This window comes from Schistocerca nitens, chromosome 5 (genome assembly GCF_023898315.1).
Source record: "Schistocerca nitens isolate TAMUIC-IGC-003100 chromosome 5, iqSchNite1.1, whole genome shotgun sequence".
In the NCBI taxonomy this organism is placed as follows: domain Eukaryota; kingdom Metazoa; phylum Arthropoda; class Insecta; order Orthoptera; family Acrididae; genus Schistocerca; species Schistocerca nitens.
This window is the reverse complement of record NC_064618.1, coordinates 396,663,532-396,934,563: the sequence shown is the minus strand read 5'-3', so window position 1 is coordinate 396,934,563 and position 271,032 is coordinate 396,663,532. Positions and strand designations below refer to the sequence as shown.

Sequence of the window (271,032 nt, the reverse complement as noted above, 5' to 3'; positions counted from 1 at the left end):
TCTAAAAGTTCTTGGCCGATAATTTATCGTACATCGCTTGAGCAACGAAAGGTACCTAACGAGTGGACAAAAGCGCAGGTCATTCCCGTTTTTAACAAAGGCTGTAAGACAGATCCACACAATTATAGACCTACATCGTTGACGTCAATCTGTTGTAGAATTATGGAATACGTTTTATGCTGAAGAAATATGACGTTTTTGGAAAATGAACAGCTCCTCTATGAAAATAAACATGAATGCTGCGAAACTCAGCTCGCTCTGTTCCTCCATGAGATCCACAGCGCAGTGGACAACGGCGCTCAGGCTGATGCCGTGTTCCTTGATTTCAGTAAGGCATTTGACACCGTCCCGCATTGCCGTTTAATGAAAAAAATACGAGCATACGGAGTATCGGAGCAGACTTGTGATTGGATTCAAGATTTTCTTGCAGATAGAACTCAAGACGTCGCTGTTAACGGAACTAAATCGACAGAGATAAAGGTAATATCCGGAGTACCACAGGGAAGTGTGATAGGACCGTTGCTGTTCACAATATATATAAATGATTCAGTAGAAAGCATCGGATGGTCCTCAAGGCTACTCGCAGATGATGTAGCTGTTTATACCAAAGTGGCAACGCCAGAAGATAGTAAGAATTTGCAGGACTACCTGCAGAGAACTGATGAATGGTATAGACTCTGGCAGTTGACCCTGAACGTAAATAAATGTAACATATTGCGCTTACATAGGAAAAGAAATCCATTACTGTACAGCTACACTATTGATGACAAAAAGCTGGAGACAGCGTCTGCCGTAAAATATCTAGGCGTAACTATCCGGCGTGACTTTAAGTTGAATGCCCATACAAAACAGATACTGTGAAAAGCAGACACAAGACTCAGATTCATCGGAAGAATCTTAAGGAAATGTAACTCATCCACGAAAGAATTGGCTTATAAGGCGCTTGTTCGCCTGATTCTTGAGTATTGTTCATCTGTCTGGAATCCCTATCAGGTAGGACTGATAGAGGAGGTAGAGAAGATCCAACGAAGAGCGGCGCGTTTCGTCACGTGATCGTTTAGCTGGTGAGAGAGCGTTACGGAGATGCTAAACAAACTCCACTTGTAGACGTTACAAGAGACACGTTGTGCATCACAGAAAGATTTAGCATTGAAATTTCGGGACAGCACTTTTCAGGAGGAGTCAGACAACATATTACTTCCCCCCCACATACATCTCGCGTATTGACTACGAGGAGAAAATTCGAGAAATTAGAGCCAATACAGAGGCTTCCGACAATCATTCTTCCCGCGCAGTAATCGCGAGTGGAATAGGGGTGGAGGGATCAAGTAGTGGTGCCGAAATTACCCTCAGCCACACACCATTAGGTGGCCTGCGGAGTATGATGTAGATGTAGATTTACTTCAAATTTCTACATTGAGATGAAACAATCAAGAAAATTAATGATAAATTAATCGTGGTAAATTGACTGTAATTTCCATCGCGAGAATTAAGTACAGCTGCAATACTCGTCTGAAATATAGTATCATCAGCGCCATTAGATCGCGGGACGAGCGAAAGCTCGAGATTTCGACATAAGTATCATTTCAAACACTTATTTATTGATCAGTTGCCGATGTTTCGTATGTCATATACCCCAGAAGATTTTTACTGCGTCTTTCACAATTATTTTTATTATTAAATTCCACAGTGCCATGCAAACGCTAAGGCAGGTCATGGATATAGTACCAATAAAAGTCATTAGATCGCAGGTCGATCAAAAAATCGAACAGAACCCGAGATTTCCCGAACGGTGACGTAAACTGTTCGAACAGTTCGCGTTGTGCTCAAATACAGCCCTTCTTGAAACAGTTAAAACCGAGCTGAAAAAATAGAAGACGAATACTTAGAAAACAAAATGATATACTTATCGCAAAATGTAACAACAGGTGATGCAACTAATCATCTTTTTACAAAGGTGAAGACATATTCATTTGTCGCATTTCGACGACACCAAGTGATTCAAATATGCATTTTGATTGAAATCGACTGCAGCTTCCCATGCGGCTTGCGCAGGGTCAGTCACTTTGTGTCGCAGATATTAAGCCCTTTTTACACGTTGAACGAAAGTGTTCCAGAGAGATTATAGTCTAATGAAGCTCTCCAAGCGTACTAGGCCCGAGCCATAAACTCGTACAAGATCGTGTCGCAACGCGTTTAAATGATAAACGTAGACACGTACTAACACAACAGTGCCAAAGTCGTGATTTCACATTAGTGTATCATTAACTGTTTATGAAATTTACAAATATCTAGAAACTTTCCTGAAAATACACAGGTGTCCAAAATTAAAGCAACCAACTGCTATTTCACTGTCCTGTGTCTAATCAACGACATAATCATACAAACTGTCAACCACATGTCCGTACAATCGTGTTCTGCGCGGTAGATAGCATCCCAATCAACGGGCAACCACGCCAACGATGTCAGGTACGTATCAAATGGAGTAATGTTTTCCGGATAGTCGCACATCCGCAGTCGTTGGGTACAGAGCCAAAGGCGGTGCAGTATGCCACAGAGAAGACGCCTACCTGACTCTATGCGTTGGAGGGCCGTAGGAAGACTGGAAGAAGGACAGTCGCAGACTAATGTGGCCTGATGGCTTAATGTGAATCATGCTGTTGTTTTTCGGACGTGGCGACATTTTACAGAGACCGACTGTACCCCGAAGACCAGTGCAGAACCGACTACTTGTGACATCGCAAGAGAGGACCGTCTGACCTCGCACCAACCACTGGACATGTATCGAGGCAAATGGTGTGCAGAAGGCTTCAGCAGAGTGGCCTTTATTGTCAGAGACCTGCTGCATGTCCACCTGAGACGTGTCTTCACAAAACGGAACGTCTAGAGTGGGGTCATCAGTAGGAGACCTGGACGGTCGAACAGTAGGCCAATGTTGGTTTCACAGATGAGTCCCTATTTAATCTGGAGAGTGATTCTCGACGGATTCGCATCTGGATGGAACGTGGAACACGATTTCGGAGCCCGAACATTGTGGAAAAAGACCGATATCGAGGAGCATCGCTAATGATGTGGGCAGAGATTATATTTACCACTCGACCTGCTCTTCATGAAATTGTACGGGTGAATCGGCATGGTTTAACTGCTGTCAGGTATCGTGATGAGATGTTGGGAGCTCGTTTGCGGTTGTTGCGAGATGCTGGGAACCCAGACTTTGTACTGATAGACGATAATGCTCGACCTCCTAGAGCTCGATTGGTTCATGTTTTCTTGGAAACGGAAGATACTGCACGCATGTCGTGGCCTGCTCGGTCTGCCGATTTGAATGCCACAGCGCGTGTCTGGGATGCACTAGAGGGGCAGCTTGAATCACGCCAGCATGCACCAACCACTCTTCAAGACTGCGGGCAGCTCTCCAGGAAGAAAGGGCGTTATTGCCTCAACATAAAACTGATGACATCATTCACAACATGCCCCTTCATCGTCATGCCCGTGTTGGTGCCAGAGGTGGTCACACCCCACACTGAGCACATTATCAGTTGTCTGAATGTGTGTGCAAATCCGTTAAGTTGGAAAAAAAGAAGGACATTTTTGTCTACCGTTATGCATCCTGCAGTTGCTTACGTTCTGTATTCGTTACATTGTTTCTACTTTACCATCATTTGCTTGTTTGTTTTGTACCAAAATAACATAACCCTTCAAAATTTCCGTTCGTTGCTTTAATTTTGGACACCAATGTATTTACGAAAAGTGCACTACTCTCACTTGCTCGGAAAGTTCCTTGTGATAATAAAACGGCCACAAATATAAACAAAACTCAACATATGGTAAGTGCACCAGAAAGCAATGTGGCAACTCAGCACTCAGCAGAGACGTGACCACGTCAGACAGCTACTAGCTCGCGCATGTGCAGTGAGGTCACTAGTACCTAATTCAAAAATGCCCAAATTCCTTTATCCCTAGAATTATCGAGCACCGTTCCTAACGCGATCATAACAGTGAGCCCGTTCCACGATAGACAGCCACCATTCGTGCAACTGGTTGTCAATCGATCACAAGTTCGTTCATCGTGTAAAACGGGCATTAAACATCCCGGGCAACGCCGGGTACTACAGCCAGTAAGACATATTTTTCAAACCTTCTGCCAGTGGAACTTCACTGCTGCCTGCCTGGCCATTCAGGCCAGAAGCAGTTCTGTCCATTAAAAGCTGCTAATTGCGACATCCCACCACTTTTCCAGCGTCTCTGCTGAGTTAACTGGCAGACGCACGCCACGGTGCTAGCGTGGGAGCAGTATCACATGTGCGACCATTGAAGAGTATTGGTGGGCAGAGTACAGCTGCTTCACTCTCTTCGTATCCAGCCTTTGGACAGAGCAGACGCTGTAAGAATTCACACTTCAGACAAGGTTGATGGCCTAGCACTACCTTTCCCGTTCCCTATGGCTCTTTATGTAGGCCACATCTCCTGGACTGGCAGCCTGCCTTCGCCTCCTCCATGAGGACGACTACCTTTTTGTATACCGCCATTGAGAATATATTCCTAATATTAATATTTTAATTGACCGCCTCCCTTCCGACACTCACCCATTTTGCTCCGCGTCCTGTTTGGTGTTGCAAACGGTTCATGTATTTGTGAAATCAATAGACACGAGACAGTAGACAGAATCGAACTTTAGTCTCTTAATCCGAAGACTTATTCAGCGAATTCAATGTTTATTTCCATCAGTTTGGTTTATTGAAGGATTTTTGTATGCCGGCCGCTGTGGACGAGCAGCTCTAGGCGCTTCAGTCCGGAACCGCGCTGCTGCTACGGTCGCAGGTTCGAATCCTGCTTCGGGCACGGATGTGTGTGATGTCCTTACGTCAGTTAGGTTTACGTAGCTCTAAGTCTAGGGGACTGATGACCTCAGATGTTAAGTTCCACAGTGCTTAGAGCCATCTGAACCATTTTGATTTTTGATTTTTGTATGTGCCATGTATCTAATTTAGTTCATGTGATATTAGTATATCCGTCTCATCTGTCTCGTGTCTTTGTGACGCCAAGGGGTCATGTGATATTATTTTCACTTCCTTTTGACCCAATTATACAATCTGAAATTCATGTATGAGAGAGTGTTGTGCATTGGAACACTACAGGCATTCGCCTGTCACCAGAATTGTAATAAAGTACCATAAATTTTCTTGTTCAATTTAAAAATAGTAGACTTCACTTTTAGTACGCTGCTATCTTTTTCTGCAATTACAAGAACTGCTCTATAAAAGTTAGGTTTTTCCCAAAAGTGAAAAAATGTACCAAGGAACAACATGGTCATGTGCTTAGCAACATATATTCTATCGACATTTAAAAGTGTTGCAGTCGAGAAAATCTTGTCAGTAGTGCATTTAATAGTCTATCTGTCACATTATTACTCTACTACACCTAGATAATTAATGAGTAAGTGAAATCAGTAAGTGGAATCAGTAAGTGAAATCAAAGCAAGTATTATCCAAAACCTATTGAAAGTAAACACATTCTGAAATAGAGGCTGCTGGAAAATAACACAGATTTCCGTTCTCAAGATAGATAAAGTAGTTAATATATTAGAGAAAATTAGTTCTTTTGAAATATCACATGTTCCATGGTAAAAGACCGCCTTCCTTTTCAAGGTACAAGACAGTGCGCGACCGACGAAGCATGCTTTAACCATCCACACACTACATAACTAGTTTGAAAAATGTACAGATTATTACTCACATTGAAATTCTATAATTGAAGAATTAACAATATCTTCGAAATAGCTTTAATATACAGGTTCCAGTCACATTAGTGTGAACACCGCCTACGTTCGAAGTCAACGTGCAATAGCCACTCACACACGGCAGGTTGCAGTACTAGGAGTGGAGGAGTGGGGAGAAATCGATCAACACAAGTATGCATCTATCCTTACTGACCATGCTTACCGTTACATGCTGTTTGTGTTTCTTCAGATCGATGACATCTGCTAAAAGGGCAATGCAACGTGTCACACAGCTGGCAGTGTACGTGCGTAGTTCTAAGAGCACCACGATGTTTACAGTACTCTCCTGACCACCAAACTCCCTAGATTTAAACACAACTGAGAACCAGTAGCACCACCTCGATCCCTGTGTTCGCACCACGGATCCTCAATCAAGGAAACTAGCCAGTCACGGCACTGGAGAGAGTGTTCGTGTTGTATAGTTTTGACTAGGGCGCTTATGACCTCGGTTGTTTTTTGCGCCATAAAATAAAACAAAACAAAACGGCACTGGAGTCGGCATGGCTCAGTATCCCTGTCGATACCTTCCAGAACCTCACTGACTTCTCCCTGCACGTCTCGCAGCGGCCCACACTGTAAAAGGTGGTTATTCAGGCTTTTGACAGGTGGTCACATTAATGTGACTGGACAGTGAAAGTTTGGACACTTGCTATTCATGTTATCGTATACATACTGTATATTACATCCACCTGCTACCTTCATAAGTTCAAAGAGAGTATTGCAGTGCACATTGTCAAAAGCTTTCGCAAAGTATATAAATGCTATAAACGTAAATTTGCCTTCCCTTAACCTATCTTCTAAGATAAGTCGTGGGGTGAGCATTGCCTTGCGTGTTCCTGCATTTTACCGGAATCCAAAGTGACCTTCCCCGTGGTGGGTTTCTACCAGTTTTTCCGTTTTTCTATTGAGAATTCGTGCTACCGTCACTTACTAAACTAATAGTTCAGTAGTATTCACATGTGTCTGCACTTGCTTTCTTTGTAATTGGAATGATTACATTCTTTGTAAGTCTGGGGGTATTTCACCTCTCTCATTCCTTTGCCCCAGCCCATAATTATCCTCCTATTTTTACTTCTCATCCCTTTCCTATTCTCGAATTCCCCTCTTCCATGACAAATACATTTTCCTTCATTTAACTATCTGAATAATTCCTTTTATCTCATCACACATTCTTTTGAAGTCTTCATAATCTGCAGAGCTAGCTGACATGTAGTTTTGTACTAATGTGGTGGATTTTTGCTTCGTGCCTGTAAAGAGTACGATAACGCATTCATTACGCAGTTCTTAGTAGCTTACCCGCATTCGTATCTCCATATTTGTAATTCGACCTACTACATCAATACCGCTATTTGATTTCTTATTCTAAGTTTTGTTCTTCCTGCCACCGTACTTCAATAATTTCCACTACATCTAAGTTCAACCTAACCATTTCTCTTTTTAAATTCTTTAATGTTCCTAACCGATTAGGAGATCTAACATTCCAAGCTTCGACCTTTAAAATGCCTGTTTTGGTTTTCCTGATTATGATATCTTCCTGAGTTGTTTCCATTTGGGGACTGTTTTACCTCCGGAATCTTTTACCGAAGACGATGCTTAACCATACAGTATAGCTTCATGCCCCCAGTAAATGTTGCGGCTGTAGATCCCTTTGCTTTCTGACTTTCGCAGTACCAGTACATCGAGGCCATGTTGATTAACGTTACAAGGCCAGATCAGATCGTTGCACCTGAAAGTATTGAGAAGCTGCTGACCTTCTTCAAGAAGCACATGTTTGTCTGACTTCTCCACAAATACCCCTGACCCCTGTGTTGTGACTGGAACTACATCACTGCTAATTGTGTAGTTGAGGCCCCCAAGCCACCCCACGCTGGCAAGGTCCATGGTTTCATGGGGTTGAGTGTAACATTTAAACTCCAGTAATTTTTGTAAAACTGCAAATGAACCGTCAACCAAGTAACTTAGTATTTTCATCTCTGTGGAGTTAGCCATTAATTTCACTTAGTTCTGAGTTAATCACAATTATTATTGTAACTCGTAACACTTTGGCTGCTGCTGTTGTCATCCTCTTTTTACTGTTTCTTCTCGCATACACGGTAAGTAGTGGATCACCTCAACACCTAGAGAAATTCTCGAAAAGGAAAATTAGGGTTTAACGTCTGGTTAACGACACGGTCTTTATGGAGCTCGGATATAACGAGTCTGGTGATGGAAACTGCACGCGTTCTTCCTCCGAAAACCTACAGTAGGATGGTCGAATGGTGGCTTATCACTGCACCGCGTCGTTCTGTGGTTGTCTGTTACATCTCAAAGATTTATAGTGCTATGTAACTTCAGGTGGGTGGTACTGTTCCAGTGCACTTTCACATATAGTATTGCAGGATCACATCTTCTTCGGTGAATCGTATATGTGCTTGAGATAAGCGACGTGGCCCGTTAGTAAATTAATATGCCTCCACGGAGTTTGACAAAACACAGTTTAAGTCTGTTTGAGAAGATATCATTGACTTGACGAACCTTATCAGAAGTGTCCCAATCTACTTGACAAGCATCCACCCGCCAGCGCTTTAATCGGTTCTTATTGCTAATTCCGACATTTCTAGCTCACATTTTCAAGCCAACAAACTCCCTTTTGACATCTGACGGTAATTCGTATGAGACAAACCACCAAATATGACTCGTAACAAATGTATTGGAGTAGTTTCAAATGCTCCACTTGGCCGCAGCATCACATTCCTTTGTGCCCTGCTTAGTAGTTTTACTAAATCTAGCCTAACCAAATCCTAAAGTACCAGATGTAGTATTATGCACATTTCTTTACGCATTTTTTAATTTTTTAAGCTCATATGTTGCATAAGTCTGTTTTCTGGGTGTACAAGAAATAACAGAGGGTACCTGTGTGGTATTGAATGTTTCCCGTAATCGACTGGTCGGGATCCCGTGTAATGAAAATTTCCCGGTCGACTGCATGTATGTTGTCTTTGCTTCTATTATCGCATGCTACCTACAGTTTCTTCAGTGTCCTAACTGACAGATATGTTGCTGGAAATAGTAACAAACTTACTCAACTATACGACAAATATGCCCACTTAAAGAACGGAAACCTAAGAAGGAAACCTACACGTTGGCTAACTGAAGAACTAAAACAGCTCATGAGTCTCAGAGACCCTACACACAGTGCATACAAACAGCGCCCCGTGCCTGAGGATTATATTACTTACAAGTAGAAGCGGGGCAGAGTCAGTCAAGCTGTGAGAAATGAAAAACTCAGTCGAGCACATACATTAACCGTCAACACAAATAGACCAGCTGACCTATGGAAAAAGCCTACGTGATCTTGCTATAGGCAAAGAAAGAGCTGCAGCTGATAACCATTGTCACAGCCTATGAACTGAACCGGTACTATACATTACCTACAACGACTACTGGACCACAAACGAAGTAGATAATCATGAAATACTTCATAGCGGTAAACGATAGCGACCACAAAAAATTCTATCTACAGCCAGTTCCACAAGAAAGTGTACACCATAATTTTAAATGTAAAGTCCGCAGCGATGTGTCTGGTAGTGGTCTAGAATCTATAACGAATGCGTTTTGCACAGACTGTGAGAGTTGAATGCTTTGTTTTGTCGGTCACAGTTTAAAACGAGTGCAAAATATCTTACGCGTCACCTGGCAGTGTTCCTTGTAAATCATCCAAAGGGACCAAAGCTTTCATATGGAGCCAGCCATTGCTGAAGTTTTTAGAAAGTCAAAAACATTTTTTGCGAAGTGGGTCAAACGATATTTATATTTAGAGGTTGGAAACGTCAATGATTTACCGGAGAGAGGGCTAAGGTACCAAGCTATAATCAATAATGGCGACAACTGCATTAACTATTAGGTAATTGTGCAATTAGTGATAACATGTACTTTCGTGTAAACATATGTTTTGAATAGTGTCTTTTATTTCATACCGATAACGGAGTACACTTTTCGTGGGACTGACTATAAAACTTGTTAGCTTCAACACCACCAAAAGAACCATCGTGCGTATAAGATCGGCATCTACTTAACACAATGGCATCACACTCAAAATAATGAAGCTTATTATTGACCCACTACTGCCCACTATACCAGATATCTTCAAACACTCGGCCGGCCGGAGTGGCCGCGCGGTTAAGGGCGCTACAGTCTGGAACCGCACGACCGCTACGGTCGCAGGTTCGAATCCTGCCTCGGGCATGGATGTGTGTGATGTCCTTAGGTTAGTTAGGTTTAAGTAGTTCTAAGTTCTAGGGGACTTATGACCACAGCAGTTGAGTCCCATAGTGCTCAGAGCCATTTTTTTTTTTTTCAAACACTCCTTAGCCACAAGCGTTTTCCCTGAGGCCTCGAAACAGAAACGGGCATGGATGTGTGTGATGTCCTTAGGTTAGTTAGGTTTAAGTAGTTCTAAGTTCTAGGGGACTTATGACCACAGCAGTTGAGTCCCATAGTGCTCAGAGCCATTTTTTTTTCAAACACTCCTTAGCCACAAGCGTTTTCCCTGAGGCCTCGAAACAGAAACTTGTTAAGCCATTACCTAAACAGCACGCTGCCGCAGCACCTTCTGAGTACCGACCTATTTGCATTCTTGCTGTACTGCCCCAAGGCCTTAGAAAATATATTCCACGACCAGCTGATAAGCTAACTACAAACAACGTATTAGACGAATACCAGTCAACTTCATGAGATCGCTCGAAGCGTAAACGGTTGTGAAACCATACTTGAACTCTTAGCAACAAAAACAAATAATCCTGGACAAATAGGGAGTATCATGAAGAATACAGGGTTGAGCAGTTGCTGCTAGACTGAATACCGTAATTACTTTTGAATACATTATGGGCACAGCAGTGATCAATGTCTTATAAATAATTACTATTAAAAACAGTCTTGATCACGATTTATTTAACAAGGTGACCGGTTTCAACCACTACTGTGGTCATCTTCAGACCATTGAGTAGGAACCTTTTTCTGTTGAAGAATCACTACAGTAGTGATTCTTCAACAGAAAGAGGTTCCTACTCAATGGTCTGAAGATGACCACAGTAGTGGTTGAAATCACTACAGTAGTGATTCTTCAACAGAAAGAGGTTCCTACTCAATGGTCTGAAGATGACCACAGTAATGGTTGAAACCGGTCACCTTGTTAAATAAATCGTGATCAAGACTGTTTTTAATAGTAATTATGAATACCGTAACACCCACAACCATCAAAAAGAAACGCAAAGTACACCTATTTAAAAAAGCTGATAAAAATGCTCTTAACGCGTTTTTAAGAGTCTTCACTCCTTCCGATCTGATCATGTAAGCTTATAAAGAAATGTGGAATGATTTCAAAGAGGTAGTGTAAGTAGGCTGTTTAGGTTTTTTATTAGTAACGCCACCTCTGTATGAAAATCACCGGCTGTGCCGTGTGCAGTCTGTGGCTGCTTTGCATTGTTGTAATACTCAACCATTGTAGTGTTAGGCAGCTGGCTGTGAACAGCGCGTAGCGTTGGGCAGTTGGAGGTGAGCCGCCAGCAGTGGTGGATGTGGGGAGAGAGATGGCGGAGTTTTGTAATTTGTCATGATATCAAGGTAAATACATTGTTGGTTCTCTATTAATATCTTTTATTTGCTAACTATCCCTATGAGTAGTTAGTGCCTTCCATAGTTCGAATCTTTTATTTAGCTGGCAGTAGTGGCGCTCGCTGTATTGCAGTAGCTTGAGCAGCGAAGATTTTTGTGAGGTAAGTGATTTGTGAAAGAGATAGTTTAATGTTAGTCAGGGCCATTCTCTTGTAGAGAATTTTGAAAGTCAGATTGCGTTGCGCTAACAAAATATTGTGTGTTGAAAGTCAGATTGCGTTGCGCTAAAAAATATTGTGTGTCAGTTTAAGCACAGTCATGTAAAATTATTCAAAGGGGAAGTTTCATATGTCGACCCTTAGCCTAGGATACCTCACTGGAATCTTCTGATTTTTTTTCGTGTAGTTTGTGTAATTAGTGTAGATTTTGTTTATTGCTAGCGCGTAATTGTAGAGAGAATTTCCATTGTAGTTGTAATTTTTCATTGTTGTACAGTAAAATAGTTGTGGCATGCATGTAGATTTGCACCAAGTATTTCGCAGCTGCAATTAACTAGATATTATTTTCAGTGTTATGTTAATGTGTTCTCTTCTTTTTGCTCTTCAAATTGTGTTTTTTCTGTGTTGTCGTGTGAAACACTGTGACAATAATGGCGTGTGAAAAACGTAACACTAGGCTCCAAAGTAAATTGAGAAATGACAGCGAAGACGAAAGCAGTATGTTAGCGCCGCAGAATAATGAATTAACTAATGTTAATAGTAGTAATTTGGTAATTGCGCATAGGGAAATGGAGCGGGTTTCAAACAATGGCGTGGACAGTGAAACAATTAGTGAAGAGGGAAGCATTATCGATCGATCGGTCGGCAATAGCTCGCCTCAGGAAGCCGAAATGACACGACACGATCTCGCAAATACTGTAGATTCAGGTTTTGGGTCATCACCGTTTTCTCAAATGAGTCAAGACACATTTTCTGCTTGTCAAAATGTGAATGTTGCCGGTGAAAATGCACTGCCGAAAAGCACTGAGGAACATGTTCCAGACACCAGTGCATTGTTATTACAATTAATACAACAAATGGGACAAACACAACAAAAGCTTGAAAAATTAGACACAATGGAACAAAATCTTCAAAAGTTAGACACAATTGAGCAAAATCAGAAACAAATGGAACAAAATCTTCAAAAGTTAGACACAGTGGAACAAAAACAGAGAGAAACACAGCAAAAGCTTCAAAAGTTAGACGCAATGGAACAACACCAGAGACAAACACAGCTACAGTTAGATGCAATGGAACAAAATCTTCACACCACGCTTGAACAAACACGTGAAGATTTAACTACTGAGTTACATAACATCGAATCGAAATGTCAAAAGGTCTGTAATGATGTAAAAACACAAATTTGTGAGCATTTCCAACCTATTTTTTCGCGGCATGAAAATGCAATACAGAATCACGAAGCAGCCATAAAAGAACTGCAAACCATTGTTCATGAAAATCATGAGACCTTGTCGGCTAAAATTGACTCAGTTGCATCTACCGATTCGGTTACGCAACTTGCAAAAACTCAAGAAAACTTAAAGGACACAGTAGATTCGATTTCAACACAAATGGACACTCTGAAACTTGGTTCAGAAAAATACACTGAGGAAATAAGTACACTATCGGAGAAAGTAGCCGAACTTTCGGATCAGTTCACTAATTTATCTACGAAGGTAGATGATAATCTGAACGACACAAAACCGGTAGTCTTTAATGACACAGAAGAGTGCGAACAAATTAGGAATCTGAAACAAAATCTGAATCAACACAAAAGAGAAATCCGCAAAGTACAAGATCAGCTGACACAGGTAATACAAGAATTACGTATTTCAGAGGACACTCGCGCCCCAACACGGGAAGAGGGACATAGAAATACGGAACAACCACAAAGTAATAACACAAGACACTTCGGAAATTATGAAAGAAATTGGCAAGGCACACCGAATTTTGAGATGGAACCGCCGACACGACGTAACAATGACCGGTATGCTACTCGCCGACACGATGATTTTGACTATAAGCTGTTCATTACTACACGTAAATTTAAAACATTTAAGAATTCTGCCAACGACATTCATCCACAAGCGTGGCTTCATCAATTCTCTCATTGTTTTCCCCCCAACTGGTCATTAGAACACAGATTAGAATTTATGTGTGGCTATTTAGAGAATGAACCAGCTGTAAGAATGCGTTCGGTCATTCACGATTGTCATAGTGAAGGAGAATTTTACCATGCCTTCCTCTCAGCATATTGGTCTCAAGCCACACAAGACCGAGTAAAACATGGCATCATAATGATGAAACATTTCGAACAATCTGAATTCTCCAGTCTTGTGAAATATTTTGAAGACATGTTGCACAAGAATCAGTACCTGTCAAACCCATACAGCCCCTCAGAACTCATCCGCATTTGCTTAATCAAACTGCCTGAACATTTGCGACACATTATTTTGGCAGGACGTTGCAAAGACGACATTGAAGCATTTCAAGGACTCTTACAAGAACTGGAAATTGACACTGACAATCGCGGAACGCACGAGCACAACAATTACAGATCACATCCGTCGCAATTCCGCGATGAAAGAAATAATAACTGGACGCGACAAGGCTATTCTCACAACACAAATCGTGACCGAAACAGACACCACCCGTATAACAACCGTTGGCAGAGTAGTAATAATTACAGGGAAAGATCACCTCTCCGCGGTAATGACTATCACAGAGACAATCAGAGAAACAGACAATATGGGAACCAAAACAATTATTATTACGAGGGACAGAATAACTTTAGACGCAACGGTCCAGCGCGCAGTTACGATTCAGGGAGAAATTCTCCACCACTTAACCGACAAGAAAGAAACCACAGAAACTACCGACATGACGACAGACGATGTGATCGTAACGACAGACCTGAATTGCATCAGAACTGGCGGGATTTAAGCAGGGCAGGGCCGTCTCGTCACGGTGAATTTGTAGAAGTTAGGTCTCCAAACCCCAATAACGACGCGCGCCAACAAAGAGACAATAGGCAGTGACTCATACAGCTGGCAGCCACGAAACGCACGTGTGACACTAACGACGCAGCTGCCGTAGCAAGTAATTACGTAAAAATGGAAGACATTAGGGACATCTTACTCCAAGAACACGACGTAAAACATAACAACATTGCATATCCTGTGATTCACATTACAGTAAATGACGTAAAATTTACGGCAGTACTTGACTCTGGCAGTCCCATTTCAGTAATTAGTGAAACAGCTTTTAGAAAATGCAACATATCGAACGATTGCCCCACACTTCCGTTACGTAAGATTAAATTACAAGGTGCATTCTTTGGAAAAAGTGTAGATGTACGCCAACAAACCTACTTAGAATTCTTTTGTCAAAGCCACAGCTTCTCTATGAACTTTCTTATTGTTCCATTATTGTCGACGGAAATTATACTGGGAGTAGACTTTTTGAATAAATACAAAGCAATCTTAAGCTTTCACGATGCTGAAATAAGTTTAGAAAAAGAAGGTAAGTCAGTAGCCTTGAATTTTGAAGATTGGCTCTCAAACCATGACGAAGAAATTAATCGGCTTTACCTCCTGTTAGACAACAGTTCGGAATTTTCGACGGAACTTGACAATAACAATCACTCTGCAAGTACTGACAGGGGTGATATCGACGGCGCATTTGATACTAATGAGTTAATTCAGAATAAAATTCAAACAATTGAGAATTGTAATGACAATGATAGGCAAGACCTTTTTGAGATTTTACAAGCACATTCCACAGTTTTTACTCATAAAACAGGAACAATCAAGGGATTTCAATACCAATTTCGTGTTCGTGAGCATACTAAATTTTGTGTTAGACCATACGTAATTCCGGCGCATTATAGGGACCGTGTTAGAACAGAAATACAATCTATGCTTGACGAGGGCATTATTGAGCCTGCAGTAAGCTCATACAACAATCCATTACATGTTGTTGAGAAGAAAAATGGATCAATCAGGCTTGTCTTAGATTCGAGACAAATTAATACTATCATTATTCCTGAAACAGACAGGCCGCAAACGCTGGAAGAACTTCTTCAAAATTTCAATGGTGTAAATGTGTTGTCTTCCATTGATCTCAGATCCAGCTTTTATCAGATCGAACTTCATCCAGAATGTAGAAAATACACAGCTTTCCTTTGTTTCGGCGTTTGTTATCAGTTTCGGAAACTTCCTTTTGGTTTGAACATTTCTTCAGCAGCATTCATTCGCGGGCTAAATTCCATATTACCTGAGTTCTTAAAACGTCACATCACCTTATATGTGGACGATATTCTAATAGCAGAAGCTTCATGGGAACAACATAATCGCATCCTCAACCGTTTGTTACGTATTTTTGCAGAATCTGGAATTACAGTTAACTTGGAAAAGTCTGAATTCGGTAGGTCAAAGGTGAGGTTTTTGGGACATATTATTTTGAAGGCATTCAGCCGGATCCTGAAAAGTTAGAAGCAATCAGAGCCATTCCAGTTCCATCCACAAAAAGACAAGTCCGCAGTTTTCTAGGTCTCGTAAATTTTTACCGTCGTTTTCTGAATATGCAAATCCTTGTTACACCAAAACTTTGTTCTCTCACTGGAAAAAATACTATTTGGAACTGGGACGAACAAGCACAGTTGGAATTCAATTCTTTGAAAGAATCGCTACTTAACGCGCCAATTCTAGCTCATCCAGATCTGTCACATGATTTCTGCCTTAGCACGGATTCTTCTAAAGTCGGTCTTGGTGCCCATTTATTTCAAGAAGCCACAGAAAATGACACTACTGTTCAGAAAACCATTGCTTTTGCTAGCCGAGTGCTAACAAAATCTGAAAAAAATTATTCCGTTACTGAATTAGAAGCTTTAGCTATCGTTTGGGCATTTAACAAATTCCGTTTCTTTCTTTCTGGTAAGCACGTAAAAGTATACAGTGATCATCGTGCATTACAATTTCTTATGTCTTCAAAATTAAATCATGACAGGTTAAAACGTTGGGCATTGTTTCTGCAAGAATTCCACTTCACAATAGTCTACATTCCCGGCAAGGAGAACATTGTTGCGGACGCACTGTCACGCGCACCGGCTGGGCTTGAGAAAAGTAACACAGAAGGCAACCTCGAGAAAAATTTCAGTATTCTTTACATTCAGAAAGTCGCCTTTGAAAACTTCATCACCACATCTTTAAAGGACATTGCTCATGAACAAGATAAAGATCCGATTTGGAAAGACATCAAAAGCAAATGGCATGAAAAGACACACACACAGATTCGGCATTATTATCTGGTTAGAAACAACATACTGTTCAAACGCTGCACTGTTGATGACAAGCTATGGGTACTTTGCATTCCTGACGATTTTGTTAATAAGCTCATTTGGTACATTCATTTCAGCTACGCACATTTTGGTCCACGAAAATGTTATCATATTCTTCGAACGACTTGTTATTTTAACAATATGGAAAACAGAATTCGAAGAGTCTTGTCTATTTGTAAACTTTGTCAAAAGGCGAAACCATCTACTATCTCACATCGTGCTCCGTTGTTTCCTATTATTCCTTCTAAATTAAAAGAATTTGCTGCAGTTGATCTATTGGGACCCCTTGTCAGAACATCGAATGGATTTTCGTACGTTCTAGTCGCTGTTGAACTTACTTCCAAATTTGTTTCTTTCACTCCGTTACGTAAAGCCACTGGACGATCTGTATCCAACGCCTTTGTTAAAAATTTCTTACGTGAAGTTGGCCACGTTGCTAAAGTCATTTCAGATAACGGACCGCAATTCAGATCTGCTGTTTGGTCTCGCATGCTTCGCAACCATAAAATCAAACCTGTTTTTATTTCATTGTACTCACCACATTGTAACCCCTCCGAACGGATTATGAAAGAAATCAATAAGCTTTGCAGACTTTATTGTCACAGAAAGCATCAGCATTGGGACAGATATTTACACTTATTTCAAAACGTGCTGAATGAAATGCCTCATGACTTCACTGCTTTACCACCTACTCTTGTACTGAAGAATGAAAAACCACCGAACAGAATCAGAGAGCTTGTACCTTTCCCGAATACACGTAAACTTCGACACAAAGACATAATTGATTTGGCTCTTAAAAATATAAAATCTGCAGCAGATAAAAGGAGAAAACTACACGGTGAAACAAATGCAAAGAAATTGTATATTGGTCAGAAAGTTCTCATTAAAGCTCATTCATTGTCACATAAGAAGAAACACTTGAGTCACAAATTCTTTCTAGTTTACAATGGACCTTACAGAATCCGACGTATACCACATGATAATTGCGTTGAAGTTGAAACTCTGCGTACTAGGAAGAGTAAAGGTTTACACCACATTTCACACGTAAAACCGTTTATTGAAAGATAATCTGCTTTTTTTTAATGCAACATTTTGGTTTACTTGCAAATACATTATGGATTCAAGGTGGTTTCTGAGAGATACCAGATGATACAGTGGTTAGTTTATGTGACAGCTACACGATGTTATCACGACGCTACTAATGAGTGACAGTTTACAATGTTGCTTTTGAGGTGTTTCTGTTTTATATTTGCACAGTTTTCTGAATTCTTTTGGAAAGAAAAACATGTTTTAGTAGTAACTTTTGTGGTATAGCTACAATGAGTCAGCCTTTTCCGTAGCACAACAATACGTTACAGCACAGTACTTCCTTCATCACAGCAATAAGCGTAATAACTAAGATATCTATACGCAAAGCATTTCACTTTTGTGTATCATGAGGTAAGTACAGTGACTTTTGCAGAACTTAGCTTTCAGAGGACGATAACTACGACACTTCCACAGAATTATCTTACAGCAAGACGCACATTTAGCGCTACAGGACACGTATTTGAGTGATTAATTTTGTACTTAAAACATTTATTTTTAAAGATTTTTAAATTGCAAAGAAAGTTTTCCGAGATATATTTCATTCCATTGCTGTAATCTGTAACACCTGAGGGTATAATTACATTAATCCTCAGGGGGGTACACGCTTACTTTGTGTACCATGTGTGTGGCAACCACAAGGAACCCTAGCTAATATGGTATTTGCTTATACAACTTTACACATCGGTACCATATTTCTCCAACACAGTATTACACAGCTATCAGATCATTTAACTGAGAGAGACAAACATTTTTTTTACTACGTCAGTGACAGATGTTTACGTAATTACACAGTTGAATAACTTCATACGTATGAAATTGTATTTTGTCTGTACTTTGTGAACTGTTCATATTTTTTTTTTGGAACCATTGTGATACTATGAGAGCTTTGAATGATGTATTTGGTATGGGATCATGATTTTACAGTACGTTTGAGGTTGATGACACTATTGAAATGAGCAGAGAATTTTTTTAGTTTTTGAAATTATTGGAGGAAGCTACGACGTTTTTGAGATTTGACTGAGGTTTTATGATGTTATTATTACGACGACGATGTGTATTATGCTGCTGAGGTATGTTTATGGTCAAGAAGCTGATGCTATATGAGGAATTTGATTATGTGTCGACGATATATATATGTGTAATAAGGTAAGGAGTAATGAGTAGCGGTTAGGAACTCTGCCTTGTGAAGACGTATGTTGGAAACCGAGAATCGTACTTTTAGAATTATGAAATGTGTGTAAATGCGTGAATGTATCACAATGCTGACGAATATTTTTTTTTTTGGGACACTTATATTTATAGGATTTTGTTTCTACAGATTTGCAACGCTAATTCTTGACCTGTGAAATATTTTTATGTGAGACTGTCGTAGCGGAAACTGCTGTCGTAAATATTTCGGTAAGAAAGTTCAGTGACCACCTGCACGTAATGCGTCGTGGGCACGCAGCTGGGCGACAGCCGCCCGAAAAAAAAAAGCCATTAGCCTTCCAGGGGCACAGGTAGAAAAAAAAAGGGGGAGGCCATTATCCTCGCTTTTGTAGAAAGCATCGCAACAGTTCACGGCTATTGTCGTGCTAGTTGAGAGAAATGCCATATGGCGACAGAAATGCCTAATGAAATGACGAGAAATATTTTTATGTCTATACACCTGATTATGACTACTGTCTCTCTAGTTGAGAGATTTTTCTACTAACTTATGAAATACCTCATGACTACTGAATGATATTTTTATGCTTTACTTTGTACATAGTTGCTTATTTCATTTGATATCTAGTTTCCAGCTGTGTTGCAGCATTGGTTTCATAAAAAAAAAAAAAAAAAAAAAATTCATTTGCTAATGTGAACACTTTCTGTCAACAGATCTATTAAATAATTACTTTATGACCCACATTCTTCGAAAAAGGAGCTCTTGGAATGGAAAGAACAATAAGAAGGGACTAGTAACAGTTACTGCACACATAATTTTCTTTTCAAGTACATGGTAATATTTTTTTTACAATAAGTTGTTGTGGTGCACCACTTTAATTACATAGACATTAAGATGTGATTATACATTTCCCTTATCTGCATTGTTGTCTTTACTGTAATATTTTTCTGCTTGAGCGTTGTCATGTTTAGATATAATTTATTGCTTTTGCTTCTGCTGTTTGCCAGGCATAATGTTACTGAATTTGACTTTGTATTACGCTGTTAAGCCAGTTTTACTAATGATTATTTTATTGTTTGCTGCGCATTGCCTCATATTAGTTGTAATGTTGAATTGCTTGGTAATTTAGATTTACTGTAGCTTGCTTTGCCAGTTTGAAATTTTTGTCATTGATGTTGATTGTTTTATGTGATGCTGCATTGCCTCGTCCCTTGGTATATATATCTGAGCTCAGTAGATTTAAGTTGGCTTAAGAGGGGGTAGACTATATAAGAAACTAACTATGATGAATTGGAAGCAATGCATTGACAAGGTATATAAAAAAAGATTTGGGCCTAAATGAGTATTGTACAATGAGCCATATTTATTTTGAAAGACTTATGGTTGGAATACAGAAAAGAGGTACAGATAGGACTTTTTGGGAATAATGATGAACACAGGGAGATCTCCAAGAACAAAAAAGGTTTTGTTCGCACAATACTGCAGTACCAAAAGTTACACCGAAAACGAACCCTATCCATTCCTTTTGTGTCAGCCCTCTATGTGTTTGTGTACCCTTGTGTATTTGTGTTTTTCCTGTCTTTATGTGTTTAGCTGATTAGAGCTATGTTGTAGAATTTTTCTAATACTATGTTATTTACTTGGTAAATTCTGTTTTGTTGCTCATATGTGGAGGTGATGTTTCAAAAGTTATTCTGATCTTTATGTAAGTACTTATGTCATTATTTTTGTAACACTGATGTATATGTTTATTTCTATTCTTTTGTAAAGCCCCTATTACTACGAATGTTATCTCTACTATTATGTTTTTAATGATGTTTTCTGTACCCTTGTAATTGTATTCTTATGTTATAAAATTGTAATTGACACCAGGTCATCAAATTAAGTAACTTGTAAGTTACATTTCACTGCACACGTTTCTGTTGGTCATAGTATATGGACAATATGTGAGAAGTAGGGAGTGATAGTGTTTGCATGTGATTTAATGATTCAGCAAGGGACTGGATAACAGCATTGCTGGTTCTGAGGACAATTCCAAAAACTTTGTGAGTGCACAAGTGGTGGTTATGGACTTGCTACATTATCCGCAAGACTCTTCGATGGTGATTGTGCACCTGCACAGTCACAACAGATGGTTGCTGGCGATCTCTACAAGGACTACAGTGGGTCTGCACCTCTGGTGGCCCACCAGTACCGTCATTTCTACAAGGACTACAGTGGGTCTGCACCTCTGGTGGCCCACCAATACCATTATTTCTACAAGGACTACAGTGGGTCTACATCTTTGATGATCCATCAATACCATTATTTCTACAAGGACTGCAGTGGGTCTGCGCCTCTGGTGGCCCACCAATACCATAATCTCTACCAGGACTACAGTGGGTCTGCTCTGTGATGACCTACCAAACGATATTCTTCAAAACTTCGATAGACTACGCTGTGGGTTTGCTCTGTTGTGGCCCATTACGTGTCAGCATGTCAAGAGTCAGCACTGTCTTTCCGTTGGAAGGACAACGATACTTCTTCAAGACTGCATGGAAATCCACTACGTCTATGTGCATTTTCTTCTACTGCTCAGACTTTGAGAAAAACACGGCAATTTTAGTGTGATCAACGATCAGGACTGTCTTTATGGACTGTGAGAAAATTTTAGCTTTTGACCAACATTGTATCAATAAGTGTGTGTATTTGATTTCTTTGTTATTGTAATTATGAAAAATTTTTTCAAATCTGTATTGGGCACTGCCCAACCCAATTTGTAAAATTTTTTGTGGGGAGCATGGGGGCTATGTAAGTAGGCTGTTTAGGTTTTTTATTAGTAACGCCACCTCTGTATGAAAATCACCGGCTGTGCCGTTTGCAGTCTGTGGCTGCTTTGCATTGTTGTAATAATCAACCATTGTAGTGTTAGGCAGCTGGCTGTGAACAGCGCGTAGCGTTGGGCGGTTGGAGGTGAGCCGCCAGCAGTGGTGGATGTGGGGAGAGAGATGGCGGAGTTTTGTAATTTGTCATGATATCAAGGTAAATACATTGTTGGTTCTCTATTAATATCTTTTATTTGCTAACTATCCCTATGAGTAGTTAGTGCCTTCCATAGTTCGAATCTTTTATTTAGCTGGCAGTAGTGGCGCTCGCTGTATTGCAGTAGCTTGAACAGCGAAGATTTTTGTGAGGTAAGTGATTTGTGAAAGAGATAGTTTAATGTTAGTCAGGGCCATTCTCTTGTAGAGAATTTTGAAAGTCAGATTGCGTTGCGCTAACAAAATATTGTGTGTTGAAAGTCAGATTGCGTTGCGCTAAAAAATATTGTGTGTCAGTTTAAGCACAGTCATGTAAAATTATTCAAAGGGGAAGTTTCAGTAGTATCGACGGAAGTTGACAGATATATACGATATAAAAAATAAGTGATGGTACTGATTCCTCGCCGGCCGGTGTGGCCGTGCGGTTCTAAGCGCTTAAGTTTGGAACCGCTTGACCGCTACGGTCGCAGGTTCGAATCCTGCCTCGGGCATGGATGTGTGTGATACCCTTAGGTTAGTTCGGTTTAAGTAGTTCTAAGTTCTAGGGGACTGATGACCTCAGTAGTTAAGTCCCATAGTGCTCAGAGCCATTTGAACCATTTTTGAACTGATTCCCCATGGTACACAAAACGGGTCAGATCGCTGCTGCAGAAGCAACGAAAAGAGCATGCCAAATTTAAAAGAACGCAAAATCCCCAAGATTGGCAAAGTTTTGCAGAAGTTCGAAATATAGCACTTACTTCAATACGAGATGCTTTTAATAATTTCCACAACGAAACTCTGTCTAGGAATCTGGCATAAAACCCAAACAGATTCTGATCATACATAAAGCACAACAGTGGCAAGACGCAATCAATATCATCAGTGCGCGACAACAACGGTGAAGTCACTGATGACAGTGCCACTAAAACAGAGTTATTAAAAACGGTTTTCCGAAATTCCTTCACCAAAGAAGACGACGTAAATATTCCTGAATTCCAATTACGAACAACTGCCAAGATGAGAAACGTAGAAGTAGATATCCTCGGAGTAGCAAAGCAGCTTACATCAAATTTTAAAGGCAAGGCCTCTGGTCCAGATAGTAAACCATTCAGGTTCCTTTCAGAGTAAGCTGATACAACAGTTCAATATTTAGCCATTACATAAAACCGCTAGCTAACAGAAAGATCCGTACATAAGGACTGGAAAATTACTCAAGTCACACCAATACCCAAAATGGAAAACAGAAGTAATCCGCCCATATCACTAACGTCGATTTGCAGTAGGGTTTTGAAACATATACTGTGTTCGAACATTATGAAGTACCTCAAAGAAAACGATTTATTGACACATAGCACGGATCCAGAAAATATCGTCCTTGTGAAACACAACCAGCTCTTTATACTCATGAAGTAATGAGAGTTATCGACAGGGGATGTCAAATTGATTTCATATGTTTGAGCTTTCGACACCGTTCCTCACAAGCGTCTTCTAACCGAACTGCGTGCCTATGGAATATCGCCTCAGTTGTGCGACTGGATTCTTGATTTCCTGTCAGTATGATCACAGTCCGTAGTAATAGACGGAAATTCACCGAGTAAAACAGAAGCACTATCCGGCGTTCCCCAAGAAAGTGTTATAGGCCCTCTATTATTCCTGATCTACGTACATTAATAACATAGGAGACAATCGGTGTAGCCGTCTTAGATTGTTTGCAGATGATGCTGTCATTTACCGTCTTGTAAAGTCATCAGAGGACCAAAACGAATCGCAACATAATTTAGATAAGATATATGTATGGTGCGAAAAGTGGCAGTTGACCCTGAATAAAGAAAAGTATGAAGTTATTCACATGAGTACTAAAACAAATACGCTGAATTTCGATTACGCGATAAGTCACACAAATCTGAAGGCTGTAAATTCAACTAAATACTTAGGAATTACAATTACAAATAACCTAAATTGTAACGATCACATAGATACTGTGGGTAGTGCAAACCAAAGACTGCGATTCACTGGCAGAAGACTTAGAAGATGCAACAGGTCTACTAAAGAGACTGCTTACACCACGCTTGTCTGCGCAAGCCTGGATTATTGCCGTACGGTGTGGAATCCGCATCAGGTGGGACTGACGGATTACATCGAAAAAGTTCAAAGAAGGGCAGCTCGTCATGTATTATTGCGAAATAGGGGACACAGTGCCACAGACATGATACGTGAATTGGAGTGACAATCATTAAAACCAAGGCGTTTTTCGTTGCGACGGGATCTTCTCATGAAGTTTCAATCACCAGTTTTCTCCTCCGGTAGCGAAAACATTCTGTTGGCACCCATCTACATAGGTAGAAATGACCATCACGATAAAATAAGAGAAATCAGGGCTCGCACAGAAAAATTTAAGTGCTCGTTTGTCCCGCGCGCCTTTCGAGAGTCGAACGCTAGAGAAGTAGCTCAAAGGTTGAAATTAACAATATAGATAGCCTGTAAAAATCAACACATCCCTCTAACTGGTGAGGTATCAAGAATGGTGTCCCACAGGGTTCAGTGTTGTGTCCCTTATTGTTCTTAATATATATTAATGTCTTGCCACTCTGTATTCATGAAGATGCAAAGCAAGTTCTTTCTGCTGATGATACAAGTATAGTAATCACACCCAACAAACAAGAATCAGCTGAGGAAATTGTAAATAATGTCTGAAAATTATTAAGTGGTTCTCTGCAAATGGACTCTCACTAAATTTTGAGAACACACAGTTTATACAATTCTCTACAGTAAATGGCATAACACCACTGATAAATATAGACTAAGACCAGAAGTCTGTAGCTAAGGCAGGATATTCAAAATTTCTAAGTTTATGCCTGATGAGAAATTAAATTGGAAGAAACACATCGATGATCTGCTGGAGCGGTTAGGTTCAGCTACTTATGCTATTATGGTTAGTGCAGATTTTGGTGATAAAAAATCAGTAAATTAGCCTACTATGACTATTTTCATTATTTTCATTCACTGCTTTCACATGGCATCATATTTTGTGGCAATTCGTCATTAAGAGAGAAAGTATTCATTGCACAAAAGCGTGTAATCAGAAAAATACCTGAAGCCCACCCAAGATCACCTTGCAGACATTTATTTAAGGAACTTGGGATAGTCACAGCATCTTCGCAATACACACATACACTTATGAAATTTGTTATTAATAACCCATCTCAATTCAAAAATAACAGTGAAGTGCATAGCTACAACACTAGAAAAAGGATGATTTTCACTATTCTGGATTAAATCTCACTTTGGCAGAGAAAGGGGTGAATTATGCTGTCACAAAAATCTTTGGTCATTTGCCAAATAGCATTAAAAGTCTGACAGATAGCCAACCAACATTTAAAAGCAAATTAAAATAATTTCTGATTGACAACTCCTTCTACTCAGTAGATGAATTTTTAGATATGAAGTAGTAACTGTAAAAAAATAATTAATAAATAATTAAAAAGAAATTATAAATTATTTTGTGTAAATAAAACTTATGTTAGAGTGACACGTTCCACATCATTACGAAATGTCGTATTCATGATGTATGGAACCAGTATTAATGTATGTATGTATGTAGGTAGGTGGTCATTGAACCCTCTGCCAGGCACTTTATTGTGAATAGCAGAGTAATCACTTAGATGTAGATGTAGAGCTTTCCGTAAACATCGCAGCACAACGTCCTCCTTAATAAAAGTAATAGATGACCTGAAGCTTGCCATGGATCCATAAGAGGCAGCTATCATGTGCTTCTCAGTCTTCACCAAAGCCTTTGACACCATCGACTGTGACATCTTAATTTCCAAACTTAGCAGCCTAAATTTCTCGCCAAGTGCAGTGCAATGATTTCACTCATACCGGAGGTCTCGCCAGCTATGCTTCATGTCCGGCACCATAAAGTCACGATGGACACAGGTAGCATCAGGCACCCCCCAGGATTCTGTATTAGGTTGTATCTCTTGATATGTTATCAGTCTTGTCCTATTGCAAATACCACAGGTATGCTGATGACCACAAATTGTATCTAAGTGCGAAACCTATAAATCTGAAGACAGCTATTGAGAATCTCAGTACCAACCTGTGTGCACTATCAAAATTGGCACAGGATATAGAATTACACCTCAACCCATTCAAAATCCAAGCAGTACTGATTGGTCATTGTGCGCTCGTTAGTCCAAAATATCGGGAATCCTACCACCTTTAACCCTAAATGTGGCAAATAATAACTTCTCTTCTTCAGCAAATAGTCTAGGAGTAATAATAGATGAAACTCTAAATTGGACTGGGGATGGAACTGTAATGTGGAAGAACGCATTAGCGTCTTTCCGTTCCCTGCAAAAATACAAAAAACTCCTCCCTGTTGACCTGAAAAGGAAACTTGTACGAACACTTATACTTCCAATTATTGATTACAGCGTTTTATCCTGCAAGGCTTTTCTCAGGCTTGCGGTTGGTTGTGAATGTATGTGCTCGTTGTATCTGTGATGTTCAACTCTGATCACGTTTCACCATCATATGCGCAGCCATTCTGGCTGCCTGCAGACAACCGCAAAGATTTCCATACCCTCTGTCTTCTCTTCTGTTTTATTACTGAACATTGTACTTCATACACTGAAGTGTCAAAGAAACTGACATAGGCAGTGAGTATTCAAATACAGAGATATGTAAACAGGCAGAATACGACGCTGCGATCGGCAACACCTATATAAGACTACAGTTGCTAAGTCTATTACTGCTGCTACAATGGCAGGTTATCTAGATTTGAGTGAGCTTGGTCGTGATGTTGTAGTTAGCGCACGAGCTATGGGACACCGCATCTTGGACGTAGCGATGAAGTGGAGATTTTCCCGGTTGACCATTTCACGAGTGAACCGTGAATATCAGGAATCCGGTAAAGCGTCAAATCTCCGACATCGCAGCTGCCGGAAAAAAATGCTGCATTAACGGGGCCAACGACGACTGAAGAGAATCGTTCAACATGACAGAAGAGCAAATCTCCAGCAGATTGCTGCAGATTTCAATGCTGGGCCACCAACAAGTGTCAGCGTGAGAACCATTCAACGCAGCATAAGCTTTCGGAGCCGAAGGCGCACTCGTGTACCCTTGACGACAGCACGACAAAAAGCTTTATGCCTCGCTTGGTCCCGCCAATACCGATATTTGACTGTTGATGACTGGAAAAATGTTGCCTTGTAGGACGAGTCTCGTTCCAAATTGTATCGAGCGGATGGACGCGCACGAGTATGGAGACAACCTCACGAATCGATGGACCCAGCATGTCAGCAGGGGACTGTTCGAGCTGGTGGAGGCTCTGTAATGGTCTGGGGCGTGTGCTGTTGGAGTGATATGAGACCCCTGATAAATCTAGATACGACTCTGACAAGACACGTACGTAAGCATCCTGTCTGATCGCCTGCATCAATTCATGTCCATTTTGCATTCCGACGGACTTGGGCAATTCCAGCAAAACAATGCGACGCCCCACACGTCCAGAAATGTTGCAGCATGGCTCCAGGAACACTCTTCCAAGTTCAATCACTTCCGCTTTCCACCAAACTCCACAGACATGAACATTATTGAGCATATCTGGGTTGCCTTGCAACATGCTATTCAGAAGAGATCTCTATCCACTCGTACTCTTACGGATTTATGGATAGCCCTGCAGGATTCATGTGTGAGTTCCATCCGGCACTACTTCAGACATTAGTCGAGTCCATACAATGTCGCGTTGCGGCACTTCTGCGTGCTCGCGGAGACCCTAAATGATATTAGGCTAGAGTAGCAGTTTCTTTGTTGGCTCTTCAATGTATCTCTCCTCGACCTTAACGGTCTTGGCTGAACAACACGGCAGAAACACTCTTTCCCATCAGAGTAAAATCCGTTTTGTCTCACTCCATCATTCAGTCACCTTCTAGAACCCACCACTGGAAAAACCTGTTGCATTATTATTGGGAACTAAATAACATCTCCAGCTTCGGAAGACAGGTAACGGCATACCTTCTAAACCAACAAGAAGATTACCATTGTCCCTATACATACTAGCCGGCCGAAATGGCCGAGCGGCTCTAGGCGCTACAGTTTGGAACCGCGCGACCTCTATGGTCGCAGGTTCGAATCCTGCCTCGGGCATGGATGTGTGTGATGTTTTACGTTAGTTAGGTTCTAAGTTCTACGGGGCTGATGACCAAAGAAGTTAAGTCCCATAGTGCTCAGAGCCATTTGAATCATTTTTGTACATACTTGTTAGCCTTGCTCATCCCTCTTTCCTACCTGATCTTCCTCCTTTTCCAGTACTCTTAGGCGAAGTGATCTGAAGTTTCTTTTTCCCAGAACTTTCTATGTCAGACAACATATATTTTGTAGACCTATAAATTCTCCCAGAATAAGATTTTAACTCTCCAGTGGAGTTTGCACTGATATGAAACTTCCTGGGAGCTTAAAACTGAGTGCCCGACCGAGACTCGAATTCGGGACCTTAGCCTACAAAAGGCAAAGGTCCCGAGTTCGAGTCTCGGTCCGGCACTCAGTTTTGAACTGCCAGGAAGTTTCTATAAATTCTTCTTCTATCTGCCATTATCATTATTGTTATTAATGTCACAATTATTGTTATGACTTTTATTATTATTATTATTATTATCACTATTAGTGGTTGCAGCAGCAGTAGTGTGGGAAATGCCGGTATTAACTTTGTTAGTTCGTAGCCAGTGTAATTTACTCACACTGCCACTTCAGACACCCAAATCATTTTTATTCTAATTGTCATGTTAAAATTATTAATTCTTGGGTATCAATGATGTAATAGATACTGTATGTATGAGACCCTGGTCTGATGTAGGAGAAGACCTGATGGCCCCAATCAGATCAGGTTAAATAAATAAATATAAACACATTTCATTACGCAGCCAGGTATTGGAAACGATCATTAACTGATTACGAAATATCCAGGAGGCTGCTGGTGGGACTGAGAATAAAACAATGTTAAATGTGTTTTAGTCCTTTATTGTTATAATCAGTATAACAATAAATCTTAAAAGAAGAGCCGCATTAACTTCAGTTCATAGCCAGTATCGACGTAACAGGGCGTGTCGCGTTCAGTGGAACATAAGTAACGTTTTCTGCATGTGTATGGGCGCTGAAGTAATTGTATTTAATTCCTTCTGAGTCCACAGTGATAGAATACATGTCGGTTTTTCATGAAGCCCCCGAGAAAGAAGTGAAATGACATGAGGTCCAGGAATCTTGCAAGCCAATGTACAGATCTTCACCGTCCGCTAAACCGACTGCCGAAAGTACGAGTTAATGGTTCACGTGCCAATTTTGCACCCAGATACTCTTGCGTGAACAGTCTGTAAATTGGCCACTTGTGTCGAGGAAACAACATGTAGGGCCCAAGAAAGTAATCGCCTGCCATACTGTCCCAAAGTTCACTGCGAACAGTCTCTGATGACCTCGCGTAACTGTACGTGCGTTATCAGAGGCCCTTACATGCGAGCTATGACAGCTGCACGTGCCTTTCCAAGTAAACTGACTTTCATTCGTAAACAGAACTTCAGGACACTGTGAGTCTTCGTTAGCCTGTTGCAGAGCAAGCGTACAAACTCAAACCGAGATAGATCCTCGTCTGGTTCTAGGGCCGTTACTCTGGTAATACGAAATGGGTGATTCAACTCTTCACGGAACCTGATTGCATACTCTACTGTAGTGAACACCGAAGTCAGCGACAGTTGCTCTGGTACTTGCATATTCTCAAAGCGTAACAGCAGGTCTTCCACAAAATCAGGTATGAACCCCTTCTGTGGCCTTCCTGCATTGGGCCTGTGTTCCATCAGTGTTTTGGTATTACCCGGTAAATGTGCGATAAAGCGTTTATCTTCGCGGAAAAAAAGTATGCGGTATATTATCTGAGCTCTTCGATCAATGCCTTCAGCTGTACAGTATACAAAATGCATACCACGCAGTTCTGTCCATGTTTAACGCTCCATGTTACGTACTGCGACCGTCCTCCAAGCACTACCGAGCTACATCATGTTTACTGGTTCGATGCGAACGTCAGGACGTCACAGGACTAGATGAAAAATTGATGTAACAATATCTAAAGAAGGTACACCATATATGAATGCGTAGTGTCTGTTCTTTTGAAACGTCAGGACGTCACAGGACTAAATGAAAAATTGATGTAACAATATCTAAAGAAGGTACACCACATATATGAATGCATAGTGTCTGTTCTTTTGGACATGTCCGAAAGAACAGACACTACGCATTCATATAACTGAATCGCCTAGGCGGGCAACGAATCCACCCTCTTCAGTTCGGATGCACAAGTACTCCGACCTCCTGCGAGAATGTAGTAGCGAGAATGGCGGAAATGGACAGGGACAGCGGATAGGTGGCGCTCTGTGGGAATGTGGGTCGGCCATGAGGCGTGCCGAGATGGTCCACGCAGCTGGAATAACACTGTGCCTCGGATGGTGCAATGTTTAACGCACCTTCCTAGTATGCAGGGACCCCAGGTTCGAGTCCCGCTCGGTATACATTTTCACTCGTCGCCGCTGATTCGGCGTAATGTCCCGATGCAGCTGACATCAGTAATCCCTTTCCTTTCCTTTCCTTTCTCCTCCATCCAACTTCAATTTACATAAAAGGCACACTTTGATCATCTAGTTCCAGTGGACGTACTTACGGATACACAGTGCTCATTCCATATGCATTTCTGACACCTTGTTGCTTAACGAAATACACTATCTGATTAGAAGTACCCAGATACATTAATGGACATTAATATGAGGCGCATGCATCTTTTTCCTTTATGATACCCTTAACTATGTTGAAGACATAGTAGTTAGGTATCTGAATGTCTGTGGGGCAATGGCAGCCGATTCTTCTTGAAGAGCCGAAACCAGGGAATTTAGTTATATAGGTCTGGAGTGAAGTTGACCCGGCTGGATTAGATAAGTAGCTTATGTTAGTAATGAAGAGACACTTGAATCGAAATGGGGAAAAAGAGATTTTTCACAATATGACTAAGATATCTTTCAAACAGCATCCAAACAGAAACAAAATAAAGCTGATGCTACATTTAAAGTACATTTACTTCAAGAAGAGAGTCCTCAGTTACTATATCATAAAAAGCGTGAAGAATACGTAAGTTTAAATGTAAAAGCGGATAACATTAACCAGGAATGGAATAATATAAAGGAATCACTAATTGAAACAGCAGCAGAAGCACTTGGCACGAGAAAGAAAAGTTTTTTTTTTTTTTTCAAAAGGGACCTGCTATACTGGGATGATGAAATACGTAGCTAATTGAAAACAAGGAGCATGAATTCCCTAGACGATCAAGACCTGAGACTTGATTATAAAACGAAATCAGCTCTACTCAAAAGGAAAGTCGAACTAGATAAAAACATTCGTTGGGGAAAATGTATTACGGATATTGAACATGATGTCGAAGGAAAACAAGACAAAGCATAGACGATAATGAAACATTTAAACAAGGAAGATAAGGACAATCTGCAAATAAACACAGTATCTGAACCTAATTAGCTACAATACTATAAATCACTCTGGATGGATGTGCAAGATACACAGGTGGTTCTGTCTGACTCTGAACCAAATAGGAAAGTAGAGTTAATAACGTTGGAGGAGCTACAGGATGCAGTAACGTCTAGCAAGAATAGGAAGACTCCAAGGTGGGAAAAATTCAATACAGAGCTGATAAAATAGGTACAAAATATTGGAAAAACAACATTCGATTTTATGAATATTTGCTGCCGAAGTGGTTATATACCTGAAAAGTGGAATATATAGCCCAGGTATACCCAGTCTGTAAGAAAGGAAACAGATATGAATGTCAGAAGTGCAGAGGTATAAGCTTTCTGAATTCATGTTATAAATTATATGCTAGAATTTTAAGAAAGCAACTGTCGCGAGTCGTTGAAACTATACTATAAGATGCCCAACGTGGTTTTCGAAAAGGTAAAGCATGTTTGGGCTGTACCTTCACCATGACATAACTAATAGAAGAACATGTGAATTCAATTCACCAACTTTTCTTGCCTTCATTGACTACGAAGAGGCATTTGATAAATTGAAACAATTTGTTGGAAATTTTAAGAAACAGAGAGAGTCCATCTCATGTGAGTTGTAGAGGTTCCATACATGAATAACAAAATACAAATAACAATAGCAGGCAGTAAACATAATCTGACTAAAATAAACCAAAGAGTTAGGCAAGGGTGTCCATTTTCACCCTCTCTTTTTAAATTTAACGATGTCTATATCAGTACTCTAATTTTTGCTGACGGCCAAGTAATTATCAGGCAAAATGAAAACGTCTTACAAGAACCAGTCTTTGATCTAAGTAAAATAGGCAGAGAATACAACCGGAAAGTCTCCATCAAAAAGACAAATTCAGTGGCATTTTTAGGACAGATGCCCCTGCGAATTAAAGCTGAAATTGTTAAGCAGGTCAAAGAACAAGTTAATACACTGAAATATTTAGGGTGCAGTATTATGTACAGGGCGAACAACGAAATATAAATATGTTAGTCCTGTTTAACTATTTATATAGAATTTTTCACAGAATATTGAGAAAGAAAGTTTACAGAGATACTCTTCTGAAGTTCTATAAGGTTCTGGCTATACTAGCACTGCTCAATTGATGCGATAACTGGACTCTTAAGGAGAGAGAGATGAAAAGAGAAGAGAAGCATATGAAATGAATTTCCTTAGACAAGGGGCCTGGATATACTTTGATGAATAAAAAGAGAAATTATGAAATCCGGGGTGAACTGGATATGCAAAATGTAACTGACATGATGAAAGAATATCAGTTAAGATGGGAAGATAGTATTCCAGCTGAAAGAATCACTAAATCCATACAGTATGAAACAAAAGCAAAATATCGTTCTTTTTTTTTATACTTATGGGACTTGACTGCTAAGGTCATCAGTCCCTAAGCTTACACACTACTTAATCTAAATTATCCTAAGGACAAACACACACACCCATGCCCGAGGGAGGACTCGAACCTCCACCTGGACCAGCCGCACAGTCCATGACTGCAGCGCCCGAGACCGCACGGCTAATCCCGCGCGGTAAAAGATCATTAGGAAGACCGATGAAGAGATGTTTTGAACGGTTTTGAGGAAGACGGAACAGACCAAAAGGTCCAATCTTTGATGTAGATGTGCATGTATGACTAAAAGAAGGAATGGTTAATAGGACACTTTCTGAGGCATCAAGGAATCCTCAATTTGGCAATAGAAGGGACAGGTTGGGGGGTGGGGGTGCAGGGGGGGGGGAGGAGGGGGGTTTATAGGCTGAGAGCAAGGTTTGAAAACAGTAAGCAGATTCAACACGATGTACGTTGCAGAATCTTTGTGAAAATGAGGAGGTTTGCACACGATACACTAGGCTGGCGAGCTGCAGCAAACCAGTCTTCAGGCTCAGGACAACATAACAACTTGTTTGAAACACGCTTGTATCTTATGCTTGGGGAGTACAAATGTAGATGTAGAAATAGAAGTAGAAACTATAAAGCAGAAAGTGCGTAAATGGAAGTTCTTCACCTGTATTGGAAGCGGTCAGAGTGACATGCAAACTAGGCGTTGGTCTGGAGCTGACAGATACGGACAAGATGAGGGAACGAGCCATCTGTCTTCGCGAGCGGCGAAGAGTGCGTCAGCGAGCGGCGCAGCAACGGGGCTGGGTCAGCTGAGCTCCACTCCCCTCCCTGCCCCGCCCTCCTCGGCGGGTCTGCGCGGACGGGCTGTCTGTCGCCTGACGCGGCGTCAGTTCAGTGCTCGTCGGGCCAGCCGCCAGCAATGGGAAGAGACGACATGCTTTCTCTGGTGCTGCCTCTGCTGCTCGCCGCGGTCGCCCTGGCCGTGTGGCTCTGGGGGCAGCTGAGGCGCCCTCCGGGATACCCGCCAGGTAAGGCGCCACCTGCTGTTGCAGAACGTCCTTATTGGAGGCCCCTACACACACACGAAGCTATCGGCTGGTCGACCGCCCGACCAATTTCGTGCCAGCTTACCTACGTCCCGACCGACTGCACTCAGCGATGGCAGCGCCGTAGCCCCTACTGTTGTGACTCGTTCATCTTAAGTTCATTGTTCATGTTTTACGAGATGCCCCTTGATTTTACACAGAAACAGAAAAGGTGGGTTTCCCCTGGCTGTATCAGAGGTAACAAGGCCAAACAAAAAAAAGTTGAGTGGAAGCTGTGGGCACAGAATCGGCTAATGCGAGGAATTGAAATTTAACTACCTACATCTACATCTACATGATTACTCTGCAATTCACATTTAAGTGCTTGGCAGAGGGTTCATCGAACCACAATCATACTATGTCTCTACCATTCCACTCCCGAACAGCGTGCGGGAAAAACGAACACCTAAACCTTTCTGTCCGAGCTCTGATTTCTCTTATTTTGTTTTGACGATTTTGACAAAATATTTTCGCATTCGGAAGAGAAAGTTGGTGACTGAAATTTCGTAAATAGATCTCGCAGTGACGAAAAACGTCTTTGCTTTAATGGCTTCCATCCCAACTCGCGTATCATATCTGGCACACTCTCTCCCCTATTACTTGATAATACAAAACGAGCTGCCCTTTTTTGCACCCTTTCGATGTCCTCCGACAATCCCACCTGGTAAGGATCCCACACCGCGCAGCAATATTCTAACAGAGGACGAACGAGTGTAGTGTAAGCTGTCTCTTTAGTGGACTTGTTGCATCTTCTAAGTGTCCTGCCAATGAAACGCAACCTTTGGCTCGCCTTCCCCACAATATTATCTATGTGGTCTTTCCAACTGAAGTTGTTCGTAATTTTAACACCCAGGTACTTAGTTGAATTGACAGCCTTGAGAATTGTACTATTTATCGAGTAATCGAATTCCAACGGATTTCTTTTGGAACTCATGTGGATCACCTCACACTTTTCGTTATTTAGCGTCAACTGCCACCTGCCACACCATACAGCAATCTTTTCTAAATCGCTTTGCAACTGATACTGCTCTTCGGATGACCTTACTAGACGGTAAATTACAGCATCATCTGCGAACAACCTAAGAGAACTGCTCAGATTGTCACCCAGGTCATTTATATACACTCCTGGAAATGGAAAAAAGAACACATTGACACCGGTGTGTCAGACCCACCATACTTGCTCCGGACACTGCGAGAGGGCTGTACAAGCAATGATCACACGCACGGCACAGCGGACACACCAGGAACCGCGGTGTTGGCCGTCGAATGGCGCTAGCTGCGCAGCATTTGTGCACCGCCGCCGTCAGTGTCAGCCAGTTTGCCGTGGCATACGGAGCTCCATCGCAGTCTTTAACACTGGTAGCATGCCGCGACAGCGTGGACGTGAACCGTATGTGCAGTTGACGGACTTTGAGCGAGGGCGTATAGTGGGCATGCGGGAGGCCGGGTGGACGTACCGCCGAATTGCTCAACACGTGGGGCGTGAGGTCTCCACAGTACATCGATGTTGTCGCCAGTGGTCGGCGGAAGGTGCACGTGCCCGTCGACCTGGGACCGGACCGCAGCGACGCACGGATGCACGCCAAGACTGTAGGATCCTACGCAGTGCCGTAGGGGACCGCACCGCCACTTCCCAGCAAATTAGGGACACTGTTGCTCCTGGGGTATCGGCGAGGACCATTCGCAACCGTCTCCATGAAGCTGGGCTACGGTCCCGCACACCGTTAGGCCGTCTTCCGCTCACGCCCCAACATCGTGCAGCCCGCCTCCAGTGGTGTCGCGACAGGCGTGAATGGAGGGACGAATGCAGACGTGTCGTCTTCAGCGATGAGAGTCGCTTCTGCCTTGGTGCCAATGATGGTCGTATGCGTGTTTGGCGCCGTGCAGGTGAGCGCCACAATCAGGACTGCATACGACCGAGGCACACAGGGCCAACACCCGGCATCATGGTGTGGGGAGCGATCTCCTACACTGGCCGTACACCACTGGTGATCGTCGAGGGGACACTGAATAGTGCACGGTATATCCAAACCGTCATCGAACCCATCGTTCTACCATTCCTAGACCGGCAAGGGAACTTGCTGTTCCAACAGGACAATGCACGTCCGCATGTATCCCGTGCCACCCAACGTGCTCTAGAAGGTGTAAGTCAACTACCCTAGCCAGCAAGATCTCCGGATCTGTCCCCCATTGAGCATGTTTGGGACTGGATGAAGCGTCGTCTCACGCGGTCTGCACGTCCAGCACGAACGCTGGTCCAACTGAGGCGCCAGGTGGAAATAGCATGGCAAGCCGTTCCACAGGACTACATCCAGCATCTCTACGATCGTCTCCATGGGAGAATAGCAGCCTGCATTGCTGCGAAAGGTGGATATACACTGTACTAGTGCCGACATTGTGCATGCTCTGTTGCCTGTGTCTATGTGCCTGTGGTTCTGTCAGTGTGATCATGTGATGTACCTGACCCCAGGAATGTGTCAATAAAGTTTCCCCTTCCTGGGACAATGAATTCACGGTGTTCTTATTTCAATTTCCAGGAGTGTAGATCAGGAACAGCAGAGGTCCCAGGACGCTTGCCTGGGGAACACCTGATATCACTTCAATTTTACTCGATGATTTGCCGTCTATTACCACGAACTGCGACCTTCCTGACAGGAAATCACGAATCCAGTCGCACAACTGAGACGATACCCCATAGGCCCGCAGCTTGATTAGAAGTCGCTTGTGAGGAACGGTGTGAAAAGCTTTCCGTAAATCTAGAAATACGGAATCAACTTGAGATCCCCTGTCGATAGCGGCCATTACTTCGTGCGAATAAAGAGCTAGCTGCCTTGTATAAGAACGATGTTTTCTGAAACCATGCTGATTACGTATCAATAGATCGTTCCCTTCGAGGTGATTCATAATGTTTGAATACAATATATGCTCCAAAACCCTACTGCAAACCGACGTCAATGAGATAGGTCTGTAGTTCGATGGATTGCGACCTGCGCAATTTTCCAATCTGTAGGTACAGATCTAACGGTGAGCGAGCGGTTGTATATGATTGCTAAGTAGGGAGCTATTCTATCAGCGTAATCTGAAAGGAACCTAATCGGTATACAATGTAGACCTGAAGACTTGTCCGTATCAAGCGATTTGAGTTGCTTCGTAACCCCTAAGGTATCTGTCCGCAGCCCGTGGTCGTGCGGTAGCGTTCTCGCTTCCCACGCCCGGGTTCCCGGGTTCGATTCCCGGCGGGGTCAGGGATTTTCTCTGCCTCGTGATGACTGGGTGTTGTGTGCTGTCCTTAGGTTAGTTAGATTTAAGTAGTTCTAAGTTCTAGGGGACTGATGACATAGATGTTAAGTCCCATAGTGCTCAGAGTCCTAAGGTATCTACTTCTAAGAAACTCATGCTAGCAGCTGTTCGTGTTTCAAATTCTGGAATATTCCATTCGTCTTCCCTGGTGAAGGAATTTCGCAAAACTGCGTTCAATAACTCCGCTTTAGCGGCATAGTCGTCGGTAACAGTACCATCGGCACTGCGCAGCGAAGGTATTGAGTGCGTCTTGCCGCTTGTGTACTTTACATACGACCAGAACTTCTTCGGATTTTCTACCAAATTTCGAGACAATGTTGCGTTGTGGAACCTATTACAGGCATCTCGCATTGAAATACGTGCCAAATTTCGCGCGTCTGTAAATTTTAGCCAATCTTCGGGATTTCGCGTTCTTCTGAACTTCGCATGCTTTTTCCGTTGCCTCTGCAACAGCGTTCGGACCTGTTTTGTGTACCATGGGGGATCAGTTCCATCTCTTACCAATTTATGAGGTATGAATCTCTCAATTGCCGTTGCTACTATATCTTTGAATTTGAGCCACATCTCGTCTACATTTGCATAGTCAGTTCGGAAGCAATGGAGATTGTCTCTTAGGAAGGCTTCTAGGTTACTTAACCCTTTCAGACCCTCTGGCTACAATTGTGTACCTTACCTCTTACTGTGTCTTAGCTGCAACAGAAGTCTTTTTCCAATGGAAACCTTAGGTACTCATTTGTGAATTTCATTACGTGCAGGTGCCACCAACTGTTGAGCGCCACTATGAAAATATGAGCAATTAAATGTAGCAGTGACCACCCCGTCCTGCTGCAACGGTCGCAGGTTCGAATCCTGCCTCGGGCATGGATGTATGTGATGTCCTTAGATTACTTAGGTTTAAGTAGTTCTAAGTCTAGGGGACTGATGACCTCAGATATTAAGTCCCATAGTGCTTAGAGCCATTTGAACCATTTTTTTCGTGACCACCAGAATGCACGGAAATGGTTGGTTCGCTATATTCCATTGTATACTTTAATATTGTTATTATTATTTTGCAGGATAACTATTGAATAATCATTTTTCAATTTATTACAATAGAGAATATTTCGTAATTAGTTATTTCAGTCCATAAAATAAAGACAAAAAAATTTGTGTGAAATCTTATGGGACTTAACTCCTAAGGCCATCAGTCCCAAAGCTTACTCACTACTTAACCTAAATTATCCTAAGGACGAACACACACACCCATGCCCGAGGGAGCACTCGAACCTCCTCCGGGACCAGTCGCACAGTCCATGACCGCAGCGCTCAAGACCGCTCGGCTAATCAAAAATGGTTCAAATGGTTCTGAGCACTATGGGACTCAACTGCTGTGGTCATTAGTCCCCTAGAACTTAGAACTACTTAAACCTAACTAACCTAAGGACATCACACACATCCATGCCCGAGGCAGGATTCGAACCTGCGACCGTAGCAGTCGCACGGTTCCGGACTGCGCGCCTAGAACCGCGAGACCACCGCGGCCGGCTGCTCGGCTAATCCCGCGCGGCTTAAGACAAATTATCAAAGTATATTTTGAAAAGGGGTACTTACTTTTGTTAAAACTTGCATCTAAATCATTAAAAAAATCACCTAAGAGCAGAGCCACATATAGAAAAATTTTCCTTCCCCAGAAAAATTCAGGACTGAAAGCGTTAAGGATCTGGGAGCCGATGATTTTCGTAATTATCTAACAATGGCTGAACCATGCATTTCTGGGCTGCTGAACATCATCAAATCATTCTTAACGATAAACAGTACAGTCGTGAGAGAGGCTGTAAGCTGCAAGGAGAGGTTGCTAACTACATTACAATTAGTGGTCAGTGGCAGAAGATAAGAGGACCTCAGATTCAGCCCTGTTGTATCCCCACAATTAGCAAAAAATGGTCAAATGGCTCTGAGCACTATGGGACTTAAGTTCTGAGGTCATCAGTCCCCTAGAACTTGCCGGCCTGAGTGGCCGTGCGGTTCTAGGCGCTACAGTTTGGAGCCGCACGACCACTACGGTCGCAGGTTCGAATCCTGCCTCGGGCATGGATGTGTGTGATGTCCTTAGGTTAGTTAGGTTTAATTAGTTCTAAGTTCTAGGCGACTGATGACCTCAGAAGTTAAGTCGCATAGTGCTCAGAGCCATTTTTGAACCCTAGAACTTAGAACTACTTAAGGGGCTCCGGAACGCCCTATACTTGCAATGTTAAAATAACGCTTATAAATTACATCTTTCCTCACAAAGTATTTGAGGTAGGAAGTTGAACTTTTTACAGATTATTTATTGGAATATGGGCTACAACTTAACACAGGGATTTTACAAAATTTTAGTTCAGTTATTAAAGATGATTTTCTTTCGATTGTAATGAAAATTCACATTTTTTTGCAATTTTTTATTTATATATTCAAAAATATATAGTTTTTTGGAAAAAGGCTGTGTTAAATTATGCAGAAGGTACTTGTAACATTTACTGAAAGTTTGAAACAAATATGTTTGGAAGATCCTTAGAAAACATGTAATTAGTATGAGAAAATAAAAGTTTTGGGAATCGAGCGACAAAGATTGGATTAACTTTTTAGTGCATTCCAGGTCCATAGGATGGATTATCTTCATCCTCTGCAAACTCCTCCTCCAGCTTCCTCTTGTTCCTCCTCCTGTTTACTCTTGCTTGTATTTCTAGACTCTTTACAGCCCTGTCTGCAGCCCGAAGGCGTTCCTTGTCTAAAGCAAGCATCGCTCGTACCATGTTAGAACCTATCTTTCACTCCCATATTTCTAAATACCTTGCACCTTACAATGTTGCCATCATTGAAAGTCGCAACAGCATCATACACACCAAAGTGAAGTGTTTCTATTCCAACAAATACAGTCTTGGGGATTCTCGACCATATAACACTATTTACACTTTCATTGGGGTTTTGAGTTTTTCCGTGAATACACTTTTTCAACAGTTCAGGTGCTGCTAAGTCTCTGAAAATAGGTTTTATCACCTCCATTATTGCATAATATTGCATAATATCACCATTTGACAGCAGTTTAACAGCGCCGCAGTGGGTCACGCCCATGTAGAACACATTTCAAAAAAAATTTTAAAATAGTTGTAGTCTTCGGAATTGAATAAATTATATATCTATTAAAAGGTAATAGTCTGCAGATTCAGAAAACGCAAAAAAGTAAAAATTGAACTTTTCATGATTTTGAGCCTTTCCGGAGCCCCTTAAACCTAGCTAACCTAACGACATCACGCACATCCATGCCCGAGGCAGGATTCGAACCTGCGACCGTAGCGGTCGCGCGGTTCCAGACTGTAGCGCCTAGAACCGCTCGGCCACTCCGGCAGGCCTCAATTAGCAACTGAAATTATTCCTGACACCTGCAGTGTGATTTCTGGCTGACTGAGGAAAAACATCATGGTAAAGCAAAAGATATAAAACATGTTCATGTAAACGATATTAATTTATTTATACACGTAGCATAAAGGAAATTGAAAATTTTTGGTAAGTTCATATGGGACCAAACTTCTGAGGTCATCGATATCTAGGCTTACACACCACTTAATCTAAGTTAAACTGACTTACGGTAAGGACAACACACACACCCATGCCCGAGGGAGGACTAGAACTTCCGACGGGGAGCCGCGCTATAATAAAGGATGACATGTAAGTTAAAGAAATTCATTTGACGTTTGACAAGAGTCAGAAATGTAAAAACTAAGTAAATCCCATACTTTGCTGTTCGTAGCACAAGGCTTGGTTGTAGTCTGTGTTTCTTGTAACACTTATACCAATAAAGCAATGGTGTTGGTGGAATTAACGCACATTAAATGTCGATATGTCGGTTTTTAGATTTTGTTTCCGACAAGTACCGGAAATAAAACGTAAAAACAGAAATGCAAAATGTCGACGGACTTTCATTCTCTCTATATGCCACACGAAACAGTTATGAATGCATTCAATTAGAAAAAAAGGCTTTATTTCTTGCATCTGTATGCTATACTCGTCGCATGACGTGTCTCACAAACATCCCTAGTCTTCAAATTTCATCAGAAACTCTATCACAGTTTCGTCCGCCTCGCATTCTGTAGAACAACATTGAATCCCGCGCGCAGTGACGAAAGATGAACTTCAGTCTGGCGGTTGGCACGACAGCTCTTCACACGGCACGATTTGTTAGGTGAACTGGTGGGAGGCGTCGGCTGTCGTGTGGTCCCACCTGCCCGACATCCCGACAGTTCGTCGGCCGGTCGATCAAAACACCTACACACGGCTGTTTTGTCGGTCGGTTGGTTGGTGTGTTGTGATTCCATTAACGCCAAGAAAAGTAATTTAAGACATATGGGGCAGTAAATGTCGCGAAATACCCCAAAACTGGATGACAAATGTTGAATATGTGACGTCACATCCAAAATACGGAGGGTAGTGATTTTCAAGCGCATGCGCGAAGGGATGATTGAGCTACGCAATAATTCCATTCAAGCAGAAGGTGCAAATTTCGAACATCTCCTGTAAATGTGATCTGTTGTAAACGTAGATGTTACAAAATTATTGTCCTTGCTGTCACCAAGCAAAAGCTGTTCTTATTTTGTGTTCCTTTACTTTCTCCCTTCTTTTCTTGTTTACAGACATTATGTAGTAAAGAAAACGCAGGTCAGTTAGTGGTAATGAAGCAATCCGGACGCTAATACTCATTTACTTGTGACACAACACGGTAGCTTTTTGTTGTGCTGTATTTTGCGATAAACCATCGGAGACCGCGAGACCGGTAAATAAATTAATGCCTCAATGTAAAAACGCAATTGTCTCAGGCAATGAAAAAAATACTTTCTGCAAAACTTGGGTTGGGATGACCAGGTGCGGCAGACCGACATGCTCAACCGCTGCACGTGCGGCGATTTACGTCATCTTTTGACGTCGCATGTTCAACATTTGTCATGCCCTTTTGTGACATTTCCTATCATTTGCGGCCCCATGAATCTTATCTTACATTACCTGTCTGAGCGTCAACTACGTCGCTTCGGAGGTTTTTAAACGCTAGTTACACTCATGCTCATAAATTAAGGATAATTGCAGAATGTGGTGCCACTCCATTTGCTGATATCTTCTGTTTCAAGCTACTCCTCCACGATGGCAGTTCGGTGGCGCCGTGCGTTATCATCCATCAGGAGGAAGGTGGGACCTACTGCACCCCTGAAAAGGCGGACATACAGGTGAAAAATGACGTCCCGATACACCTGACCTGTTACAGCTTCTCTGTCAAAGACGTGCAGGGGTGTACGTGCACCAATCATAATCCCACCCAGCACCATCAAACCACGACCTCGATACAGGTCCCTTTCAAGGACATTAAGGGGTTGGTATCTGGTTCCTGTTTCACGCCAGATGAAAACCCGGCGACAATCACTGTTCAGACTATACCTGGACTCCTCCGTGAACATAACCTGGAACCACTATTGCAATGGCCATGTACTGTTTTCTTGACACCAGGCTTTACGAGCTCTCCTGTGACCAGGGTTCTGTGGAATGCCCCTTGCAGGTCTCCGGGTGAATAAACCATGTCTGTTCGGTCGTCTGTAGACTGTGTATCTGGAGACGACTCTTCCAGTGGCTGCGGTAAGGTCCCGAGCAAGGCTATCTGCACTACTCCGTGGCCGTCTGCGGGCAGTGATGGTGAGATATCGGTCTTCTTGTTGTGTTGTGCACTGTGGACGTCCCGCACTGTAGCGCCTGGACATGTTTCCTGTCTACTGGAATCGTTGCCATAATCTTGAGATCACACTTTGTGGCACACAGAGAGCCTGTGCTACGATCTGCTGTGTTTGAAAAAGAGGTTCAAATGGCTCTGAGCACTATGGGACTTAACATCTGAGGTCATCAGTCCCCTACAACTTAGAACTACTTAAACCTAACTAACCTAAGGACATCACAAACATCCATGCCCGAGGCAGGACTCGAACCTGAGACCGTAGCGGTCGCGCGGCTCCAGACTGAAGCGCCTAGAACCGCTCGGCCACTGCGGCCGGCTGCTGTGTTTGACCAGCCTCCAGTCGCCCTAGTATTCTACCCCTCATAACGTCATTAATGTATGTTCTTTGATCCATTTTCAACACACAGTCACCATTAACACGTCTGAAAACGTCTGCACACTTACTTGCTGCACCGTACTCTGACATGCACCAACACACCTCTCCGTATGTGGACTGCTGCCAGCGCCACCGTGCGACGACCGCAGGTCAGATGCAGCGCACGGTCATAGCCCGAGGTTATTCAAACCCGCAAACCGCTCATCAGAGCGTTGTTTCACCATGTATCAGCATTATCCTTGATTTATGAGCATGAGTGTGGAATCACTCTGTATAGTCGCGCAGGAAGGTGCGCCCTACACATCTTCTGTATATCAGTTACTGACAAATCCACGGCGGATAACATTTGTTGCTGCGCTAACTCCTACTGTATAACGTGTGCAGTTGTAAATCGGGAGCAAGATTCTGGAAATCGTCTATTTCGGTATGACTGATTCGCTGAGTCTCAAGATGTGTTGGGCTGCAAAACTTTACCGGAGGTCTACAGCTAATAGTATCTCAAGAGACTGACAACAAAATATGTCACAGATGTTTGAAAGCAAAATTTTCCGCATTTATAATCAAATAAAAGATATGAAAGGATTCTTTGAACACTTGAAAGTGAAATATAATACCGCAGACGACGAACAAGTGCTCGACATCGGTTTGGTAAATTAAAAAACATATAAAAACCACGCACCGATGTTATTATGTGAGGTGTTTCTCATTAACGTTTAAAAACCCCCATGCGTCTTGTCTCAGCGTTATCTGCTCGGGCTACAACTTTGCTTCCGCCTTTTTTTCTCAAAGTTAGAGTCTTTATTGTGAGCATCTTACAAAAAATTTACGTTTCTAAGTATTGGCCATTGCTGGCCACTACTTTCTCCCATATTTTGGGCAGCATACGAATCCCGCGGCGGAAGAACTTGCCGTCTTTTGAGAAGATCCATGCATCGATCCAGTATAGCAATTGTTCACATGATAGGAAGCGCTGGGCAGCCAGGTTGTGTGCCATTGAACTAAAAAGTTCTTAGTCAAAGGGAACAATGTCTGGAGAATACGGCGGGTGGGGTAGGACTTCCCATTTCAACGTTTCCGGGTATGTTTTGGCGGGTTTTGCGACATGGGATCGAGCACTGACATGATGCAAAAAAACCTTTTCATGTACATCGTTGTACTGTGGCCGTTTGTCTTCCAGCGCTCGGCTCAGACACATCAATTTCTTTCGATAACGATCTCTTGTGATTGTTCTCGTCAGTTGCAGTAGCGCCGAAAGCTTTCTCTCTTTCACAACCATGCCGGACTTCAACGTCGAAATCGCCGCTCTTGAAGCATGGAAACCATTTCTGCAAAGTTCTGTCACTAGCAAGGTTCTCATCATAGGTCTTACCCAGCTTCTTATGAGCGTCAGCCGCAGATTTCTTCATATGAAAGCAGAAAATTAAAACCTCCCGCAGATGACGAGAAATGGGCTCGTAAGTTGACATATCCAGCCGAGAATAACTTTAAGATGCCATCAAAAATAGATTAATATTCTGATGGCGCTATGTTCTCAAGTGCCTAAGTATGACACTTACGACCTACGACTTGCACCACTATTTTCCACGAATGCCGTCTACTGCAAAATGGCGGAAGCAAAGTTGTAGACCTAATACGTCACTTAAGAGGTTTTTAAACGTTCATAAGAATCACCCTGTATATAAAATGAAAAGTCTTTCATCAATGATCGTCATCAATCCGAAGATTGTTTTGGACATCACAGTGCTTTAAAAGGCATGGTCCTGCCGGAGGGTGTATGCCGTTTCCTGCCTCCGACCTACGGTTTAAAGTGAATCCCGAACCACTGCATTTTTCACAGCAACAAACATAGCCAAAGATGAAAGAAGCGGTAAGTGGCAGAGAAAAATCTTACGTTTGACCAGGACCGAACCCAAGATCTTTGGACTTGTAGTCTGGCATTTTTAACAAACAGACACTTTCTTTTCCTTTTTTGTCTCCCATATCTCCGTATAGCCCCTCGACCCGCCAGGGTAGCCGAGCGCGCTAACGCGCTGCTTCCTGGACTCGGGTAGGCACGCTGGCCTTGGACCGAATCCGCCCGGCGGATTAACGACGAGGACCGGTGTGCCGGCCAGCCTGGATGAAGTTTTTAGGCGGTTTTCCACATCCTGCTAGGTGAATATCGGGCTGGTCCCCACGTTCCGCCTCAGTTACACGCATTGCAGACATTTGAAACACGTCCACACTATTTCACGATTTACACTAGACCCAGACAGTTGGGAAACACTGATTCCATCCTGGGGGGTATGGGGTGGCGGCAGGAAGGGCATCCGGCCATCCCTAACACTAACATTGCCAAACCGTTGTAACCACGCTGACCCTGTGATCGCTGTGGGACTATGGCGTAAGCGACAGAAAGAAAGAAAGCAAAAGAATCCCCATATAGCCCCTCGTTTCTCTCACCAAAAATACCTTCTTTGGCTAGCTTCTCAAGCTATATTCCTGTAACGTGCTTTTTTGCCGTTTTCTCCTCCGTTTTCTCGTCATTTAATCCTTAAGTCTGCTACCGAGCCACTTCAAAAAATGGTAATACACCCAATATATTACTACAGGTAAATTGCATTGATACTTAAAAGCTAACAACATCGAATTAGTGTACACAAAATGTCCCATCGATGTTGCGTGGTGTATGGTGCTCAGTGAAATATTGCTGGTAGAGGATGCTTCTTACAAGTGCTTCGTGGGAGAGGGTGCTTCCTATGAGTGTCCCATAGCAGAGAGTGCTTGGTACCAATGTTATCAAGATTATTATGGAAGTCAGTTTTTGAGTCAATCTTCTGAAATTATGTCCTCATATGAGTAAATCTAGTGTTTCCAACAAGTTAAGAAATATTTCTTAACAGTAAAAAATTTTCATTAAAATATTTGTACTTTACGCCAATAATTTTATCTTACGCAAGAATAATTTTCTGAGTAGCAGCGAAAATAATGGTGCATATCAACGATAGTAACAAGCATAAAATTTAATTTCTTCAGAGGCAGTGGAGCAGGATACAAACTTTAGGGAAAAAAACACGTTTTCACCTTTGATATCTACAAGAGATCGTTTGGTTCTTAAACTTCATTTTATGAGTACTTTGTATGATTTTCAGATTTTCTTTCTTTGGTGTTTTAACTGGATTAATTTAAGCTGAATGAATGTGTTTACGAAGATGCATGTTTTAGGTTTTTCACGATAATTGTAACCCATGCTCAGCACTAGACTACATGCGCGTGGGCGAAGTCTTAACACCGTCGGAATGGACCAAGATGTTTCTCGTGTCCCAGTTTCACATTTTTCTATACAGCCATGCTAACTCAACTGCAGAATTTGTAACTGTACCGCTCCATATTGCGCTGTGTAGCCCCGCTGAAACAGAGAAGGTATCTGCCTGTGGAAAAAGACATGTTGTCGGTCTTGAAATCTCACAGTTTTCTGTAGCACAGAAAATAATATTTTCTCTTACCAAATAACAGATGGACACATCTACATAATAACATGTCCATATTCTTCAGAGACTGTTTCAGCGGCTCTGCCGTCTAAAACTGAATATAGCTTCAGAAAGCCGCCACAGGTTTTGTATGTGCGTGAATAAAATGTAATCTCTGCTCTAAGTTATGTATCTGGAGTACGTGGTAGATGCTGGCCGAGTGTACTATAGTTTTGATTGTACAGGGTGTTTCAAAAAGTAATTTACAACTTTGAAAATTCATATAAATTAATTCATAGTACCTACAGAGGTAATTGTAGTGTCGGTTTGAAGAGAAATACATCAAGTTTTGTTTCGCTTAATTCGATAGAGCCGAATAGCACCCTAAGCAGCGCTAGTAGCAGTTGCGTTAAAGATGGCTGCCTTCACTTGACCTTGTAAGTGAGCTGCTTCTGGGTTGGAGCGCTGTGTAGCGCTTTGCATTGGATCTCTGACTGCGCTTTCTTTGTAAGAGACCCTGTGGCTGGTCGGACTCGTTGGAAGTTAGTCGTCAGCAGTGATGGAAGTACTGTTGGGCAGTTGGAGGTGAACAGCCAGCAGTGACGGATGTTCAATGGGAGAGGTTAGCATTGATGGAGGATAGAGGTCTGAAGTGTTAGCGTAGGCTAACGATCTGGAAGTATCCGACTTGGAGATTAAAAATTATTCATGATTATATATCTTTGTACTGGATGTCAATGACGATTTATATTCGTGTCTGAACTGGACGTCTCATTATTAAAGTAAAAAAAATACATTATTTGGTTTGCAACAAAATCTTTACTCTGCTAACAACATGCCTATTAGTAGTTAGTGGCTTTAGTAGTTAGAATCTTTTATTTAGCTGGCAGTATTGACACTCGCTATGTTGCAGTAGTTCGCGTAATGAAGATTTTTGTGATGTAAGTGCTTAATGAAATGTAAAGGTTATTGTTAAGATTTCTTTTTAGTCAGGGCCATTCTTCTGAATTAATTATTTGAAGTCAGGTTTTTTTTTTTTTTTTTTTTTTTTTTTTTTTTTTTTTTTTTTTGAGCAGTCAGATTGCGTTGCGCTAGAATATTGTGGGTCAGTGTTGACATGATAAGAAAAAGTAAAGAGAAAGTAGGCTCAGTACGTTCAGCTTTACTCAGCTGTTTCAGAATCAAATAACGTAGAAGTTTCATCTTCTCAGTCATTCAGCAATTTAAGTACAGATTCACACATTTAAATAAAGAAGTTTCAACCTGAGCGTGCTAGCTGTTTGTTTTGGTTTGAATAATCGAAGTCGGCGACAACAGTTCAGCGTAATTTCCGTACCAAGTATGCTAAAGATCCTCCTAGTCGGCCTACATTTTATGAGTGGCATAATTGTTTTGTAGAAACGGGATGCTCCGTGAGAGAATCATCAACGTGATAGTGTACCTGGATATGTTACAACAATTTTTGGTACCACAGATCGATGAGGATGACCAAAAACGAAATGTTTACTTCATGTAAGATGGTGCACCACCCCACTACCTGGCTGATGTACGGGATTTTCTCAGTGACCGCTTCCCTGGCCAATGGATTGGCCGTGATGCACCAATTGCATGGCGCCCACGTTCCCCAGACCTTTCACCACTCGATTTTTTTTATGGGGTTCATAAAGGATATCGTGTTTGTACCTCCTGTGCCGGCTTCTCTACCTGAACTTAGAGCAAGAATTTACGCCGCCACTGAGCAAGTTACACCTGCAATGCTACATCGAATTTTGGAAGAAATTGACTTCAGATGGGATGTGTGCAGGATAATCAACGGAAACCACAAACATCTTTAGTCGAAGGTCAAAAAACTTGATAACACTAAACCTAGCTCTATATCTTCTTTCAATAAATTTATGTGAATTTTTAAAATTGTGAAGTCCTTTTTGAAACACCCCATATAGTGCTGGTGAGGAAGGAAAGGGATGTCCAGGGACACGGTGTTGACCTTCGCACGACACAGTGTGGGACTGGTCCTATTTCTGCAACGCGGTAAGGGTAGGTACGAGGAAGCGAGGAGAAAATGTTGGGGAATCCAGTTCGATGCTGTACTCTAAAGCTTCGCATCCGTCTTGGCTGCAAAAGAGCGCAGAAACTGCAGCCACGCCAGCAAAACGTGGAAAGTGTGGCACCACACAAACGATAGATGCAGTAGTTCCCGTCACACTGGGCAACGTGTAATATGTTTTTTAGTGGAATCGCAGATCATTGATTTTTAGAAATGGGTGATAATCCTGTACTGAATGAAGAGTCTATTGCACAGAAGTCTATAGCCTGATAACGGCAATGAATGTGTCATGCACTTTGGATCACATGTCGAAAAAGGAACAGTCCAGAATGGTAACATACAGATAGTGTATAGCTGTAGAATAATTCTGGAACATATTCGAAGCTCGAACATTGTGACACACATAGGGGAAACAAAGTTTCTCACAAAGGAGCAATATCGGTTCAAGAAATACCAGTCTAGAGAAAGAAAACTTTTTTTTTCATACACAGTATCTTCCGAGTAGAAGATGCAGGTCAAGAGGTTGATTGCCTTTCCCTTAACTTCAAAACCCACGTTCTATCCTGTGGCACATTGCCATCGGACGAAATGATGAGGTGTTTTTCTTTTTATCTTTTAATTTCAAAAATGGGTTCAAATGGCTCTGAGCACTGTGGGACTTAACAGCTATGGTCATCAGTCCCCTAGAACTTAGAACTACTTCAACCTAACTAACCTAAGGACATCACACAAAGCCCAACCATCACGAGGCAGAGAAAATCCCTGACCCTGCCGGGAATCGAACCCGGGAACCCGGGCGTGGGAAGCAAGATATCTTTTAATTTATTTTTGATATATATGTTATGTAGGGCAGTATGTGCGAGAAAGTCGCATGGATGTAGAATGTAGCAATATATGGAATATGAATATCAGTGCATACAGCGTATTTGTAGTACTATCCATTACAATAAAATGGTCGTGTCTGTCACTTTGTCTCTTTGAACACGCTAGTCTCCAAAACTACTAGACATATTTTTATGGGTTTTTCACTGGTAACTTGAGCGTGGCTTGGGGTAAGACATAAGCCTTACTTCATCAAAATCTGATAACGAAAAGAAAGATATTGCAGTTTAAAGTTTTATCCATGCAGACAAAATGCGAAAGTAATTCTGTATATTACATTTCCAATACTGAACCGCTGAACCGATTTCGATGAAGTCTGGTATGGAGATAGCTTGAACCCCGGGGAAGAACATAGGCTACATTAGAAAATAAAAGAAAGTCGTCTCCTAAGAGGGTGAAGTAGGGAATGGAACATATTTTTTGCATCATTAAAGATAAGCCGTGTTAAAAAATTATAAAATTTGTTGCCTAATGCACACGTTGGATAACGTAACAGCTTCTTCAGGCAGTCTCATGAGGACAGCTGACGTTATTGCCTAAGCAATACCTTAGTTACTCATTATCACTCACCGTAACAAAACTACTGATATGCGTGCACAGCCGCAGGTATTAGCTAGTAAAGATATATTATTTCTTGTATATTTGATAATATTTGACAATGGATTGAGAAGTTCAAGGACGACATCTTCCCATGATTCGAATTGCTCTTTACTGGGCTGTGAAGATCTTTTTTGAGTCTGGCAGAATGGCACACTAGACACATATTCATCAGGAGGATTGTTCTAATCGTCTGATTAAGTTTTCCGTGATTTTTTAAAGATATTTTGTCATTTACATGGCGTCAAACCCAAAATTCCTCGAAAACTTGATTGTCATGCATAGCTTTTGTCCAGTACAATACTGTACTTTATGTGTCATGTAACTTGACATTGTCACTGAGGGGTTCTAGGAGCGGATGTAAACTACCCCTTTTGGCATACTGGCCATTGTCACAAGGCAGCCAGCATACAAAACAAACAAGCACTTACCATTCTACGAAAGCAGAGGTAATCCACAGAGCTATCAGTTGCCTAAGTATATTTATATAGTCGAAACTGAAATATTCTTCCCACAAATTATAAAATACTGCTTGGTATAACTGTTGCTAATTAATATTGACACCGAGCAAAAGCAAGACAATACCGCCCGGATTCTGTCTACTTTTCCGCTTCCAGCACCCATTGTATTAACTGCCAAGTTATATTGTGGTGACAGCACATTTTACTGAACTGAACGAGTAGAGTGTACCCCAAGGACGAGTCAAATGATGGTTAATGTTCTCAGTATAGGTACACTGATGATAGTGGAAAGTGGAAATGGAACGCTTTGTGGAGATGTTCATCATATAAGAAGCGTTAACGATTAAACTTCTATTCGAAACTAATATCAATCATCAACAAGAGCTGTGACCCCCATAGGCAGAGATACGCTCTTGTATACGAGGTGGCTTGGAAGCAAACAGGTTCCGATTATTGTTCAAAAAATGGCTCTGAGCACTATGGGACTTAACTTCTGAGGTCATCAGTCCCCTAGAACTTAGAACTACTTAAACCTAACTAACCTGAGGACATCACACACATCCATGCCCGAGGCAGGATTCGTACCTGCGACCGTAGCGGTCGCTCGTCTCCAGACTGTAGCGACTAGAACCGCACGGTCACTCCGGCCGGCTCCGATTATTGTCTTTAGAAATTTGTAGACGTGCCTGAGTCACAGGCTGTATCACTTCATGAATATTGTTTGCTAGACGCTGGTATGAAAGTTTACGTCTTTCTGTAGCATCCCAGACCAGGACTATGAGTGAAACATCAGGAGACCAGGATGGCCAACAAACGATTCTTACATTCCTTAGACATTTGTGGTGTGCAGTCCATTGTGTGATCCAGCATTGTTCTGTTGGAATATGCCATTTGGTATTCTGATCACGAAGGATATGACAACAGGGTTTGGCGCTCTTTCTACATACAGGTGAGCATTCATCCACCCTTCAACAACTATCAAATTAGTCCTCTTGTCAAGACCAGTAGCTTCCGACACAATGATTCTAGGACTTGGAGGGTATAAGTCTGGAGAGTCGCTGCTTCCTGTGACCTTTCAGCAGGTCGTCTGTAGACACACTGGCCTCGATCTGGGCACCACACACAGAAGCGAGACTCGCTGAACACCACAGGTTACCACTCAGTGTCCTAGTCGACTCTGGCTCTACATCATCTACGTCTTTCTTATTTGTGATATGATGTCACCTCGAAACGACGCATGGCAACTCAAGATTTCAACCCATCTGTCCGACAGCTCGTGGTGACACTCTGGCCAGCAAAATCTGCCCGGATTTCAGCTGTTGCCATAAGTCTACTCGTGAGAACCTGTCTAACAATCCAATGATCTTCTCGTAGTCCTTGTGGAAGGACTCACATCTACTCACCTCTCTGTACTGTTGTCGTGTGTCCATCTTGTCACGACTCGTTCTGCAATAATTGTACCACAGCTAACTGTCTGTGCCATCTGTTGGTATGATGATCCATGGTCTCACGTGGCAATGATTCTATCTTTTCCAAAGTCGGAAAGATGACAATAATCTGCTCGCGTATGTCATCTAGGCATGCTGTGTAGCGACCTCCATCTGAAAAGTCCCACTACCGTTAGACTTACCCAATAGCCGATAGACCTACTCACACCATTCTTTATATATGGAAATGGCGTTTCTCTATACTGCTGATAATATCGCGCAACAATGACATTTTAATCAACGTATCACATAGGTAAAGAAATACTCTTCAAGGTTTTCATGGTATATCACGTTCCATTTCCGTAACCTTATGCCATTGTCTCGGAATAGCTTGGGAGAGCAGACGTAACAAAACTATGAGAAACGCGAAATACCCTCAGACTTCAGGAAAACTGTAATAATTCCAGTTCCAAAAAAAGCAGGTGCTGACTGGTGTGACTATTGCCGAACTGTCAGTTTAATAAAAGCCCAGTGAAGTTACATCTGAGAAAGGGGTTGGGTTGCGAAAGGTGGAATACTTTTGATTTTCAGGTATGTTGTATGTATTGCCCCTCTTGTGAAAAACCTACGTTTTAAATCTTCCCCCTTATGCTTTATCCGCCATCATGAAAAAAACCGCTAAGGAATGGCTCTTTCTTTCAGGTGTTCTTCAGTAACTCGCTTTCAGTGCATTTAAGGCAAAAATTTGAAGTTATCAGTTTTAAAGAGCGGTAAACTTCATGCAAGTTTCATACATAATATATTGGAAAATTCGGAATAGCTGCTGAGATAAGACGCTATAAAAACCTGCAAAAAGTCAAGAAATCGCAAAAAGTTAGCTATGTTTGTGGTTTCTCCTTAATAATTTATTTTAGCGCAAATTTTTGCATTAACAATTTGAGTGAAAGTGGAAAAAACTAAGAAAAGTACTATTTCACAGCAGTTTTTTCAAGGTGGTGGATAACGCACCAGGGGTTAACATTTAAACTTGGATTTTTCACGAGAGGGATAATACATACAACACGCCAGAAAATCAAAATTTCTTCACATTTTGCAATCCAAAATGCTGTCTCTACTGGGTTGTAAGTAATGGTTGCAAAATACTAACACAAATCATTTAGAGAAGAGTGGAAACCCTGACAGAAGCTGACTTCGGGGAAGATCAGTTTGGATTCTGGAGTAGCGCTGCATCAAACCAAGCTTCTGACTGAATACCTCAACAAAAACATGTAAATGATTTGTCATGTAAGATCAGAAGCAACTTCAAATGGTTCACTAACATTGGTGTTATCTACAGAAAAGCATCGTCGCTGAAAGGTGACAGGGAAATACAGAACAAGTTATTCAACTTGATGTTCTGCATGCCAGTTCTCTTTAAACATCGATAAAAGCAAGATGTTGCGTTCAAAAGAGAGAAGGAGCCCGACAGTATCCAATAACAATGGCTGTTATAAAGCAGATGGTTGATGACGCAAGATTCAGCACTTATACTGAAATGAAGACGGCAACTGTCAAGCGACAGGTCTGGAGAACTGCATGAAACCCAACTTCGCACTGATGTGCGAAAGAACAATAATTACTGGATAATGCTAATATCGGTGGTCTGTTATTTTTGTCTCCATTATTCAAGACTTGAAATGGTAAGTAAGTGTGAAATTCGTGTTTCCTTGGCAGCCTTTAGAATCACTGGATAGTGCAGTATTACTGTTTCTGCCTACAGTGGCCTTTCAATTGAGTAATCGAAACTACAGTCAAGGACCAATTCAATGCATTAACTTGTCGCTGGCTCCACAAACTTGCTTCCAGTGGCAGGCTGAAACATTCAATCGTCCCAGAAGATGCAGTCGGCCCCGAGATTGTTACTGGATCGGAAGAGCACTCTTTGTCTATAGATTAGAATCCTGATCCAGCACACGGCCTTGAACTCTGAAAAATAACAGGAAGCGAAAGAGAATACTAATATCGATGGCCCAATATTTTTGTCTATGTTACTCCAGACCTGAAATTCGTGTTTCCTTGGCAGTATTTATAAAAACTGCATTAGTGAAGTATTACTACTGTTGCCCTTGGTAATCTTTGAATTACGTAACAGAAACAGTTGTCCCGGTACGATTCAGTGCTTCAGCTTGCAACAGCTCCTCTCCCTTGAATCCAGTAGGAGGTTGAATTCAGTCCTTCTCGGAATTGGGCTATGTTGGTGAATCAGAAAAGCACTATCTTTCTGTAGATTTGAACACTGTGTTGACTTTAAAAAAATGATAATAGAAAGAGAATGTATGTGGAACATCTCAGAAACATGCGAAGCGACTCTCACTGCTGTCCCCTAACACCAGATCTGACAGCAGGGAACCCGAAACTCTGCTTATTAACAGCGTAGAATGGATCCACAATGATTATTGGTGAAATCCTGAGAAAAATTTCACCCGTCTTAAGTGGGGGTGTTGCTAGTCACGGAACCACCATGTACTGTTCTGAGCAATCTGCAGTACACCTCCCGAGCTAATCTCAGATATTCCGTTAGGATGTATGTCCTGTCCACAGCATTCGCATAACGGATTCTCTATCTCTACTGAAAGTTCTAGTGGTTTCTCTTCTTTTTATGAGGTTGTTTTTGTCTTCCTGACTTTTATTTGCATTCCACTTTTCTCCTGCCTGCTGTCTTGCTTGTAGAGCATTATCGCATTGATCGCTCTAACTTTTTTTTTCTTTTTTTTTGTGCCGGTTTGCTGATGACATTTTTGTGATCGTCTAACGTTTGAAAGTCTTGGTTTTGAAATTCTGTTTTTAATTTTCCCAGCTACAGCTTATCGTTCTCGTATTTCCGGATCTTTGTTTGTCTACACACTTCAGGCTTCAGTTTGGCAAATTCGATGTTTTAGGACTTTATAATAAAACATTCGTTACTTCTTTTGATGACTGTTTGCTTGTTGCTCATGGTCTGCTTGTTTTCTCTTAAATTACGTAAGTGTCGCAATTCCAGTGGCACACACAACTTAATTATTAATGTAGGGCCAGTTTCAATAGTCTGTGCATCCTTTCGTCCTGTGAACAAGAGGTAACGATTTTGTCTGGTTATAATTAGTGGTGAAAGAAACGATTTGTGTCACCTAAAACTGTGCACGGGTTCATGATCTTTCGCAGGCTTTATGTTTCGCAAGCAATACTCTGTCAGTCAGGTAGTCCCAACGCAGGTAACACAAACGGCAACAAGTACACCGGTGAAAACAGTTACGAAACCAGTTGGGTTGTCCTCACACTTGTTAGGATGAATGTAGGTAGTATCGGGAATAGTTTGGAATACAACTACTCAGTGTTGTGACATTATATAATTATAATGTCGTGTGACTAGGGCCTCCCGTCGGATAGACCGTTCGCAGGGTTCATGTCTTTCGATTTGACGCCACTTCGGTGACTTGCGTGTCGATGGGGATGAAATGATGATGATTAGGACAACACAACACCCAGTCCCTGAGCGGAGAAAATCTGCGACTCAGCCGGGAATCGAACCCGGGCCCTTTCGATTGACATTCTCTCGTGCTGACCACCCACCCAGCGGGGCCGGACTTGTGACATGATGAAAAGATAGTTTTCATCACTTCAGCTTAGTTCATATGTGGTACTAGACTTCGCCGCTAAAAAGTCATTTCTATTCTGTGCCAATTCGATGTATTTAAAGGTTTTGCGTTGTTCCAGCAGTGTGACTTACCTGAATCTGTGTGCTGGCGGATTAATGAACTAGATCGTCTCTTCGAATATACCTCGTTGTTTGTATGCGAGTCCTCACCCGCTAAATGGCCTTTCTTGGGCACGCTAGCGGCATTTTCTATGCCAGGCTATCCCAGTCCTACTCATGCATACGTTTCGTCAAGTGCAAGTATGATCTTAAAGGAAAGATAATCCCAAAGAAGTCTAAAATTCGGTCAAATACTTGTAAACAGGCTATGAACAACGTAGCATAACTGAATTAATTCACACGATTCTAAATAAAATAGAAGTAGAATAAAGTGCGCAATAATAGTTTGCGGCATTATGTAACTGCACTATACTTGCAACAAACCATAGAAATCGATGTCAGATGAAAAGATTATTTTGCGCAAGTTGGAAAAAGAAAGCAATATATGAAATTATTTCTTGGATTAACATATCGAAGTCTACTTAATCTGTCGACTAGATTGCTTATCCATGGCGACCTTACGAAGACTTACATTTTGGTGTTTCGTAAGTTAATGAGTCATTATAACTGAGCCAAATCAGAAAGCCTGAATTTAATACACATATGATAATGTCACTACGTACATTGAGATCTGTAAGTTGACGCTCAATGATTTCTCGCAGACCAGACTATAAGAGACACGTGAAACTTACCGATAAAAACTTTTCTAAGAACCATAGAAACCTAACACCTGTCACAGAACGTATGTTTCTTCGTAGTTAAATCGCAAGGAAAACAAGAGAAATGTACAAGTAAGTGGCTTATATGCAGCTATTTAGTTCTCTCTCACTATTGCATGCGTAAATGAAAAGGAGGTGGAGCTGATGCTGATATGCAGAGATTTCGATCATTTATGGTCACTGTAGGAGCACAGCAGCATATGCCGCGTTTCGTTCGTTAGAACATGCTGTTTCGTACACGGCCTGTGATAGAAGTGGTTATTCTTGTCACACAGAATTGGCAGCAGAGGTCGTTGCCAACTGTCCGACATTTCGCGTAACTACCACTAACCTACTTATCTGAGCGATAAATACGAAGCTCTCGATGTCATGTATTGCCAACGTTTCTTATAGCACACAATGACACTTCTGTATTGTTTTCTCTTCCCTCAAATGGCCTTGCCTATATTCACCTCAATCTTGAACCCAAATTGTACGCAGGAATTGATTACTGTCGAACACAATGCCTATGTGAACTACGAAAATACTGTTTCGGCAGTGGATAATCAACTTACAAGTCATCGTCTCTAACGGCTTCTTAAAGACTCACCTCTCTGCTTCCTTCACACACTAAGAGAGCAGAGATTCATACTGATTGTGGCATACAATATTGGATGGTAGCGTTAACCAGTCAAATTTCATATCAGATCTTAGCTGTAAATACTCAGCGCCTTTTTCTGTTATAATTGCACCATTGTACAGCTGAATTGTTAAACGGAGCACTGCCCTTTTGCCATGAAGACGATGATGTTTCGTCATGCCTCTGGACCTTGCCTCAAACAAAGTGATTGCTTTTGGTGACATCTTTTGCAATAGCGACTGCGCGAATTGACGGTACCTCGTAAAGATAGAAAGAGCAGCTGATGCTACTGAGGACACGGCCGCGAGCATTTCCGACGACTTCTTGGGTTCTTATTCGTGATGGCATTCAGACATTCAAGGGTGCTGTAGATTGTTGCATACGAATGTGAAATACTTGCATTGTGCGTTTCCGCAAAGTGATTTTTACGCCAAAATGTCGATCGTCCTACAAGTTGTAACAGATGAGCAGGGCAGAGTGTAGCAGTTTCCGTGGTGTAGCGGTTATCCCGTCTACTTAACACGCAGAATGTTCCCGGTTCAATTCCCGGCCGAAACACTTTTTCGTCGCACTCAACAAGACACTTGCTACAATCTCTACTGTGATCATTTAAATCAATTTCAAACGTCACACCACCCATAGGAATGAAAACAGATGGCCTCAGGGAACAGTACAGTGGACTCTTTATTCGAATTATCTTGTGAAAGTTCGGAAGCAACGGAGCGGTTACCTGCCTTACTAGTCGGACATATATTTAGCAGGGCACTGTGAGCGAGCTGATAAGATGTCCACATAACATGTCCCCTTCGGTCGATCGCACACGAGGGACAATTGTAGTGATACTAAGGTTGCTATTTCCCGCACTGAAGCAGTCCTTAATTGAAGAAGCTACCACTAGCACGAACTGTTCCCAACTGTCGTACGAACTTGATTTTCGCATGTATGCCTCATCGACGTGTACTTAAAAATAAAACTACAAATCAGTTAAACTTATCTTCTTTTCGCACACTGAACGTCTGATCAATATATTTCAAAGACCATGCTGACCGCTGTAGGTTAGGCTAGGTTAGTGTTGTTTAACGTCCCGTCGACAACGAGGTCATTAGAGACGGAGCGCAAGCTCGGGTTAGGGAAGGATGGGGAAGGAAATCGGCCGTGCCCTTTCAAAGGAACCATCCCGGCATTTGCCTGAAACGATTTAGGGAAATCACGGAAAACCTAAATCAGGATGGCCGGAGACGGGATTGAACCGTCGTCCTCCCGAATGAGAGTCCAGTGTGCTAACCACTGCGCCACCTCGCTCGGTCTGACCGCTGTACTTTGCAACGAGTAGCTATATCACTTGCTATTAGGGAAAAACAGCTTTCATGCCCCAAAATAACGGGACATTTCTATATTTATGACTGTTCAATTCGCCCGATGTGGGTTTGAAGAACGATTTTCGACACTTCGACACTATAATCCGATATCCACACTGCAACCCGACGTAATCAACGACAGTTGTGTCATCTTGTTGTACATGGATATTTACCATAGTGTTGGCACATAAAACATTCCCAGCAAGACTGGTGTGCCGTGAGAGAGCATAAACACCCCCGCCTCCATCCCCCTCCCCCGCCACAGCCAAGAGTACTCGGAAGCTAGTAGTCCCTACCAAGCTTCCCTTAGAGACAGAAACTCTCCGGTGCTAATGAACGTCTTTATAATTATAAAACCATGAGAAAGTTCATTCCATAAAGTATTTCCATTCTATACTGGAAATGTTTGAGAGGAGATGGCTGGGGCACTGAAATCTCTTAAGAGAAAAGAAAGGTGGCCTAATTTTTCGAAACGACAACCGTTCATCATGTAGTTAATGAATACTAAAAGTCTTGGAGTATAATGAATTAAAGTTTCGGCGTGCTAGAATATAAAGGATATTGGATCACCAACCTTGTTAACGTGCTTCGAAGATATAGATAGCTGTACCCTAGGTGCAACCACAACAGAGAAGCATCTGTTGGGAGGCCAGATGAAACGAGAGGTTACCACAGAGGGCCAGCAGCCTTCTCAGTAACTGCACGCGCAACAGTCTGGGTGACTGACTGATCTGGCCTTGTAACACTAAACGCCTGAATGGAAGGAGAATCTACAGGTGTTATATTTCCCAAGAACCTGTAAGTCTACTGTATGGCTTAATAATTATGGCATCTTCCTGGGTAAAACATTCCGAAGGTAAAATGGTCTTCCATTTAGATCTCTGGTCGGAAAATACTCAGGAGAAAGTCGTCATCAGAAAAAACTATTCAGGTGCTCTACGTGTCGCAGTGTGAAATGTTAACTCCCTTAAACGGACAGAAACATTAGAAAACTGAAAAATAGAAATAGTTAGGTTGAAGTTATAGTGGGAATTAGTGAGGTGCATGGAAGGAATAACAGGATCTTTGGCCAGATAAGTGCAGAGTAGAGGGAATAAAGGAATGAATACTGTAAGCGGGTTCAGTTGGATGTGGGTCGCAGTAATTATGTAGAGAAGATGGACCGAATAGCAGTCTTCGGACTGAAGATCACTACCACCACCGTCACTACAACAGCAACAGCAACAACAACAACAACAACAAGAACCGATTTGCAGAAAGAGTAAGAATTATAATGTGTCACAGAAGCATGTGATATACATGAAAGAATACAGGTTGTATGGTGGAAAAACCTGCTACGTTTGCTATAATATTCAATACTCCAATGTTACCTGGCTGCCTTAAGACTGTAACAACTAAAACGGCTTCTGACATCAAATGTAACAGTTGTGTTACTAAATGTGACACTTCTGCTACTAAATGTAACTGGGTTTTCTCTTTGGATGCTGTCAATTGTCAGGATGAGCATTCTAAAGCATTCTGTCAGGGTGAAAATATTAAATAAATTAACTTTTCTCTCTTAACAACATGTGGGCAGGGTGGGTTCTTCCTTGGCGCGGGTATGAGGTCGAATGAAACATCATTTTTACATAAGAACTTTTATTGAAGATTTGTACAACTGTATCTTACGGGATGTTCTGGTTCGGAGAGGGGCAGCTGTGTCGTTTGTGAAGTCTTCTGCTGCGGCAGCGGCGGCGGCGGCGGCGGCGGCGGCGTCTGATTACGCGTAGCGGTGTGTATCTCGTGTCGCTGTCTCGCTCAGTTGACTGGAGAAGCGCAGCGCGAGGTGGCCCGTTTAATTATTGCGAGCGAAGTCGTGCGTCGGATGATACCTTGGGAGTGGTGTCCCAGTGTTTCTCTTCTCTATGCGGCCGCGTGTGTTGTGCGTCGTCCAGCGGAGCGGCGCGGCGAGGGAAGGCCAGTGTCCCGGACTCAAACCACGGACTCCCGCTTGCCAGTCTTCGGCTGTCAGGTCTTCATCCCAGCTCACAGGTGACTACTGATGTGAGGCCGTCTCCTTCCCGTCCTCACGAGTCACCCGGGTACATAAAAATCAGACTTCAAATACCTTTTAACTTCTGTCTTCTGGCGCTGCGGCTGCTGCTTGCTATTCCTCTTCTTACATGACGGTCTTCAGCACCGAAACTGACTGAAAACTACTGCTACGCTTCTTCGTCTTCTTCGTCTCTCGTCTCCGTCTCCGTCTTCGACTCCGTCTTCATCTGTCTTCATCTGACTTCCTCCCTCTGGCCCACTGCGTCTCGAGTATTTATTCACTTCAGTTTACTGGAGGTGAACGACTTCACGGTCATTGCCTCGTCTGTCACGTTGAAAAGCTTCTCGAAGAATCTTCTTAACGTCGGTAGTTGGCTCTTGGAATGTAGGTGAGGGCTTTTGATCCCATGTGACGACTGAGAAACACGTGAGCCGGTCATTGCCTCTTCTGTCACGTTGAATAGCTTCTCGAAGAATCTTCTTTACGTCGGTCATTGGCTCTTGGGATGTAGGCGAGGGCCTTTGCTCACATACGACAACTGAGAAGCACGTGAGCCGATCGGGCGATGCCCTGACGGCTGAATCGACAGCGCCCGCTTATGTGGAAGTTGCTGACTTCATGGTCATTGTCTCTTCTGTTCTGCTGTTCGGCCCGCTGCTTGCGAGTATGTAACTCTCTAAACCTAACCAAGTTTTTCATTTATATTGTAATTTCTAGTTCACTTTGATTTCACTAATTTATTTACTTAAGTACCACTCAACAAGACAGATTACATTCGACTCAAAGTGAGACGATTATTTGAAATCCCCTATAATGTTAAAGTGGCCAAAGGTTTCCCATACTATATTGTGATAAAAAGACCTTGCAAGCAGCGGAATATCGTGTCAAACAGTCCTTGAAACCAGACATCACATGTTTGCCCCACCACATTGCATGAACAGCACAAGTACACAGCCACGGTGGAATCCGATATTCCTAAAGTTCAATGAAGAAAAAAATGCATAGGAAATTAAAGCAGCCGGACCCAGATCGTATTTTGTAGTTAGAAAGGGATTCAACGTGGAACTACGCCACTATAGGGCGTCTTCTGCGCCTACACTCGTGAATTCAACAGTGGATGCCCACGCCTCGTAACTAACAGGAACGATGAACGCTGAAACTAATATCTGCACTTGCAGAAGCACGTGTCATCCTTTGGGAAATGCTCCTTTATGGGTTCAAAGCCCATTCAGTCAACTAAACAGGGCCATAAATCATTACTCGCCAAACAAGAAAGGACTGCAGTAATTTACCTCACCATATCTTTACCACCCTTATCATAGAAAGGCGAAGGCTTGTGCTGGCATTACAACCTGCCATTCCGTATGTTAAATACATGTCTACAAGTTCTTGTAGTGAGCCATTTCCGACAATCACTCAAGAACAAATAACAGTCGTTAACTTCACAGTGGGCACGTCACAGATAAATGAACCTTATTTTTCTTGGTACCGCGGCCAAGGTAAGTATGGCAGGCAGTTGCTTGTTATTAAACATAGGTAATACGCGGTGATCTTTCAAGATCTCGTATTGCATGAAATATTCCATTCGGACGGTTGATTCCGTGTGTAAAAATACTGTTTATTATCCTCTACTGTTTATATACTTTTAATCCTAAATTTTTGGGACACCATGTAGACGACGCATCTGTAGAAGTAGAAATATTAGTAACGGAATCATCTTCTCCAGGTCCTCCTCTCTTTCTGTTGAGCTACAGTGACGAAGAAGAGAATATGGGAAGATTTCTGAAAGATGACACCCTTACTTTAGTGAAATTTTAACATAAGAGGACTCACGCAGAGGAGCTCTAGATCCAACCACAGGACAAAAACTCTCTGTATTGTTCTGCAAGAAATACACGCCAAACCGTCTGACTTGCGTATGGGAAAGGTTATAAACTCTGTAGGAAGGAAGACATCAGTGGCGAAAGACAAAGGTTGGAATCGTAGTGTACGTCACTGTCTCTTATCACTCTTCACCCGTTACGCTTATCAAGCAGACACAACCAATAGATGTGTCAGTGTGTGTCCCACTAACAATAGCGGTATGTTGTGTCTGTTTGGACCTCTGCAAACATGTCGACAGACAATTCTTTCACATCTCATTCAGGAAGTCCCCCTAATCAAACATGCTCCTTCCAACCATCTTTACACTTCTGATCCTTGACTTATATTGATTTGTTTCACATGTTACTTCTGCTTTAACAAAATTTATCAGAGAGTAAACTTTCTCTTCTGCAACAAAGCGTCATAACACACAAAAGTCACATACAATTACACTTACAGAATGATATAACTGACTCATACAACATATTACATCATCTTTCATTTACATTAAGACATGCCAGTGTGGAGTAGCACCATGCATCGTACCTATAAAAGTCTGACAATAACAAGCAGTCATGTACAGACGATGTGTCACGACTCCTGTTGTGACAGATGTCTGTTCTTGTAGTCTATCTAGGTGCTAGTAGTTACGGTTCCTGCTGAGAGGTATCGCTATTGTACAGGCAATTAAATCTTAATCTGTCCAAACAACGTATTTTCGCAAAAAAGTTTATCTTCTGCTAATATTTTGTCTTATGTTGATTATTGCGAGTTTCACGTGTTTAATAATTAGAGTGAAAGAAGAGATGAACGTGAAATATCCGGTATGTGAATGTTCGCATTTCTATTAACTGAGTATATGACAGCTTGAGGATTGGTATCTGGATAATGTGAGTTAGTTATATACACCAATGGAAATTGGTAATGTGAAATTCGCCAGCTGTATGGTACTGGAGACGATAAACATACTCCGATAATTCAGTTATTTAATGAATGTAAAGAACGAATTGTTCAGCTGTTTGTGGGTTTATTGAAATTATTTATTTATAAATCGCTTTTAAAATGTAGCACTGTTTTGACTGGTCCAAAGTGAAAACATGGGATATCAAGGTCAAGAACTGCAAGCTGATTATCTATGTTGATTGTCAACCAGTCAGAGGTGAGAGCATTCACGCGCATTTTGTGGGCTAGAGGATTGCTTTGTGGAGTCTACAATAAATTCACGACTCAGACGTTATGGCGACCGGCTGGGTTTACATTGAACGCTGAAAAGATGTTTTAACTTTGAGGAATTAAAGTCTTAAAAAGATTGTGGAGTGACGAAAAGTGATAGCCGAATTTGCAAATTATGGATTTTCTGTATTAACTGTGACCTTTCGAATAACTTAAATCCGCATAGTGTATTATTTCTTTTCACGCACTCTGGTGTGCATCTCTAGAATGTTAATCACTCCTCATCAAATTTTCCTACCCATTTAGCATTACAGTGAGCCTGTATCACGGTACACATCGTCAGCTGTATGATTACTCTGCAATTCACAATGAAGTGCCTGGCACAGCGTTCATCTTACATCTATAAACTACTTCTCTATCGTTCCCCTTCGAACAGCGCGCGGGAGAAACGAACGCTTAAATCTTTCCGCACGAACTCTTGATTTCTCTTCTTTTTTTATGACATTTATTTCTCCCTTTGTTGGTTGGCGCCAACAAAATATTTTCATACTCTGAGGAGAAAGCCTGTGACTGAAATTTCATGAGCAGTTTCTGTCACAGCGAAAGACGCCTTTGTATTCGTGGCTGCAGCCCAAATTTCTTTATCTACCCCTGGACACTCTCCTTTATTTCACGATTACACACAACGAGCTATCCTCCTTTGAACTTTCTCGATGTTCTCCTTCAATCCTATCTTATGCGGATCCCACAACGCAAAGCAGTACTCCAGATTATGGCGGACAAGCGTAGTGTAAGCAGTCTCTTTAGTAGACATGTTATATTTTTAAGTATTATGCCAATAAATCGCAATCTCCGATTTGCTTTCCTCGCAACATTACTACGTGATCGTTGCAGCTTAAGCTAATCGTAATTGTAATCCCTAAGTATTTAGTTGGATTGCAGCCTTTAGATTTTTTTGATTTATCTAGTAACTGAAATTTAACAGATTCTTTTTTAGTGCTCATCTGGATTTCACATTTCTCATCATTTAGAGTCAATTGTCTTTTAGTACCATACATATATCTTGCGTAAATTATTTTGCAATTCGTTTTGATCATCTGCTGCCTTTACAAGACGGTAAATAATAGCATCATCTGCAAACAGTTTAAGAGGGCTGCTCAGGTTGTCTTTTCAACCGCTTATGTAGAAAACGCCAGATATTACTTCTGTTTTATTCGATAATTTTCCGTCAATTATTACCTTTCTGTCAGGAATTCACGAATACAGGCACACAACTGAGACGATATTCAATAGGTACCCAATTTAATTAGAAGTTGCTTGTAAGGGAACAGTGTCAAACAAAGAGCTTCTGGAAGTCTAAAAATATGGAAAAAATTTGACGTCCACTAAAGATAGAACTCAGTATTTTGTGACAATAAAGTGCTAGTTGTGTTTCACAAGAACAATATTTTCTGAATCTGTGTTCGCTACTTGTCAATAAATCCACATTCATAATTTTCGAGCAAAGTATATGTTCCAATATCCTACTGTTAATAGACGTTACTGATAGGGATCTGTAATTTAGCGGATTACTCCTATTTTCTTTCTTGGGTGTTGGTGTGCAACTTCCAGTTTTTGAGTACGGATCTTTCTTCGGTCTAGCGGCTGTATATGATTGCTAAGTATGGAGCTCTTTTATCAGCATACTATGAAAAGAATCTGACTGTATACAATCCGGACCGGAAGCCTTGCCTTCCGTAATTGTTTCAAACTGCTTCGCTACACCGAGGATATCTACTTCTACGTTACTCATGTTGGCAGCAGTTCTTGATTTCAGCTCTGCAATATTTACTTCGTATTCTTTTGTGAAGGAATATCGAAAAACCGTGTTTAATAACTCTGCTTTAGTTATTATCCGCAACTTTACCATTGGTATCGCGCGGTGGAGATAATTATTGCGTCTTGCTGCTGGTGTACTTTACATACGACCAAACTCTCTTTGGGTTTTCGGCCAGATTTCGAGACAGAGTTTCGTTGTTGAAACTATTAAAAACATCTTGCATTGATGTTCGTGCTAAATTTCGAGCTTCTGTAAAACTACGCCAATCTTGGGGTTTTGTGTTCTTTTAAATCTGGCATGCCTTTTTCGTTCCTTCTGCAATAGCGTTCTGAACTGTGTCAAGCGAATTTTTATCCGCTTATTTAAATATATATATTTGGCGTTTATTTTTGTTGGGTTTGGATGTTACAGTATTCGGTCTAGATACAATCACCTTGTAGTCACTAATCGCTCTCGCTGTCATGATGCTCCCTATTTAATCAGGATTTTTTTTATTAAGAACTCAAGAATGTTTTCGCAAACATTTACACTTCGAGTGGGCTCCTAAACCAAAAGTTCAAAATAATTTTTTGAGAAGGCATTCAGTACGAGTTCGAACGACGTATACGCCTACCAGCGACTTTAAACATATATTTTCGGCAACATATCAAGGGTAGATTGAAGTAACCACCAACTATAGTTGAGTAAGTGGTGTACTCACTTGCGATGAGACTCTAGTTTTCTTTGAACTCTTCAGAAACTCCACCACCTGAGTGGGAGGGTCGGCAAAGGGAACCATTTATTAATTCATTCCGGTTGTCAAGTATAACAACTACCCACAGTAGCTCATAGAAACTACCTACTTCAATTTCACTACAAGGTAAACTACTTCTGACGGCAATAAATACTCCGGTACATACTATAGATAATCTGTCCTTTCTTAACACTGTTAGATCCCCTCTAAAAATTTCGGCTGAACTTATATTCGGCCTTAGCTTTCCTTAACTATAACGATTTGAGACCCCATTATTTCTATTGGAGCTCTGGTTCTTTTCCAACAAAGCTACGACAGTTTATAACTACTATCTGTCTATCTATCTATCGCTTGAGCCTTGTCCCGCATTTACGCAGGGTCAGCCATCGTTAATCGGATTTGGCATGTTAATGTTTAAGGGGTGGCCGGATGCCCTTCCTGCCGCCAAAGACAGTTTATAACTACATAATTGATTACTCCTGTGTCTACCCTCTTCCTGTGTTCGTCCCGCACCCTTTGAAACTAAAGCCCTTTCTGCATAAATCAATTCATTCCTTACCTTTTTTGGTATATTTTGTACGAGCACTTAAATTTTTTCTGTGCGAGCCCTGATTTCTCTTATTTTATCGTGATGATCATTTCTCCCTATGTAGGTGTGTGCCAACGGAATGTTTTCGCAATCGGAGGAGAAAACTGGTGATTGAAATTTCATGAGAAGATCCCGACGCAACGAAAAACGCCTTTGTTTTAATGATTGCCTCTCCCAATTCACGTATCATGTCTGTAACACTATCTACCCCTATTTGGCGATGATAAAAACAAGCTGCCCTTCTTTGTACTTTTTCGATGTCATCCGTCAGTCCCACCTGATGCAGATCCCACACCGCACAGCAATACTCCAGAATAGGGCGCACAAGAGTGGTGTAAGCAGTCTCTTTAGTAGACCTGTTGCACCTTCTAAATGATCTGCCAATGAATCGCAGTCTTTGGTTTGCTCTGCCCACAATATTATCTGTGTGATCGTTCCAATTTAGGTTGTTTGTAATTGTAATCCCTAAGTATTTACTTGAATTAACAGCCTTCAGATTTGTGTGACTTATCGCGTAATCGAAATTTAGCTGACTTCTTTTAGTACTCGTGTGAATAACTTCACACTTTTCCTTATTCAGGGTCAAATGCCACTTTTCGCACCATACATATATCTTATCTAAATCATTTTGCAAGTCGTTTTGATCATCTGATGACTTTACAAGACGGTAAATGACAGCATCATCTACAAACAATCTAAGACGGCTACTCAGATTGTCTCCTACGTCGTTAATATAGATCAGGAACAATAGAGGGTCTATAACACTTCCTGGGAGAATGCCGGCTATTACTTCTGTTTTATTCGATGACTTTCCGTCTACTACTACGAACTGTAACCTTTCTGACAGGAAATCACGAATCCAGTCGCACAACTGAGACGATACTCCGTAGGTACACAGTTTGGTTAGAAGACGCTTGTGAGGAGCGGTGTCGAAAGCCTTCTAGAAATCTAAAAATATGGAATCAATTTGACATCCCCTGTCGATAGCACTTATTACTTCATGAGTATAAAGAGTTAGTTGTGTTTCACAAGGACTATATTTTCTGAAACCGCGCTGACTATGCGTCAATAAATCGTTTTCTTCGAGGTACTTCATAATGTTCAAATACAGTATATGTTCCAAAACCCAACTGCAAATCACGTTAGTGATATAGGCCTGTAATTCAGCGGATTACTCCTACTTCCCTTTTTGGGTATTGGTGTGACTTGAGCAATTTTCCAGTCTTTTGGTACGGATCTTTCTGTGAGCGAGTGGTTGTATATAATTGCTAAATATGGAGCTATTTTATCGCCATACTCTGAGAGGAACCCGACTCGTATACAATCTGGACCGGAGGCCTTGCCTTTATTAAGTGATTTAAGCTGCTTCGTTACTCCGAGGATATCTATTTCTATGTTTCTCATCTTGGCAGTTGTTCTTGATTGGAATTCAGGAATATTTACTTCGTCTTCTTTGGTGAAGGAGTTTCGGAAAACCGTGTTTAATAACTCTGCTTTAGTGGCACTGTCATCAGTGACTTCACCTTTGTTATCGCGCAGTGAAGGTACTGATTGCGTCTTGCCACTGATGTGCTTTATGTATGACCAGAATCTGTTTGGGTTTTCTGCCAGATTTCGAGACAGAATTTCGTTGTGGAAATTATTAAAAGCATCTCGCATTGAAGTACGCGCCATATTTCGAACTTCTGTAAAACTGCTGAACTTGGGGATTTTGTGTTGTTTTAAATTTTGCATGCTCTTTTCGTTGCTTCTGCAGCAGCGATCTGACCCGTTTTGTGTACCATGGGGAATCAGTTCAAAAATGGTTCAAATGGCTCTGAGCACTATGGGACTTAACTACTGAGGTCATCAGTCCCCTAGAACTTAGAACTACTTAAACCGAACTAACCTAAGGATATCACACACATCCATGTCCGAGGCAGTATTCGAACCTGCGACCGTAGCGGTCACGCGGTTCCAAACTGAAGCGCTTAGAACCGCACGGCCACACCGGCCGGCGGGGAATCAGTACCATCACTTATTTTTTATATGGTATATATCTGTCAACTGGCCACGTCGCAAGAAGAAAAGACAACAGATGGACGAAGCTAGTACTGGAGTGGAGTCCGAGAGAGCACCGGAGGCCTAGAGGAAGACCACCAGACAGATGGGACAAAGACATCAAGAAGATCGCTGGTAACACCTGGCAGAGAACTGCCCAAGACCGTCCCACTTGGAGAAGTCTTCTGAAAGCCTACCTGAACCCACGACTCGAAGAGGCCACATCATCTAATGATTGAATTGGCTGATGATGATGATTTCTTTCAATTGCTGTCGATACTATCTCTTTGAAAACATTCCACAACTTTTCTGCACTTACATGATCAGATCGGAAGGAGTGAAGACTGTATCTTAAAATGGCGTTAAGAGCATTTTATCAGCTTTTTTAAATAGATATACTTTGCGTTTCTTTTTGATGGTTGTAGGTGTTAGGGTATTCAACGTAGCTGCAACTACCTTGTGGTCGCTAATCCCTGTATTCGTCACAATACTCACTATCTGTCCAGGATTATTTGTTGCTAAAAGCTCAAGTATGCTTTCGCAACCATTTACACTTCGAGTAGGCTCATGAACAAATTGTTCAAAATAATTTTCTGAGAAAGCATTCTGTGCGGCTGGTCCCGGCGGAGATTCGAGTCCTCCCTCGGACATGGGTGTGTGTGTTTGTCCTTTGAATAATTTAGGTTAAGCAGTGTGTAAGCTTAGGGACTGATGACCTTACCAGTTAAGTCCCATAAGATTTCACACACATTTGAACATTTGAGAAAGCATTCAGTACAATTTTGGATGACATTTCATGCCTGCCACCGGCTTTAAACGTATAATTTTTCCAGCTTATCGAGGGTAGATTAAAGTCACTACCGACTATAATTGTAAGAGCGGGGTACGTATTTGAAATGAGTTTCTAGTTTTCTTTGAACTGTTCAGCAACTATATCTTCTGAGTCGTGGGGTCGGTAAAACGATCCAATTAATAGTTTAGCCCGAGTGTCAGGTATAACGTCTACCCATACGATTTCACACGTACTATCTACTTCATATTGGCTACTTCACGGACGACTATTCGCGCTCTCATCGTGCACATCTTGTGAATGACTTCCTTCAAGATAACGACATCGCTCGACTAGAGTGGCCAGCATGTTCTCCAGACTTGGACCCTATCTACCATGTCTGGAATAGATTGAAAAGGGCTGTTTATAGACGACGTGACCCGTCAACCACTCTGAGGGATCTACGCCGAATCGCCGTTGAGGAGTGGGACAATCTGGACCATCAGTGCCTTGATGAACTTGTGGATAGTATGCCACGACGAATAAAGGCATGCATGAATGCAAGAGGGCGTCCTACTGGGTATTAGAGGTACCGGTGTGTACAGCAGTCTGGACCACCACCTTCGAAGGTCTCGGTGTATTGTGGTACAACATGCAATGTGTGGTTTTCATGAGCAATAAAAAGGGCGGAAATGATGTTTATCTACATATATGTTGATCTCTATTGCAATTTTCTTTACAGGTTTCGGAACTCTCGGAACCGAGGTGATGCAAAACTTTTCTGATATATATATATATATATATATATATATATATATATATATATATATATATATATATATATATATATATATATATATATATATATATGTATATATATATATATATATATATATATATATATATATATGACCGATTTACTTCAAATTTTTACACGATACTTTAAGGAACAATGGGATGGACATAGGCTAGATATTTTTGTACTATATTATGTATGTAATATATAAAGGGAAAAGGCTATTACCAAAAAACTAGAAATGATCTTGGGGATTTACATCATATTTTTACACGATACCCTATTGAACATTCACACGGAAATGGACATAGAGAGGAGGGAGGAGGAAATGGACAGAGAGAGGGGGGAGGAGGTTATACGTAGAGAGAAGGGGGGACAAGGACACCTACAGAGCTACTGAATATTCACACGGAAATGGGCATAGACAGGGAAAAAAAGGAAGTGGGTAGAGTGAGGGGGGTGGGGCAAGGAATTTACGAAGTACATACAATTCCCATACATATTTATCAATTGCAATGCATTGCCGGAATAGCTGGCAGTCTTTATAAATGTTCCGAAGTACGCTGTAATCAGTATCTTCTGGCACTCGACTTTTCTGGTGGAGATAATTCGTAATCACTTTGACTGAGCTGCTCCTGTTTCTCTGGAGATGAACGTTGTGTACTGCTTGGACAGTCTCCTTTAGGTTCAGATTCTTCCTATTCTTCAAAATCAGTGTATCTCTCCAACGTAACATTGTGTATTTCTGTGTCTTCCCCATTATATTACTGAGATATTATGTTGTATAACATATCCGCGAACTCTCTATCCTCTACCCCGATTTTAATTCAATATTCAGTACGTCACATCTTTGTCACTAATATTTGGACCACATTCGTAGGATTAATTGTCTTCATATCACTGTACACAGTCTACATAGTAGCCCACATGGGAACACTCCAAAAGATACATTCGTGCTGCAGCTATACCATTCACGCAACTCGAGCACTTGCTCGTGCCGCTTCAACATGTCGCCGTCTGGTGGCTTAGCAGAAAAGTGCTGAGTTTTGCATGGCAATGACACAGGTCAGTGTTGTTTTTATGATCGAATGTTATTCTGAACATGGTTTCGTGCGGTGCCGAGTGTTCGAAATCAAAGGGATCCCTTGAGGGTGAGTTCAGTCTGCACTGTAGAACGCAAGCCGTTTTCAACCCAGCTGGCCGGTGGGCCAGCCCGGTAGACGTCAGCCAACGTAGAGCGCGACTCGGTGAACAAGGCTGAACTGAGCCTACATGCGCTATAGTCTGATTAAAAGTACTTGATAGCTGACACTTTACATGTTGGAGGTGTCTTCATCCAATCAGAGTGTTCAACGTCACGCCTGAACTGTTCTCTGTTGCCAACATGCCCCAACAAATGATCAGTTAACTTTCATTTCCTTGTCTGGCTTTCTTTCTTGTTGTGTTTTGATTCCGAATCCTGCACCGCCTTTTTATTTCGCATTTCATCACACATAATAGGCGCCCCCCAAAACAAAACACACACGCTAAACGTTGGTAACGAAATACGCACATTACGTACGCTCTGTTAACCACAGACTACCGGATTCTTTTGCACAAGACACCATTCGGCTTCCCATATTCAACCATCGCAGGGATCAGCCTACATTAGGTAAAGTTCACATGACATAGTGTAAAACCGAACTTTTTTAAAGCAGAAAATTGTGTTGTTAGTGGTTTTACAGATAAATCAATATAACGCTATAATCTTAGGTCTTCCACTGCGCAGTGGTAACGTCACAGTCTATGGTGCAAAAGATACGTGTTCTGATATCATCAGGTGGTAAAATTTCATTACTTTTTAAATCTGGTTATTTTTATTTTCAATTAATTAGTTTCAATCTATTTTTTATTTTTAATCTTTGGTTGCATCATTTTCATCGTCGTACTAACTTTTTGTTTTGCTCTTATTTTTTTCCTGTCATTCTTCTTCCCTTCGAAATCTGCCAGTGTCGCCTTAATCTGCAAATGGCTTTCAACCAGGATCGAGAACTTACAGTTTGCTTTTAGCTCTGAAACTGGATTTTTTCTGTCTTGAGTTTGCCTATACAGTTCAGCTTTAATAACCATGAGCAAAGCGAGCGCTATTAAGAGTTCTGCTGCAGGTTGCTGACCGCCGTTTTCTCAGACAGATTACACATCAAGAGGTTGTGAAACGATAATTAAACCAAGACCCTAAGCTGCCAACAGGCGTTGATGTACATCAACGGGGACAGTTGAAAATGTGTGCCCTGACCGGGACTCGAACCCGGAATCTCATGCTTACATGGAGACGCTCTATCCGTCTGAGCCACCGAGTGCACGGAAGATATTGCGACTGCAGGGACTTATGCCTTGCACGCTCCCCATTTTTAATCTAATAATTTTCGTTTCATTCTAGAGAGCTGCACGGTCACCGATGGTATCTGTTCTTTCGGACATACAGACATACAGTTAAGGCTAACCGGCCATTGACCTTCTTCTGTGCGGATGCACACGCATTGCCCGAACTCTTACGGGACTCGGTCAAATTGTCTGCCACGAGTAATGAGTGTAATGGGCAGGGGCACTACGAATGTAGTATGTGGACATTAAGTTGGGAATGTCGGTTTCATGGGAAGCGTGCAAGGGATAAGTACCCACAGTCGCACTATACTCTGTGTTCTCGGCGGCTCAGATGGAATTAGCGTCTGTCACGTAAGCAGGAGATCCCGGGTTCGAGTCCCGGTCGGGGTACACATTTTCAACTATCCCCGTTGATGTATATCAACGCCTTTTGGCAGCTTAGGATCTTGATTTAATTATCGTTTCATTCCAAAGAGCTGCACGGTCACCGATGGCCATGTCCGAATGAACAGTTATCATCTTTTGTCTGCGGCAGTTCAGTCATTGGTCATTTAATATCAGTTGTGGACATATCATCTCGAGTCCCCAAAGTTCCTGAGGGCAGCAGCTTCCAACACTACTCTGTGTTACATGAACAGCATTTCGGCACCTGCCAAGTGACCGGCAGTGTTCGCATGTCGCCTTTAACCGAGCGACGTGTGACAACACTGTAGCGCCAAGCGACAGATGTCAACTATCAAGTAACTTTAAACAGATTATAAGTAAGCCAGCCCAGCTGCAGTGGGCTGCCACAGGCTGACAGTGTACGATGCACGAAGAAGAATTTTGTGTTCCTTGGAGTGATGCGCATCTCTGGTCGCATTTCATTTATCATATTAGCGATACAGTTTTCTTAAGGCAAGATGAGAAATGGTCGACGACACTTCACTTCTTCATTTATGTTTAATTTGCACACAAATATCATTACTTTCATGATTCACAGATTCTAAAAGTCTGCTATAAATTAAACGTTGCTCACAACTTCTCTTACAAGTACAACTAGCTAGTACCCCTAGTTTTTAGATACCGCAAATGTGCGGGATCTTAATAATAATAACAACAATAATACATAAAATATATACTAATAATAAATCTGTAAAACTGTTGTGTCCATTTGTATCTCTCTTTGAACACACTAGTCTCTTCCATGGGAATTTCACAGGTGACTTGCGCATAGCATGGGGCACGGTATTGGCTTAATTTCATCAAAATCGGATCACAAAAAAAGATGTAACTAAAAGTTTTGTCACAATAATAGTATAAAAGCGAAAGTAGCTCTGTCTGTTTGTTTCCACAACCAACCCGACAAGCCGATTTCGATAAATTTGGTATGGGGAAGCTTGAACCTTGAGGAAGAACATAGGCTACTTTCGAAAGTGTGTAGTACAGACACCTATTGAATGGAACAATATTACAAGAATTAGGGGAAGGTATTTACTCTTGTGAAAGGTGTACATTCTTTGACTTTTGAACTTTGCCATATTTGTGAAAATGCTTTTATTTGTTGAAATGGGCTGCGTGACAGATACAAAGTATTTAATATAATGCTTTTACAGTCTTTATTGTGTTTAATCCGTACTTCCACACTATTTGTCGTATAACGGTCACATTGTATAATAATTATTAATAGCATGATACATAGATGCGTGCTCCTGCCTATATCCCTCTCTGCGTACTGCTCTGCAGCGACGCTGCACATGCCAACGCTTTGTGCGTTTGGACAGCCTGGGAGGGGGGAGAGCGTATGCTTACCTGAACACGCAGACACGTGAGGGCAGGTAATGTTATTGCACAATCAGTAGCTTGCTTACCCGCCATCACTCAACATAATAAAAATACTAACATGCGAGCAGAGCTTAGGGTAACCGCTAGGTTGTAATGCAATAATGTTATTTTGTTTGAATTAGTGCTTAATGCATTGATGTAGCGTAACATCATACAGATTGCGTTTAAGAGTACACAGATTGAAAATATCCCATCGCAAAACTTAGTAAAACACATGCAGTTGATGTAAAAACAACACAGAAGCGCCAAAACATAGTATAGGCATGCGTATTCAAATACAGAGTTATATTAACTGTCAGAATAGGTTCCTGCGATCGGTAACGCCTGTATAAGACAACCAGTGTCTGGCGCAGTTGTTAGATCGGTTATTGCTGCTACAATGGCAGGTTATCAAAATTTAAGTAGGTTTGAACGTGGTGTTATAGTCGGCGTACGAGCGGTGGGACAGAGCATCCCTGAGGTAGCAATGAAGTGGAGATTTTCCGGAATGACCATCTCAAGAGTGTACCGTGAATATCAGGAATCCGGCAAAACATCAAATCTCCGACATTACTGCGGCCGGAATACGATCCTGCAAGAACGGGACCAACGATGGATAAAGAGAATCATTCAGCATGACAGAAGCGCAACCGTTCCGCAAATTGCTGCAGATTTCAATGCTCGGCCGTCAACAAGTCTCAGCGTGCGAACCACTCAACAAAATATCATCCGTAATCAATATGGGCTTTCGGAGCCGAAAGCCCACTAGTGTACCCTTGAAGACTGCACGACACAAAGCTTTACGCCTCGCCTCGGCCAGTAAAAAACCGACACTGGACTGTTGATGACTGGATACCTGTTGCCTGGTCGAACGAGTATCGTCTCAAATTGTATCGAGTGGATGGACGTGTACGGGTATGGAGCCAACCTCATGAATCCATGGACCCAGCATGTCAGCAGGCGACTGTTCAAGCTGGTGGAGGCTCTGTAATGGTGTGGGACGTGTGCAGTTGGAGTGATACGGGACCCCTGATACGGCTAGATACGACTCTAACAGGTGACACGTACCTAAGCATCGTGTCTGATCACTTGCATCCAGTCATGTTCATTGTGCATTCAGACGGACATGGGGAATTCAAGCAGGACAATGCGACACCCCACATTATCAGAATTGTTACAGAGTGGCTCCAGAACATTCTTCTGAGTTTAAACACTTCCGATGCCCACCAAACTCCCCAGACATTAACATTACTGAGCATATCTGGGATGCCTTGCAATGTGCTGTTCAGAAGAGATCTCCACCCCCCATACTATTATGGGTTTATAAACAGTCCTACAGGATTCATGGAGTCAATTCCCTCCAGCACTACTTCAGTCATTATTCAAGTCCATGCCAAGTCGTGTTGCGGCACTTCTGCGTCCTCATCGGAGAGCAAATGTTCTGTCATCGCCTTTCACGGTCTAACGATACAAGAACCTACTTTACGATCACGTGAGATTACCGTTAAAATTATTCTTTCCCATTAACTCTCTATTCAATTAGTCCGAGACACGCTTTCCATTGTGACGGGCTAACTATCAAATGTTTACCAAACCACATTTCCCAGGACCCGGATGCTATTTTACTTCTAGGAGCAATATACTTTTTCTAATCACACTGGGAAAATGTAAGTTGAATCCGGTCACAACCAAGACTTCAACTGCCTATATAGCGTTAGTAGTCTCCATACAATCAAACCCCAAGCGAAATAATTCCCTATACCCACTTGGATGACAACTCCAAGCCAACTCAGAATCAACTGAACTTCGACTATCCTTTCCCAACTGAAGTACGGTTATTCGTTTTTGTGTAAGAACTATAGACAAGCAAAAGAGCAGCGTTGTACTTCCTTATAAACAATGGGATATGATAACAAAACTGGCTGTCATGTAGCTGTTGCTGGGCCAGCTTCACTGAAGTGGACGATCTTATTTGATGAGGCCATTTCTTTGGCGCCTAGGCGAGTACTGCAGATCGCCTCCACTTGTTAAACGAAGGCGTTTCTTTCCCTTCAGCAAATTTATGCAACACTTTGACAAAATTTACATATTAATACACAATATATACAGATCAGAATTAACATAAACAAATATTTAAAAATGTGGTATTGTACATCCATCTGAGCTAGTTCATAAAGGAAAGTGACACTTTTGCTACGTTTGTCTCTGTATGCAAATTGGTTGGTTGATTTGGAGGAAGGGACCAAACAATGAGGTCATAGGTCCTATCGGATTAGGGAAGGATGGGGAAGGAAGTCGGCCGTGCCTTGTCAAAGGAACCATCCCGGCTTTTGCCCTAAGCGATTTAGGCAAATCATGGAAAACCTAAATCAGGATGGCCGGACGCGAGTTGTAACCGTCGTCCTCCCGAATGCGAGTACAGAGTGCTAACCACTGTGCCACCTCGCTCGGTTGTATGGAAGTCCAGTGTGATATACACTGCGACACCACCATTTGTCTCTGTCACATCGGCACTGTACCGTAAGTTACACAGGCGTCGTACCATCACGGTCCATTCTAAATATTAATTTATACTCCCCACACGTTTCCACTTACTGCACCTCTTTCCATGACATATAAAAGCACCTGAATTTAAAGGTACGTTCTCTACACCTGGTGAAAAGCTTGTTATACTACGGGTTTGTCATGCAAATGACCGACCCGTGCAGGTTGCTTGCACGCTTCTGTATCATGCTGTGACGACATATCCCAAAGCCATTTTGTCTGTTATGGTAACTCATACGACAATCAATTAGTACGACAGTGGCCCGGGAAGGAGGCGCTCCTAAGGCTAAATGGAGTTTTTAATACCCCTCCATCGGAGCCGCTACTAGTCAGTTCATCGGCCCGACATAAATATGAATTACGTAGTTGCGTATTACAGACTTCATAGGGGCTTTAGAACGAGTTCAAGAAAAAGAAGTCTTGCAGGTTACCATGGTAACGAGTTGAAGTTTGGTACTTCCATATGAGGCAAGGAGAATGGAACTCCTGACAGACACGACGAAGGCTGTACGATCTACTTGCATGTATTAGAGAAAGAATGAAATTGCGTTGCATAGTTCCTGCCGAGGATTTCACGCTTCTCAAATTATATAAATAAATTATTATATTTACAAAACCATTTATTTGAGAAAATAACATGACATGTATACATAAGGTTTAATATTTTGCTATAGTGAAATGAGTCCTCGCTTCCCGCGCACGGGGTCCCGGGTTCGATTCCCGGCGGGGTCAGGGATTTTCCCTGCTTCGAGATGACTGAGTGGTGTTGTGTTGTCTTCATCATCATCATTCATCCTCATTACGGTCTGAGGAAGGCACCTCCGCTACGACCTAGCCTGGTCAGCGGTGCGGGTCTCCCGCATCGTTCCCTACGCTCCTAGGCGTATGCGCCCTCATCATCCCATCATAGTGAAATGAAGTGTTTCGGAAAGTCAGTACTAATATGCTAAGACGGTAATAGCATCTAATTTCGCGGAACTGTAATTTAAGTCGTTAAGTTTATAATTGTACGACTCATTCATTATTTCGCTTGGGGCTGTCGTATTACAAAAATTAACCGCGATTTTACTGAGAGAATTGTGTAGTACAGGCTACTTCAGTTTCATCGCAAGTAATTGTGAATCAAAATTATACTGAACAGTTTGCAGCATTGTTAGGAACATCTTCATACAGATACAATGGTACGGTTTATAGGCACAATATATCAATATATACACTGCATGTACTGTATAATTAGGCCTAATCATGTACGGGCATCGCATTCGGGAGGACGACGGTTCAATCCCGTATCCGGCCATCCTGATTTAGGTTTTCCGTGATTTCCCTAAATCGCTTCAGGCAAATGCCGAGACGGTTCCTTTGAAAGGGCACGTCCGATGTCCTTCCCCATCCTTCCCTCACCCGAGCTTGCGCTCCGTCTCTAATGACCTCGTTGTCGACGGGACGTTAAACACTAATCTCCTCCTCCTCCATGTACGGGCAGTATGAGAAATGTAGCTTGCCACGTTCTTTCGCACTAGGGCAAACAAAATTGGTAGACATGTGAGAAGTTATCTTGTGTGTTTGCAATCCAAATTATTGTTTACTGCTTCCTGTACGAATCCTATTGCCCATCTGCAAAACTATGGAAGTATACAAAGGGGAGTTGTCATATGTTACCAACTTGAAGAGACTTCTACCGTGTTAGCTCCCCCAAACACTCACTTCCGGTGGAATTATTTTCATAAAAAATGTCAACTTGCGTCATTTATCGGTGTACTAATCATTCTAATTATAGTATGAAGTGTGACGAATCACATTTTTTCGTGAGTGGACTCGTTCAAACTGTTTTCTTTTATATACACGAATTATGGTTCGCTATTTACTTTTACTACAGTGAATTTACCTCTGTCATTTAACTTAGATTTCCCAAGAGTCCAGCTCGCAAATCTCTGAGTGAACGCTGTGAGAAGGAAAGACTGTAAACCGACCAAACGTAAGAAAATATGTTCTCAGTATTTTCAGAAAGAGAACATAAACCGAACATAAGTTTCATCAGTCCGTATTTAGGAAAATTCTGGATTACGAATGCAACCTTTTCACCTTTTCACATTTCATACAGCTCTTCTTGGTTATTCTAAATATATATATATATATATATATATATATATATATATATATATATATATATATATATGCCTTTAAGAGCAGAAAAAAGTCCGAGAAGGACTTCGAAATTCACGAAATCACTGCAACATTTTCTACTTAAAGTACCTGTTGCGTGCACACGAGAGAAATTGAGAACAAGAACAATCGTAAACAGTAGTCTGCTAATGGTTTGAGGCATCTAGCATGGCGGTGCTGGATTCAGAGCAACGGACAGCGTTAAGTCTGTAGCGCCATCTCCCCTCTCTCTACCTCCATGTACAAGACAGACATTTTACTAATAGCTATCCAAATGGTTCAAATGGCTCTGAAAACTATGGGACTTAACATCTGAGGTCATCAGTCCCCTAGAACTTAGAACTACTTAAACCTAACTAACCTAAGGACATCACACACATCCATGCCCGAGGCAGGATTCGAACCTGCGATCGTAGCAGTCGCGCGGTTCCGGACTGAAGCGCCTAGAACCGCTCGGCCACAGCGGCCGGCACTTATAGCTATTATTAAAAACTAATACCTATGGGCATGTTTTTAGGTGACGTGGATTTCTTTGAAACCCTACAGTTTACCTAATGGTCAAAGTAAATTTGGTGCTGTTTGTGAAAATCATAATACCAGATAGTCTTTGTAACCAACATTTAAATCTGAGTCAATTATGAAAATAGTTAGTAGGCGTCAAGACGAAAACTTAATCTATGCATTGTGTTTAACTGTGAAAAAAATCGCAAATCTAAAACTGCTTGGCAGTACAGCATTTCTACTGTCGCAGTTCACATTTCATTACTTGATGTTTGTTATTTATTACGCTTATGCATATTTAAGATATGATTCACAACAATTTGTAAAACATTGAAAATTTTAGAAAGCGAAAAGTAATTATCATATATTGTTTCCAGGTGTACATGTTCTTTATCGATTGGTTTTTAATCTTGCTATTGCTTCTATTTGATGCTCTTAATTGATCCGTGTGTAGTTATAGGGGAGTCCACCTCTGCATATGACCGGTCTGCGTGGCTGATATCCATATGAACAGCCCGGAATCATTTTTCGGTTCTGCCACTGAGTGATCTGTCCTTGGTAAGATGATTGGAATAGCGTGCCCTCAGTCTTGTGAGGCCAATTGAGGAGTTACTTGAATGAGAACTAACGACTGAAAGATCTCGACAGCTGACAACGGCTTGGAGAGCAGTATGCAGGCTCCATGCAACTCCATACTGAACCTAAATGAAGACATAAGGCACAGGATGACACGCTGGCCAGTCAGCATAGCCGTATTCGTGTGGGACTGGTCACAGATTCGCTTTATACTAAAGGGGTACGATAGAGTTAGCTCTAAGTAATTGTTGTGGGACCTACACGTTGTGAGTACATTATGTGATACGCAAATGTCCTATTTTATTTCTATGGTGTCACACATTTATCGAGTTCTTGTTACTGTAGAAGCGCATTACAGTTATGATGGACAAGAGCTAACACAAACTTCAACCCGATGATATACTCCTGATCTGTTGTTGTACGCAACGCTAAATCCTATTTAATAATTTTCCAAATGCCCCACCTTAACTCTCGCACCACTGAAAAGATGAGTGAGATGGATATTAGTATCAGTGGCATTGAGAAAACACTGAAATTGTTAAACTGAGCAAAGCCCCAGGGCCGATGAAATCCTTATACATACTTTACTCAATTTCTGACGAGTTAGCCGTTCTGTTAACTATAATCTATAGTAGATCTCTCGAGGAAAACCCCGTTCCTAATAGTTGGAAGAGAGCATTGGTCACACCCTGCTACAAAAAGGGTAGTAAAAGTGTCCCACAAAACTACCATCCAGTACACTTTATAGACATTTCTTGTACAATCTTAGAACATATTGTGAACTCAAACACAATGAAATACGAGGTGATCAGAAAGTCTCTCCGTAGTGCCGTATGATTGTTAGCCGCGCGTGCCGTATGATTGTTCGCCTGCCTGGATTACTTCCCTTACCTTCAAGTGGACTCTCCCAACATTCCACCGTCTCGTTTAACTCAGCCAGCGTCAGTAGTATCGCTGACGTGTGTCGTTACGCGCTGACGTGAACGTTTAAGTTTAGTTCCTTTGTTCGTTTGTTTCGTTTTTGTTACTGTTAAAATGCTGACCATTGAAGCACGTGTGTTTTTAATCGAACAAGTGTTCAAAGCTGGCGGTAAATACACAGTTTCAGTTCGTCAAACATTTAGTTCAGTTTTCCCGGAGACAGCACTCCCACATCGCGATACTCTACGAGATTTGATTAACAAATTTCGAAGTACGGGTTCAGTGACAGATGCACCGAGAAGTGGTCGTTCTAGAGTTTTTGAGGATAAACTGCTCGATATTTTCGATAAAATGTCCATGAGTCCGAACAAGTCAGTAAGAAAACTCGCCCAGGAAATCGATGTTAGTGTCGGAACGGCCCACACAGCTGTAACGAAAAAATTAGAACTTTTCCCATACAAAGTGACAGTCGTGCAAGAACTGAAAAATACTGATCATGACAAGAGACTGCATTATTGTCAATAGTTCAAAAATTTCGTTCAATAAAATGGAAGGGATATTCTTAATGAAACGTTTTTCACTGATGAGGCGTGGTTTCATTTATCCGGGTACATTAACTCGCAAAATTCTGGTATGTGGAGTACTGCAAATCCATTGTGTATTCATGAGGAACCACTTCATTCTGTGAAAATAGAAGTTTGGATTGCAATTTCTTACGTCGGTTTGTGGGTCCCATATTTTTCAACGAAACAATAAACGCAGAACGATACTGCAGTGATATTCTGCACCCATTCATAAGAGAACTTGTGTTAAGTGAAATACTGAACGGTTATTTTCAACAAGATGGTGCAACCGCGCATACAGCTCGCGTTTCAATGTCACTGCTTGCTGATGTTTTGGTTGTCGCATAATTTCACAGTGACTTTGGCCTCCACGATCGCCTCACCGAACACTACCTGACTTTTTCTTCTAGCGTGCAGCGAAAGCAACTGTTTATAAAAACCGCCCAAAATCCATCGATGAATTAAAAACTGCCATATCCACTTTCACTGTTTCTGTTACAGAATAAATGTTACAGCTTGTGTTTGGAAACATGATTAGACGAATTGAACTGTGTATTTAACAACAGGGGGGACACTTTCAACATTTAATGTGAAAATTTGTAAGTAAAAATGAATATTCAATAAATTAATAACTTGTGTTTCACTGAGTTTCATTTCGGTATATTCACTGCGGCATACGGCACGTGCGGCTAACAGTCATACGGCACTGCGGAGAGACTTTTTGAACACCCCGTATCTCGAACACCGTAACTTCCTCCTGCAAAGATTTCTAAAACATCGATCATGTGAAACACAACTCGCACTTTTCTCACATGACATACTGAAAGCCATGGATCAAGGCTGCCAGGTACATGTAGTATATCCCGATTTCCGAAAAGTATTTGACTCACCTATACCTGTTATGAAAAGACAAAATATGAAACTGGATTGAAAATTTATTAGTAGCAAGGATGCAGCTTGTTATCTTGGTTAGTCCGCAGCTCGTGGTCGTGCGGTAGCGTTCTCGCTTCCCACGCCCGGGTTCCCGGGTTGCCTGGCACAGCGCGCACGCTACAGCAGCACGACCGAGTGGTGGCTGGCACGAGCGAAGCCGACAATGCGCAGCCTGTTGATAAGATACAGCGCGGAAAAGTCATTCTGGAGGCGAACCACGGCCGAGTTCTACCAGCAGTGCCTGAAAGACGCACTCGACGCACCAGCAGACGACCAGCAATACCTGCCGCGAGTGAGGAGAATCAAGGCAAAACTCCTTCAAATAAAGAAACAGCAAATAAGAGGCGTCCTATGGCGAGGTGGATGAAGAGCCACTCACCATGCACCACCTAAATAGGAAAAGGGAGAGAGGCGCAGGAAAGTGCGTAAGTGAGCTTCAGGACAAGCAGGGAAAGACGCTCACGACGAAAACGGAGTTAACAAAACACATCGAGGACTATTTCCGAGACATGTTCCGTCGAGAAGCGACAGACGACGCGGCAACTGCTGAAATCCTCCAGCAGACGAGGAGCGTGCTCACAGACGCAGACAGGGCGTTGCTGACAGAAAATGTCGACGTGGATGACATCAAAGAAACGATGAGGACCAGCGCAAGAGGAAGAGCACCCGGCGCCGACGGCATCCCGCTCGAGTTCTACCTCGCATATTGGGACGTGCTAGGAGGGCAATTCACGGAAATGGTGAACGAGATACTCGATGGGGCGGAAATTCCACCTGGGCTGACCGAAGGGACCATAACACTCATCCCTAAGAAGAGAGCCGCCCGCCGCATTGAAGAGTTTCGTCCGATTACGCTCCTCAACGCCGACTATAAAATAATAGCCAAATGCATCGCAAACAACCTGAAATCGGCGATGAGGAAAGTCATCAGTCCGTGGCAAACATGTGCGGTACCAGGGAAAAATATATTTGACGCCACATGCACCTACAGGGACATAATAGCACAGGCAGCCACCACCAGAAGCGCAGGTGCCATAATTTCGGTGGACTTCAACAAAGCCTTCGACAGGATCGACCACAAATATCTCGTAGAGACACTAAACAGACTCGGGTTTGGGCAAAAATTCATCGCAATCATCCAGAAGATACTAAGTACTGCGAGATCGACCGTAATAATCAATAGTTGGAAAACAAAACTGATAAAACTGGACAGATCCGTGAGGCAAGGCTGTCCATTGTCAATGGCTCTATTCGCTATAGCACTGGACCCGCTGCTGCGGAAACTCACAAACGACATCAGAGGCTTCTCCGTAGGAGGCAAAGCAGTAGCATGTATAGCCTACGCTGACGACCTAGGCATCTTTATTGAAGACCAGGAAGATATTGGGAGAGTAGAGACCATCATGAATACATTTCAAAAAGCGTCAGGCGCCCAAACCAACCCCAGAAAAACAGTGCTACTGCCGATAGGGAATCAACGACTCAAACCAGACAGCCAATGGTATAAAATAGCAGAAAGCCATAAAGTTCTTGGAATATATATACAGTCTTATCCACTTAGAATGGCCGCATACAACTGGAGGGACGTGCTACACACCATAAGAGGTCTCTCCAGACAGCACGCGAACCGGAAGCTAACAATCCACCAGAAAACAGAACTGATAAACACGACGATCCTGTCGAAAGCTTGGTACCTGGCGCAAATCTTAAGCATCCCGACAGAAATTGCGCGAGCAGTAACGAGCGCAGTGTACTACCTGTTGTGGCGTCGAAATATATTCAAAGTGGCGCAAGCAACGTGCTCGCTGCCAACAAAAGAAGGGGGACTAGGTCTAGTTGATATAAAGACCAAATGTGCAGCCCTTCTACTGAAACGAACGCTCGCCATCCAGGACAAAAACCCTGACAGCGTCACAGCCGAGATAATTGGAAGATACAAGCCCGCATCACAAGAAGCGCCGGTCGACACGAGACACATTCCCTGCAGAATGCGACACGTCAGGCTGCACTACGCCAACAAAAGTTACGTTCTGGACACCGTGGCGAACCCCAGCCACAGAACAGCCAAGAGAATATACTGGGCCCTCAGGGGGAAGCCGGCAAAAAAACAAAATTGAACAAAAACTCCCGCAATACAATTGGAAACAAGTATGGGGGAACGTCTCAGAAAACATGTTGCCTAAACATGCGAAGGAGACATGGTACAAAATAATTAACAGAACGGTACCAACCAACCAAAGACTGGCGGAAATAAAACTCGTCGCAAGTGACAAGTGTGACGTATGTGGCATGACCGACACCCTCGAGCACCGATTCACGTGCGGGAATGCCATCAACATCTGGGAAGCGTGCCAGCAGATGGTGGCCCACATCAACAGAACGGCGCCGGGAAGCATCACAGTGGAAGCAATCACCGCCCCAGACTGCAACCCATTTCCACGACCCAAGCGACTGGCGACTCTCTGGATCCTCGCCATGACGGCACACGCCATCGTAGCGCGGAGGCAGACTGACCGGCTGGCCTTCCTGATGGACCTCTGGGAGGAGAACAAGACGGCCCAGCAGCACAGGCGATACCACGAGAACTTCAAAAACTTCCTGCAGATTCCACTGCAGACAGCAATCGCCAGAGTCCTTCCCAGCCTGTGACCCTCAGCACCGCCACCAGCCACCTCACCACAAGAATAACGTGTGCAGTGATAGTGAACAAGTGCAACAAAAAAGATAAAGTGCTTTCTCTTCTCGCATCAAATAGTGAAGTATAGTAGTATAAAGTGTTTCTTCCTAATGGAATCAGTGACACAAAGTGCTCCTTAGTGGAAAGTGCCAACTACTCATTATTATTAGATATTTGATTTCCTTTAATTTGTGCCTATAAAATTCTATTGATTACTCACACTATCCCTTCTGCTTCTCTTATGTAATATGACAAAATTTTCTCTCTTCTTCAATTAGGTATATTCTGTAGTATATGTAAAAAAAAAAAAAGTTTCTTCCACTTCTGCTCCACCTATCATGGTGACGTTTCCTTCATACTGTCCCACTAAACAGTGTAACTAGAGGAAAAGATCAAACCAGAATACACAATGTGCCTGTGTCATCACAAGTGCATCACATACAGAAACATAAACTCAAATCAATGCAACGATGCCAAATATAAACTGTTATGCCTGTCCTGCAATGTCTACCCCCCGTCAAAAAAAAAAAAAAAAAGACAAATGGCCATGTAAAAGGGTTTAAGGAACAAACAATAAGAGAAAAACGAAAAAGGAAAATAAAAAAACGAAAACATATAAAATGACAATAATATTAGTCATCACTAGGATAATAGATTAATAGAATAAAATGTCTTTTTTTTTAAATGTATCGTTGTTAAAATATTTAAATAAATATATATGGTTACAAAAAAAAAAAAAAAGATTCCCGGTGGGGTCAGGGATTTTCTCTGCCTCGTGATGACTGGGTGTTGTGTGCTGTCCTTAGGTTAGATAGGTTAAGTAGTTCTAAGTTCTAGGGGACTGATGACCATAGATGTTAAGTCCCATAGTGCTCAGAGCCATTTTTTTGTTATCTTGGTTAGAGACTCATCGACAGATGTAGAGGTAACTTTGGGTGGACCTGAGGGAAGTGTCCTGGGATCCTTGCTGTTCATGTTGTACATTAATGATCTTGCGGACAATATTAATAGTGACCCCAGATTTTTCACAGATCATGCAGTTATCTGTAATGAAGTACTGTCTGATTAAAGGTGCACAAAACATTACATCAGATCTTCATAAGATTTCAAAATGGTGGCAAACATTGTCAACTTGCTCTAAATGTTCATAAACGTAGAAGTGTTCACTTCACAAGATGACAAAACGTAATAACTTATGACTACAGAATCGAGAAGTCGCAGTTGGAATCAATCAATTCGCACAAATACCTGGGTATAACATTTCATGGTGACATGATGTGGAACAATCCCGTGGGGTCTGTCGTGAGCAAAGCAGGTGGATTTTTGAGTGTAGAATACTAGGGAAGTGGAAGCAGTCTGCAAACGACATTGCTTACAAATCGCTCGTGCGATCTAACCTAGAATATCACTCAAGTGTGTAGGATCCGTACCAAATAAGACGTTAACTATCCCAAAAAGGTCTGCTGACGAAGTTTCAATAAGTGTCTTTAAATGATGACTCTGGCACTATACTACAACTGCGAACATGTAACTCCCGTAGGGATCGTGAGGATAAGATTAGATTAATTGAAACACGCACAGAGGCATGTAAACAAATATTTTCCCCGCTCTCCATTCGTGAATGAAATGGGAAAAAGCCCTAATAAACGGTGCAGTGGGACCTACGTCTGCTATGCACTTCACAGTGGTTTACTGAGTACAGATGTAGATGCTATAGTGCACGCGTGTGCATCTACACTTCATCTATCCGTCTAAACACATCAGGTGAAAAAATTAAATACCATTTTCTGTGCAAGAACAGAGGTAAACAAGTGTGACGTTTCAAGGTCGAAAAACATGCATTCCAGGACTGGCACCTTCTCAACGTCTATAAGTGGAATACAATGCCACATGCAGTGACAGAGCTACGAATTATGCATTCCTGTTTGTACACTAACCTGATCAACTACAGAGATGAGCCTAACCTTGGTGCAGCTCTAGGCTGCTTAAAGTTGATTCTACAGACCAGCTTAATGGTAGTTGTGGGAGGTTTCCCCACACTGACATAGTCGCGTATTGGACATGGGCTACTCTCTTCCTAAACACTCCAAAAAATTAAGCTTTCGGAACATATTTTGTTCAATTTCAGTTTCGCCAGCCGACACTAAAAATAGAAGTCATAAAAGTTGTAGAATAAATCATAGCGATAGCCAGGCTACATGTGGCTTTTAAGCCGTTTCCCACATTTGAGAAACGTTCACACACTTTCACATGGGTTGACACTGGACTCGGACGGTTGGGGTACACAGATTCCACACCGGGTGTTGAGTGGGTGGAGTTGGGGAAATTGGGGGGGGGGAGGGGCCGGGGAGGGGGGGGGAGGTATGTTGGCGGCAGGAAGGGCACTCCGCCACTCATAACCAGTAAAATTGCCAAAACCAGAATCAGCATGACGACCCCGTGACGATAACCCTGCGGCGATACGAGATTTAGGCCAAGAAAAAGAAGAAGAAGAATGCAATAGATCAAATAACGTGAACATATGTGAAGTTTTACAAGCAGACAAGTGTTATAAGTATTAACGAGGCATTTTTATTGTTATCCAGCAGGGTTATCGTATTTCAGATTTTTAATTTCAGCTTAAACCTAACATTACTGTAAAAAGTTACCACGCTAGATGTAAAAGATTGCACATTAAAAAGCAAAACAGAGTGATGGTTGCTGCTACACCTAGCTCCCGTACTTCGCGGGAATTTGCTCACTTAGAGATTTCGGCTGCAACCTGAATAGTCTTGGCTCAGGTTTGGTAATTCAAGGCCATGCATTTAATAATACAAAGATAACCAAGGGCTAATTTAAATTACTCATAATTCATGAAAAACAATGGCCTGTATTCAACTGTTGCACGAGGATGCGTCCTGCATCACAATACTACCGTATGGGTTACCAGGCGACTTTTTGTGACTGGCTTGGTAGGGAGGACACAGAAAGCTATCTTATATGGAGAGTCATGGACAGATGCAGAAGTAACTGTGGGAGTAACCCAGGGAACAGTGTTGGATCTCTTGAAGTTCATGTAGTATATTAATAGCCTTGCGGGTGATTTTAATAGTAATCTCAGTCTTTTCGCGGATTATGCAATTATCTACAATGAAGTACAGACTGAAATAATGAACACAAGTATTCACTCATATCTTAACAGGATTTGAAAGCGGCGCAAAGCTTGGCAACTTCCTTTAAATGTTCAGGAAAGTGAAGTTGTGCACGCTACAAAACGGAAAAAGCATAGTATCCTATGGCTATAATATCCTTGAGTCAGAGTTGGAATCCAAGCTCCGACAGATACCTGGGTGTAACACTATGTAGGGACATGATATGGAACGATCTCGTAGGCTCGGTCGTGAGTAAAGCATGTAGCAGACTTCGGTTTATTGGTATGCAACTAGAGAAAAGCAATCAGTCTATAATGAAGACTGCTAGTAAATCACTCGTGCGACCGATCATAGAGTACTCGTATTGCTAAAGTATGTGGGACCTGTACCAAATAGGACTAACAGGAGATATTGAAAGTACACAGAGAAAGGCAGCACGAATGGTCACAGACTTGTTTGACCCGCGGCAGAGTGTCACTGAGATGCTGAAAGAACTGAACTGGCAGTGTTTTGAAGTACCAAGAGCCAGCTTTGATTGATGACCATAGAAACGTACTACAACCTCTTACATAACGTTTCCTTAGCCATCGTGAGGACAAGATTGGCTAAATTACATTTCGCACAGAAGCAATTAGACAGTGACTCTTCCCGCTCTCCACACGAGAATAAATCGGAAAAAAGCTCTGATACCTGGTACAATGGGACGTACCGCGTCTGCCATGCACTTCACAGTGGTTTGCAGATATCCAGGCAGTCTAGGTTTGGCAGCGATACGTCGATAGCTGTTCAGTGGGTGAGTCTAATATCATGCATCTATTGCATCGTCTGTGTGACGTGAGATATGTGCAAATCAATCTTAGCAGTAGTAATTTTTTTTTTCTTTATTGTGATTTCATTCCCCTGCCCCATACGGGCAGGGGAGGGCTGTCAGCAGCACAATCCGCCGCTCTTCAGCCGAGTGACATTACAATTAAAACAAGAATAAAATAATACATACATAAGGAGGTAAAAAGGGGGAACATAAAACAGAGTAAGGGGAGAAAATGGAGGTAAAAATACACTGATATGTAGACGTTCATTGGGGACAGTTAAAAAAGTCACCAGAAAGTTAAAAAAAACACAATTGGTGATTCTTAAAACACATGGAAGTCACTAGATGCACAGGCACAGGTTAAAAGTCGGCCACAGTATTAAAAACACTCCGAAACAACACACTTAAAACCCACTCGGAGCACACACGACGAAGAATAAAACTACCAGGTGGGACCTGCCGAGGGAAAGGGCAGAGAGGATGGAAAAGGAGGGGAGAGCATGGGGCAGCTGGGGAAGCGGCGGGAGGAAGGGAGGAGGGGTAACCGTGGGTTCACGAAGAGGCAGGAGACACATGGGGCGGGAGAGGAAAAGGGAAGACAGGGCAGGAGGGAGCGCAGAGACACTGAAAGAAGGCACAAGAGATGGAGGGGGAGGGGAAATCCGCTCAGAAGGAGGGAGGGGGAGGAGAGGGAGCCCTGGGGAGGAGGCAGGAAGAGGGGGTTAGAGTTGGTAGGAAGGGTAGATGTCAGGGCGAAGCTCATCATCCGGGAGCGGTAGACGGTGGAAGTTGTGTTGGGAAAGGAGATGGAGGGTGCAGTAGTAATTACTCCTCGACGTTATAAAACGACACCTTTAAATACAATGGTTGTGGTAACATTCTTTAATGTTTGTCTCGCGTGTGTCATGACCCCTTTAGCAGCAGATTTCAATAAACATTGACAATATGAATTCGCACTAATGGAAAAAAAATATCCGCTAAATCTGTATGTAAAGACAAAAACAGTCTATGATCGTTTTTAGATTCATCATAACGACCGAAGCCGGTCATTGAATAAAACAAATATTTGCAATCCTAACCTGTTTCAGTTTTTACATATTGTCAAACATTGCATCGGTATTATCTCCAAGGTGACCATGTCATACCTAATCGATAATCTATTCATATTCTTCGCGAGGACAGTGCCACACCATTTTTATTGCTGTGTAGGGCAATACTTGTTTCTGCGAAAGGTAAAGAGATATATCCATAACGCAACATGCTCACAACAAACAGAAACGAGCAACCATGGCCGTCACTGCCCCTGTTTTCCACAACACAGAGGACAGACCAGAATGTTTACAGTAACTTGTCTTTATGCTGTCACTCCAATTATTTCTGTCTCTAGGTGTGGCTGACACCGACACAAACTTTCTTACAAGGGAACCTCCCCATCGCACCCCCCTCAGATTTAGTTATAGGTTGGCACAGTGGATAGGCCTTGAAAAACTGAACACAGATCAATTGAGGAAACAGGAAGAAGTTGTGTGGAACTGTGAAAAAATAAGCAAAATATACAAACTGAATAGTTCATGAGACGATAAGCAACATCAAGGACACTTCGAACGCAGGAGCGCCGTGGTCTCGTGGTAGCGTCAGCAGCTGCGGAACGAAAGGTCCTTGGTTCAAATCTTCCATCGAGTAAAAAGTTTAATTTTTTATTTTTAGTTTATGTGACAAACTTATGTTTTTATCACTTTTTTGGGAGTGATTATCAGATCCACAAGAAAACCTAAATCGGGCAAGGTAGAAGAATCTTTTTACCCATTCGCCAAGTGTACAAGCTAGGTGGGTCGACAACATATTCCTGTCATGTGACGCACATGCCGTCACCAGTGTCGTATAGAATATATCAGATGTGTTTTCCTGTGGGGGAATCGGTTGACCTATGACCTGGCGATCAAATGTTTTCGGTTCCCATTGGAGAGGCACGTCCTTTCGTCTACTAATCGCACAGTTTTGCGATGCGGTCGCAAAACACAGACACTAAACTTATACAGTGAACAGAGACGTCAATGAACGAACGGACAGACAATAACTACGCAAAAATAAAGACAGTAAAATTTTCACTCGAGGGAAGACTTGAACCAAGGACCTCTTGTTCCGCAGCTGCTCACGCTACCACGGGACCACGGCGCTCCTGAGCTCACATTCTCCATGATATTCCCATGTGGCCCATGGACTACTCAGTTTGTATATTTTGCTTATTTTTTCACAGTTCCACACAACTTCTTCCTGTTTTCTCAATTGATCTGTGTTCAGTTTATCAAGGCCTATCCACTGTGCCAATTTATAACTAAATCTGAGGTGGGTGCGATGGGGAGGTTCCCTTGTTAGTAAGCTCCGACGTCGCCGTATTCGGGTTGCTTTCGTTAAAGTTTCAACTACGGTTGGGTGTATGTTTCCAAGTGCGCTCGTATTTGCATTTGCTCTTTGTAGGTACATATGAGCAAGGATGAGACATCTGATCCTTACCAGTAATGACTCATTGCTGTACAAAACGAAGGGACTGGTTGGTAGGGAACATCGGATGTACCAACGAATTATTAATTTGGCGATTAAGGGATGTGTGTGAGGTAAAAATTGTGGAAGTAGACGAAGGTGTAATAGTTACGCAGAGATGAAAAGACTGTCGCAGCGCCGGCCGGAGTGGCCGAGCGGTTAAAGGCGCTACAGTCTGGAACCGCACGACCGCTGCGGTCGCAGGTTCGAATCCTGCCTCGGGCATGGATGTGTGTGATGTCCTTAGGTTAGTTAGGTTTAAGTAGTTCTAAGTTCTAGGGGACTTATGACCACAGCAGTTGAGTCCCATAGTGCTCAGAGCCATTTGAACCATTTTTGACTGTCGCAGCAACGACATCATCGATACCAATGATAGACGCCATGTGGCGTAAATGCCTTCGTAGGCAAGACGTTAAACACGGACATTACTAAGGGCCTGTGTAGTTTTCTCTCTTTACCGATGCCACCAGTGTCATTTTAATCATGGGTGTCAAACTACCTTATGCTAAGGCTCATATGGAAATCTCCCTTCGTCTGTTCTGCCTGATGCTTTTTATTTCGGGCTGTATATTTCTGGTTCGTTTTTATCATTCTTCTGCAACCCCACATTCCACCAATTTCATTTATGTTTACAATATTCCCGCTACTGGAGGTCCACAACCACACACATTTCTAAAATCTCTGTCTCATATTATGCCAATATGTGACACCAGCAGATTTCTTTTGTTGGACGAGCTTCTTCACATGTCATATTTAGTTCCTTTGTCGTTTACAGTTTTAATAGCAAAACTCCCGAGGTTTTAATATCACTAGCACTTACTTCTATATTTGTGTCCAGTTTCATTTTTATTCACGTTTTCCATGTACATTCTTCTTTTTGTCCTTATTTTCTTTATAATGAATCCAACTGTGAGATTTAATATATTCTAATCTTTATACAGTACTTATTCCCAGTCTTCCTCACTTCCTATACTTCAGAGCTGACATTCCAGGTATCTGATGAAATGCTAAGAAGTCAAAACCAGTAGCGGTACCAGTTGTGTAACTTGAAGCAGAAACACATAATAAAGAAACTCAGATTTATATTCAATTCGCAGTGTTCACGACGAAATTCTGATCTTCAGTTATGATGGATAAGGCTGTTGTATTCGAGCAGCTTATGTTAACTGGATGGCCGTGTATCACCACGTCGCAAACCCGCATTCATTAGAGTCTTCTCAGTTTCGTACACCTAATGACATTTATCAATATTTAATTATTAACCCTTCAATAAACTCTAATTCAATTTCGTAACTTTAAATCTGTTCAGCCCAATTTATCGTCACTGTAAAACAATCGTCGGCAGGAGTGGCCGAGCGGTTTTAGGCGCTTCAGTCTGGAACCGCACGACCGCTACGGTCGCAGGTTCCAATCCTGCCTCGGGCATGGATGTGTGTGATGTCCTTGGGTTAGTTAGGTTTAAGTAGTTCTAAGTTCTAGGGGACTGATGACATCAGATGTTAAGTCCCATAGTGCTCAGAACCATTTGTAAAACAATCATACTTCGTCTTCAATATAGATAGCTTCCAAAGACTATCTTTTGAGTTAATTTACGTAATTATCTCTCGACTACCTAATAATGCAATTAATAGATGGTATGCCTTAAATAGTTGACTGTCTGATTCCATCAGTAAAAATTTCTGGTATATTTGAATCACATTCCAAAGGTAATACTGTCTACTTTTCATTAAAGTATTCCCAAAACACGTTCCTCAGCCCCGTTAATATCAGTTACTGCTTGATATTAGTTCCCAAATAGAATAGTTATTTCAACGTCACTCTATTCGCATCTAATTAGACGTACGTAATGGTACGTGTAACACACAGAAAGAGACAACATTCACAAAACCATATAATACTTAAAAAGTAAATAGCTCCGGGTTATCTAACTTCGCTCAGGAGGGGAAAGACGACTATGTTTCAGTTATAAAATTTGAATCTTTACAAATTTTGACACATTTACGAGGACGTAGTCAAAAGTAATGCCTGAATGTCTGAAAACTCTTACAACTTTTTACACAATGTAAACTTTATCACCATTTGACATCTTTATTCTTTAGATAGAAAAATTTACTTCTCAACATAGTTATCCTGGCGACGAACATATTTCTCCCAACGAGAGACCAATTTGTCGACACCTTCACTGTTTAATGTTTGACTTTGTTGACGAGGCAACAACATCACGTCTACCTATACCACTTCCTCATTATGAAAGCGAAGTCCTCAAAGATGTTTGTACGTTTTGGAAACAGATGAAAGCCGGATGGTGCCATGTCGGGTCTGTATGGAGGACGATGGATGACGGTGAATCCAAGGCGTCGGACTGTTGCAGATGTCGGAGCGTACGTCTGTGGTCTGGCATTGTAATGCGGAAGGAGACGGTGCTCCATGTGTAGAACGAACTTTTCTGCAGTTAGGAACTCGGTTAGAGCACGCCATCTCTCACCACCGACATGGTTACGTTGAACACCGCCATGTTACACGCTACAGTTCGGATCCCTTTAGCTCGGTGGTTCCCAACCTGGGGTTACCCCCTGGGAGGGGGGGGGGGGGGGTTAAAATGAAATTTTCTGACGGGTAAAAACTTAAACGATTGTATTCTGTTTCTGTCACATCATCATCATCATCATTTAAGTCTGATTATGCCTTTCAGCGTTCAGTCTGGAGCATAGTCCCCCTTATAAAATTCCTCCATGCTCCCCTATTCAGTGCTAACATTGGTGCCTCTTCTGATGTTAAGCCAATACTTTAAAATCATTCTTAACCGAATCCAGGTACCTTCTCCTTGGTCTAACCCGACTCCTCCTACCCCCTACTGCTGAACCCATGAGTCTCTTGGGTAACCGTGCTTCTCCTATGCGTGTAACATGACCCCCCCCCCCCCCATCTAAGCCTGATCTATATCTATAGAGTTCATTCCCACTTTTTCTTTGATTTCCTCATTGTGAGCACCCTCCTGCCATTGTTCCCATCTACTAGTACCTGCAATCATCCTAGCTACTTTCATATCCGTAACCTCAACCTTATTGATACGGTAACCTGAATCCACCCAGCTTTCGCTCCCATACAACAAATTTGGTCGAAAGATTGCACAGGTAACTTAGTCTTGGTACTGACTTCCTTCTTGAAGAAGAGAGTAGATCGTAGCTGAGTGCTCATTGCATTAGCTTTGCTACACCTCGCTTCCAGTTCTTTCACTATGTTGCCGTCCTGTGAGAATATGCATCCTAAGTACTTGAAACCGTCCACCTGTTCTAACTTTGTTTCTCCTATTTGGCACTCAATCCGTTTATATCTCTTTCCCACTGACATTACTTTCGTTTTGGAGATGCTAATCTTCATACCATAGTCCTTACATGTCTGATCTAGCTCTGAAATATTACTTTGCAAACTTTCAATCGAATCTGCCATCACAACTAAGTCATCCGCATATGCGAGACTGCTTATTTTGTGTTCACACATCTTAATCTCACCCAGCCAGTCTATTGTTTTCAATATATGATCCATAAATAATGTGAACAACAGTGAAGACAGGTTGCAGCCTTGTCTTACCCCTTAAACAACTCTGAACCATGAACTCAATTTACCGTCAACTCTAACTGCTGCCTGACTATCTATGTAAAGACCTTTAATTGCTTGCAAAAGTTTGCCTCCTATTCCATAATCTCGTAGAGCAGACAATAACTTCCTCCTAGGAATCCGGTCATATGCCTTTTCTAGATCTATAAAGCATAGATACAATTCCCTGTTCCACTCGTAACACTTCTCCATTATTTGCCGTAAGCTAAAGATCTGGTCCTGACAACCTCTAAGAGGCCTAAACCCACACTGATTTTCATTCAATTTGTCCTCAACTAATACTCGCACTTTCCTTTCAACAATACCTGAGAAGATTTTACCCACAACGCTGATGAAAGAGATACCTCTGTTTCCATGTTTAAAGATTGGTGTGATTACTACTTTCGTCCAGTCTGATGGAACCTGTCCCGACTCCCACGCCATTTCAATTATCCTGTGTAACCATTTAAGACCTGACATTCCACTGTATTTTATGAGTTTCGACTTAATTTCATCCACCCCAGCCGCTTTATTGCACTGCAATCTATTAACCATTTTCTCCACTTCCTCAAATGTGATCCTATTTCCATAATCATTCCTATCCCATTGTACATCGAAATCTGAAACATTACTGATCGTATTTTCACCTACATTGAGCAACTCTTCAAAATATTCCCTCAATCTGCCCAAGGCATCGACAGGATTCACCAGCAGTTTTCTTGACCTGTCCAAAATACTTGTCATTTCCTTCTTATCTCCCTTTAGAAGACTGCTAATTACACTCCAGAATGGTTTACCAGCAGCTTGACCCAAAGCCTCCAACCTGTTTCCAAAGTCTTCCCAAGATTTCTTCTTGGATGCTGTAATTATCTGTTTGGCTTTGTTTCTTTCTTCAACGTAACTTTATCTGTCTACCTGAGTTCTAGTATGTAGCCATTTTTGATATGCCTTCTTTTTCCTTTTACAGGCTGCCTTGACTGTGTCATTCCACCAAGCTGTTTGCTTCATCCTACCTTTACACACTACTGTTCCAAGACATTCTTTGGCCACTTCTAGTACTGTGTCCCTGTACCTTGTCCATTCCTTTTCCAGTGACTGCAATTGACTACATTCATCTAACTGGTACCTCTCTGAGATCACTGTTATGTACTTGTGTCTGATTTCCTTATCCTGAAGTTTCTCCACTCTTATCCTTCTACACATGGACCTGACCTCCTGCACTTTCGGCCTCACAATACCAATTTCACTGCAGATTAAATAGTGATCAGTGTCATCTAAGAATCTCCTGAATACACGTGTGTCCCTCACAGCCTTCCTGAATTCCTGATCTTTTATTATATAGTCAATGATAGATCTGGTTCCCCAGCCTTCCCAAGTATACCGGTGAATGTTCGTATGTTTAAAAAAAGAGTTTGTGATTCCTAAGCCCATACTGGCACAGAAATCCAAGAGTTGTTTCCCGTTCCTGTTGGCCTCCATAACCTCTCCAAATTTACTCATAACCTTTTCATACCCTTCTGTTCGATTTCCAATCCTGGCATTAAAATCACCCATGAGCAGAACACTGCCCTTGTCCTCTACTCTAACAATTACATCACTGAGTGCGTCATAAAAACTATCCATCTTATCTTGATCTGTCCCTTCACAATGCGAATACACCGACACAATCCTAATTTTCTTGCTAGACACTGTCAAATCTATCCACATCAGTCGTTTGTTTACATACCCTATTGCAACTACGCTGGGTTCCATTTCTTTCCTGATGTAAAGCCCTACACTCCATTGTGCTATTCCTGCTTTGTCTCCTGACAGGTAGACCTTGTATTCTCCCACTTCCTCTTCTTTCTCACCCCTTACTCGAATGTCACTAACAGCTAAAACGTCCAACCCCATCTTACTTGCAGCCTCTGCCAGCTCTACCTTCTTTCCAGAGTAGCCCCCATTGATATTAATAGCTCCCCATCTCGTTACCATTCGTTTGCCGAGTTGTATCTTAGGAGTCCCTGGTTTGTCAATTAGAGGTGGGACTCCGTCACCTCCAAAGGTCCGAGGCATTTTGCTCTGATTGTTGCCAGCATCATATTTAAGGTACCAGGGAAGCAGGTTGCTAGCCTTACTTGCCCTGGGTCCCATTGAGTTTTACCTCTAACGCTTGAGGGGCTAACCGGTGGATTTGGTAGTCTTTGCCGTCTGAGCACAAAGGTGACGACGACTCAGAATATGTCCGAGATGCCATGCCTTATTCCAAAGTAACTGGTATCCCGACTGTCAGGACCACTTACTTGGCCACTCATACGTTGCCGGTGGTTCATGAACTAGGACATGACAACAGGAACCCACGCCATGAACCAAACAAAACTAAAATATTTTCAAAAGATCATTACTATTATCACAATTTTGTAAGACTCTAATTTTGATTATATAAGTTATCAATAATTACCTTTTCTCAATTAGTACCATTAATGCGGTGGAGTTCCACCCACTACACATGTGTATTGTGCTTTGTCGCGTACATCGCTGATCGATGAAAGTGAGACACATAGGTAACAAATGCTAAACATCGCAAGAAAATATCTTCTCCAACTTGTAGATAGTACCTGCAGTAGTCCAGAAGTTGCTTCACTACTCGCTTCGAAACAGAAAAATGAATTAATTGACAGCACCACTCAGCAGTAACTACATAAGAGTTACTATAGTATAGTGCTGTACACAGTATTATTATTATTAGAGTGGTTAGGCACAAAGCATTAACACCCTTAAGTCATCCAGTTTCTGCTAGTTCAGAAGTAAGGAGCGCAGCAATCAAATGATTTACAAGCAATAAGTCTAGTGCACACATCTGAACTTCTTTGATTCTGAATGGGGTTTGGTGCACAGGTCAAGAAAGTGCCGCAATAGGGGAGTACTGGAGGGGAAGTATGTTTTGTAAGAACTGTCTACTCTCACTGTGGATATTTAGCTTTCTTATCTGAGAAGGAGTTGTTGGTTGTAGTTGTGGTGCACCATGAATTCCTTCGTCATTCATTTTAACAAACACACACACACGCACACAGACAAGCTAAATACCATTCATCATTTATCATTTTAAAAATAAAAGTGTTCCAAGAAAATTAATTCGTTCCATAGTTTATTGAGGTGCTAAAGTTGGTGATATTGTTTAGGGGGGGGGGTGAAGGGGGGGAAGGGCAGACGGCAGCGGGGTAGGGGTAGGGGGGCGGGTTATTAGCTAATGTCTGGTTGCACTCAGGGGTAATGATCTAAGATAGGTTAGAAGGCACTGCTCTAGCGGCAGAGGGTTGCAATTTGCATGACCAAAGCGGGAAAGTCGATTGAGTAACATGGATGACATGACATTGTATTGTATAGTATTGTATTGTATTGAACTGGGGACCTAGAAACGACGGAGAGGCTTCGTCCCTGCCGTAGCCCTCAGTGGTTCACAACCCCACAACAGGCGACAGCAGTCCACTCACCCTACCGCCGTCCCACACCGAATTCAGGGTTATTGTGCAGTCCGGCCCCCAGTGGAGCCCCCTCCCCCCCCCCCCCCCCCCCCAGGGCCATCCGTCGGGTAGACCGTTCGCCTGGTGCAAGTCTTTCGACTTGACGCCACTTCGGTGACTTACGTGTCGATGGGGATGAAATGATGATGGTAAGAACAACACAACACCCAGTCCCTGAGCGGAGAAAATCTCCGACGCAGCCGGGAATCGAACCCGGACCGTTAGGTACGACATTCCGTCGCGCTGACCACTCAGTTACCGGAGGCGGACAACTGATGGTTATAACTGCAGAGAGAGTGAGATGGAGCAGCAGTAAGGTTCAAATGGTTCTGAGCACTATGGTAATTAACATCTAAGGTCATCAGTCCCGTAGAACTTAGAACTACTTAAACCTAACTAACCTAAGGGCATCACACACATCCATGCCCGAGGCAGGATTCGAACCTGCGATCGTATCAGTCGCGCAGTTCCGGAATGAAGCGCCTAGAACCGTTCGGCCACCGCGGCCGGCGCAGCGGTAAGGCACTGACCGAAATTTGGGAGGATGGTGGCCTAAAATCCAGTCCGGCCGTTAAGATTTGTGTGTTTCAGGATTTCTCTAAATCACTTAAGGCCGATGCTAGCCTCGTTTCCTTAAAAAGATGCGGGCGATTTGCCTCCCCATCCTCCCTTACCTGAGCTTGTGTTTCGCCTCTAATGACCTCGTCGCAGACAAGGAGTTAAACCCTAATCTTCCTCCATTTTTTCTTCCAACTGCAGCGTAGCTTCTGTACATAAAGTAGATAATTTTGCCCCCTCCACACCCCCTTCGTCTTTCATCCCTCCTAACTACAGAATCTAGGAGAGTGTATTCCTGTAAATATCGTAGAGAAAACCTCAGTCTGCAAATGCCATAAATGCACCTTTGGTTTTTATCAGTTGTTATATTTCTCCGGAATCCAAACTGATCTTCCCTTAGGTTGCTTCTACTAGTCGTTAGATTCTTCAGTAGCGAAGTGGTGTTAGAATTTTGCGCGAGAACTTATTAAGCCGACGATTCGGTAACGCTCATATTTATTAGCAAGTGCCTTCTTTGGAATTGAAATTACTAGGTCCTATATTTTTCTTGAGAGTATTATGTTTTATTATGACAAATCTTACAACTGACCTCAATAATTCTGCGGGAATATCGTTTATTTCAGGTGTCTTGTTTCGACGTAGATCTTTCAGCCCTTAGTCAAATTCTTCTCGAAGTATTTCTTATCCCATTTTACCTTCATGCACTTCCTCTTCTTATCCACAACACTCTCTTCATGTTTCTTTTCTTTACATAGCCCTAAACATTCCTGTAGTCTTTCAGCCTCATTATTTTGCTCATACAGCTAGCTCCCTTTTCTCTGAAATTTTCTTTACCTTCTCTACATAGGACCACTATCTTTCCTATAACTACACATGAAAACGTCCCATAAATATTCCCCAGATCATAACCTTGTCCACACTGTCTCCTCCAACAGTAGCGCAGTGTCTTTCTCTGAATTTTGTATCGGGACAAGTCGATCCTGTAGGCCAGGAAACCAGTTTCATTAGCGAAGGTTAACAGTCGGCAGTCAATAGCATTTCATTTTCCAACCTGTTCAGTAAATTCCATTCATCTTCATAAATTCATGCTGATTAAACGGCTGGATCACTTTCGAAGTACCATATGCTTTAATGTATGTTGAACTGTTGTCGTAGACAAGAGGTTGGCTGACAAAAGGAAGGAAAATTATGAATTGATTCCGCTCGACGACGAGATTACATGTGGCCAACAAACTTGGCTACATCAAAGATGGGGAACGAGTGCGACTGTATCTTTTCAAAAGGAACGTCTCAACACTTGATCTCTCAGGTTTCGTCGGCGTCAATTGATTTGATTTGATTTTATTTCGTGTTTTATAGGTCCAACTGTGTTGGGTTCACAAGGACATGGAACGAGCCAGGTTTTTACAAATCCAATATTACAATCTTATAGCATATACAGATATTTGAGTACATAATTATATAAAAATTTAAACAGTAATTTCTTTGAATAGCACTACAGAAAAAAAAGAAGATAAATACTTTTTCAGAATCATTAAAGTAGTATAGAAAAACAGATACAGAGCAAAAACTGCCACAGAGCTCAAGTTAAACAACATTCTTAGTGGCCTTATGTCATCTTCTACTATATAATATTAAAATCTTACTATTTATTTATTTAAAAATTCATCTAGACTGTAAAAAGCTTTTTCTAACAGAAATATTTTAATTCTTCCTTAATATTACCCTTGTTATGAATTTCTGTCTTTATTTCAGGGCGAAGACCTTTGGAGAGTTTTGTTCTCGTGTAGTGGGCACCCTTTTGCACCAAGCTCAGATTTCTATGCTTACTGTGTTTGTCATTCTCTCTCCGTGTGTAATGCTCCTGATAATTACTGTTTGGTTGAAACATCTCTGTATTTTTATAGACAAAACCCATGAGAGAAAAAATATATTAGCATGTCGTTGTGTATATTTTAAGTTTTCGAGAGCTATTTCTACATGAATCTCTTGGCGCAATCCACATATAACTCTTAAAGCTCGCTTCTGACCAATGAGCGCTTTCCTTGCTAATGGCTGGTTGCCCCCAAAAGATAATTCCGTATTCAGTGAGTGAGTGAAAGTAGCCATAGTATGCCAGTTTTGCGGTTTTAGGTTCAACGCATGAAGTGACAACCCGTAAAGCATACGCAGCAGAGCTAAGCCTCTTACAGAGATCTATTGTATGCGAAGACCAGTTAGTTTTCTTGTCAATTTGCACTACAAGAAAGTTTGTTGTTTCCATTCTTTCTATTGGCTGATCACCACATGTCACACTTAATTCCCTCTCTTTTTTCTGTTTTTGTACAGAACTGAATAAAACTGGTCTTGTATTGTATTGCATTGTTTGTTAACTGGGGGGCCTAGAAACGACAGAGAAACTCCGTCCCTGCTACAGCCGCAGTGGTTCACAACCCCACGACTACTACTGCAGTCCATTTCACCCCTCCACCGCCCCACACAGAACCACTTTTTCACTGTTATTGTGCGGTTTGGTCCCCGGTGGACACCCCTATCACGATCTGAAAGCCCATTTATAACTAGACCGCGGATTTTAGGTAGAAACCTATTTTGTTCCTGAGTTCCTATTTGCATAAAAATTTGTACTTATGCGTTTCATGACTATTTACACTTAATAGCGTTAACTCTATAGGACCTAAAAAAGCCTATTTCGAAGTTAGTGCCTATTTTTGCCTATTTCGGCTTTAATGTCCTAAAAAGTGCCTATTTCATCATATAAGACAGTGGCTCCAAGTTTTTCCACACTATACGACAGATGGAAAAAAATATTTTTTGCCCAGCGTGCAGCAAGGTGGCTAGTTGATATGCGCTCATGCTTCGTATTTGCCTAACACTTCGGTCTATTTTAATTTTTTTATATCGATATCCCTGTTAATACCAAATACTCTTTATAGGTGTTTTATTATTCATATGTAAAAAAATAGATCACGGATCTTTAGGTTAAAACCTATTTTTTTCCTAAGCTCCAATTTGCATATAAGTTGGTAGTTATGCGTTTCATGACTAACTAAACTGAATACCGTTAGTTCTATAGGACCGAAAATTGGGTATTTCAACGTTGACGCCTAATTTTGCCTATTTCGGCATCAAAATCCTAAATAGTACCTATTTCGTTAATCTGATATAGAGCTCTTGTGTTTTCAAAGATTAGAAAAAGGAAGTAAACTCAGGGTTTTACGTCTCGTCTAAGGCGAAGGTCGTTAGAGACTGTTTACAATTCCTTTGCTTGCCTTACTACCAACAGCACTCGGCACGGTTGAATGGTCATCCATCCACGTACGCGCCGAGCGCGACAGTGCTTAACTTCGGTGAGCGAATGGGAACCGGTCAAAGATTTGAGTTACACATTAGAATCGAACGTGGGAGTACTAAATGTTATATTTGAAAATATTTAGCCGGCCGAAGTGGCCGTGCGGTTAAAGGCGCTGCAGTCTGGAACCGCAAGACCGCTACGGTCGCAGGTTCGAATCCTGCCTCGGGCATGGATGTTTGTGATGTCCTTAGGTTAGTTAGGTTTAACTAGTTCTAAGTTCTAGGGGACTAATGACCTCAGCAGTTGAGTCCCATAGTGCTCAGAGCCATTTTTTGAAAATATTTAGTTCGTAGGATTCTGGCCAGCTGTGTATTTTCGCAAAGAAACGGTTTCATAGGCCTTAAGCTGAGCACGGATTAAAAAATCACAATGTTGATCGTAGACGCCCTCTATAGCTAAATTACTGCCCTTCGCGCATTTTCTCGCTGCTGTCTACAGGCAGTCATATCAAACTACTCTGTTTCGTGAAAGGTATTATACGTGAATTTTCCGGTTCGAAAAATAATTTGCCAGTAGTGAGATGTTCTGAAGCGGCGGCCATCTGTCAGGTGCCATATGTCCAGCAATGAGTACGTTGCTTCCCCTACCGCTCATACTATGCCATGCCTAAAACAGCTAGTTCAAAGTCTACTCATATAAGGCAGTGGCTGCAAGATTTTCCGCATTATATAACAGATGGGAAAATTATTTTCTGCCAAGCATGCAACAAGGAGGTTAGTTGATGTTTTTCTTAGACTTCTTATTTTCCTGTCACTTAGGATTCTTTTTTTATCGCTATCCTTTAGTAATACGAAATACTCTTTATATGCGATTCTAAACTGCATTTCCCTTTTCTCTCGTATTGCATGCAGATGGAATCGCACATAAAGCTAATGTTGAACGAAAGTCAAAATTGAAGCAAACTCTTTTAACCAATAAATCTGGTGAATCCTCTGAAAAAAACAAGTTCTGCAGTGATTTGTGTCATGCACTTGTGGCAGCAAGCATCCCCTTTCGGAAACTAGAAAACATTTTCAGAGGTTTTCTTGGAAAGTGCTGCCATCAGTCTATTCCTGCAAACTGAATTTTACGTAAGAATTATGTGGATTCAGCTTACAATGCTGCATTGCACAGGATCCGAGAAGATGTTCGAGAATCTTGTATATGGATTTCTGTGGATGAAACTACTGACAGTCTTGGCCGTTACATTGCAAACCTGATTATTGGCAAGCTAGATCCAGATGCTCCATCCAGGGCTCATTTGATTTACTCAAAACAGCTTGCAAAAACTAACCAACAAACAATAGCACGGTCTGTGAACAATGGGCTTAAGGTGCTATACCCAAACGGAGTGGATGAGAATAAGGTGCTTCTGGCCGTCACTGATGCTGCTGCATATATGATAGCAGCGTTTCAACTACTGAAAGTATTCTACCCATTGATGCTGCACGTAACTTGTGTAGTGCATGGGATCAACCGTATAGCAGAGCAAGTAAGGCTACAATTTCCTAAAGTAAATATAGTAATATGTATGGTGAAGAAAATTTTTGTTAAGGCACCATCAAGAATACAGGCATTCAAAGAACAGCTTCCAGATGTCCCATTGCCGCCAGAGCCTGTTGTCACCCGCTGGGGCACGTGGCTGATAGCAGCAGAATACTATAGTACGCATCTCTCAGCTCTCTAGAAGGTGGTTGAAAATATACCGGAGGATGCTGCATCCGTAACTGCAGCAATGGAGTTACTCAAAAATTCTTCTTTAAAACGGGACTTATCTTACATTAGGGCCCACTACACATTTACGGCAAGAATAATTTCACAATTAGAAGGCCCAGGGAGACCTATCTACGACAATATTTCTTTGCTTGAAGAAGCCAAAATGAAAGGTAATGAAGCGCCAGGTGAAGTAGGGGAAAAAGTACGGGCAGAAATGCAAACGGTTTTGCAGAACACCAGCCTGAAGCAATTGTGTGCAGCTGCCGACATACTTAGTGGAAAATCCAGCACTCCGGACTGCAGCATTCCTGTCCAACATGTGCCGAAATGAAGTACGCCCCTGTCACATCTGTTGATGTAGAACGTTCTTTTTCAGCGCCCAACACCCTCTTACCACTGAACTCCACACTTCGCCATACTGTGACCGTGGGACTCACATCACACCAACCTCTACAATACTTTATGATTAATGCTCTGCAGGCCTCATGAAAAATGCGACTCGATAATTTGAGACAACATTTAGAAAAGCTGGGCCAAGCATTTCACATATATAAATACGTATGTGCTAGCAAAGGCAGTTTGTCCTACTGAAGTTTGTGTTGGCTTGCAACCACAAATTCGCAGCTAATTTGCAAACGATGGACCCTTGCTTCCTGGAACGCTTTTGCTTTATTATTTGATCGTTTCAACTGTGTCAGTTTCCACTGTTAATTATACACTGAAGCGCCAAAGCAACTGGTATAGGCATGCGTATTCAAATACAGAGGTATGTAAACAGGCAGAATACGGCGCTTCAGTCAGCGATGCCTATATACGACAACAAGGGTCCGGCGCAGTTGTTAGACCGGTTACTTGTGCTATAATGGCAGGTTATCATGATTTAAGTGATTTCTAACACGGTCGGCCGCTGTGTCGAGCGGTTCTAGGCGCTTCAGTCCGGATCCACGCGGGTGCTACGGTCGCAGTCTCGAATCCTGCCTCGGGCATGGATGTGTGTGATGTCCTTAGGGTAGTTAGGTTTAAGCAGTTCTAAGTTCTAGGGGACTGATGACCTCAGATATTAGAGCCATTTGAAAGCAATGTTGTTCAAGGTCGCGTAAGTAGTGAGTGGGGAAAAAGGTGGTTGAGAGTTGCATTTGGAGTATAGCTCTTTACGGCTGTGAAATATGAAGCGAAATATATTGAAGCATTTTAAGTATGGTGATACAGACAGCTGTTAAAATGGAACAGATAAACATTGGCGGCCGGGGATCATGTGCTAATGTGCTACAGCGTACCGTAAACATCGTACTTAAATTATGCCATTTCTCTTTGAATGCGAGCGGGAAATCTCATTAAAAGTATGTCATTTTCCTTTGAATGCGCAGTGGTGTGCAAATAAAACGGACGTAAACATGTTTTATAGCGGTCTCTCCACGGTAACTGTAAACCAGTGCCTCCCCGCGCACGAGTATCTGCTGCTCCTCGCCTGACAAATTTCATCGCCTCCGCGCGGTTATCATCAGTCGCGTTTCGCAGCAGTGACAACAGAAACTCTCACAACCTGAAGACGTCGAACAGTTGTATCGCTGGAGCATTGTGAGATTTGCACAATACTGTCAGGCGGCAAACCCGACAAATGTCTCTGCATTAATTATTTTACATACAGGCAATACTTACCATAGTATCATACATTTGTGCGCCAGTCAAACAGTTGAATGGTTGCAGCAGACTCATTCATGAATACGTACTTGATTGCAGTATTTTAATATTGCGCCTAGAATGTGCATGAACTCACCCTGCTTTCAAGGAATTAAATGTATAACGTAGAAGACAGGTTAGTTGGAAAATATCGCTAAAGCACTAATAATGAACGACTCTAAAGACGACTTATTGTTTACTTCCGCAGGTCCGACTTGGCTTCCCTTGGTGGGCAACTACCAGGACATCTGCCGGCTGAGCAAGAAGCTGGGATCGCAGCACGAGGCGTTCACGTACTTAGCCCAGAAATACGGATCACCCGTGATTGGTTTACATCTGGGCGGCGAGCTGACCGTCATCGTCTCCACCAGGAGCCTCATACGCGAGGTGCTCACGCGACCCGAATTTGAAGGACGGCCTCGGAACTTCTTCGCGTACCTCCGCAGCCTGGGGCTGCGGAAAGGTGAGTGGCACTGCTGTTAACGTAATATAGCACGACTGCAGGAAGTTATATGCGAATCGATCAGTTTCATGTTCTACTTGACTACAACTACGAACACACACACCGAGGCTAAAACTAGCACCACCCAAATAGGAAACTGGGAGACGCAAAAAAAAAAGCCTGGAAGTTCATCCAAAAAATAATGAGGGGTATAAAAGTTAAACACAAAAAAGTGACTCCGGGGGTAAGTGCCTAACGGTAAATCCAAAGATCTTGGGTTCTTTGCCTACACATATTCCACAAACCAACGTAAGGTCTTTAAGCGAAATGTACGTTTGCCGCATTAGAATCATTCTGCAGCCAGTCGCAAATGCCGGTTGTCTAAGCTTTCTCAACAGTGTTTCACGAAAAGAATGGCGTCTTCCCTACGAGGATTCCCTTTTGAGTTCACGGAACACTTCAGTAATACTCACATGCTGATCGAACTTGCCAGTAACAAATCTAACAGCACGCGCCTGCTTTGCTTCGATGCCTTCCTTTAATCCGACCTGGTGGGTTCCCAAACATTCGAACAGTACTCAAGAATGTGTCGCACTAGTGTTCGATAAGCGGTCTTCTTTTCTAGATGCGCTACACTTTCCTAGAACTCTCGCAATAAACCGACGTAGGTTGTTCGCCTTCCCTACAACCGACTTTACATGATCGTTCTATTTCATATCGCTTTGTAGCGTTACACCTAGATACGTGATCGACGTGACTGTGCCAAGCAGCACACATAACGTATTCGAATATTACAGGATTATTTTTCCAACTCATCTGCATTTACTTACATTTTTCTACATTCCAGTCACCACGCCAAGTAGAAATTCTGTCGAAGTCTTCCTGTAACCTTCTACAGTAACTCAACGATGATACTTTCCCATACATCACACCGTCATCAGCAAACAGCCGTAAACTGCTGCTCACATTGTCTGTCAGATAATTTTTTCTGTGTATAGAAAATAATAGTGGTCCCTGGGACAGTCCTGATTGCACCCTTGCTATGATGGACACTCGCCATCGAGAGCTACGTACTGGGTTCCATTACTCAACAAGTCTTCGAGCCACTCATTTGTGAGAACCTGTTCCGTGTTCTCGACCTTCGTTAACATTCTACAGTAGGTCGCTGTATCAAACGCTTTCCAGAAATCTACTAATATGGAAGCTGCCTATCCCCATTCATCAAAAGCTCGTAGAATACCTTGTATGAGCAATGCTTTCTAAATCCGTGTTGATTTTTGGCCAGAGGCTTTTCTGTGTCAAGGAAATTTACTACATTCGAACGCAGACTATGCTCAAGAATTCTGCAAGCAAACCGACATTAAGGATATTGGTCTATAATTTTGCTTGTCCGTTTTCCTGTCCTCCTTTAATACAGGAGTCATCTGTGCTCTTTTCATCTTTGACCACACGTGTAGTTCGTGCAGACCTACAAGCTCGTGTTGAACGTGGAATGCTCCCAGTTCCTCCGAGGCTTTGATGCACCCTTGTAAATATTCGACTTGGGTGGTACATTCGGGCAGCATATGCTTCTTGGTACAGCATGGAGCCCTCCGTGCATTGCCGTTAGCCTTGCCATAAATGACATACTGTACATATCCGCTGACTCCCCGTTTCTGTAATGTTCTATTCTGCCACCAACACCCATAGGACACAACTGATGCTCCGCAGATATGACATGAGTGGTACTCTCACTGTATTCTGTACTGTCGTAGCCATTCTATTTACAAATTGTCTCAGAAATGTAAACAAAGACCACACCACGGACTGTCATGTGGTGTTTACACAGAATCACGTCGGTAGTGGGCGGTAATCACTAAGTCGCAATTATCTCGGAAGCAGTTCGTTTGCGAACCTGTGTTTACTGAGAGTTTTTTGCTTCTGGTATAGTGTACTTTCAACTGTATGCTTTTACGCCATTAATTTGATACGCACTAGATATGTGAATACGACAACACGGTCACATCTCTAGAAGTTTTAATGAAGATAATGTTGTTTCTTTTAGTTTTATGTGTCGCTGGACATTAAACACATATTTACACGTGATGATACCTCAGAGTGAATCAAATATGCACTTCCGGCTTCCTATTTTGCTTTCTCGCAGTCATACCAACAATTAGCTATTTACTCCAAGGTGGCGCGATTTATAAGACTGCGAATTCTCATTCGGGAGGAATGGAGCTCAAAAGCCCTTCCGGCTATCCTGATTTACGTTTTCTTTATGGTTTCCCTAAATCTTGTAAGGCTAAAGCCAAGACTGTTGCTTCCTGTGAGGACCATGAGGTCAGTTTCCACGGAAAAGTTACAAAATATCGGAACTATGACATACAAAAATCAATAACATAAGGAAAGAAAGTTCTGGACGAATACACAACACTATGCAACAAAAACAATAGGATATATTAACAATCGGTGACAACAAAATAGTGGTTCCCGATGGGTATAGCTATATTAATTTTCTCGCAAATCTCGTGTGTTACAAGTTTAGAATAAAGAGTGAAAGGTACGAAAACAGCGTATGTAATTAAAATCTAAACGAAAGCACACCAGTGTTGTACAACAGACCGGAAAATTAAGTACAGGACACACACCACTGTTACTCTCTAAAAAAGTATTTGAAAATCAATAACTCTTTAAGCAAATTCTTCGGACTACCATGCCGATGACATGCTTTCAAGACAAAACAACATAAAAGCAAAGCGACATTACAAATCGACTTTAAAAACAAAGGTAGTTTCAGGTGAGTAATCAAAATAAAATTAAAAATGAACATTATCTCTTGTGAAGCCCTCTTACAACTGTCTCATGAAGCGGTACTGAGAATATCACTAATTGCGACAGTCTGTGTGTTAATGCAGCAACTGCAAATGTCCTCCAGACATGTATGTGTGTCTGAAGAAACAGACACAGTCTTTCAAATTTGCAGTTGTGAAAGTCGCTAAATGAATTCACATATTGTGAATACATATTAGTGTCAGCTACTAGTGACAAGTGAAATTTGTGCCAGAAGAGGACCCGAACCCGTAACTCCGCCAGGCCTGAGCGCTCGCCTTACCTAACTCGGCTGTCCGACTGTGCCCCCAGTGCCGGACTACACCTCCAAATGTCAAATGCTCATACTTTTGTGAAACTAAGAATACGAAGACATGTTATTTTGCATCGTCATTTTAGCCCCACAAGGCGTGATTGTTTCATTAATGGCGACAGGGTCTGTGTTGTGGCAGTAACTGCATTTATTATACTACAACGTCCTTCAGACATGCATGCAAATCCTTTGTATAGGTTGTATGTTACCTTCTGGCCATTCTATATGGATGCATACGATGCAATACATGTGTAGTGATGGTTTTTAGAATTTACTATGACCCTACATATACTCTGAGGTGACTAAGGATAACTCCTAATGTCGTGTCGGACCTCCTTCTGCTATTCATAGGTGGCCGCGGTGGCCGTGCGGTTCTGGCGCTGCAGTCCGAAACCGCGGGACTGCTACGGTCGCAGGTTCGAATCCTGCCTCGGGCATGGGTGTGTGTGATGTCCTTAGGTTAGTTAGGTTTAAGTAGTTCTAATTCTAGGGGACTTATGATCTAAGATGTTGAGTCCCATAGTGCTCAGAGCCATTTGAACCATTTTTTTGCTATTCATAGTGTAGCAACCCGACGTGGCATGGACTCAAAAAGTCGTTGGAAGTCTCCTTCAGAAATATTGAGCAGTGCTGTCTCTATAGCTGTACGTAATTGCGTAGAGTTACAGTGCAGGACCTTGTGCACGAACTGACCTGTCCATTGTGACCTAGGTGGCCAAATCATTCGCTGATATTGTCCAGAATGGTCTTCAAACCAATAGTGAACAGCTGTGGCCCAGTGACATGCTGTATTGTCATTCATAAAAATTCGATCGTTGTTTGGGAACATGAAGGCAATGGATGGCTGAAAATGATCTCCAAGTTGCCATACATAACCAGGACCCACTCCATTCCACGTAAACACACTACACACCATTATGGAGCCACCACCATCTTCCACAGTGCCCTGGTGACAATTTCGCTCCATGGCTTCGTGGAGTCCGCGTCACACTCGAACCCTACCATCAGCTCTTACCATTTGGAATCGGGATTCATCTGACCAGGTCACGGGTTTTCAGTCCTCTGTAGCCCAACCGATGTGGTCAAGAGCCCTGGAGAGGCTTGCAGGTGATGTGCTGCTGTTAGCATAGGCATTCACATCGCTCATCTGCTGCTATAGACCGTTAATGCCAAATTTTTCTGCACTCTCTTACATTTGTCGTACATCCCACATTGATTTCTGCAGTTATTTCGTGTAGTGCTGCTTCTGTTAGCCCTGACAACTCAGTTGTTAAGTGAAGGCCATTCGCAACTGTGTTGTCCATGGTAATGACTGAAATTTGGTATTATCGGCACACTCTTGACACTGTGGATCTCAGAATATTGAATTCCCTAACGATTTCCGAAATGGAATGTCCCATTCATCTGGCTCCAACTACCATTCTGAGTCCGTTAATTCCTGTCGTGCAGCAGTTACCACCTTGGAAACGTTTTCACATAAACCAACTAAGTACAAACAACAGGTCTGCCAATGCACTGCTCTTTTAAACTTTCTGTATGCGATACCACAGCCACGTTTATATGTGCATATCGCTATCCTATGATCTTTGTCATCTCAGTATCACGTTTTGTTACACCCCAGAATAAAAAAAGGGAAAGGAATTAAATTTTTATTAAGCTCGCACTAGCACAACCAAAGATCACACCAGACAGAGGTGGTGACATAGCTGTGCAGCAGAAAGAAACAATAAGCACTGTAAGTTGGTAAGTTGGCCATGTACATGAGCGCACATTGCTACACAAGCGCCAATCACCAAGCACAAGCACAAATTACACATTCAGAAAAATGTCAGTTGAGAGAGAGGGACAGAGAGCTGTGCAGGGTAGCCGTGCGCTCTGAGGAACCTTGCCACGGTTCACGTGGCTCCCCCCATCAGAGACTCGAGTCCTCCCTCAGGCAAGGGTTTATGTGTTGTCCTTGATGTAAATTAGTTTAATTTAGATTAAGTAGTGTGTAAACGTAGGGACCAATGACCTCAGCAATTTGGTCCCATAGGAACTTACAACAAATTTGAATTTTTAGAGGGACGAAGACATATTTATTAGTTCTTGTGATATGAAGGAAGAAGCTTTACCTCAGATGCAATAACACATTTCGGGTACTTGACATTGCAGTCAAGCACCTGTAACAACTTGTTAAGCAAACACAGTAGGACAAGGACTGCTGACAACTGGTATAGAAATTGTACATGAAATGGGCCACATTCAGTCATAATGAACAGAGCCTCACTTCTTACCTCAAGCCACAATACCCCAGTTCTCCAGGTCTGAATGCAGTCAACCATTAGGACTGATGGCGTTCGTACCAATGGCATTCAATTCAGGAACATTATGGTGTAGTGACATTCAAGTGTTAGATGTTCCAGCAATTCTCATAAACATGTTGCTTTCCATTCGTGAGATGACAACGCCCAAGTAACCAAGACCTTGCACTCACAGGTCTTACCATTGGCTGCCATCTATCACTTCACTGATGTGCACACTGAGGGTCTTCCAACACCAGTGCATCTCATGGTGCTTATCACACTAACGTCATTGTCACTGAAGGGTGAAACAGCCATCCAGTGTCTCTCTTTCTGATCACCATGGAAGGCACCTTCCAGGTGCCAGGGCCTACCTGTCCAGTGGGGCCAGGATCGTCTAACTACATGACTTCCAGCAGCATGGTACATCCCAATAGGTTATCACAGATCATTGCCATCTTCCAGAGTGGGATTGAGGATGCTCTGAACAGTGTAGGCACACTCTCAAACTATGGCTCCACCTGCAGAAAGCCAGACAACAGCCCACAAGACTTCAGCTGAACTGCTGGAGAAGTAGCCTTGACGACCAACCAAGCCAGGCCAACAACAGAAGTCACTGAAATTCCTCCATGCCCCTGTCATGAAATGTCAGCCGCTGGTAATGAGAAGAAACTGAGCAGTAGGTCTGAACTAATAAATGTTAACACGCAGTCATGTTTTCTTAGGGCCAAAAGGTATTCTACAGGTCCATATCACAATCCTGACAATATTGAGGTGTCTCCAGCTGGCACCCATACCGTTTATAGATTCTGTGATAGACAGTTACATCGTTGGGGGCTGTGTCATATGCACTCCAGGAAAGTACTATCTTTGGCAGATGAAAGAGGCTGCCTTTAGAACTATGCTTTGAGAGTAAGATGTTTTATGATGTTTTAAGAATAGTTTTATCTTTGACAAAACGTGTTTGTTCCTGGGTTTTTCCTTTTGATGTTGTGTTATGGCACAGAAGCTAATATGTTATACTACAGAACGATATAAATATTTTATATTGCAGTTTGTGCATGCTGAGTTGCGGTTTATTGATTGGTTTCCTTGTTTTATAACATTTTATAATGGTATAACACTGTCCCAAAACATACTGTGTAAAAATATCACACAGATGACAACTGGTGCTTAACATTCTTAGTACCAAAAATTCACATGCTATAGATTTTAGGCCTAACATTAACCATGATTTATGGATGTTATATAATACAGTTAAGAAATAAATAGTCATCACAGAATATGGTCCATAGAGGTCCAAATATGATTGGATGAGTAGGAAAAGAAATACGTTGTGTTTTTCAAAACACTGAGTTTAAAAACCCAAATTTAATTGATGAAAAAGAATCCAATTGAAGCTTCCAACACCAGCAAGATGATTAGCAACGATGCTTACTTTGAAAATAAAAGCCCAAACAGTATGTGCTCTGCCTCCAATGATCTCAATGTCGACACGACAGTATGCCCTAATATTCCTTTCTTTCCTTATTGTTCTGCCTTGACACTGAATGTCGGGTTGGGTAGAGCTTGAAACATTGAGCTGATTGACAGGTGTATTTGCTGTGCAGGAGTAACGTTGGTGGACGGCAAACTGTGGCAGGAGCAGCGTGCCTTCGTGATACGACACCTGCGCTCTCTGGGCTTCAGCGGGGCTGCTATGCAGGCTCAGGTGGAAGAGGAGGTGCGTGCTCTGCTGGAAGAACTGAGCAACAGCCGCGGGAGACCAACACAGCTCAAAAAGCTGCTGGCGCCCTCCGTGCTCAACGTCATCCTCCAGTTCTGCGCTGGTGAGTGTGTCTAACCTTCCATCGACTGCTAACCGGTGTATAAGTGGTGGTCCTTCCTTTCCTTCTCACTTAATTAATCCAGTTGTATAAAATGTGAAGCTGTAGTTGCATGAAGTTGCTGTGGCAGTCAAATTGTAAGACAAGCTCAGCTACAAATGCGTGTTTAACCATACGAGGGGTTCTCAAGCTGTGAATCACTGCTCCCAGGACCATCGCGGCCTTACAGAAGGCGTGTCGCAGTGGTTTTTTGAAAACAACACTTTCGTTTATTTGCTTTATGAGTAAAGGAACAAGTGTGTGCTACTAGTGATATCTAGCAGGCAGGAAATGAAGTGTTTTTACTATGGCAGTTAAACTGAACTATATAACCCACTTGCTTTTTTCCAGTAGCAGAAATTTTGAAGGTAACTTTTGTCTAATACAGATCGTTTTAAATTGTTCGCCTATGCAGTTTGTTTTTCTCCTTTAGCATGGACAAATCTTTAAATGTAAGTGCAAAACCTGAATTTTAACTGTACTAGTATCATGTGATTGTAAAGAAACGGAGAGACGAAAATGCAGGAAGTATTAGGACAGTTTCTTGAATTCCGGTTTTGCATGTACTAATAGGGGAAATGAAGGACGACCTCAGTATGTCACATTTTTTAAGAACAACTAGCTACTGAAATCATGCATCCCAATAAAATGAAACGATGATTGGACTCAAATCACGGTCGTGCGGTAAGCAACCCTCGAGAATACTTTTCCACAAGTTAAAAAAAGCGTACACTAAAGAAGTTACGATTCCTGCAAAAGCTATTCATACATCTTACAAAGTTGCCTACGTTGTAGCAAAGAGCAAGAAACCACACCATAGCGGGAGACATTTTACCAGATGCTCTGGATATGGTATCTATTACGACTGGTTACTCAGGTGCCAAGCCACTGCTAAGTATGCCTTTGTCAGTCCATACTACTAGCCATCGGATACTAAATATGGCTGACGACAGTAACATTCAGTTGCCTAAAGAACTCACAGGTAGTGGCGATTTCGCCATTCTCTTTGATGAAGCTACAAATAACCACAATGATGTGCATCTAACGTACTAAGTGTGGTTTATAAATGACAACGAACTTCATGAAAATCTTTTCGGCAGTAAAATAACTCTTCGAACAAAAGCAGTCTTTTATGTCTGAAAGAACAGACACCATGTAAATTCCGCAGCTGTGATGCGCATTAAGTAAACTGAGGTTGGAGGGGGGAGGAAGAAGAGGAAAACGCTGGAACTGAATATATCAGCTGCATCGGGACTGTCTGTAGTCACCAGCGACGCATGAAAATGGGTGCTGGACCGAGACTCGAACCCGGGATTTCCTGCTAATTAGACAGTTGCATTAGCCACTATGCCACCCAGACAGAGACAGCGTTAATGGTAAAGTTCGCGGACTATCTCGGTACGCGCCTCAGCTGACTCACCCTCCCACCTGGCGCCACCGCGTTTCCATAGTCCCTGTCCATGTCCTCCATGCTCAATAATTTTGGATTCTCATTGGAGATCGAATATAAATATGCACCCGCACTGATGGTAGTGCATTCATAGCCCGCTGAGGCGTAGCAATTATATGTAGTGTCTGTTCTTTTGGACATATCACTTTGAAATTATAACAGTACAAGTCAAAATATTTCGATTCGTTATTCATTTTGCACATAACACACTTCCCTGGCGCCACCGCGTTTCCATAGTCCCTGTCCATGTCCTCCATGCTCAATAATTTTGGATTCTCATTGGAGATCGAATATAAATATGCACCCGCACTGATGGTAGTGCATTCATAGCCCGCTGAGGCGTAGCAATTATATGTAGTGTCTGTTCTTTTGGACATATCACTTTGAAATTATAACAGTACAAGTCAAAATATTTCGATTCGTTATTCATTTTGCACATAGCACACTTCCCTTACAATGCCTACACTCAGCCACTGTTGTTTATTTAACAGTTATGTTTAACATTCACACTGAAGCAACCATTACTACGTTACGTTTCCACATTAATTAATCAGGTAGTCATTGATCATGAACGCCTTATCATTTATGTTCTACCATTAATATACTTCTCCAAGACAGTCACTGATTCTCGTACACAATCTGTATCAGACGTAAATCTCTTAATTAATCCCAAGTGCCGTTCTGCGAAAAAATTGAAATAGTTTCCTTCTATAAACCAAAGTAATACTTTTTACTATTAATTCCATTTTCTACCAAGTTCTACACATTATTCATACGTGGCATGGCAGCGCACGACTGCTCCCTAAAAAAGCTCAACACTAACTCTTCTTCCCACACAAAGATGGTGTGTTACCACTAGTGCTGGGGCATTGTTCTCATTATAGAGCAAGACAGTGCTACCTCAGAGAAACAGGCGACACCAAGTAAGCAAGGCATGTAGTGTCAGTACGCTGTGACATCAAAGATATCACTATTCATTACATACTCCAGTAGAATTTTTCAGAAACGTGAGTTGATGGTTTTTTCGAAGGCCCAAAATAAAATACGAATTCCACAAAAAAAAAATAACCGTTGAACAACCCAACAATTGTCCCTTCCTCAGGTATCACATTGTAATCCGGCAGAAATATCATGAAAATTCACATTCTGTCATCCCCACACTGATAATTATAAACTTTACATTTTGTTTATACACCCAATTATCTGGTAATCAACATACAGAGAAAGCAAATTTGCCTTATTATGAGACTGATTAGCAAGAAAATATAAAAATTCGTTTACAGTGTGTACCATATCCTAATCATACCAATTTTGACGCATATTCATGTAAATCTACATAAGTTACGTGGAAAAGTTGCACACAAGAAACGTCTCGTTATCAAATAGTTACGTTACTGAAAATAGTTCTTATCAGTGTATAACATACTATAATAATACATTTCCATAAGATCAGAAATTATGACTTCAATGGTGTTTTGTATTCCAGCACTGATCTGCGTAAGCAAACTAATATTATTGCTGCTCAGTACTTTAGGAGGAATCAAGAAAAACATTTACTGCGTATTGCCACATCTACAGGAAGGGAGGCAAAAGTCGAAAATATTAATATGTCGAGAGTAAACAACATGTTGTCACCATATGTAATACAAATAATAGTTCTAGAATATTTGTTATCATAACATAAAGACATAGATAAAGGTTTACTTTTTGTGTAAGTAACGAAAAACAGGGAGAAAATGTATCTGCAGTTAAAACATAAAAAATAGAATTAATAAAAATTTTAGGACATTTTTGTGGAACAAGAGACTCACAAAATACGTGTATTTGTCGTATTACTCTGCCACACAAAACCTTTAGCAATACAAACACTCAGTGACAGGTGGATGAAGTAGCAGATTGATAAGGACAGGCGATAGGCGCCAGGTGGGTGCGACGAATGTCGATTGCAGCCACAGAGAACAGAAGTAAGTGCACCACACGAGATTTGTTGTGCTTCCTCCTCCATCTGGGTAACCACAACCACTTAGGTGCTGATCCATTCACACAAAACGTATCGCATGGTACAAAGGGACTGAACTTTGTCATCCCATTTGCCTTTAAAAACTGATTTACTTAGCTGGAGCAAAGCTACCTTCGCTTCTGTAGTTCGTTTCTCAGTAAAACTTAGCTTTCACGTAAAAATACAAAAACCGCTGTTATTAGATTCGCACGGGTTTTCTGTTGTGCAGTCTTTCTCATTCGATTTTGCAGAAACTATTCGATACAAAGAATATTATTTTTGCTCACCTTATAGCCACACATTGCACCTTTATAATGACCTTGTTTTCTTTTCGTTAAGGCTCATAGTTATTGTGATACTTCGAAGTAAAGTTCAACACCGTATATATTTTGATAAGTTTGCAGTAAAAAATGTAGTGAGTGGCCAATTTACGTTGTTAGTTTTGCGACATAGGTTGATGCATATAAAATGTAGCTAACATATCCAAAATTGTTTTTAACGGTGAACGGAGGGTTATGTCCGTTTCCATTCTCAAGAAAATACGTGAGATGCATTGGAGATTCTGCGCGATAGGGCTGGCATCAACGTTCGAATCGGTGGTTTCGGGATGGTAATACGGAACGCCGTGCTGGATTCCAACGGCCTCGTATCACTAGCAGTCGAGACGACTGGCATCTTATGCGCATGGCTGTAACGGATCGTGCAGCCGTGTCTCGATCCCTGAGTCAACAGATGGGGACGTTTGCAAGACAAGAACCATCTACACGAACAGTTCGACGGCATTTGCAGCAGCATGGACTATCAGCTCGGAGACCATGGCTGCGGTTACCCTTGACGCTGCATCACAGACAGGAGCGCCTGCGATGGTGCACTCAGCGACGAACCTGGGTGCACGAATGGCAAAACGTCATTTTTTCGGATGATGGTCGCATTCGTGTTTGGCGACATCGCGGTGAACGCACATTGGAAGCGTGTATTCGTCATCGCCATACTGGCGTATTACCCGGCGTGATGGTATGGGGTGCCATTGGTTACACGTCTCGGTCACCTCTTGTTCGCATAGACGGCACTTTGAACAGTGGACGTTACATTTCAGACGTGTTACGACCCGTGGCTCTGCCCTCCATTCGATCCCTGCGAAACCTTACATTTCAGCAGTATAATGCACGACCGCATGTTGCAGGTCCTGTACGGGCCTTTCTGGACACAGAAAATGTTCGACTGCTGCCCTGGCCAGCACATTCTCCAGATCTCTCACCAATTGAAAACGTCTGGTGAATGGTGGCCGAGCAACTGGCTCGTCACAATACGCCAGCCACTAGTCTTGATGAACTGTGGTATCGTGTTGAAGCTGCACGTGCAGCTGTACCTGTACACGCCATCCAAGCTCTGTTTGCCTCAATGCCCAGGCGTATCAAGGCCGTTATTATGGCCAGAGGTGGTTGTTCTGGGTACTGATTTCTCAGGATCTATGCACCCAAATTGCGTGAAAATGTAATCACATATCAGTTCTAGTATAATATATTTGTGCAATGAATACCCGTTTATCATCTGCATTTCTTCTTGGTGTAGCAATTGTAATGGCCAGTAGTGTATTCTAGTGGAAAGCACAGGAAATGAAAAAAGAAAAAGAGCCTTGAGTTACTGTGTAATAACAGAAGCGAACGTGTAATATAATATTAATTCATTCTTATAGAGAGAAGTGTACGAAGTTAAGGTGAAATTGTTGTCTTACGATCCAGTAACTGGAGTTGAGTTTCAGATCACAGTCTTAGGTTCTTTCTCGTTCTCTCTCATTGTTCTAAGAAAGTAAGCATGCCGTGCCTATAATGTCCTCCCACTCTACCACAGATGTCTTTTTTTTTTTTTTTTTTTTACGAAGCAAATCTTGGCGTTTCTCTCCTGGACAGAACTGAACTACGTTACTTGCCAACATTTTTCCACATGAACATACTCAAAGATAATATATATTTGTGCGATGATTACCCATTAGCAGACGCTAAGAATATGGAGTAGTAGTAATGCACGAAAACTATAAAATGACCGTACAATGCCGAGGCATGGATGTCAGTTGTGTACTGTCGAGTATTGTCGGATGCCTTTGGTCCCTTCTATACATAAAAGTACCATCGGCAGTAGCTTGAAACTAACAAATCTACGGGAAACTCATTAGAAAGACGAGATGAGGTAGTGAGCACATAAGCACACAAGCACACACAGAGGAAACAGCATCGTCACTGGTGCTGTGGTAGGTATGGTAAGTAGCGAGGGGTGGGGGAACCAGGCGCACGCCCTCCGGTCCTTCATCACGGGAAAGACGGCTCTACTTACTTCTACGCTCTGTGATTGTAACGTAGTAGCCGGTTGCGCTGCCGGCCGGCCGCGGTGGTCTAGCGGTTCGAGGCGCTCAGTCCGGAACCGCGCGACTGCTACGGTCGCAGGTTCGAATCCTGCCTCGGGCATGGATGTGTGTGATGTCCTTAGGTTAGTTAAGTTTAAGTAGTTCTAAGTTATAGGGGACTGATGACCACAGATGTTAAGTCCCATAGTGCTCAGAGCCATTTGAACCATTTGGTTGCGCTGCCGAACTTCGCCATGTCTACCATCACAGCAGGAACCAACGTGAGTTGGTCCTGTCCGCCAGTCACACAGAGGGCAGGGCCAGAGTGTTGCAATGGTCGGTACCTGTCTGAAGGTCACCGACTTGCATGCAGCCCTTCTTCACAAACGTCGCCATGAAGATAGCACGGGATCGCGCTGCAGAAGGACAGCTGTGGCGGCTCTGCACTCCACCCCTATCTACTTGCAGCGGACGTGGCCAGGCGGAATGGGAACTGCGCTACATAGTAGGCCCCTGCACTGTCTTCTGGCAGCTCCTCAGGCATGTAAACAAACAAGGAGCTCAGCGTCCATATGGGCAACAACAAATTTAAATACTGTATGTATAGCACGTCACACTGCTACTTTTGTAAGTGTTGCAGTTGCAGAATGGAAAAACAAAGAAAATTTCACGTTTCACTATGACAACCAACATTGCCAATAGCCCAACACAGATACAGTACTTTAACACGAACAATACAAAATTTCTAAATAAATCATTGTTCATAAATATTTGACAATCCTTGTAATTGCAAGTACCATTCATGCTGCTTGCAGCCGTACGACATGCACAATGCATAGTTTCGGTCTCCGCCCCTCTTATTTCTTCCCCGCTTCCACTGCATGTTATTTATATCATCGTAAGTGATTAACCGACAGTGTGTCATTTCGGCTCTGCTTGTTCCGCTTCATGCTGGTTCTTGCCTACTTGTTTGACCTTAACTGATCCCACTTCCGTCATTGCACTTGTTTCTAAGCTTCCTTCCGTAAGTCGGCGAGCCGTAAGAGTCCGCTCGTGATACGGATGCCAATGCGCGGTGACCAAATTTTCGTGCAGAGCCCTGGGCGAGTTCATTCGTTTGTTCGGAATGGGAGGCCGACACTTGTCTGGCACCTATCGGCCAGTCGGCGATGACAGGATCGAGGCGCACGCCCTGCAATCCGTCTAAAACGATTTTATAGAAAAAAAATCACTTTTGCTTTACTTGTAGCTTTATATGTCATTATGATGTGCCCATTACTCCGTTAATGGTCATAGTTAATGTGATATTTGCGCGGAAGTTTGACACTGCGCGGAGTTCGAAAAAGCTTGCAATGAAAAATAGGGATCGTTATGATTTTGCTTTTGGTGCCTATTACATAATACGTTGCTGTGTATTGAATTTTTTCCTTTAACTTAGGTGGCGATCTCTGTCACCAATCTCGAGAAAACTGAGCTGACGTAATAGACTTATTTGCGATCGTGACACGCCAGCGATAGAACCAGAGTGAGATATCCACAACATTCCTCATATTTCGTAAACGGTTTGAAACATCGAAATGAGATTTTAGCAAATGATAGCACACGAAGAGGAGAGTATTTTGTCATATGGTTATGAAAAACTTCGTTGTCTATCATGTTATTCCACTAACTACACGCTTTTTTGATGAAAGGAGGGAACGTTTAAGGGCCATCCATAGCTGGTGAAACGGGAAATGCTATGGGTTTTGGAAAAACATAAGTGAATGTTTATTTTGTACTGAGGATGTGCTTTTTCTAATGATACTGACCTTACTTTTCCTCAGTTCCGTACTTAATAATACACTGTTTCAAAATTCTCTCGCAATTGTATCTGCACAACATCTTAGTGAGGAGAGACTGTGTAAACTTCGCTATTTTTTGATAAAATAAGCAAATTTTAACATGGCAACAAGAGAAATATGTAGGTTTTACTCTAAATTCACCACTCGTGACACTTCTCTGAAAGTTACAAATGGTTAACAAACCAGGCGAAAATAATTATCTGCTTTTGCGGCGTAATTCTCTTTATATACTAACAAAGAAGACGTGACAGATCTTTTTGAATGGTCACCATGCAAGTGTGAGCGTGGAGGGAACCGCTTAATATTTACAAAAAAAGTGAGTGTAGGGTTCAATTTAGAACGGCACTTCCCCTATAGCGCTCTGCATTTCCCATACAGCGCCTGCCGGCAGCCCCCACCACTACCGCTCACCGCACGCGCTCGTTCCCATCTGAACGCTACCAACCATGGTGTTCTGCGCGGACTATACTTCATGTGTCTTAACGGCGGTAGTAGTGTCTCCTGTTGATTTTTCTCTTGTATTTCTTCTTCACTCCCGTTGATTCTTCTCTGTTCCGTTTTGTGCCGACCTTTGGCGCACGTGCACTGCTTTTCCCGTTACTGCACCACGTAGAATACCATGAACTTCGCACATTAGCCGTTGTGTCATCCTGTTTACAATGTTATTTTATTTATAGTGTAGTTTAACGGGACATCCTCCTTTAGCATTACTTTTCCCCAACGGTAGTTGCCGATACCAGTAATATATTTCGAAGTTTGGACGGGCTAATATTAATCTCAGTTGCTTTTCTGAAACATTTCATACAATTTTATACACAGTACGTTATATTTCAAGCTAAAATTTATGAAAAGGAATTACTTTATAAAATATTTTAGTTTCGATGTTATAATCCATAAGCACTAGTTCTGAATGTACAGTTAAAATTACTGTTCTTAGAAACATTTGAAATTGCGAATTATTTGCACACTTAAAATTTCTGTTATTGATTACTCAATCTTGTACTGTTTACTATGTTAATTTCTGGATATATTTATGACATGCCGGCCGAAGTGACCGAGCGGCTCTAGGTGCTACAGTCTTGAACCGCGCGATCGCTAAGGTCGCAGGTTCGAATCCTGCCTCGGCCATGGATGTGTGTGATGTCCTTAGGTTAGTTAGGTTTAAGTAGTTCTAAGTTCTAGGGCACTGATGACTTCAGAAGTTAAGTCCCATAGTGCTCAGAGCCATTTATGAAATAATACTCGAAATTAATAATGTAAGGAAAACTAGTAGGAATTTATTTGTTAAGAAAAATTGTATTACCCTTTGGAATATTGTTATTTCCACAGAGTGTGAGAGTCGTAAGCTTGCCTCTGATGTGATCGGCCGTATTTGTTTATAATAGGTGTGAACAATGTAATTTCGGCTTTGTTAATGTGAAAAATCAAAGTACTGTATCATAAACTAAAATATGAGAAAATCATTGGAAAATATATTTGCGTAAAATATTCTGCAACAACAATCTTCCAATTTATCTAGTTCAAACGAACCGCGAGGACCTGATGTCAGATTTTCAACTTCAAGAATCAGGCCCCTAGACAAAAATAACTGGAGCCATCTCAACATGACAAGCTAAGCAAACTTGAAATTTTTTGTAATCTTCGTTCCTCTCAGATCTTCATAAAAGACTTTGCTTAATAATACTTGGATTGGGCATTATTTAATGTGGACAATAGATCGAAGAAGGTAGGAGGGGGAGATTACAAGTTCAAAACACTGTTCCTTCCTGTTTCCTCTCCCAAACCATTTGCGCACATATTGTCATGTCTCCTGTAGTATATATCGCTGCAACTAAAATTCAAACTCTCATTTTCGTGCTTTTAGTCTGGTATTTATCCAAGAAAATCTATTCAGCCTCTTTCTAGGACAAGTTTTCTTCTTTCTTCTTCCCAGACAACATCTGTTCAAATTTGTTCTTGCGATCTAATGAACTCTGACATTTCTCTTCTGAATGTTGTTTTCACGTCCATACAGTCTGCTCCACCTCTTCTATAACAATAATCTTTAATATTCTCTACGTGAATATTTTGCTGTGAAGTATGTTCCTGACTCACTGACAATACATTTCTTGTATTGAGAATATTAGCATCCGATAACGTACTACAACCATCTCGGCATTTTCTATTCATTTCATCATCTGATATCGAATCAGCTACCATCTGTATGACACGTTAAGTTCAGAACTAGGTATTTGAATTAACAAATCCGTGTCCGATGTTGCTTCTAATTGTGACTCCTCAGGTAACGTCCATTATGACAGGACGCGCCTGTTTCGATTATCTTCGCATATGTCTGTGCGTTTCTCTTCTGGTCTCTCTTCGAATATCTTCGCTGTTCTCTTGCCATGATCCTGTTTGAGCTTCTCGATTACCTTTTTTGCTTCCTTGCAAAATCTATTTTTTTGTTTTTTTTGTTTTTTACTTTCGTTATATTCCTTGATTTCCTTCGCTGCTTCCTCTTGGTCTTTCCTGTTTTCTTTTCCAGCTTATTGCGCTGTTTTCTCTTGGCTATAAAGTTTTTTCATTGAATAGCATCATTATTTCTTCTTCACTAGGTCGAGCTTTCACAGCACCACCTACTGGTACTTGCTCCTTTACTGACACCACTGACTTTACACTTGAAACTGAAAAGCTGAAAACATGAGTCCGATTAATACCCTCCACGAAAATTCATCACACTCCAAGCAACTGAAAATTTAAATTTTCGTCTACCACAGCAATTTCAAGCTATGAGCATTTGGCTTTACTGCAACACTTACGTTTGTTTCTGCGATTGTTCGTTTTTGTGTTGCAGTATAGTGCTGCAAACTCCATCGCTTCCTTGCGTCGTCGTGCTGGTGGTCTCTGCAGTCCAAGATGATAGAGAGTTCATCTTCTTGCCTCGAAGCAGCTACTGTTCAGTTAGTTCTCATTATTGCATACCACCTCTCCATTCTTCACCGAAAAATCAATCTTCCGCACGCACTATACCAAATGTAAAGTTCTCTCTTTTTTTGTTTGATTTTGCAGCTATCGGACTATCAGACTCATGCTTCTTTACGAAAAAACGGGATCATCTGCCTAATATGAATATATGTGTCTCATGTTTGTCAAACGTTAAAGTTATTTAATTAAAGAATGAAAAATGTTAGTTTGAAATGATAACAGTACAAGTCAAATTGCTTTGGTTTGACATCGAGTACTACGAGACTGCAGGCAAAGCCCTGCGCTCATTTCTCAACGCACATACTCCCATCAGGGGAGAAAAAGAATGTCACAAGTAGGTGTGCTATGTGCTGCTGAGAAGGAGAAAGAAGTGAAGGTGCATGTGAGTGTATAAAGTGTGTTTTTCCTCTACGTAAAGAAGACTGTTTTCAGGTCTGCCATACTCAGCAATCATACTCGTTAATATGTAAAATAATCATTCTAGCATACATACAGGATGAATAACCACAAAGATTACGGAAATGGGAAATGTTATTGATGTGCGGTTTTCACAGGATGGAATGAAGGTCAGGTGCTCATGTTGTAGCCAAAAAACAGATCATAGTCTACCAATAATTAAAAAGAGTATTTTTTGTGCCAGCATACTCTTTTTCAATGGAAAAATTCCTGTTGGCATCAACAATCTAAAAGTAGGGTAAATCAGAATGTCAGTAGTGTTTGTTGCAGAATTTAGTGCTAGTCGTTCACGAGATATCGTATTTTGAAAAGTTCCCACACTGACACTCGTACAATATCTGTGGTATCACATAATAAAGAACAATACAAGTGCATACACTAGTTATGTGGATTGTGACAAGTAACGAGGCAATTAGCCATCACAGGCCGTGTTCAAAATGACTAGCGGGAGCGGTAATACACGCTTCCAGTCTGGTAGGGGATAATGACTGCTGCATATGTGCTAGCATTTGAGCGGAGACGTCCGAGTAGGCTACAGTGATACGCAGTTGCAAATCATTGGATGTGGTTGGTATGTCCTTGTAGACAGGGTCTTTCAGCTTTCCCCACATAAAAAAAAAATCTATAGGCATCAAATCCGGTGGAACGAGCTGGCCAAGGTACATGTCCTCTGCGTCCAGTCCAAAGATTTGGAAAATTTATGAAGACATACAGTAGTACTTAGTGCCCTATGCGATGGACAGCCATCATGTAGGTACCACGAGTTCCTCCTAGACTGCAGCAGAACGTCTTCTAGCATCCGTGGAAGACGATCTGTTAGGAGGCTGTCATACTTGTGCGAGTTTAGCGTTCCTTCTATGAAACACGGGGCTATGAGCTGATGGTTAAGTATCCCACACCACACGTTTACACCCCGTGGATGCCGATGTTCCGCCTGGCGAAACCAACTGGGATTGTCAAAAGACCAATTGTGCATATTTCGGCGGTTTGCCTGACATCTACATCAACATTTATACTCCGCAAGCCACCCAACGGTGTGTGGCGGAGGGCAGTTTACGTGCCACTGTCATTACCTCCCTTTCCTGTTCCACTCGTGTATGGTTCGCGGGAAGAACGACTGCCGGAAAGCCTCCGTGCGCGCTCGAATCTCTCTAATTTTACATTCGTGATCTCCTCGGGAGGTATAAGTAGGGGGAACAATATATTCGATACCTCATCCAGAAACGCACCCTCTCGAAACCTGGACAGCAAGCTACACCGCGATGCAGAGCGCCTCTCTTGCAGAGTCTGCCACTTGAGTTTGCTAAACATCTCCGTAACGCTGTCACGCTTACCAAATAACCCTGTGACGAAACGCGCCGCTCTTCTTTGGATCTTCTCTATCTCCTCTGTCAACCCGACCTGGTACGGATCCCACACTGACGAGCAATACTCAAGTATAGGCCGAACGAGTGTTTTGTAAGGCACCTCCTTTGTTGATGAACTACATTTTCTAAGCACTCTCCCAATGAATCTCAACCTGGCACCCGCCTTACCAACAATGAATTTTATATGATCATTCCACTTCAAATCGTTCCGTACGCATACTCCCAGATATTTTACAGAAGTAACTGCTACCAGTGTTTGTTCCGCTATCATATAATCATTCTATGTATTCGCAATTGTCTATGTTAAGGGTCAGTTGCCACTCCCTGCACCAAGTGCCTATCCGCTGTAGATCTTCCTGCATTTCGCTGCAATTTTCTAATGCTGCAGCTTCTCTGTATATTACAGCATCATCCGCGAAAAGCCGCATGGAACTTCCGACACCATCTACTAGGTCATTTGTATATATTGTGAAAAGCAATGGTCCCATAACACTCCCCTGTGGTACGCCAGAGGTTAATTTAACGTCTGTAGACGTCTCTCCATTGAGAACAACATGCTGTGTTCTGTTTGCTAAAAACTCTTCAATCCAGCCACACAGCTGGTCTGATATTCCGTAGGCTCTTACTTTGTTCATCAGGGACAGTGTGGAACTGTATCGAACGCCTTCCGGAAGTCAAGGAAAATGGCATCTACCTGGGAGCCTGTATCTAATATTTTCTGGGTCTCATGAACAAATAAAGCGAGTTGGGTCTCACACGATCTCTGTTTCCGGAATCCATGTTGATTCCTACACAGTAGATTCTGGGTTTCCAGAAATGACATGATACGCGAGCAAAAAGTATGTTCTAAAATTCTACAACAGATCGATGTCAGAGATATAGGCCTATAGTTTTGCGCATCTGCTCGACGACCCTTCTTGAAGACTGGGACTACCTGTACTCTTTTCCAATCATTTGGAACCTTCCGTTCCTCTAGAGACTTGCGGTACACGGCTGTTAGAAGGGGGGCAAGTTATTTCGCGTACTTTGTGTAGAACCGAATTGGTAAACGTGGATTCATCACTAAAGAAGATGCATGATACATCTGGGGTATGCAGTCTTAATCCCCCATGTACAGAAGGTAACACGATTCTCATAATCGTTTCCCTGCAGCTCTTGATAGAGAGAGATGTGATAGGCATGGAACATCTGTCAGTAGAGAATGCATAGGACACATACCTCACTCATGGGACTTCCTTGTGCAATTTCACGGGAGCTAATATGCTGCTCAACTGCAACAGCAGCAGGAACATTAATTTCCCCCTTCTCTGTCGTCAACTGTTTCCTTGTGTTATGTAGGTGTTACACTACCATATTCGAGTAACTGTTTGAAGCGGTTGTTAAACAGCTGTCGAGATAGCTGACGTCTGTTGAGATATCTTGCCACATACAACGTACAAGAACGAACTCCATTCGTCCTAAACTCTCCACACATCATGAGCATGTCGGCTTTTTCTGCGTTGATAAATCCCATCGTCCACTCACGATCTACAGCTTGGACTATCAAACATTAACTGATTAGCAAGTCGTAGTGCACTCAAGGAATACACAAGCACACAGTAAGCAAACATAACAACATCCTACCTGGTAACTACGCAGGCCGAATGGCACAAACTAGCGTCGGTATGGGAACTTTTCAAAATAAGATATATTGTAAATGACTCTTACTAGAATCCTGAAACAAACACCGCTAACATAATTTGCCTTACTTTTAGTTTTTAATGTCAATAGATATTTTTCCATTTAAAAAAATATATGTTTGCACAAAAAATACACTTTCTAAGTGTTATTACAATCTCTTTATTGGCTAACAATACGAGCCCCTGACTACCAATCCATTCTGTGAAAACCGCATATCAAAAGCACTTTCTATTTTCGCAGTAGTTGCTGTGCGGGATTTATGTGATTCACCATGTATATTAAATCTCATTTCACAGCAACCTGTAGAGTATGTAAGGGAAGTTAGAAAGGAAAAAATTTTTTTCCACATTTTCGGATTTTTACCTCATTATAAAATTTGCAATTTTCCGAATAAAACTATAGATATATCACTTATAAACTCACATTGGAAGTATTTTATTTTATTTTTTAAATATAATCTACACCGGTTGAAAACGTTAAAATTTTTACATGCATTACTTCAAGATCTAATAAAATCGGTAATTTTTTTATATGGAAGGTTGGAATGTGTTGGTCATGTCCAGAAGAGGATGGGCCCCAGGTTGAAGAAGATGAAACAAAGTCAGAGACAAGAAACTTTCTGATGATAAAACCATAAGAGGCAGGCTGACAGACAAAATGAATGATGAACTGCAGCAGTATTATGGGATGGCCATTAGAAATAATACTGGGGATTTGTTGAAAATGAAGCAGGCAGTATGGGCTATCTTCTTGCACAGATTGTCAACTGAAGAAAAATCAGTACACCACCTTTGCCCTACTGTACCTGATTCATGATGCAATTACCGCAATGCCCAGGACTCAAACAGTTCATATAGCCATAAACATTCCATCCCAGCAGCAGTCATGGATATCATAAAACCTATTTACTGAAACATGGCAAATCCTGAATTACTGAAGCAGTTTCTGCATGGTCAGACTCTAAATCCCAATGAGTCGTTCAAAAAGCTTATATGCACTCGCTTACCAAAAAATGTTTTTGTTGAAATGAAGGCTCTAAAGAGGGGGGTGGGGGGTTAGCGACGCTGTCATTGCTTTTAATAATAGAAACATTCGTAGGGTGAAAGTGCTATAGCATATGGGAATTAATTCCGGAGCAAACTGTGCATCAGAGAACTTGAACGGGTGGACAAGGTTCGCATTGATAAAGCAGAGTATGCAGTATAGTTGGCCACTGAGAGGTCCAGACTTGGAGAACGATATATAGTATGATGCAGGATGCTTCTGGGTGACTAAAAATAAAAAAAATTAAGCATGCATTATGTGAGTTACAGTCTTCTGAAACTTTAGAAGTCGTTCCTGAAAATTTACATTTTCTGTTGCATTTTTCCCTAACTTTCAGAAACCACTTGGAGTAGTGTTCAAATTTTCAGGTGGTATAAATACATGCCCGCCCGGTTAGCCCAGCGGTCTAACGCACGGCTTTCCGGAGTGGGAAGGAGCGCCTGGTCCCCGGCACGAATCTGCCCGGTGGACTTGGGTCAGGGTCCGGTGAGCTGGCCAGTCTGTGGATGGTTTTTAGGCGGTGTACCATCTGCCTCGGTGAATGCGGTTTGGTTCCCCCTATTCCGCCTAGGCTGCACTATGTCGGCGATTGCTGTACAAACAAGTTTTCCACGTACACGTACATCACCATTACTCTACCATGCAAACATAGGGGTTACACTCGTCTGGTGTGAGACGTTCCCTGGGGGGTCCACCGGGGGCCGAACCGCACAATAACCCTGCATTCGGTGTGGGGTGGCGGAGGGGTGAAGTGGACTGGGGCAGTCGTCGTGGGGTTGTGGACCATTGCGGCTGCGGCGGGGACGGAGCCTCTCCGTCGTTTCTAGGTCCCTGGTTAACATACGATACAATAACATCATATCCTAGGTCTACTGAACTAAAAGAAGAACATAATGTTAAAAAAGTACACAAAATTTTAACTGTGTAGTTAAAAAATTGTATTTCCGAAAGCAGTGGCTGAAATGCAATTACTGTAGTTCAGTAGACTCAGAACACAGTTTAATGTCCTGTAAAAGTTTCATGTCAATAACTACAGTGCTTCCTGAAATACAGGGAAACCAAGTCACTAAATTTAACACTGTCGGGATAGGGCGTTCCTAATCCTCTAATCCAGTGTCATTGGATTAAGCAAAACCTCCTCTGTAATTGTCAATATGGGTTCCACAAACAAGCGTGTGAAACCAGGTCCCTCTGTTCGTTCACGAGACACAGAAGACAGTAGATAACGACCCCTAGGTCGATAACTTGTTCCTTGATATGGATTTTACCTGTAGAGTTTCAGAAGAAGACTGCGTGAAAACCAGAAAACATACAACACACAGACTCCTATCATTGGACATAGCATATCTCTAAGTTCTTAACTCACATTACGAATGTTCAATATAGATGCTTGCATGCAATTCATTGAAGTCGCTGGTGCTGCTACTTAGGAAGGTACAAAGACAGCATGTTGCTCTTAAAACCTGTTCACTGATTGCCTATCTGCAGACACGGGGCAATTCCGTACGACAAAGAGTGGATGATTTGTCTACACTCTACATGATATGGGGGACGGTGCACAGTGACAAATATTTGTCCCCTGCGCTGGGTAATTTCATTCGTTTGTTAGGGAGGAGAGGCCACCACTGTCTGCCTACATTCGGCTGGTTGGCGACACGCTGCGCTGATATAATCCAGGCGCACACCCTGCAGTCCTTCTGAAACGATTTTACGGAAACTATTCTGTCAAAAAAAAAAAATCATTCTTGTGTGACATAGCTTTATATGTCAGCTTCTTGATGAAGTGCACATCATTTTGTTGATGGTCACTCCTATTGTCATAGTGCATTTAAGTATGACACTGCATGAAATTCCAAAAAGGTTGCAATGGAGAAAAGGGATCCCTATGTATTTGCTTTTGGTGCTTATTACATCATATGTTGCCGCCTAAGAAATTTAGATAAAATATTTAATTTTTCTTTAGACTTGAGGTCTATGTGCCACCAGTGTAGAGAAAATTAATATTACGTAGTGCACTCCTTTGCTACCTTGCACAGCATCAATGACAATGAAATAGTTATAACATTCCTCATACATCATAAATGGTTTGAGATGACAAAAAGAGATATTGGAAAATAATAGTACACAAAAAGGAGAGTATTTTGCCATATAGTTAATATGTGAGACTTCATCAGCTGTATTACTGAACTAACTACAGACTTTGTCGACGAGACAGTTTAAAATTTTAAGAGCCACCGGTAGCTGGTGGAACAAGAATTGCTATGAGTTTTGGAACAACATAAGTGAATACATTACATGTCTAGTTTTGTACTAGGGATGTGCTTTTTCATAAACTAATGACGTTTCTTGTCCTTAGTTCCTCATAAACATAATAAAACACTGTTTAAGGATTCCGCTGCAGGTGCACTTGCACAGTACGTTACTGGTAAACTCCATTGTGTTTTGGCAAAAGAAGCAAATTTTAACATCACAACAAAAGAAATGTACAGATAGTGTTGAGGATCAGTGGACAATATGCATTAGATGAGTATGTGCCAAGCAAGATCGTAAAAGATGGAAAATAGCCACCGTGGTACACAACCGAGTTAGAAAACTGCTGCAGAAGCAAAGGGAAATTCACAGCAAACATAAACATAGCCAAAGCCTTGCAGACAAACAAAAATTACGCGAAGCGAAATGTAGTGTGAGGAGGGCTATGCGAGAAGCGTTCAATGAATTCGAAAGTAAAGTTCTGTGTACTGACTGGGCAGAAAATCCTAAGAAATTTTGGTCTTATGTCAAAGCGGTAGGTGGAGGTCCAGACACTGTGACCAAAATGGTACTGAAACAGAGGATGACAGACTAAAGGCCGAAATACTAAATGTCTTTTTCCAAAGCTGTTTCACAGAAGAAGACTACACTATAGTTCCTTCTCTAGATTGTCGCACAGATGACTAAATGGTAGATACCGAAATAGACGACAGAGGGATGGAGAAACAATTAAAATCGCTCAAAAGAAGAAAGGCCGCTGGACCTAATGGGATACCAGTTTCATTTTACTTTTCAAGAAGGGACGTCGAACAGATGTGCAGAAATATAGACCTATTTCTCTAACGTCGATCAGTTGTAGAATTTTGCAACACGTATTATGTTCGAGTATAATGACTTTTCTGGAGACTAGAAATCTACTCTGTAGGAATCAGCATGGGTTTCGAAAAAGACGATCGTGTGAAACCCAGCTGGCGCTATTCGTCCACGAGACTCAGATGGCCATAGACACGGGTTCCGAGGTAGTTGCCATGTTTCTTGACTTCTGCAAGGCGTTTGATACAGTTCCCCAGAGTCGTTTAATGAACAAAGTAAGAGCATATGGACTATGAGACCAATTGTGTGATTGGATTGAAGAGTTCCTAGATAGCAGAACGCAGCATGTCATTCTCAATGGAGAGAAGTCTTCCAAAGTAAGAGTGATTTCAGGTGTGCCGCAGAGGAGTGTCGTAGGACCGTTCTATTCACAATATACATAAATGACCTTGTGGATAACATCGGAAGTTCACTGAGGCTTTTTGCGGATGATGCTGTGGTAAATCGAGAGGTTGTAACAATGGAAAATTGTACTGAAATGCAGGAGGATCTGCAACGAATTGAAGCATGGTGCAGGAAATGGCAATTGAATCTCAATGTAGACAAGTGTAATGTGCTGCGAATACATAGAAAGAAAGATCCTTTATCATTTAGCTACAATATAGCAGGTCAGCAACTGGAAGCAGTTAATTCCATAAATTATCTGGGAGTAGGCATTAGGAGTGATTTAAAATGGAATAATCATATAAAGTTGATCGTTGGTAAAGCAGATGCCAGACAGATTCACTGGAAGAATCCTAAGGAAATGCAATCCGAAAACAAAGGAAGTAGGTTACAGTACATTTGTTCGCCCACTGCTTGAATATTGCTCATCAGTGTGGGATCCGTACCAGATAGGGTTGATAGAAGAGATAGAGAAGATCCAACGGAGAGCAGCGCGCTTCGTTACAGGATCATTTAGTAATCGCGAAAGCCTTACGGAGATGGCAGATAAACTCCAGTGGAAGACTCTGCAGGAGAGACGCTCAGTAGCTCGGTACGGGCTTTTGTTGAAGTTTCGAGAACATACCTTCACAGAGGAGTCAAGTAGTATATTGCTCCCTCCTACGTATATCTCGCGAAGAGACCGTGAGGATAAAATCAGAGAGATTAGAGCCCACACAGAGGCATACCGAAAATCTTTCTTTCCACGAACAATACGAGACTGGATTAGAAGGGAGAACCGATAGAGGTACTGAAAGTACCCTCCGCCACACACCGTCAGTTGGTTTGCGGAGTATGGATGTAGATGTACTCAAAATTAACCACTCATGACGCTTCTCTGAAAGCTAGAAATGGTTAACAAGGAAGGCGAAATCAAATCGCTGTTTTCGTTGCATATTCAACGAATCTTTTTTAGATGTTAACTGTATGTTAACGAGCATTTCGCTCTCATTTAAGCATATGCCCGAAAGAGTCAGCCTTCAGGAATTGTGAAACGAACCCTGTCGTCCAGGACCGGTTGTCACAAAGGGTGCAGATTCACCATGAGATGGGGAAACTCACAGGCGTCTATTGTCTGTTGAGGCCTATGTGCTGCAGTGTGCGAGTGAGACAGACTAGAACCTGCGTTGTAGGGAAACCCAGTAGAAGGCTTTTGTGGCCAAGGAGACGTAGCAGTGTTATATATGGCGGACGTAAGATCGGCCATAAAGGGAAACATTTATTAAAACTATTTAATTCTGTAGTAATGCAGGGAATCAAGCGAAGGTAATTATAATCTGCCATCCTCCATAAATTTTCATGGTGAACCCAATAGAACCTGAATATTGATCATATCTATAATAGTTTAGGATTTACTGTCAAAGCGAAATTAGCAAGTTTCTAACAAAGACCTAAATGCTAAAATCTGAACGCGTTGGTCGATCTTAACGATCGGCATTTCATATAGAAGTGCATCATTAAAATGACAAACGTTGTAAATATCAACTTTTTAACTTTATTTGTTTAAAAGATATGGTAAATTTAAATTATCAGTATTTTCAGTTAAGCATCAGATCATCGTTTACTCCACAAAAAACACATTAGACAATGACAGCATGATACTCTATTGAGTCATTAGGTAATAGAATATTTGTTGTAAATTTTAGGGCATAATATTTACATTTGTTCTATATTTATTTATTTATCGGAAAGCACATTGGTGCAAGGCCACTGGCCGTGACATTCAAAGTTAAGAAGGAAATTGTATTGCTTTTATGTAAAAGAATTTAACAATGGATGTTATTGATACTTTATTTGGAACGTGGAAGTGGTCAAGCTTTGATTATTTAAATATGCCAAAATGTAAAATAATTTAGAATAAGCTGTAGCCAATCAGATGGAGGGATCAGGAAAGGGAACTGCGCTAGTGAGTTGAGCAAGGATATTCGGCGAGCAGGAAACGCGGCCTGGGACGTGTGGAGGGAGTGCCGGTAGAGATGCGAAAGCGGACAGTCGATCTTTAGGAATTGAAACGACTTGGAAAATTTCGCGCTGTATGGTATCACGGGACTTTGTCTCTGAGCGGTGAGCAGCCGCACGCCTGGTGTGAACTAACTTTTCGCGTAGTTAATGATGTGGAGTATTGGACTATCAAATGGATATGCAAATGCAATAAATGAAGCAGGCAAAAAGGAATACAAACGTCTCAAAAATGAGATCGATAGGAAGTGCAAAATGGCTAAGCAGGTATGGCTAGAGGACAAATGTAAGGATGTAGAGGCGTATCTCACTAGGGGTAACATAGATACTGCCAACAGGAAAATTCAAGAGACCTTTCGAGAAAAGAGAACCACTTGTATGAATATCAGGAGCTCAGATGGAAACTCAGTTCTAAGCAAAGAAGGGAAAGCGGAAAGGTGGAAGTGGTCAAGCTTTGATAGAGGGTCTATACACGGGCAATGTACTTGAGGACAATATTATGGAAATGGTTGAGAATGTAGATGAAGATGAAATGGGAGATATGATACTGCGTGAAGAGTTTGACAGAGTAATGAAAGATCTGAGTCGAAACAAGGCCCCAGGAGTAGACAACATCCATTAGAACTACTGACAGCCTTGGGAGAGCCAGTCCTGACAAAACTCTATCATCTGGTGAGCAAGATGTATGAACAGGCGAAATACCCTCAGACTTCAAGAAGAATATAATAATTCCAATCCCAAGGAAAGCAGGTGTTGACAGATGTGAAAATTATCGAACTATCAGTTTAATAAGTCACAGCTGCAAAATACTAACGCGAATTCTTTACAGACGAATGGAAAAACTGGTAGAAGCGGACCTCGGGGAAGATCAGTTTGGATTCTGTAGAAATGTTGGAATACGTGAGGCAATACTGACCTTACGACTCACCTTAGAAGAAAGATTAAGGAAAGGCAAACATACGTTCCTACCATTTGTAGGCTTAGAGAAATCTTTTGACAATGTTGACTGGAATACTCTCTTTCAAATTCGGAAGGTGGCAGGGGTAAAATACAGGGAGCGAAAGGCTATTTACAATTTGTACAGAAACCAGATGGCAGTTATAAGAGTAGAAGGACAGGAAAGGGAAGCAGCGGTTGGGAAGGGAGTGAGACAGGGTTGTAGCCTCTCCCCGATGTTATTCAATCTGTATATTGAGCAAGCAGTAAAGGACACCAAAGAAAAATTCGGAATAGGTATTAAAATCCATGGAGAAGAAATAAAAACTTTGAGGTTCACCGATGACATTGTAATTCTATCAGAGACAGCAAAGGACTTGGAAGAGCAGTTGAACGGAATCGACAGTGTCTTGAAAGAAGGATATAAGATGAACGTCAATAAAAGCAAAACGAGGATAATGGAATTTAATCGAATTAAGTCAGGTGATGCTGAGGGAATTAGATTAGGAAATGAGGCTCTTAAAGTAGTAAAGGAGTTTTGCTATTTGGGGAGCAAAATAACTGATGATGGTCGAAGTAGAGAGGATATAAAATGTAGACTAACAATGGCAAGGAAAGCGTTTTTGAAGAAGAGAAATTTGTTAACATCGAGTATTGATTTAAGTGTCAGGAAGTCGTTTCTGAAAGTATTTGTGTGGAATGTAGCCATGTATGGAAGTGAAACATGGACGATAAATAGTTTGGACAAGAAGAGAATAGAAGCTTTCGAAATGTGGTGCTACATAAGAATGCTGAAGATTAGGTGGGTAGATCACATAACTAATGAGGAGGTATTGAATAGGATTGAGGAGAAGAGGAGTTCGTGGCACAACTTGACTAGAAGAAGGGATCGGTTGGTAGGACACGTTCTGAGGCCTCAAGGGATCACCAATTTAGTATTGGAGGGCAGCGTGGAGGGTAAAAATCGTAGAGGGAGACCAAGAGATGAATACACTAAGCAGATTCAGAAGGATGTAGGTTGCAGTAGGTACTGGGAGATGAAGAAGCTTGCACAGGATAAAAATCCTGCACAGGGTAAAAATCGTAGAGGGAGACCAAGAGATGAATACACTAAGATTCAGAAGGATGTAGGTTGCAGTAGGTACTGGGAGATGAAGAAGCTTGCACAGGATAGAGTAGCATGGATAGCTGCATCAAACCAGTCGCAGGACTGAAGACCACAACAACAACATGTGCTCGAGTGTTAACAGTAACTCTAAATACGACCACTATCATGATTAGTTTGCTGTCTGAATAAACAATACTCTAACCACATCGCAACTGTGTGGGCTCCATCATTTACGGGTCGTTAATTTAGTTCCCGATATTATTATTGCTGTTCAAATGGCTCTAAGCACTATGGGACTTAACATCTGTGGTCATCACTCCCCTAGACTTAGAACTACGTAAACCTAACTAACCTAAGAACGTCACACACATCCATGCCCGAGGCAGGATTCGAACCTGCGACCATAGCAGCCGCGTGGTTCCGGACTAAAGCGCCTAGAACCTTTCAGCCACAGCGGCCAGCCATTATTACTGTTATTATATGTTATGTGAACTTTTTATTCGCAAACTTGCCATCAGATAACCAAAGGGTCACAAGTGTCTAATTTAGAGCGGGTAATGCGACATGTGCGGTTCAACCCCTAGACGAGTTTGAGCCACGACATATAGACGAAGAAGAACCGCGTGTGAGCCCGAACATCTTTGGGACGTTAGCTCGCATAACCGAAACAGAGGTGACAATAGACATTTCTGGATGGTCACCTTGCAAGTGTGGGCGTGGTAGTGCTTAACGTAACATTTACAAAAAATACGAGTGTAGGTTTCAATTTAAAATGGCACTTCCCCTACAGAACATAGCATTTCCTCCACCGTGCATGTATGGTCCGCCCGCAAGCCCCACCATTACCACTCCCTACACCCTGCCCATCTGACTGCGTGTCTAGCAAATTACCTAGAAGGTACTGTAGTATGACAATGCTGGTGTACAAATAGAAGTTGCAATGTTAGAAAACTGTAGCAAATTTGTGGAAGACCTGCAAAAGAACGACGCTTGCTACACGGAATCGCAATGGTTCCTTGAAAGGGCACAGCTGATTTTCCTTCCCACCTTTTTTGCTATTCAAGCTTGTGCTCTGGCTCTAATGACGTCATAGATGGCACATCAAACTCAAATCTTCCTTCTTGCAACGCAAAATGATTTTTATGTCCCACTAATTTTAGTCCCTCTTGAATTTTGTTGATGTTAGCCTATAATCTCTCTCAGTACTTCAAGTCAGTTTGGATCAGAAATTCGTACCTATTATTCCTCTTTATAATCTTGTACTTCTCCAAAGTACAAAATTTTATACAGGTATCTTTTTGGTTCCATTATGATGCAGATAGTCAAAATTGCTTTCGTGCTACTTTTTTCTGCAGATAAACAGATCGACATTATCTCTTCTTTTTTTTTCTTTCTGTTCATCCATATTCTGTTCTAGTTAGCAAATTTCAAGCATTAGATATAATTCTTGTTATGTAGAAGTTCCTTTTACTTGTTTTATTTCAGACTATTCCCTTACCTCCTAAAAACAGCTTCATCGCCCACACTTGTCCTGAATATGAACCCCTACCGATATCTCGCACTGACAGTATTATAAGTACCATTGCAATGTCGGGCTCCTGTCCACACAGTACAGCAACACATAAATCTCCTCTTCCACACTTCAATACAATGTATAATCGGCTCCCCTGTCCTCATCGTGGAAAAGAGTGTTTAGTAACTCCACTTTAGTGATGCTGTCCTCGGCAATATTATTATTCTTATACGGCGGTGAAGGTAATGACTGTCTGGTGCCACTGATATTTTTTACATTCGACGAGAAACTCTTTGGATTATCTGTCACTTTTCGAAAGAAAGTTTTGTTGTGGAAACTGAAGTTGGCACTAGGTTTCGAGCAAGACACCAGGAACAACAACACGCCAGAAGCAACGGGGTCACAAGCGAAAACCTCAAGAAATCAACAACGTCCACTAGTACATGGAAATAAGCAAAGTAAACACGATGTCTGTAAGCAAGATATCGAGAGACTCACGCGAATATCAGACTGCCCCCCTGAGTTTTATTTTCTTTATTGTTAATATCATACAGGTAGGCCAGCAGTGGCATACTACGCCGCTCTTCGGCCGCAGATAAAATTAATGATGCAATAGAAGACAATCGCAGAACAGACATGGTGGATATACAAACGTAGACATACAAAATTAAAACACACGGTGCCGTTCACGGGCGCAGAGTCATAATAAAAATGTTTAGACACGTGGACACGCACAGAGATGACAGATAATACATGCGAACGTTGGAGCACAAACGATTAAACACTGGAACACTTGAACACGAACACGACGGCACACACAAACACTAGGCAATGATCTCTGGCGTGCGAAAGTTCACTATACGTGTACGAGTCTGGGGACCTGCCAAAAGGGGAAAAAGGGGGGGGGGGGGAGGAGGTAGAGTGGAGTATGTAGATGCCAGTGGCAGAAGAGATGGAAGGGGGAGAAAGAAGGTAGGGGTTAGGGGAAGCCCGGGGGGAGGAGGGAGGGAGGAGGGAGAGAAGGGGGAGAGGGTGCCCTCGGGGAAAAAACACAGGGTGCGGTAGAGGAGGATCAAAGTTGGTAGGAGGGGTAGATGGAGGGGATGAGGGCATCATCAGGGAGGAGGAGTTGGTGGAAGCCACCTTGGGCGAGGGTATGGAGTGGAGAGATGGAGAGCAGGTGGGATGTGGGAATACAGGCGTGGCAGCGGACGGGGGTGGGAGAGGGTGGGAGAGGATGGGACAGACAAGCGGGTGAGGGGGATCAAGTTTGCCAGAGGTGTAGAGGATCCGTATCCGTTCGAGGAAAAGAAGGGGATGTGGGAACGGAATAAGGTCATATAGGATCTTCATGGGGGAGGGGAGATGGATGCAACAGGCGAGGCAGAGTGCAGGGCGTTCAAGGATTTGAAGGGACTTGTCAAAGGTAGGAGGGGCGGAGATCCAGGAGGGATGAGTGTAGCAGAGGATATGGTGGATAAGGGATTTATAGGTGTAGAGGATGGTGGAGGGGTCCAGACCCCACGTGCGGCCAGAAAGGAGCTTGAGGAGACGGAGTTGGGAGCATGCCTTGGCTTGGATTGTCTGGAGATGGGGGCCTCGCTGAGTGAGAGGCAGGCGCTTAAATACATGATAGGGTATATCGCTATTGGCCGCTGGGACCACATGCTCCACAATAGTGCCCTCACATTATACGCGGGCCAGGAGCGCATGCAGCCACGGCTTACAGTGCGACGGCTGCAGAGACCTCTAGTGGTAATCGAGGTCCATGCCGTCTGGTGCGGATTCGAAACCCGCGGCGCTCGGTATCAGACATACATAGTTAGTATGGAAAGCATGATGACTGAGGAAGACCTCAAGCAAATTTTTATCTGTTTTTAATAGATATATATTGCTCTCTTTTGGTAGATTTAGATGGTTCAGTATTCACTCTCGCTACCACGACTTTGTGTTCAGTAATCTCTTTAACTAATATGATGCTCATTTACTCATGATTGTTCATTTCTAACAGGTCTTCAATGTTATTGCAACCACTTACACTACGTGTGGGCTCCTAAACTAATTGGTCAAAGTAATTTTTGGAGAAAGTTTTCAGTACAAACAGTGTTTCACACTCATCACCGACTTTCACTAACACATCGAGGGTAGACTGAAGTCACCATCAACTACAAACACGTGAGTCCAGTATCTTGGCTCAAATTCCCATTGAACAGTTCAGGGACTATATTATTTGTGTCAGGGAATCGGCAGAAGGAATTAATAATTTATTTTGGTTGTCGAATATAACATACTCGCACTTACTCAAAGCAACTATCTGCTTCAAATTCACTACAAGACGAAGTACGTCTACCTCCCGCATCCTGATGTTCCTCAAACCCGACAAACCGCCATCCGCTGTCTCCTCCTACCATCCCATCAGCCTTACCTTGGCCTTCAGCAAGGTCCTGGAATCCATCCTTACCTGATGTATCCACTAGCATCTCCGCCAGCACCGCCTCCTTCCCGTACCAATTGTGGCTTTCGACCATCCTTCTCTACCGATGACCTTCTCCTTCACATTATCTCCTCTCCGAGCAGCTCAACTCCTGTCGCTCCACCATCATCCTCTCCCTCGACCTAGAACGCGCCTACGACCGTGTGTGGCATTTCGAACTCCTCTTCAAGCTCCAAACCTTCGCCCTTCCTATCAACTACGTCCGTCTGATCGGGTCCTTTCTTTCCTAACGTCCTTCCTATATCACCATCCATAACACTGATTCCTACACCTTCTACCCCTCCACCGGTGTGCCCCAAGGTTCCGTCCTCTCCCCTCTTCTATACCTTTTGTACACGGCAGACATGCCACCGCCTTCACCCCCCATCCACCTTCTCCAGTACGCCGATGACACTGCCTTCCTTGCCCTCACCCCCACCCTGCAACGCTCCCAGCACCTTCTCCATCCCATCTTGACCGGTTCACAGCTTGGTTGCTCAAGGTCAATCCTTCCAAGAGCCAGGTGATCGCCGGCCGCAGTGGTCTAGCAGTTCTAGGCGTGCAGTCCGGAACCGCGTGACTGCTACGGTCTCAGGTTCGAATCCTGCCTCGGGCATGGATGTGTGTGATGTCCTTAGGTTAGTTAGGTTTAAGTAGTTCTAAGTTCTAGGGGACTGATGACCTCAGAAGTTAAGTCCCATAGTGCTCAGGACCATTTGAACCCAGGTGATCATTGTAGGCAAATCCACCCCTTCCTTCCGTCCCCTCAACTCTATCTCAGCATCTATGGCCATCCTATCGCCCTCACCCCACCCTTAAGTACCTTGGCGTCACTCTTGACCGTCGCCTCTCCTGGACCCCCCCCCCCAATCTCCGGACATTCCAAGCCAAGGCACACTCCCAACTCCATCTCCTCAAGCTCCTTTCTGGCCGCACACAGGGTCTGGAGCCCTCCATCATCCTCCACACCTATAAATCCCTAATCCGCCCTATCCTCTGCAACGCTCATCCTGCCTGGATCTCCACCCCTCCTACCTTTTACAAATCCCTTCAAATCCTAGAACGCCATGCACTCCGCCTCGCCTATACATCCGTCTCCCCTCCCCCACGCAGATCCTATATGACCTTATTCCATTCCCGCACCTCCTTCTCTTCCTCGAATGGATACGGATCCTCTACACCTCCCACAGACTTGATCCCCCTCACCCACTTCTCTCTCCCATCCTCTCCCACCCCTGTCCACTGCAGCGCCTGCATTCCCACATTTCACCTGCTCTCCGTCTCTCCACTCTCCATACCCTCGCCCAAGGGGGCTTCCACCAACTTGTCCTCCTTGATGATGCCCTCATCCCCTCCATCTACCCCTCCTACCAACTTTGATCCTCCTCTACCGCACCCTTTGTTTTTCCCCGAGGGCACACTCTCTCCCTCCTCCCTTCCTGCCTTCTTCCTCCTTCCTCCCTCCGGGCTTCCCCTACTCGCCCTACCTTCTTTTCTCCCCCTCCCATCTCCTCTGCCACTGGCATTTACACAGTCCCCTCTCCCTCCTCCCCCCCTTTTTCCCCTTTTGGCAGGTCCCTAGACTCATACACGTATTTGAACTTTCACGTGCTGGAGATCGCCTTGTGTTTGTGTGTGCTGTTGTGTTCGCGCTCAAGTGTTCCATTGTTTAATCGTTTGTGTTCCAACGTTCGCGTGTGTCATCTGTCGTCTCTGTGCGTGTCCACGTGTCTGAACATTTTTATTTTGGACTGTGCGCCCTTGAACGGCTCCGTGTGTTTTAATTTTGTATGTCTACGTTTGTATATCCACCATGTCTGTTCTGCGATTGTCTTCTGTTGTATCATTAGTTTTATCTGTGGTCGAAGAGCGGCGTAGTATGCTGCTGCTGGCCTACCTGTATCAGGTGTGAAATTAACATTAAAGGAAGAAAAAAAAAGTACTTCTAACACAAACAAACATGCCACTACCAACTCGGTTTAGTCAATCCTTCCTGTACACCGTTAGACCCCTGGTAAAAACTTCAGTCGTCTCTAGCCTTAGCCAGTTTTCTGTACCTATAAAGATTTCCATTTCACTGCTTTCGATGAGTGATTAGCGCTTCAACAATTTACAACTGTGATACCGATGTTCTCTAATTCTAAACGATGTCTTGTGTTTGACCTGCTCGCTTTGACACTGTATCCCTTTCTCAACTTTTCCGAGATGCTCTGACTTTTACAGCTCCCAGTCCACGCTACAGAGTCTCCGCTACTCATGTAGCCATTTCTTGTGTGTTGTGGACTCCTGATCTATTAAGCGCAGATTGTACCTTGTGTACCCACAATGTTAAATTTGCCAATTTTAGGTGCATTTTTCTCGTGAACTGTAATGGGTCCTAGAGGGAGGGCTTCTCTCCCTTGACCTATTTTTGTAGATGGCTGCCTTGTATAATTCATATTTTATAGAATTCTTTGCAAGTTGTAAAAAAATCAAAACATTTCAGTTTTATTTATTCATAATTTCTGAAATATTAAATTTACCATCTTTACAAAATGCTTCAACAATTTTCAGCCCAGTTTCTGTAAGTTCTATGATGGCAAGTTCCTGAGAAAGATGTACCTAAACATTAAAAAAATAAAATCGCAAAAAACAATTTTTAAAGTTGATCATGGTCTGTTACCTTAGAATGTCCGTGCTCCACATCCTGGGTCATCTGCATTTTCTTCATCCTCCCTGGCCCTCCTAACATTCCGTGAGTGGATTCTTGCCTTCCTAGCTATCACAGTCACTTCATAATCTGCTCTCTTCACGTGGAAAGCAATCAACTTGGAATGTCATTATTAAATGAAAGAACTGCACCAGAAATACCAAAATTCAATGTATCCTTACCTACAAATACTGTTTTATAAATACTAGGCCATATAACACTGTTAAATGATTCCTTTGGGTTCTGTGTTTCTCCATTCAAACACTTACACAACAGGTTATAATCATTCAGACTTCTAAAAACTAGTTTTATTACATTGCACACTTCAATAGGCAATGAGTGCCTATGACCACACTGTTAATCAGCTGCTAGAGCACGGTTATATTTGCACCATGCGGTTGGTCCTTTTGGGCACAAGGCATGACAAGGCTCCTTGTCAGTTGATAGTTTATGAAAATAAATTGCCCAGATATCCTGCTTCATTTTCATCTCACTTGCTTGCCATACTATAGTAGTTCTGCAAACTGCCTATCTCCTTGTCTGTGAGCCTATTTTTATGCCTTTCATATCGCTTCCCAACTTGTGATGGTAGGTTCCCATTCTTTTCTGGACATGCCCAATACATTCCAGCTATTCCAGATTACCATCGCCGTATGGCTTTGTTTACACTACACTCTTGAAGCTCTCACTGTCTCCATCCTCTACATGTTTTACGTACATTGCCACAAGCATATCAACTGACCTGAAAAAAATGTTTACTGCACCTGCAGCTTCCAGGTTCCCACAAAATCCTTCAAAATTCACACTACATTCAGAACTTTCTTTATGAGATTTTAATTTTTCTTTATCCTTTATAAATGCACACTTACGACAGAACTTTCTCTATTTCTGCCGGCCGGGGTGGCCGAGCGGTTCTAGGCGCTACAGTCTGGAACCGCGCGACCGCTACGGTCGCAGGTTCGAATCCTGCCTCGGGCATGGATGTGTGTGATGTCCTTAGGTTAGTTAGGTTTAAGTAGTTCTAAGTTCTAGGGGAGTGATGACCTTAGAAGTTAAGTCCCATAGTGCTCAGAGCCATTTGAACCATTTTTCTCTACTTCTAGCACTTTGCCATTATCCATGTTTGTTACAGTTACTACACTATTCAAACTGTATGCTCTCTACACTGCTATGTCCCATCAACAGCCACAGCAACACCTGTAGAATTATCATTAATTTCAGTTACCTCATTGACAGCAAACTTTATCCAGGCTATAGCACAATGCTTAGCAGCTTCATATAAAGTACCGGTATACTTCTGGTATCATGTCAGGCCACATGGGAGATTCATGACTGTACGTAGTGTCTTACCAGATAATACACCTTTACCTATAGTACGCAGTTCATACCTGTACTTAATATTGGTTTCATACCCACCGTCGATCTTCCTAATGGTATGAAATGAATTTGAGCTTCACAGTTCCTGCATAACAGAAATAGTTTACTAGCAAGTCCATTTCTTCCTTTAGCATCTTCAAAACAAAATAAAATGTCATTAACATGACATACTTTACAAGCTGCAAATGAAGATATGACGGATGACAACAATTCAATATCTATGACAACACTGCCACTTATCTTTTCCTCATTATTATATCTAGTACTTACAAAAGATTCTACATTTGAATCAGCATTCAGCTCTCATCTGGAAGCACTAGTACAAATATTTTCACTACAAGAACTGTCACTCGCAATCGCTGATGAAGTCGAAGCACACGCTGGACCTAACCTAGAACAGCCTGCAGAACTCTCACTGACCAAATCCCTATTCTTTGCACTATTATCTTCACTAACTACATTTGCTTTCAGCTTTCTTCCATGACCCTGTTAGTATTTCTTGTATACTCATCCAATATGAAGCATGTTGTCACAAAAACGAACTTTATTGTGTAAACATATACGGTACAGAGAAACGCGCCAAAAACACGAGGAACAAGTGAAAGTTGCTCGCGAACGAGGTAGCCGACAGTGAGCACGAAATATCTTCCTTGATCAACAAATAAAGTATTTGAATTCAAGAAGTCGACAGAAGGCAAAAGGGAGACGAAACAGACTGTGCTGCCCTTAGAGTAAATCATCAAAATATTAACATATGAACACGAAAATGTAAGTATCGATTTTTTATATTAATTGTCCAAGGAGGCCAATATCGTAATATAATTCGAGAGGTACTTTGCAACAGATGTACAGATAGGAAAAAATGATCTGTGTATGTAGCCGTTAAGAGTGGTAGAAGGAAGCCGAAGCTTTCACGTTCATAACACTGATGTTACATTCTCTATCACGGATTAAAATCTCCAATACCTTAAAACAGAAAATTGAGGTGCTACCAAAATCCGTCCTGAGCACCGATCAAATGCTACGGTAGAAATGACACACAAAAGTAGCAATATTTCGTGGAATCGCATTCTACGGGCTTTCATGTCCACATGGTTCATTTGCAGTAAAACATGCATGCCAGGCAGCTACGTGTAACAAGTGCTAGGTCGATGATTTTGTCAGCAGTGAAAATCACCATATATTAGTTACGAAGTCTGTAAATAACGTTGTATATTGGCGTCGTTATTTCGCTTACTTTTCTGTAAGAGTAACTGCGTGGTCATTTGCTGCTATTAAGAGAAAATTTGAAGTAAGTTCCTAGTTTTTAATTTCTTTATTTTCAGTAACTACGATTTCCGACTTCCCTTATTATGGGTAAACTATATTTGTGTTAGTGTATGCCTAGAAGGAGAATACCAACGGCTCAGAGTGAGAGACGAGGAGCTAGAGAGACAATTTTTGCGTAGAGAAATAGCGATATGGATACTCTTTATGACAATACATCTCTTTTATTTAACGATTATAGTATTAATGCGTGATCATCGAAAACTGAAGTACCAATTCTTAAAAGTAATTATACAAGGAGACCAATGAAACATATATAACCTAAGGAACATTGCTTTAGATGCGCACAAAAGGAAATATATGTGTACATAGCCATTAGGAGAGGTAAAAGGAACTAGATACACACATGTGAAAATTTTCCCTTTGTCTCTGACATTGCTACCAACTCCTACACTGGTAACGATCAAATGATATGGCAGAAACGATACACGAAAGTAACAACGTTTCGAGAAGTTGCATTCTAGGAGCCTTCATGTTTAAATGTTGCCGATAGTTCATCCGCAGTAACACACGCTTACTGAACAGCTACAACGTCGCAACTGCTACATCGTTGATGTTGTAAATGGTGGAAAACTGAATACAGTAATGAAGCCGTCGGGGACAATAAACGTTGTTTACTGTCGTTTTTTCAATTGCTTTGGTCTAAGAGTAGGCGGAACTGTCTGTTCGTTTTCCGCCGTCACCACAAAATTTAGTGTGTTTCTAATTTTTAGTATCTTCTTTCTGAGCAGCTGCAAAGTCTCGTATTATAAGGAAACTGCATTTGTTTTAGGCTATGGATCGAAGAAGAACATTAACGGTTCGGACTGAAAGACGAAGAGCAAGAGAGACAATTTTTGCGTTGTGAAAGTAATAGGAATAATGCAGATGTTGATAATGATGATCCTACTGTCGTTCTGAAAGATACATTTAAAAATGCACTGAACATAATTACAAATAATTTTGAAAACTGTAATTGCGATTTGATTAATTTTTAGAGCAGATTTTGTAATGCAATCATTTCGCATCTGAGGTGGCTTTGCGCGATACAACGCCAATTCACATTGTGTTGTCATAAGGATAAAGTTAATTTGCCGCCACTAATACAAAGTTTATTTTTCAACGCAGTGTCTCAAAGACTCCTTTCAGATGATCGAACAACTAAAGAGAAATCAAAAAATTATTTCGAGAAAACATGTACCTACAATGCAGCATTTGCCACGAATCAGTTCCGCGGCTAAAACTTCAGACACTTTAAGATACATGACATTTGCCATCACAGATCAGGTGCGCATTTGCCACGAATCAGTTCTGCGGCTAAAACTTCAGACACTTTAAGATACATGATATTAGCCATCACAGATCAGGTGCACTGACGCACTTGATCGAATTTCGACCACAGACAATACTAGTGCATATTTAGAGCCTTTAATGGCTGCAATGCCATTAGAAAACACGTTTCTCTAGTAAAATACACTCCAAGGAATGTTTATGAGCAAAAATAATTTTTTTATATTTTGTCCCTTACGAAGGTTCAATCCCCCTGAAGCTGATCTAAGAACTCTCCACCTTATGACGTAAATCAAGGAGTCTACGGCCGACACGGTCGCTGAACCGTCTGAGCCTCTAGTTCAGACCCTCCACTCGACTCTGTATCAAAAGTTCGCAATAAATCCTTTCAACGATGCTAATGATAAACTCTGCCTTCATTATACAAGCTGAGCCGCTTCTTGTATCAGTCGGAACCAAAGGGGCTCTTTTCTGATAAGAAGTGACAAACATGATTGATAAATACATGAGCCACCATCCAAATGCAACTACATTCACCTTCTGCTCGTCATTTCATTCGGTGTGATCTATTCCACATCTGTGATGACTCCTCCTGGTACAAGGAAGCAACCGGATGTTTATAATTAAATTTCCTTATTTAACAAGTTATGACACTGAAGCTAATTTCGGTACGAGGACCAAACTTGGTAGCATTAATGTCAAGGACATGGGGAAGAGAAATAATGCAGAATCCATTCAAATGAAACCTTTTTAATGAGCTGCTACGGTACATCATACTGTTACATACTGGTACCATTGCTATTACAAAAGGGGGCTTAATATGGCGCCCATCAGTGTCCAGAAGAGTCTGAAAAGCGCAGGATTGCATTCTGCACAGCACAACGAAGCATGTCCTTACGTATGCTGACTACCTCTCTTGATATGCTGCGCTTCGGATTAGCACACGTGTGAATTTTCCCCTGGTAAACCCTGTCCTTCAGGTAACCTCACTACCAGAAATCACAGGGCGTAAGATCAGGTGATTATGCCGGCTAAGCATTTGGAAATGATCGGCTGATAAATCGATCATTTCCAAATGTCTTTCGGAGAAGCAGATGAACTTCACGAGCGATGTATGGTGAGGTCCCATCTTGCATGAAAACTGTTGAGTTCAGTGCGTCTCTCTCCTGTAGGACGGATATGACATGTTGGCAAAGAATATCGCAGTAACGCTGGCGAGTCTTTGGTCCTTGAGCGCCAGCCTGTTCAAAAAAGAATGGGCCAATGGTGAACGTAGCCGTGAAGTTATACCATACTGTGACACGTTCACCATAGAGAAGAACTTCACTCACAGTGACAGGAGATGAAAATCTCCACACTCAGCAATTCTGTACGTTCACCTCATCCGTCAGAGAAAAATGATCTTCGTCTGCCCATAGGTTGGTCCAGGGCCAGCCCTTGTCAACTTCAATCCTTGCGAGAAAGTGGAGAGTGAAGTATACACGTCGTTGTGCGTCCTGTGGTGCAAGCTGCTGTACGATATGGATCTTGTACGGATACCACTTGAGAATGGTTCGAAGCACCTTCTGTACAGTGGATCACGGGATGTTCAACTGTCGTGCGTTGTGGCCGAGCGGTTCTAGGCGCTTCAGTCTGGAACCGCGCGACCGCTACTGTCGCAGGTTCGAATCCTGCCTCGAGCATGGATGTGTGTGATGTCCTTAGGTCAGTTAGGTTTAAGTAGTTCTCAGTTCTAGGGGACTGATGACCTCAGATGTTAAATCCCATAGTGCTCAGGACAAGCCAACTGTCTTGACACAGCACACGCACTGCCTGACTATCGGTAATTGCACGCAGCGTTGTCTACCTTAGCAACAGCGATTTCATCAACCATCTGTGGTGCAACCAGTCGTCGGTCTTTTCCCGGAGCGACGCCCATTTCTCCAGTTGATTCGAACTTCATCATGCTCCTCACAGAAGATGGAGAAAGAGGACCCTTCCGTAATCCTTTCAGCCAGCGTCAGCAGAATTGTGGAAGAAGTACTGCCCGCATTTGTCTACAAACTTTCCACTATTTATTTCCAGTTCCTTGAACATAACAACTTTTGCAACAAGCAAAGGAATTTTCGACCAAATGGAAGTTTTCCGACTGTGACGGTGCTCGAACAAAGCGTCCTTGTACTAATGATGCTTTAAATCTAAAGACACTTCTGCTCAGAGACTACCTCACAGAGTATTACTTCCTGTGAGCCTCTCATTGCAGTTTTCTTTGCATAGACCGCACGTGACAACACTAGCAAGAACACATCAGTAGCACGGCCCAGTCGCGGCACTGTTGTGCTACGACAGCGTCCGCACTAGCCGTGCGTCGCAGCTCAAACTGCGCATGCGCGAAAAGGTAGTTCTTTTCATTGCGGGGGTTCCTGTTGCTGCCACAATTCGCTGTCGCACCTTGGACAACGCACCTTTTATATCCCCACGTCCGCCTGCTCACAGCAATGCCCATTGGCAACGGACTCAAGCCAGCACCGCCGGAGCGGAAGGACTCCCAACTCAGCCCGCATTGAAACATCGCATTCACAGTCCCTGTCAGTTCCAAACAACTGCGCTAAAGTCGGCATAAATAGGAACTATACAGTTACGTATGCCATTGCCTTCCTCCAGCTTCGGAATTGTCTTACCCAGCCAATTATAGGGAGACCTACAGTTTAACGTGCACTTCGAAACAAGATGCAATTTGATATTTTACACATACTTAAATCGCTGTCAGAGGAGAAATGAGAAACATAACTGAGGGTTGAAACCTCTGCAGAAGCCCTGCAAAGGTTGAGGGGGGAGGGAGAGGGGGGGGGGGGTTGGCCTAAAACTGTGGTAACGTCTTCTTCTTCCTCTTCTTCTTTACTTTGACTTATTTCGATTTACTACTGCTGTTCGGTTAAGACTATTTATGGATACATTGCAGGGGCTGTCATTCGGCTACATGTTGTGTAGTGATTTAGTCAGTGTCCTGCAAGTAAATACGCACCTTGTCTTTTCGCTTGTAAAATCTGAAATGCTTTACTGCTCGTAACATATAAAGATTCTGTACCACAACGTCCACCAAAACATCTCATAAATCGTTGGGGTAAAACCGCCACACACTTGTCTGTTTAATCGAACCCCTAACCAGTCTGTTTCCATTGTGAACTAATGTGAATCTGATATATTGCCTGGTAGATTGCGTCTTTCTCTAAGAAAGATTGACTGAGATCGCTGATACGGGACATAAGCACACTTCAGTCACATACAAAATAAATACATGTAAATGAGACATATAAACAAATAAAATATCTACAAATATTATTTAGCAAAAGCTGTCGTAACAATAAAAAAACTCTGGATTACTGTTTGCTATTGAAAATAGATATATGGTAGGCGGTCAACTTTGTTATACGAAAACGTCTTTCACAAAACTAGTGAATTTGATTCGTATTGGCTTCTTATTTAAAGCAATTTAGATCTGCTAAAATTCAGCAGGTTCTTGGTGGCAAATTTTAATTATTTAGCACTGCAATCATCAAAAAAGTAAATGATGCTTGTTTGGAATAAAGTTAATTTCGGCACTGAAAAGTGAATGGTGACTTGGCTTGAAATGAGCTTCGGCTTTAAGTCTTTTTAACTGATGCTTTTATTGTTTCTTTAGTAATGTGCGTTCACAGTATCAATAGAGCAAAACTGTTCATTTTGTGTCTCTAGTGTCTTCAAAATATCGTTAAACAACACACTTTATTAGGCAATATTACGCAACACCTAGCCTACGTAAAGTTCTGACATTGAAATTGGCACAAATGTAACTTTAATTTGAGGTGTTCCTGAAGGAGAACAGTTAAAAGGTAAATTGAAAAGTCACTTGAATCTATGTAACACACATGCTAATATTTGTCTACAAGAATTTATTTGTACTGATGATCTGCGGCAATGAACTGTCGGTTGACAGTCGCAAGCGTGATTGCTGAGATGTGCGTTCGGCAGTTTCCTACCTGAGATGATTGCTGCGATGTCTCTGGTGCCGACATTCTGTTGTCTCGCTGATGGCTAATCCGTTAGAATACAGCAGAAATAAAACCTCATTGGTTCAAACGCAGAACGGAACAAGGCCAATCTAGTTGAGTTAATATCAAGAACGCAGATTTCCATAAACAACAGTGGACGGCTGGCCGAATGACGACTCCGATCTGTAGACCGCCTGTTTATTTTCACTTCATCAAAATTAGACTGTTAAGCAGCTCGCGTCTCACAAATCCGAATGCAGTTTTGAGCATTCCAAACGAGACTATAGACAGCTCAACGCCCCAAACAGACAGTCCGTTTCACTCATAATATTCAGCTTCACTCGTAGTTGCAAAGCAACACAGCTCACCATCGATCCTCAGCTGTCTCTTCGTAACGTTATTCACAGATATTAATTTTCCTATTGCTCCGAACATGGAGGTGAAGAAAGGGGCCAAATCTCCTAAAATTACAATCAAATTACATATACACATGGAATTAACATTACACAATAAATAACAATATTGATTTTATGGGATACATTACACTGCATATGTACATACACCGCTTAGCTAAAACATTGTAACAACCTGTTTAATAGCTTGTTGTTCCATTTTTCAAACACAGTACAACGGAGATTCTGCTTGGCGTGGATTCTACAAGTCCTTGACAGGATTCCAGAAGTATGTGGCACCTGATATCTATGCACGGATCAAGCAATTCGCGCAAATTACGGGATGGTGGTTCACGGGCACGTAGCTAGTGCCCGATGTGTGTTCCAGTGAGTATACATCAGGCACATTTGTTGGCCAAGTTATCGGGTCAATTCTAGCGTCCGATTCCACTCTTCTGCTTTGAGCGATGACGCCATACCTAAGGCAGAGCCGCTGCATAGAGGCAATCTTTGAAAGCAAATGATCATATTCGTAATCAAACGAATGTAGCATACGATAAAATTAGAGTTCACGTGATTAATTACATAGCCACAAATTATACCGATAAGAATTAAAGGTAAGGAAAATAAATAAGAACAGAAAAAGAAGTATACATGTCTGAAATAAATTATTATCGTTATTTATGCGAGTAAGATGATGTGTGTGGTTTGCGGGGCGCTCTACTGCGAGGTTATCAATGCCCGTACAAATTCCCAACCTTTGCTTAGTCCACCCTCGCCACTTTCACGAATGATGATGAAATGATGAGGACAAAAACACCCAGTCTTCTCGAGGCAGGTGAAAATCCCTGACCCCGCCAGGAATCGAACCCTGGACTCCGTGCATGGGAAGCGAGAACGCATTATGATAGTAAGAAAAGCACAGATAACCTTTAAATCGAGTGCAGTATAGCGTATGATGAAGCCATAATGTTATGAATTAGCGTTAAATTTTAATATCAATTGTTAAATCTAACATGACGAGTAAACAAGTAACGAAAATTAACAACAAGTAGGGTCTAACAAATACTGGAATCGGTAACTTGAACTGACATAGGTTAATTCCAACCATTCCACGGTTCGTTAATTTGATCGTTTTAACAACAAGCGTGCGCACTAAATTATTACAGGATTTCTACATATGGTATTACTCTCTTCATTAATATGAAAAAGAGAAAATTTGGAAGCTGTAACTACAATATTTATTAGTTTTTCACTGTAGTTCTGAGATCGATAAGAAATCTAGAAATCCTACATAGTTCACAGATTTACTGCAAAAATGTCCAAAATTATGAACCATCGAATAATTGAAATCGGTAACTAGAATCTAACAGTTCTAATTACCAATTCCATTGATTCGATGATACATTAATTAGATTTTTTTTCAGCATGTGTGTGCACTGGAATGTAGGCTAATATGTTTTCTGCACTTGTAATTGCTATCTGAACTACTGCCAAAAAGTTATTAATATTGGAGTCGGTAACTAGAATTGACCTATATACGTCAGTTCTAATTACCGTCTCCAATTTTTCTTATACACCACAGTAGTTTTAGAGATCAATCACAAATGTTCAGTGATTACAACCGCAAAAATAGTTTACATATGAATCATGGAGCGGTTGGAAACTAACTGGAATTTACCTACATAAGTTAACTCTAGTTATAGATTCCAATATTCTTCTTTTTTTTGTAGATATTCGTTTGTCGTGTACTGCCTTTTCTTTTAGAATTTGGTGTCTGTTTCTCCACATTTTATGCGACCGTTACGTATTTGTTGTTATTCATTTAATTTTCCCGTTTTTCTGATACATTTTGATTTTTCTCCGCCCAAAACCCCAACTTTCCTGCGCTACTCCCGTTTGATTCAATAATTAACAGTAAAATTAACGCTGTGTTATAATAGTATGACTTCACCATGCGCTTTACTGTAATGCAATTTAAAGGTTCTCTGTGCTTTTCTAGTCGTATAAATTACGAGAAGACTTATTACAAAGTAAATAACTGCGTGAATGTGATTGTAATTTTATCGTATACTACATTTGTTTGTTTACGAGTATACAGGGTGGTTCATTGATCGTGAACGGTTTAAATATCTCACGAAATAAGCGTCAAAAGAAACTTGTCTAGTTTGAAGGGGGAAACCAGATGGCGCTATGGTTGGCCCGCTAGATGGCACTACCATAGGTCAAACGGATATCAACTGCGTTTTTTTTAAATAGGAACCCCCATTATTTATTACATATTCGTGTAGTACGTAAAGAAATATGAATGTTTTAGTAGGCCCACATTTTTCGCTTTGTGATAGATAGCGCTGTAATAGTCACAAACATATGTCTCACAATTTTAGACGAACAGTTGGTAACAGGTTGGTTTATTAAATTAAAATACAGAATGTAGGTACGTCTGAACATTATATTTTGGTTGTTACAATGTCACACATGTACCTTTGTGATCTTATTTCTGAGAACGCATGCTGTTACCTGTAAATACCACATTAATGCAATAAATGATCAAAATTATGTCCGTCAACCTCAATGCATTTGGCAATACGTGTAACGACAATCCTCTTAACAGCGAGTAGTTCGCCTTCCGTAATGTTCGCACATGCATTGACAATGCGCTGACGCATGTTGTCAGGCGTTGTCGGTGGATCACGATAGCAAATATCCTTCAACTTTCCCCACAGAAAGAAATCCAGGGACGTGAGATCCGGTGAACGTGCGGGCCATGGTATGGTGCTTCGACGACCAATCCACCTGTCATGAAATGCTGTTCAATACCGCTTCAACCGCACACGAGCTATGTGCCGGACATCCATCATGTTGGGAGTACATCGCCATTCTGTCATGCAGTGAAATATCTTGTAGTAACATCGGTAGAACATTACGTAGGAAATCAGCATACATTGCACCATTTAGATTGCCAGCGATAAAATGGGGGCCAATTATCCTTCCTTCCATAATGCCGCACCATACATTAATCCGCCAAGGTCACTCATGTTCCACTTGTCGCAGCCATCGTGGATTTTCCGTTGGCCAATGGTGCATATTATGCCGGTTTACGTTACCGCTGTTGGTGAATGACGCTTGGTCGCTAAATAGAACGCGTACAAAAAATCTGTCATCGTCCCGCAATTTCTCTTGTGCCCAGTGGCAGAACTGTACACGACGTTCAAAGTCGTCGCCGTGCAATTCCTGGTGCATAGAAGTATGGTACGGGTTCAATCGATGTTGATGTAGCGTTCTCAACACCGACGTTTTTGAAATTCCCGATTCTCATGCAATTTGTCTGCTACTGATGTGCGGATTAGCCGCGACAGCAGCTAAAACATCTACTTGGGCATCATTTGTTGCAGGTCGTGGTTGACGTTCCACATGTGGCCTAATACTTCCTGTTTCCTTAAATAACGTAACAATCCGTCCAACGGTCCGGACACTTGGATGATGTCCAGGATACCGGGCAGCATACATAACACACGCCCGTAGGGCATTTTGATCCCAATAGCCATACATCAACATGATATCGACCTTTTCAACAATTGGTAAACGGTCCATTTTAACACTGGTAAGATACCGCGAAGCAAATACCGTCCGCACTGGCGGAATGTTACGTGATACCACGTACTTATACGTTTGTGACTATTACAGCGCCATCTATCACAAAGCGAAAAAAGTGGTCCAACTAAAACATTCACATTTCTTTAGGTACTACACGAATATGTAATAAAAAATGGGGGTTCCTACTTAAAAAACCCAGTTGATATCCGTTTGAACTATGGCAGCGCCATCTAGCGGGCCATCCATAGCACCATCTGATTTCCCCCTGCAAGCTAGACGAGTTTCGTCCGTTGTAGTTTTTTCGTTTGATGTTTATTTCGCGAGATATTTGGCTTGGTCACTATCAATGGACCACCCTGTATAATCTGTTGCCTTCGTAACTTGCGTAGAAGTAGCGTCTTTGTCTTAGATATGACATTGCCCAACGCCGACGAGTGGAATAAGACACTAGAATTTATCCAAGACATCAATGTGAATTCCCTATAATGCGCCACAAACCACTGTAGCACGATTGTGACCTTGAAACACGAACAGTTATCCTGCTGGATGATGGCATCGCCATAGGGGAAGACTTCAAGCATGCAGGTGGCCCGCAATAATGTTCACATAGCTCACCGCTGTCCTGGTGCCTTCGATTACCACCGCAATCCCACGAAGCCCAACTTACTCATAGCATAATCCGGCCTCACCAGCCTGCATCCGTGGCGCGGTACATGCTTCGTGCAGCCATTCGCCTGGTTGATCGTGTGTAAGAACCCAACCTGACGTAACAAAAAATGTCAGGCATTGGACAGGTGACACGTTTCTTTTGAGCCACGGTGAAAACTCAGTGAAGTTGTGCCTGATGCAGTCATAACTGAAGACGTCATTGGGTCAACACTTGACTGTGTGATGTGGACTCCATGTTCAACAATTCCCTTTGATGGTCAGCTCCGAAACAGTTGTGCCTGCACCAGCATTGTACTCTGTCAGATCTGGCACTGATCGCTGCCTTTCTTGAATTACACAATGGTGGAACCTCCGATCTCAACGTTATGTGATGAGCAAGTTGTCGTCCTATACCATACGGCCTACTCGTTACTTCACCATCCATCAACCACTTTCCATATGTGCTCACGATAGTAGTCGTAGAAGGTGACCAGCTTCGCCGTTTCAGAGAGTCTCTTTTTCCAGTGGCAGGGCCATAACAATGTGCCCTTTGTAAAGACCTCTTATATCAGCGGATTTCAGCATTTGCGGTTCGTATCTTCGCTGTAATGACTACTCATTCGTCTCTTTTCATTTTAAATTTTTTCCTTACAGTGTCACGTGCCCGCAACGCCATCAGGAGACATTTAACATCGCGGTTGGCAGTGTTCATAATGTTTTGGCTCTTCAGTGTACAGCATCATTACAATCCAGGACAAGCGACGTTAACAGAGAAAAAAGAAAAAAGCACAAAAAAGAAAAAAATACGTACTCACTTCATTAATTTTTTACACTAATCTAAACGATTAGTACAATAACGTAAGCCGAATAATTCCGTTACAAGGCAAGAGGTGGCACTTGCTATTCCTTGGAGACAGGAGTATAGAATTTTCCAATTACAAAATTCTCATGCATCTCTAGAAATTGTCTGTGATTCTACTAAACCGCAGACGTAGCTTTACCGAGTGCAATTGAAAACTGTGTGGATTCAGCAGTAGCTACATAACTTGTGTTTGTTTGGTTGTTTACGGGAAATTATAAAATTTTCTTTTCACGACACCGGTTTTGGTGGCAGTTGTGAACCTTCCAGTACATTTCCGAAATGTCCCAATCTCTTGACCATCATTTCCTGCTATTCTTCTTATCGATCTACAGAAAAGGACAGTTCCAGAACCCAGAAAAGTATGAACACGGTTGCAGTATTCTGCCCGACATCCGCTTCCGGTTCCCACAAGGAAACAGAGCCTTTCTCTACTGCACTAGTCAGATAAGTGAACCATCATGGTTTTCTGGGACTATATTCAGTGTTACATGGTAAAAGTGCTGTGAAACTTCCTGGAAGATTAAAATTGCATGCCGGACCGAGACTCGAACTCGTGACCATTGCCTTACGCGGGCAAGTGCCCTGGAAACTAAGCTATCCAAACACGACTAACGGCCCGCTCTCACAGCTTCAGTTCTGCCAGTACCTCGTCTCGTACCTTCCTAACTTCACAGAAGCTCTTCTGCGAACCGAGTTCGGGTCTCGCGCATGGGTGTGTGTGGTACTCTTAGCATAAGTTAGTTTCCGTAGTGTGTCAGTCTATGGACCGATGACCTCAGCAGTTTGGTCCCTTAGGAATTCACACACATTTGAACATTTACTTCTTCCGGTTGAAGCCATATATGGTCTAAACTAACATAGTTAGTTTGGAAGGAGTGAACTGTCCCTTAGGAAGGCGTCAAGCGAATTTTTATCTGCTTTTTAAAACAGATCTATTTTGCGTTGATTTTTGGGGGATGTGGACGTTGTGATGGTTCGTCTTGTTACGTATGGGGCTATTTTGGTCGTCACTAGCCCTGTATCCGTCATGATTGTCCCTACTTGCTCAGGATTATTTGTTACTAGGAGGTAAAGTATGTTTTCGCAACCATTTCCACTTCGAGTGAGACCAATTTCCTAACTCGTTGGATACGTAACTGCCTTAGAATGTGCTAATAAAATGTTCTTAGCCGCGCGGGATTAGCCGAGCGGTCTAGGGCGCTGCAGTCATGGACTGTGCGACTGGTCCCGGCAGAGGTTCGACTTCTCCCTCGGGCATGGACGTGTGTGTTTGACCTTAGTATAATTTAGGTTAAGTAGTGTGTAAGCTTAGGGCCTGAAGACCTTAGCAGTTAAGTCCCATAAGATTTCACACACATTTTGAACATTTGAAATGTCCTTATATCTTAGGCATAAGTGCCTCCTACCTTCAAAAAACATTGACTGAATAACTATGGACTGTGTGTGCTTCATTCCAAACTTAGTCATTCGTGCATGACCTGTTCTCAAACAAACTTAAACAGTTACATAAAAGAAGAACAATTTTAGAATCTTGGCCTCTGTAGATTAATTCCCTGCGGACACCCATGAACGCAGACCAATAAATTTGCGGTTTGGCATTTACCGTCTAAACCGGGGAGGCAACCCAGAATTGTCTACCTCGATAACTAACTGATAAGTAAGATACACCTCCTAAGGCTAGAAAATGACATATTAATCGATGTGATGAAGAGTATGAAAGGAACAAAAAAAATGGTTCAAATGGCTCTAAGCACTATGGGACTCAACTGCTGAGGTCGTTAGTCCCCTAGAACTTAGAACTAGTTAAACCTAACTAACCTAAGGACATCACAAACATCCATGCCCGAGGCAGGATTCGAACCTGCGACCGTAGCGGTCTTGCGGTTCCAGACTGCAGCGCCTTTAACCGCACGGCCACTTCGGCCGGCTGAAAGGAACACATTTTAAAAGCTACAAACAAGGTATGAAAATAGTATAAGTATTGCTAGCAATGCTGAGAGCGCGGTAGACTGAGGTTTGGCCGTTGCACTGTGCAGGGTACCGCTTCCCGCGCAACGACCGGCGCCTACAGACGCTGCTAGACCTGATAAACACGCGGTCACGTTTCTTCGACATGGCTGGAGGCAAACTCAGCGCCATGCCGTGGTTGCGCTTCATCCAGCCCGAGGCAACTGGCTACAACGCGATCATCAGGTTCAACGAGATGGCGCGCGCCTATTTTTTAGTAAGCACTACTAGTCAAGTCTCACTAAACTTAAGTGCGCGTCTGCACCACTTGTTTAACCCTTGCAGTACCTCCTTCTGAAAATATTGTAGTCTAGACAGTTTTTTTTATATTTTTAGACAATATTTATCGTTTTTAATGAATTCTGCCATTTTTCAGGAACGTTTTAAAATTTTCAGTTAAACTTAACCTAAAAATTGTAAGTTTAGTACACTATTGGCCACTAAAATTGCTACACCAAGAAGAAATGCAGACGATAAACGAGTATTCATTGGACAAATATATTATACTATAACTGACATATGATTACATTTTCACGCAATTTGGGTGCACAGATCCTGAGTAATCAGTACCCAGAACAAACACCTCTGGCCGTAATAACGGCCTTGATACGCCTCGGAATTGAGTCAAACGGAGCTTGGATGGCGTGTACAGGTACAGCTGCCCATGCAGCTTCAACACGATACCACAGTTCATCAAGAGTAGTGACTGGCGTATTGTGACGAGCCAGCTGCTCGGCCACCATTGACCAGACGTTTTCAGTTGGTGAGAGATCTGGAGAATGTGCTAGCCGGGGCAGCAGTCCAACATTTTCTGTATCCAGAAAGGCCCGTACTGGACCTGAAACATGCGGTCGTGCATTATCCTGCTGAAATGTAGGGTTTCGCAGGGAGCGAATGAAAGGTAGAGCCACGGGTCGTAACACATCTGAAATGTAAGTTCCACTGTTCAAAGTGCCGTCTATGCGAACAAGAGGTGATCGAGACGTGTAACCAATGGCACCCCATATCATCACTCCGGGTGATACGCCATTATGGCGATGACGAATACACGCTTCCAATGTGCGTTCACCTCGATGTCGCCAAACACTGATGCGACCGTCATGATGCTGTAAACAGAACCTGGATTCACGTTTTGCCATTCGTGCACCAAAGTTCGTCGTTGAGTACATCATCGCTGGTGCTCCTGTCTGTGATGCAGCGTCAAGGGTAACCGCAGTCAAGGTCTCCGAGCTGATAGTCCATGCTGCTGCAAACGTTGTCGAACTGTTCGTGCAGATGGTTCTTGTCTTGCAAACGTCCCCATCTGTTGACTCAGGGATCGAGACGTGGCTGCACGATCCGTTACAGCCATGCAGATAAGATGCCTGTCATCTCGACTGCTAGTGATACGAGGCCGCTGGGATCCAGCACGGCGTTCCGTATCACCCTCCTGAACCCACTGATTCCATATTCAGCTAACAGTCATTGGATCTCGACCAACGCGAACAGCAATCTCGCGATACCATAAACCGCAATCACGATAGGCTGCAATCCGACCTTTATCGAAGTCGGAAACGTGATGGTACGCATTTCTCCTCCTTACACGAGGCATCACAACAACGTTTCACCAGGCAACGGCGGTCAGCTGCTGTTTGTGTATGATAAATCGGTTGGAAACTTTCCTCGTGTCAGCACGTTGTAGGTGTCACCACCGGCGCCAACCTTGTGTGAATGCTCTGAAAAGCTAATCATTTGCATGTCACAGCATCTTCTTCCTGTCGGTTAAATTTCGCGGCCTGTAGCACGTCATCTTCGTGGTGTAGCAATTTTAATGGCTATTAGTGTAGTAGACGTCATTTTCCCAATTGAATTTATTATTCAATATTTTCATGTTCAGGACTTTACTTACACATCAGTATTTCTTTGATAAATACGTTGTGAGTAAAAGTCAACACCTGTTAACGAAATATGCATTTAATTTTTTTTTCTGTGGTCATTGTACATTCGATAGTACATTATATTGGAAGTGGCTTGATATTGCTAAGAGTGTGCTAAACGATATTTTCCCTACACATTAGTACTTCATTAAAAAGTAAGTTGTTACCATACATCGACCTCAATTAAAAAAGTTCGCTTTTTCGTTTGGTAATGTGCATAATGGAAAATGCTTTGGTACCACTAGGGTTAAGGAGAAAAGTTTCTCAGCCTCACAATGAAAAATAGTCTTTCGTCCAGCCTCGTCGTCAGTCTTGTTGTGTCTAGGAGTCCTGTCTGCTCGGTTCGCTAGACAAACGATCAAATAACTCGTATTAATGAGTTTTATTGCAATAAGAAAATAACAACACTTAACTTCGACAATTACACAGATGTGTCGCAAGCAGATGGCGACATACGATATAATCAGTCTTTGCAATGACTGCTGATCTCTAACTGACAAACTGTTTCTTGAACTGCTATCGAAGTGGCTAATCTTGAAACTGCTATCCACGTCGCTAACGTTGGCGCTGCTATCGAACTGGACGTCACCAGTCGGTCATGGCGCTTATGTCCTCTTCACATAAGGGCCACTGCTGTCGCGTTGTCGTCGTGGAAGGGAGTCAGTCAGCGTGCGATTGGCTGACTTCTTCTCACAGCCTTCTCTTCTTTGTCGTTCCCGACTGCCGAGATGGCGCTTGACTTTACGCCGTAACATATAATATTTTGTAAGTTAAGGAAAAAATCTAAATAGTGCCCTTTCAGATCTCTACACTTTCTCACACAATGTTCCAGTCAGTATAGTACACTTCTAAAAATCTGCAAAATATCCGTATAAAGCTACAGGAGCCTTTAGTTAGACTTGAAACCATTTCAACCCAAATTTGTTTTAATGTAAGACTAGTAGGCAGCAAAATGAGGAGAATGGTACAATTGCTACCTCTAATCGTTTACGTTTCCCACCGTCAAAACATCTTTGCAGGCAGATGCATTGACATCAGGATATGGAGACCTCTTTCAAATTCTGTCAGAGTGTGGTAACGCTGTCTCACATGAGTACGCAGCATCACTGTGTCCTTCACAACGATCATTCATTGTATGACGATGTTCACTCATTTTTACATACTACGAGGCCTCATAACAACATAAACACTAACAGACTAATGCACTATAGTGGCGTTTCTACCTGTCAAAGAGATTTGCAGCTCTAATCATTACATACCTGGCGATAGTGTGTACATATTCAAAGTTATACTGATATCCGACAATGCCTTGAGAGTGGTTTGCTTTATCATCAGGTTGTGTATGGGGCTGTGCAAAAAGATGTTATTACTTACATGATACTGACTTTTATTTTTGGGCTTAATTCAGATTTCCAAATGAAGCTAGCGCACTTCTTCGACCTGTGCACCTAGGTTCCCAATGCACGTGAAAAGTCCTTTCACCATATAAACCATAGCTCGTTCACACATATCCATAAGCGGATAACTCGTGTTGTGCATTCTTTACCGTCATTATCGTCAGTAGGTCTTACTGCATACACACGTTCTTTCACCATTTCCCATAGCCAAAAATCCCATGGAGTCATATCCGGTAACAGTTTTGGCCACGTCAAAGATCCACCTCTTCCAATGCAGAATCCACCAAATGTTCAATTAAGGTAATGTCGAACCTTTAAGGAATATTATGATGGTGCACCATCTTGCTGACAGTAACCTGATGATACGACAGAGTGGGGAAGATTATCAACCACAAAATTCTGCAACACATCGAGATAAGAATCTCCCATTATAATCTGATCATTAAAAAAAAGTGGACCAGGTATTCCAAATTTCGAAGTACCGCACCATACGTTATTTTAGGTGAGGATCGAGTGTGCTCTCTTAGTTCATGGAGATTGTATGAACTCCAAATGACCATTGTGCTTATTCACTTTGCGCTGACATGAAATGTGACTTTCTCAGACAAAAAGAACCCAACGTTAGGGTCTACGTGTGTCATATCTATCAACATTTCTGCAGCTCGTACATGAGAAATTTTATCAGCGTGAGATAGGGCCTGTGTCTTTTGAATATGGTACAGCTTCATTCACAGATCGAAGCGGAAAATTGTCCTCGAAATTTCGGTTTTCAATGCTAATCTGGTACTTGACGTTCCTGGGCTCATAACTATTGTTCCTTGACATTTATGATGCTATCTTCCATTAGAATACTTCTTGGACGTCCACTGTTTCTTTTACAGTCACTGTTCACAGACATGATGTGCACAAATTTTTCATGCATTCGACCTTGTATATGTCTTGGAGGATAGTTATGAAATCATTGCTGAAACTTTTTTCCTCATTATTGAGAATGACCCAAACATTTCTATCCCAATTACTACCTTTCTTCTCTTTTCCAAAGTAAGTCGGATGGTCTCCTCTAGTCTGCAACAAAAGAAAATTTAAACTTATGTAATACCATATCAGCGGTAACATTATTTTGGACTACCCTATATACAATGGGTATAATTGCAGATATTTTTATATGTGGTACTGTAATATGTACACACACCAATGTGTTAGTTGGTTTTTTTTCCTACATCGAACGGTCTTCCCACAACCACGTCACGAATTTAACGACCTGATATTTTCAGCACGGTCATTCTGGATCACTAAGTGTGTTATGCCTATCAGCATATTTATTTATTTATTCGTCATAATTACAGCCTATTATCTGAGAAGCTAAAATCGGCCATACAAATTACATATCCTTGGACAGTAATAAAATATATATTAACTATTTATTTCTAATATTTAGCTTTTAAAAATACTTCTACTCTATAAAACTATAATAAAGCCCTTAACCAGATACCCAACTATTAATAGTACTATAAGCACTACAGAATCTGTTCTCTGTTTCTTCATTTATTTTGGTGCATGTAACTTGTAGGTGGATGTTTCTGCTATTGGATCTGCCCTCATGTTACCCTGGTCAAGAGCCATTGTCTTCTGGATTCCTTGGGCATCAAGCAGCACATCGGCAGTATTTCCATCGCATCAAGTAATTCCATGCATCACTGTCACATCTTCAAGTCCACACTTCCGTCATCACTTGCACCAACACGATGTAGATTCTTGGGACACTATTTCAGTCGGTGGTTACCGACCTCAGTTGCCTTCTCTCCATTTGCAGAGTATGCTATGTAGCCTGGATGCCAGCATGCTGACTTATGGGTGAATGCCTCGTGAAGTCTTCCATGGCCTTTCTGGATACTGCGGCTGCAGTATCGTCCAAAATGCGCCAAGTCGACTCGCCCATTAATGCTGCTTTGGGCTCCAACGTCCTTAATAGCTGACGTCCATTATCCATCGCATCTTCACAAAGCGTGCAACCTCACAATGTGTGTTCTGATGTGCACACATTGCCGCAGGCGCTGCTATCATTCATCTGTCTTCTGCTTTTATACGGATAAGTGGCATACGGGCCATAACGGTTAGTCAAGTGTTGTATCAATCCACTCAACGGGTCAAGAAATCACATTTTTAATCTCTCCCTGATGTTGGGGAGAATTTAGTATGTTTTCCTGCCTATGCATGAAATGTCTCGTTCATTTTGATGCCATAGTAATGTGTGATCTTTCGTTGCCTTTTTAGAAATGTCCTCAGTTCCAAGCACCTATCACACTTCCATTCGACTTCTTTTCTATTACCATTAAAAGTCTCCCCTTTTCATAATTTCCAAGTCCAGTGGGCAAATCCCTAGAATTACTAACAAAGGTTTATTCGGGGTAATGCAGTACGTCTCCCTAATCTTAGTAGCACTCCTCGTTGAACTCTTCTCACTAAAGAGGCTGGCTTCACTAGCTGCAATCCATGAGCTCAAACGCTCACAGCATATCCTACAACTGATGCTAATACACGTTGGTAGTACACTGATTGTTTTCAAGGTAAGCCGAAGTTACCTATATTCAATGGGTATAATTTTATTCATGAAGTTTGTACCCTTTCTGCCTGCTTCCTCTAAATGATGTGCCAAGTTACGACCTTCGTCCAGAAATACCTCAAGATATCCAGTTACTGTTCTCCTCCTAATCGTTACATCATTTCATTTTCTTTTACAGTTTCCTACTAGGTTCCATTTCAGCAGGAGTTACGTTGTTTTGTGAGGCGCCAGTGACAATTTTACACTTCAACACCAGCCCTCAAGTTCGTGGGTATTCTATAATTTTTCTGGAGTCCCCAATTGCAACGAACAGCACGTCATCTGCAAATGCCACAAGCCCACTTATGTTACCGTTGTCATGTAACTTCCGTAATATGGGCTCCGGTGCCACATCCCAAAGTTCTGGACCTCATACTGATTCCCTGTGGACAACCTTTAGTTACTGTCTTCGTTATTTTCTTTCCTGGGCATGTTAAAGAAGAATGTCGCTCATGGTAATAATCTCTCAGGAAGTTTAATAGCGCTTCTGGACACTGAAAATCCGTAATGCGACAAAGAAAGACAGCCTTCATAGGTTATCGAAAACGCCAGTAATATCAGTCATCATCGCTAGAGCGTACGTAGAATGACTGTCTGTCACTAGCGAAATAGCCTTATTAATTGAGTCTTTAGTTGACATGCCTCTTCTAAACCCGTGTTGGTGAGGGCTCATCCCGAGTAACAGTCTATGATCTTGTAATATTTTGCATAATAGTTTTTCAAATACCTTGCCGATAACGTAGAAAAGATAAATTGGTCTGTAGGATTTGGGTATCATTGGATCCCTATCTTTCCCGTTACTAATTATTACCATTTCAGCGTTCTTCCACGGTGCAAGGATCCTTCCTTGCCAGAGACACTCGTTGTACAGTTCGCGCAAAAGCAACTATCTAATTGGTCACATAGGGCTCGTATCACATCAGCAGGAGTCCTTTCACATTTTTTTTCCTTTTCAGTACTCTATGTATAGCCACTGCCACTTCTTGTTCTTTGATATGTAAATTATCGTCCAGCGATGGACTTCCCGGACACTGAAACACTCTCCTTAGTTCTTTCCAATTAGCATCCTTGATGTTGTATTTGGGCCTTACATGCACGTTTTCTGTGCCGTCTTGGATCTCCCTTTCAGTGGTGGTACAGTGTATGATACTGTGATCAACTGATATCATTCCATTCTCAAACTTCCAGCGTTTCACGCATCACACGGCTGCCGTATTTGCTAAAGTGACGTCAGAATTTGACGTTCCCCCCCCCACCCCCCCCACCCCCCCACCCCCCTTCGTAGGTTGGCCGATTGTGTGGAGCATTCAATACCTGTAAGCTGAGCTCAATAATGGCTTCTTCTAGTTGTCATCCATGGTCATCAGTCAGGCTGCTAAGCCACAATACTGACTTCGCATTTGCAATCAATGGAATAGACAAGTGACTTAGTTCATTCTAGGTAACTAAAATCCCTTAGTCTTAGCAGATACTCGTCGATCTCAGCACTAAACTGAAAATACGTGGAAACCAGGATGCAACTCTCCCTTATAGTTAAATTTCCACGTAGATTTTCTGAACAGTGCTGTGATATTTTTGTCACTGTCATGACCTTGTTAAATATTATTATTGCTGCGATAGCACGTTGGCCTTCTGGGACTACCTGGGCTGTTATTAGCATACTATGTACAGGGTGGCGCAGATGGATCGGGTGGTTTTAAAATACTTGTCAAACTGTCAATTGTAAAGGTATTGGATTGAAATAAAGTGCAAAACGTGTAGTTACAATGGAAGTTTATTAACAAAAAAATAGTAATGTTAGTTTTTAAAAATTACATCCATCAAATGCCCTCCTTCTCGAGCGACGCATTCTTGGAGTCGGTCCTTAACGTTCCGCATTGCCCGCTCAAGCACATCACCAGGAATTGATGTGATTTCGGTGTGAATTGCTGCCTTCAACTCCTGAATGGTCCGGGGTTTGTTCATGTAGACCCTTGCTTTTAAATAGCCCCATAAGAAAAAGTCACATACCGTGAGGTCCGGCGAGCGAGTGGGCCAATGGACATCTCCATTACGGGAAATCAAACGGCCAGGGAACAGAGCGCGTACAGCTTGCATTGATATCCTAGCGGTATGTGCAGTTGCCCCGTCTTGTTGGAACCACATATTGCCCATGTCGTAATTGTTCTCTTCAAGTTGTGGGAGAAGAAAATCTTCAATCATGTTCACATAACGCTGCGAATTAACAGTAACCGCCTGCTCCCTTTCATTTTCAAAAAAGTAAGGACCAATTATCCCTACCTTAGAAACCCCACACCAAACCGTCACTTTGTCACTATGGAGAGGCCGTTGGTGTAGATCTCTTGGGTTAGTGTCGGCCCAGTAACGGCAATTTTGCTTGTTTACGTATCCGTTAATGTGAAAGTGAGCCTCGTCAGACATCATGATAATCAGGTTTACATCTTCCAATAACTCCAACATCTGTTGGCTAAACTGAAGCCTTTGAAGATGGTCTGTTGGGAGAATCTTCTGTACCAACAGGATTTTATAGGGGTGGAATTTCAGTTCTTCGTTAAGAATCCTTTGAAGGCTCCGACGTGACATTCCAAGAGCTTGAGCACGACGTCTCGTTGATCGACGTGGGCTCGCAGTGACATCGCGTCTCACACGCTCCACGTTCTCAGGCGTTGTTATTGTTGGCGGTCTAGGCGTCCATTTTGGAGCACATGAACCAGTAGTGCGGAAATTATGCACCCAACTCAATATCGTATCTCGCTTAGGAACACTACCGCGAGGTGGGATGTTGAAACGCCGGCGAAAGGCACGCGTCACAGCAACAATTGACTCGTTATTGCGTATGAACTCTTCCACTGCGAAAACACGATGCTCAACGGACCACGTAGCCATCGCGACTGACTGCCAGCCTGCAACTGAAACTTCCCGTCCCCCCCCCCCCCCCACCACAGGACGAAGTCGCCGAAACCTGGCTCCCCCCTCCAGACGTACAGTCCACTTCAAAACCACCCGATCCATCTGCGCCACCCTGTATTTTTCCTGCCTTCGTGTACGGTTCTTGGATGCGCAATAGATCTGACTGCATCTCTTCTGGCACTCTCCTAGATTCAAGCAATACGTTGACACTTCTCATGACATCAAGCTGTCTTATCTTTATCTCCATTAGGGCATGATTTGTTTATTCTGGCATAAACCTGCTTAAGTAACTTCTCCAGTATTTTCACTTCCGCTGGCAGATTGTTCACTCTGAGATGGATTCTAACGACGAAATCAGGTACTGGAAACGCAATATTCTCCCCTTCTGTATGTATAACTTACTAGATGTCTTAACGCTGTAGAAATCATTAACGGTTCTTCCTGTCTAGTGAGTTGCATAACGTTCTCTATGCTTTCATAACTCTGTCGCGGATCTGTTCAGGTCTGTGTTTATTATTTACTTCTTTGTAGTAGCTGTCTTTTCCTGTACGAACTGGCTCTTAGTCTGGAACTGTTTTTGCTGAAGATTCACGTCCTGCATTGGCGAATCTTCTTTTACTTCTGTAGGCAGCGCAGTGTATTCCTCAGGATGTGTGCTGTCGCAGTCTACATACAACTGCCCAGTTTGTGTCAACAAATCCTGATCGCCTGTATCATATGTCACTCCTACATTCTCCTGTGATATTGTTTTTCTGTTCTACCACCTAGTTCTCAATTTTGACCAAAAACGACCTTCGTAGGTACATGATGCTCTACTTCAGTCTGTGTCGATGCTCTTTTCTATGGTACTTTCTGCTCACTTTTCGCCAGAAATTCCTCGCTCTTTCATCAGTATAGAGTAACCGTTTTCCGATCACACATCACACTTCAACGTCTTACCTGCTGTCCAGGGGAAAATAAGCATTAACGGGACATTGTACGTGAAATTCGTTGAAATTTGACATTTTCTGCTTTCTACTCCATAACATTTTGGCATATAGTACATTAAAATCAGACAATTGTGGGACCTTCAAATAACATTTGGAAAGTTGAGGTATGGCTGTCAAATATCGCGGCTACGTATATACTGCCACAGTTGAGCACTCATATCTTTGGAACTACACAGTCTAGAAAGCTGTGAATTGCTTTGTTTTGTGCCCACTGCTACGTCTCAGAAGTTGGCATTACGAATAAACAAATCAGTCCTTTGTTTCTGATATTAGTTTTCGTTGAAAGTAGTGTGATTATCGGCTATTTCTGTAGTAAGCTAACTTCTATTGCTTTTTATACGCAAATAAATTAATTAAGCCTAAAAGTAACTTCAAGAAACGCAAATTTGCGGTTAACAGATATGTGAGACCTGCATTTTCTTCTGAAGTACTTGAATACACGTGTGTAGCAGTGAAGGAAACCACGATAATGTTTCTAAAGTGAGCATGCCCCCTAGTGCATCGAAAAGGAAAGTAACTTTAGAAATGGGTGACAGTGGTAAAAGTAATGATACACTCCTGGAAATTGAAATAAGAACACCGTGAATTCATTGTCCCAGGAAGGGGAAACTTTATTGACACATTCCTGGGGTCAGATACATCACATGATCACACTGACAGAACCACAGGCACATAGACACAGGCAACAGAGCATGCACAATGTCGGCACTAGTACAGTGTATATCCACCTTTCGCAGCAATGCAGGCTGCTATTCTCCCATGGAGGCGATCGTAGAGATGCTGGATGTAGTCCTGTGGAACGGCTTGCCATGCCATTTCCACCTGGCGCCTCAGTTGGACCAGCGTTCGTGCTGGACGTGCAGACCGCGTGAGACGACGCTTCATCCAGTCCCAAACATGCTCAATGGGGGACAGATCCGGAGATCTTGCTGGCCAGGGTAGTTGACTTACACCTTCTAGAGCACGTTGGGTGGCACGGGTTACATGCGGACGTGCATTGTCCTGTTGGAACAGCAAGTTCCCTTGCCGGTCTAGGAATGGTAGAACGATGGGTTCGATGACGGTTTGGATGTACCGTGCACTATTCAGTGTCCCCTCGACGATCACCAGTGGTGTACGACCAGTGTAGGAGATCGCTCCCCACACCATGATGCCGGGTGTTGGCCCTGTGTGCCTCGGTCGTATGCAGTCCTGATTGTGGCGCTCACCTGCACAGCGCCAAACACGCATACGACCATCATTGGCACCAAGGCAGAAGCGACTCTCATCGCTGAAGACGACACGTCTCCATTCGTCCCTCCATTCACGCCTGTCGCGACACCACTGGAGGCGGGCTGCACGATGTTGGGGCGTGAGCGGAAGACGGCCTAATGGTGTGCGGGACCGTAGCCCAGCTTCATGGAGACGGTTGCGAATGGTCCTCGCCGATACCCCAGGAGCAACAGTGTCCCTAATTTGCTGGGAAGTGGCGGTGCGGTCCCCTACGGCACTGCGTAGGATCCTACAGTCTTGGCGTGCATCCGTGCGTCGCTGCGGTCCGGTCCCAGGTCGACGGGCACGTGCACCTTCCGCCGACCACTGGCGACAACATCGATGTACTGTGGAGACCTCACGCCCCACGTGTTGAGCAATTCGGCGGTACATCCACCCGGCCTCCCGCATGCCCACTATACGCCCTCGCTCAAAGTCCGTCAACTGCACATACGGTTCACGTCCACGCTGTCGTGGCATGCTACCAGTGTTAAAGACTGCGATGGAGCTCCGTATGCCACGGCAAACTGGCTGACACTGACGGCGGCGGTGCACAAATGCTGCGCAGCTAGCGCCATTCGACGGCCAACACCGCGGTTCCTGGTGTGTCCGCTGTGCCGTGCGTGTGATCATTGCTTGTACAGCCCTCTCGCAGTGTCCGGAGCAAGTATGGTGGGTCTGACACACCGGTGTCAATGTGTTCTTTTTTCCATTTCCAGGAGTGTATTATGCACAACGTCCTTATTTATCTGCAAATGCTTACACAAGTTCTTTCTGAAACTGTCTCTTGCCCTCTTTGTGGTGGTGAAGTTAAACTTTATGAGGATATGAGGAATATTATGGGAAGGCCATTAGAGATAACTATGAAAATTTAGAGAAGATGAAAAGAGCTGTGTGGAGCACTTTCTTTCATCAAATATCAACTGATGAAAAGCCATGTCATGCTTTGTGTCCACCTCCACCAAACACTAGGTGTAAACATAGGTAAGCTGAATTTCCTGGCACTCTGCATGAATTTACACATAAACATTCTCTTTCTTTGGCAGTAATGGAGGCAATCAAACCTATTTCAGAGATTTGACAAAACTTAGAGCTACTAAAGAAGTGTTTACATGGGAAGACCCAGAATGTGAATGAGTCCTTCAATAATGTTGTATGGTGCCATGTGCCTAAAAATGTATTTGCTGGCCTTATGACTCTAAAAGTTAGCAATTTCTGATGCTGTAATAACTTTTAATGGTGGGAACTACGTAAGACTTAAGGTTCTGCAGAAGTTAAAGGTAAGATTTGGACAGGACTGTGGGAATTGGTGAACTTCGTATACATGAAGCAGAGTTAGTTGCTCAGCAAATGACAAAAGAAGCAAGAAAGAAAAGGAGGAGGCAAGCACTGGGCTGTTGTGACACTGAAGAAGACACAGACTATGGGCGAGGGCAATTCTAGTGCATAAAAGACGCAAAAATGTAAGTCTGTATAAGAATTCGTAATAAAAAATTTTTAAACCTCAGTATCTCTGAACTAAATTTTTTGCAATAAATGGCCCATTGTCTAAAAAAGTACTGCTGGTAGAGACATGAAATTTTCACAGCATGTCAAGTGTTGGATTCAACACATATGGAACTAGAATAATTAAAATATCCTGAGTTATTTTGTCTTCATGTTCATTTATTTACAAAATTCTGTCAAAAAACTGAATGTCTGAAAAAAATGTAACATACCCCACAATACAGTTTTAGTAATAATTCTAGTTCAGTGTATCTAGAAAGGTGTATTCAAAATTATGGAAAATTGTAAGTTAGTATCTTAAAAAGTTTCCAAGATAATGGGTCACAAATTTCGATAATTTAACATTGGAGGCATAGGATATAAAATGTCCCCTCAATGCTTTGGTCTTGCCACTTGTACTTGAAGGTACTAACCAACCAAAAAACATACAACTTGTAATGGTTATAATTGTAAGTCTGCAAATGATGTAAATACTGATCTAATGGTGTTCATTACACCATCCTCAGTTACCATCAGAAATAACTACACTTATCAATATCTTAAACATGGCTACTATTCAGCAACTGTATACATTTGAACAGGCTGAAAGAATCAGCCAACCTGTTGCAAACCGAAATTTATAGAGCCTTTTACCTAGGTTTCGATATTTTCAAAAATATCTTCTTCAGAAGGAGATTTACCACCATGTGATGTAACAAGGACCACTCCTTCTGAAGAAGATATTTTTAGAAATATTGAAACCTAGGTCAAGGGCTAAATAGACCTTTGTTTGCAACTGGTTTGCTGATTTTTTCAACCTCTTCATCTACATTTATACTCTTTACACTATTATATACAGGGTGTTTCAAAGTTATTGTGACAAACATGTAGGGGTGGTAGGGCATGTCATGGAAAACAACTTTTGTTAGAGACAAAACATTTGCTCTCGCTTCCTGGCGATGCTAGGCGTCGTTTTATTGAATTTTTCGGCCCTGAAACAACAAAATTTCACTGTATTATCAGCATCTACTATGTGTGCTGCATCTACATACTGCCTACCCCAGTAAGTTGATGGAGTGATTTTCACCAAGAAAACAACAATAATTAGTCTCTCTAAGTGGAGAAAGTTGCTTTAAAAGCTCAGCCTCAGATCTTTTACGTAGAGCAGATGACTAGCTTCTAGACAAAACACATTTCACACGAATGCTGCAGAATACCTACGTGCTGCCAGCCCTCAGGAGCATGATCAGTCATAAACGATGTGTAGCACCATTGGGAAGTATCAACGAAATTTTTTTCGTAAACAAATGTTGTTTGGTGCCTCTCCTAAGAGTCGTCAGGCTGGAAATGGGATCGAACCCGAGTCAAAAGCTAAGTAGTCTCGTGCGGTATCATCTACATTATGAGACACTAATTGTATCTGAGCACGCAACGCCCTGATTGGCTAACTTCAATCCTAATTGACTGGGAAACAGCGCAACATACCGAATTTTTTTCTTAATAATTATTTCTAAGCATGGTCTACACTGCAACACCCTTAAAAGCTCTTCAGACCGATTCTGATGATCGCACTGCGTATATAAATTGGTTTTCAGCAGTCATGAGTGACAGCAAAATCCACAAAACGTATTTATGAAATGACGAATAAAGACCGGACATTTTGGACATAAAAAAGTCATATAATATGGGAGGAGGGTCCTATGGAGTACTGTCGACTTCTGCTTATAAAGCTGAGAGTACCGACAATCGTCAGTCCGTGTATTTGTGTTTGTAGAGTTTACATCGAAAGCAACAACAGAGAACTTCTAGTCAGGGAATAAACTCACCATTACGATAATGGAGCTAAAACAAATTGGTATACACCAAGATTCAAATAATCTTCAAATAATTGTAAGTAGGCTGTTTAGGTTTTCTTATTGGTAACGCCACGTAGCGCTCTGTATGAAAATCACTGGCTGTGCTATGTGCAGTCTGTGGCTAGTTTGCATTGTTGTTTGCCATTGTAGTGTTGGGCAGCTGGATGTTAACAGCGCGTAGTGTTGGGCAGCTGGATGTTAACAGCGCGTAGCGTTGCGCAGTTGGAGGTGAGCCGCCAGCAGTGGTGGATGTGGGGAGAGAAATGGCGGAGTTTTTATATTTGTCATGAACTGCTATATATATTATGACTATTAAGGTAAATACATTGTTTGTTCTCTATTAAAATCTTTCATTTGCTAACTATGCCTATCAGTAGTTAGTGCCTTCAGTAGTTTGAATCTTTTATTTAGCTGGCAGTAGTGGCGCTCTCTTTATTGCAGTAGCTCGAGTAACCAAGATTTTTGTGAGGTAAGTGATTTGTGAAACGTATAGGTTAATGTTAGTCAGGGCCATTCTTTTGTATGGATTTTTGAAAGTCAGATTGCGTTGCGCTAAAAATATTGTGTGTCAGGATAAGCACAGTCTCGTGTATAATTGTTAAGAAAGGGGACGTTTCATAATCTTCAAAAAGTTTTACTGTCTACTCGGTCTCCACCTACAACAATTTTTAGAAGGATATGTTATAACTGGTTATCAGACAATTAGATTTATAATTTAAAATAGTTTTTTGACATCCCATATAATCACATTAGCTGTTAAGAATTTTATTGCATCGCACTATACTTGCCCAACACATTAATATGTACGTACCTCATCAGTGATACCAGTTACTGTAATAGATTTCATAATTTCCTTATATGTTAATATTCTTGTATACAACATTATGAGTGCTCTATGAATGGTGGCAGTAGCTTTTAAGAATTTTAGAATGTTAAAGAATCTTCATCTGTTGTTCTAATAGAGATTTATATGACACTTTAATACATTATTATAAATTGTATCACCAAGAAAGCGAACATCATTGCAAAATAACTGGGCGCCATTTGGTCTTTTGATTATTGACCTTCAATTTTCCAATTTTCTTGTGGGAGAGTGGAAACTGCAAAATCATGGTAATCATATTTACACTCTGGTGGCATGACCGTATTGGCATTGCTATATTCCCTCCTGCTGTCCTCAACATATGATAAAGGAACTGTTGTATTTGGTATAGTTTCTTCTCTAGTTCTCTCTTTTTCATTTGATTTTTTAATCTCATTTCAAACTTGAGCCACGATCTTGTTCCATTCCTTTGGCATTATTTACATGATGGCATGGTTCACCAGTATCTTCATGTCTCACAGCATACATGTTTCATGTCACACTGAGACATCAGGTTTAACATAAGACCAGACAAGTTCATTGCCATTGAGGTCACAATGATTTGGTGGGAGATGGTATCATGGAACTGTGCTAATTAGTGAATTCATATTGCATTTACTGTGGCTTGTACCTTTTCATCAACTTTTCTTTCAGCAAAATCAAAATTTCATCCTTCCTTGCGGTTACAGTTCTCTTATTTAACTTAACAGAATGGTATAGTGCATTTTCTGTTACAAAAACTCTAACCAACTCAGTAACAAACTTTTGTAAGAATATCAACATTCATATCTTCATTTTAATTTCTAGAGTTCTTTGGATTGGAAAATCAACAAAGCACCTTACAGCAAATCCCTTCATAGGAACAGCTTGAAGATAAGTCACCCAAGGCTGGTTTGAAGTTGCTTGGGGACCAAAGTACTGCTTGTATATGAGATGAATATTCAGGAATATAAACTCACAATTGTAAACTTACTATTCTACTTCCACATAGCATGCAAAATTAACATCTAAAACATTATTATTTCACTAATTTAAGTATGGACAGATGCTACGTTCCTTGATTTTTCTACCGTTATCTTAGCAGTATACTTAAGACACCAAAACTACACATTTCCACTGACTCTTATTAGCTGTTTACCAGTAATAACTACCTTCTACTATAAAATTATATTTTGTTTGTCGAGTTTGTCTTTCTCCCTGACAAGCTTTTCCAGCTGTTGCCGATTTTTCTTAAACTAATGGAAAGGTTTGTTGTACTGCCTGCAAACAAATCGTTTCCCAACAGAGGAACAATAAGCTTTCTATGCTCTGAACACTCTTTCTGCTGGATAATTGCATTTTCTTTGAAACTTTCAATATTTATCACACAAAACTATCTCTTCCTTGTTTTCCCAGAAATATAAAACGATTAGAGCTTCCAGCTGAATTTCCACTCTCCTTCTCATTTTTCAGGGTCACTTAATAAATATTCAACGTCGATTACTTTACTAAAATTTAAACAATTTTTATTAAAATTTAAAAACTTTTTTACACATATCTTTCATTGGCTAGGCTACATTTTTAAACTGTTTTATATAAATGCAATTTATGCAGTAAAAGATATTTGTAAAAATTTAAAATTTTGATAAGCTACATAAAGATTGCTTTCTCCATTCCTGACAATGGCAGGCATAGTTGATTACTTTACTGACTGCTTGCAAAGGAACACCATTTTCACTTTCCCCCTCAAAGTAAAAAAGTAATCTGTACATAAATTCATGTGCTTCATCATTCAGCATAGCTCTGTATTCAGATTTCGTTTTCACTTTGCTATAAGAAGTCATGATCACGATGAAAATAAGGAAACTTACCAATAAGGTCTGCAAATCTCTCGAATGAAATGTGCTGCAAGGCGGAATAAAAACTGTAGGCACAGCAACACTCAGGTGTTGCCATAGAGCTGTAAACAAATTTGCATTTTGTGATTGGTTGTAAGATATGTGCTAAGCAGCCTACAGACTACAGCTTCCCTTGCTGACACTCCAGTCTGTTTCTTTGTGGACTGTGAATTTTTCGTAATTTAGGACTTGTGAGACATGAAGATAAGGTTTATTAGCGAGGTAAAAATTTACAGTAATTAATTTTATTTATTGTTATTACATGTCTATTCCTTTATAAATGAACAAACTGAAAATTCTTGTATGCCATAACATTTAAACTAATTCCTTATCACAACCATCCTACTTCTATCTAGGACCATGAATTAGTATACCTCATTAGCAGTCATGTAATTAATTCCCATAACTGTAAGAAAATTCCATGTGAGTACACATCTTAATGCATGGCCACGGCTGCTTCTAGTAATGCATTTCTCAGCTCGAATCACTCAAACACTATGCACACAAAATTCATTGTTGACTTCAGAGAGGCAGTTTCACTTGTTCTCGCAACTCACTGAGGCTGCTGCCTTAAGTACTTCATCCCCGTATATCTATAACTGGATGAGACTCCATGTTTTGACAACAGCAGCTTCCAGACCCCGTTCTCACTTATTTTTTATACAGTTGTTCCAGAAACCTTGCTTTAAACCAGCTACTTACTGTTTTATCTATTTGTTGAGGAGAAGGTCTTCTTGCATCACAGAAAACACTCATCCTAACTATCCCACAACATGAGAGCTATAGGCATATTCCCCATTTTTACTTGGTGGATTTAGTTGTTCAGATCATTTTCTTATCACCATGTTGAAGTGTGTACGACATTAATATCTGTTTCTTGCCCATATTGGAGAAATCAAAATATTCCGACTGCTATAGTTTCTGTCCTGTTGTCCTGTATCATGACATGCAATATTTGATGCAAAACCATCACCACAAAGACAGCACACTATTCAAATAATACAAACAGTAGTACACTAATGGTCAGTCTAATTTCAGCATGCCAGTTACAGAGAGTTCTTGAGTAAAGAAGTTAACACAACAGTATGTTGTTGCATATTATCTTTGTTTATCACTAGGAAAAGTTTGTATACATGACTGAGCATACTTTTAAAAGTGCAAGTTTATTACTGATGATCAATCAGGATTAAATGTCATGCTTAAAGTATAACTGCAAACACAGAGCCCTTACAGTTAAAAAAGATATGGTTAAAAGAAACAATAGACTGTCGGATTCCTTAGCCTAGCATTTACGGCGAGCTGTTGAAAAGATCAGTTGTTATCAGTGTCAGCTAGCAAGTGAGAGTGAAACGGAAACAACATTTCACACAAAAGAAGTTTAAAGCACATCCAAAGTTCACAAACGATGCATTCCAGTGAGAGCTGCCACCAATATCACGAATGCACCACCAAACTATGTGGAATGTGGTATAACACATGAACAAAATCATTTCACAACACTGTAAAATGAAGAACAACACAACAGCGAAAAATACAAATGAACTTACATCAAAAATAAAAAAAACTTACATGTACCACAGACAGCAGCATTCACTTCTTTTGATATAGAGAACATGTGCGCCTCAATACCAACTGCAGGCACAATAAAACTAATTGAAGAGAACCCACAGAGATACAACAGACTAACCACAAACAATTTTAGAGAAAAATACCAAATGTTTAAAGTAATCACATCCTAAAATTACTTCCAATTTGAACAGTAATATCACCAACAAAATTATGGCCCTCCAGTGTGATTCCACATATCAGGAACATTGACAAACATACTCACCAGCCACATAGAAAATATGATAGTCATTGAAAAGAAAGGATACAAAATTGTTCACTGGTACAGATTTACTGATGATATAATCTGTGTGGTAGATGAACCAACAGAGAAAATATGTGTTCAGTTTACCACAGAAAAAGTAATACAAGAACAAATATACTTCTTGGATACAAAAATGAGTACAGCAATAAGCGTAAATTTGGCGTCTTCTGAAGGCCTACAGCAAAGCACACAATTATAAATGCCACATCAAACGACTGCTAACTAGCAGCTCTGCAGCATAGGTTAGACGGACTGAATAAAATCCCACTCATCACAGAAAACTAAGAAAAAGAACTAGAAACAACACAACTTATCCCAAAAACAATGGATAATACATATATAATACATTAACCTAACCACAAATTCAAAATACAACTAAAGAAAAATGAAAATGAGCTGAGAACACAAACACCACAAAAGCCCCAGATACAACACGGACACCGCAGTATACACAAAAAAACACAAAACAGTAACACTCATGACTAACAAAAATAAATGGTACACTTTAACATACAAACACAAATCAACACATACAATAGCAAAGATACTGAAGAAACAATAATTACACAATGCTTAAGAAAAAAGAGGCGCACTCCACTTACGTTTGCGAACACCAGACGAATACCAAGCAGCTGGTGGTATATAGCAGTTAGAATGCCAATATTATAAATCAGTGTACCTGGAAATGACAGACAGAAATTTGAAAACAATTTGTAAAGAACACATAAGTAGCGTGAAGTTTGAAAATAGCCATTCTACTTTTTCTGAACACCTGATAAAACATGGACATGAACCATCTAATGTGGAACAGGATATGAAAATTATTAGAATGATCAGTTGCAACAGAAAACCCCTAATACAATAGGAAAACTGCCGCACTCAAAGTGCCCTTGCTGCGAAGAAGAAAGTAAGAAATGATCAAATCAATACAAGCAACAACTCACTGACCATGTTAGTCACTAAAACAATTACAGCCAGAGATATCAAACATAAGCAGGGTAACTACGAGTGATAACTTAATTTCTCTCTCTCTCTATCTCTCTCTCTCTTTTATACACACACGCACACAAAACTAAGACACAGAATAACACATTCACTTATATAACAACATACGTGTACACTTAACCAACGAATGAATATCAGACTACTTATAGACACCACAACACAAACAAAAGAAGAATGATAAACAAACACACACACACAGAGAGAGAGAGAGAGAGAGAGCTGACAACACTATATAACGTAAAAACACACAACCAATGCACAGGAAAAGTGGAAATGAAGTGTTCAAACAAATGTGTTCGAAAAATGCTGAAAATCGGCCATCTAAAGTATACAGACCAACTAAATGCAACTTCACGGCGACACAGATGCATTGACAACGTCAGAATTCGTAAGTAACGCGAAATAGTAATTTAGTCTCACGAAACTTGTGCTGCAAAAATTGCTTCTCTCCTAAAATACAAGAGAATTTACAAGAACAAAATGTAATGTAGTAATGTATTTGTAATTGCTATATGTCACAGTTATTATAACTACATGAAACAAATACGTATTACAGACCACTGAATATGTTTCACAAACAGGTGAAGCAAAGCGCGTATGGCACTGAAGAAACTACATTTCATTTAGTTGAAAACATGAACACATCTCCATGGATTAAACGAGAATGTCCTGACGAGGTTTGAAATCTGTCTCTACCGACTCAGAATCCATGATCACAACCAGTGCGCCACGTAACTGCTACGCACATGTTGAAGTCAAATCTTCACCGTTGTTTCGCTTTTAATTCGAGAGATATTTGAGATAATAACAAAGCACAAATCGTCATAAGACAACAGTTTATTGATAAGGAAACGATTTCAAAGATGACTGGTCACGGTGTGCACAGTTCTACATAGAAAGTAAATGATCTCAGCAGTTTTTTGGAACAATGTTTTCTCTTACTGTCTCTCTTGTTCTTACTGGTATAGATATCGTGATCTCGGAAATAACAGTTTGTTCTGTGTGTTATTATAGAATTCCTTGCCTTTTTTTCAGAAAACTATCGAAGAACATAAGGCATCATACACGCCAGGAAAGAAGAGAGATCTCATAGATGCATTTCTGTATGAAATGGCAAAAGCAAAACAGGAGCAAGATGAGAACACAACATTTACGGGTGAGTAATAACTTTCCTGCAAAATGATATTTATAACGTACCATAATGATAATGGGTTGAATGAGGAGAGGAAGAAGTATAGTCTCGGCTTTCGCCAGGTTGCTGGATGAAAGTGCTAGTGGAGTTTTCGCCTGCGTCCATTCGCGAATGGAGTAGGTGAAGTCACTGCACTTGAATCTAGTGCGCAGATTTTTAATTCATTGCGCATTTCTAGAAATTCCACCGCAAATTTAGCATTGCTGCGACAAGAATAGCTGTAGATTCAACAATGACACTGTAAAATACGAACACTGCCCTACTGTACTTCATGCCATAACAAGGCAATCTGACGAACTAAACACTGTTAAATGTTTTTTCAAATGTTTTTTTATTCCAGTCTTTGATCACAATATGAATTCTTTAGACGATGACCGGTTTCAGTCTGTAATGACCATCCTCAGATCTTTTTTTACACCATGACCTAAAGTGATTAGGCCATAATGGCATCGTCAATGCTTATAAATTTAATCAGTATAGCATCGTCATATAGATCTAAAATATATGACGATTCTATGCTGATTAAATTTATAAATTCTGATGGTGGCGTAGCATCCCAGCAGGACCTTGAATTAAACACAGGCAGGTGCCCAAATTTCGAAGAATCATTCCTCTCTCACCCCCCCCCCCCTCCCGACACCCCGTGCGACCAAAAAATCTGAAAAGAATAGAATCATTAGGCACAAAGCGATACTTTGGGCGTGGGAGGAGCCGTGCACTGCAGTGGGTGCAGCAACTGGAGCAGCACGTGGTGGCACCAGACATGTAGGAAACCCAGCAGCGGCGGACTGTGTGACACCATTGGCTGTACAAAACTTTGGTCTGTTGCTGTAACCAACACTTGAGGCAAACATTCTAAGCAAAAAATGGTGACAAAGCCTGAACGGTACTACACGACATAATCAAATTCATGGGCACAACAAACGGATATTTGCTAAAAAAGTCGACAACAATTTGCCAACGTGTTCGAAAAGGGAACAGCAAAGTCAATACATACTCATTATCGTGGCGATTGAGATTCTGGCCAAGCTGAAGACGTTTGTGGTGTGGCCGACAAAGTTTCGGCACAAGCGCGACACTGTGACATCAACTGTTCAATGTGGGCGTCAATACCTGGCCAAGTACAGTGGTGACACACTAATTGTTTTGTGTGTACAATCCCCCAATATCCTTGGTGGTGCAATCGCAATACATCTTTCTGCAACACGTTAGGAATAAGGCTCATCGAGCTCGAGGCGCAGGCGTCGGCTCGTAGTGGCGTTGGGGCAACTGTGGTGAGACCTATGCCTACTTCGGTGGCCTTGGAATCACATGGAACCCCTGATGTCGCTGCGTCTTCCGGCAGTGAGCATCTTACCGGTCAGCCATCACTCCAGGGTGAATGGCGGACAGTGGTGGGCTCGCGCGTGCCTGGCCGAAAGGCGAAGGTGGGATCTGGCCGCGTGGCGGCTGCCTTACCCCTTTCCAACAGGTACGGGGTGCTTCCTAGTGGTGATGACATCGTTTCCGAGCCACCACAGGATGCCTCGCCTGTTGGGCCAGTGGCCGATTCTCCGGCAAGGTCCCGACAGTCACAGAGGGCGGGCCTATTAGTTATAGGGAGCTCCAACGTTAGGCGGGTTATGGAGCCCCTCAGGAAAATAGCGGGTAGGTCGGGGAAGAATGCCAGTGTGCACTCGGTGTGCTTGCCGGGGGGTCTCGTCCGTAATGTGGAGGAGGCCCTTCCGGCAGCTATTGAACGCACTGGGTGTGACCGGCTGCAGATAGTAGCACATGTCGGAACGAATGACGCCTGCCGCTTGGGTTCTGAGGCCATCCTTGGTTCCTTCCGGCGGCTGGCTGATTTGGTGAAGACAACCAGCATCGCACGCGGAGTGCAAGCTGAGCTTAATATCTGCAGCATAGTGCCCAGAGTCGATCGCGGTCCTCTGGTTTGGAGCCGTGTGGAGGGTCTAAACCAGAGGCTCAGACGACTCTGCGACTATAATGGTTGCAAATTCATCGACCTCCGTTATTGGGTGGAGAACTGTAGGGCCCCCCTAGACAGGTCAGGCGTGCACTACACACCGGAAGCAGCTACTAGGGTAGCAGAGTACGTGTGGCGTGCACACGGGGGTTTTTTAGGTTAGAGGGACCCCCCCTTGGGCGAAACGATAAAATACCTGACGGCTTACCAGAGAGAACATTATCATCGTTGATAAAGAACGTCCGTCCTCAGAGACCAAAAACAGGAAAAGTTAACGTAATATTGGTAAACTGCAGGAGTATCCAGGGCAAGGTTCCTGAATTAGTATCTCTTATTGAAGGAAATAGTGCGCATATAGTATTAGGAACGGAAAGTTGGTTAAAACCGGAAGTGAACAGTAACGAAATCCTAGACACAGAATGGAATATATACCGCAAGGATAGGATAAACGCCAATGGTGGAGGAGTATTTATAGCAGTAAAGAATTCAATAATATCCAGTGAAGTTATTAGCGAATGCGAATGTGAAATAATCTGGGTTAAGTTAAGTATCAAAGGTGGGTCAGATATGATAGTCGGATGCTTCTATAGGCCACCTGCATCAGCAACCGTAGTAGTTGAGCGCCTCAGAGAGAACCTGCAGAACGTCGTGAAGAAGTTTCGTGATCATACTATTGTAATAGGGGGAGACTTCAATCTACCAGGTATAGAATGGGATAGTCACACAATCAGAACTGGAGCCAGGGACAGAGACTCTTGTGACATTATCCTGACTGCCTTGTCCGAGAATTACTTCGAGCAGATAGTTAGAGAACCAACTCGTGAAGCTAACGTTTTAGACCTCATAGCAACAAATAGACCGGAACTTTTCGACTCCGTGAATGTAGAAGAGGGTATCAGTGATCATAAGTCAGTGGTTGCATCAATGACTACAAGTGTAATAAGAAATGCCAAGAAAGGAAGGAAAATCTATTTGCTTAACAAGAGTGATAGGGCACAAATCGCAGAATATCTGAGTGACCACCATCAAACGTTCATTTCTGAGGAAGAGGATGTGGAACAAAAATGGAAAAAATTCAGAAACATCGTCCAGTACGCCTTAGATAAGTTCGTACCGACTAAGGTCCAAAGCGAGGGGAAAGATCCACCGTGGTATAACAATCATGTACGAAAGGTACTACGGAAACAAAGAAAGCTTCACCATAGGTTTAAGAGTAGTCGAATCATAGCTGATAAGGAAAAGCTGAACGAAGCGAAAAAGAGCGTAAAGAGAGCAATGAGAGAAGCATTCAACGAATTCGAACATAAAACATTGGCAAACAATCTAAACAAGAACCCTAAAAAGTTTTGGTCATATGTAAAATCGGTAAGCGGATCTAAATCCCCTATTCAGTCACTCGTTGACCACGATGGCACCGAAACAGAGGACGACCGAAGAAAGGCAGAAATACTGAATTCAGTGTTCCGAAACTGTTTCACTGCGGAAAATCGTAACACGGTCCCTGACTTCAGCCGTCGCACGGACGCCAAAATGGAAAATATTGAAATAAACGATATCGGAATTGAAAAACAACTGCTATCACTTAGTAGCGGAAAAGCATCCGGACCAGACGAGATACCCTTAAGATTCTACAGTGATTATGCTAAAGAACTTGCCCCCTTTCTATCAGCAATTTATCGTAGATCTCTGGAAGAACGTAAAGTACCTAGCGACTGGAAGAAAGCACAGGTCGTTCCCATTTTCAAGAAGGGTCATAAATCAGATGCGAATAATTATAGGCCTATTTCACTTACGTCAATCTGTTGTAGAATAATGGAACATGTTTTGTGTTCTCGTATTATGACGTTCTTAGATAATACAAATCTCCTTCATCATAACCAACATGGATTCCGCAAACAGAGATCATGTGAAACCCAGCTCGCCCTATTTGCCCAAGAAATTCACAGTGCCGTAGACACTGGCGAGCAGATTGATGCCGTATTCCTGGACTTCAGGAAGGCATTTGATACGGTTCCGCACTTACGTTTAGTGAAAAAAATACGTGCTTACGGAATATCGGACCAGGTTTGTGATTGGATTCAGGATTTCCTAGAAGAAAGAACACAACATGTCATTCTTAACGGTTCAAAATCTGCAGATGTAGAGGTAATTTCGGGAGTACCGCAAGGAAGCGTGATAGGACCTTTATTGTTTACAATATACATAAATGACTTAGTTGACAACATCGGTAGCTCCGTGAGGCTATTTGCAGATGACACGGTTGTCTACAAGAAAGTAGCAACATCAGAAGACTCGTACGTACTCCAGGAAGACCTGCAGAGGATTAATGAATGGTGCGACAGCTGGCAGCTTTCCCTAAACGTAGATAAATGTAATATAATGCGCATACATAGGGGCAAAAATCCATTCCAGTACGATTATGCCATAGGTGGTAAATCATTGGAAGCGGTAACGACCGTAAAATACTTAGGAGTTACTATCCGGAGCGATCTGAAGTGGAATGATCACATAAAACAAATAGTGGGAAAAGCAGGCGCCAGGTTGAGATTCATAGGAAGAATTCTAAGAAAATGTGACTCATCGACGAAAGAAGTAGCTTACAAAACGCTTGTTCGTCCGATTCTTGAGTATTGCTCATCAGTATGGGACCCTTACCAGGTTGGATTAATAGAAGAGATAGACATGATCCAGCGAAAAGCAGCGCGATTCGTCATGGGGACATTTAGTCAGCGCGAGAGCGTTACGGAGATGCTGAACAAGCTCCAGTGGCGGACACTTCAAGAAAGGCGTTACGCAATACGGAGAGGTTTATTATCGAAATTACGAGAGAGCACATTCCGGGAAGAGATGGGCAACATATTACTACCGCCCACATATATCTCGCGTAATGATCACAACGAAAAGATCCGAGAAATTAGAGCAAATACGGAGACTTACAAGCAGTCGTTCTTCCCACGCACAATTCGTGAATGGAACAGGGAAGGGGGGATCAGATAGTGGTACAATAAGTACCCTCCGCCACACACCGTAAGGTGGCTCGCGGAGTATAGATGTAGATGTAGATGTAGACACGACTGTCCAGAGTCATTTTGCAATAAAATCACGCAATGCTGGGCGGAGAGGCTGTGCCCACGAGCAAAATATCGGAGCACAAAAGAATTCTGAATGTTTTTCACTGGATGAGTATAGGAAGTCTGGATGTAGCGCAACAAAAGTTTCAAGTCAGGGTCTGCTTCTGTGGCCTGAGCAATTTTCCTATGTTGTTGTTGTTGTTGTTGTTGTTGTTGTGGTTGTGGTATTCAGTCCTGAGACTGGTTTGGTGCAGCTCTCCATGCTACTCTATCCTGTGCAAGCTCCTTGATCTCCCAGAACTTACTGCAACCTACATCCATCTGAATCTGCTTAGTGTATTCATCTCTTGGTCTCCCTCGACGGTCTTTACCCTCCACGCTGCCCTCCAACGCTAAATTTGTGATCCCTTGATGCCTCAGAACATGCCCTACCAACCGGTCCCTTCTTCTTGTCAAGTTGTGCCACAAACTCCTCTTCTCCCCAATTCTATTCAATACCTGCTCATTCTTCTGTAGCACCACATTTCGAAAGCTTCTATTCTCTTCTTGTCCAAACTATTTATCGTCCATGTTTCACTTCCATACATGCCTACACTCCATACAAATACTTTCAGAGACGACTTGATGACACTTAAATCTATACTCGATGTTAACGAATTTCTCTTCTTCAGAAACGCTTTCCTTGCCATTGCCAGTCTACATTTTATATCCTCTCTACTTCGCCCATCATCAGTTATTTTGCTCCCCAAATAGCAAAACTCAACTACTACTTTAAGTGTCTCATTACCTAATCTAATTCCCTCAGCATCACCTGACTTAATTCGACTACATTCCATTATCCTAGTTTTGCTGTTGTTGATGTTCATCTTATACCCTCCTTTCAAGACACAGTCCATTCCGTTCAACTGCTCTTCCAAGTCCTTTGCTGTCTCTGACAGAATTACAATGTCATTGGCGAACCTCCAAGTTTTTATTTCTTCTCCATGGATTTTAATACCTACTCCGAATTTTTCTTTTGTTTCCTTTACTGCTTGCTGAATATACAGATAGAATAACATCTGGGAGAGGTTACAACCCTGTCTCACTCCCTTCCCAACCGCTGCTTCCCTTTCATGCCCCTCGACTCTTATAACTGCCATCTGGTTTCTGCACAAATTGTAAATATCCTTTCGCTCCCTGTATTTTACCCCTGCCACCTTCAGAATTTGAAAGAGAGTATTCCAGTCGACATTGACAAAAGCTTTCTCTAAGTCTACAAATGCTAGAAACGTAGGTTTGCCTTACCTTAATCTGTTTTCTAAGATAAGTCGTAGGGTCAGTATTACCTCACGTGTGCCAACATTTCTACGGAATCCAAACTGATCTTCCCCGAGGTCGGCTTCTACCAGTTTTTCCATCAGTCTGTAAAGAATTCGCATTAGTATTTTGCAGCTGTGACTTATTAAACTGATAGTTCGGTAATTTTCACATCTGTCAACACCTGCTTTCTTTGGGATTGGAATTATCAAATTCTTCTTGAAGTGTGAGGGTATTTCGCCTGTCTTATACATCTTGCTCACCGGATGGTAGAGTTTTGTCAGGTCTGGCTCTTCCAAGGCCGTCAGTAGATCCAATGGAATTCCTATAGTGCAGTGGAAAAGTCGGTAACATTTGAGTGTCCTGCCGGTCGACCTGACAACAAGATGCTGCAGTAGCATCCAGTTCAGAATCAGGACTAACAGGAAGGCAGGAAAAGATGTCAGCATTTGCATGCTTCGACGTGAACCAGTACAGTATTTCATCCTGATACCGTGACTATAACAAAGCCCAACGTTGCATCTTCTGAGCTGTGAGACGGAACAGGTTTGGATGGATGAAACAAAGACTGAAATGGCCTATGGTCCGTCACAAGCAAAATCTTCGGACCAAACAGATAACGGTGAAACTTTATCACAACACAGATAACAACGAACGCTTTCTTCTCGGTGTGAGCATAGTTAGATTCTGTCTTGGTCAGTGACATGGAAGCGAAAGCAAATTGGCCTGTCCAGTGAACCAAATCTGTGCGAGGGCACAGTTCCAATTCCGTACAAAGAACCGTCCACTGCCAAAAGGACAGGTTTAGCGGGATCGAAATGAACAACGCATCTGTCATTCAACAAGGCATTTTTAAGTTTCTGGAATGCATCCTATTACTCTTTGGTCCAAACAAAAGGCACATTCTTCCGGCGCTAACGATGCAACAGAGCCGCATCTGGGCTGCGTTGGATATAAACCAGATATAATATGTCATCTTCCTGAGAACTGACTGCAATTCTGTCACATTCCGCAGGGCAGGGATGTCCAGATGGCGAGCAAATGTGAGTGAAGTCGATGAACACTGGCTGCTAAGAACATGGCCTAAGTATTGAATTTCAGTCTGAAAAAGGGAATACTTGTCCAGGCGACACTTTAAGCCTGCAGCTGAAAGTACATGGAAAAGCGTATGAAGCCGCTGATGTGCTGGTGCACGTCCTGACGCCATAACATTGTCCAAGTAATCTGAACAAAATGGATATTTTGCAGAAAGCTGTTCTAAGTAGCGCTGGAATATGTTAGGCACGCTAGCACTGCCAAAGGGTAAATTCAAAAATTTCAAGAACGCTAAATGCGTTTTGACCATAAACACTTCCTGGGATTCCTCATCTATCAGAATTTGCAAATACGCATCGCGTAAGTCAATTATTGAAAAACAGTAGCCTGTACCAAGCCTGTCCATTAATTCCTCAGGGCGAGGGCAATGGACAACTATCAAATATTGTTTGTGGGTTCACAGTTGATCCTAAGTCAACACAAAGATGAAGTCTTTCAGAAGACTTTGGTAAGATGGCTAAGAGAGAAGCCCATTGACTTACCATTTTTTATGTTCACTTGCAACTTTGCTCGGAGTGCTTAAGGCGTGGGACGCGCCCGAAAAATCTTAGGTTGCGCATTATGCTTCATTGTACCGTCGCCACAAAATTATTTGCTCTGCCATATCCTTCAGAAAATAAATCAGGAAATTCCTCAGTTAATTGGGTGCAACTGTCTATTGGGTTGAAAGCAGAAACAGAAAACATATTGCCCCGAATACGAAGACAAAACAATCAAATAAATTTAACCAAAAATATTGTCACAGTCTCACGAACGCAAAATCGTAAATGTCACCGTTCTAGTTTGAGACTGGAATGTGGCAGGCAAATATGTATCAAGAACTGGAATGTTCTGACTATTACACACAGTACCTTACGAGAAAGATTTTGTCAACTGTGCTGAGCCCAACTGTTACCAAGTGGCACGATTAACCATTGTAACACAAGCGCCAATGTCTAACCGCCAATGTCTAACTGAAGTCGCACACAGTGTCCGGCAATGGCTAAGTTCACAAACAATTTGTTTGACTGTCACTGCGCAGCACTTGGGTGGGCTGAACGTACCTCTTGAATTTGCCCATCACAACTACCGGTAGCTGGTTTGGAAAAAACTACATACATTCACTGAGTGAATAGGTGCTCCACGCTTACCACAGTGAACGTGGGCGGGGTCCTTTTTCTGCTGCAAGCATACAGTCTGTATAGCACTCGGCTTTCCACAAGGAAAGCAAGTCGCATTCCAGCAAAAGACAATTTTGTCTTTTATGCGTGAAAAAGCAGCAGGGACATGATTTCACAGCAGACACACAGAGTGACACTTCTTTGCCCTGTCCATGGCGCGGTGGCCTGTTTGTGTGTGACGGTCGGTCGCAAGGCCGTACCTATTTGTCACTTTGGGTTACACTCCAAATGTGAGCCGCAACAAAGTTTTCGAAGGCACTATCGCCCGAGTCCTAATGTTCAATAATTTGTAAAACGCTACAAAGTAGGATCAGAACGTTTGAGAATTTGTTCACAAATCCTACTGACACATTGTACGTAATAGCATCACGAATCAATGCACCACTACAGTACTGTCCACAGTTACACTACTCGCCATTAAAATTGCTACACCAAGAAGAAATGCAGATGATAAACGGGTATTCATTGGACAAATATATTATACTACAACTGACATGTGATCACATTTTCACGCAATTTGGGTGCATAGATCCTGAGAAATCAGTACCCAGAACAACCACCTCTGGCCGTACTAACGGCCTTGATACGCCTGGGCATTGAGTCAGAGCTTGGATGGCGTGTACACGTACAGCTGCCCATGCAGCTTCAACACGATACCACAGAGCATCACGAGTAGTGACTGGCGTATTGTGACGAGCTAGTTGCTCGGCCACCATTGACCAGACGTTTTCAATTAGTAATAGATCTGGAGAATGTGCTCGCCAGGGCAGCAGTCGAAGATTTTCTGTATCCAGAAAGGCCCGTACAGGACCTGCAACATGCTGTCAGCATTATCCTGCTGAAATGTAGGGTTCCGCAGGGATCGAATGAAGGGTAGATCCACGGGTCGTAAGACATCTGAAATGTAACGTCCACTGTTCAAAGTGTCGTCAATGCGAACAAGAGGTGACCGAGACGTGTAACCAATAGCACCCCATACCATCACGCCGGGTGATACGCCAGTATGGCGACGACGAATTCTCGCTTCCAATGTGCGTTCACCGCGATGTCGCCAAACACGGATGCGACCATCATGATGCTGTAAACAGAACCTGGATTCATCCGAAAAAATGACGTTTTGCCATTCGTGCACCCAGGTTCGTCGTTGAGTACACCATCGCATGCGCTCCTGTCTGTGATGCAGCGTCAAGGTTAAACTCAGCCATGGTCTCCGAGCTGATAGTCCATGCTGCTGCAAACGTCGTCGAACTGTTCGTGCAGATGCTTGTTTGTCTTGCAAACGTCCCCATCTGTTGACTGAGGGATGAGACGTGTCTGCACGATCCGTTACAGCCATGCGGATAAGATGCCTGTCATCTCGACTGCTGGTGATACGCGGCCGTTGGGATCCAGCACGGCGTTCCGTATTACCCTCTTGAACCCACCGACTCCATATTCTGCTAACAGTCATTGGATCTCGACCAAAGTGAGCAGCAGTGGTGCGATACGATAAACCGCAATCGCGATAGGCTACAGTCCGACCTTTATCAAAGTGATGGTACGCATTTCTCCTCCTTACACGAGGCACCACAACAACGTTTAACCAGGCAACGCCGGTCAACTGCTGTTCGTGTATGAGAAATCGGTTGGAAACTTCCCTCATGTTAGCACGTTTTAGGTGTCGCCACCGGCGCCAACCTTGTGTGAACGCTCTGAAAAGCTAACCATTTGCATATCACAGCATCTTCTTTCTGTCGGTTAAATTTCGCGTCTGTAGCACGTCATCATCGTGGTGTAGCAAATTTTAATGGGCAGTAGTGTACACTGAAATCGACATTGTCATGTCAGATCCTGAAGTTCAGTGATCCATTGACAGTATATCTGTTCTGGCGTTTTCCGCATTCGAAAGAACTTGTAATGAGCTGCAGCAACCTGTACCTGATCCTCGTAATACTTAGTGAGGGCGAAAACTACATCTTCAAAAACTAGTAAATGGCTCTGAGCATTATGGGACTTAACTTCTGAGGCCATCAGTCCCCTAGAACTTAGAACTACTTAAACCTAACTAACCTAAGGACATCACACACATCCATGCCCTAGGCAGGATTCGAACCTGCGACAGTAGCGGTCACGCGGTTCCAGACTGTAGCGCCTAGAACCGGCCGGCCACAAAAACTATCATTCCTGGCCTACTAGTCAGGAATAACTTCTGAGCGAGGTGGTAAACTCCTGTGCCGGCTATTGATAAAAAAAAAAGAAAGTTTCAGAGGACATGGCTGGCTGTTGTAGAGGAGCTGCTGCAGCAGCGGTTTGCACATTAATGAGCTGCTGGACTGCCGTGATCAACAACTACATTTGGTGGTTCTGAAACTGAATCAATTGCATTAGATCAGAGCCAGCAGCAACCGGAGGTGTTGGCGCAGGTGGTGTAGGAGGTGGGTTAGAGACCATTTTAATGAGAGGAGGGTCATAACAAAGTAATTGTACACAAATTGCGAACTCAATTAGTAGCATTGCGCCTCTGAAAGAAAAGAGATAAATATTAGTAATGCGCTGTGATGGAGCAGCGAAGAGCGAAGGCAGCATGGGCTCTGAAAACTATGGCATCAAATGTTGTGTCATCTACTGTGGGAGCCAGAACAGACACAAACGAGGAAGGAGAGAAGTTGCAATTGCCGGTGGCAGGAATCCAAAATGATCTGTACATAACACTTTAAGATTAACTGATCTTATTATTTCTAAAAAGAAAATAAACTTAAATTGCTTCCTGTGCCTGCTACATGCAAGTACTTTTCAATATTACTGCTCATAGAATACATGCTCAGTATTAAAGCTCTCAAGTCTGTGACCGAATTGGGCTGACCAGTGATGGGGAGGTGTGGAGCTGCCTGCTCTTTCCAGTGGTGCAACTTTCAGCATCTTCTTGATGCTGTTTCGGGACTCTGTGTTGGTTGATGCACAGTCGATTGTTTAGGACTGCACATTCCTCCCCGCCAAACTGTCGCACCGTCGCTGTGTAGGGTGCTGTCTTACGACAACAGGGGAGGGGGAGATGGGGGAGTCAGAAAGTTGGGTGATGTGAGCAGCTGCGACCTTCAACTGCGACTGACACTGAGCCCCAGGTCGCGGCCCGACATCTGTCCTGCGCTCCCAGGAGACCGTCAGTCGGAAAACCCTGGAAAGGTGCCCACCCCTACATGAGCCGGTCCGATGAGAAACGGAGAGGGCGGTGATGACGATGGCGACGGCGGCGGATCCACATTGGGGACCGGGACGAGCGCTGAGAAGTTGGGCTGCTGTGGCAGCGAAAACGATGGGTCCAGCGCCATTGGTTCTGCAGACAGTGCCAAAGAGGCACCCGAAAACGGCCGCGCCAGCCATAAGATCCCGGTGGGATTCGAATCTGGGGACAGAAAATCTGTGGAAGAACCTCACAAGCAACAAGCATGAATCTGATTCTGATGGGGGTGCAGCAACCCAGCATAATTCGAAAGAAAATGGAAAAATGTATTGATAAAAGGAAGGCGATTATACTGAAAAATAAAGTCATTTTTGATACTAAAAAAATACTTATCCTTGCATAGAAAACTGCGTAACAGCATCGTTAAAGAGGAAACTGGACATCTTTAGAGATACGAGTAGTGCTTGGTCGTAAGACAGGGTGTGCCTCAAAATGCTCTTACAGGTCGCTTAGGATACAGTGGCCAATGCACAGTGACCAATTTTCGTCCAAAGGGATGCGCGAGTTCATTCGTTTGTTCAAAAGGGGAGGCTGATAAGCATTTGCCACCTTGCAGCCGAGCAGTGATGATGAATCGACACACACAACCTGCACTCTTTCTCAAACGATTTTACAGAAGGTGTTGTGTACATAGTTCCGCGTAGTCAGCGCGTACACAACTTTCCCACTAGAGCGCGCTCCGCTAAGCACAACAGCACAGGCGCAGTGCTCGTCCGTCTCCGCATTACGAGATGGCGTTGCCATAGAGATGGACCAAATTCTGCTTCTGCCGATCCGCATATTAATATGTAACGCAGCCAATGAAATTGCTGCTAACGTAGAACCTTTTCTCCTCGCAGATCACACCGCGCAGCATTACAGGAACGCGCGAGGTATTATAACGAGTGTACAGACCTCCGATTAGTCAGTCTGCATTTGTCTGCACCAGTCTGTATGAGTTCTACATTTGTCTGTACCAGTCTATAGTCAAGTTTCCGTCTGCACCCAATAAGATTACCATATTCCTGTACATAGCCATGAAGATAAATGTATAGACATTTTCTCAAGTATTAGAGATATATGTGAGAGTAAGATTAACGTACCAATACCAAAGGGACTTCAGATTGTCAATTGTAAATAGCATCCAGAACCAAGTTAAGTAATTTTTATGCTTGTTATTATTTTAATAAATGTGTGTGAAAATTAATCAAGTTCTGTTTAAAGTTGGTCACCGTCAGTCTGCTACTCTAAGCCTGCAAGTGGCATTTCTATTGTCTGACCTAATGGCAGAAGATAAACACGCCACGATTAGACCATGAGACATATTGCTAACACTCGCCTACTTCGTTAGAGCTAGGGGTCATTATGATTTTGCGTTTGGTGCATATTACATAATTTTTTGATGCATGTGAAGTTTAGCTAACATATTAAATTTTTCTTTAGACTTTTATGGAGGTCTCTATGTATCACCAATCTGGAGAAAATTGGTCTGATGTAGTGCACTCATTTACGATAGCACCGTGCTAGCGATAAACCCAGAGTGAATCATCCACAACATTCTTGATATTTCACAAACAGCTTGAGATATCGAAATGAGATTTTGGCAAATGATAGCTCACTAACAGGAGAGTATTTTGCCATATGGTTATTATGCAAACCTTTATTAGCTACCATGTTATTCCACTAACTACAGACTTTTCCAATAAAAGAATGCAGTTTTTAAGGAGCATAGATAGCTGGTGAAATAAGAAATGCTTTTGAGTTATAGTCATTACACATTTAATTTATTCTAAGGATGTGCTTCTTCATAAGCTGCTGACCTTGCTTTTCCTCAGTCCCTCACCTAATAAACTTCATAAACCATTGTTTCAGAATTCTCTCGAAATTGCATCTGCACAACATGTTAGTGAGGTTAGGCTGCATAAACTCCGCTAAGCTTTGGCGAAAGAAGCAAATTTTAACATGACAACAAGACAAATGTGTAGGTTTTACTCAAAATTTCTCTCTTGTGACACATCTCTAAAAGTTACAAATGGCTAACAAACCAGGCATGAATGAATCACTGCATTTTCAGAGGAATTCTTTTTAGATGCTACCCAAAGAAGAGGTGACAATTCTTTTTGAATGGTCACCAAACAGGTGTGGGCGAGAAGAGGCCCCATTTAATGTTTACAAAACACTGTAAGTGTAGGCTTCAGTTTATCATGGCACTTCCACTCCAACGCTCGGCATTTCCCCTACAGCGCCTGCCTGCAGCCCCCACCACTATTACTCTCCCCACATTTGCCCTGCTGTCTGCACATGTAATGGCCAAAGTATTCTGCATGCACTATACTCGCCAGGCGCCGCGTATGGAGCATGTTCTCTGCATGTGTGTCTTAGGATGAATGGTGTTGGCTTAAACACAACCAAAGGTGTAAGGATCGAGGAATGTTTAATATCTGAACATCCATGGAGCAAACTAACATGACAGTCTTTTGGTTATGTTGGCCAGCGCATTGTGTTATAACTCGCCACTTTCCTTGTGTCTTTATTTCTTCCCCAGAATCACTCCACTGCTGTTCAGTGTATGAAAAATTATAAGCATAAAGTGATGAAAATTGCACACTCGCACAGGACAGACACGAATTAACATACCCATAGAAATTGTTTGTAAATGTCTGTCAATTAAATTATAAAATATTGTACTGTGTAAAACAGTAGTCGTTTACATTACCAACCTTGACATTATTGTGTAAAAAGATTTTGTTCGGTTTATAACTTATTTTTAGGTCTTCCCTTCGGAATAACTACAATAATTACTTTGATTTTCGATAGCTGATCTCTTTCTTACTGCTTTGAAAATTAACAGACCAGTCAAAATATTAGTCACTGCCTGGAGACATCTCGTTAATACAGTAACATATCACTTAGATCTAACCCAGGCAGTTGCCTCAATCCATCGAGAAAGAAACTTCACAAATCTGTTGAGGTAGGGGATACTGGCGCACGTTTATGCACGGAGCACATTTTCACAGAGCACTTTTCTCGTTAACCTTTCTTGCTAGAGCACTACTGACAATGGGAGATTAGTGCTGCCATCTACTGAGGGCTCTCAGAAACTTCTCTGCACCAAGTGAATCGTCTTACCGTGAAGAATATATTAGTGATTCAGTGCAAGGTGAGTAAATTTTGTGACTGAACCAACGAATCTCCTAGGGAGCATATGATCAAAACTGAAAATAGATAAATACATCTTTGTTTACAGGAGATTATTCAACTTTAAAGTTACATTTATATAATTTTAAAACCTGAAAATTACTACTGCAGCTTCAAAACTATTTCAAACATAGTGATAGGACACATTCATGCAGTTCTATTATAGCACATTCACACACAATTTTGCATTGCCATCTTAACTGATATTCCAGCTAAGGAAAGATTAAGACAATAGCAGCTGGAACTGCAATGTAAAAAACTGAAGGCACATGTGAATAAAAGGTAGAAATTGCTAAAAAAACTCTACTTTAACCTAATGAATCTCAAGGGAAAAAAATTAATTTTATCGGAGCAAGGGCACTGATAAGGCCTAGAAATTGATAAAACTAATAATAAAAGAAAATGTCAATCAGTGTTCTGCCCAAAGTCAGGTTTTCATATGGTAGTTCTCTATGTTCTCCTGTCTTTTACCTTTCCCTTCAGTCGCACAAAATTTCAGTTACTTTTTATGTCATCTGTGATCTTGTATCTCCTCCTTCCTCTCAGTCTCCTCTCACTAACTAGCATCTGCTAGCAAGCACACCTGTCTCAATGAATGTCCCATCTAGTTATTTTATTTATTTTATTTGCATGTCAAGTTCTGTAGGACCAAACTGAGGAGCAAATCTCCAAGGTCATGAAACGTGTCAATACATGAAATTACGATCTAAAAATAATAACAGATAATAACAGATAAAAAGTCAAGCCATAAGTTTAAATAAATGCAATCAACAAAACAATAAGAATCAGCTTTATTTTTCAATGAACTCCTCCACAGAATTGAAGGAGTGACCCATGAGGAAACTCTTCAGTTTAGATTTGAAAGCACGTGGATTACTGCTAAGATTTTTGGATTCTTGAGGTAGCTTATTGAATATGGATGCAGCAGTATACTGCACACCTTTCTGCACAAGAGTTTAGGAAGTCCGACCCAAGTGCATGTTTGATTTCTGCCGAGTGTTAACTGAATGAAAGCTGCTTATTCTTGGGAATAAGATGATATTGTAAACAAGAAATGACAGAGAGGACTATATACACTGAGAGGCCAATATCAAAATACTCAGACTCGTGAAAAGGGGTCGACAAGAGGTTCGCAGACTTACGCCACTTATTGCCTACACCGCCCATTTCTGAGTAAAAAATATCCTTTTAGAATGGGAAGAGTTACCCCAAAATATAATACCATACAACATAAGCGAATGAAAATAATCGAAGTAGGCTACTTTTCGTGTCAAACAATCACTTACTTCAGATACCGTTCGAATAGTAAAAATGGTGGCATTAAGTGTTTGACAGTTTACTATCTATCTGAATACCTAGAAATTTGAACTGCTCAGTGTCTATAAGCGTATGCCCATTCTGTAAAATTAAAACGTCGGATTTTGTTGAATTGTGTGTTAGAAACTGTAAAAACTGAGTCTCACTATGAGTTAGCGTTAGTTTATTTTCTACAAGCCATGAACTTAGGCCAGGAAATGCACTACTTGAAACCAAGCAAATGTTACACACAACATCATTGACTACCAAGCTAGTGCCATCAGCAAACAGAAATATTTTAGAGTTAACTGTAATACTAGAGGGAATATTATTTATATAAATAAGGAACAGGAGTGGCCCCAACACTGATCCCTGGGGCACCCCCTCTCCCCCATTTGACCATACCCCACTCAGAACCCACATCACAGCCACTCTCAACACTGTGAATAATGACCTTCTGCTGTCTGTTGCTAAAGTAAGAGGTGAACACCTTAGTCAAATCAAAAAATATGCCTACTGTTCGAAACCTTTTGTTTAACCCATCCAGTACCTCACAGAGAAAAGAGAATAAAGCATTTTCAGTTGTTAAACTATTTCTAAAGCCAAACTGTACTTCTGATAGCAAATCGTGTGATGTAAAATGATCAATTATCCTTACATACACGACCTTTTCAATAACTTTAGCAAACACTGATGGCATAGAAATAGGTCTAAATTGTCTATGTTATCCCTTTCTCCCTTTCTATAAAGCGGCTTTACTACTGAGTACTTCATCCGTTCAGGAAGCTGACCATTCCTAAAGGAAAAATTACAAATACGCTAAAAACAGGGCTAACGTGTGAAGCACAGTACTTTAGTATTCTGCTCGGCACTCCATCATATCCATGAGAGTCCTTAGTCTTCAGTGCTTTAATTATTGACTCAATCTTCCCCTTGTCGGTATCACAGAGGAGTATTTCAGACATCAATCTCGGAAAGGCATTTTCCAAGAGAGATATATGATTCCCAGTAGAAACTAAATTTTTATTTAATTCACCAGCAAGCTCAGACAATGATTGTTCAATACTGTACATATATCTGATTTATCAGTAACAGAAATATTTTTATACAAACTGACTTTATATCGTCGACTTTGTGCTGAAGACCAGACACTTCCTTCACAACTGACCATATGGTTTCAATTTTATCCTGCGAATTATCTATTCTATTTGTGTACCACATGCTCCTTGCCTTCCGAATGACATTACAGGCACCTTACAGTACTGTTTGTATTAGACTATTGTAGCTTGAGTGTGACTACTTCTAACATTTTGATGTAATTCCCACTTTGTTCTACATGATATCCTTATCCCACTAGTCAGCTGGATTCCAGCGAGGAAGTATCTAATACTTTTCTATCCTGCTCCTTCTCGGTGTGAGCCCGCAAAAATTGTCGTTTGGGCCAATCTGAGAGCATGTACTTTATTTCGCCTGTCTGAACCTGCTAACAATTTTGTTCTGAAAGGTTTGGCGTCGATTTTTGGAAGATTCCAACCCGAACTATCCGAACTCCTCTTTCCATCAACTTGCGAGTGCTGCCCTGTGGCACATTGCTGTTCCCAATGATTATGAATCTTATCAAAGTACATCTTACCACAGACTTTCTGTGACTTTGTCTACTCAGTGTTTACACTCCCCAAGGCATCAGACATTAGACAAAAGACTTGCCTGTGGAGGCGCCCCATGGCTATTGCACAATATTGCCATGTCATCACACAGGGCGTGCCGTTTACATGGGTGATCTGCTCTTCAGATAAAACCTCTACATTCATATTCGCCAACTGTCGACGTCAGTGCGAGTTTACTGAAATCAGCGCGCAAAACCCTCAGAAACACCCTTGAACGTTTCCAGAATGAATTTTCACTCTGCAGTGAAATGTGCACTGATTTAAGAGTTACTGGCAGATTAAAACTGTGTGCCGGACCGGGAATGGAACCTAGAACCTATGCCATTCACGGGAAAGTACTCTACCGACTGAGCTCAATTCCTCTGGAAACAATCTCTAAACTGGGCTAATCCATTTCTCCAAAAGTCTTTTCTTCCAGAAACGTTAATCTCGATAGGTGCACAGGAGAACGTATATGTAATTCAGATGGTAGGGGAAAGTAATTGGGGACAGCCAAGCTACGAGGGCGGATCCGTGGGTCATGCCTGGACAGCTCAGTAGGCACAGTGCTTGCCTGAGAAAGGGAAAGGTACGTGGTTCGATTTCCAGGTCGTCATACATTTTATTTTTCCAGGAGTCTCATTCATGAACGTGCTTGGAACGAAATCGGATGAAGACTTAATGAGCCCATATCATACAATGCTTTTCTGTCTCAAAATGTAAAATGTGAAAAATGGCTGGGATCGAGTGTGACATCATTAGAGGCTCAGACAAGGTTGAGCATGTCGTCAGAGATGTCGTAGGACTTACAATTGCCCAGGTACATGTTGTTGTGAAGTAGATACATCAGGACAACACCGAACAAAATCATCTCTTTGATTGGCCTAAGGGATTGAATGACAGTGACAGCTAAACTCTGAGTATATTCTGTGAACCGAACGTCATTGATCCTTGTCAGCTATTGCTGGAGACTTGCTTTGCGTCTGGAGAACCAGCTGAAACTTGCAGCAGGTCGTCACAGCATTCATCAACAGGACGGCCACCGTCGAAGACCGAAAAATGCTTGGGCAGCAAAGAGTCGAGTGTGGGTAGTGCGCCAGTATGGATCAAAGCATGTTACAATGCAACCCGAAGCAGATTTTGATTTCACATTTGTGCAAAGAGGCGGACGTTCGACCTGGCTGTTTCCATTTCACAGAACAGTTATTTGTGTTACTTTAGTTAGATGAGCTCTTCGCTGACCGTTTGTTGTGTTGTTCTTTGTTTCCCAGATAACCAGCTTCTTATGCTGTGCTACGACATGTTTGTTGCTGGCTCGGAAACGACAGGCAACTCTCTCCGATTTGCTTTCCTTATGATGTTACGACATCCTGACGTCCAGGAACGAGTGCACAAAGAGATAAAAGAAGCAATTGGCACCCACAGGCTCCCAACACTAGAGGACAAAGACAGGTACTTAGATCAACCTCACAGTGATGAACGTATGAGAGAACATCGTTAAGACTTCACAGCCAGAAATTATTTGTAATTTTGTTACATATCTAACCAATTAATCTTATTTCTAGAACTGACTTACTTAACAGTTTAACATACACTAATATAAATATATATTTTACTTTGACTGTACATCTAGATAACTAGCAGTGACTGTATACAAAATTAATCTTAAAAGCTCGTTTTGTTTTTCAGTCACCTGAACTTTTATAATTTCTTTGTTGTATATTTTGATTCATCTGTACAGTTATCAGTTTGAAAATTTCTTTTTTGCATGTCATCTAAATTTTCTATTATCTGCTATCAGTATGGTTCCCGCATTTTATTTCTTTATAATCTGATAATCTTCATGAACCCTCTTGCATATGTTACATTGTCACGATTCCTCTGTTGACCTTCTTCTGAATATGAAATTATTAGAATTCTTAGTTGGGTTGTCATCTTTTCACTGTTTCGTAATCCTTCATCTTCCTAACTTGCGGATCACTAAAACTGCTGACTACGAGAACTTTGACATTTGTTTCTTTTTTCCATCCTTACATGTAATTAAAATATTTATTCGACGAGGATATTTTTTTAATAAAAGCTTAGCAGTGTATCATAAAAGAATGATCCATACACAAGACGTACACTAGCTTAAAAAAGTCAGCATCGTGAAGAAATGACTTCATATTTCCTGAACTCTGCAGTGCTCGGGGTCCCTATTCGTCAGTACATGGGGTCTGTCTCGCCATGGTTTAGCTGTCGTTGTTCATTCGCGTTTCCACTTCACAGTCACACCACAAATAGTTCACTTGGGCAGCTTTAGAAGGGTTGAAATGTCCGTGATGGATTTGTTACTAAGATGACATTCAGCGACTAGTCCAGGTTTGAAGTCACTGAGCTCGCCTTACTTACCCGTTCCGTTGTTACCGCTTCTCTACTGACAACATAATACGCCCTTCATCCTTTTTTACTGGCGCTTCCGTATCTCTTAACATCTAACGGTCAATTCCGTATTACATAAGAGTGTCCGGTTACTTTTGATCAGAAAGTGCATCTTGGAAGCTAGAGTGAAGAAAGGTAAACCTACATAAAATACATGTAGCGAAAGATTACTTAGAACTTTTACAGAAATCAGATTGCAGCTGTAAAAATCGAAGGAAGGAAGCAGTCGAGAGGAAAGTGAGTTAGAGTCATAGCCTATCACCAGTGTCATTCAATACATTTTGTAAGCAGTAAAGGAAACCAGAAAGAAAGTTGGAGAGAGAATTAAAATTCAGGGAGACGATACAAAAGCCTTAAGGGCAGTCAGTAACACTGAACTTCTGCCAGAGACAGCAGAGGACTTGGAAGACAAGTTGAACGCAATGGACAGTGTCTTGAAAAGAGGTTACAAGCTGAATATCAACAAAAGTAGAAGAAGGTTACTGGAGGCTAGTCGAATTGATGCTGGGGGAATACGAATAGAAAGTGAGACACTGTAAGTAGTAGACGAGTTTTACTACAAGTATTGTTCAATAAGTAATGCCCCACATTTTTTTCTCAGAACATATTTATTGGTAAGAGTCATAATTTGGTGACAATATACATCAACTCGTCTTGTCCATGTCCTAATCTACAATACAGTCTCCATCACATACTATGGCCATACGCCAACGTTTTGGAAGAGCATATTCCCTGCTGATAAAAGCTCTTGTCCTGTAGGCATAGCCATTTTTTCACTGCATGGCTGACACTCTCGTCATCTTCAGGGTGTGTTCCCTGTAGAGAATCCTTAAGCAGCCCACAGTCTGAGGATGCCAGGTCTGGACTGTAGGATGGATGAGGCAATGATGTCCAACCCAATTTGCGATGTGTTTCGGCGTTCTCAAAGTTGTCTGTGGGCTTGCATTATCGTTTTGGAGCAAGATTTCTGCTGGATTCTTGTCTGATCGAACACGTCGGAAATGGTTCTTCAGTTTATTCAGCGTCTTTACGTATGCCTCTGAACTTATGGTTGACCTTCTTAGTATCACATCCACGAGAATGACGCAATCACCATCCCAGAAGACTGTCACCATAATTTTTCCAGCAGAGGGGATTGACTTGAATTACTTCTTCTGTGGTGATTGAGGATGATGCCACTCCATGGACTGCCTTTTTGTTTCCGGAGCAATGCGGTGCACCCAGCTTTCATTCCCCGTAACTATCCGTGACAGAATGGCCTCTCCGTCGGTCTCAAAACACTCCAACAATTCAGATGAAATGCCCTATCTTTGAATCTTGTGGTCCGCTGTGAGCATTCGTGGAACCCATCGTGAGCACCTCTTTTAACATTCGAGAGTCTCGATCATTGTAGAGGCACTTCCAATGCTGACCGACAACTGTAGAGCCAATTGTCGAGTTGTGATGCGCTGGTCGACACGAATAATGGCATCCGCACGATTCACCATGTCTGAAGCAGTGGCTGGGAAAGGACGTTCCGAGTGTGGCTGATCTTGGAGTTCTGTTTCTGAATTTCATGAGGCTGTAACTTTCTTTACCCATCACCCAACTGTACTCCTATGAATTGCAGTATCGCCATACACTGCACACAAACGTTTATGGATGTTCACCACGGTTTTTTTTCTGCACATAAGAATTCACTAGCGGCACACTGCTTGTAACGTGAGTAGCATGGAGACGCCATTTTGACGCTGTACTACGATTGTGCCATCTGCCAGAACGATTCGAAACTTCACCGGCGCACAAAACTAACATCAAATTTGAAGCACCAACAAGGTACATTAATGGCTATTTAAAAAAAATATGTGGGGCTTTACTTATTGAACGACCTTCGTACTTAAGAAAAAATTGTGGAACTAAAGAGGATGTAATATGCAGATTTGCAATAACAAAAATAGCTTTCCTGAAAAAGAAGAATATTATAACGTATAAAATTAAAGTTTTAGGAAGCCTATTCTATAAGTATTTGTCTGGTACTTAGCCTTGTAAAAACGTGAATTGTGGATGACACACAGTGCAGAAAGAAGAGAACAGAAGCTTTTGAAATGTGGTGCGACAGAAGTATGCTGAAGATCAGATGGGTAGGTCTAATAAAGAAAGAAATATTGCTGATTCGAACTGAGGAGGAAAGAAATTTATAGTATAACTTGATTAAAAGAAGAAATCAATTGATAAGATACATCCTGAGGCATCAAAGAAAGGCGAGGAAAACACTGCAGAGGCTCAGCAGGTTCAAGTGGATGCTGTTTTCAGTAGTTACGGAAAGATGAAGTTTGGGCAGGACAGAGTTGCATGATCAGACCAGTCTTCGGACTGAAGACCACTACAACAATTCTTCAACAAATTCGTTACGTACAGACTAAGGAGAGAAATCAGTGAACAGTTAACTGAAGCACAAACACTTTATTGAATAAAGAACAACTTAACCGTCGTGGATCGCCATAACTGTGTCAGTTTATAATTGTGCGCGATTGTTTAAATTTTGGGGGCAGAATAACAAATGTACTGCTCGGTAACGGTGGCTGCGGATGATTAGGTACGCAGTACTGTAACTCCTGATTTCACACAGCCAGCCAGCTTGCGAACTGCGCGTAGAGCTGACTAGACGACGGTAACACTCCGACAGACGCTTTGCGAGACGACTCCCGACTAACCGGAACTGCTTGTGTGTTGCGACCTTCCTTACCACACAGTGGCGTGGCAGTAGCAGATGGAAACTCTGGAGGGTGTGGTCAAAGGCTCTCTCGGATTGGCCCCACAGAGGACGCTGCACTCGCTTGCAGCATACTTTCGGAGGTCACCTCATGCTGGAGTCTCGACGTTGTTGTTGTGGTCTTCAGTCCTGAGACTGGTTTGATGGAGCTCTCCATGCTACTCTATCCTGTGCAAGCTTCTTCATCTCCCAGTACTTACTGCAACCTACATCCTTCTGAATCTGCTTAGTGTATTCATCTCTTGGTCTCCCTCTACGATTTTTACCTTCCACGCTGCCCTCCAATGCTAAATTTGTTTCCATACATGTCTACACTCCAAATAAATACTTTCAGAAACGACTTCCTGACGCTTAAATCTATACTCGATGTTAACAAATTTCTCTTCTTCAGGAACGCTTTCCTTGCCATTGCCAGTCTACATTTTATATCCTCTCTACTTCGACCATCATCAGTTATTTTGCTCCCCAAATAGCAAAACTCCTTTACTACTTTAAGTGTCTCATTACCTAATCTAATTCCCTCAACATCACCCGACTTAATTCGACTACATTCCATTATCCTCGTTTTGCTTTTGTTGATGTTCATCTTATGTCCTCCTTTCAAGACACTGTCCATGCCGTTCAACTGCTCTTCTAAGTCCTTTGCTGTCTCTGACAGAATTACATTGCTTTTGTTTCCTTTACTGCTTGCTCAATATACAGATTGAATAACATCGGGGAGAGGCTACAACCCTGTCTCACTCCCTTCCCAACCACTGCTTCCCTCACGTGCTCCTCGACTCTTATAACTGCCATCTGGTTTCTGTACAAATTGAAAATAGCCTTTCGCTCCCTGTATTTTACCCCTGCCACCATCAGAATTTGAAAGAGAGTATTCCAGTCAACATTGTCAAAAGCTTTCTCTATGTCTACAAATGCTAGAAACGTAGGTTTGCCTTTCCATAATCTTTCTTCTAAGATAAGTAGTAAGTTCAGTATTGCCTCACGTGTTCCAACATTTCTACAGAATCCAAACTGATATTCCCCGAGGTCGGCTTCTACCAGTTTTTCTATTCGTCTGTAAAGAATTTGTGTTAGTATTTTGCAGGTGTGACTTATTAAACTGATAGTTCGGTAATTTTCACATCTGTCAACACCTGCTTTCTTTAAGATTGGAATTATTATATTCTTCTTAAAGTCTGAGGGTATTTCGCCTGTCTCATACATCTTGCTCACCAGATGGTAGAGTTTTGTCAGGACTGGCTCTCCCAAGGCCGTCAGTAGTTCTAATGGAATGTTGTCTACTCTCGGGGCCTTGTTTCAACTTAGGTCTTTCGGTGCTCTGTCAAACTCTTCACGCAGTATCGTATCTCCCATTTCATCTTCAACTACATCCTCTTCCATTTCCATAATATTGTCCTCAAGTACATCGCCTTGTATAGACCCTCTATATACTCCTTCCACCTTTCTGCTTTCCCTTCTTTGCTTAGAACTGGGTTTTCATCTGAACTCTTGATATTCATACAAGTGGCTCTCTTTTCTCCAAAGGTCTCTTTAATTTTCCTGTAGGCAGTATCTATCTTGCCCCTAGTGAGATAAGCGTCTAGTTCCTTACATTTGTCCTCTAGCCATCCCTGCTTAGCCATTTTGCACTTCCTGTCATCTCATTTTAGAGACGTTTGTATTTCTTTTTGCCTCTTCATTTACTGCATTTTTATATTTTCTCCTTTCATCAATTAAATTCAATATTTCTTCTGTTACCCAAGGATTTCTACTAGCCCTCGTCTTTTTACCTACTTGATCCTCTGCTGCCTTCACTACTTCATCCCTCAGAGCTACCCATTTTTCTTCTACTGTATTTCTTTTCCCATTCCTGTCAATTGTTCCCGTACGCTCTCCTTGAAACTCTGTACAACCTCTGGTTTAGTCAGCTTATCCAGGTCCCATCTCCTTAAATTACCACCTTTTTGCAGTTTCTTCAGTTTTAATCTACAGTTCATAATCAATAGAGTGTGGTCAGAGTCCACATCTGCCCCTGGAAATGTCTTACAATTTAAAACCTGGTTCCTAAATCTCTGTCTTACCATTATATAATCTATCTGATACCTTCTAGTATTTCCAGGATTCTCCCATGTATACAACCTTCTATTATGATTCTAGAACCAAGTGTTAGCTATGATTAAGTTATGCTCTGTGCAAAATTCTACCAGTCCTCTTTCATTTCTTAGCCCCAATTCATATTCACCTGCTATGTTACCTTCTGTCCCTTTTCCTACTCTCGAATTCCAGTCACCCATGACTATTAAATTTTCGTCCCCCTTCACTACCTGAATAATTTCTTTTGTCTCATCATACATTTCATCAATTTCTTCATCATCTGCAGAGCTAGTTGGCACATAAACTTGACTGCTGTAGTAGGCATGGGCTTCGTGTCTATCATGGCCACAATAATGCCTTCATTATGCTGTTTGTAGTAGCTTACCCGCACTCGTATTTTTTTGTAAGCGTAGGCTTCCGCGGCCGTTGTCTTCTTCAATAAAATTCTTCAGGGTATCAGACCGCATCGTCATAATTTAAAATGCGCCAACGTTTCGGCCAGCGTTGCAGCTAGCCTTCATCAGGGCCTTACTTTAACTGCTAAATGAACACACTTGGTTCCTTAAATAGCTGCACGAGAAAACCGTGTCGTTACTTGATTGGCTGTAAAAGGAGGAGGAGGAGGGGTGAAAGGTATGCTTTATTGGTGTTTCCTTTATTATCTGTCATTGGCTGAAATAGCTGTTTTCTATTGGTCTTTATATTAATCCACCCCATTGGAGGAGACGGACGAATAGCGAACAGGTGATGGCTGTGACGTCACACTGTTTCCATGCTGTCCAGAAGTCGGCTGCGGCGTGCCATTGCTTTGTGTGCTCGCGACCACTACTGCGGCACTCCGCGTGTCTGCATGGGCCGCCACGGCTCTGCCGCCGCTCCGTAGCCCTGCTATTGCAGGCAGCCAAGACCTCGGAAGCTTGTACCCGTCCTCTCTATTCATGTTGGCGGGTCTTTTGGCTATTTCTATCGCCTCTCTAATCTTTCTTTTGAAAGTGAGAGGCTGTTTCGCCAGGACGCGGGCTTCTTGAAAAAATATTGGTTTCCCGCACTCGTCTCGGTGTTCCGCCACTGCTGACTTAGTGTGTTGTTTCAGGCGGATATATCTTTCATGTTCCGAGAGCCTTGTGCTAATCGGACGTCCCGTCTCACCTATGTAGACTAATCCACACGCACAACCAATTTCATACACGCCAGCTGTGTGTAGTTTGTCAACTGCATCCTTGGTAGAACCGAGCATGTCTGATATTTTGTTTCTGCTTCGGAAAATTGGTTTGATGTCGGCTTTTCGTAGAATTTTGCCAATACGTTCGGTAACCCCTTGTACATATGGTAACACAGCAATGCTCTGTGCCTCCTTCTCCTCTTCCCTATTAGTCTTCTCCCTTGTCGACATGGTGCTGTCTATCATCTGCTTCCCATAGCAATTAGTTCCGAAGATGGACCTGAGGCGTTCAAGTTCTGTCTTCAGATGTTCTTCGTCGCTTATCCTGTACGCTCTCTTCGTTAGCGTGTGCAGGGCGGACTTCTTCTGCGTGGGGTGATGGTGGGAGGAGGCGTGAAGGTACCTGTCCGTATTGGTTGGTTTCCTATACACTTTGTGGCCAAGTTTACCATCAGGTTTTCGATAAACTTCCACGTCGAGAAAAGGCAGCACCCCATTCTTCTCTGTTTCTATTGTAAACTGAATTTTCCTATGCTGTTGGTTAAGGTGCTTGTGGAAGTTCTGTAACTCTTCTTCTCCGTGGGGCCAGATGACGAAAGTATCATCGACATAACGAAGCCAACAATTTGGACGTAATGGTGCGGACTGGAGGGCTGTTTCCTCAAATGCCTCCATGAAAATTTCTGCTGCGATAGGCGATAGGGGTGAGCCCATAGCTACACCGTCAGTTTGTTCATAAAATTGACCTCTCCACTTGAAATAGGTGGTTGTCAGACAGTGGCGCACAAGCTCACATATATCAGGTGCCTTTTCTCGACGTGGAAGTTTTTCGAAAACCTGATGGTAAACTTGGCCACAAAGTGTATAGGAAACCAACCAATACGGACAGGTACCTTCACGCCTCCTCCCACCATCACCCCACGCAGAAGAAGTCCGCCCTGCACACGCTAACGAAGAGAGCGTACAGGATAAGCGACGAAGAACATCTGAAGACAGAACTTGAACGCCTCAGGTCCATCTTCGGAACTAATGGCTATGGGAAGCAGATGATAGACAGCACCATGTCGACAAGGGAGAAGACTAATAGGGAAGAGGAGAAGGAGGCACAGAGCATTGCTGTGTTACCATATGTACAAGGGATCACCGAACGTATTGGCAAAATTCTACGAAAAGCCGACATCAAACCAATTTTCCGAAGCAGAAACAAAATATCAGACATGCTCGGTTCTACCAAGGATGCAGTTGACAAACTACACACAGCTGGCGTGTATGAAATTGGTTGTGCGTGTGGGTTAGTCTACATAGGTGAGACGGGACGTCCGATTAGCACAAGGCTCTCGGAACATGAAAGATATATCCGCCTGAAACAACACACTAAGTCAGCAGTGGCGGAACACCGAGACGAGTGCGGGAAACCAATATTTTTTCAAGAAGCCCGCGTCCTGGCGAAACAGCCTCTCACTTTCAAAAGAAAGATTAGAGAGGCGATAGAAATAGCCAAAAGACCCGCCAACATGAATAGAGAGGACGGGTACAAGCTTCCGAGGTCTTGGCTGCCTGCAATAGCAGGGCTACGGAGCGGCGGCAGAGCCGTGGCGGCCCATGCAGACACGCGGAGAGCCGCAGTAGTGGTCGCGAGCACACAAAGCAATGGCACGCCGCAGCCGGCTTCTGGACAGCATGGAAACAGTGTGACGTCACAGCCATCACCTGTTCGCTATTCGTCCGTCTCCTCCAATGGGGTGGATTAATATAAAGACCAATAGAAAACAGCTATTTCAGCCAATGACAGATAATAAAGGAAACACCAATAAAGCATACCTTTCACCCCTCCTCCTCCTCCTTTTACAGCCAATCAAGTAACGACACGGTTTTCTCGTGCAGTTATTTAAGGAACCAAGTGTGTTCATTTAGCAGTTAAAGTAAGGCCCTGATGAAGGCTAGCTGCAACGCTGGCCGAAACGTTGGCGCATTTTAAATTATGACGATGCGGTCTGATACCCTGAAGAATTTTATCGTATTTTTTATTCATTATTAAACCTACTCCTGCTTTACCCCTATTTGATTTTGCATTTATAACCCTGTATTCACCTGACCAAAAGTCTTGTTCCTCCTGCCACCGAACTTCACTAATTCCCACTTTTTCTAACTTTAACCTATCCATTTCCCTTTTTAAATTTTCTAACCTACCTGCCCGATTGAGGGATCTGACATTCCACGCTCCGATCCGTAGAACGCCAGTTTTCTTCCTCCTGATAACGACGTCCTCTTGAGTAGTCCCCGACCGGAGATCCGAATGGGGGACTATTTTACCTCCGGAATATTTTACCCAAGAGGACGCCATCATCATTTAACCATACAGTAAAGCTGCATGCCCACGGGAAAAATTATGGCTGTAGTTTCCCCTTGCTTTCAGCCGTTCGCAGTACCAGCACAGCAAGGCCGTTTTGGTTAGTGTTACAAGGCCAGATCAGTCAATCATCCAGACTGTTGCCCCTACAACTACTGAAAACGCTGCTGCCCCTCTTCAGGAACCACACGTTTGTCTGGCGTCTCAACAGATACCCCTCCGTTGTGGTTGCACCTATGGTACGGTCGTCTGTATCGCTGAGGCACACAAGCCTCCCCACCAACGGCGAGGTCTATGGGTCATGGAGGGGGGGGGGGGGGGGGGGGGGAGAGTCTCGACAGTCAACTACATTGTAAAATTGACATCAGTGGAAATAAGTTTATAATTCTGCACATTTACACTACGACCTTTCGTAAGACAGCCTGAGTATTGTTTTTTGCTGTTATTTTTTTGGAGCATTTCGTTGTTTTAGTGACGTAGGATAGATTATTGCTGGAAGAGGGTCTAGAGTTCTTCTGAATTTTCAATACATAATACATCATGTCGTTCTGTCATTTCTGCATCGGTGCGATGATCAAAACTAGAAACCGGGTGTGTTTATCGGGGGTCAACAGAATCGAATATTTCAGCCTCAGTTTTATTGTCTTCCGTTTCAGTACAGGATCAATAAGCATTTTTCAGTAGTTTATTCTCCTGTGGTTTAGCACTCAAACGAGAATGCAAGTTACGATATTTGATGTTTCTGAAGTTTCAAACATTCTTGTTCCGCATTTTTAAAACAACACATTGTATTCTTTTGTACTGGATATGATTCACAAATAAGACGACGGCCATTGTAACATGTTTTTACATATTTCGCATAAAAAGATGTCTGTGGATAATAATGGCAAAAACGTTTGCTATCTGTAGATTGGTTTATACCAGAGCTGCTCTGACGGAGTCACAGAGAATGTGTCATGTCATACCAATACGGGGAACTCGGCGAGTGCTCGAAGACACCACACTACACGGCTATCGACTTCCAGAGGTTAGTATCTGTATTCTGTCGTCTTGATCAAATTGTAAGTCAACACCAGTAAAAAAACTTACTATCGAGAAATTTTCTCAGAGTATCAATTCTTCCCAAACAAAAGTCTGAGAATTCAGCAACTGACTTTCTGTCCTTGAAATAATATACCAGGAGTCGTAATGACGTCTGTTTCATTTTCTCTGTAGAGTCCGGCAAGCCGACAGTAGTCTAGCACGAGCTGGATAATGGAGTTACAGAGATTGTCGAGCTTTTATGTTTGTACGGACCACTAGTGATTACACTTTCGTGCCTAACATCCTTTTCCAAATGAGTCTTCCTTATCACTTTGTTTTTCTGTATACAACTAACTGAATTTCAATAGATATCCGTTCTACATAGCCAAGATAGCCTTACGTCCTAGTAACAGCTTAAGGATAAAGACTGCTATAGCGAAAACATTTTGTAATTATAGCCAACTGCCTAGATCCTTCTCTAAGACGTCTAAATTTTTTTACCGTACGTCTTGTTTGTCACACCAAACAGAGCACAGGCAGAAACATGTTTCGAAGAATGAAGGTTTGATCAGAAGCTGTCAATAAAAGAAAATGTCATGCCAAAAATGAAACCGTTTTTTCACGCTTGAGTGGAAGCACGCATGTTCCTAAAACATAAATGACGCAAGAATACAAACCAAAGAGAGGGAGAGAGAGAGAGAGAGAATTATGTGTGAAAAAAGAGCGTCTAGAGTTGAGAGAGAGAGAGAGAGAGAAGTATCTAATACGGTAACTATTGTAAAGTATTACCCCAGGTTTCCTCGTAAAAAATAACTGATTTGAAACATTGGAAAATCTAGGATGGAATGTAATAACGTCATGAAAATATAGCTGCTACTCGCCATATAGCGGAGATGCTGAGTCGCAGATAGGCACAACAAAAAGACTGTCAGTAAGTGAGCTTTCGGCCAAGAAGGCCTTCGTCGGAAACACACACACAGGCAAACGCAACTCACGAAGAGGACCACTGTCTCTGGCTGCTGGGGCCATACTCGACAGCTAGAGACTGTGGTCATGTGTGTATGACTTGCGTTTGCGCATGTATGTGTGTGTGTGTGTGTGTGTGTGTGTGTGTGTGTGTATTGTCTGTTTTCGACAAAGGGCTTCTTGGCTGAAAGCTCATTTTCTGATAATCTTTTTGATGTGCCTATCTGCGACTTAGCATCTCTACTATATGGTGAGTAGCAACTATCCTTTTCATAATATTGTTATAACTGATATGAAGGTTGAAACCATGTTGTCCTTCTATTACAGGCCAATTAGTTGCTTAGGACAAGTTAAGCTTTTACTTCAGTGTTTATTTTTCATACTAGCCAATTTGTAGCCATTGAGATTTCAAATGCAGATGTAATATCCAATTCCCGGGTTCGATTCCCGGCGGGGTCAGGGATTTTCTCTGCCTCGTGATGGCTGGGTGTTGTGTGATGTCCTTAGGTTAGTTAGGTTTAAGTAGTTCTAAGTTCTAGGGGACTGATGACCATCGATGTTAAGTCCCATAGTGCTCAGAGCCATTTTTGTAATATCCAACATTAATCTACATCTACATGGATACTCTGCAAATCACATTTAAGTGCCTGGCAGAGGGTTCATCGAACCACCTTGACAATTCTCTATTATTTCAATCTCGTATACTGCGCGGAAAGAATGAACACCTATATCTTTCCGTACGAGCCCTGATTTCCCTTATTTTATCGTGGTGATCGTTCCACCCTGTGTAGGTCGGTCTTAACAAAATATTTTCACATTCGGAGGAGAAAGTTGGTGATTGGAAGATTCCGTCGCAACGAAAAACGCCTTCCTTTTAATGATATCCAGCCCAAATCCTGTATCATTTCTGTGACACATTCTCCCATATTTCGCGATAATACAAAATCGATCTGAAATCCCTTGTCAATAGCACTGAGCACTTCATGAGAATAAAGAGCTAGTTGTGTTTCATAGGAACGATGTTTTCTAAACCCATGTTGACAGTGTGTCAATAGACCGTCTTCTTTGAGGTAATTATAATGTTCGAACACAATATATGTTCCAGAATCCTGCTGCATGTCGACGTTAATGATATGGGCCTATAATTAAGTGGATTACTCTCACTACCTTTCTTGAATATTGGTGTGTCCTGTGCAACTTTCCAGTCTTTGGGACGGATCTTTCGTCGAGCCAACGGTTGTATATGATTGTTAAATATCGAGCTAATGCATCAGCCTAATTGGTATACCGCCTAATTGGTATACAGTCTGGACCAGAAGACTTGCTTTTGTTAAGTGATTTGAGTTGCTTCACTAGGCCCTACTCCGAGGATATTTACTTCTGCGTTACTCATGTTGGCAGCTGTTCTCGATTCGAATTCTGGAATATTTACTTCGTCTTCTTTTGTGAAGGCATTTCGAAAGGCTGTGTTTAGTAAATCTTCTTTGGCAGCACTGTCTTCGATAGTATCTACATTGTTATCGCGCGGAGAAGGCATTGATTGTTTCTTGCTGCTAACATACTTCACATACGACTAGAATCTCTTTGGATTTTCTGCCAGGTTTCGAGACAAAGTTTCGTTGTGGGAACTGTTCTAGGCATCTCGCATTGAACTCCGCGCTAAGTTTCGAACTTCTGTAAAGGATCGCCAATCTTGGGGATTTTGCGTCTGTTTAAATTTGGCATGTTTGTTTCGTTGTTTCTACAACAGTGTTCTATTCTTTGAATTTAAGCCACATCTGGTCTACACTTGTATTATTAATTTGGAATGAGTGGAGATTGTCTCTCAGGAAGGCGCCAAGTGAATTTTTATCTGCTTTCTGGAATAGGTATATTTTTCGCTTACTTTTCGAGGATTTGGGGATTACAATATTCAATCTCGCTACGACAACCCTGTGTTCACTAATCCCTATATCGGTTTCGATGCTGGTTATTAACTCAGGATTACTTGTTGCTAAGAGGTCAAGTGTGTTTTCACAACCGTTTACTATTCGCGTGGGCTCATGAACTAACTGCTCGAAATAATTTTCAGAGAATGCGTTTAGCACAATTTCGGTTGATGTTGGTCGTTACAGCTGGATTTTAAAACAGTCACCGAGCGAAACCGGTTTATATCCAAAACAAATGTTGATTGCAAAGTTCAACTTGTTCAATAAATTACTCAGCCTATAGCGGATAAATGGTTTTGATCTTCACAAAATACATTAGTATTGTGCATCCGAATGTGAGGAAATTAAATAACGGTTTGACTTATTTGATTTTTCACGTACTTATCCCATCCGTGTAAAATAAAAGCATGTCCCACTGTTAGTGAGTGCTCCGCTTAACGACGAAGACAAGTTGTGTTGGTGACATTGCTTTATTCCGGTAATTCCATCTAGCACACAACCCAAAAGCCACGCAAGGGCTTTTACATTTGCATTGTATCTTCGAAGAAGATGATGGACGCGTCCCCGCAAGAAAAGTTGATAACATTTACATCTATATTCTCCAAAACAACGGTGATATGCATGGCAGAGGGAACGTCCGACTGTACCTGTTATTATGGCCTTTTGCCGTTCCATTCCCGCTTGGAGCGCAGGAAGAATGATTCGTTAAATGACTCTGTGCGAGCTGTAATTAATCTAATCTTGTCCTCACGATCGCCAAGGGAACGATATGAAAGAGGTTTTCGTGTACTGGAGTCATCATTTAAAGCCGGTTCTAGAAACTTTGTTATTAGACTTTCTCCAGATAGTTTCCATCAATCTTAAAGAGTCTGCCAATTCAGCTCTTTCATCATCTCTGTGACACTCGCCCGCAGGTCAAATAAACCTATGACCATTCGTGCTGCCCTTGTATGTATACGTTCAATATCCCCTGCTAGTCCTGTTTGGTACAGGCCCCACACGCGTGAGGAACATTCGAGGTTGGGTCGCACGCGTGATTTTTAAGCAATTTCCTTTGCAGACTGTTTGTATTTCCCTCGTATTCTAACAACAAACCGAGGTCTGATACCTGCTCTCTACCCGCGACTGATTGTTCCATTTAGTATCTGTACTAAATGTTACACACAGGCCGACCGCGGTGGCCACGCGGTTCTAGGCGCTGCAGTCCGGAACCGCGCGACTGCTACGGTCGCAGGTTCGAATCCTGCCTCGGGCATGGATGTGTGTGAAATCTTTAGGTTAGTTAGGTTTAATTAGTTCTAAGTTCTAGGGGACTGATGACCTCAGATGTTAAGTCCCATAGTGCTCAGAGCCATTTGAACCATTTTTTTGTTACACCCAGGAATTTGTCTGAGTTCACAAATTGCAACTGTGGCGCACTGATATTAAATTCATAGGATAATACGTTCTTCGATTTATGAAATGCACAATTTTACATTTCTGAACATTTGAAGCAAGTTGAAATCTCATCAAGATCTGACTGAATATTTATGCAGCTTCTCTCGGATAGAACTTCATTATAGATAACTACTTCATCATCTGCAAAAAGCCTGACATTGAGGTTCACCGATGACATTGTAATTCTGTCAGAGACAGCAAAGGACTTAGAAGAGCAGTTGAACGGAATGGGCAGTGTCTTGAAAGGAGGATAGAAGATGAACATCAATAAAAGCAAAACGAGGATAATGGAATGTAGTCGAATTAAGTCGGGTGATGTTGAGGGAATTAGATTAGGAAATGAGACACTTGAAATAGTAAAGGAGTTTTGCTATTTGGGGAGCAAAATAACTGATGATGGTCGAAGCAGAGAGGATATCAAATGTAGACTGGCAATGGCAAGGAAAGCGTTTCTGCAGAAGAGAAATTTGTTAACATCGAGTATAGATTTAAGTGTCAGGAAGTCGTTTCTGAAAGTATTTGTATGGAGCGTAGCCATGAATGGAAGTGAAACATGGACGATAACAAGTCTGGACAAGAAGAGAATAGAAGGTTTCGAAATGTGGTGCTACAGAAGAATGCTAAAGATTAGATGGGTACATCATATAACTAATGAGGAGGTATTGAATACGATTGGGGAGAAGAGAAGTTTGTGGCACAACTTGACTAGAAGAAGGGATCGGTTGGTAGGACATGTTCTGAGGCATCAAGGGATCACCAATTTAGCTTTGGAGGGCAGCGTGGAGGGTAAAACCGTAGAGGGAGACCAAGAGATGAATACACTAAGCAGATTCAGAAGGATGTAGGTTGCAGTAAGTACTGGGAGATGAAGAAGCTTGCACAGGTTAGAGTAGCATGGAGAGCTGCATCAAACCAATCTCAGGACTGAAGACCACAACAACAACAAATTAAGGATCCAATGCAGTAGAGTACGCTCTGTAAAACCGAATTGGAATCCCATCAAGACCTGGCGATTTATTAATGACTTTCAATGACTTGTAATTGTTATTCTGTAATTCTTATATTTAACGATGTATTCGATTGTTTAGTTTTATGTAAAAGTAAGTGGCACATGAACCATGAAGTCAGTCTGCCTTATTGTCAGTTGGCCGGTGTATATTCCACCAATGTACACGCTAATCAGTCACAATATAAAACAAGAAAAGTTATATACTCTGTATTTTATTTAAAAATTAGTACAACAGCGACGCCAAATTCTAGGACTTTCTGAAGCAGCAACCCCAAGGATATCAAAGTTGAATACCTCATCATATGAAGTATCTAAGTTATTTTGTGAACTTTCAGTATCTGTGATTGAAATTTTCTAGTTTTCACGCATCTTTGTACTTGTGAATGGTGAAGGCCCAAAGTATTAAGTTACTGCGAATGGTATGATTGAGAATTACTGTTACCGCTGTCCAGCTATAGACAGAACTAGAGAAACTGTATATTTTTTCTTCACTCAGCCTCAGTGGTAATTAAACTGCCTCCTTACTCTCACACATTTAAGATTGGCATTTTAGGATCAATCATGCAACAAATTCTGAAGGCTGCAAAATGGAAAATGTTCATTCCAAGACTGCTGTACGCTGTGAATGAGGACAAACCAGATTGAAGAATGGAGTACTTCAAGTGTTTTGAAGGCATACTTCATGAGGATGAACGGTTGAACTTGGTCAGATGAGGCACCATTCAAACCGAACGATACTGTAAACCACCACGCACGTAATGGGCTCCTGAAAATCCTCATGTTCTCGTGGACAAACATGTTGATCTACTGAGTATTAACATGTGGTTATGGTCTGTCATTGCACAGTTTGATTGGACCATTCTTATTTCGAAGTATCATAAATGCTAAGGTGCATCTTCATATGCTTCTAGAATCGATTATACTTGCTATCTGAGACGAGAATGAAAGATTTTACCTACAACAAACTGGTGCTCTGCCTCACTACAACACAGTTGTCAAGAATTTCAAGAATTTTATTCACCGTAGATCATTTTACAATGATATTGGCTTCGTCATACAAGATTTACTAGTACATACAGAATAATAAAATAAACTTCTGTCAATAGATTATAGAATACATTTAAAGCATGGCAGTGTACCAAATTACAAAGGATAGCTTTTAAAAGTTAACGCAACAAGCTATCTTATAATCTAATATAATATGGTATTTTATTGTTTATAGTATAAACTTTGTAATTACACACGATTAACCACAGCACAAAATAATATGTTTAACTACAGACAACATTTAAATGCTTATATTCTCCTCAGGCATCTCAAAGAATTCTTTAATGTCATAGAATGGATGATCTGACAGCCAGCTGTACCACTTAATTTTAAAATAATTTGTATCCGTAGACTGAACATGAACTGGCAGTTTATTGAACATTTTGAGTGGGTTAACTTCGTGGGAATTTCCTATTCTCGCTAATCTGTGGTGCGGTATGTCTAAATTACCGTTAGCCCTGGTGTTGTGTTCGTGTATTTCTCTTCTGGCAATAAATTCTGAAATATTATTTTTAATATAGAGTACAGACACATAGTTGTATAGATTTATAATTGTAAGTATTCTGAGTCTGGAAAAAAGAGGACGACAGTGCTCTGTATGACCTCTTTTACATATTATACGTATGACTTTTTTTCGTAATTTCAATACGTTTTTGATGTGAGGGGAGCGCCCCCATATAATCAGACCATATGAAATATGTGACTGGAATAGCCCAAAGTATATCACCCTGAGATACTCCAAGCTCACTACCTCCCTTAGTTTCAAGAGAAGGTATGCCACCCGAGATATTTTTTCACATACGTGATTGACATCTTCCTCCCAATATAGTTTTGAGTCAATGTGAATACCTAAGAGTTTTACCGACTTATTGCCTACTTCATTTGATGTTCCCATTAAAAGTTGTTGTGTTTTGTCAGGGTTGCATAGGAGCTTATTGGCTGCAAACCAGTCCAGGGCCTTATCTAGTGTTTCTTTTGTTAGGTAATTCAGATCTGAAATGTTCTGATGTGTGGTAAGTAGTGTTGTATCGTCAGCATAACACACAACAGGGTGAGCTATATTTTTAGGTAAATCATTAATAGCGACAATGAAGAAGAAGGGCCCAAGGATAGACCCTTGTGGTACACCTGTGCTGATTTCCATGATGGAAGAATTTAAATTTCTGACTGAAACGAATTGTTTTCGGTTACTTAAATAAGAATTTATCACAGGTAAAGTGCTCCCTCTCACCTCATAAAACTCTAGTTTCCCCAGTAGTATGTCAACAGGAATGCAATCGAAAGCTTTGCTTAGGTCACATAATACCAGTGATACCATGTTATTATTTTCAAAAACTGTTAAGGTTTGGTCAATGATTTCCAAGATGGTCCCTGTTGTGTTCTTCCCCTTTCGAAAGCCAAACTGATTGTTACATAGGATATTGTGTTTTTCAAAGAAGTTGCTTATTTGTGTGTGTATCATCACCTCAAATACCTTTGAGAATATTGGAACAATGGAGACTGGTCTGTAGCTTTGGGGGAGGTGTTTGTCTCCTTTTTTAAAAACTGTGACAACTTTTGATACCTTGAGTGCATCCGGAAAAACTCCAAATTCTACACATTTATTAAACATTTGGCGATTGAGTGTATTGTCTTTTTAATTATGTTATTTGATAACCAATAACAGTCCATACTTTTAGAACCTGAAAATTTGGATACAGCTTTTATAACATCAGCAGGTGTGACAGCCCTCCATTGAAATGCCAGGTTAACAGGCAGTGGTATTCCAACAAGGTTCATTGCAGATGAATTTGTTGCTTTGATACTGCTACTTATTTCTTTAACTGAGTTTAAAAAGTACTCATTTAATTCTTCAGGATCAAGCAGAGCTGTTTCTGTGCATTTCGGTATATTCTCTTGTTTTATTATTTGCCAGGCTGCCTTGCATTTATTGGGAGCTCTTTCTATATAGTTCTCCACTGCTTGCTTTTTTGCCAGAAGAAGTTTAGCTTTATAGTATTTTTTGCATTTCAGATATGACCTATGAATGTTCACACTCTGTTCTGCCCCTTGGTCAGAGGCTTGTTTATGCATCTGGTACAGCATATGCAAGTTTCCTCTAATTTCTACTAGCTCTTGTGTGAACCAGTTCAGACTTTTCTTTTTCATTTCATTTGGATATCTAACTTTTTTTTACTGGTGAGCAAGAATACCATATATCTGTGTACTTTTTAAAGAAGTTACCAAAGCTAATTTCAGCTTCCCTTTTTCCAGATTGACAATTATATATAAAGTCCCAATCTGCACTTCCTAATCTATCAACAAACATATTTATGTACTCTTCCTTCTGTCTTTGTACCACTACTACTTTAGATTCTTCAGTTTTAACTGGCAGCCTCTTACAGAGCGTAAGGAGTAGTGGCTCATGATCTGCAAGTCCACTTCCTGCAAGTCTAACTGTAAAATCCTCCCTATGGAAATTCACAATAATATTGTCTATACAGGCATTCTTACGTGTGGCACAGTTATTTGTACAATAGAGGTCTAATGATCTTAGCATATTCAAAAATGTCCTAGCAACTGGTCTCTGTGTGTTTACCATTTCTATGTTGAAATCACCACATATACCAATTCTCGTTTTACTCTTCAATATTTTTTTAATTATTAATTCACATTTTTCAATAAACAAATTTACATCACCATCTGGCGACCTATATAGACTAACTACCACTATATTTTCATTCATTAGTTTTACACAACTAAACTCCCCATCTAGCTCTGAGGAGTATGTAGATACGTCAATTCTGGAAAATATTATTCCTTCTTTGACAAAAATTCCCGCCCCACAATTCTTTCTCTGTTTTCTACATATCATGTCTCCCACAACATTCCCTTGGGGAATGAACATATTTACCTGTTCTTGTGTTAACCAGTGCTCAGATACACATATACAGAGTGTTTCAAAAATGACCGGTATATTTGAAACGGCAATAAAAACTAAACGAGCAGCGATAGAAATACACCATTTGTTGCAATATGCTTGGGACAACAGTACATTTTCAGGCGGACAAACTTTCGAAATTACAATAGTTACAATTTTCAACAACAGATGGCGCTGCAAGTGATGTGAAAGATAGAGAAGACAACGCAGTCTGTGGGTGCGCCATTCTGTACGTCGTCTTTCTGCTGTAAGTGTGTGCTGTTCACAACGTGCAAGTGTGCTGTAGACAACATGGTTTATTCCTTAGAACAGAGGATTTTTCTGGTGTTGGAATTCCACCGCCTAGAACACAGTGTTGTTGCAACAAGACGAAGTTTTCAACGGAGGTTGAATGTAACCAAAGGACCGAAAAGCGATACAATAAAGGATCTGTTTGAAAAATTTCAACGGACTGGGAACGTGACGGATGAACGTGCTGCAAAGGTAGGGCGCCGCGTACGGCAACCACAGAGGGCAACGCGCAGCTAGTACAGCAGGTGATCCAACAGCGGCCTCGGGTTTCCGTTCGCCATGTTGCAGCTGCGGTCCAAATGACGCCAACGTCCACGTATCGTCTCATGTGCCAGAGTTTACACCTCTATCCATACAAAATTCAAACGCGGCAACCCCTCAGCGCCGCTACCATTGCTGCACGAGAGACATTCGCTAACGATATAGTGCACAGGATTGATGACGGCGATATGCATGTGGGCAGCATTTGGTTTACTGACGAAGCTTATTTTTACCTGGACGGCTTCGTCAATAAACAGAACTGGCGCATATGGGGAACTGAAAAGCCCCATGTTGCAGTCCCATCGTCCCTGCATCCTCAAAAAGTACTGGTCGGGGCCGCCATGTCTTCCAAAGGAATCATTGGCCCATTTTTCAGATCCGAAACGATTACTGCATCACGCTATCTGGACATTTTTTGTGAATTTGTGGCGGTAAAAACTGCCTTAGACGACACTGCGAACACCTCGTGGTTTATGCAAGATGGTGCCTGGCCACATCGCACGGCCGATGTGCTTAATTTCCTGAATGAATATTTCGATGATCGTGTGATTGCTTTGGGCTATCCGAAACATACAGGAGGCGGCGTGGATTGGCCTCCCTATTCGCCAGACATGAACCCCTGTGACGTCTTTCTGTGGGGACACTTGAAAGACCAGGTGTACCGCCAGAATCCAGAAACAATTGAACAGCTGAAGCAGTACATCTCATCTGCATGTGAACCCATTCCGCCAGACACGTTGTCAAAGGTTTCGGGTAATTTCATTCAGAGACTACGCCATATTATTGCTACGCATGGTGGATATGTGGAAAATATCGTACTATAGAGTTTCCCAGACCGCAGCGCCATCTGTTGTTGAAAATTGTAACTACTGTAATTTCGAAAGTTTGTCTGCCTGAAAATGTACTGTTGTCCCAAGCATATTGCAACAAACGGTGTATTTCTATCGCTGCTCGTGTAGTTTTTATTGCCGTTTCAAATATACTGGTCATTTTTGAAACACCCTGTAACATCTACATGCTCAGTGTTACATAAATGTTCTAATTCTAAAATTTTATTTCTAATACAACGTATGTTAACTTGTAGAAAAGTAAGTAGTTTGTCTCTGTCTGTATTCCTCTAAGAGCAATTTGACTTTATATTTGAGGTTGTAGGTTCCGTTAATGTCTTTAATCTTGATGCACTGTGATCATATGTGTTATGATAGTCACATACCTGTTCATCCACTTGATGACTCACTTTGTTAACTGCTTTCGTCTGTGAAGCCACTGCTGATCCCACCAAAAATCATGGAATCCTGGAACCTACTTGGATGAAAATGTACATAGAAGATGGATAGGTCAAAAAGGATCTATTGAGTGTGTCCAATGGTCTCCAGACCTTACACCTCTTGAATTCTGCCTATGGGGGACATCGAAAAATGAACTTTATCAACAGAAGCCAGCTCCACAGAATGAGCTATGAGAAACCATCGAGGCATCCTGTGCAGATACAACACCAGCAACACTGACAGCCATACTTCGGTCAATAGTTCAGTGGCATTGTCATTGTTTGGCTACTAATGGGGATCACTTCAAACACATAAAATATCATTGTTGCAATAAGCCAGTGCATGATATATTGTACCTCACAAATAACATTCTGTTTGAAGGCATGTTCATGCTCCTCGCATGGATTGCTGATGAATTGGCTTAAATAACTCACTGGATATGCTAAATCTGTCCTCATGCCCACTGCAAAGTATAGAAGCCTTCCAATCATGGTTCTGTATTTTGGTGCATTCTGTTCGCTGAAATTTGTCTTCGTCTATCGCATTTTATACTTCACATTCAGAATGAGAGGTATTTTCAGAAGTTTGCAGTTTTTCATTTGGAATGCCTTTAAGATTTATTTTGAGTATGCTGTTTGGTCTAAAATGAGTGTTCCATCTTCCCTTGTAACTTGAATTGACTATGCATTTCATGCAACACCAAGGTCTCTTATTTCAAATTCCATGCTTAAGATATTTTTAATTTTCATTATTTCACTTTTCTCACCGTATAATCTTATGTCATCCACATATACAATTAGAATGAGTTCACACTGTAGATCACAGTAGCATGAGGGTCAACTACTGGTTGCAGTGTCCCTCGTTTGCACAGGAACTTGTTGAGTGTTTCATACCATCGTCCACTGAACTAATGCAAGCCACAGATGCACTTCTCAAGTCTGCAGTTCCACTCCCCATTGTTCAGTTCCTCTTGATCTGGTATGCCACTGAATTTTCTTCATAGTTTGTCAGTGACATCTTTGAAACCAATTCATAGTTCCACATAGGCTTTATACTGTATGTCAGCCATCAAACACATCACAATGACATTTAAAGATGAATTCCCATCTAGTTCATCCACTGTTATGATAAGTAGTTTAACTGGACTGTAACAATTGTCAAAATCAATTCCTGGTCTTTGCTTATTAGCTTAAGCTACCACTCATACTCTATCTCTGACAATGCTTCCCTTTTCCCTTGCACTTGAAACCCCATTGTGCTCATATTGTCTCTGTGTTGTTAGTATGTGATAAAAATGTCTAGGTTCAGTTTTGCATTAGGTTTCCCAGTTCTTCTGGCATTGCTTCTTGCTATTTATTTTTCTTGTCAGCTGACATGGCTTCCTGTATGCTGTGTACACACTTTCCTCTTGGTGTACTTTCATTTTCAGCTGCATAGTCCTTCTTCTTTTCATTTGTTTTTTTGTCTGTCACCCATATCACTGATTCAACTTATTACCCAGATTGTCTTCTGTAGCTTCTGTTTATTGTAGGTTCTTTTACTTCACAGTTGTTATCATATTTTGTGTAGTATCATTCTCAGCACTCTTATCCTCCTCTTCAGTCTCCTTTTCTACTTCATTATGTTCAGAAGCTACACAAATTTAAAAATTTTCACTTTTTTGTGTCAGAGGCTTCTTCTGCCCCATAGTGTCTATATTCTAGGATGCTCCTTCATCATCTGCAGTGGTTGTGGCCTTCAGATCAATCACTTTTGTAATACCTTTGTTCAGTTTTGCTGGAAAGATATTTTCATCAAATTAAACATCTCTGGCAATCATTATATTTTCTGTTTTTGGATTCCACAGTCTGTAGGCTTTCAAGGTTTCTGAATATCCAATCTTTATGAGGGATTGTTCATTTGGTTCAAATTTATCACATCAGTTTTTCATTTTTGCATATACACAACATCCGAATTATTGCAGATGATTAATGTTTGGTTCTTGTCCATGCTATTGTTTGTAAGGACTTTTTCCATAATTTAGTACCATCAAGTCTCTATTTTGCAGATAATTTGTCATTGGTATGTTTTCGCAACAGAAATTTTGTGATATACAGCTCTCCAAACATATATATTGCACAGTATTTGGAAGGGTTTGATTGAACCATTGTGCAACATCGTTTTGTTGAAGTGTGCCAGGGATGGTCAGCTAGTTCCAAATACCTTTTTTCCCAGATATCCTTCAAATTCTTTATGCATATATTCACCTCCATTGTCTGAACAGAGCATTTATTATTATTTTTTTTTTTCTGTAGAAATTTTTTCCATACACTTTGTATTATTTGAATGGCTGACACACTTCACTGTTCACTTTTAGTACATTCAGGATTATTATAATTAAACTTTCACTGCTTGAAAGGGCCTATATGAAAATTGAGTGACTGTAGGACAATAAAGCTTTACGGAAATATTTGTAATGGCATGTGGAAAAGAAATAACAAATAAACCATTGAAAGAAACACATTTTAATTTCCACATGAGATGGTAACATTTATTAATTGTGTAACATGTTTACATTCCAGATTAAAAATGTTGCTGAGTGTGGTAATCATCTGATTTGGCAAGTAATGTGAAGTTTATACAAATGCCATTTCACAGTTGTTCATAGCACCTTCTCAATGGTGGACCATGGAATGTTCAGTTGATTTGACATACCATGTGCCCTGCTTGAAGATTACACATTACGTCCAGCATACTCACTCGTGGCAGCAGCAGCTTCTTCAACATTTTGTGGCACAACTGGCTGTCAGCCTCTCCCAGGAGCAATTCCCAAATTGCCAGCTAATTCAAAGATCTGAATCATGATCTTCAGCCCAGTATGGAAAGAGGACCTCTCCATATTCCCTTAATGCACCTATACTTTAGAAAGAGCAGCAGCAATATTGCTGTTGTTTTGATAAAACAGCTTTATTAGTTAAGCCCTGTTCATCTTGTCCAGACCCATGTTGACTCTCTGCTAGTGTAATGCATACTGATGCTTGTGTTTCAACCCTGTGTCACCATACCAATAGCAGCACCTAATGGCAAGTGTTGACCTTAACACTACTAACAATGTAAATCCTGCAGCACACAGTCTTAACATCTTTCCTATAAAGTTGGGTACTGTTATTATAAATAGTTTTTCACATATGTTGGATCAAGTAGTGAAAGTTTAATTATAGCCACCTTGTATATTACTGCATATCTTGAGTAACCATAGATAAATGTGGCAACATATTTCAGTCCAGCAAGCAATTGTGGGTCAGAGATACCATTACATCACTATGTATCAAATGTAGAGGCTAATTTGCTCCATTTTTCTGACTGTTTGTGAAAAGACTTGGCTTTCATTTTATCATCAACACACACACATTGCACAACAGATTTACCTGGTTGCCTGATGCTTCAAAAATTGTTCCATTACTTTTGACCTGTTTCTTATTTTTATCACCAGGAATCTGGCCTAACCTTTTGTCCCATAAATCTATTTCCTGACTGTTGGTAAGATTTGTGACAGGGCCACATCCATACATTGAAATATATGAATTGTCTTCTCCATGTACAGTAAGGTAGTACAAATTGCCTTTCTTTGAAGCTTTCAGGATTATATACCTGCTTTGTTTCATGATTCTAGCTTCAGCTCTTGTTACAAATACAACAATATCTCTGCAGGAGCTTCTAATGACTTGTTGGGTCCATGTCACATCAAGTTGCTGCACTGGACTGGGGAAAAGGAGGTCTGAAATATTAAGGGATATCTCATGACTTTTGTCAGCTCTGTGCATATAGTTCAGTAAGAAAACTTTTGTTGAATGCAATCATATCTATCACTTTCACACTGATTTCATAAACATCACTTGTGGATCCTCATTGCAATCCACCAGAAAGGGAAAATTTTCAGTACCGGTACTCAAAGTTTCTCACTGTTTCAAAGTCTTCCACCCTGTCTTATATCTTAGACAGTACTCTGACTTCCTGTCACTGTAGATTGGTGATCTTGGGCTCATAACCTGTGAAACTTCTTTAGAAAAATGCTGTGGAGCACACAGAAATGCACAGCATATCACAAATGGAAAAAATAAAACATCTATTTTTACATACATGCACAATACCTTTTACAATACTGTACAGCATAATTACAAGCACTCCTCTCCTTGCAATACTCTCTTATATGTGTGGGGGCTTCCTTTCTTCACTTCTCAAACTGTCCCCCTAGACCTGACAAGGAGAGAAAAGCATGTACACACTACATGCTATTCATCAATTGATTTTTCATGTGTGATTATTGAGTTTTAAGCAGTCCAGAAGCTTAGAAAAAGTATGTGGATGGTACAGTCAGATGCTCAACTTGTCCCCACCCACAAATATTGCTATTCTGGTGTGCAACAATAAAGGTGAGGGCATGATGTGTTCTACACAGAGAGGAATGGAGCATACATTGCAAAGGCACAAGTGTCTCCTCTGTCTCTGTCCCACACCACATGTTTCAGTTGTTGCCTACCCTGGTAACTGGGAACACTGGGATAAGTGCCACATTGGGCCTTTGCTTCTGATTCTCCTAAGATGTATTTATATGCTCATAAATGTATTGCTGTTACTTCTTTACATAATAATTGTTGTGTTTGCTTTGTTGTTGTTGTTGTTGTTGTTGTGGTCTTTAGAATCCTGGTTTGATGCAGGTCTCCATGTCACTCTATCCTGTGCAAGCCTCTTCATCTCCAAGTACCTACTGCAACCTACATCCCTCCAGATCTGCTTATTGTATTTCTCTTGGTGTCCCTCTACAATGTGTACCCCCATACTTTCCTCCAGCACTAAACTGGTGATCCCTTGATGTCTCAGGATGTGTCCTACCAACCAATCCCTTTTCTTGTCAGGTTATGTCACAAATTTATTTTCTCCCCAATTCTATACAGTGCCTCCTAATTAGTTACATGATCTACCCATCTAATCTTCAGTATTCTTTGTAGCACCACATTTCAAAAGCTTCTATTCTCCTTTTGTCTAAACTGTCTATTGTCAATATTTCACTTCCGTACTTGGTTACACTTCATGCCTGACATTTAAACCTATATTCAATTTTAAAAAATTTCTGTCCTTCAGAAATGCTTTCCTTGCCATTGCCAGTTTAAATTTTATATCCTCTCCATTTCAACCATCACCAGTTATTTTGCTCCCCAAATAGCAAAACTCATCAACTACTTTACATGTCTCAATTCCTAATCTAATTCCCTCAGCATCATATGATTTTATTCAACTACTTTCCATTATCCATTCTTGCTTAGCCATCTTGCATTTCCTGTCAGTCTCATTTTTGACATTTGAATTGGCTTTCTTTGGAATTGAAATTATTATATTCGTTTATTATATAAACCATGTGGATCTTTTATTCTTTGAGTAGTGAATTACATGACTCTTGCTAATCCGACCCTCAGTAGTCTGGCCTCTCAGTAATCCGGCACAAAGCCAAAAACACGTGCACAATGAATTATTGTGCACAACAATGTTTAGTTAAACAGTGCTTTACACACTGTATTTGAAATTGTAGCTTTCTTTACAGTTTAGAATCATGTCTTCTAAAAGGAAACACGTTATGCTGGATCTCAGGGAGAAATTCAAAATTTTAGATAAGTTAAATCAAGGTTCTTTACAGAAAGCCATTGTTGGCTGCTGAGTTCAGTGTTGGATGAGCAACTATTTATGTCATCAAAAAGAAAGATGTTATTCGATAGTACTCAACACAAATGGATTGTGAGTTGGGAAAATGGAAGATTTTGCGAAAGAGTGAGAATGAAGAACTGGACATAGCTGTTTATAGATGGTTCATACAACAACGCAGTAGAGGAATTCCAGTCAGTGGCCCAATTATAAAGGAAAAAGCAGATGCATTTAACAAACAACTTGGTGGCAGTAACTTGTTTGCAGTGAGCAAAGGTTGGCTATCAAACTGGAAAAAATGACATGGAGGCTTTCGGCAGCTGACAGTCTCCAGGGAAAGCCACTCAGCTAACGATAAGGACGCTGATGAGTTTGTAAGCAAGACATGTAAGATAACAGAGGAAGAAGATTTAACTGCTGATGCCTTGTATAATGCTAATGAAACAGGACTCTTTTACAAGATGCTTCTTTCAAAAACATTAGCTGCCAAGAACGAGAAGGAAGCTCGTGGTTACAAGCAACAGAAACAGCGCGTAACATTAATGGCATGTTGTAATGCAAATGGGAGTCATAAACTACTACTTATGGTGAATGGAAAATCCAAACATCCACAGTGTTTTCAACACAATGACATAAATACTCTACCAGTGCAGTATTGCACTCAAAAGAAACCATGGATGGACAGACAAATGTTCTCTCAGTGGTGCTATGAAACATTTGTACCAGCAGTGAGAAAAGAGCTAAAGAAGAAAAAGCTTCCACTGAAAGCTATCCTTATAACTGACAATGCTCCCAGCCATCCTTCAGATGTTTCTCTGAAGTCCAGTGGTAGACAAGCACTCTTTCTCCCAACCAATGTGACAGCCTTAATTCTACCCATGCATCAGGGAATGTTGGAATGTCATTATTGACATTCACTTCTCATCTCCTTGCTGAACAAAAGTGAGAAAAACTCTATCAAGACTATGCTGAAGGCATGGAAAGCAATTAACATACATGATGTCGTTTTCCAAGCAACCGAAGCATGGGATAAAGTGGAGAGCACTGCCATAATGAAGAGACGGAGAAAATCATGGCCATCCACTGATGCCGAGTTGGATCTAGTAGTGAGCAACAGTGATGAGCCAGTCAATGCGAAATTATTAATTACTTTGTACATTGACATGGTGATGAAGATGTTACTAAGTGGCTGTATGAAGAAAACTGTGATACGGCAAATTTTAACAGATGAAGAAATAATGAAAAATGTGCAAGAAAGAAATGATGAAACTGATGAAGAAGAGGACACAGGAGGAGAGAGCACGAAGATTTCTCACACTGCTGGTGCTGAAGCTGCCAAGGTCTTCCTGCAGTACATTATGCAAAAACCAGATACTTGCAGTACCGATGTAATGCTAGTGAAGCGGTTGCATGATAAAGCATGACACCATTGCATATCATCATTGCAACAGATAAAACTTAGGGACATGTTTCATACTGAGTGATACGACTGTATAATTATGTACAGTATACACTCAAGGAATAAGTTTTATATGAAAATTAATGTTTTTTGGATTTAATAAAGTATATCTCCTATGTTTTAAAATTGTATCCATTGTATCCTTCAGCTTAATAAAGTACAGTACACTATATCCCCTATGTTTTCAAAATAAAACTAAATAAATGAATAAAATAAATTTCAGACATTCAGTAATCCAGAACTTCACTAATCCGGCACCCATATGCACCAGGAATGGCCAGATTAGCAAGAGTCTAGTGTATCTGTGTCACCTCTTTCTCTGTTGTTCAAAAAATTACCATTGATTGTGGTGGCTCGTCCTTGCAGTGTGCAATTTCTTAGCAGTGTTACTGAAGTATTCATTCATGAAGTTTGCTAGTTCCTTTACATTGCTGATTTGAGAATCTTTGCTTTAAATCTGTGTTTACAGATGATTTTGTCAAGCATTTGCTGTCTCCTGTTTGATTATAGATTATGTTTCAGATTGCTTTGCTTTTGTTATCTTCCTTCAGTAATGTTTTACTGTTTGTAGCGTTTTTGGAGCTAGCAGTACCTTTCTATAAGTTCTCCTGTAATTTTTGTAAAATTCTGAAAAATCTGGGTCAGTCTGGCTATTTTTTATGGTTATGGGATATCTTAGAGTTTCAGAGGATTTTTTGATACATTTGGTGCCATACCATTTTTTTTAAATCTCCGATGGAATGCAGTATTTTGGGAAATGCTTCCTCAAATTTTAGGTTAAGTATTGTCATGAACTTATTAAACATTTTGTTTACATTTGTTTCTGCATGCACTTCCTCTCACCCTTCATGTTGTAACTAGGATGAGAACTGATATAGGTTTGATTTTGAAAAGACCCTTTTGTTTGTACTTGATTTAGCAGGCTTCCCTACATAAATATTTGCTTTTAATATCTGACAGAGATGATCTGATTTGCTTAGAATTTTTAACAAGCAGCTGTCAGTGCTTTCATTTTATGTCTGTTGCTGTATGGTGTATTACTGAGGAAGATTGTTTGGTCACTCTAGTTGGACAGTTTATGAGTGATGTTATGCCATCTGCAAAGAGTATTCCGTTATATACTACTAATGTCATCTGGTTACATTACGTTGATATTTAAATCCCGCATATTAGAATGTTCATTTATGGACTAGATTCCTTGTCTAACTTCCCCCATGAACCATGGACCTTGCCGTTGGTGGGGAGGCTTGTGTGCCTCAGCGATACAGATGGCCGTACCGTAGGTGCAACCACAACGCAGGGGTATCTGTTGAGAGGCCAGACAAACATGTGGTTCCTGAAGAGGGGCAGCAGCCTTTTCAGTAGTTGCAGGGGCAACAGTCTGGATGATTGACTGATCTGGCCTTGTAACATTAACCAAAACGGCCTTGCTGTGCTGGTACTGCGAATGGCTGAAAGCAAGGGGAAACTACAGCTGTAATTTTTCCCGAGGACATGCAGCTTTACTGTATGATTAAATGATGATGGCGTCCTCTTGGGTAAAATATTCCGGAGGTAAAATAGTCCCCCATTCGGATCTCCGGGTGGGGACGACGTCGTTATCAGGAGAAAGAAAACTGGCATTCTACGGATCGGAGCATGGAATGTCAGATCCCTTAATCGGGCAGGTAGGTTAGAAAATTTAAAAAGGGAAATGGATAGGTTAAAGTTAGATATAGTGGGAATTAGTGAAGTTTGGTGGCAGCAGGAACAAGACTTTTGGTCAGGTGATTACAGATTTATAAATACAAAATCAAATAGGGGTAATGCAGGAGTAGGTTTAATAATGAATAAAAAAATAGGAGTGCGGGTTAGCTACTACAAACAGCATAGTGAACGCATTATTGTGGCCAAGATAGACACAAAGCCCATGCCTACTACAGTAGTACAAGTTTATATGCCAACTAGCTCTGCAGATGATGAAGAAATTGATGAAATGTACGACGAGATAAAAGAAATTATTCAGGGAGTGAAGGGAGAGTCATGGGTGACTGGAATTCGTCAGTAGGAAAAGGGAGAGAAGGAAACATAGTAGGTGAATATGGATTGGGGGGAAGAAATGAAAGAGGAAGCCGCCTTGTAGAATTTTGCACAGAGCATAACTTAATCATAGCTAACACTTGGTTCAAGAATCATAAAAGAGGGTTGTATACCTGGAAGAATCCTGGAGATACTAAAAGGTATCAGATAGATTACATAATGGTAAGACAGAGATTTAGGAACCAGGTTTTAAATTGTAAGACATTTCCAGGAGCAGATATGGATTCTGACCACAATCTATTGGTTATGAACTGCAGATTGAAACTGAAGAAACTGCAAAAAGGTGGGAATTTAAGGAGATGGGACCTGGATAAACTGAAAGAACGAGAGGTTGTAGAGAGTTTCAGGGAGAGCATAAGGGAACAATTGACAGGAATGGGGGAAAGAAATACAGTAGAAGAAGAATGGGTAGCTCTGAGGGATGAAGTAGTGAAGGCAGCAGACGATCAAGTAGGTAAAAAGATGAGGGCTAATAGAAATCCTTGGGTAACAGAAGAAATATTGAATTTAATTGATGAAAGGAGAAAATTTAAAAATGCAGTAAATGAAGAGGCAAAAAGGAATACAAATGTCTCTAAAATGAGATGACAGGAAGTGCAAAATGGCTAAGCAGGGATGGCTAGAGGACAAATGTAAGGATGTAGAGGCTTGTCTCACTAGGGGTAAGATAGATACTGCCTACAGGAAAATTAAAGAGACCTTTGGAGAGAAGAGAACCACTAGTATAAATATCAAGAGCTCAGATGGCAACCCAGTTCTAAGCAAAGAAGGGAAGGCAGAAAGGTGGAAGGAGTATATAGAAGGTTTATACAAGGGCGATGTACTTGAGGACAATATTATGGAAATGGAAGAGGATGTAGATGAAGATGAAATGGGAGATAAGATACTGCGTGAAGAGTTTGACAGAGCACTGAAAGACCTGAGTCGAAACAAGGCCCCGGGAGTAGACAACATTCCATTAGAACTACTGATGGCCTTGGGAGAGCCAGTCATGACAAAACTCTACCATCTGGTGAGCAAGATGTATGAGACAGGCGAAATACCCACAGACTTCAAGAAGAATATAATAATTCCAATCCCAAAGAAAGCAGCTGTTGACAGATGTGAAAATTACCGAACTATCAGTTTAATAAGTCACAGCTGCAAAATACTAACGCGAATTCTTTACAGACGAATGGAAAAACTGGTAGAAGCTGACCTCGGGGAAGATCAGTTTGGATTCCGTAGAAATGTTGGAACACGTGAGGCAATACTAACCTTACGACTTATCTTAGAAGAAAGATTAAGAAAAGGCAAACCTACGTTTCTAGCATTTGTAGACTTAGAGAAAGCTTTTGGCAATGTTAACTGGAATACTCTCTTTCAAATTCTGAAGGTGGCAGGGGTAAAATACAAGGAGCGAAAGGCTATTTACAATTTGTACAGAAACCAGATGGCAGTTATAAGAGTCGACGGGCATGAAAGGGAAGCAGTGGTTGGGAAAGGAGTGAGACAGGGTTGTAGCCTCTCCCCAATGTTATTCAATCTGTATATTGAGCAAGCAGTAAAGGAAACAAAAGAAAAATTCAGAGTAGGTATTAAAATTCATGGAGAAGAAGTAAAAACTTTGAGGTTCGCCGATGACATTGTAATTCTGTCAGAGACAGCAAAGGACTTGGAAGAGCAGTTGAACGGAATGGACAGTGTCTTGAAAGAAGGATATAAGATGAACATCAACAAAAGCAAAACGAGGATAATGGAATGTAGTCAAATTAAATCGGGTGATGCTGAGGGGATTAGATTAGGAAATGAGACACTTAAAGTAGTAAAGGAGTTTTGCTATTTAGGGAGTAAAATAACTGATGATGGTCGAAGTAGAGAGGATATAAAATGTAGACTGGCAATGGCAAGGAAAGCGTTTCTGAAGAAGAGAAATTTGTTAATATCGAGTATAGATTTAAGTGTCAGGAAGTCATTTCTGAAAGTATTTGTATGGAGTGTAGCCATGTATGGAAGTGAAACATGTACGATAAATAGTTTGGACAAGAAGAGAATAGAAGCTTTCGAAATGTGGTGCTACAGAAGAATGCTGAAGATAAGGTGGGTAGATCACGTAACTAATGAGGAGGTATTGAATAGGATTGTGGAGAAGAGAAGTTTGTGGCACAACTTGACTAGAAGAAGGGATCGGTTGGTAGGACATGTTCTGAGGCATCAAGGGATCACAAATTTAGCATTGGAGGGCAGCGTGGAGGGTAAAAATCGTAGAGGGAGACCAAGAGATCAATATACTAAGCAGATTCAGAAGGATGTAGGTTGCAGTAGGTACTGGGAGATGAAGAAGCTTGCACAGGATAGAGTAGCATGGAGAGCTGCATCAAACCAGTCTCAGGAATGAAGACCACAATAACAACAACCTTGTCTAACCTCTGACTGAGTTTTGAGAAAATCCATATTACATCTGGGGGATCAATACAAGCAAAATAGAATTTTTTTTTTTACATGTTTTTTTCTTTTTTTTTTTTTTCTGCTGCTGAGAATTCGAAATGTTTATCCTCACTAAATGCTATGAAGTCTTTTGTAATTTTAAATGTAATACCTTTTCTCACATAAACACATGAACTACCACCTTTAATGAATATCGTGCTATAGGAACAGTCCGAGTTATATGATGTTAATGCAGGAAATACTATTACGTTTTCCTCACACCAATGTTCAGGGATACATAGAATGGCAATGTCCAGTGTTCACCATTCTAATTCTAGTAGTTAAACTTTATTCCTTAAGGATTTTATATTTTAATGAAATACAGCATTTGTACCCTCAAAAGGAACTCCAAAGCTACAGATTGTGTTTATATATGAATAGTATGTAACTAAAAGGCATTGGCTGTTGTGCCATTCATGACAGGACTCTAAGAACATAACATGCTGACAACATTCTTTTTGCAGGTATCTTTATGCATTCACCTCATTTCAAATGAAAATTGGTATCCATTCCTAGAAATTTTGTGTTTTTTATGCAATTTATATAGTATCAACATGTAATTTAACAGTGTCATTTTTTCTCTTCCAACTGAAATTGATGGAATTTGTTTTCTTTATACTCATCATTTTCACTTTACTGCATATTGGCCAATAATCTGATACACATGTGAGGACATGTTACTCTGAAGGGTAAAAATTCTTCTTCATACATTTTCCCAGATAGCACAGTAAGCCAGTTTCAAACTTGTTTCCAGATGTAAATTTCAAGTATGTAAGCTTGATCAAAGCTGGAATATTCAGGCCTGTTAGTTGGATTCAAGCTTGAAACAAACATCAAAGTTGGCAGAGTTCAAGCTATATTTCAAGCTTGACTTATCAAGTTTGGCTCCAGCTGTATCTACACATGTTGAATACGGCCTGGTATTTACAGCTTGTTTTAAGCTACATAATTATTAATCTGAATTTATTGAACCTAATTAATTAAATAAATATCAGAATGGAAATGGTGTGAGAAAAAAAATTCTCAAGACATGTATGTTTAAATTTTTCTATTTTCAAAGTGTTTAAAATTGTTTTATTTTAAAATTTAATTATTCTGAAGCCCCTCCGGCCCCAGCACACAGACCAGAGTAGGATCAAATATCGCTGACTTCTGCTGGTATAATGATCCTGTAACAGGTAAAAGAAAATGTTAGCCATACCTGAACATAAAAGAATGTAAAAAGTTGAAACTGATCAACCTAAATATAATTTATGCCCCAGATTAGCAAAATAACTTCAAACTCACTGATGTAGTAAGAATCATTAACTAGTATAAATGTCACTGAGTAAGCAGCTGCTTCTGGTGACTTCATTCCAAAGAGTTTAAAAGTTTTGCTTGAAATTTTTACAGTAAAGATGACATTTGGGTAATTTTGCGATGACTTCATGAAGAAGCCACACATCACTATTTCTAACAGTTTCAGGGCCATTTAATCTGAATTATAAAGAAACTACTGTTTAGAAAAATGTAGACGTTTTATTCTATCGACAATTATTTTTTGGTGAGTAAACCTGAATCAAAATGAAATAAAAGATGAAATCGAAATGAATTTAAGAAATTACCAGTTCAGTGGAACTGAAATGTAAAACAACAAAAAAAGGCGAGATTTTAAAAAGGTAAAATAACATTAAGTTTTAATTTATTGTTGCCATGTACTAGAGAGCTAGTTTAAAATGACCTCTTTTTGCTGAACAACTTGTAATATATATTCTTAGCTGGTAATCAATTTCACTTTCATCCAGGCTCAATTTTTCTATGTAAAAGAATATGATATTTCTTTACGTTATGTAATAATATTTAACATTTGTAATATTAGCGTACCACTAGAGAAAAATGCACCAATGTACCTGTAATACACTAATATCCTCTTCAGACCCAGTGTAGCAGTAAGGCAGGAGACACCACACACTTAACGAACTATTTTCCAGTATAAAACAAACTCCACAACAGTCAACAATCATTAACGCGCGTCACAAAGGCAAAATGGCTGTAAACCTAGGAAAGTCAGTGCAAGGCTTATAAACGCTTGTGGCGCTTCCTGTGGATGTCTATGGAAGCTATGCTGCGCGCGCATCTGCTGTACAGCCTTCCAGGGAAATTACAGTTTATTTCAAGCTTGGGAAAATTATTTTAATTCAAGCTAAATTTTTACAGCTTGATGTAAACTGTGTAACAGGTTGATTTTTCAATCTTGAATTTTCAACTGAACCTAAACTCAATATCCACCTTGAAATAAGCTGTGTAACGGGTTGATTTTTCAATCTTGAATTTTCAACTGAACCTAAACTCAATATCCACCTTGAAATAAGCTTGATTGCTAGCTGGATTCTGATTTTGTCCTTGTGGAGGTAGTCTGTGAATGCTACAATACAAGAATCCAAAGAATCATTCACCATGATTTTATAATCCTTAGTGTCTGGAGAGTAAGGATTAACCAGTTCCTCAACCCTTATAACTGCAGTCTGGTTTCTGTACTAGTTGTAGATAATCCTTTTCTTACTGGATTTTGTCTCCTCTATCTTCAGAATTTCAAAGAATGTATTCCAGTCAACAAAATCAAGTGTAAAATGCTTCCTCTAAACGTACAAATGCTGTAAACATAGCTCAGTCTTTCTTTCATCCATGATGTATGAGCATTAATAGGGTCAGTATTGTCTTGTATTTTCCCACATTCTTCCAGAACCCAAAGTTATCTTCCCTAAGTTGGCCTCTACTAATCTTTCCATTTTTCTGTAAATAATTTGTTCCAAGTTTTGCAGCTATGATTTTTTTTAAATATATGGTTTGATAATATTCACTTCTTGAAATCTGGTAGTATTTCACCTGTCTCGTATACCTTGCATGCAGAATGGAACATTTCTGGGAGCAGGGTAGTCTATGATTCTGAGGGAATGTCATCGAATCCACATGCCTTGTTTGGCATGTGTCATTCAGTGCATGGACAAATTCTTCCTGCAGTACCATACAACCCTTCACATTGTAGTCTTCTTGATCTTATCTTCAACTTTCTTTCCTTCACATAGTCCTTCAGTACATTGCTTCATCCTTTCAGCCTTCCTTTCTCTGCTTAGTACTGGACTGATGTTCATGCAGCTGCTTATCTTTTTTTAAATTATTTCCTTAATTTTACAATACACAATACCTATCTCTCTTCTACAGCTTTGCATTTTGCCTTTAGCCATTCCTGCATTACAACTTGAATCCTCTGTCAGTCTAGCTTTTAGGCCTTTGTAATCCTTTTGTTGTTTTATTTGTTACATTTTTAAATTTTCTTCTTTCATCAGTTAACTCTAATGCCTTATATGCTATCCAAGGTGGTCTGCCTATTTTCCTTGTTTTTCGTCTACTGCCTTCACTAACCAGATGTTGGCAGTTATTAAACTGTCTCCTGAGAAAAGTTTTAGCAGGCAGCTCCCTCTTTCATTTCTTTCACTCAGTCCACGTTCTTGTTCTGCTTTGCCTCCTCTTCCTTTTCCTACTATTGAATTCCAGTTTCCTGTCCCAATTAAATAATTGTCTCTCTTGAAATACTGAAGAATTTGTCTCATATCATGTATTTTGCAATTTCTTACTTATCTGTGGAGCCAGCAGGCACACACAATTGTATTACTGTCTTAGTGTCCATCTTGGCTCTGATAATGTACTCATTAGGCTTTTCACATCAGGGTGTGACTAAAATCATGGGGGACCTGGAGTAGGTCCCAAAAGCTGAACTGCCTCCCCCTTTCACTACTCATCAAAATGTTGTTCATACCTTATCTCTCACCACAACTCCTCCTGTCCCCAACATTCTAACATTATTCCACCCTACACACACACACAAAAAAGTGCCATCACCCTCCCACTTGTGCCAGTAAATCAAATAAATAAAAAAAAACTTTTTCACAAAGTCCACTCTGCTTGAGTTTTAATACTCTAGTGAAACAAAATATAATCTTGCTGATAGTTTCCCTGCTATATCAGCACTTGAAACAGCTGTTAATTCTTGCTGCACACTACCTGAAGAAAGAGAGATTTTTTAAGTAACTGCAGAAGCAAATTGTTTTAGGAAATTTATATTTAGCAAGTTTCACACTTACAATACAACTGTTAATGAAAACTATGGACTTCGTTACATAAAATTGTGTATTTCTTAAATGATTTTTCCTTGATTGGTCTTACAGTATAACAAAATTGTTCTTATTTTAGAAAAATCAATATTTCATGTTCTTTCATTTTCTATTGAAAGTGTGAGGAAGCAGGACACCAAAGAGATATATGGGAATGGAATTAAAATTCAGGGAGAAGAAATAAAAACTGAGGCTTGCTGACAACATCATAATTCTGTCAGAGATGAGAAATACCATGGGCAATCAGCTGAATGGAATGGATAGTGTATTGACTGTAAAATGTATAGCATCAAAAATAAAACATGGGTAATGGTATGCAATCGAATTATTTGAAATTATGCTGAGGCAATTAATGCACTTAAGCAATAGCAAGAAAAGTATTTCTGAAAGAGAGAACTTTTTAACACCAAACATAAATTCAAGTATTAGTATGTGATTTCTGCAGATATTTTTCTGGAGTATATCCTTGTACAGAAGTCAAACATGGATGACAAACAGTTCAGAAAAGAAAAAAATCATAGTATTTGAAATGTTGTGTTACAGAAGAACACTGAAAAGTAGATGGGCAGATCAGATAATTAATCTATTGAATTTAATTGAGGAGTAAGGAAATTTATGGCACAACTTCGCTAGTGAAAGGGCTTGTTTTATGGAAATGTAAGAGACATAATGGAATTGTCAGTTTGGTAATGGAAAGACATGAGAGTGGTAAAAATTGTAGATACAAACAATGGCTTGGCTACAGAAAACTAGTCCAAAGGAATGTATGCTGCAGTAGTTATGTAGAGATGAAGAGACTTGCACAGAATAGAGTAGGGTGTAACACCAGCAAACTAGTCTTCAGACTGGAGACCACAACAACAATGACAACAGTACTGCAAAAACAGATAAATATTCCATACTCATTATGACATGAAAATGGTTCTTTATATGTTTAGCTTGGAAAAGATTGCTTAGTTTTTGTAACTGTCACAGGGACTGTAAGGTACATGAGGACTGTTGTGCATACATCAGTGTAGCTCAATACCAGTGAGCTGTGTTTTACTAATAAAAACACTACTCAGTCTTTTGCAGCAGACGGTTTTGAAATTTTTACTTTTATAGTAGTTCTTATTAACATCAGCTTGGCGAAAACAGAGTAGTAGCATCCTCAGTAAGTGTCACTGCATTCTTTAATGCTTCAGTTGCAGGTTCGCCATTATAGGTAGTAAATATAAATAAAGGTTATATTGCTCTTTATGGTTCTACAGTTTCATTCATTCATTGAAAGTGCATTTAATATATGACTCAATTGTTCCAATAATTGGGTAGAAAAGAGTCATTCTAAGTCTGTCTCCTCTCACCCTTACAAGACTTGTCGATGTACTTCTTTAATATTTTATTTATTTCTTAGAGATCTACATTCAATACCCAGTCTTTCACAGATATTAATAGCTTCACCAATAATTTTATTGGGTGATTCATTAATGCTAGCTGTTACTTGAAGTACTATTCCTAATAGGCTATATTCAGCTGTAATGTCCATAATCTCAGAACTCATGGCCTCAGATGTTGTATTGATTTTGTTAAAGTACTTTGCAATGAATCACAAAAATGGTGATTGTGAGCTGTTACAGTATTCATCAAACAGCTCTGCTTTCAGACCCTGGCAGGCCATTCAGTGCCGTCTTTGGCATGTTGTTCATATCATCCTCTGCCAGTGTCATTAAACTGTATAATATAGCTGCATGTTGCCAGGAAAAATATCTACACCCAGTTGTGGTATGGAAGGTCATGGGATCAGCATACCACCCTCCCAACCACTGTCATCTTCTCATAACTTGTAACCATTTCTTCTCACTTAAATCACTCCTCAGTAGGTGTCACCAGGCTCAGTGCATCCTGTCCTAGTCTTCCAACCAAGGAAAAATCCCTAGTAGTCCTGGAAACTGAAACTGGTCAGAAGCACTAAGCACTTAGACACAGTCTTGGAGTGTTGTTGCATTACATTTCCTATAATTATGTCTGTCAGAGACTTAAAAATGCCAACAAATCTTTCTATTACTGCATAGTTGGTATTGTACTTTACAGCCCATTGTGATGGGTTTAATGGTTTTAATGTTATCTTGAAGCTAGTCACAGAACAAGTTTTTAAATTCTACCATCACAGCATGCAGTAATCAGAGAAACTGTAGCTCTCACCTGTTTCAAAATATTTTCTTTATTCACTTTTGCAATATCTTTAAGAATTAATTTTAAATTGTAACTTGCACAATGGATGAAATACACATGAGGTTCTGGTATTTGTGTTTTATGTTGACAACATCCTCATGAGTAGCTTTGATCAGAGGTACAAATGAAGGTCTATTTTTTTCTCCAAAATATTGTGCCCAGGAGGATGCTATTATCATTAAATAGTACAGTACAGCTGCAGCTTGTCAGGAAATATAATTGCTTTAGTTTCCCCTTAGTTTCAGCCACCCACAGTACCAACATATCGGTACCATGTTGAATGGTGTTACAAAGCCAGATCAGTCAATATCCACATTATTGCTCCTGTAACTATTGTTCCCCATCTTCAGGAACCACATATTAGTCTGGTCACTCTACTAGCATCCCCTATAGTATAGCTATCCGTTTAGTGCAGGTACACAAGCTATCTCACAGTGGCAAGATCATGATTTGTTGGGGCAATTCAGCAACATAAAATATATGAGAATATAATGTGATAATGAACTCATAGGAAAAGTTACACAAGGAATAGAAACCAAAGGAAAAAGGGATTGCGAGAAATTGTGGATATCAGGTATTCCTATTCTACTGTTATATCTTTATTCCTTTTCCAAATCTCAAAAAGTAAGTTACAAGTGCACCACAATCATTCCCACTAGAAGGAGGCAGCATTTAATGTACTCCAAAAATTCATTTCATAAAATTCTTACTACAAGCTACAGATGCTTTGTTGAGGAAGCCATTGGTACCAGTGCTGATGGCAGGTATTATGAACTGCAGCTACTGTAAGCTGTAGTTACTGGTTAATGGAAAAGATCACAATTTGCACTTAGGACAGTTGTCACCTTTAAAATTATTTTAGTTTATGTGCAGACTTGGATACTTTTAGGCTTGCTAATGTCTTACACTCACTAGGAATGGACGCTGCACCTGTCACAGATCATCTTTTGGGATGCAGGTAGTGTGTTTTTTACACCAAACTTTTTTTCTACATAGTTTCCAAAGTTCTTTGAATATTTGTCATAACATTCCAACAGCTTTGTATCTCTATGTTGTAGACATCTGCCATAAGAAATCAAATAAAAACAGTTTTTTGAAAAAACACTGCTGTGGTTTCTGTGTTATAAGAAATCAGACCTTACTTTTCAAATAACCCTCATATAAGCAGTGTAATATTAAATCCTCTCCATTGCCATAATGTACCATATAATTAAAATGGAAGTTTTCTAAATTAAAATGTTTCAATTCTACTGTTACTTATAACCTGAAAAATAGTATCAGTGAAAGAAGTATTGCTATCTCTACTGTGTTCTTTAATAGAGACACTTCATATGCTTTCTAAGTGTAAATAGGTGTTAATATGAAGTAATTTTTGTATTTTGATGCAGAATACAGTTGTCCTACTAAATATCTGGTCATTGCACATGGATAAAGACCATTGGGGTGATCCTGAAGTATATCGACCAGAGCGTTTCATTACTGAAACTGGGCAGTTTAGAGAGGATGATGCATTCTTACCATTTGGTCTTGGTGAGTTACTGATAATGCAGTGGGTAACAGTAATGTAACTTGTGTTTCATATCTCACAGCTCCAATTTGTCTTTCAGGTCGACGTCGGTGCTTGGGAGAGCATTTGGCAAAATGTTGTTTATTCCAAATGTTTGCTGGAATCTTACAAAAATTTCAACTTGTTCCTGCAGATGGTACTGACCTAAAGTATGCTACTTTGGAGGGCCTTAATCTTGCTCCAAAACCATATGATATTATTTTCAAATCTCGATAACATTGCAACAACACAAAAATATAATTATTTTCAGTACCAGTATTATGACAGCAATTAAAACCTAATAGATGAATATGTATTACTGAATGGAAATTAATTGAAATTTCATTTACTTATCTCCATACTGCCATATCATCACTTCTTTGAATTAGTGAGAGAATAGAAAAGTCTCCAACGAACATTATAAAATAGAGATGAGGTTTGTAAAAACTCAGTACATATGAACAAGAAGAGGAGTATTTTCATATTTCTGGTTATCAATGTGTGAACTATAGCTCTCAACTAATTATTAAATTCTAATGTAGTTTTCCAATGCCTTTCAGTAATGTACCTTGCAGTTTAATTATACATAACCCTAGTAAGTACACCAATTTATTTATAGCAATCTCAGTAACAACTTATTACTACATTATTCTGCTAAGGAAATGTTTATTCAGTGATGCCTGAAATTATTGTTTGTTATTGTATCTGTTTATGACAGGTTAATACACAGTGTACTTTTTTTTTTAAATAAAAAGCAGCAGTTGGAACACTTCATGTCCTGCAAACTGAAACTCATTTCTTATGAACAACTTGACATACTCATTTACAAGGACAGATTCCAGGATCAAATTAAATGGCATCATAGGATGTATATGACAATGGTTACACAACACATAACTGAAAGCTGTTCTGTTGGAACATGCAATGTTAACTAAGTTGTAACAAAAAACTTTCACAGAACAGTGACTTCTTTTCCTTCAAGATTTTTGTGGTTTATCAAAAAGATCATTTTCTGGGAATGCCCTCAGTAATTGAACAGTACATTTGGGTGTAGATTTCCATGGCCATAGTTGCTGTCAATAATCCTTCAAAATTTCAGTCATTTGCAGTGATGGCTAAAATGTTGAATCATTTTACTATGTAATGAGTCTTACACCACAAAGACTTTCATGGAACCAGAATAACTCAGTTATCAACATGTTCAATATACCATCATTTTTCAGGAGTGTATCCAAGATATCATTAACTCTTGTACTAATATTTTGGCTGACAACCTTTCACCTGTTCTCAAAGTGAGTTGCTCACAATATTATTAAAACATGAGTTTAAAGCACCTTAAAAATCTTGCAGGCAACTCATCTGGAGAATGGCTGAAAGGCTGTCAGCCAATATATTGATACAAAAGTTAATAATATCCTGGATGCACTCCTAAAAATGACATAATATTTTATCTGCTAGCAAAACTTGAAGGAACACATATTTGATATTATTTTCCCTGTAGCATTTGACACTAACTGAGTTTTGTGGGGCTGCTACACAGATGAACAATTTTCCTTACTTGAGTATTTTTCAGCCAGTTCATTTTAAAAGATAGTTTCCCCATATTCCACAATGGATATGAAGAATGCCAATTACAGTCCTACATTACATAATATATAATAATATCATCTTGTATCATATAATTTTGTTATGAACCACCGAAGCATTTGATTGTTATGACTGGGTACAATCCACTCATAATATTGATATTAGAGGACACAACATCTTATCATTCATAAAGACTTCACACATGCTGCGTAATTCAACTTAAAAATTCATACATTGATTATTACTATATTTTCTTGAGGCTGAAATAATTGTACACAAAGTTATTTTAAAAATATATATTTAGCTGGGATGTAGGTATAGCAACAACTGACATTATGTATGAAATCATTACTCCAAATTGTAACCATTTGTGGTTATTTGACACAAACTAAAACTTGCACAGATTTACACATGTATATGGACACAGTATAACACACCACATTCTAGTTAAGGAATGCAGCAATTTTTGCACTTTCTCACTAACTAAAATGTTATTTTCATAGGTTAAACTGGAATTTGTGTCAGGAAGTTTATCTGGCTCTAGAAACAATTACCAAAAGCATTATGCTTAAATTCATCAGACAACATGAAACAGCAGCATAAAATAGGAAGTAGCAGATACTTTGATACAGACTTCAGTTTACATTATAGTATTAGATATCAAGAGAATGAACTGAGTTTTATGTGTCACACATTTTTGAAGTAATATTGATCATAATTCTAATTCTTGCTATGATCTAAAGAACGGAGGTTGTGACTCACAAATATTGTGTCTTGTAAATTATCAATGTTACTAGTTACAAATTACATTTTTTATAAAATTATTAATTGTGGAAACTGCTTTTCTCCATGTTTAATATTTATTTTCATAAGTATGGAGAATGTAATCTGAGTATGCAACAACCCTTCACTAAATCATTTTCGTCTGTCAAAATCTAAAGCTCATTGTTTCAATGTAATGTTGAATGTATTAAGTCACTAATATATAAGTAATTTACTGTCAATAAAAATCTTCAGTATATGTTTTCAGTGCACAATGTATAATATGATATTTTGTACTGCAATTTTAGAAGAGACTTACTAGATAAAATGGTAATTATTTTATACCTGAATATGGTGTTTACTTTAATTGAAGACATTTAAATACCTCTCAAACACATCAGATCAAAAAAAGTTATAATTCAAATTTGTTTGCCTCAGGGGGGGACATCCAATAGTAACACACTTGACCTGCCACCACACCCTGTTAGTGGGTCACAGAGGGGGCAACTTTGAAATCTTCAATGGGAATGCTCACTTTTTATTGCAGATTGTGATACTACTGCAAAATCTACATATTTTTCATCTGAAGCATTTTCTTCATTTCACCACAAATGGTGCCATAATCAGAGGAATAGAAATGGGTACAAAATCATAATTTACGACATGCTATTCAATGACCTTTTAATATTCAGTGTCATGTGGGACCCCACCTCCTTGATATGGGGGTAGGACAGGCAGTATTTCATAACTTCTAATTGGAAACCCCATTTGCAACATTGTATTCCTCCAATGTATCAAACAGGGGACTACTCGATGCACCACCATGGCCATTTAGTGAACTACAGATGTATCATAACAGGCAGTACACAGTGACTGGAGCTCACATATCATGCAGACATAGAATAGATAATGGCTCTACACATTACAATACTTGCACAGTGTTTATTTCCTGGACATATACCTATGTTGAGAAAACACATGTCTACAAATGGTCTCTGGAAAATGGCACTCTGTCCCAGTGCTAGTATTCAGGATATCAAGGACCGTTTACAATATTTATGGGCCATCTTGCCTTGTGAGATGATGTAAAAGCTTTATAACATCCTTGCCAACTTAATCAATGCATGTGTTTAGGCCATAGGAGGTTTAACATCATACTGCCAAGTTTTCTGTAAATTTGATTTGATTTTCTAGTTAATAAAATAACATCATCTACTCTCTCAATATGTGAAGATTCATTTCATTTCAGGGTGCATTTTCTTTTTCATTTTTATTTACACTGATTTATTGCTTTCATTTGTTAAAACTTCTTATTAATATGTAAATAGTCAAGTGAAGTGTCTGGTAGAATTCAATCACTGAGAAGCTTCAGCTGATAAATAAGAAAATAAAAAAAATCAGGTTTATGGCACATCCATGTACAGTCAATAACACAACACCCTTCACATGAAAAATCGGTAAGTCCCACATTGGACATTCTCAGAATGTACAGCACACCACAGATTTGCCTCATTAATGCCCAAATTGACTTACAGTAGTGACATGTTATCATAACTGTGAGAAGTACTACACACAACTGTAAATTAATTCCTATAAAACATTATACATGGAAGTTTGGGATGTTGAAATTAATTGTGAAATATGTAGCAATTTGACCGGAAGCACTCATTGTGCTCTGAAGGAGGTGGCAGTACCACCATGTAAGTAGCTCCTGGTTAAAATGCCTGATTTTCAGTCACTGAATAAGTGTTTGGTTCCATCATCTGGCTGATATTTTTTAATTCTTTGTCATGATATGATCCAATAGCCTTTCTGTGGTAGCTTCCCTTGTCTTGATGAGGACAACATGGTACTCTTTAAGTGAACTGTTGGGATATGAGCTAACACAAACTGTATCACAAATCTCACAAAATTTTCTACAAAATTCATCCAAGTTATTTTAAGGGCACTCATTTTATAGGAGTGAGAGAATATTAACATTTTGAGGAGAAAGTTATTTTAAATCAATCAGACCTTTAGCAAAATTTTCCCTTTGGAAAGCTCATATTTCAAGTATAGGAGAGAGTAACTAATCAGATAATTATTCAGTTTTTTGTCAAGAATGAAACTCCCTCCTTTCCAAATTATGCACTCAAAAGTAAATGCCAAGCCCAACAGCAATCCTTTTGCACATTTACTTGGGAACATTATAATTTACTAGCAGTCTCAATTTCAAAAATAATGGGGTCAAAATGACATTGCTGAAGAGAAAGTTTTGTATGTATGCATAAAACTTTACAGAGGTAGCAGACGCTACAGGAAAGTAAAAACAGCAGAAAAAAAATCATTAAGGTGGAATTGAGTAAGAGAGAATAATTGTTTAATGCTGAGCTCATAAATTTTGGCCTTGGAGTAAAATTACAAAGATGCTGGGGAAAGTAAGTTGAACTATTCAGTGTAATGTGTCTGAATAAGACATTTATATTCTGTCTGATAATATTTATTAAAATCCAGTTGCACATATACAATGACCTGAAAGACATAAGCAGGTATGAAACTGCACAATCTTCAAATTGACAGGACAGGCAAAGAATATGGTTTTCCAACAGACATTATGGTACATAGCTTCCAACATTACTGTTGCAAATGAATTCTTCAATAAATACTATTCAGCTCAACCCCATCAGATGCTAATATCCCAGTCCTCAACTCCCAGCCACTAAAAATGTGATTCACTACTGTCACCTTGGATAGCATGCAGTATGAAGAGAGGAGGAAAGAGTTATTAAATGACCCCATCTACAGTGAACTAAGAGCAGACCTATGGTCAAGATACTTCACAAGACACCAACCTTAACCTGACACTAACATATCCCAGTGATTCACTCTCAGAATCCGATTTCCTCCTAGAATCTATGGAATGCCTAAAATACAAAAGAAAGGCCATCCTCTAAGACCAACTGTAAATGAGATCACCTCACCGATGTACAGTCTGGCAAAGTATGTAGTCTGCAAATTAAGACCTGTAGTTGGCAATTCAGATTATTATGTGAAGAACTTTTTGAACTTGACAGAAAAAGGGAGAAACAATTTTACCCATGGACATCATAGTCAGCTTCAATGTAAAGTCATTATTTGAAAACACACCAGTAGATGAAACTTTTCCAACCCGACAAAAACACGTCCTGCCTGAGATATGCAATCTCGTTAATTTACAAAATGTCAAATCAAAAGACCTTTAGCCATCTATATATCCAATTTTACTTTACTTAAGTAACCTGTTTCAGAATTTCACTGCACCATCTTGAGGCCCCCTGACAACATGTAGGAAGAATGTGCAATCAAAATAGGTCTCAGCATTCAGTAAAACAATGTGGTCCCTGTGTTCATCAACTGAAGATTCTAATTGAGTCTGTAACTGATGACTGAATGGATACCATTGTTAAAATAAGTCCAATGATACCAGTTACTAAATGTTGTCACCTATTTCGATTGCATGAGGTTGGATTCTTCCTACACATCAGTCAGGGACCTGAAGATGGCAAAATGAAACACAGAGACTAGTTGCATAAGTAAAGTAAAATTGGAAACATAGATAGCTGAAGGTGTTTTGATTTGACATATTACCTGAACAGCTGAAGTCGAACCACCCTGTATAAACATGGACTTACAGAGACTGTTTGATTTATGTTTGTCATTGATGTACCTCAAATTTCAAGGAAAATTCTACTAGCAGACAGACAGTGTAACAAATAGTTTTTCCCTATCCTTGTTAGCAGCCTACATATCCTGGGGGTCCTTTAAAGCAATGGCACTTTGCTCTTCTCCTTTACAACCATGCAGATGGTTCAGATATGTGGATGACATGTCCATTATATGGCCATTGGTAAGACTGAACTACACAGTTTTCATGAGTATTTGAATAAAATGAATGGGAAGATTCAATTCACACTTTAAGTAGAAATGAATGCTGCAGTTTCATTCCTATACATGGAATTATATAGGGCATTGTTGGTACATTAGGTCACAAAGTATATCAAAAGCCTACACATACAGACAGGTATTCACATGCCCAATACTGGAACCATGCAGCACAGAAGAACTCAATCATCCAGTCCCTGACTTTTTGTGTGCAGTGCTGAAGTGATGCTCACACTAAAATGCCTAAGCCCCCAAGCCTGTGAGCAACATTCTTGGCCAATGACTACAACCAGGAATCGACCCAGACAGCCATGGAAATGAATAACAGAAGATAGAAGATCAAGATAAGGAATCAAGATGGACAGTAAACTGACAAATTGCAGCCAGCAGCATGCTTACCTTATACACTCCTGGAAATTGAAATAAGAACACCGTGAATTCATTGTCCCAGGAAGGGGAAACTTTATTGACACATTCCTGGGGTCAGATACATCACATGATCACACTGACAGAACCACAGGCACATAGACACAGGCAACAGAGCATGCACAGTGTCGACACCAGTACAGTGTATATCCACCTTTCGCAGCACTGCAGGCTGCTATTCTCCCATGGAGACGATCATAGACATGCTGGATGTAGTCCTGTGGAACGGCTTGCCATGCCATTTCCACCTGGCGCCTCAGTTGGACCAGCGTTCGTGCTGGACGTGCAGACCGCGTGAGACGACGCTTCATCCAGTCCCAAACATGCTCAATGGGGGACAGATCCGGAAATCTTGCTGGCCAGGGTAGTTGACTTACACCTTCTAGAGCACGTTGGGTGGCACGGGATACATGCGGACGTGCATTGTCCTGTTGGAACAGCAAGTTCCCTTGCCGGTCTAGGAATGGTAGAACGATGGGTTCAATGACGGTTTGGATGTACCGTGCACTATTCAGTGTCCCCTCGGCGGTCACCAGTGGTGTACGGCCAGTGTAGGAGATCGCTCCCCACACCATGATGCCGGGTGTTGGCCCTGTGTGCCTCGGTCGTATGCAGTCCTGATTGTGGCGCTCACCTGCACGGCGCCAAACACGCATACGACCATCATTGGCACCAAGGCAGAAGCGACTCTCATCGCTGAAGACGACACGTCTCCATTCGTCCCTCCATTCACGCCTGTCGCGACACCACTGGAGGCGGGCTGCACGATGTTGGGGCGTGAGCGGAAGACGGCCTAACGGTGTGCGGGACCGTAGCCCAGCTTCAAGGAGACGGTTGCGAATGGTCCTCGCCAATACCCCAGGAGCAACAGTGTCCCTAATTTGCTGGGAAGTGGCGGTGCGGTCCCCTACGGCACTGCGTAGGATCCTACGGTCTTGGCGTGCATCCGTGCGTCGCTGCGGTCCGGTCCCAGGTCGACGGGCATGTGCACCTTCCGCCGACCACTGGCGACCACATTGATGTACTGTGGAGACCTCACGCCCCACGTGTTGAGCAATTCGGCGGTACGTCCACCCGGCCTCCCGCATGCCCACTATACGCCCTCGCTCAAAGTCCGTCAACTGCACATACGGTTCACGTCCACGCTGTCGCGGCATGCTACCAGTGTTAAAGGCTGCGATGGAGCTCCGTATGCCACGGCAAACTGGCTGACACTGACGGCGACGGTGCACAAATGCTGCGCAGCTAGCGCCATTCGATGGCCAACACCGCGGTTCCTGGTGTGTCCGCTGTACCGTGCGTGTGATCATTGCTTGTACAGCCCTCTCGCAGTGTCCGGAGCAAGTATGGTGGGTCTGACACACCGGTGTCAATGTGTTCTTTTTTCCATTTCCAGGAGTGTATATAGAATGTCACTGACTGGATTGGTAAACACCTTCACCAGATTGGTATCCAGTCTGTCATCAAAAGCAGCCACAAGATCCATGATGTACTATGCTCCACCAAGGAGAAGGTAAATATTCTACAAACTGTTGGCATGTAAAAGGTGGAATAGGAATGTGGAGAATTCTACATCAGGCCAGCAGCAATATGCATACAGAAGCATAAGCACTACAGTTGACTTGGGCACCCCAACAAAACTGCAGTGGCCAAACACCAGAAAGACTGCTTGAAGGAAATAAAATTTAATGTAACTTGCATAACTGCCAACATGTAGGGATGTTGAAACACAAGATCAGAGAGGCCATCAAAATATTAATACACCTGAGCAATATAAATAAAGAGGATTGATTTAGATTTGCTCCATCCTGTCTGCCAGCTATCAGAGCCCAACAGAGTGCAGTAACAACAGAAGATGTGAACATTGTGAGCAATGTACTGCTGCCACATAACCTGCATCCAGCATGAGGAAAACATGGGTCCACATCCCATTCACTGATAACTACCATACACTGTAAGCAGAGTAGACACCAGCAAATCCTCATTCCCTTCACTACTGTCACCTATCACAATAAAGTTTCTCCCTACTTCTTCCACAAGATACTAATTATGACATTTTTTAAAAAAATTAAGACATAATGTGATGATTAGTAGAGCAGTCTTGCCAAAAAAATAAGTGACTCTTGGCAGCAAAGATACACCAGTAGACCCATAAGAAAGCCACTGCAATCATGGCCAAAATATTGATTCATCAGTTTCTTACAATATGACGACATGGTACCATACCCAGAAAACTTTCATGTGAACTAATGCCATTGTCCAGCAGGTGGATGCCCTCTTTATTCAAGACCAGCAAGTAACATTAGCAGCCACTGCAGCAGAGACTGAATTGAGCCTTGGAAGTGTTTGTACCATCATAAAAAATGCATAGAAATTTCTGAATGTGTATGCCCAATGGGTGCCTCAAAGTCTTCAACAAACACAGGAAGCATGTTGAGTGGGACTCTTTCTTGAATATCTGCAGCATGATACCAAGAAAGGAGATGAGTTCCTATCATGAGTGGTCACTGATATGGTGTCATTACTCCAAACCCAAGTAAAATGAACAAAGTCTCCAGTGGAACCACACAGTGTCACCACCATCCGAAATGAGCTACACCTCTTTGCTCTTCTTTTGAAGCACTACAATTCTACAAAAAGGAGACAGCAATGAACAGTTACAGCATACAGTAAACACAGCCATGAAACCACTTAGCAACCAGACACTGAATAATCAGCTTGTAATAAATAGCAGACAGCCATTATACTAAAATTACACAATGCTCCTAACAAGGACATGTTTATCCCACCAGTCTCAGTCAATGATGAACTATTTGGTAACAGTATTGAAACCAAATTCCTAGGACTTTGGCTGCAGAGCAACATCAGATGGAATAAGCATATTGAGTATCTCCATGCAGAATTGAGAAAAACATGTTACCTTCTTTGCTTATTAAAATCATGCTGTGGTGAGAAAACAGTACTGAATGCATACCATGCCTACTTTCATTCTTGTCTCAGATATGAGGTCACCTTCTGGGGAAACTCTAAAACAGCTAATAGCACTTTTGAATTACAAGAAAGGGCTATTAGAATTTTGTTTGGGTGCAAGCCTAGAGACTCTTGTAAACCTCTGTTTAAGAAATCTGGTATGCCTCCATTACCATGTGTATACATTATGGAAACCCTTTTGTTCTTTAAAATAAATGTGATACATAAGGACTGCAAACTGCAAAAAACTGTGCTTACACACAACTCAAATCAGCACAGTTCTGTGCCAAAAAGGTACTTTTCATATGGGACTTAAGCCTTATAACAAACTTCCTGAAAACATAAAAGCTATTACTGAGGTCAATACCTGTAGAAAATCTCTAAAGTCATATTTGCTCCAATGAAGAATATTTAAATTTATGAAGTGTGTTATAAAAATACTTACATATAAAGTGTATTGTTGTAACCTTAAATATGTGTGCCTAGAAATGGCTTTCAGCTGTATATTTATAACCTGTCTTGTCCAGTTCTTATGCATAAGCTGCTTTGTAGACAACAGGACCAATAAATACAGACAAACAAATGAGCAACCTATTTCACTGTTTTCAGCATGGATGTTTGACACATGTGTGCTTGCTGTGTAATCCTTCTTACTGTAAGTCTGGGACTTACAGGATGGCATCTTCTTCTGTAGAAAATTGCATTGTGATCTGCTCAGTGGTTTTCATTTTGTAGCCACTAACTTGTTTCTTTTTGAATGAACCTTATGTATCTCACACATCAGATGGAAAAAGACTTTTACTACAAATGTGAACATTTTCTCAATACCTGGTTTTGCATTCATGAAAGTCTCTGTTAGACACATATGTTCACTTTACCAATGAAATAAGTATGTACAGTGCAACTATGTTTAACATTTTGAGTTTTTTAAATTTATTTTTACAGGATTCCTGTGATATAAGTTTCTTTATGCTGGTATTGCTTCCCTTTGTAATGTTAAAATTCTTTGAATATGCATGAAGACTGCTCTGCCCCTTAATATCACACAGTAGTATATGAGTAGAAAAATAAGTCCACAGTATATTTTGTGTAATGTACCTGTATCCATTGACATACTGCCAGTGTCATCGTAACTGCTGTCTGCTTCACATCTCCTGTGCAGCAAGCTACGTAAATTTAAGTATGAACTGTCTTTTTCTTACTTGTCACTTCTTTTTCCATGTGTTTTTGCTATTACGAAGCTTTAATTTTTGAGTACTAGTAATAGTGTTCCGTAGATTTCATGTTTGTTTTGAATATAGTCCAGGGACAGTTAGTGTTTATTTTCATTGTTTCCAACAAGAAGTGTCTAGTAATCACAGTTTAGTCAGTTATCAGCTACCTTTAGTGAATTAGCATTCTAGTTAAAAGTTGATTACTTAACTCTCTTCAGTAAATTGTTGATTTCATAGGATGGATATGATGTGTGACTGCTGTGTATGGACACAGGAGGAGCTGGCCACTGCTCGCGAACAGCTGAGTGTGCTGATGGCCACGGTCAGCCGTCTTCAGGCTGCTGCCTCAGAGTGTAGCGGCAGTGGGGAGTCTGGTGTGTCGCATGGTACACCCCAGGTGTTACATGCTTCACCCACAGTCCTTGCTGTCGAGACATCTTCGCGGGTACTGGCTGTGGTTGGGCCACCCTCTCCCCAAGGGGAGTGGTGGGTTCAACAGCATTTGCGTCGCATGAGCGGAGGGTCAATGTGGAGGCTGGCCGTGTGGCACTGCCCATTCTGCCTGTGAGTGGACATGTGGCCACTCCTTCAGCAAGTTCTGAGCAGGCACATGGGGGGAGGGGTTTATTAGCGATTGGGAGCTCCAATTTTAGGTGGGTCATGGAGCCCCTTAGGGAAATAGCGGAAAGGTTGGGGAAGAAGGCCAGTGTTCACTCTGTCTGCTTGCCGGGGGGTCTCATCTGAGATGAGAAGGAGGCCCTGCTGGTGGCAATAGATAGCATTGGGTACACCTGACTGCAAATTGTTGCTCATGTCAGCACCAATGACTCCTGCCGTCTTGGTTCAGAGGTCATCCTCAGTTCATACAGGCAGTTGGCGGAGTTGGTGAAGGTAGCCTTGCTTGCAGGGTTGAATCTGAGCTAACTATTTGTAGTGTCGCTCTCAGAAACAAATGTGGTCATCTGGTTTGGAGCCGAGTGGAAGGCTTAAACCAGAGGCTCAGACGATTCTGTGGAGATCTGGAGTGCAAATTTCTCAACCTCCACTATTGGGTGGAGAAATGTAGGGTCCCCATGAATAGATCAGGCGAGCACTACATGCAGGAAGCAGTTACAAGGGTAGCGGAGTATGTGTGGAGTGCACATGTGGGTATTTTAGGTTAGAGAATTCCCTCCCTATGCCCGACAAGTCACCTCCTGAGAGGCGACAAGGTAGCAGTAGGCAAAACGCAACAGGGAATTACAATATTAATGTAGTAATAGTAAAATGCAGGAGCATCTATAGAAAGGTCCGAGAACTGCTCTCATTAATAAACGGTCACAATGCCCATATAGTACTAGGGATGGAAAGTTGGCTGAAACCAGATGTAAACGGTAATGAAATTCTAAACTCCGATTGGAATGTATACCACAGAGACAGGCTGGACAGTGAAGGGGGAGGTGTGTTTATATCGATAAAAAGTGCAATAGTATTCAAGGAAATTGATCGAGATCCAAAATGTGAAATAATCTGGGTGAAGGTCACAGTTAAAGCAGGCTCAAATATGGTAATTGGATGTCTCTATAGGCCCCCTGGCTCAGCAGCTGTTGTGGCAGAACACCTGAAGGAAAATTTGGAAAATATTTCAAGTAGATTTCCTGACCATGTTATAGTTTTGGGTGGAGATTTTAATTTACCGGGTATAGACTGGGAGACTCAGATGTTTATAATGGGTGGCAGGGACAAAGAATCCAGTGAAATTTTTTTAAGGGCCTTATCTGAAAACTACATTGAGTAGTTAAATAGATACCTGACTCGTGGCGATAACATATTAGACCTTCTGGTGACAAACAGACTCGAACTATTTGAAACAGTTAATGCAGAATAGGGAATCAGTGATCATAAAGCAGTTACAGCATTGGTGATTTCAGCCGTAAATAGAAATATTAAAAAAGGTAGGAAGATTTTTCTGTTTAGCAAAAGTGACAAAAAGCAGATTTCAGAGTACTTGATGGCTCAACACAAAAGTCTTATCTCAAGTACAGATAGTGTAGAGGATCAGTGGACAAAGTTCAGAACAATCGTGCAATATGCATTAGATGAGTACGTGCCAAGCAAGATTGTAAGAGATGGAAAAGAGCCATCATGGTACAACAACTGAGTTAGAAAACTGCTACAGAAGCAAAGGGAACTTCACAGCAAACATAAACATAGCCAAAGCCTTGCAGACAAACAAAAATTACACGAGGCAAAATGTAGTGTGAGGAGGGCTATGCGAGAGGCATTCAACGAATTCGAAAGTAAAGTTCTATGTACTGACTTGGCAGAAAATCCTAAGAAATTTTGGTCTTATGTCAAAGCGGTAGGTAGATCAAATCAAAATGTCCAGACACTGTGACCAAAATGGTACTGAAACAGAGGATGACAGACTAAAGGCTGAAATACTAAATGTCTTTTTCCAAAGCTGTTTCACGGAGGAAGACTGCACTGTAGTTCCTTCTGTAGATTGTCGCACATAGACAAAATGGTAGATAGCAAAATAGTGACAGAGGGATTAAAAAAACAATTAAAATCACTCAAAAGAGGGAAGGCCGCTGGACCTGATGGGATACCAGTTCAATTTTACAAAGAGTATGCGAAGGAACTTGCCCTCCTTCTTGCAGCAGTGTACCATAGGTCTCTAGAAGAGCGTAGCGTTCCAAAAGATTGGAAAAGGGCACAGGTCATCCCCATTTTCAAGAAGGAATGTCAAACAGATTTGCAGAACTATAGACCTATATCTTTAATGTCAATCAGTTTTAGAATTTTGGAACACGTATTATGTTTGAGTATAATGACTTTTCTGGAGGCTAGAAATTTACTCTGTAGGAATCAGCATGGGTTTCGAAAAAGACGATCGTGTGAAGCCCAGCTCGCACTATTCGTCCACGAGACTCAGGGGGCCATAGACACGGGTTCTGAGGTAGATGCCATGTTTCTTGACTTCTGCAAGGCATTTGATACAATTCCCCACAGAGCATATGGACTATCAGACCAATTGTGTGGTTGGATTGAAGAGTTCCTAGATGACAGAAAGCAGCATGTCATTCTCAATAGAGAGAAGTCTTCCAAAGTAAGAGTGATTTCAGGTGTGCTGCAGGGAGTGTCATAGGACCTTTGCTATTCACAATATACATAAATGACCTTGTGGATAACATCAGAAGTTCACTGATGCCATTTTCAGATGATGCTGTAGTATGTCGAGAGGTTGTAACAATGGAAAATTGTACTGAAATGCAGGAGGATCTGCAACGAATTGACGCATGGTGCACGGAATGGCAATTGAATCTCAATGTAGACAAGAGTAAAGTGCTGCGAATACATAGAAAGAAAGATCCTTTATCATTTAGCTACAATAGAGCAGGTCAACAACTGGAAGCAGTTAATTCCATAAATTATCTGGGAGTAAGCATTAGGAGTGATTTAAAATGGAATGACCATATAAAATTAATTGTCGGTAAAGCAGATGCCAGACTGAGATTCATTGGAAGAATCCTAAGGAAATGCAGTCCAAAAACAAAAGAAGTAGGTTACAGTACACATGTTTGCCCGCTGCTCAAATACTGCTCACTGGTGTGGAATCCGTACCAGTTAGGGTTGATAGGAGAGATAGAAAAGATCCAATGGAGAGCAGCGCGCTTCATTACAGGATCATTTGGTGGTGGCAAAAGCGTTACAGAGATGATAGATAAACTCCAGTGGAAGACTCTGCAAGAGAGACGCTCAGTAGCTCGGTACGGGCTTTTGTTGAAGTTTTGAGGACATACCTGCACCAAGGACTCAAGCAGTATATTGCTCCCTCCTACATATATCTTGCAAAGAGACCATAAGGATAAAATCAGAGAGTTTAGAGCCCACACAGAGGCATACCAAAAATCTTTCTTTCCACGAACAATACGAGACTGGAATAGAAGGGAGAACCGATAGAGGTACTCGAGGTACCCTCTGCCACACACCATCAGGTGGCTTGCAGAGCATGGATGTAGATGTAGATGTAGATGTAGATTGTATGGGTCTTTTCTTCATTAAAATATAGCTGTATTAATTCCTGAGTAAATTTAGTTTTTGCCATTTTCCTACATCATAAATTTGTCCATGATTAATCCCAGAAATCTGTTGTACTCTACTTCTTCTATACCTGTGGAACCAGTGTTAACAATTAAACTTAAGTTGATTATTCTGTTTACAGTTTTATTTATATTACTTTATTTTCATGTACATTTTTCTGAAATCATTGCCTGCTCTTTACATGTCCTCACAACCTCATATTTCTAGATCTTATTGAGTTTCTATTTACTGTTATGCATTTCTTTCAAGTAAACAAAGCTTCTTGAATGTAATGAAGTTGAGGAGACACCACTGCCAGTGGTACCACTGGCCAGAGAATTTCCATGGTGGTGTGGAGTAGCTGTGACCAGCACAAGAAAGACAGTTCAGTCTACAACCTGATGTAATTTGGTTGTGTTGGATTGCCCTGTGTTAATAAAGGTGAATTACAGTATATGTGTCATTTAAGTTCATAGTACATCTCCTTATAAGGATTCGGAACATCTACCACAAAGTATTTTATATAAATTTATTTTTATTTATTTTTAGAAATATTAGATGTTGTTAAGCACTTAACTTCTTCCAGTGCCTACAGTATTACTTATTTCATTTCATATAAAAAAGTGTAAACATATCCATGTAATTTTTGTAGAACTTGATCGAAAAAAGCCAGTTAAAGTCTTCTCTCATTCGTGAGAGAAAAATATGACAAGAAATAACTAAATACCTTAAAAACGTGCCATCTGGCAGCTGACAATTCTTGTGCAGCCCACCATATAGCTACATTTACCTATATGCACATAATCTGTAAACAACTAAGAAGTTCATGGCCGAAGGTATTTAGCATGCTACTGATTTTTGCTTCCCATTCCAATTTTATGTGATGCATCGGGAGAATGACTGCTTTAATGCCTCTGACTGTGCTGTAATCAGTCTGATCTTGTCCTCACAGTTTCTATGAGAGTGAAATACAAGAAGCGGAAGTATCTCTCTAGGTTCTTTACTTAATACTGGTTCTTTCGAAACCTTGTAAGTAGGCATAGGCTTTCACATTATAGTTGGCACCTATCATCAATAGGCTGACAATTTAGGTCTTTCAGTATTTCTGTGATGCTGTCCCATTAGTCAGGCAAACCTGTGACTATTCATATCACAATCTTTGTGGCAAAAAACACATGCACACATACATGCACACGCGCACGCGCGCGCGCCCCCTCCCCCCCCCCCCCCCCACACACACACACAAAATATTAGGTGTTCTGGACCACTTCTTTTTATATAATATAATGATAAGCCATGTCAGGATCAGTCTGACACCATTCCATGTGCATATGACTCAGCAGCAATAATCTGCTGTAAAACTGATGAAGATGTAATCCACCATGTTGATCTGACAGTAGCGGAACAAGAAACTTGGGTCAACAACATGAATTTGAAACTAGACTTTGAAAAACTGAGATTGTTCATTTCACCCCAAAATAATCAGTGCAGTCTATAATTGAAATACACTAGATGGACAAAACATTGGACACTGCAAACAGTGTTAAATTCCTTGATGTAGGCTTACTAGTAAATATAAATATGCTTGTGGAATAATCACATGGACAGCTTACTTAGTTGACTGGACAGTGTCATTTATCTCATGAACATATTATACAATATGAATGACTTAGCTGTAAAAACTGCATGTTATGCAAAATTTGTTTCTGTCATTACGTATCTTTAATTTTCTGGATATCTGAGAAAACTAATCTACTCAAAGCTTTGAAACTGCAGAAAAAGGTCATCTGAGCCACAGTAGGAGCTAAAAAGAAACAACACTGCAAACATTTATTTTAAAAGCTAAATCTGATGTGCTTTCCAAGAATATGCATGTATAGGGGACTCTTATTTTCACAAAGAGAAAGCCACAATCTGTTGAGGACAGCTGTTTCTTGCATCAGTACAGGACTACCCACAGAGCTTGTTACACATTACCTAGCCACAGGCTAAAATAATATGTAAAAACTCCACATTATATGGGCATAAAATTTATAAATGAAGTCTGAAAGTTGAAATGTGACCATAATCTAAACAGTACTGAAGCAGAACTCAGAAAATATCTTCCAAGTAAATGTTACTATAGAGCAGACAATTTCTTGAACAATAATCATGTAAAATAGTAGTTGTCTGAAGAAGAAACACCATATATGTTATAATTTTAGATTAGTTTTATTAGTCTATATGTAGTATTAGAATTAAAAAGTCATCTTCATTGCAGTCTTTGATTCTAAGAGGCATGTTGTGTGAGGATAAAGATTTGATTTGATTTGTGCACATTTAATATCCTCTCTTAGTCTTATTTTGTATGAGAGCCACACAATTGAGCATTATTCCAAGATGAGACATACAAGTGATTTGGCAGTCTCCTTTATTGTATTTTGCCAGTATTCTGCCAATGAACCGAAGTCTGCCATTTCCCCTATTTACAACATAGTCACAATTGTAATCAGCTGGTGTACCAATTTGTAAAAGTATGAAATTGGATTATGACTTAGGCTCAGTTGTACATAAGGAAGATGGCAGACTTTAACTCATTGTCAAGATATTGGAAAATGCAGTAAGTCTACAAAGGATCTATACCAGTCACTTGTGTATCCCATATCAGAAGGTTGCTCAAGTGTATGGGACCCATGCCAGATACAACTAAGAGGGGACACCGAATATGTACAAAGAACAGTGGCATAAATAGTGATACATTTGGTTTGAATTATCAGTGTGTTTCACTGAAATAAAGAAAAACCTGAACTGGCAGACACTTGAAGATAGACACCAGTTATCCTGTGTAAATATGGAGTGCCGCAGGGTTCGGTAATGGGGCTATTGTTATTTAATGTGTTTATTAATAATACAGTTGTTGAGGCAGAAGAAATGAAAATATTGTATGATGATGACATGATAATACTAAATTGTGGCCAAAATATGGAACAGCTTGAGAGATGAGCATACATATCTGCAAATGTCACAGCTCAATAGCTGTTGGAAAATGAACTGGTTATAAATCTAAAAAATACTAAGTGTGCAGTGTTTTGAAACAAGGAGAAGGCTGTAGATGTGGATTTAGAGGTTGATGGAACAAGGCTGGAAGAAGTAGAATCTGCTAGATTCTTAGGTTTTCTTGTGGATAATGAACTGAAATGGAAAAAACATGTTAATAATGTCTGTAAGAAACTGAGCTACGTCATATTCTTAATGATGCAGCTATCACAGTATTCAGACGAGAACCTTCTGTGTGCAGTGTATCATGGACTTTTCAAACCATACTTACAGTATGGAGTGACAGTGTGGGGGAAACTCAAGCAAACAAGAGACAACATGAGTGTTCACATTACAATAAAAGCAATTAGGATCATTTTAAGAAGAAAGACCTCTGAAACGTGCAGAAACTGTTTCAAGAAGTTAGGTATCTTAACTTTTTCATCGTTGTATATATACAAAACAATAATGTACATCACAAAAGGTAGTGAGGACTGGATTACAAATGCTAGAGTACACACCCACAATACAAGAAGTAAGAATGGAGTATGGAGCATACCCCACCGACTGGCAAAGCTAGAAAAAGGACCCCAGTACTCTGGTATCAGACTACTAACAAGTCTGCCTAAAAACCTGCAAGATATCGTACTTGACAATGACTTTCCAAAGAAACTTAAAGACTATCTCATTGAAAAAGAGTTTCACAGTGTTCCAGAATGCTTATGCCATTAAATTTGTATATATTGTTATTCATTATCAATGACTTAAAAATGTAAGCTAAAGGGGTAGAAAAATAAGTGATAATGAATGTTACTACTTTGAGATGTCCTATATTACACGTACATTTACTGTACACAATGTAATGTTACAGGATCAAATAAAATTTAATTCAATTCAATTCAATGATGTTTCAAGAATATAGAGACCGTCTTTGACCCATCCATATATCACTCCCATAGGAACTGTAAAGAAAATATTTCACTAATTATAGTCCACACAGATTAACTTAAGCAGTTATTCTTCCTACACTCCATACATGATTGGAACAGGAAGAAACCCTAACATGTGGTAAGTGCCCTCTATGATGCACATATATTGTATGCATGTAGACCGAGATGAAGACTTATTTGTGAACTTTATGAGACTTGTTATGAAACTGCACTCACCTCATAAAGATGTAAAGAAATGTAGGGTGCAACAGAATGGTACTAAGAAACTTATTGATATGTTGGGTGAGTCAGAACAGGGAGAGTTCATCTAGTAGGTAGCAGTCATGGGAGGGGTGGAGGCCAGCAACTAAAGAAAAAATTAGCTACTGAGTACCAGGTCACAAGTTTTGTGAAACCAGGTGCTAATCTTTGCCAGGTAACAAAACACTTAGAACAAATGTGCAATTACTTTAATGAAGAAGTTCAGCTGTTGATATTTGGGAAGCTAGAAACAGCCAGGCTAAAACAAAAATAGAGCAAAATAGGAGCAGCTGCTGAGCATGTAAATGAGGCTTTGTGGAAGTTTTCTGGCACCATGACCAGCTCTGGGTTAACTATGCACTAAAGGGAGTATACATAGAGCTGAGAGGACTCCTTCAAGTGAATGCAACATCTCATATTGGTGCTGTCTGATTAGTTGCTATAGGAAAATAGTGATATACTTCTCTTGGCTTGTACCTGAACAGGAGGGGTAAAGACAAGTTAGCAGATGTGTTAGCAGGAAATATAAGGAGAACCATCAACACACAAAGGAAAATCCCTATGGTTATTGGGGTCAAGTCAGATACCAACACTGGGTCAGATTCAGACAGACAGCATTAAAGGAAATTAAACTGACACAGGCTCCCAGTCCACCTTATAATAATAACAACAGAGGAAAATTGAAATCAACTTGTTTCATCAGATTATTATGAGAGCAAAAAATTAAAGTAAATGGTTTGTAAATTTGCTTGCAAGATCTTAGCAGTTGGAAAGCAACTGATATCATTTGTCTGTGTTCCATTTCCACAGGGCATAAAATCTTAATGTTGATGGTTATAACATAGTTGCATATTCATTTAGATCCAATATGGATAAAGGAGAGGTATTATTCCCAAATGAGTGGGAGAAATTTGAGTAAACATTGTCAAAGTGACAAAAATAATCCATGAATAACAAACTACACCAAATAGTTTTCTATACCTAAGCTGGCTGATTTCAGTTGGCAGCCACAGGTGTTTACTTGCAAAAATGTAGACCCATCCTTAGTTCATTATTATCTGCTGCAAATATATATACTAAGCTGAAAACTCCAATATGATACAGGAGCAGTAATATTCATAAAAGTGGGATACAAATGGAAAACGTAAAATAAGTAAATTCTGTACAGATCCGGAAATAGCAACATTTGTTTGTGATCTACTATTTGGAAACATAAAATTTGTGATTGTTACAGTATACAGGTCTTCATTGGGTAATTGAGAAATTTTCACAAAGCATTTTGTTTAATTAATATGCTATCAGTCATACGGAAAGAGAGGATCATTAATTTGTGATGATTTTAATCTAAATTTCTTAAAAGAATCTGATAGGAAAAGTGATCAAGAGGATCGTTTAGCCACTTATAATCTGATATCAGTCATAAATTTTCATAACCAAGTTTCTCTTGATAGTACTACCCATATTGATAATGTATGCATTTAACAATCAGAAGTTAAAGAGACATATGCCTATCTGACAGTAAATGGACTGTAACAGCTGGTCACATTTTATAACTTAGCTCCATGTATAGTTCAGAAATGGTCTAAGAGAACAGTAAGGCCAAATAATGACAAAACTACTGAAGATTTAAAGGAAGCTCAAAAATGTTGACTGGAGTGAAGTTTGCAATGAGCCTAATGTTACCTCTAAAGTTAATATATGAGGCATGTTTTTTTAAGTAAGTACCGTTTTGAAACTAAAAAAAGATGTGCTAAGATATCTCAATAATTTTATTTTTACGTGAAAGTTTGTACCTTAATCTACTTTTCTACATAGTTTCCGTCAATATTGAGGCACTTGTCATAACATTGTACCAGTTTTTGAATATCCTCCTCATAGAAGTCTGCCACCTGACTTGTTAACCACTGCATCACCACTGTTTTGACTTCGTCATCGTCTTGAAGACGCTGACCACCCAGGTGTTTCTTCAAGTGCAGGAACAGATGGTAGTCATTGGGCACAAGATTGGGGCTGTATGGAGGTCAGATTCACCCAGAAAAATGAAGTTTAAGCAAACAATTTCTGCCCAGAAAATCATGTGCACAGATTTTTGGGACAGAAAATGAGTATTGCTTGTGGAATTTCTGCCTCGTAATGAGACAAACAATGCAGTAGCTTACTGTAAGACATTGCACAATCTGTGCCATTCAATTCAGAACAAAAGACATGGCATTGTCTTGCTGCAAGGCAATGCCCGTCCGCATGTGGTGAATCAGACCAAAGATCTCATCACATCTTTACGATGGGAAACTCGAAATCATCCTCCATACATCCCTTATCTTGCGCCCAGTGACTACCATCTGTTCCTGCACTTGAAGAAACACCTGGGCAGTCAGCATCTTCAAGACAATGATGAAGTCAAAACAATGGTGATGCAGTGGTTAACAAGTCAGGCGGCAGACTTCTATGAGGAGGGTTCAAAAACTGGTACAACATTATGACAAGTGCCTCAACATTGATGGAAATTATGTAGAAAAGTAGATTAAGGTACAGGCTTTCATGTCAAAATAAAATTATTGAGATATCTTAGCATGTCTTATTTTAATTTCAAAACGGTAGTTACTTAAAAAACACGCCTCATATATCTTAATGAGTTCATGTCCAGTTTTGACTGTAGTTTTTCTAAAAAGATAATTCAATCTAATATTGGCAAGTTATTAAAGAAACCTTCAACCGTGACAGATACCAGAGTCTCTTCACAATGAAAAATGGATTTTGTAATCTCCCCCACTCCTTCTTAATTCCAGTTATTGCCCACAATAAGCTAAGTCTTTTCTGAAGATTTGAGAGGAGTAAGATTGCAACGAACTTTTTTGTTTATTTAACTTTTCTTGTAGAGTGATCTCCAGTTCTTCTTGTATAGGGGTCTGATTCTTGAAGCTGAAATTCACACATTTTAGGTCCTTGTTCAACATTGTCAGTGATGTCACCTGCTACGAAATCTTTTTCTACGTTTGTCTATAACAAACCAATCATGAGTGCTGTGCCTAAATTTGTGACTCACAGTGTGTCGTATTTACAACCTCCTGTGACATGTAGTGTGCAACAGTGCCTCAACACTATGAACCTCACAGACTTTTCTAGCCCACAGATCACTTGTAGCTCCCCATATATTGCTGATAAATCGGTTTTGGACACATTCTCACTACAAAAACAAATGGGTACAAATTTCAGTGACAACAATTACTGGTTGGACAGTCGTCCCGCCCCGATTGTTTCCGCAGCCCCGGCTGCGCCTCCCGCGCCAGCCATGTTTAAACCAACCGCCAAGAGTGACAGCTTCATAAACACTCCACCACTCCCATCCACTGTGCTATCAAATCTGTTACATTCACAACACAAGAGTGAGAAAATTCCTAAATTACCAAGGTTCACGATGGACAATCCACATATGTGGTTTATTTTGGCAGAGACTATATTCACCACCCTAAACATTGATTCAGACAGTGCTAAATTTATTGCGCTTATTAATGTCCTAGAGGACCAGGCTGAGTGGGTACAGCAGGACTTAGTGCTGTCGGCGGCCCCCGCAAATCGTTACGCACTGGCAAAACAACAGATCTGTGAACATCTAGCTAAGACTACGCAAGAGTCTGTTTTATACATACTGCGAGATGTACATCTCAAAGACTTGACTCCTTCACAACTGTGGTGACGTATCAGAGCAGTCTTCAATAGCAAAATTATGCCAGATGAAGCTTTGCTTTCTTTCTGGGTTGCCAAGCTGCCGCAAGCTACCCAACTGCAGCTCCTATCACACGACCAGGAACCTCTACAAGTGAAATTATTGCTGGCCGACGCCTCATATAAGATAATCAACAGAAGAAAGTTATCTACGTGTCCCCCCCTCGATATTACGCCTCCCCAGCGTGGCAGAGGCCGATCTTTCCAAAACAACAGACAGAGTACACTGGCTGAGCACCAGATTCCACACCGTCCTTCACCATCCCATACCACAGCTTCAACTGACGTCCTTCACCCGGTAACAACACAGGATCAGCAAGTTTATCCTCTTTGCTGGTATCACTCCGTTTACGGTACTACAGCCAGGAATTGCCACTCACCTTGTGCAATGCCTCCAAACATGGTGGGCCGCTATAGGAGCACCGGTCTGCACTGTGACGTCAAGTCGCCTAACAGATCACCGGCTAGTACTTCCGAATTATTCTCTCGGACGTTTGTATATCCAAGATATAGCTTCTCAGAAATGGTTTTTAGTGGACACTGGTGCTGATGTGAGCGTCATTCCATGTTCAATGGTCACTTCTACAATCAAGCATTCGCCTCACCAAATCAGAGCAGCCAACAATTCCTCATTAAAGGTTTATGGTGTAACGCAACTTCGCATTTACTTCGATGATACACATAACTATGAATGGACATTTTTGGTAGTAGAAATCGATGAGCCAGTATTAGGTTGGACTTCTTAACTGCTCATAACTTTTCTTTGGACTTAATTACACCTGCCCTCTGCTCAGTGGATTTTAAACAAAAATTTTCGGCGAGATTTTCCCCATCCACAACGACAGAATGCAGCTCGAATACGTCCTGTCAACAAGACAAAGAGACAGTTTCTATTCTATCTGAGGAGGTCAAAGCTGCCATAGTGAACTTAGTTACACAACGTCTTGAAATCGACCAACTGTCTGAAGACAATGCAATGCTACTTCAATGTTGTGATGCCCTGACTGATGAATTGCGCGAGCTTAGAGAGGAGATCAAGATTAAAAGTAATAACACACACGAAACCACGCGGGACCTGCATACTGCACCGCTGTTTATACGCAGCCACAGCAGCACCTGCCACGACCCGGTCAGCGAAGATGGCAACCCGCCCAGCAACCCCCCACCCTGCGCTTCACCATCCGCCTCTCATCAAAACACAGAGGTGACAGCTGTTACAGGCGATGCCGCACATGCGCGCACAACGATTCCTTCGTGCAGTGACACCATAGTCAATGGAACCCCGCCGGCTGTTGCACAGCGCAGCTCCGCGGACAACACTGCAGCTTTCACTGAACTACCGTTCAATGATAACGTGTTTCAGGTTAGTTCCCTTTCATACTTACCGCGCACCGACGATAACGTCGCGCCTTCCTGCGTCCCTCCACGTATTTCGGCCACACCTATTCACAAAATCAAGGCCATTACCACGGGCGATTGTCACCGGCTTAACACAACTGAGGGACCACCTGTCCGTTCTTGCCCCCGTCGCCTCAATGCAAAAAAACTTACCGCTGCTAAAGAATGTATTAATGAAATTTTACGCTTGGGTATAGTCCGCCCCTCGGACAGTGCGTGGTCTTCCCCAATACATGTCGTTCCCAAAAAGGACAATTCCTTTCGACTCTGTGGAGACTATAGGCGTTTGAACGCCAGAACAATATTTGATAACTACCCTGTCCCACACCTCCACGACTTTTCACAATCCATGTTCGGGGCCAACTTTTTCTCTCTGTTAGACTGCAAAAAGGCATACCATCAGATTCTGATGCACCCAGAAGATATCCCCAAAACTGCTATAATCACCCCATTTGGACTATATGAATATTTGTTTATGCCTTATGGATTGAAGAATGCCGCTCAGACCTGGCAAAGATTCATTGACACCATTCTACGTGGCCTTAATTTTTGCTATGCCTACCTAGATGACATTATTATTTTCTCCACAACTGCATAGGAACACAAACAACACCTCCCACAGGTTTTTGATAGATTGGCACAACACGGAGTTGAGATTAATCATGACAAATCCCAACTGGAGAAGCCAGAGGTTATTTTCCTGGGACATTTGGTCAATAATGAGGGCATTCGTCACACCTTACATAGAGTACAACAAATACTTGACCTTCCCCTCCCTCAAACCTATAAAGAGTTATGTAGATAACTCAGAATGGTAAATTTTTTTAGACTCCACATTCCACATGCGGCATCTCTTCAAGCCCCTCCCACTGAGGCCTTAAAGGGAAAGAATACCACAGGTGACAGACATATAGAATGCGATCAGACCATGCAGTGAGCCTTCGACTCGCTTAAGTACGCCTTAGTGAGCGCTATTACCCTGTCTCACCCTCACCCTGACACCTCCCTGACAATAACCACAGACGCTAGCGATAATGCCATTGGCACAGTTTTGCAACAGACCCTACCAACAGGTACTACACCCCTGCATTTCTTTTCAAAAAAGCTCACCGAAATGCAAAGAAAGTGGTCCGCATTTGATCGTGAACTTTACGCCATTTATGAGGCCGTAAAGTACTTTTGTACAGATATTGAAGCCCGACTTGTGACAGTTTACACAGGTAAAAAGCCCCTTGTCGAGGCTCTCCGCAAACCAGCATTAGATGTACTACCCAGAAGGTTCCGCCATATAGATTTAGTATTACAATATGTTTCAGACTTTCAACATATCAGGGGTAATGACAATGTTGCAGCAGACTACCTGTCACCTACCTGTCACGCCTGTCCTCCCTGAAGACAGCTATTGATCCTCACCACTTACACGAGCTCCAGCTATCCGACCCAGAGATACAGCATCTTCTCTCTGACTCTGATACTTCCTTACAAATTGCTCTACTTCCCTTCCCTAATGATGATTGCTCTTTGTATTGTGACATTAAAACAGGTCATCCTCGTCCTATAGTCCCTAAAGCTCTTAGGAAAGACGTTTTCGACACAGTCCACAATCTCGCTCACCTGAGCATTCGCGCGACTACGTGCCTCATTACAGAGAGATACGTTTGGCCTAATGTATAAAGAGATTGTACTCGGTGGGTGAGAGCATGCATACCTTGCCAGAGAGCCAAAATACACAAATATACTAAGCCCCCATTAGGCAAATTTATTGTGCCCTCAGGTAGATTCCATCATGTCCACTTGGACATTGTCGGTCCGTTACCAATATCTAACAATTTCCGTTACTTACTGACCATGATAGATCATACCACACATTGGGCCGAGGCTATCCCCATCGCAGACATTATGGCCGACACTGTCGCTAACGCTTTTGTCCACCATTGGCTTTCTCGTTTTGGTTGCCCTACTTCACTTACCACAGACCAGGGGAGACAATTTGAATCTAATCTGTTTAATCACCTCTGTCAACTGTGGGGTATCAACAAATTCAGAACTACAGCCTATCACCCACAATCTAACGGCCTAATAGAACCATGGCACCGTACCCTGAAGGTTGCTCTCATGTGTCATTCTTCATCTTGGACTGAGGCACTCCCCTGGGTCCTTTTAGGGTTGAGGACGGTTTTCAAAGAAGACCTTACAACGTCAGTTTCTGAGATGGTATACGGAGAAAACCTCGCACTTCCAGCGGATTTTCTTGATGATCCTCCTCTACTTCCCGAGGATCAACTTCCCGAGTTGGTACAACAGGTTCGACAGCATATCACCAAGTTCCGTTTTCCGCAACCTCGATCGCATGCTACCCCTCCGGTTTTCATTCACCCACACCTCAGTTCTTGTAACTATGTGATGCTTAGAGAAGACGCCGTGCGTTCACCCCTTGCTCCACCCTACACTGGCCCATACCGGGTCCTGTCACGCTCTGAAAATACTTATACGATCCTCTTTAAGAACAAACCATCTGTCATGTCCATTGAGCGATTGAAACCAGCATGGATCCTTAACAACACCGACATACACGATAATGAATCTGTTTTGCAACAAACTTCAGAGGCCTGTCCCAACCCTTCTCCACAAGTTAATCAAACACTCTCTGCAAGTCAAGCCCCCTCTCATCTGTACTTCACGCCTCCGAGTGCCAGCAGTAATGAATTAGTGTTTCAAGTGAACTTGAGTGACTATGATGTGGACTCTATAAAAATACAACTTGTGGACACTTTTCTTTTTTTATTTGAAATTCAAAACAATTCTGTGCCATCTGACCAGAAAGACATTAAGCTATTACAGTGCTTCAATGTGGCCCCTGGTACTTCACAAAATGACATTTCAGCCTATGTAGACTCCAATAATGTTTTATTTATAAGAGTAACCCCCCCTTCTCCTTCATCTTCCCCGAATCCTCCTACCCCTATTTCCATCACCCGTGCTGGCCGCCCCGTACGGCCACCTCTCAGACTTCAAGATTACGTCATGCCTTAAATGTTTACCTTCCCTTTATCACTTACTCCTCATCACTCCTCCTACGCACTCCGTGCTCCTCGGGGAGGGCTCTGTGGCAGAACTGCCAGAAAATATTAATATCTTTGCTTTTTTGTACTTCGTTCTTACTGACTTTGGTTGTTGACTAGTTGGTGTGAGACATTTGTCATAACTGTTACCGTGATTGTCAAAATCTATTTCTTTGTGTTTTGATTTATCATGTGCCAATAAAATATTACGTAGTGAAAGTAAATGGTGTTTTCTGTGTTATAAGTATAACACCCACCATAATCTAAATAACTTTGAAGATTTCTGTTGCAGAATTTTTGTTTTACGTCAATAAATTTTGTCATATTTTAATATATCATACAGTCTTTTGACTTTTCACATTACAAAGCCGAAATTACATTGTCTGCCCAAAATACAAAAATACATCCAATCACATCAGAGGCATGCTTACTACTACCTCACTCTGCAGTAATAACAATATTCCAAAGGTTTTACAGTTATTCTTGACAAATGAATTTCTATTTGTTTTGATTATTGTTTCATAAATGAATCCAGCAATAAAAATAATAAACATTAGTAAAAAAATTTAAATGGCGTATGACTAGGGCCCCCCGTCGGGTAGACCGCCCGCCAGCTGCAAGTCTTTCGATTTGACGCCACTTTGGCGACTTGTGCATTGATGGGGATGAAATGATGATGATTAAGACAACACAACACCCAGTCCCTGAATGGAGGAAATCTCCAACCCAGCCAGGAATCGAACCTGGACCCTTAGGATTGACATTCTGTTGCACTGACCACTCGGCTACCATGGGCAGGTATAAACATTACTAGGTTGCATAATTAATAATAGAAATTTTAAGTGTGCCAAATAATTCATAATTTCAAATGTTTCAAAAAACTAATTTTACGAGGGCTGTTGAGAAAGTAGGGAACGTTTTGTCATTAAAAAACTAAGTACAAGAGATATATTTTCTTATAGACATCTGAAAGAGCAACTAACATACTACTTTTCCACACAAACACCAAACACATTGAGGCACTTATCATAGTGGTGGACAAGGTTTGAAATATCTTCATCATAAAACTCTGCTGCCTGAGACTTCAGCCAGTGAGTCACGCTCGCCTGGAGTTCCGCATCGTAATCAAAGTGCTGTGTTGCAAGCCAGTTCTTCATCTTGGGAAACAAGTAGAAGTCGCTTGGCGAAAGATCAGGGCTGTAGGGCAGATGAGGGAAAATTTCCCATTTGAATGAATTAAGGAGTTCTTCAGTGCAGTTTGCCATGTGAGGTCGGGCATTGTCACACAAAAACAAAATTTTGGGCGTCAGCTTTCCTCAGCGTTTGTTTTGAACTGGTCTTCTAAGGCTGTGCAAAGTCTGGCAGTATCGGGCAGAATTTATGGTTGCTCCATGTTTGAGAATCAATAAGAAGCATGCCTTGCCTATCCCAAAACACTGTTGCCATCAACTTCCTTGCTGAGAAGCTTTGCAAAAATTTTCTTGGTTTTTGTGCCCCCACTACATGGGCTGTAAATTTGTCTCAAAATTGACATGTTTCACCCAAGTCTCGTCACTGGTTATGATTCGATCTAGTAATGAATCACCATGTTTGTGGTAGGTCTCCAGAAATGTCAACATTGCCCCCATTCACTGTTCTTTATGGTGCTCTGTATGCATTTTGGCCACCCATCATGCACAAAATTTGTGGTAGCCTAGCTTTTGAGTGACAGTTTCAAACAACAAAGTCCGTGAAACTTGTGGAAAAGAAATCAAAAGCTCCATTATTGTGAAGCAACAGTTTTCATGAATCATTTCATCAACTTTAGCAACAAGATCATCAGTCGCAATGCTAGGGCGTCCACTCTTCTCATCATCATGAATGTTGGTTCGGCCATTTTTAAACTGAATGCACCATTTCCAGATGGAACATTCACTCATTACATTGTTTCCATACACTTTGCACAATTCATGATAAATTTCTATAGGTTTTAGGTTTTTTGCCAACAAAAACTGTATCACACACTGCACTTCACAACTGGCAGGATTTTCAGTTGCAGCGCACATTTCAAATTCGAATATAAAAAAAAACCAGATGTGCAGAGACGTTCCTTCTGTCAAGGATGGATGCCAACTGAGCTGTCGAGCATGTTCATACCAAAAAATATGCGTTCGATGCGCACCTAGCAGCATCAGACGAAGACGTTACCTACTTTCTGAATAGCACTTGTAACTGTACATTCACAACTAGTATTTATTGATTATAACATCCAAAATAATAATTCCTATTCATAAAGTTAGCTTGAAATATAACATACCGTGTATAAAATTATATGAATTTTTTCAGAAAAACAGCTGAGATAATATTGATCTGTCTAAAATTCAAAAAATATTACTGGTATCGACTACTACTGTTGAGGAAAAGTAATGCTAGAGGAAGATGCTCCATTACAACTTGTAAAAAACAGCCAGAAGAAGTAATAACCCAAAAATATTTTTTATTGTAAATGGTATGGTAACATAATACAAAAAGTTATCCAAAAAACGCAGTAGTAAGCAGAATTTGTCTGAAATTGACAGATTGGATAACAAAATAAAATAAATATGGAAATTGTTAAAAGAGAGAGAGGGAGGGAAGCCATAGAAGATGACATTTTTTCTGTTTAAGATAATGAGAGCATTATAAAGGACAGTCCATGTGAAGCAGATATTTTTAAGGTTTACTTTTTAAAAATAGATGAGAAAATTGGTGAAAATTGTTCAGAAGAAAAACCAAAACAATAGATTAAAGAAGAAATATAAATAAAAATTAATTTCACATCCCCATCTAAAACAGAGAAGATCATCATGACTCTAAAAAGTAAAAGTTTATATTGAGTAGATGGTAACTGCTTCAATATTCTAAGAAGTTGTGGTTCTATAATATGTACTGTTCTTAGTCACATATGTAATGCATCATTGACTTAGGATGTTTTCCAAGAAATATTTAAATATGCCATGTTAGGTCTCTCTATAAAAAGGTTGACTCCACAGGTCTCAGTAACCACCACCATGGCATTCCTTACATCATTTTCTAAAATTCCAAGAAAGTAATTGTATCGTACTTTAAGACATGAACAACAGCACAGATGC

The 271,032-nt window shown here is 41.4% G+C and overlaps 1 protein-coding gene across 2 annotated transcripts; it reads left to right on the top strand.

The window, feature by feature from the left end:
• The first annotated feature begins 33,817 nt into the window (after positions 1 to 33,817).
• LOC126259543 (methyl farnesoate epoxidase-like) lies at positions 33,818 to 243,136 on the top strand. 2 transcript variants are annotated; one of them, XM_049956421.1, is made up of 10 exons: positions 33,818 to 33,943; positions 106,614 to 106,868; positions 113,864 to 114,082; positions 159,002 to 159,189; positions 180,028 to 180,148; positions 199,383 to 199,563; positions 209,782 to 209,899; positions 240,453 to 240,594; positions 240,672 to 240,767; positions 242,701 to 243,136. In XM_049956421.1, exons 1-10 carry the CDS (start codon positions 33,835 to 33,837, stop codon positions 242,703 to 242,705), a joined length of 1,434 nt encoding a protein of 477 aa, XP_049812378.1. In that variant the 5' UTR covers positions 33,818 to 33,834; the 3' UTR covers positions 242,706 to 243,136. The 2 variants fall into 2 exon arrangements, with proteins under 2 accessions (XP_049812378.1, XP_049812376.1); XM_049956419.1 differs by lacking the exon at positions 242,701 to 243,136 and having other exon boundaries at positions 240,672 to 240,920.
• The last annotated feature ends 27,896 nt before the right edge of the window (positions 243,137 to 271,032 follow it).

Bases quoted from the DNA above. Each gene is read 5' to 3' on its own strand.
- LOC126259543 (XM_049956419.1), top strand. From the start codon at position 33,835: ATGGGAAGAGACGACATGCTTTCTCTGGTGCTGCCTCTGCTGCTCGCC. The intron at 33,944-106,613 runs GTAAGGCGCCAC...TTACTTCCGCAG, and splicing joins CCCTCCGGGATACCCGCCAG to GTCCGACTTGGCTTCCCTTG. The intron at 159,190-180,027 runs GTAAGCACTACT...CCTTTTTTTCAG, and splicing joins TGGCGCGCGCCTATTTTTTA to AAAACTATCGAAGAACATAA.